This window comes from Phaenicophaeus curvirostris, chromosome 3 (assembly GCF_032191515.1).
Source record: "Phaenicophaeus curvirostris isolate KB17595 chromosome 3, BPBGC_Pcur_1.0, whole genome shotgun sequence".
In the NCBI taxonomy this organism is placed as follows: domain Eukaryota; kingdom Metazoa; phylum Chordata; class Aves; order Cuculiformes; family Cuculidae; genus Phaenicophaeus; species Phaenicophaeus curvirostris.
The window spans coordinates 35179559-35467916 of NC_091394.1; the positions used below are offsets into that span (position 1 = coordinate 35179559).

At 41.6% G+C, this 288358-nt stretch overlaps 4 protein-coding genes across 8 annotated transcripts; 2 read left to right on the forward strand and 2 right to left on the reverse strand.

The window, feature by feature from the left end:
- Positions 1-6473: 6473 nt before the first annotated feature.
- Positions 6474-58223, reverse strand: ELOVL2 (ELOVL fatty acid elongase 2). The gene is made up of 8 exons (XM_069853692.1): positions 58124-58223; positions 30150-30213; positions 24934-25121; positions 12789-12866; positions 11515-11686; positions 9501-9625; positions 7209-7343; positions 6474-6654 (listed from the first exon to the last, which is right to left on the reverse strand). The coding sequence occupies exons 1-8, from the start codon at positions 58124-58126 to the stop codon at positions 6526-6528; spliced, it is 894 nt and encodes a 297-aa protein (XP_069709793.1). The 5' UTR covers positions 58127-58223; the 3' UTR covers positions 6474-6525.
- Positions 58224-69577: 11354 nt separating this feature from the next.
- SMIM13 (small integral membrane protein 13) lies at positions 69578-83872 on the forward strand. Its single transcript, XM_069853702.1, has 2 exons — positions 69578-69961; positions 80255-83872. Exons 1-2 carry the CDS (start codon positions 69886-69888, stop codon positions 80446-80448), a joined length of 270 nt encoding a protein of 89 aa, XP_069709803.1. The 5' UTR covers positions 69578-69885; the 3' UTR covers positions 80449-83872.
- Positions 83873-96201: 12329 nt separating this feature from the next.
- On the reverse strand, positions 96202-202322 carry NEDD9 (neural precursor cell expressed, developmentally down-regulated 9). 5 transcript variants are annotated; one of them, XM_069853653.1, is made up of 9 exons: positions 202173-202322; positions 200201-200504; positions 173296-173473; positions 122580-123020; positions 108020-108121; positions 106762-106863; positions 105096-106313; positions 104701-104790; positions 96202-98864 (listed from the first exon to the last, which is right to left on the reverse strand). In XM_069853653.1, the coding sequence occupies exons 3-9, from the start codon at positions 173296-173298 to the stop codon at positions 98355-98357; spliced, it is 2466 nt and encodes an 821-aa protein (XP_069709754.1). In that variant the 5' UTR covers positions 173299-173473; positions 200201-200504; positions 202173-202322; the 3' UTR covers positions 96202-98354. The 5 variants fall into 5 exon arrangements, with proteins under 5 accessions (XP_069709754.1, XP_069709753.1, XP_069709755.1 ...); XM_069853652.1 differs by lacking the exons at positions 173296-173473; positions 200201-200504; positions 202173-202322 and adding an exon at positions 139312-139370; XM_069853654.1 differs by lacking the exons at positions 173296-173473; positions 200201-200504; positions 202173-202322 and adding an exon at positions 136255-136307.
- Positions 202323-256481: 54159 nt separating this feature from the next.
- TMEM170B (transmembrane protein 170B) lies at positions 256482-280188 on the forward strand. The gene is made up of 3 exons (XM_069853701.1): positions 256482-256929; positions 268868-269038; positions 273726-280188. The coding sequence occupies exons 1-3, from the start codon at positions 256833-256835 to the stop codon at positions 273854-273856; spliced, it is 399 nt and encodes a 132-aa protein (XP_069709802.1). The 5' UTR covers positions 256482-256832; the 3' UTR covers positions 273857-280188.
- Positions 280189-288358: the final 8170 nt, after the last annotated feature.

Genomic DNA, 288358 nt, shown 5'->3' on the forward strand with positions numbered 1-288358 from the left:
CTTACAAAACTGACCTGGGATGACTGTGGGCATTGGAATGGAGGGAATCATTCCCTGCATGCAATGTACTTTCGTGACAAAAGCCCACTTCAGCCAAGGTTTGTCTCACAACTTAATGTCTGTTGGCGGGCTGAAACTATTCCTTCTTGAGAAGATCATGTAGGGTACTGCAGCAATGAGAAGCTACTGTTGCCATCATAGTCACTTTCTGGAGAATGTTTATTCCTTTAGCTTAAGTAGTCCTGCATGGAATTGCCATGAGTCAGGGCTTTACTCTTGTCCGTGTCAAGGGGTGGTTGGATCTTTCTTTCTGGGCTTCTTTAAAGGAGAAGAATTCTTCAGCCCTGCCCTTCCCAGAGCTCCAGTTCTGCAAGACTGCCCCGCTATTCACAACGCGAAGGGCTGAAGCTGCGATTTGGCATCTGCTACCTTGCACTTATTTCTCCAAGGGCTAGCCCTGGTGACTTGACTACACTGCATCCTCCTGCTCGTCTTAATCTTTCTAGCTGCCATTTGAATCTAGTCTCTCAAAGCACTCGGCTGAAGTGTCTGTGTGTCTTGGGAGATGGAGCTGTAATCTCCATGAACAGCTCTACTCATGTCTCGTAAAGCTGTTTAGTTTTGTAGACCTTCAAGAGTTGCCTGTGTGCTCTGTGCACTGCTGGTGTTGGTGGTATGCTGTGGATGCGCCAGCAGTGTCATTAACAAAAACACTGAGATACCAGCCTGACCGATTCGAGCCTTGTTGTGCCAGGTCCAAAATGGAAAACCATCTGGAGCTTTTACTACCTGACTAGTAACGCCAAGGTACTGGGCCCAGGAGTATGGGTAAGGACTTGAACTACCTTTTGGAAGGTAGGTAGTGGACCTTAGCAGGCTTTCTTTGGCTGCTCAAGTATGATCTATTAAGTATTATTTATCCAGCTATTTATTTTATTTCCTTACTTTCTGCGTAAATAGGTAAAGCTCAATTTTCAACTTGTTTTAAGCAAGAAAAACAAGGATAATGTAGGTGCTGAAGTGCAAAACTAATGCATTAGTACCAAGAAAAAGAAATGGGAAATACAAAGTGTGGGTTAGAGACAAGTGCCTCATGTATTTTGAGCTGTTAACCAGTTTAATATTAAACCCTGTTATAACCCCTGCTATCTTTACGTCATATCTCTTTCAGGGGATGATACTGTGCCAAGTACTTGTTTACCTGCACATTCTGCATCAAAGCAATGGTCTGTCCAAGGTCTCGAGAGCTACTGTTACCTTGTGGCAAGGCTACAAGAAGGCTGCACAAGGCCAGAGGTGTTCTCTGTGGCTATAAAGAGGTAGTGTGACCAGAGGGACTGTGTGTTTGTGCTTGCCCTGGCCTGGGGTCAGCTTGCCCTGCTCTCGGTAAGGTGTGCTGATGTGGGCTGGAGTGCACTGTGATAGGTCCCACTTCTATAAGGGGACCCACTTCTGTATCTAAAAGAATGGTGCGCTGATGTGTTTCCAGAACAGCTGAGAGCTGTTGTATACTAGAAGCAAGCATGGTAACAGAGCCTTTGGTAGGCTATTACAGGATTCTTTTTGTTTATTGTGAACAAGAGTTGAGAAAGTATTACTTGTAGTCGGAGTGCAGGAGAAGACCTGTAAAGCTGAGTCTTGGTGTGTATCAGCAGCCTGATTTCCCTCTTAATTCCCGTGTTCCTGCGAGGGCCTTAATAAGCCTTATTCCTTCCTCTTTGTTCCTTGGGTGACTACTAATATCCAAAACCAGGGAATCAATAGTTTTCTCTTTTCTGCTTTACTTCCTTGCCCTCCCACATAACCCATCTGGTGAGCCCAAAAAAGCAGGGTTGAGTTTTTGCACAGCTACTCGCTGTTTATATTTTCAGTATGAAAGAAATTATATTTTTGAGATTGATTTTTCCCTTGTCTACCATCAGCTCTTAACTGAAAACAATCTGAGAAACAACGGACAAACTGATAGGTAAATGCAAGCTTTGAACAAACAAGTAATTTGCAACATTTGCTTTATTCAAAAAGCAAGTTTTACAGGTATGAATGGAGAGCTAGGAGTTCCTAGCTATGGTACTTTGATAAGAGAAAGTGCTAATTGGCTTGGTAGTTCAGTCCAGTCTAAAATTAAGTCCAAAGAGATGCCAAATGTATGGCATTTTAGTAGGTATAATGTCGAAGTCTTGAAACTGCAAATCAGTTACAGGTAGGAGTGTACATAATAAACGTGACTCCCCTGAACTCCAGCATCTTATTGGAGAACGGCCCTTGTTCTTGACAATCATAACTAGTTAGGTGTTAGACTGGAGCTGTCCTTCTTGTGCCTTGGCTTCCAATATTGCAGTCTTTATAAAGCTGCTAGCTATCAGATTGACTTACGTGAAATGTAATAATCATACATTGGAGACAACTACAGTGGAAGAGATATTTTGTGATGAGTGTCTTATTTCACAGTAAATAAATTTGAACAATTTTTTAGACTTGTCCTTCTATATATTTGGCTGCTTCTGCCTTTATTTGCAAAGGTAGGAAGTGCTGCTGGGCTTGCGTTTCATGCTGGATAATTGTGGCTGAAGGGAGCTTAAAGCACCAATAGGACTTGTTGTCTTGTGGGTGAATATAGCTGTTCCCTTCTGCTTATTTTAATTTTCCTCTAGAAATTCAGATGAAAGGTGGTCTCAGCCAAATTCACGGAAACTCTTTTGCCAAGGGAGAAGATCCTTATGTACCTTGTACAGGTATCTAAGTGTCTTTAAATTATTTTTAGGAAAAATACTGATTTGACTGAAAGGCTTGGTTTGGACTAGAGTGGATTTAAACAACAGAAATTTAGGAAAAAAATCATAAAAATACTGTTTTGGAGATCATGAATGACACTAGACATGCTGCAGGGACCTCAGTGCAGTATCTGATGCCTTAACCAGTCTGTGATCTCTGCTTGGCCTATGCTGACACCTAATCCAGGGACTTATTTATTGAGAGTCTTGACACTTGCCATGGGTATGAGTGCCTTTTCTAGGGTCAGGTGCTTTGCAGGACAAAGGTGTTGCTGGCAGAGTAAAGTTCTTGTTTAGTCATTTCAGAAGAAAGGCAATACTCAAAAAGCATGTTAGAAAGGAGATTGGTAATGCCCTCGTACCTGGAGTATTGCAAGAATATGAGCTTGGTAAAACATGCTGATGTTTGTTTTTTTTTTTTTCCTGTGCAACAAATGTTTCTTAGTGAAGGCAGGTATTGTTTGGTTGTGATTTTGCCTATTAGGCTGGATAAGGTACTTCCTCCTCTCCCATCTCCCTGGAGTGGTCCAGGCATTTGATGGACTGGAAGCTATTGGCAAACTGAATAATTCAATCCAGAAACACTTCTTCAGTAGGATTCTGTTCGTGGAAAGGAAGGCTGCTGTATGATGCTTTTCTTTTTCTTGCTGACCAAGCGATTAGTTCACTTATAGTGTATGGACAAACCTGATTTCTGTGCTCTTTTTGAGTGAGACAAACTAAAACCTTACCTCCTATCTTTCAGATGATGTGTGTCAATTAAAACCTCCTCATAACTGCCAAGTCTGCACAGGATTCACTGTAAATTCACAGGCTTCTTTCTAGGCTATGCTGACTGCTGGTTTATTTATTTATTTTTGTCAGGTAGAATTCCTAAACGAGCTATTTTAAAGTTTTTATGTCGCAGAAACAGGAGGCACAAGAAGCTGATTGCCAGTAAGGAAGTCTGGACTGACTGACAAGATTCCACATATGACAGGTAAGCTAGGTCACTTGTCCCAGCTATGTATGTCTGAGTGGAAAGCTGATGTTCTGTAAATTTTATCTCCACCGTGTTTCAGCTGTGATGCTCCAGTTATGCTTCAGTGTGCCCTGCCCAGCAATTTGATGCCTTAAATAAAGGAGAGTGGAGACAGCCTGATAGTAAAATTTGTTTATTTACAGTGTTAGGTATTACAGGAAAAACAGTTTAAAAAGTCAATGCTTCTCTATCTTCAAAGTTGCAATGTTTTGAAGATGTTAAGACAGATCTGAAAAATTTAAAACATGCTTGATTCCAGCCTTCCTGGCCAGTCTGGATCTGCAAGATGAAACCATCCGGGTTTTTTCTGTTCCTCCCCCACCCCTAGCCCTTTGAGTTTCAAGTAAGGCATTTATTTATTTATTTTTATTTTGAATGAGGTTTCAACAAACAAATATCTGTGGGTTTGGTTGCCATGGTCAACTTTAACACTTAGCATGCTGACGTTTTCCACCTTGATAGTCAAATGCATGCTTTGCCATTAAAAGGTTACAGACTCCATTCAGCCAAAAATCCATGCTGGGCTACATGACTGTTTTGTTGCATGCTTTAGATGAACGGTTCAGCTAGTTGCCTTGTACACTATCTCCTTAGAAGTGTTATTTGAAGTATATTGAAGTGTATTCACCTCCAAGTGAATATTGTATGTTTTTTTGGTTACCCGATTCATGATGGTACAGTATAGCAGTCAGGCTTCTCAAATATATTGCTTGTGCTGCAGCATTGCAGGGATTTCTGTTTTCTCCTGGATCAAAAAGGTTTTCTCCACATTGTAATGAAATAGGAACTGGTTGGAGGCAGACGAGATCTAATGGGAAATCGAGCGCAAATTTAAACTGACCTCTGACCTGAGCCACTTTTCTTAGTGCCACTTTCTCCTCTTGCTTTTTCTGTACAAAAATGGTCCATTCTTCACCTATCCTGTAGCACTTCCTCAGCCTCTTTCCTTCTTATCCAGGAGCCCTTATGGCTCCTCTCATGGCAGTTTCTCAGGCTGCTCCCAGCTTGGCTGGCTGCCCTGCAGCCACACCGCTTCCAGGGACAAACCTCCGAGCTGCCTTTGCATCACCAGTCTCAAAGACCTGCTGAACACAGATCATCTAGAGAGGATAACTGACCCAGGAGGTAGAGAAGAATTGGAGGAGGAGAGTTTGGGGTGGCCTGTTCTCCACGTGGACCCTCTGTGGCTCCTCAGTCCATCTGTGCTCGCTGTGCATGTTGTTTGTCCCCTTCCTGTCCTGGGACCCTGCAGGGTGGCAGGAGGGAGATGACACTGTTCCTTTACAGAACTGCTTTGGCCTGGGGGTTTACTGGGCTGGGAGGAGACCAAAAGGTGTTTTTGTTGTGAGAGTTTATGCACACCAGGTTGGAAGAGAACAGAACTACTTTAATGTGAAAAAGAAAGAGGAGAAAGGTCATGTTCACTTTTAGTAGAGATTTTGAACTAGGATAAATAAGAAAAGGATGAGGGTAGATCCCCAAAGCTAACCCTGAATATTCTTCATTCCTAACTATTTTAAGTGGGAGGAAAATGCAGCTAACTGAAGCAGAGAAGATGGTGACTGGCTATTGTGAGAGACATGCTGTTACTGCTGCAGACAGCAAATACCTGCTTGCTTTCCTGACAGAAGATCATGCCTCGGTCCCATCTGTTTCTCCAGTTGTAGAGCAGGCTGAATAAGGCCTACCTAGCACAGAAATTCCTGTATAATATGTTTTGCTCATTGCTAAATTTTAAGATCTTCTGCATCTTCTAGTCTATTAATATGTAGCATGTCAGTTTGCTTCAAAAAAGCACTGGTTGTATAGGATCAACCTTGTGCACATTTACATTTAAAGGATTTATCTTCATTAAGTTGCTGGGCTCCCATTTCTTTCAAAATCCATTTACTCTGAACTTCTATTAATTTAGCACATTCAAAGTGACTTGTTTTGCCTTGACTAGAGCTCTGAATCCCATATAATTTTGTAGTATTGTGTATTCTAAATATACCAGGCAATTCCAGGTGCTACCAGTCTAGCCTCCTGAAATAGCAAATTTCTGACAGATTCATGGCATTTGAGTCCAGCTCTACATCCGTAAAGCAAGTGAGCATGATGCATGTCTGTCTGCAAACAGTGGAATGGTGCATCTGGTCTCTGCCCTCTGTTATCTCTTTCCCCAGGGCTCCCACAGGACCAAGGAGATGGTTGCACCTTGCTAGTGTCCGCAGGAGGGAGTGTGCTTTAGGGAGCAGCTGGGAAGAAGTAGAGACATGTGGTGATGGACTTCTACCTCCCTCCCCCAGCCCTCATGTGTCTTCTGATCTTGGCCACAATTTAGCTGAATGCATTGAGCGCACTGCAAAGCCTTGTCTCAAGACCTCTTGCGTGCACAGAAAATGCTCAGAATGTTAGTCTGAACAGAGTCCTAACCTTTTAAAGGCATTAATGGATTTATCCATCAAGTGATTTATAAGGCGTTTTTGTCAGCAGTACAGATCACAAAGGTTTTCTGTTTCATATGAGGAAGATCTTGGCTGCCTTTGTTCTGGTGGTGATCTTTGACAGGACAAGTAATTCTACTCATTTTGTTAAAATCTAAATAGCAGTACATTAATAAATGTCTGGTACAAAGAAATGATAAATGTAATCAAATAGGTTGTAAGCTAAAGCTTGTCATTTTGTCATTCAGTCCTTTTTTTTCTTCTTTTTCTTTTTTTTTTTTAAAAAAAATTGTAGGAAATACTATACTTATTGTGCTTTCTTATTGTTCAGGAATCCATTGGCAGCAGCAAAGCAGTCCTTACGGAAACCGTTCTTTATTTCTGTTGAGACATGGGGTTCCTTAACAGTTGTTCTCAAAGGTGCTTTCCGGTATGTCTATAAAAGCAAAATCCAAAGTAAATGCATGGATTTATTTAGTGTCCCCAAAATACCACTTATGGTTTACTGCAAAATGGAGCTGTCTGGTGTTCATTGATGCAGATGTATATATTTGCTTCAGACTCCATTAAAGGAACCATATTATTTTCACTGCTGTGGCTGATATTACCTTACTAGTATAACTGTACTTGTTCCTGATATCAAAAGAGATTTTAAGCCCTTTTCACTAAACGCTCAATGCGTGTAGACGCATTTCTTTTTTTTTCCAAGGAGGGAGGAAGACTCAAAGTTGTCAATATAGCAAATTCAGATCTTTTAAGTGCTGAATGCGATACCTGAATTGCTATACAAGTGAAGAAGAGCTGAGATGCAATGGGGAGGTCACTTTTATTAGGTAACTATCTCTTGTATCCATAATTCTTAACTGACACATATATTTTAATACAAACATATTTTAAATACTGATGCTTATTCTACGTGAGTTAATTAAGATTGCTATCCAAAAGGTTCTTCCCTCTGCCTTGCCAGAAAGCTCTTGGAAGGCTGCTTACCTTAATGTAGAAGTTTATAAAGAGAATGACCAGCGTGGCCATGTAGGAGGACTGAAACATGAGACAGCCAAATGGGAATCCACATGGCTTCACAGCTGCACTGAGTGTGTGCACAATAGTGAGCAGAAACTGGATCTGTGGAGGAAAGACCATGTGTGAATATCTACTGAGAAAGGGTCAGTGGTTGCTAAATCAGATGTAACAATGTCACTTAGTCCTGCTCTCTGAAAACTTGAGTGTTCTTGAAAAGTATCACTTTCAGAACCCGTGAATGTATTGGGGATTAAGTGAAAATGACACTCATCAAACTATATATAACCTAAGGGGGTCAGAGATCTCTAAGAAGACAAGTTTGTAGGACTAGTTGGCAAAATAAAATATTTTTGTTTTAACAGGGATTGTTCTATCTTCTAGACTGTGTCAAGCTAGGTACAATGTTTTCTCTGCTACTGGTCAGAAACTTGAGAAAACTGAAGACTCCAGGCAATAGCTTTAGAAGTCTGAACTGCATACAGAAATCCCAGGTCCAAGGAGAAGTTAAGTATGCTAACGTTTGCGTTAACAGACTTAAGATGGGGACAAATAAAGCAAAAGTGACCTGAAGAAAGAATTGTAGAAGGCTGACTGTATTTAGGACTATGAACTGGTCCATCTGATTCTGCCCTGTCAGCTGAGTGTGCCCTCATTCCAGCTTGTGGGGGAGCATTTCAAACAGGGCAGTGAGTTTCAGCTGCAGGGATGGTCTCAGCTCAAAGAATGTATTTACTAACCATATTTACTAAATGCATTTCTTACAGGCATTTTTTTTAAGCTCATTGCAAACACCTGAACTCCCAAATAATATGAACAGGCCCTAAGATAAAAAAATGTTAAAGGAACTATTTCACATCAAGCCTTATCTTGTTGACCAAAATCTTTGAGGTCAGACAGCTTTTGTCATGCCTAAGATAAGAGTTTGTTTATATAATTTTGCATTTTGTAGTTTTACTATGGTGTGGTGGGTTAAATTTGGTTGGCTGCCAGGTGCCCACCCAGCTGGTTTCTTAATTCCTCTCCTCAGTAGACTAAGGGAGAAAATAAGATGAATAAACTCATGGGTTGAGACAAGGGTGGGGAGGGTAATTGGCAAAACTTACCAATTACTATCATGGGCAAAACAGAATAAACTTCAGGAACATTAATTCAGTTTATTGCCAATTAATAACAGAGAAGGATAGTGAGGGAAAAAAAAAAAAGAAACTAAATCAGCCTTCCTCTAAGCTCCTGTTTCTCCATAGGCTCAACTTAATTTTTGACTCTTCCACCTCCTTCCCCCAAAGTGGTACAGGGGGATGAGGAATGGGGATTGCAGTCAGTCCATGCTGCTTTGTCCCTGTCACTCCTTTCTCCTCACGCTCCTCTGCAGCTCCAGCAGGAAGCCCTTCCCATGGGGGAACAGTCCTGTGTGAACTGCTCCCATGTGGGTCATTCCCATGGGCTGCAGCTTCTAAGGAACTGTGCCAGTGAGGGCCTTTTCCATGGGGCACAGTCTTTCAGGAATGGGCTGCTCCAGTACGGGCTCCCCAAGTCCACAGGTCCTGCCAAAAAGTCTGTTCCTATGTGGGCTCTTCTCCACAGTCTGCAGATCCTGCCAGGAGCCTGATTTTGTGTGGGTTCCTCCATGCACGGTAGCTTCCTTCAGTGTGTGTCCACTTGCTGCAGTGGAGGGGGCCTCCATGGGCTACAGGGGGACAACCTCTTTGACCACTGTCTTCTCCAGTGGCTGCCAGGGTATCTCTGCCTCTCTTTCCCTCCCTTTGCTATGACCTTGTCAGAGGTCTGAGGTTGTTTCTTTTACACTTTGTTGCTCCTCTTTCACAGCTGCTGTGCAGCATTTTTTCACCCTTTAGTAAATATGATATCACAGAGGCGCTCCTTGATTTGCTGATGGGCCCAGATTTGACCGTGCTGGGTCCATCCTGGAGATGGCTTTGTCAGCTTTTAGAACTTTTTAATCAGTCCATCTGCCATGATTAAGCAATGTCCATTTGCTATGCAAGAGATAAAAGATAGTGAGGATTACTGTAGTCTAGAGTTTCTACTGTATTGTAGAAAATGTTTCTAGGCATCACTTCCTTTACTAAGTTATACCAAACTGTACTAGTGACTTATTCTGCATGACAGCTTTGTTATATTTGAGCCCTAACTGGCTCAATTGTGTGAATAAGCATATTTAACTGTAATTAATTTTGTCCTCTCTGGCATTTTCAAGGATTTCTGGTCATTAAAAAATAGATTAAATTAGATACGTACTAATTGCGCCTGAGTGAGGTATTTCTTCCACCACAGATACTTGCGCATAGAAGGGATGACTGACAGTCCATAATAAGAATACATGAGTACATGGATAAAGCTGTTCAAAGTGGGTCCAAAGAAACCTGTGAAAATTGAGCGAAGGGGATGTTATATACACCAACTGCTAAAAATGGAGGGAAGATATTTTTAGTTTTGTCTCTTGCATATGGTAAGTTTGTGCTCATCCTTTATTAAAGACACTCCTGATGTGAAGAGATGCTGTCCTAGGGGAAATTGACAAATGGGATGACACTTCCTATAGGGTTTTTCTCATGCTGAATGTTGTATTTTCATGCCGTATGTTTCATTTTCTCCCCTTTACTTTTCTATCCTGTAGTTTACAGGCTGTTGCGTGAGTTACTTGCATGAGTTTCTCCATTACTGCTGCTAAGCTTTAGATGCTGCTGTAGGTGACTGTGCGGCTGGTACCACAGCTTTGGGCCCTGGGAGTCACCCACTCTGCTGCTCCCTAATGCAGTAATAAGGGCTTTTCTCTGAATTAAAATAATCTCATGTGTCTGTGTTTGAGCACGGTTCTCAATCTTTTTCCGTGGCTCTTCTGCTGGATGTGTGTTTCCAGAATTTCACCCCAGACAATACTTTGCCAGTCTAATTAGCTAAATTTAGTAAATAGTAATTCTAGAGCAAATGAATTCCTGTCTGTACCTTACAGAAGATGTAGCAGCACTGCTACATCTCCACTGCATGTTTGTGTGTTTGATGGCAGAGCTTGATAACTACAAGATGATCTCACCAATTGTTTTGATTTTTCCACTGATTAATTACTTAATAAGTAGTGATTAATTACTTAGCTACAGTTTTTTCCACTTTGTTCATTAAAATAGTGCAGAGACAGTGCAAAATCGTGGGGATTATGTTCAGACACAATAGAAAGTGCAACTCTCTGCTAATTTGTTTATACCTCTGTAGAAATAGCTTATAATTGCTATGAAATCCTCAATCTCTGCTTCTACCTGTTATAGTGATTTACTTTGATTTTGTTCTGTCCTTTTTGCTTCTGTGCTGTCCTTTCCACAACTTATCATAAGTGCCAACAAATGTGAATTCTGCTTTTTGTTCTAAAAAACGCCTACAACAAGTTGCTTTACAAAATGTTAGTGGACTGAGATGACTCCCTTTTAATAGCTCACAGTAAGAAAAATGATTGTTTTCTCAATTCTGAAAACAATTCCATAGGAAGCTTCTGGTTGTATGAAGCCCAGTTAAAGTATGCATGTTGTGAGACACCTGAAGTTCTCTGCTGTTTAGACTTAGCATACAAATGCCAAGTGACCAGCCTGTGGCACTGTATATCTTCACCCCCACAGGAGAGATGATAATAATTACAATATCCTCCTAGGAGCCAAGTCATTTAGCAATTACTGCTGTGAAATACATTGAACCCAAAATATAATAAAGCAAAAAATGATGCTATTTATGCTATTTCAATATGAAATGTAAAACTATATCAATCTGTTCTGACAGTCAAGTAGTTCTATGACTTGAATGGGACGTATTCGTACTTAAAACAAAACAAACTCAAACTGGTACTTTAATTAGCAATTACGTAAGCAAAGTATCCTGCTTAGCAGGATGTAATATTGATGCATACAGGAGTCACCTGTAAAAACTCTGCCTAGTTAATTTATTTGCTTTTGGAATAGGCCCTGTATGTAGTCATTCTTGTGTACTACTCAGTAGCATTATCCTGCCTCAAAGTGGTTTAAAAAGAAGTATATATGAAAGATTGTGGCATCTAAGTGAGAAATCTAGGGCCTAAGACTTGGATATTTTTGGCCTGAATTTTATCCATGCTTTTAATTTTACTATGGTCTGCAGGTGTTCAGCAGTGAAAGGGTTCTGAACCTTAGCTATCGTATAGCAGCAGTGTCACACTTGCTTTGCATGGTGATGTGACTCCCCTCCAGTGGCAGGTGACATACCCCAGGTGATGAAGCGAACAGAGACTTACTTTGCCCACAAGGTATCCAGTTCAGAACACACCACCAAATGTTAAACATAGTGGCATGGTGATACACATGAAGGAAGGTGATCTGGCTGCTTTTCTTTCTGAGTACAAAGAAGATAGTGTCCATGAATTCAATTACTTTGGAAAAATAATACCACCACAGCACCTTGGCTACCTGTACAAGCAAGAACAAAGGAGCAGGAGATCAATATCTGTCCATAAAATGGCTTGAATATTGCTGTACTTCATCAGCTAGCCATGCAGCTTCCCAAGAGGCATTAATGTCCTATTGAAGGGGGAGCAAAAGGTCTGACTTCATATTTTTCCCATTTTGAATGGAGCAGTTTAGAAAAAATGCATCATTTTTAATGTGATTGTATAAATACATAATTATCTAAAAATATTTTAAGAAATGTAAACTTTGAAGAAGGCTCTTCTAATTGTTCTATTTTTTTCCTTCAAAGATAGTTTGGGGGGGGGGCTGTGTTTTTTTTTTAAGAGTGCTACTATTTATATGTTCTTGGCACTGAATAGATTTTGTTGGCAGATTCTTTTAAATAATCCAAATTTCATGCTCAACACAATGGGATACACCCTCCTCTAGAGCTTAGACATTTTATGAGAACTCAGGATACGCCCTAGGAGAGTTAAAGACTGTTAGTTTAAGCTGAAAGGGGGAAAATACTTTGTTAATAGGAAAAGGCATTTAACTGACTTTTTCCTTGTGAAAACACAGACAGTTTTTGAGGGTCGTGGAATATGATGTAAGTTAACCAATCTGGCAAGCAAGGCTGATGTGGGGAATGACAGTGTGGGGTATAGCTGTAATGCAGAAATAAGGGTTAAAACTAGAGACAAGCCAACCTGGCACAATATCTCCACAGTTTTCCAAAGTTTAGAGTAAAGCTTAAATCAGTTTCCAGCTAAAGCCCAAGAACTGTTAGGATTTGGATAATTGATTTTTCTCCCAACTTCTTAAATGAGACAGATTCTCTGCTTTAATAGTTCAGCAATATTGCTTTGATCACAGATCTTGAAATATGACTTTTCAAAATACTCCCTGTCATGCTTTCTATGGCCAGGATCCATCTGTATTGAAACAGAAGGATAGAACTCCTTGTTTGCTAACCAGCTGTTACACAACTTAGATTAACCCTCCTGTTAAATATGTCATCAGTAACATCCTTATAACTGCTGTAAACACCAAAGCACTGCAGTGAGGGCATGGAAGGAAGGACTACTGTGGATACGGGGGCTCAGTTGCTGCTGTCACTCACCCGGACATCTGCCTCCCCTGCACTGTGGAGGTTCTGGCACTGCAAGTTGTAGCCTCCTTCACATGTGGCAAGGATGAGCTGGAACAGAAAATACAGTGATTATGTTCATGAACAGACAACGGCTTGCTTTTACTCCTACATTTGTTCTGTGTTTATTGAAAAAAGCAATATGGAAGTATGGTAGGCTCCTACTCCTTCCATGAACTGATGCCCCTAAGCCAGACAACTTGCTAATACCTTCTATTTTGAAATGCAAAAGGCATCAGGTTGTGTTGGAGACATACACCGAAATGGTATACCTTTTAAATTTCTCTAGCTTTAGAGACTTCAAGGCATCTATTACAATCTCTCATTACTTAGTGCAGTGATCCTCACTCCGAAGCTCACACCTGAATATTGTATCTCTGTTCTGAAGAAGTACAAACAGAGCTTAAAATAGCTCCATGTGCAAAACTGTCCTTGAGAAAAATTTCCTGATGCCAAGCAAGCAAGCAGAGGGCAAATCCAAAGTAGGGCAATGGGAGAAATATTCCCTAATGCCATGCACGTGTCTCTTTAACCTACACTGTGAAATGCTTGAGGCAGTAGAAGAGAGTAGGCATAGGGTTGAATGGAGACATGAACTGACCACAGCAATTTCTTAGATTTAGTGCATTTAGTGTCTGGGAAGCAGACAAAGCAATGAAATGTCAGGCTACCACATTGTGATGGAGACATATGGAGGCTTTCAGTGTGGAACATTTTTATAGCAATGATCTCCTAAAGCATTCAGCAGCCCTTTTGGAACAGGAAGCATAATCTGTTCTGTAGAAATGCTGTGTAAAGTCCATTGATTTAATAAAAAGTCTTGCTTATTCTTTAATGTGTTTAAAATGATTTTGGAGGCCACACTGGGCAATTAATATTCTGAAGTCTGTCTCCTTCTTTACAGATATTGCAGTGAGTGATGGTGGAAGAAATACATCAGTGTTACATTGGAAGCAGAATTGCAAGGTCCTGTGAGAAGTGGGCTGCTTTCAACTCTGGCACTGCATTTACGGCATAGGTGTTTGTCAGTGTCTGTACAGACTTTTCCCTCTACTTCAGACTGAATAGTAGTCTCCTGTTTTGAATGTGTAACAGCCTAAACAAAAGCAAAGCAGAGATATTCTCAGTGATCAAACTTAATTAATTCCAAGACTAAATATACTTAAAAAATTGTTATTGATAAATTATCTGGAGAATTAGTAAATAGCTCAGAATGCTCATTATAAATTTACATTAAAAAGCAATCAAACCTGGAGAGCCAAGGTCTTCTATTATTTTTTTCTGAATTACAATTCATTATTGTCCCTGTAATTCCAGTACAGTTGATATAGCTTTTCTGGGTGCCTTCTTTGCGTGCTCTCCTGCCTTGCAGTTTCTCTCCAAATGAGAGGTGACTGAGTGATCCGCAAACTGAGACTTTTGGAATAGGCAAGTACAGCTTAATTGATGGGCTGTTGTTAAAGATTTGCTCTCAACTCTGTCTTGTTACTTGAGAAATGCTGAAGAAAATGGAATTGTCATCTTGTTCTTGGCTGGGAGCAGTATGGCTAAGCAGTGCTGGAATATAAAGAGCTCAACTGGAGGCAGCATCCTGGATACCAGCAGGCATCTGTGGTGACATCTGGCAGCTTTGGTAAGGCTTCAAAAAATGATCATGAGCAGCTCTGCCAGAAAACTGTCCTGTTAGTTCTACTAATATGGGCAGGAAATAAATGATCTTGCCTCTTGCTATTTTATTTTTCCTAGTTAACTATAATGAAGTCCTCGTTGGCTTTCTAGGTGGGAAATGGTGATAGGGGGACCAGTTCTAGCCATTGTGATTGCAGGGAGTTGTAATTATGATCCTCAAAACCCTAAAAACAAAAGAAGGAGAAGATGCAGATGCTTTTCTATTCTTCTGCAAGGCAATGCCGTAGACTAGGGAAGACCTTCTCTCCTGATTTTATCAAGGAACTATGAATTGTCATTGCAAATGCACTCTGTTGCTTTGTTGAGGTAAGAGGTAACATTTGTGTTTTGTTGTATTCATACTGTACACGATGTTTTGTAACAGCACTATAATATGATATGCGTATAACACTTTTCATCTAAAGCTCTTAAACAATTTTACCGAGACGTCTGTAATTTTTAACATTTTTCCAAGATTAAGACAATTTCAACTGATTAATTCTATTGCATTTTATATCTGTAAATTTGTACCTTTCATATGCTTGAACAAGTCAAATTTGTTCATTTCTATTTTACTGTATCTTGGGAGTCTGATTTTTCTAGATTTCAGTTACAAAATGGCTTTACTCTTTTAACCTTTTTTTCTCTTCCTTTAGCAATTAACTCATTTTTTTTGCTTTGCTGAAGTTAGTTAACCGCATGAAACTTTCTGCAACAGCAGGTGAAATGTTAGTTCATGGAAATTTGCTAGAAAAATTTCCCATTTGAAATCTTTATTAGGCTGTTTTTAAAATGTTCTGATTTGTATATGATTACAATAGACTGGTTTTCAAAAATCTTTTTTGTGTGTTGTTTTCTTCTGTGTTAAAAGCTAGGATGTTTTCCTGCTGGTGTTGAACTGGCCTGCTTAGCTGTATCTCAAGATTTTTTCAAGTTCTCGTGTTAGAAAATGTGATGAGAAAACCCTTAAAGTCTCAGAAATAAAATAAATAAATATTCCTTCTCAATATCACAAACTTTTAACTTGCCATTTGAGAAATACGCAGCTCATTACAATTGGCTAGCATGCAAATGGAGAGCACGCTTTAGGGTAAGAATACCACTCTGTCTGCAGGATTTTCTTTAATTTCTTTTGTTCTTTCTTCCCTGATTTTATATAAAGCCAGATTTTGCACATTATACTGTGTGCCTATTCCTTGATCATTTTACTTGGCGGAAGAGTTCCCTCTGATTTGTGTCTGTGTTTCAAGAGCCAGTAGCTTAGAGTGAAAATCTGATTTGACTGTCTTAACCTTGCTCTTTCATCTCAGCTTTTCTGTTGCTCAATGTTTCTATTTTCTGTTGTAGGTGCCTTAAATACCACTGGGTCTCATTTAGGGAATGCAAGAGAATCCACTTTGAGTTTTGACTGCTGTACTTTGAAAGCTAATTCTCAAGATTTCTGGCCAACTTCCTAATAAAATAATGGTGGAGAAATTTGGGAGACAGAGAGCACTTTTTTGGGATCCTGGTGATCCAAGGCTATGACTGTCATGTTGGCTATTAATGATGTGGAAGATATCCAGCTTACATAATGCTACCAAATGAGCCAGCTGTATAATTGGAATAGAAGCTGCTACCTTGACACAAGACCCTCATGACTGAAGAGCTGATGGTTAATCACACAGAGGTGTTGCAAGTACAGGATATTTTAGAGGTGAGAAATCTTCTCTCTTTCAAAATATAAGCTGTCTCTCTAGAAAAAAATTCTTTAAATGTTTTGCATTCTTGACAGCTTATCCTGAAAATAATATGCATTATTTGTCGCTATTTGGAAAAGCAGATCACATGAAGAGGAAAGTGCTGCCTTTTGAAAAATTTATGCTAAGTATCAACATTCTATTAATTAGTAGAGTTTTCATATTTTACTGCTGCCCCAATTTTGTTCTTAATAGATTCCAGTTTTTGTACCAATAAATGACCTTTACTCATCTACTCAAGTATAAACAGCATGAGGATTCACAGCAGTTCCTTTGCCACAGCAGTTGAACTCATGCATTTTTTTTTTTTTAATTCAGATGGGGAAACTGGTGGCAAAGCATCTCACCTTGCTGAGTAGTGGACTAAGCACCAAGAGCCCCCAGCCAGGAGCCTGCGTCTTGCTCACTTCAAGCTTTCAGCCTCAAAAATCTCACAGCTGTAGCCTGTTCATGCATCTTCTACAGGTAGGCTACAAAGGAAAGTAACATGATTTTCTGAAGAGATATTGCTATTCTACTCACTGCAGCTTCTCTGTGCTCTTTGAGTTGCAGAAAATGCTCTGTGTGTGTTGGGCTTTGTCAGAGGGAAAATGCCTGGAAGAAACGAGGCGTTACCCCTTGTCTGAGGGAGGGAGAAAGAAAGAAGGTGAGGCACCAGCAAGTAGTCACAAGCAGGACGTTCCTTAGGGTTCAATTCTAGGGCCAGTTCTGTTCAACATATTTATCAATGGTCTAGATGCAGGAGTTGAAAGCACGTTTAACAAGTTTTATGATACCAGACTTGGGAGGTGCTGTTGACTCTTTTGAGGCACAGGAGGCCTTGCAGAGTAATCTAGGTAGGTTGTAGTATTGGACTATGATTGATAGGATGAAATTTAACAATAGGATCAATTTAACTGGATTCCGCATCTAGGATGGAGTTAGGCTGGGCACAAGCATAAACCAGAGAAGGAGTGGTTCTAGAAAGGGACCCTGGGAAGCTGGTTGACAGCAGGGTCAATGTGGGCCAGTAGTGCCCTGGAAGCCAAGAGGGCAAGCCACTTCCTAGGTGCAGAAAATGCAGCACAACTGCCTGGTCAAAAGAGGTGATTATCCTGGTGTATTTAGCATTGGTACGTGAGTACTGAGTGGAGTTCACAATTTAAATAGAAAATGAAGGTCTTAAAATGTGTCCAGAGGAGGGTTATAAAGTTGATCATAGGCCTGGAAGTATTGTCCTGTGAGGAGTGGCTAAGGACTTTGGGCTTGTCTAGTTTGGAGAAAAGAAGGCTGAGGGGTGACTTCATTGCTCTCTACAGCTTCTTGAGGAGGGGAACTGGAAAGGGAAGTGCTGATCTCTTTTTCTTTGGTATCTAGTGATAGGATGGATAGGAATGGTGCAAACCTGTGCCACAAGAGGTTTAGACTGAACATTGGGAAGCATTTATTTACCAAGAGGGCGGTCAAACACTGGAACAGCCTTCCCAGAGAGGTGACTGATGCCCCAAACCTGTCAGCATTTACAAGGCATTTGGACGGTGCCATTAATATCGTGCTTGAACTTTTGGTCAGCTCTGGGGTGGTCAGGCACTTGGAATAAGCAATCGCTGTAGGTCTCTTCCCACTGAAATAATCTATCCAGTATATTGTCTATCTATCTGGAAACAGTTCAGAAAGGGAAGCCTAATAATAGAAATAGCGTTTAAATAATTGAAATCCTTTGCTGAAGTTTGGAGTGGGAAGACGAGAACTAGCATCCTTCTTGTGGAAAAGAGCAAGAAGCCTTTTGATATCATTATGTGTACGATGCTTTCTGGGTATTCTCTGGGACTCCAACCTTCAGACCAATTAAAACAACTTCATCTGACTCTCCAACTGTTCTCAAGCAATGGAAGTCTTGCTAGACTAAGTAAGAAGACTAATCTGTCTGTATATTGGAAAGAAGTGTTTAACGTGCAGTGCTGCGAATCACCTCTTTCCCTTGGCTGTATGAGAAGATTATTTTTTTATGTCCTTGTGAATGGCAGCTCCTCCCTGTATCTATAGACTTGGACGAAACAGTCCTAAAACCAGTTATTTCCTGGTTACATCCCAAGGAAAAGGAGGCTAAGCAAACACTCAGGACAATGTCTCAAGAAGAAAGGAATTACTTTGTTTTCATTGCATTTTTTTTTTTTATTTTAAGTGAATCTTAGAATTAAATGCCTAAGAAGATTATTAGTGTCTGAAACCAGAAGCCAGATATTTGTCATCTCAACTAACTTTCCTTTTTCAGTTTTTAAACGGTGAAAGCAGTTCATTGACTGTAACATGGCTCAGTTCCACAAGCATACAATGCATGAATTGTCTTTCTATTCCCAAGAGGCTGGGGTGAAGGCATGCTGCAATGCTACTGAGGCCATAGCACTTTTACATAATAAGTAGATGAATGGAGGAAGGAACTGTTAATCATCCTTCATTTATTGTTACATCAATCTTAATACCTAGCAAGCTTTCAGGCAGGTTTTCTTGCTAGGATATTCAATTGTAAAATCATCTGTGAATAGTATTTCTTGAAGAATACCTATCTATATAGGTTGTTTATTTTCAGATAAGCCTCCAAGAACTGTAGTATAATCCCAGATTTTACATGGATAGCTGAGATGCAGAATAGCCTGTGTTTCTAGTTTGCTACTTTTGTCTTGAAAATTCAAATAAGCTGTAGTCTGGCAAGACTATCAGCCCTGTACGGAAGCAGCATGGGCTAGATTGTGCGGCCCAGGACTGGGAGATTCCAGGAGCCTAGTCCCAGCCCTGCCATTTTCCCAAATGTAACAACTTAATAGCAGTGTTGTGCCAAACAAGAGGCGGGTGCTGAAAAGGAAATACTCTACAGGATTTTTCACAATTAAATTATTTTGTTGTCCATTTTCATGATGCAGTTGAGATTTTTCATGGGGACAGAAGCGTAAATAGCATTCTTTTGGACTACTCCTTGCTGAAGCTCTCCATCTCTCCATGGGTCTAGTTAGTGTTCCAATAATTGCATGTGTGGTGTCCCCATGCAAAGGGTTGGCTAATTCTGTATACACAAACTGGGGTTTGCTATCCTGCCCTACAGTATGTACAGCTGGACTCCATGTTGTATCTCTGATACTACTGACACATCCTAATTAGGATAGTGATTATTCCAGAGCAGAGGAAGTCCAATGCTTTCTTCTTATTTTGAGGTCAGAAAGTTTGTATCACAGTGACAAAAAAAAGAGCCCCTTCCCAAATGAAGTTTTGATAAAGGTCTGATTTTTTTTTTCATCAACAAAACCTCTTTCAAATGTAAAGCCATGTTGTTGAGAAACTCAAAGCCACTTACATTTAAGACCTCTTAAGTAAATGGGAGACAGCTACAAGGATTAGTGAACTAATGACTTCAAAATAACTTGAACTTAGCTATGAATGATAATTCCTTTGTATGTTGCTGTTGTCTGGGATAGTGAAATAGGCTAAAAGAAATCCCTTTCAGGCTTCCTTTCCATGAATCTTTGATTATATCTCTTATTCCAAATAGCTCCTGTATGTTATTTTTTGGTAACCAATAATGGTATCAGAAGTTTTGCACGTGTGAAAAAACCTGCATAAGAATTTTTACTCTTAATTTCCAATAGAGATCTACTAAATTCTATTTGAATGTGAATGTGAGACCCAGAGCACTGTCTTTTTGATCAACAGGCTAAATGCTCTACCTAAAAGCAGAGCTCAGAAAGGTCATGAGGAAAGACATGGTGAACACAGAGGATGAAAACTGAGACGTGAGGACAGTGTGTCCAGCTACAATAACTACAGGGCAAGGACAGAAAAGTCAGCTCTTCAGCTCTACAAACAGATTATTTAATTAAGACAGAAGAACACCTGCAAATTTAACTCTACTCAGGCAATGTTCTCACTTGCTCAAAAAAGCTGGTTGCTTTTGTCCTTACATTTCATTACTCTAGATTGCATTCTCAGTGACCTTTTCCTGTCTGGTTTTTTTTTCTCGCTTCTCCCTTCTTCCAAAGGATAGAAAAGAGCACCTGAACTCTTCTGATTTCTCACTTCCATCTTTTGTTCTTAGTCTTCAAAGGTTAAGACAGTCTTTCTGTCACAATTACTTCAAAGGAAGCCTTTACCTCAAGCACCAATCCTTATGGATCTAGAATAATTCCTTACTTCTCTGCTAAATTTATATTTGCTAACTTCTGAACAATTAATGAAGGGGTAAACAATCACTTATAATAACAATAAAAGAAATAAATATGTTGAAGCTGCATTTCAATAGTAAAATTCCAGGACAGTTCAAATCAGCTAGAATCTGTGTCTTTTTTTACCTTTCCTCATCACCTTCACTGTTAAAACTTTACTTAGACCTTCTGCTGCTCATGCTCTATATTTATAACGCTTGCACAGTTAGGAAGGAAATCTTTTTTATATAAGCCATTACAATGATGGAATAAAACAGAGTTTAAGTGCTCCTTCTATTTTTGGTTTGTTCCTTCCATTTTGCCCACTCTTATCCCAAATCCAGGTAGTACATTGGGCTTTCTAGTAGTTTGTGAGATGTAAACCTGGCTGCAATGCATAGAACTAAAAATAGTGGCTGGGGACCCTGATCTATCATTGCTATCATTGTCATCACTGCCATCATTATGCTTCTAAACTTTCCCTGCTGTCAGAGGACACAGACAAGGCAATTCTGGTACTCCTGGGAATCCTCATATCATCTTGGCACCTATGGATCTGTAAATCATGGCAATAATTCAAAATTTGACTCACTGTGTGGCAAATCTTCAGCTTCTAGAAACAGGTAAAGTGAAGGTAACTTAATCCTTTCTTTTTAATCCTGTAAGGTAAATGACTTTTCTTCTGGCTTCACTAAAAGGTTAATGCACTGGGCTTGCAATATTTGTGCAGTTTGCTCTTTTCCTTTTTGCTCTGAATTAAGAGGTTCTCATATGCAAGTCCTCCTTCCCCACCTGGATGTGATTGCTTGCTTACAAATCCTATGGATTTGTAATAAGTCTGTGAAGTTACCTGGGGATACAGGCAGCTTGAGACATCACGCCACCCGTATGCTCATGACACATATCTCTGGATCTCCTTTTTAATCTGACCCAGATGGTGCCAGTGTCCTGGTTTTCTCAGTGCCTGGTAAACAAAAGGACTTGAGTGAGAGCTTGATGAACAGATGAGATTTAATTAAAATAGGGCAGAGGTGATACTTTCTGCTGGGGAAAGCAGCCTAATACCATGGTAGGGATTATGTCTTTTCCTATTAATGAGAGAATATCCTCACTTCAGTAATTTCACAATTCAAAGGTCAGCATTTGTTTCCAGTTTTATGGAAATGGTCTCATTTGTTTCCTATTTTAACTTATCGTTGGAGTGAACTTCAAAACCTTATCTGTGCCTCTAGTGCCCCAGATTGCATCCCTAGAGGGTGGTTTGTGAGTCCATTTGCACATGAAACAATTTAAAAACATGCAAAGACCTGACCGCTTTTCACAGTAAGCTGATTTTCTACTCATAGTTGGTACTTTTAGGTTCTTAGGCAGAGATTTGTGTGGAGGAAAGGCATATTTTTCTTTAGGGAAATCACTGTCAGTTTTGATTTTTTAATAAAATTAAAAGGTGGTGGTTGGGTGTTTTTTATGCAGATTTTTGATAATGCTGCTAGAAATCATTGGATCAGTAAACTTTATCTGGGGCTGTGAACATTTAATGGTACAGAAGGGTATGCAACCAATAACAAACCTCTGATGCAGGTTTCTTTCTTTTGTAGCAGCCAGGGTGGAGGAAATTACCTTCTGGCCCCTTGGCATTGCACCTACAGCCTGCCTAATTAAGCACAGGTCTTGCATCTAAGTACTTAAAAAAAGTCCTGCTCCGAAACTGAGTGCCCCTCTTCTCTATTATATTATGCCTTTGACGACTTTGAGAAAATCCATTTGCCTAACTCAGGAGTCTAAATCAAGGTCTAATAGACTGCCTTGCTGGGAGGCCTTCAAAGGCATCTAACTCTTGACACAAAAATATTGAGGCATGAGGATGAAGGCAGCTGGGTAGAGCTGTTTTTCTTTAACTTGCCCAACTTGTTCTTTGGGGTAGTAGGGGCATCTGACCTTATGATCATGGCATATATTCAAGTTGGAGCTGTTCCTCCAAATACTTTGGAGATTGTTCCACCTTAAACTCATGGAACTAAAATTGGCTCCAAGATCCTTCATGCCCATGGTGTAGTGCATGAAGTTCTGGCTCAAAAGAGGAATCTGCCCTTGGGGATTTAAAAACATCCCTCTTTTTATGACTTCTTGCTCTAACCTTTGTCTTTATGTTGTACAAATGGACTGTAGTCAAGATACAGCTAAACTAGGTCAGGAGAGGAAGGTAAGGAGGTGAAGAATTACAGCACAGTTATAACCGTCAGCTGGTTTACCATGTTTCTTATTAAAGATATCACATGGAATACTCTGCAGTTGGAGATTTGTCTCTTAGTTTGAATGTATATGAAGTATCCACTCCATTCTGGAGCTATTAAAAGAAAAAGTGTGTGGCACCTCATAAACAAAACCAATAGATATAAGAACAACAATGCCAATAACTGGTGTGGCTGGTTTTGTTTGTGTTTTAGTGGTTTATCTCTATTATAGAGCCATTTATTTTGTGCTGTATCTCTGTTACAGATACAAAGGTGTTGAGGTACAGTTGGAAGATGGAGGAATGAGATAACTGTTACAGATTCCATTCTGCTTCTTCACAGGGAAACCTGTGACAGGAAACAGACAAGTAGACTATGAAAAAATACTGGGTCACTATTATGGAAGAGTGGTTTGTACAGTGTAAAACCAGCCTGGCTGCCAGTCCAGAACTGGGAATAAAATCTGCAGTAAACCAGATGGCAGTGCAGATCAGTTGTGATGCCCTCTGGGTTCCTGAAAAATACAAAACACGGAGCTATGAGCCACTGCCAGCCATGCCCAGCTGCAATCTGGGAGGCATAAATCAGCAGCCTTCAGCTACAGAATGAAGGTCTAAAGGGACTAACCTGAAGGCTAACACAACTAGGCAGTTGTCTGCAGCAAAGTTAGCTTCGGGAAGGATGGGGCAGCAAGGTGGCCAGATGGGACCTGACTCAACACAATTCCTGCAAGGATGCGGAGGTGGCAAACACCAGGTTTGCTTCATTCATGTAAGTGAGACCTGATAAAATTCTCTTTGTTATTTCATTTACTTGTGGCAGGCCAAATCAGTCTGCAAGGGGAAGGGAACAGCGTTTCTATTCTGTTAACTGTTTTTGCTGAGTCCTGCTACTGAAGACAGTTATCTGTGTACCTTGAAGCAAAATGGGGATTTAAACATCAAAGTGTTCATTTAAATTCTGGAGGACAATCAGTACAGAGTCATCAAACCTTCCAGCAATTGTGCTGATTTCTTCTTTGCCCTGAGCCTGATCCTGCGCTCCCAGACACCCTCAAAAATCTCTGAAGCCAACTGGAGCTTTGACCAGGATGAAACTCCACGTAGTACAATTGGTCCTTTGCATACAGGCACAAACCCAAACTGCTGTTCAGCATTTTGGCCAGGCAAGTCACCTGGCAGTTAATCAAGTTAACTTGAAATCTTTGGGGTCCTGTTTGGCTTTTGCAAAGCTTCTTGCCTAGCTGACAGAGCAGTTTGTCCTCGTTTTTCTCATGGAAACTGCTCTTGTGGCAGGGGGACCAGTGAGCTAGAAACACTATGAGGCTGTGCAGGCAAGGCACAATTTCAGCTCACATCCTTGCAGGTCACATCATGAAATCAAATGCATATTTCAGGCTTCTCATGCCCAAGGTCACTTCTTAAGCCAAGTCAGAAAATGGTTTCTGGTTTTTGTCTCTTAATGTTTGTATTTTAAGGCTACACGTTAACAATCTAATATTAGAATTACCACAATTGTCACAAGGATGAAAATGGGAAGTGCCCAAATAATATCAAAATAGTGAGTTTTGGCTTCTGCTTTCTGCTGGAGAGGGGAAAACGTGTGCTGAGGAGCACTGTTTGAGTCCTCTGATGTGACGAAATAGATGCATTCAAACCTCCCTTCTGATTCTGAATGGATCCTGATTTCTGTGAGCATGTTCCTTCCTGATAAGTACTTGGGAAATTATCTGTGTGGCCTTATTCAGCCTCCAGATCCCACAGCACTTGCTTTTGGCTGAAGTGGCAGGTTTTTCACATTTATCTCTTATTGCCTGACTGTATTTGGAAAGCTTCATAGTCAGAAGGGCAAAAATATAACATTGAATTGCCAATACCATGAATAAATCAGTACTTACTCTCATCTAGAAATCTGCTCACATTTAAGCATGGGGTTTTGTACACAGAAAAATCACTCCACAGACAGTCATGAATAAAACCCAATCAATGGGCATATTCATGGGTAGGCATGTTTGAATTGAGTGACTGCTAGAGATAAAAATTCATGCTTGTAAACACTGTCCTGGTAGCAGCCAACTGTCCCCAGGTGTGGACTGGGTGGAAGGATAGTTAAAACATGCTGAGATCTAAGCTGAGAAGGTGATGTACAACTTGTTGCCCAGTTTCTAAGGGACTTTTTTTGATCTTAAATTTATTTTGCAGTTGATGTTAAATTTCCTAGCAAAACTCTCTCTTGCTAAGATACTTCTGCTAAAACCTGTATATTGCTCACCTTTCTCAGCCACACTTCACAGAAAAACACTTACCTCTATAAGCATGTACAAGGAGAGCAGCATAATTCCAAGGTTATATACAATGAGGTGAACCCTGAGAGAGAAAGGAGGCCTGTCCTTCATGAATTTGTTGCCCAGCCAGATAGAGAGTAGGTATGCTCCAGTAAGGAAAAATGTGGGAAGGTAAGAGTCCAAAAGGAACCATCCTCTGACCCTGGCATCTGAAAAGAAATACATACTGAAGGCAATTAAGAAGGCTATTATAAAGAATTCCTAAAATGAAGCAGACCACATTGTGAAAAATGTCTGCTAAAGGGGTGAGAGGGAATCTGCTTTGCTTGCAAGAGCTATTAATTGCTTTTATCTCCCCCAAATTGCATACTAATTAGGAAAATGTGTGCTAAAAAATGCATGGAATTTTCTAATAATTTAAGATCATTTAAATCTTCTCATTTCAACAGGAAAGAGAAACTGAAAAGAAGAAAACCTTCCTATATGCTTTTTAAAATTTAATCTAATATTTTAAAGTTAATATTTAATTAAATCATATCTTAATCTGCTCAATGGGCTGTTTGCAGACAGTATTAAATACAAAGCATACATGTAAAGTTGCCAGTTCATATATCATTTTAATTCTGCATTTGCCATATAGGTAGGAAGGTATATAACATTTGTTAGAAAGCGTTTATATAACGGGAGGATTTGTCAAAAACATTAAGTATGAAAAACAAATGGCAGATGTTTACTTTGATGTTTATCAAAGGTGTTTGGCAAGGCAAGGGCTTGCTTTCTCACAGTTTCTGTCCTATTTGCCTGGCCCTGAAATGAAATATTAAGGTCAAATCCTGCTTGCCTTATTCACACAAGTAATCCCATTGACAGTAATCAGATAGTTCAGTGTATTTGAGCAAAGCCTAATTCTATATGCCAATCTGGAGGCACTGCTTCATTGTCCTATGAGAAACTGGATGTGATGAGTAAAATGAGTATGTTTTTATTTTAAAAAGCAAAATTTAGAATTAATTTTCCACAACAACAATCATCAGACGCTTATCTATGAAAAGAACAAGCAACAGCATGGCTAGTTTTTCCAAAAAGTTACTCAAAATCTGTCAAAATTTATGGAATTAGTGAAGAAATAAGTGAGTGAGAAGCAACTGTGCAGTTCACAGTAATTCTTTCTGCTCTTAGAAACCATTTTAAATCACTTATTTTATTTCTAACAAAGACCAAGAATATGTTAACTGTAAAAGAAGAAAAGGTACTCACAGTGCATGAAAAACCATTTTACTATTTTTCTCCCATGTGAATTTGAAAAGTACTGGGCAATGGATGATGCACAAACCAAATGTGCCTGAGCATTTAATAAACTATTGCCAATTGCAATTCTTTCCAAGCATTCTTTCCTCAGAAATATGTGCATAGAGGTATACCTAAAGTGACATTTTAAGTGAGGTGGCGTAATTTGCTTATGAACATTAGCTTTCTTTATCATTACAGCCTCCTTCCACTTCCCACCTTGCTTCCATCACAGTGGCTGTTGGATTTGGGGTCTGCATGTCATGATAGCTCTTTGGCAGGAAAGATTTTCAACCAGAACTAAGTTACCATGCAAATCCAGTGTTCTCCTTGTTTTGACTCTCCCTTCTGGACTCCTCGAAAACTCTAGGAGAGGAGAGGTGTAGGATCTAAGCAGTCAAGACACTACAACCGTCGGTGACAAAGCCCTGTCCCTCCTTTAGGGTGTCCTTGTCCTGCTGTGCATTTTCTGTCTTCAGATCCCAATGTCTGTTTAAGATCACCTTAATGTGAGAGTTAAACACTTCCAACTGCCCTCTCAAAGTCTGCAAGATATGTGTGAAGCTCTGGAATGGATACTTTTGATGGGATTCTACTCCCATGTGGGTGCCAAACAGGTTCTCTTCCCATTTGGGCTCTAAACAGGACACAGGAGCCGTAAGACAGGTAAAGGTTCTGTGTGTAAGTGTTGTTCTAGTGTATGTTTCAGGATCATAAGGTTATAATTTATTTAATTGGTACCCTAAATTAAGATGTAGAAAGCAGTCCTGCCAGCAAGGGCACTATCTAAGGAAGGGTCTCCCCATCTGTAACACTGATTACATAAAGGTTATGTGCACAAAGGCCAACTGGGATCCATAGATAACGAAACAGCATGTTTGCTCAAAGAGGAAAAGTAATTGAAAGAGATGAGAATGCAAACTAAACTAAACAGCAGGAAGTGCTGTCCCTGTATGCCCTCAGAAAGTTTTTGCTCGGCTGCGAGTGGTCACAAGAGTGTGGGCTGATCCGTACTAAAGCAGAACTCCTGTGTTTGTTCAGGTCAGCATGTAGAGTATTTTTAAGACTGATACTATTTCTGTTTCAAGAAATTATTAAAACATGTAACCTAACTGATTATTTTCCGCTTTGACCTTGGTACTTTGAAGGGTAAGACAGTTACTTGCAGAAAGTGGTTTATAAATGGTAGCCAAAGAACGTGATTAATTTGTTTCCGTTTACACTTGTCCCTGAATGACAAGACGACAGAGGTTTTTATGTGGCAGGAAGGGCGAAGAAAGGGAGTATATTTTAAAAAAGAAAAGTTATTGGGTGAAGGGGAAATCAAAAGTATTCTTGGTGACTGACAGTTTAGTCTTCATGTCCAAGTAGTATAAAGGTATGCTGTCAATAGGAGAAAGGATTATTTCTACAATGTTGAACCCACAGAGCATCTGAATTTGAGACCAAGGTAGTGAATAAGGCCATAGTGTGGAAGTGCTGGATTACAGCAGGGGAATGAGCAGGCACCCACAAGCTCTGATCGTTCTGTGAATAAGCTCATTCACGGTCACTGGCCATGCTGTGCCAGACCCTTGGGGTGAAATCTTGGCTCTTTTGAAATGAGTGGCAGGCCTCCCAGGCTCTTTAAATGTATCAGGCTTTTATCAGCGAGGTTTAGAAACATTTTGGTTCAGGTTTCTGTTGGTTTGGCCAATTGGTGTCTGAGTACATTGACATTTTTAGGTGCAGAGGGTAGATAATGCCTTGCTTCTATTCATACTCGGTTGAGGAGAGGAGGAGTGCTTCTTACTTTATTATAACTTTATTAAAATATATGTATTCTCGGCCACCTCTCTTTAACAGACAGAACAAGCAACCAATTAACTAGATCTAGCTCCCGCTATTCAATATTCCTTAATTTTGCATTACATCAAACAATACTCTGCATCTGCATGCATCCCTGGAAAATGCTCTCTTACAGAACAATATAGCTATTTCACTGTTTCTTATTTTGCTTTGAGCCTAAATAATATCTCATCCAGAATTATATCAATCAATACTAAATTTTAAGATGACTTCTTATTAAGAGATACAACTGATGGACGTGTACATGGCTTCTGTTCCTTGATTCAAAGGACTTGGTCTGCTAGCTCAAAAGCAAACATAGAGGTAAATTGGTGTACAGAGTCCAGCTATCACCTGTGATCAAAGGCACAAAATATGTCTATATATGAATCAAATTAAGATATTTACTAGTACACCCCTTATTTTAGTAGTGCAGTACTGCAGCTTGTGTTAACATGGTACTACAAATATGAGCAGAGGTTGCTGCCAGGAGCTGATGCTTGGCTTTCTGTATCTTCTCATGCCCTCAGCTGCATCTGATAATGAGGACTAATACCAATATAGTGATACCAGTATTTCAGGAGTTACTACCTGAAATATAAAATGTAAATATGGGATTTGTTTATTTTTTTTTAATTGTATCACTGTTATTTATCATTTTGAGCCATCTTGCTGCTGAATGAAGTGTGCACTGTGGATGAAAACGGAGAGAAAGAAGGGGAATTGTTTGTTGGTTTTAAACATTTGGGGAAGCTCTCAAGAGTACATTAGTTTTTTATTTGTGGGGTTGTTCTATCCAATTTAAAACTGTTTGCGGTGAATTATTGTGAATTATTTATGTGTAGAAACACATTGGAGGGAGTATATTGTGATGAAATGTATGATACTACATCATTATACCACCAGTTAAATTAAAGATCATAGTGACAAGGCACAGACAAACAAATGCTGTCTTCAGCATTGGTGTCTGGAGAGGGATAGCGATGCAGTTGACAAGCAATATAAATAATACTTTTTTAATATTTAAAGTGCATTCTAAAAGCCCCAAGGGATCTGTATAGGATTAACTACAGTTTTTTTCCTTCAAGCAACTTGTTATGGACCAACGAGGAAGGACAAATGAAGGAGAACACCATGTCCATTTGGAAAAAAAAAAAAAAATAGCCATAGTTCTATGCTTGAAATCCCATTTCTTTGTTAATATTAAAATGCACTATTGTAGAAGCCATTAATAAAACTTATTCTGTTGTAATCTTTCCTGCTGCAGTTCCCAAACTGTTCAGTGTTTCTTCACCACAAACCTTTCTTTCAAGCTTCACATCTACTGCAGAGATGATGGAAAAGTTTTCATAGCCACCCAGCCAACTAAGAAGACTTAGATTTTCTTGGTTTTAAGAATGCTACAGCTTTCTTTTCTTTGTTCTCCTTAATTAATCAAGAAATGTTTCTGGGACATGAAGGATATCATTGTGACAAAATGAGAATACATAAGCATCTGTCCTTCCGCACAGGTAGCAGTTCTGAATTTAAACATGGGGAAAAATTTGCAAGACTTGCTGAAGTTGAATGTGTAAGCTCAGTCCTATGGGTAGCAAGGTGGCCTTACAGGGATCTTCTCTGAAGCCTGTCTGCAGGGTGCTAGAAATTCTTGCTTGCTTTTGCTCTGATCATCCTTCTGAATTAGGCTGGACCAAATAATAACTGGATTATGAATGCCAATCAGTCCCAAAACAGGAATACCACTTTCAGAAAAATCAATGCTTTCAATTTTTTAGTTTACATTAGGATGTAAAACTGAAATCCCTTGCTATTCTCAGAAAAAAGGACTCTCAAATCTAGTGTTTTAAGTTTAAAAAAAATTTAATATTGTCTTTCACCTTCAGTATAATATGCGATTGATTTAATTTGCATAATAAATAATATTATGTCAAACAGTCAAAAAAAATCTTTTCACTTTCTATAAATGCAGTGTATTGATAGATTTCATACAATAATGGTGTGATTCTGCTTATGAGAGATATTCAGATAGAAGATTTTTATTGCTTCTATTTTTTAGAATATTATTGAGTGCTAATATGGGGTAGGTATTATTTCTTAAAAGGGCTATAGGTGGAGCAGCTTACCTCGAGGTCCAAACATATAGTCTATAAATGCATTTACTTCCTGGTCAAAAGCTTTCAGGTGCTCCTAAGAAATACAAAAAGAATATGTGAAAAAAATATTATTTCATGGTTCGCATAGAGAATGCAATTTAAAAAAGCCCAACAAACTGGCAAAGAACATGTCATGCTAAAGTATTTCCAAATTACACAACATCATGTCTACTGAAAACCCAAGGCTCTTTAAAAATGAATTTAGGGCAGATTGTGGTCTAGATAACAATAGAAGCCCTGTTACTGGAAACTACCCAAACCAGAACCCTCTGGGAGAGGAAATCAAGGTTTCACAAATGAAAAAGAACAAGTATCACAGCAAATGCATCTGTGATGGATGTCATTTTCACTCTAATGAAGATGGGGGGTTGTTTGTTTTTGTTATGTTTCCTCAACTGAAATAATGTAGGGGTTTTTGTGGAGAGGAGTTGGCAATTCCTTTGGTAAGCCTCACAAAGCTGCCTGGTTGCCACTAGCCTGGTGACAGTGCACCAGCTGAATATCTTGATGCTTTACTCTTAAAAAAGGAAACCTCTGGGACAAACCAACTGAGATTTCTCTAAATCAGACACTGAATTCCTAAAAAAGGTCTGCAGAAGAACCCAGACCTCCAGTAATGAAGTTTAGGCCATTTAGGGAGGGAGGAAGAGGAGGGTGCTGGTTTTGGCGAGGATACAGTTAATTTTCTTCATAGTGGGTAATAGGGGACTGTTTTTTGGATTTATGCTGGAAGCTGTGCTGATAACAGAGGGATGTTTCACTTACTGCTGAGCAGTGGTTATACAGAGTCAAGGATTTTTTTTACCGCCCATACCACCCCACCAATGAGTGAGTGGGTTGGGGGTGCACAAGGATTTGGGAGGGGACACAGCTGGAACAGCTGACCTCAACAGATCAATGGGATATTCCACACCATATGATGTCATGCTCAGCATAAAAAACTGGGAGAAGAAGAAGGAAGAGATGACGTTCGGAGTTATGGTGTTCGTCTTCCCAAGTAACTATTATGCGTGATAGAGCCCTGCTTTCCAGGAGGTGGCTGAATACCTGCTTGCCAATGGGAAGTAGTAAAGGGATTCCTTGTTTTGCTTTGCTTGCATGTGTGGTTTTTGCTATATGTCTTAAATTGTCCTTATCTCAATCCACAAGTTTCATCTCACTTTTACACTTCTGATTCTCTTCCCCCATCCCACTGTGGAGGGAATAAGGGGGTGACTGTGTGGTGCTTGGTTGCTGGCTGGGGCTAAGCCATGGCAAGAAACAAAGCTGCTGAACTCACAGGCTTAGCAAGTTTGTGTCTGTTTGTGACTGGGAGCTAAGACACAGTCAACATAGTCCTTCCCTCAGTTGGATGTGGTAGCTGCTCCAAACTACTTCTTCCCAGACTCCAGTTTGGGGCAGTGGCTTCCTGCATGCTGATGCCTGGACAACTCCTTGCTACAAGCCTGAGACTAAGCTAGAAGGTTAGCAGATCCTCTGCTCCTTCCAACAATGTCCTGCTGTGCTTGCTGAATTAATTTCAGCAATGAGCAAATGTGGGGATTTCCAGAGCAAGCTCAACTATGTCGATGGAGCGGCCTTGGGAGAAGGACACTGTTATGCTTGTTGGAACAAATCTGTGGGATGAGGAAGCAAGAATTCAGTACACACAACGAAGAGCATAGAGCATTGTGACATTGCTTAGGTAAGTGTTACAAACCTGTAACTGCTAGAAAGTTATCACTTATTGTGAAACTTGCCTTGCCTGTTGACAGCAGTGGAAAAGCACTGAAATGTTATGTTAATTTAACAGTAAATAGGTACATGATCTGTTAGTTGATTGGTTTATAGGTATACACTAACAATTGTGATTGGACACAAGTTTTATAGTTACTATATGATTTGTACACAAAAGGAGTCAGACTGAGAATAAAGTTGTCTCACTCTGCATCCCAGAATGAGTCTGTGCAATTACAAGATGCAACAAATGCAGCCAAACTGAGGAGAAAGACAAAAAGTGATGCTGAGCATCTCCACAGGGCAAGAGTTGCCAAGGGCTACGTCAGCCTTTGAATGCCAGATCTCCACAGTAGCCTGGGCTGCAGTTGCCATTAGCAGATCTGCCCTGTGAAGAAGTACATTTGTACCCTGTCAGGTCCAGCCATGTGGGATGGATTGTGCTATGGGCAGGAATAAGTTCCTGGCACTCCCAAGCCCCTTGTGTTTCTTCCCCTCTTAAATTTTGATTTTTATGATGTTCAAAGTCAGCAGATTGTATGTGAATATGTGGGAGCAAGAGGTTTTGCAGCATCCCAGGCTGTAAAGGTCCATCTCTGCAAGATGTTGTGGTGTTCATCTTATCTTAAAGGAAAATCCAACAAACCCCTTGAAACCAAAAGTACATAAATATATTTTTAGCAAAAAAAAGAAAAAAAAAAGAGAAGGACTTGCTCTGAAAAAGAGAATGAAACTGACAATTGATGACACAAAGAGATTTCTCATACTTCACAGCACTGAGGAAACTAAACTTGCTTTTAGGAAAGGATGCTGACTACTGCCCCTAGAGAAAAGCATTTTCTCTATTTCAGACAACTTCTTGACAAGCCTAAGGATGGATTCTGTCACGGGAGGTGGCTACATTACCAGGTGTGGGACATGTGCAAAAGATCTTGGAATGGGTCCAGAGGAAGGCTACAAGATGATCAGAGGAATGGAGCACCTCCCGTACAAGGACAGGCAGGGAGAGTTGTTCAGCCTGGAGAAGAGAAGACTCTGAGGAGAACTTATAGCGACATTCCAGTACCTGAAGGGGGACTTTTTACAAAGGCATGGAGAGATAGCAGTAGGGGGAATGGCTATAAACTGGAGATTAGAAGATTTAGACTACATATAAAGAGGAGATTCTTCATGAAGAAGGTGGTGATGAATTCGCACAGGTTTCCCAGGGAAGCTGTGGCTGTGTCTGGGGCCTTGGGCAGCCTGGGCTGGTGGGAGGTGTCCCTGCCCATGGCAGAGGGGTTGGAACTGGATGATATTTAAGGTCCCTTCCAACTCAAACCATTCTATGATTCTATGTTTCTATGATCTGCTTCCATTTTTACATCATTGAGATATGCAGGTTTTCTGCTCTTTTTTTTGCGACAAAGGTACTCCCATTTGGAGAATGCCACACTCCTGTTTGTGATGTGCCCACCTGCTGCACAGATTTGAAACAGAGTTGCTGCCGTGTCTGATGGTTTTGTAGTTAGACTTAACAGACTGCTTTGGAAAAAACACTTTAATAGATTCAAGTGGCTTATGGAAATGAGCATGAAAAGCTACTTGTATTATGTAAACAAATCTTACATGTCAAGGTAAAATAGCAAACCACATTTCTTTCATTTTAAAATACTGCAGGCAAATCTACTCCTGACCACATTGAGCGGAAACTAGTGAATGAATTCTTCTAACAAGTAGATGAAGGATATAGAACTGTAGAACGATTATTAAGGAGAAAAAGTAGAATGAAGACTTCAAAAAATAATAGAACCATAGAATCAACTTGTGCCAGTTGACCTCTTATACCTGGCAAGGATAAACAGACAGCATGCTAAGTACATGAGCCAGTCTAAAGTTAAATCTACCTCATTATGAATGTGCTTAAATGACATAGTGGGGAATTGTACGAGATCCCAACCCTGCTCCAGTATATCTTACTTAGCACGACGTAATTCAGTGCCAGGTTTACTTTCATTGGTAATTTGAGAGTAGAAATATTTCTAAGAGGTGCAGCAGAAGAACCAAATGCACCTCAAGAATGTCTCAGCAATTTGCTTCCTTCCCCTTCAGCTTTTTTACAGCTTATCTTAGTTCACAGGAACAAAAAAAGAGACATACAAGATACAGATTTACAAGGCTGCTAAAGACAATACTTTATATATATACATACACACCTAATTCTAGTACTAATTGCTCAGGGGGGAAAAATATCTTACTTTTAAAAAGGTAGGTCATTTTGTGTGACTAGTCTCGTCACCTTCCTGTTAACAGTGCTGCCAGATACCACACCATATTTTTGGGGTTTAGAGCATGTCTTTAATAGTGCCTTTGGGCAGATTAGGTGCAAATGTATTGCTCAGCATGATCTATTGTATTTCAAAGAAAAACAAGTAAGCACAACCTGAACAAAACCACGTACTCGGGCAACTTCTCTCTGACAAACTGCTGTAATAGCTTTTATCAATGAAAGTATTTGAGTTATAAGGCTAAAGATTAACCTGTATTTCATGTTTTCCCTTCTGTTGTACAGGACATTGCTCTGGGCAGTTTGGCAGGATTTTGGACAGATCTGTAGAAGATCTATTTACCTACACCTATGCATAAGACATTAGGTTAACTGAGCAAACCAAATCACCCAAACAGAAAGATGGGGAGGCAGCACAAAGCCAATGATTATGAAGTAACACAGAGCTCTCTACTGAGTTTCAATATTTTTGCAACAGAAATGGAAATAAGTGAATTAAGTAGTGTGGTGCACGTATGTGAATTACTGTTTTCATGTGGATTGCACTCAAAACATAATTTCAAGATCAGCAGGTAAGGAAAACAAAATCCCTTCTCATTCCAGGCTTATATATCTTTCTAAGAGCTGGTCTTCACTGAGAGACTAATGTCTACTGGTTTCCTAATAGTTACAGTGAAAGCAGTATAAGTGATGCAAAAATTTTGTACAAGCTGTCTAAACAGTGCAGGTATCAAAATACCTTTGATTTGTCCAGAATAGCTCTGATTTGTCAAAATAGCAATAATTTGCCTTTAGGCATTATCTACTGCCCTCTGAAAACACTGCCTCAAGTGATTTAAGTTTCCCTTTATATAGCTATGAAAAATGGCCTACCTGTATCAAATATAAACATGAAAAACTCTTGTCCCTGTCAGCTTTCATTCCTAGGGGCAGTCTTCAAAAATCCCTAATACATTAATGAATTAATCATAGAATCATAGAATAACCAGGTTGGAAGAGACCCACTGGATCATCGAGTCCAACCATTCCCAGCAAACACTAAACCATGCCCCTTAGCACCTCGTCCACCTGTGCCTTAAACACCTCCAGGGAAGGTGACTCAACCACCTCCCGGGGCAGCCTGTTCCAGTGCCCAATGACCCTTTCTGTGAAGAATTTTTTCCTAATGTCCAGCCTGAACCTCCCCTGGCAAGAGCTTGAGGCCATTCCCTCTTGTCCTGTCCCCTGTCACTTGGGAGAAGAGGCCAGCACCCTCCTCTCTACAACCTCCTTTCAGGTAGTTATAGAGAGTAATGAGGTCTCCCCTCAGCCTCCTCTTCTCCAGGCTAAACAACCCCAGCTCTCTCAGCCGTTCCTCATAAGGCCTGTTCTCCATCCCCCTCACCAGCTTTGTTGCTCTTCTCTGGACTCGCTCCAGAGCCTCAACATCCTTCTTGTGGTGAGGGGCCCAGAACTGAACACAGGATTCGAGGAGCGGTCTCACCAGTGCCGAGTACGGAGGGAGAATAACCTCCTTGGACCTGCTGGTCACACCGTTTCTGATACAAGCCAAGATGCCATTGGCCTTCTTGGCCACCTGGGCACACTGCTGGCTCATATTCAGTCGGCTGTCAACCAACACCCCCAGGTCCCTCTCCTCCAGGCAGCTTTCTAGACAGACTTCTCCCAGTCTGTAGCACTGCATAGGGTTGTTGTGCCCCAAGTGCAGGACCCGGCATTTGGCCTTGTTAAACCTCATGCCATTGGACTCTGCCCAGCGGTCCAGCCTGTTCAGATCCCTTTGCAGAGCCTCTCTACCCTCCAGCAGATCAACACTTCCACCCAGCTTAGTGTCGTCTGCAAACTTGCTAAGGGTGCGCTCACTGCCTTCATCCAGGTCATTGATAAAGATATTGAATAGGGATGGACCCAGCACTGAGCCCTGGGGAACCCCACTTGTCACTGGCCTCCAGCTGGATTTCACACCATTTCCCACCACTCTCTGGGCCCGGCCATCCAACCAGTTTTCCACCCAGGAGAGTGTGCGCCTGTCCAGCCCAGAGGCTGACAGTTTCCAAAGCAGAATGCTGTGAGAAACCGTGTCAAAGGCTTTACTGAAGTCCAGGAAGATACATCCACAGCCTTTCCCTTGTCCAGCAGCCGAGTCACTTTGTCATAGAAGGAGATCAGGTTAGTTTGGCAAGAAACTAACTAATACTGCCGTCTAGAAACAAGGAGTTTATTGCCTAAGCTACTTGTTTGATTTTTTGGGACCAATGGGCCTAGGAGCCCACTGAAAGTCCTAGATCCTAGGGGCTGCAGTCACAAACCCTTCAGAAGGAGAATTTTCCCACAGGCATGTGGGTTTCCATAACCGGAGTGAGTCTAAGGATGAATATTCTAAAATTAAAGGCTTCATGAAATTCAGAAAGAGCAGTACCAGGCTCTTCTGAGCTGGAATGAAGAACTCATAGTCAAAATGTCCTTCACATGCATAAAGTAGTGTTGCAGACAACAACTATTAAAAGACAAACAAAAGCAATTATTAAATATACACATACACACTGGTGTATGTTTGTGAGTATTTTTGTTTGATTATGTGGATTTTAAGTGGCTTTCTGAAATAAACTTCCTACAGATGAGTAAACTGCATTCAATCTTATTTATACTATCTGGAAACCTTTTGTATTAGTGATTTTTTTCATGCAAAAGCCTTGAATGTCATTCAGTATCTCAAAAATCCAAGATATTTTATTGCTCCTTCTTACACAGGTGTGCAGGACTTATAATACTCTGTATACAAAAAGCACTCATTTCAGGCTTCAAAAAAAAAACAGAAACAGGTGACAGCCTCTGCTCTCCAATACAGCTCCTAGAAGTAAATGTGATTTTTGAAATAAACACGATATAAAACACATATATTAACTGTATAGTGATTTTTATTGTTCAGAGGGCAACTTTTCCTTAATTCCCAAGATTTCTCTCCATAAATAGCCAGTGACTAAGTAGTACTGGAATTAATATGACTTTATCAGCATGTTTAAAGAAACTCTATTTTGCACATATTTGAATATACAAATATTAAAGAAGCATTGGAAAGCTGTAGTGTTGGCTCCAGAATGGCTGAAATGGGGACAAAATGAAACAAAGGGATGTCAAAATGAAATCTCAGGACTGTGGCATAACTGCTCATAAAAACAATTTTTTAGCTTTTTATTGCTCGCAGCATTTAAATTTAATCTGGAAAAAAGACACAAAATGAGGGACAGTTTTTGATCAACAGTTTGTTGACCAAAAATCTGAAAAATAGACTGTTTCAGACTATCTTAGATTTTTGTCATTATCTTCCATGATTTGTGTATTATATTGGTAGGGGAAATATGTGTATAATAATCCCATAAGAAATGCTTTATTTAGGAATTAATACACACAGACAGCAGACAGATGCAGCTAAAGGCAGAAAGGTGAAACAGAGGTTGCTATGTATTGTGTGACTATAACAAGGGTGATATTCGATGGAACTAGGAGACAGGGCATGCAAAGTTGATAATAAACTGCTGCTTTATGTAATTAATCATAAATATAAGGAACTCACTGCTAGATAATCTTCCTAAAAGTAGGAACAAGGTGGAGTGACCTAATGAGAGAGACAACTAGCTGGGGATGAGACTGCTGCTACTTCACATGGGTGCTCAGAGAGGGAGGGAAGGAAAAAATAGGTAGAAGGAACATTATCTTACATCTTTTTTTTAGCATTTCAGATTAATAATTTCAAGAGACAGAATCCGGACTCGTTACTTAACATGGTAATTTCTGTGTCCCATGTTCTGGGACATTCTTTCAATTCTACTGGCTGACCAAGATTAGGGGCTAGCTACAGCCCAAAGCCTTAATCAGCACAGCTACGTTGCCAGAGCTCCTAGCAGAAGCGTAACCCTCTGACTGTGGCAAACTGGGCTGGCTAAAGGGCTCTTTTGCCATTTTAAAATGGACCCACATGAGATGCTTTTGCTAGTGTAGCAATCTCACTGTTTGATTCCTTCCCAAAGAGCAGCATTGCAAAGTCAGCAGAATTTTGTAACTGAATCTGTCCTACAAAGGCACGTTATTTGGAGTGATGGAAGTGACTGAAGCTAAGCAGTATTGCAGCAGAGGAAGTTCTGATAGTAGTCTGGGTCCAGTAAGGTGCCCATATAATATATGAACAGTACTTGGTAATGTTCCTATTTTGTGGAAATAAGCTAATAAGAAGAAATACTGTAACATCCACCTAAAGATATAGTCATTATTCTAGAGTTCCAAGAAAAGAGAGAGCTGTATCTTTATTTTGGAAGTGCAAGATAGGCAATGCATTTTACTTTAATGCAAAAATCTCTGAAAAACATCTCTGGTAAAAAATGCAAATGAAGGTTGTTCCAGCTTTAGCAAAGAAAATGAAAAACGATTGGTCTTCCTATGTTGTTTATCTCTTCCTATTGCCTTTCTTCTAAAGGCTTTCACAATAAACTGTAAGCACTCCAGGAAAAAAAGGTGTTATTGTGGTCAGTAAATTATTTCAAAAATCGCAAGAGCAGCTTTAAGGGTAACAAAGAATAACACTGCATATACCTGAGAAACACATCATATTTCTAGAAGACTTCAGTAGGAGCCATGTTTTGTTTGAAAACAATTTATTTGAGTTTAGATATTTTTCAACCAGATTATGTTTCATTCTTCTTATCTTCTCATACTATACAATCTATGCTCCTTTCCACTGCCAAAGCTTGCATGCATACATGCAAATGTCTGGGTATTTCCCAGGTCATATTATCAAATTCAGCACTTTGTGTGACAAAAAGGGCAATATCTTCACAACTGAGGGTTATTTTTGCATGTATTTGGGAATTACCAACTGCAGGTTCGCAGCTTGGTAAGGCTGGTAGCTTGCAGGCCTGTCTGTTATCTGACAGAGTCAGGTAGTTGGGGAGTCGATTCATCAAATAGGCTGGTTTTGTCTAGAGGGGATTGAGAGCAGCTGTTTGAACAGTGATTACAGCCAAAAGAGCTGAACAACTTCTCCTGTGCTGATTTAGTTACTGCAGAGAAAGCTGGGTTGATGATTATGCCAGAGAGTGAGAAAAGACAAGGGGAACATGGCTGTAAAGAAAAGGGAGGCTCACAGATTTTTGTGTCAGTAGCTTTAGCTTTGCAGTTTATACAACCTACATGAAAGTGCTGTGTTTTTAATTGTTTCATCGATAAGAAGATCAGCTAGCAATTTCTGATATGAAAAATGAATGGAAGGATGTAAAGTTTGGTAAGCATGGAAAGACACAGCTAAATGTAGCCAAATGTTTTATTTTCACTAGTTACTGTGTTTGGGCTGCCTAGGTGGCTTGACTTTGAACAATAGAAAAGATTTTTTTCCTGAAACATATAATTTCTCATCTGTCTGATGTTCTTGTAATTCTGAAGTGAGGGCATTTGTGTCTGAGGTTTCTCTTATTTTATTGCTATTTGGAGAAATTCATCATGTGGGTTAGCAATGTGCACAGGAAAGTGGTAGGCTGCCAGCAATAACTACGCCAGGCCTGAAACAGAACTTTTGACTTGCCTGAGCTACCAGGAGCATGCTTAGAACAAGATACTTAAACAGAAAAACTGAATTTCTTCATCTTTAGTGCTGCATTCTCTCTTCTTGAACATATCTTTCAAGGAAGAGCTAAGTCTTCAAAGGGATCTGGGGTGCAGTGTTGTGGTGCATGATACTGAGGTGTCTCGATGAGCTCCTTGGTCCCAAGTGAGATGTCCAAGCTCTGTACACAAGGCACACGATCTGGGTACCTGGTCCTGGCACTGTGCAGACAGAAGGGTTTGGAGAAGGTATGGGAGCTCCCTTTCTGGAGGGTGGTACCTAAGCAGCTGTCTGCCTCACCCTGCTTCCAACTTAAAGCCAGCAACCATCTCTGGAACTGGGTACACAAGTCTCACCCCCGCAAACACAGCCAAGAAAACAAAGTGGTACCCCTGTACATTCAGCAGCCAGTGTGACAGGTGTTTCTGTGACACTGGTGTTTGCAACTGCCCTTTGTCTAATCTATCAGTGGGCTTTCAGGTTCTATCCTCCATCTGCCTTCAGCCTTAGACTAGAAGTTAATTCTAGAACAGAATTTTCTTCATTTCTTCTACTGCAGCTGTTATCTCCCTAAGAAATACTTCAGTAGATGTCTGAGCAGGAACTAGAATCCAGACATTGGAATGAATTACTGCAGTTCTGATTTTTCTCCTTTCTTTAATGCTAGTGATGTCTGACTATGCTCAGAAGCAGCCCAAGTGATTAGGGAAGTCATAAAAAGATGTGCTCTGTTGTGAGGAATGGTGAGGCTCATCCATTACTTTCTCCAATCAGCTGCTCCCCAAGTGCTCTGGAATAGTACTTCACAGTTCATTTTCTTCATTATTTCACATCATTTCAAGCTCATACTCAATATTAAAACAGTTGATTGCCACAGTTCAGCAGATATCTTTCCTCTTGATAATATCCCCCTGCTCTTTGGGGAGTTAGAAACTGGTCTTTTGGCTAATGTGCACCTAAACCAAATTTCTCTGTGGTCTCCATGTACCTCTGGTGAATAATGCCACATTTATGCAGTTCCATTTGTGATGACAGTACATTATGTGGGTGTCTTTTACCCGCAACCTAGACTGGAATACTAAAGTAATAGGAACTGTGGACTCAGAAAACATCCCCCCCTTATTGCCCAAGGTGGAGAAACAGCAGAGAGTCTCAAACCAACAGTTCACATAGGCAGAGCTAGATGCTTCCACAGAAAAGAGTAAGGGCAGGAAGGACTTACCACAGAGCTGCCCTGAGTTAATTCCAGTTTCTGCTAAAGCAGCTAGTAGCAGAAAACCAACCTCATTCTTTAGCATCTGTTCCTGTGTTATCTCCAGTATTTTATATGGAAGTGTGTTTTCCTTCTGGTGAAAGGGATGCAGATGACTTTGTGGCTTGAAGGCCACTTCAAACTGCCACATCCTCCCCTGTGAAGTGTGAGTTTCTGTGGCCTAGATAAAAGCCAGAGGACACGGCTCTCTTAATAACCCTTTACTCATGTGTCTTATGGCTCTCGGGGTGTTATTCATTGAAAGCATTTAAGAGGAACGATGGCCTTTCATGCCACTTGTGTGGCACTTATATCCCCTCACATCAAGGAAGCAGAACCTTTTGTTGAGCTTGCTCACTGCCTCACAAAACACTATGCCCTGTGCAAGGGGCTCTCTTTCTTCATGTGGGCTGAAACGGATGCCTGATGCAATTTGCTGTTGATAACGATGTGCCTTCATCACTAAGTTTAATACAATCAGCACCACGTGTTAGGAGCGGACAAGGGTGCTGGCAGCAGAAGAGAGCTTAGTGATAGGAAAAACTGCATGTTTCCTTGTCTCCTTTTGGAGTTTTCAGCAACTCTTAAATCAGTTGTAGTGGAAAAATACACATGCTGAACAGTGCAGTGTTCCCTCTGGTGGGGGACTTTGAAATACAGCAAGAACCACAGGCTCCAGGTTCATGTGCTGAATGCTAACAGAAAGCTAGCTGGACATAATACAACCAGGTTGAGCACACATCTCTCAGAGGTTCAACACCTTTGATTTCTGCACAACAGAGACCTCTTGCTACTGATGGTTCCTGATGAATCTGCCCTTTCTGGGATTCTCCTCTAACAGAGCAAGAAGGAAAATACCTCTTAGGCTTGTCTTCCCTGCCTGCAGCAGCTGGTCCTGGAGCAGACAAGGGCACACATCTGCTTCAGGAGGTTTCTGTGCTCCAGGCAAGGCTTCAGCTGGTCACCTCAGGCTGGGACCAACCCAAGAGACCAACTATGCTCCATCTCCAACTCATCCTTATCGAAACCTGCAATATCCACCCTTAGTGCTGACTTTTTTCCTTCATTTTTACAGGTGTGAATCTATAGGTAACCCTTGCTGCTGCAATACTCCTCTAAAACAAAAGCTTATGTAATTATAGTTTTCTTTAACATAAAGTAGTTTTGGGAAATGAAGTAGATTATAAACCAATGCAATGAATGGGAAAAAAAATAACCTTTTAAAAAATTGTCATCTAAAATTAAGATCAAACTGTAAAAGCTTTGTGTGTGTTTTCATTCTCTCTTCCTAACCAAGAAAAAAATGCTCTGCTTTTTTTTTTTTTTCTTCCCCTCCAAAAGACTGGGTTTAAACTTTTGATACTATAAGGCCTCAGAAATGATCATAGTTCTTATGTCTCTCTGGAAACGCTAGGTTCTAGCTGTAGTGAAGTAAAATTCTGTAAAGTAAAAGTTCTGCCTGGTACTGCTAAATTTATAAGAACACATGAAGAAAATCCAAACCCCAGTATGTATTGCTTTAAGGTGGTAATATTTGCAGAGTGAGTTGTGCTGCATTTTACTTGATGTAAAACTCCTGAAACCAGGCTGCCTGGCCTTGGGGGTTGCTGTAAGATGTGGGCACTTAGTAAGCACCTAAGTTCTGCATGATGGGCCTTTATAGCCAGAGGAATCTGGAGAAACACTCTTGTCTCAGGCTTTATCAGTTGATGGCTAATGTGCCACCATAGGAAATGGAAGTTTGAGCTGTTTTCAGCTAAGAAGCCAATGTACCCCAGGCATTTCACTGCTGGAGAAATGGCAGTAATATTTAGGGTCCTTCTGCTTTGGGACTTCTAGTTTTGTTTAACAAGAGGTCTCTTTTCACTTGTTTTTTTAACCCTGCTCAGTGCTATGCACCCTTATCTCACACATGAGAATAAGTAACTAAGTGGAGTATTATCTTCTTTATAGCTTCTGCCAGGACTCAAATAAGTTTGAAACACCATCAACACCAATAGTGAATAAGCCCTAAGAAGCAGAACAATTGTCATGAAAACATGGTAAGTATGTAAGCAATTTCAGACATCAGCCTTTGTTTCTGGACTCTCCAACCTGCTAGGAGCCATAGAAAATACTCATTTCTCACATAAAAGCACGTAAGTCTTATTTTACTGTCAGGTCATACGTCATTGTGAGATAAATTGCTTTTGCAAAATTAATCATCGGTTTGGTTTTTTAAGTATGAGGAAAAGGAATTTGAAAGGTTTATGCACTACAGTTGCGTGGGTTAGAATGAAAGTGATTTAAGAACCTATTAATATTTACTTGGTTTCCCAAAATCCATTCATAATTTAAGTACTTGAAAGCATTCAGCCTATCACACATTTTTCCTTGTTTTATCTTGTAAAAGGCTAAGTGTCGCATTGTCTTCAGGATGAAAAATTCCCTTTCTGGAATCACTTGCAGAATTTCCCTTCTACAATCTCCAAACTTTTTGTGCTGTTCTTTACAATCATATTAAGTAATCTCTAAAATAATATATGGCAATCACAGTGCTCAAAATAGAACTCATCTTAAAAAAAGAGCAGAAATAAAGGGTCGCTGCTGTGGCCCAATTTGCAATATGTGTCAGTGGCATACGCTCCCGAGAACATTATCTTTATAATCCATCCCACTGCTTGTTACCAGAATTTCAAAATGAAACTAAATGTCACTAAAGCAGATCAGTGCAATCCTTTTAAAAGTAATCCTGCTCAATTCTACCTGCTACACAGGGGGACATCAGCTTAACTTGTAATTAAAGAAGATTTCTCTAGAGAGACCTCAGATGTGGCCTGTCAGTTCCCAAGAAAATGGTAGCAATTTTTGACCTCATTTTTCCTTTCCTCTAACAATCAGATTTAAAATGAGTGTACAATTTGAGACAGAGCATAATTCCTGTCAGTGATGATGTGACAAGTCTGTATGACTGTGAGGGAATAAATAAAAAGGAAATTATTTCAAAGTGAAAGGGTAGATAAAAATTCTGCCTCCTTCTAATAGTCTGAGTGAATAAATCACTCTCTCAGGCAAAGCAACAATCCTTGGGAAGTGGTCCTGGCATAGAACCTCAATGAGTTTTTTTTAGAGAGGTTAATTCTGTTACGGTTGCTTCTTTAATGGTCTGTTCAACTCCTCTTGACTTTACAAAGTGCTGGAAAGACAGATCAGTATCAGAATTAATTTTACATCAGCAATTTGAAAGCCTGCGCAGTTTAATGTACCTGCTTCCTAACAATTAGACATGGTAAAGGATGCCTAACCAAACCATTTAATGAAGAAGCAGTGTATCACTTCACATTATAGAAGAGTGAAACAGCCAGCTGCACTTTAAGAAGCATGGGAAAATAATTCTACCAGAGCAAGGGAGGGTAATTATTCTTTTAAGGCTTTGGATTTACCAGATGATTTGGATTTGGAATAGAATGTTTCTCAAAGATGTGCCTGGGTATATGGTGTCTTCCCAACACGTGCTATGTATGCAACAACAGTTTCTGTAGGAAAAAGCTTGCATCCTAAATTTAGACCTACAGAATGAATGAATAAGATTGGTACAGGGTGCAAATGAAATGGTGGGGGAGAATTCATAGACTCATAGAATCACTAGGTTGGAAAAGACCCACTGGATCATTGAGTCCAACCATTCCTATCAAAAATTACAGCAACAAGTTTAGAAGGCAGCTCAGTTTTCTCAGTATGCCATATCTTGATAATTGTGTTTTCCTTGTTATTTGCAAACAGATTTTGCTGCTGCCGAGAAGCTGATTTCATAAGTTGGTATAAGGCATGTAGGGCTTTATTTTGTACTCAGCGTACATGCAGGGCCATTTTTCTGAAGAAAGCCATAGAGACAAGCAGACAACGTCTCCTTTTAGTACTGTGAAAATCTCTTGATTTTCTACTGTAACAAACTTCAGGATTTAAGATGAATAGATCCTAAGCCTCTGCACAGGATCTTATGGCTTGTTGGACAATGAACCTTGAAAAAAAAAAACCACAACCCCAAAATCAAGAGCTCTGTTTTTCCCACAATCCTGGCAGTGCTGTAAGACAAAGTGCACTCTATGCTGGAGAAGTAGGTTTCTTGGTTGCAGTCCCAGACGTCTGCAACATAACACTGTGTCCTCATGGCTGGAATTAATGTGCAAGAGACTGCCTACTCCTCCCGCTACAAGCAGGGAGGATCAAAAAGGATTTTCTAAAATGTGTTCCCTGACCAGGGCTCCCCTCAACTAAACAGCTTTGCCCGACTTTCTTAAACAGCTCATACTAGTGCTGTGGGGCACTTGCCTACTTGGGGGGACAAGGCAGGTGTATTTGAAAACCCATGTAGGTAGCATTTCTAGTTCCTCTGGGCTGATATAAAAGCAGGAACTAGTCAGAAATCTAGCTTGTAAAATATTAACTGTTAGCTAATTAATTCCTTAATTAAGACTTTTTCCTACAATGCTAATTCTGTGTATAGATACACTTTTGCTAAGGAAAACAGTGGTAGAAAATTGAATACAACCGGTAAAGCACGTGGGGAAAAAAAAAAAAAAAAAAGATTGAGAGCTGTTGGCAAAACCAACAGCTATATACTCTGTGACTAATACCTGTTTTCAATCCAAACCAATAACTGATTCACCTAGTCAGGATGTAGGAGGGTAAACCAGGGTTCTAATATATGTAATGTTAAAGGTACTGTATATAAGAAAACTAATGAAATGCAACACACTTTATTTGCGTTACTTGTGTAGTATATTTATAGTCAATGTATTATGAATTTCTGAAGCTCAGTGCTATTAATTTTGTGTTCTTAAAGTATCTTAAAATTGCCATAGCTACTGAATGTGTACAGAAGAATTTTTTAAGTATAGAAACTTCTAGAAGCAAACAGACAATTATAGCCTAGGTTACCTTAGTTTTTCAGACAAAAAATAATGGACCTGAAAATACTTTCATCCTCATGAGAAAAACCATCTCCAGTTAATGCAGTTATTAAACTGCCCTAAGATCCTTATAAACATAAATAAAAGCCAAATCAGAGCTAGAGAGCTGTTGGATTTTAGGCACCATATGGGTTGCTATGCTGGCTGGAGAGCTGGGCTCCTGTACACCAGCTCCTTGGGCTGGGAACATCACCACAGATCTCATGGCAGTGCTGGTTGTACAACTGCTATTTTTCTGTTGAAGTGACTTTAGTTAATCTAAACTATCCAAACAGGAGCTCTTTGGCAACTAGGCTCAATCTGAGTAAAATAAGATATGTAAAGCTCACGTGAGGAGCTGTGCAGGACAGTGACCTGTAGCAAAAGGATGGTGCTGTGTGGCTGGGTGCAGTAATTTCATTTAATGGCAAAGCTGGAACAGGATCAAACAGATGTTCACATCCCTGTTGGCTTTTGTAGTAACTTCTTCAGTGTCGATCCTCCAAGTTGAAGTGCCTCTGCCCTGCATTTTTACTAAGCTAAAACAGTAAGTTCTTGTTTTCATAAATTTACATGCTGTAGAAGTCAAAGTCATGCTTTCACTGCCACAGTAAAAGTGGAATTATATTTTAAAGGAATACCCATAAACTAAGATGATTACTGAATTCTGTAAAGTCAGAATTCTCAGAAAGTAACAAAAGATCAAACCCCAAAAAATATATCTGTAGTAAGGCCTGTTGGTCTGCTTTGTTTCCCAAACCCTTTAACGGATGTCTTATTTATGGCTCATGTAAATCATAGAATGGTTTGGGTTGGAAGGGACCTTAAAGATCATCCCGTTCCACCCCCACTGCTATGGGCAGGGACATCTCCCACTAGACCAGGCTGCCCAGGGCCCCATCCAACCTGGCCTTGAACACCTCCAGGGATGGGGCATCCACAGCTTCCCTGGGCAACCTGTGCCAGTGCCTCACCACTCATATTGTGAAGAATTTCCTCCTAATGTCTGATCTAAATCTTCCCCCTTCCAATTTAAAGCCACCCCCCCTCATCCTATCACTCCACACCATTGTAAAAAGTTCCTCCCCATCTTTCTTGCAGAACCCCTTCAGGTACTGGAAGGTTGCTATAAGGTCTCCCCGGATCCTTCTTTTCTCCAGGCTGAACAACCACAACTATCTCAGCCTGTTAAATCTACTGAAATCAATTCTGCCCACCTGTATTTCCTTTGTGGACAACTGTATATTTAGTCAAACTGGGCTAACCGCCTTCCCAAAGGCACAATGTGTCAAACCCTACTCTCATATATACCCTGTGTAACCTGTTCAAGTTACTGAATCATACACGGTACAACTCAGGACACATTCCCATTCCCTTGCCACGTGGGAATGGACCTGGAAGAAGCAGGAGATTTACAAGGGGGCAGTGTTCACTGCATAATTAGGACCCAACACGTACAGGTAGATGCTGTGCTGGCTGCTGAAGAGACTGGCAAAACTCCACACAGGCACAACGGTCCACTTGTCTAGACTTATCAGACCCACTAGCAGAAGTGGAGTTCTTGCACCTTAATTCCTCTTTAAAACTTGGAATGAAGAATCTGGCAAATAGCTTAGTGCTGCAGGTTAATGTGTGCATGCATTTTCTTTCTGTTTCTCTCCATTCAGAGACTGGTAAGATAGGTCATGTTGCATTCTGCTTTAGCTACATCCTTAAGAGTAACAACACTCAGTTTACAGATTTGTTTTGTTTTTACAGTCTGGGTGAAGGAAGTCCACTTATGTTTATTAACTCATTAGAGAAATGGATTGTCGCTGTTTTGCAGTTGATTGCTACACCGTTTCTTGCCTAGTTGCTGCTCAAATGCACAGACCCTTTCCTTGAACTATTTATAAGGACATAAGTAGAAAAAGGGGAAGGAAAATAATGGAAGAGGAGGAGGTGTTTGTAGCATGCTCCTGTGGATTACAGAGTCCAACTCCAAGCCTCTAAGGTTTCAGCCTTAATCTTCCAATGCATGCAAAGCCTTTCAATTTTACTTTGAGGTTATTACCCATGCATGAAACACTAACTGCTGTGTGAAGGATGCAGGTACAAAACTCGGGACAGGAAGTTTTTTCAACTAGTTGAGACTCTAATTGACTCTGGGAAAGCAACCTGAGGTTTTAGGTCAAAATATCCACTTCCAAAGTCTAAAATCTGTACATTAAATGTAAAATCACACAGATTTCAAGTTTATGAATTTTAATAAAGTTTTATCTATTTATTTTATTTTTTTTTCTAGCTATCTAAATTTAATAAAAATTTATTGATTTGATGCTAGATTTCACTGCTGATTTATAGAAGAAAATTAAGCCAGAAAAATTCTAAAGGATGAGCGTGTCACAATATCTAATATTACAGAAAGAAAGCACAGCTAGTAGACATTCACTGCTGAAGTGCGTATGCTTGTCTTGCAATACATTTTGTGTTTTCTTGACTATGTCCAATGTTAGCAGACTGGCTTTCTTGGTAGAGGCTTTTCACACAGCTCACTTCATTGTTCAGGGAGATCATCCAATAGGATCAGCCTAAGCTGACCTATAAAATCAAGTGTCATCAAGGTTGGGAATTTCCATGTGACATCACATCTACACAAGAACACTGCATCTCAGTAACTACCACACCCACACAGACTGATTTAATTATCAGCTGATTCTTAGAGCAAACAGCCATTAGAAAGAGAGAGATCATGTGGAAAAAACATCGTTTCCCTCAATGGCTAAATATCAATGAGGTTAAGTGCTACCCTGTGGTAGACAAGAGGAAATTGATAAGAGAAGAGCAACGTTGCTGGCAAGGTCAGCTTGAACTGTCCAAGATCTGATATACATCACAGGCACTGATGAGATACCCCTTTCCAGAAAATGAATATCCTCATGAGCTCAAGTTTCCAACAAGTGAAGCTGATGCTCCAAGTGTCTTTAGTTTTCCTACTGTTTCAAAGAAGAAGCAGCATCACTTCTTACCTTGCATAAAACGTATGTTGTTGGGAATAAGTGTTTGAAGAGACAGCAATATTTTTCAAGTAAATGTAATAAATACAGTTGTTTTACAGGACAAGTTAGAAATAGCATTGATAGTGCCTGCAGCTGATTAAGTATAACTGCAGATATCCTTAAAGACAAATAAAAAAAAGCTTCTACCCTCAAAAAAAATTTAAAAAAAAAATGAAGGGGAGAAAAACTAACTGGTAGATGCAGAATAATTATTTGCCAGGAAAACATGTTGTCTGACAGAAGTGACAAAGGTAATGATGACAAATCAACTTATTAAATATTATAGAGGATTAAAACATTACAGAAAAAAGCTGCAACAAGAGACTTTCCCCTGGAAAACAAACTAACTATAGCAAGAAAAATGCATCTCTGTTTAAGTCCATATGATCTTAAAATATGGTATGGGAGCAAATATGCGATAGCCATGACAGTTAAGTAAGCAAGTAAAATTCAAGAAATGCAAGTATTCCTAGTTTTTAACAAAATCTATCTATTATAAATTATTTCTTCTAGCAAGATGCTAGGAAAGACACCATAAGGTGTCCTTTGGTACTTTTGCCAACTAGGTCTAAGCACTGTGTTAATTTGGGGGCTCTAACTGAATGCTTCCTTCGTTCTGACTACGCACATTTCTCCTTTGTAATTTAGACTTGGTTACCTGCAGTATTAACTTGGAGCTCTGATCTACTGAATGTTGATCAAAGCGCATTCCAAACTGGCTTATTCAGTCAAGCGCAAGATCATTTCAGGTCAAATGAAGTAACATAGGTATTTAATGCTCTCACTTTGCTTTGTGCAACACAGATGCCCATGTTACAGTGAATGTTCTGCATTTAGCTCAATATTGTTAATTTACATGACATTATTTCAACAATATAGTATCTTCTTCGTTTAAATAGTCACCTTATAGCATCCAATGAGAACTGCTGAGAATGCCATCAGTGTCTTATCAGTGCCCTTCAACTTTGCAGGAGGAGCACTGAGGTGTGGGAGGACACCTTTGTAAGAGGAAGAAGAGCATATGAACCCCTTTTGCTGAATTTTGTTGAAGCCTAGGGGATTGGCACAGGTTTCTGTTTTCAGCTGTTCAGGATGTTTCTTATCCTCCTGAGTGCTCTGGAGCTGTTGAGCATTTTTGAGCACTTGCAGCACACATACTGAGTTTCAGTAAGACCCAAGGTTTAATGAGCCAGGATTTTTAAATACTTAATACTTAGACATCCTTAAACTCACAAAAATACACCTGGAGGCAAAATGGGGTAGAGCTGTATTGTTTCTCCCTTCTACACCTATACTTGTGACATTGTTCTCTGATTTGGCTTTCAACTTTGCTCTTTTCCATCAAAACACTTTCTGGTCTGAATTCTGCCGTCTCCCAAAGGTGTCTGGCAAACAGAAGGAAATTACTTCCTGCTTGATGAAAAATAAATTGTTTATTTAAAAAACCTATGTATTAAACCTACTCCTGAAGGGACATTTCAGTGATATTCAGTGATACATACATAATGAAATAACATTATGATAGTAGTTAGTGAATGAAAAAGGAGAAAAAAAGTGGTGCTTTTTCCTCTAGTGTAGGCTATTGGTGGATATTTTTGAGTTTTTCTTTCAGTTATTGTAAGCAAAATAGCTCTCATCTAGTCTTCTACCTTTCAAGGTTTTTAGCAGATAGTATTAAAAACCAGGCTTCTGAAGTCTCCAGCAGTAAGGAAGAAATAACTTCATTAAAACCATAAAGGATTTCAATTTTGCTTTTCACTGAAATGGAAACCTACTAGTATTTTGCAGAGGAACAAAGCTAAATGCTACCTTTTCTATTTTCTTGCACAAATAGCCTATTTTTGAGCCAAAATTCAAATGTATTTCAGCACCAAGAAATCACAAGCTGTATCTCAGCTTTCAAAAAGACAGCATGAACAGCCTGTGATACTTTTGACACACATGAGAAAAAAAAAATTAAAATCCTAGAAAGGATATGTAACTAACCTTCTGCCAGAAAAAAAAGCTCTGGAAATTGAAGAGCATGCCATAAAACTAGAAATGTGATATACTTTGACTTATCTGGTGTTGGGAATGGACTGATCCATTGCTACCTTCTCATGGCTATTAATCATCAAGCTTCCAGATAAGGCCAGTATTGGAAGAGGCAAAACTTCCAAGGGTGGTTTGGAAGGTGCATTCAGAGCCTTCCAATACCCTTCTCAAAGGGAAGACCTGATTTTTGGGAGGAGATTTGGATTTCTTAACTAACTGCCATAAAATGAAGTATCTGGTATTTCGAGAGTGATGATAACTGCTGAAATCAAAATCACCTGTATTCTGGCAGGCTGGAAGACATCTATCATTTCTGCTTTCAGCAGCAGTGGAAGGTGGGAAAAAGAAAGGAATTTATAAACACTATGCTACTCTGAACTGGTTTTGATATGCTTCTTTTCTGATATCTTTGATTTTTATTTTTCCTCCATTAACTTGAAATGATGAGGCTTTTGTCTTGCTTCACACGTAGGTTTCTGTCAATATTAAAAGATACATCTCAGAAAGAAGTCTACTCAAGACTCTTACCTAAAATGGGCTGATTTTAAGTTTTTAAGCCACAGTTCAGTCTCTGATGTAGCAGCAAAATGACTGTAATGCTACTCCAGGAAAGTGCAGAATCCTAACAGCTGGGAGGAGAGAAGCAGCAGTTCCTATAAGCATTACGCAGAACATTTTTTTTCATACTAGGAGAGCTCCCAAATTTGGAAAGTACGGTACTTTTCAGTAGCCAGTCAACAATGCAAAGTGATTAAACTACTTGGTACCTAAGAAGATTTGAATGATGAATTGACAACCATGTGAATATGAAAATAGTCTTTGTGCTTTCTCCCTTGGAACTGCATGGGCTATTGACAAACACTGAAAAAATTAAACAGCATACATAATAATAAAACATTGTTCTACTAAAAATACCAACTTCTAGCAGACGCAGAACTCACATGACCTCAGACTTGACCTCTTAAACTGCAGTAGAACTAACTTGGCTGGCTGCAGCCAGCAATTGGAGAGGAAGTGAGTGTGGATCGTAGTACTTAGAACTGCTTTACCAAAAGATGTGCCAATTCCCTGACATGGAAATCACCCTTAACATCTTTGCCAACCATTCATTCCCTGCCAGTTTGAAGGCACATTGGTTTTTAGAACAGTTTTATCCTGGTCACAGCAAAATACAAGAAACAAAGTATGTTTTTACTTCAAGCTGGCTATGAAAATGCATGTGTAGTATAGGGAAATGAAGAAACAGGATCTGATGCTTGTTTTCCAAAGTGTCACTTGAGAACATAAAACAACATTTGAAGAGGAAAATATCTTCTCGTCCTGTCAACTGGCAAAACCCTGGATTTCAAATGCTAATTCATGTTCTGGACTTCAGTAATGATTAAACAAGACTAAGTGAGGAGAGGAAAGGAAATGACAATTGGCTTTCAAATTTAATAAGGAAGACAAAAAGAGAGTATCAAAGATCCCTTATGTCTCCTCCTCCAAAGCAGTTCTAAATTTACCACTTTTAAAACCTTAAATCAGCCTTATGAACTCCAAGGACACTTTTTCTTAAAACTGTGTGGAATAATAGAGCACAGTCCGCTGGCACAGGATAAGAGGGTGCAAAAACTAATTAGCTCCCATCCTCTGTTAACCTCAACAGTAGGTATCCTAGAGTCTAATCCACAAATAAATGGAATTTGAAAGTCTGAAACTCTTACATCCATTATACTGTGGAAACACTCAGACTGCCACTTCTCCCACAACAAAACAAAATGCTAATGACTGGGCTGCATGGTAAGGCCATAATGACACAAAATGTCTGTGGACTGCATTGATTATTGTCACATAGGGGAAATAAAAACAACTGTAGACTTTTATTCATATGTGTAAGTTACTTCCCCTGATAGGCTGCTGTACCACATTGTCTTTTCTAGCTGCAAAGAGTCATGAATAGTGACTACTGACTAGCATGCTGTAAGGGGGCCTTTAGGAATTAAAGAAAGAATGGTTTTGTCGAGCTTCCTTATAATCAGTTTTAGTATATTTATCTAAAACTTAGTCACCCTAATTCCAACTTTAATTTCTTGCTGTGTTTTCTAGTTTATTATTTTTCCATATCTGTCCTCCTTTGGGGAAAAAAACAAAATGTCTCCCAACAGTGATGAAAAAAATCTTAGTTTTTTATTCTCTAATTACACATCTTCATATAGAAATTTATGCCATGTGGGGCTTGCATTCCTGCTGTGAGGGACATTTTTACTATTTTATGATGGTTAGTTTTGAGTGAGGAAAAGGAAATGCAATGCAGTTTAAAAGTCATTAGTTGCAAGAACTTCATATTGTTAAAAAATCATGTGTTGTTAGATTGAGAGTAATCAGAGTAATTTCAGTATTAATGCCAATATGTTAATTATCATATCCTTGAAGATGCAGGATGTAAATTCTCTTATCTTCCTAGACCGGAGCACAACTTGGCCTTGAAAACAAAAGTGTTTTTTGCTATTACTTAGGTAGATAAGAAGCCTTGCAGCAGACCAAAGTATTAATTTTATTTCATACTGAACCCTACTTGTCAGCTATGAAGCAGTCCTGTGGGTAAAGATGCAATCACTCAGATACCATGGTTCCTGTATTTAGCAAATCATAAGGCAAGCCATGGGGGGTGTAGGCAGATAATGGATTTAATCTCTGCACTTGCCAGGCACTTACAAATTGGCTGATAAATTTGATATTCTTGAAGTCTGAAGCATGGCATTTATAACGCAGCAGAGCTGCAGGCCCCAGTCTCACAAAGTTTCTTCTCTGTTTCAGCTGGGCAATCCTTCTTGTGCCCTTCCAGCATTGCCTCACAAGGCAGACTGCTCCCAACAGCCTTCTGGCTCTGAGTACCCAATGGCATGCCTAGTTTTATCCTCCTAATTTCCCTCCCTTCTCTTTTACCTTCTTTAATGGGCTTGTGACATACTAATTTAGCACTGAATACAGACTTCAGATTCAGTTTGTATGAGATTTGTTTCTAAATGCCTGTCAATGCCTCAGCTTCTAAATCAGCTTTACAGGCAGTGATTAACAAAAACTCTTATATAGCACGGCATGCAAATTTTGGGTAAAATTCCTAACTAATGTGACTGTGCTGACTTACACTTGAAGCTGGCTTAAATCAGGGAATAAATCAGCCCTTTGTTTTTACATTAATCTGGAGATTACTAATACCTAAAGAAAGTACTGTTGCAAGTTATGAGGTTTTTTTTTTCCTCCCCCAACTTTTAACTGAGTCAGAAGTTCAATTTTAAAGCGCTTGCATCTAATTAACTTTTTTCTTTAAAAACCAAAAGAATGTAAAATCAAGGTGAACAACAGGAGTCTTCTGCTTTTCACAGATCAAAGTGCTTGCAATGAAGATACAATGATCAGGCTTAAAGAGTCAAAGGATTTTCTAGAGATGAAAGGAATCAACACCAGGGCCAACATGCCAGTTTTATAAGCAAGTATCTGTAAGTAACTAAGCAAATGAAGCACTGGACTCATACTTCAGGTCCTGGAGATTTTTTTCCTAACCAGTCCCTTGTCAATGCATCATGTGCAAACAGCTTCAGCACATCTTGAGTTTTTATGCAAGTACTTATGTTTGTTTGTCTGTTCTATATGCAGTTTCTGAATGTGTTTTCTCACCGTTTATTAATTCTGTATCAGACAGCACAAGCCTGTTTGCTGCTGTGGTTCTGGATGGGAGGACTGCTGATGTCTGCTGCCTTTTCACTCTGATGGAACCGGAGAGATCTTGTTGGTAGTGGGTGCTGTAGCACGGGCTCCTGTGTCAGTCATAGATTTGTGCTGGGGTGATTTCTGTCTACAGAAAATCTTCCAGTTCATGTTTTAATGTCCAGGAACTCCAAAGGAAGTGCCTGGAACATTGTCTTTGCAATATTCTTCTTCAGGAGGTGCTCAAGGCAATTAACAAATACTAATGTATAGCGATGCTGCCTTTTCTTTTGGTTACTGCCAACAAAGAGAGATTTGTTTCTGTCTAGGGACCTTTCTGTATGTCCTGCAATCAACATATGCCCACATAATGCAAATGGTGGCCATGATGGTTATAAATGCTTAGAAGAGTTATGTGTCTTTCTTCACTGATTTTAGTTTACAATGGCTATTAAAAACTCTTAGGGAGTTTAAAAATTATTCTAGCTCCTGTCTATATCACCCCTCTGCAACTGGAATGTTGTAGAGGTACAGATACTTGAACCTATTAAATACAGCTTTTGCACTGTCCTTATTTTTATGCTTACCTTAGTGTTACCTAGCCTCCTTGTAAGCATTAGTTGCCATGCACTGTGCAAGGTTATACACTCTCTTACTCCATAAAAGTGGGATTTGACCCCATGGAAAATACACTGACAAATCAAAATTTATAATCGGTTTAAAGTCCAAGGGTGCAGCCAAATCCTGAGCCAATGTAATTTGACCTAGATTCACTGAAGTAAGTAGAGCTGCAATGAACTACATAAATAGAAAAACCCATCCGGCAGTGGTTGCTCCTATACGGTGGGGACAACAAAGAAATGCTTAAAACCTGGTGAAGGCCATGGTTTGCTGCTTCAGCAAAATGAAGTTTAAAAAAAAAATGTTTCCTTGTGCTACTTTGTTTAAATAACATTGGATTAACACTAAGGATACTGAGAAAACTCAGTTAAGTTCAAGGCACACTAGCAACATATATCTGTTTATTTCCATGCCATTCGAGAGGGGGGTGCTAAATTACTGTTCCCACTACCTGGGCCAAAAATCTATGTTTGTCATTCATTTTCTCTTGATACCTCTAGTACCATTGTCCGGTGTCTGTGGGTACCCCTGTCCCTAAGCCCCAGGTCCACCTTGACACTGATGTGCTGTAACTTTCAACCCTGCATTAACATAATTGCAGGAGTTTCATTTAGCACTTATAGAACCAAAGTAATCTTCAGCCTTTATATCACTTCAAGGATTTTACAAAACCGGCCATTATCTCCTATGTGTGTGAGTAGCAAGGCTTGTGAAATCTCAGCAACTTTTCACCACTAAAGTTGCTGGAGAGATAGAAGAGCAAAATTTGCTGAGAGAAAACCATGTGTAGATCTGGATGTTGATTTCTGGTTATTGCTACTAGCTGTTTCAAGAATAATTTCAGATTAATTAAACAACTCCAAGAACCAGAAATAACTGGTTAAGGATAGGTCTTGGCTATCATTTCCATTAGTACAAATACAAAGTTGCCAATGCCTACGTTACCAATGAATTTTTCCTTGATTTGTACCAGATTTTGTCTCAGTCCTGGAAGGAGTCAAAATGTCTTAACTGGTTCCAGCAATTTTAACTTTATTTCCAGTTAGGTCAGCACTTCTGAGCACCTGGGTGTTTGCTGTAACAGTTGTTGATAAATAATGCACATTACTTTCTGTAACACCAGGTGTCTTTGTAACTGCCTTCACTATATCAAAAGGAAGACATTAACAATGGCTTGCATTAACTTAGGCTTTGTTCAGTTATGGTAATTTACAATACATTGTATTTATGTCCAAACCTACCTGAATAGGTATTCAATAATGTAGTGCAAAGTCTTTGGGGGGTCCTAGACAACATGAACTGCACCATTTCTGGTCTTTTTCAACAGAGTCTTTTCCTATTTGTCATCCTAAGTCTGAATTGATTGCAAGCACATTAAACAGGAGAAATAGATTCAAACTGACAGCAGATGCATGCATAACTTTTAGGAAGAAGGCTCAAATTAATTAATGGAAAGATTATTTGAATATTATTCATATCTGAATTGGGGATAGGGGAATCCGAATTGATTTTTATGCAAGGAAGGGATAATTTACTCTATATTGTGCAAAGATGTTTGAAAAAAACCAAAACGTTTTTAAATCACTTGAAAGAAAAACTCAGTTGTGTTGTTAATCATGTCCCAAGCTTTTAATACAAGAAGCTTGGACAAGTTATCCAGCCTGACTGTACCTCAAGTTTGAAGGCTGCAGAATACCTGTATGATACTATCCTACTTTGCAAGTGCAGCATTGCCCTTAATGATGTATTACTGTTTATAAACAGGATGAGCACCTTTGGGGAAGTTACTATGACTGCAAAGACACAGCGCACGCTGGGGAAATGGTCCTGCCCACTAAAGAGATGACTGCATTGTGCCACTTTACAGAATCATAGAATCACCAGGTTGGAAGAGACTCACCAGATCATCGAGTCCAACCATTCCTATCAAACACTAAACCATGTACCTCAGCACCTCGTCCACGCATCCCTTAAACCCCTCCAGGGAAGGTGACTCAACCACCTCCCTGGGTAGCCTGTTCCAGCGCCCAATGACCCTTTCTGTGAAAATTTTTTTCCTAATGTCCAGCCTAAACCTCCCCTGGCAGAGCTTGAGGCCATTGCTTCTCGTCCTGTCCCCTGTCACTTGGGAGAAGAGGCCAGCACCCTCCTCTCCACAACCTCCTTTTAGGTAGTTATAGAGAGCAATAAGGTCTCCCCTCAGCCTCCTGTTCTCCAGGCTAAACAACCCCAGCTCTCAGCTGCTCCTCGTAAGGCTTGTTCTCCAGCCCTCTCACCAGCTTTGTCACTCTTCTCTGGACTCTTTAAGTGTCCTAAATGCAAAACTGGAATCTAAAACTCTGTTGTTCATTCATTACATGGGAAAAAAAAAAAAAAAAGAAAGCGTTCCACTACAGATCGTATGATTATCACAGGAGCTTCTGTTAACACACCGCCAGGAATAATCTGTTTACGTAACATGCTTAAACGCACCTCGAAATAGAGAAAAAAGCACCTGCTTGGAGCAGGGAACCGCGTGCACGGGGGCGGCACATCGCTCGCCCCCCCAGCTCATCGCCCCACTCCTCCGTCTGCGCGCCCAGGGTGGGGTAGGGGGGACAGCTGAGGGCATGCCTTCCCACCCACCCCCCTCCAAAAAAAAAAACCCCATGCTCCGAATCCGACCCGTGGGAGCAGGGAGAGGGAGGGAGGGGAGAGGGCCCCGCAGTCCCCACAGGGAGGCAAGAAGGGTTCTCGTTTACGGGTAGCGCCGGGCGAGGGATGCGCTGGGGGCAGGGGAGGGGGTGCCGGGGGGCGCACTCACCATGGCGGGGGCTGCGGCGGGCGCTGTCCAGGGTACCGGCCGCCTCGGCTCTGCCCGCGCCGCTGCCGCGACCGCGCTATTAAAGCGCCGCCTCCTCCCCGCCCCCCGGAGGGAGGGAGGGAGCGAGCATCCCGGCTCCCGCATCCCGGCTCCCGCATCCCGGCTGCACCGCCGGGGAGAGACGTGCTGCGCTCCCCGGGGTCCTCGCCGCCCGCCTGGAGCCTGCCGGGGCTTCAAGGGAGCCCGCGGGAAAAATGGGGAGGGGGTCTTCATCAGGGCTAGGGGTAAACGGGTTTGGGCTGAAAGAGGAGAGGTTTGGATTTGAATATCAGGGAGAATTTTTTCACTATGAGAGTGCTGAGGCGCTGGCACAGGTTGCCCAGGGAAGCTGTGGCTGCCCCATCCCTCGAGGTGTTCGAGGCCAGGTTGGATGGAGCCCTGAGCAGCCTGATGCTGTGGGAGGTGTCCCTGCCCATGACAAGGGGGTTGGAACTGGATGATCTTGAAGGTTCCTTCCAACCCAAACCATTCTATGATTCTATGGTGGTAAGAAACCACAGGGAGCTGGGAACCCAACAGCTGAGCAGGGGAAGAGGCTACAGGTGTGCTGGGCATCACCGTGGATAGTGGCTGTCAGCCTTTGGCAAAACCATTTTTGGGAAGATTTATTTAAGAGGGGTCTCCATTGACAAGCCAGTTTGGGAGCAGAGCAGTGCACTGGCTGGCTACTGTGGCCTTGATGTGACTCTGTTGCATTCAATAGCGGGTTCTGTCTACAGCCCAGCACTTGTATTTGCAGGTGAAGTTCAGTGACCTGAAGCCCTGAATCCTCTTGCACCATGCCAAAGTGAGATCAATGTTGCCCTACCACCTAGCTGCAGCATGTCCCTGGAGATCTATCTATTAGAGAGGAACTGAAAAGCAAATGTTTATTTAAGTTGGCTAGGAAAGAATCAAAAATCACCCACAGCAGGAGCTACTGACCCTGTCACAACTCTGACACTGATATGAAGCAGAAAAAGGTCAGGGAAGAAGAGAGGCTTTGTGTTTGGTGGAACAAGCACAAAATTTCATGCTTTCAAAACTGGTTTTTGTTCTAAATGTTAACAAAGCCTTGTCTCTCCTATGAAACATTTATTTAAGTTATCAAAGCTTTTTGACAATGTCCTGCTTCTTTCCCCCTCTTTTTAACAAAGCTGTCTTTGGTGTGGGAAATCAAAGCATTGTTTCTCAAAATATTAAAATTCTTCATTTTTTTTTTGGTTTTATTTTCTAAATGGAAAATTGTCAAAAATGACAGGTGTGTACCTGTGCCCCCATTGCTGCCCTCAGTTCTGGCTGTTCAGACTTTTGTTGACTAGAGCTCAGAGAATGTTCTTTCCTGGTTTCAGGGGGACAGGCACTGGAAATAAGGTGAGGAGACATATGTGTGGTGCAGGACAGGTAATCTGTTCACAGACTAAAGTGTACCTGATGTATAGACAGGCTATATTGGTCCAAAATGCAGCGACAGTATTCTAAACCCCTGCTAGGCTCTTTGTCCATATACTAATTCACCTCTTGCTTTCTCTTGGACCTAGGTGCAGAGATAGCCTGTGAGAATGGCTGTCTTCCCAGGGCTGCCTGCCTGCCCAGAACTGATACTGCCAGAAAAGTCATGTCAAAATGTGTCCTCATGTAACTTGTAGCCCACTGTCATGGACACAGACTTGTTTGCTTGAGATTCCAAATTCCAAAATGTTAGTCTACACTGAACTGCCATAATTCCTGAGGCTGACCTGCCAACCCGTCCTTCAGTTCATCTTTTTGACAGATTATTAATTTATTTCTTCCTGTGTTACTACAGACCATCTTGAAATACTGAAAAGAAATACCTTTTGGTATCTGTCCCCAGAGAAGTTGCTCCCTACGCAGAAAATTGTCCTCTTTGTTCAAGATATTACTCTTCAGGTGCTGTAGAGTAAGGAGCAGTTCAGGAACTGACTGACAGAGGAACATGGTAGTGATTCAGTGCATTGGAATGCTTCAGCCTCACAATTTTTATTCCAATTTTGGTATAGTCCAAGTAGGCTGGAGTTAGTGTGTCAAGCCAAATCTAGCCCAAACAACATGGTAATAGAAAACATTTTTTACATTATTCTTGCTTTTTGTTGTCTAAAACAGAAAGGAAACACATGTTCAAGTTTGGTAAAGATGTAGCATTTCTAATTTTGATAACTGGCACTGATGGGTTAGATATTCCAAGGACCAGTTAATTGGGAATGAACACTATTCCCTTTATGAGATCTGAGGATACACCAGCCCAGCTGAAGTGCATTTACACCAATGCATGCAGCATGGGCAATAAGCAGGAGGAATTGGAAGTTATTGTAGGGCAAGGAGAATACAATGCAGTTGCCATCACGGAAAAGTGGTGGGATGACTCGTGTAACTGGAGTGCTGCTATGGTGGGGTACAAACTCTTCAGGTGGGACAGGAAGGGTAGGAGAAGTGGTTAGTTAGAATTTTCAGTTGTAGGTGAGGTGTGGAGGGGGATTAGCAGAACAGTCACATTAAACTTCCAGAGAGCAGACTTTGGACTCTTCAGAAGGCTGGATGGCAAAGTCCCATGGGAGACAGTCCTTAAGGGCAAGGGAGCCCATGAGGGCTGGGAGCTCTTCAAAAAGGAAATCCTAGCAGCTCAGGAGAAAGCCATCCCCATGTTCCGGAAAAAAAGCCAGCAGGGGAAAAAAACAGCTTGGTTGAGCAGGGAGATTTTGAGAGATATCAAAAAGAAGAGAAATGTCTATGAGCTTTGGAAGAAGGGACAGGCATCTTGAGTGGACTACAGGGAAGAAATGAGATCGTGCAGAGCAAAAATCAGGAGGGCTAAAGCCCGGCTAGAGCTCAGATTGGCCAAGTCAGTGAAAGACAACAAAAAGTCTTTCTACTAATACATTAACAACGAAAGGAGGACCAGGGAGACTATTCAGCCGCTATTGGATGCAAATGGAACAACTATGACAAAGGATGAGGATAAGGCTGAGGCACTTAATGACTTCTTTGCCTCAGTCTTTAATAGTAAGGAAAGTTGTTCCCTGTGTGTACATACCCAGGAGTTACAGGAATAGAACGAGGCTCCCATGATCCAAGAGGAGGTGGTTAGAGACTTGCTTGCCCAGCTAGACACCCACAAGTCTATGGGGCTGGATGGGATCCATCCAAGAGTATTGAGGGAGCTGATGGACGTGTTTGCCAAACCCCTTTCCATCATCTTCTAGCAGTCCTGGCTGACTGGGGAAGTTCCACTGGACTGGAGGCTGGCTGATGTGCCCATCTACAGGAGGGGTCGCAGGGAGGATCCAGGGAACTACAGGCCTGTCAGTCTGACCTCAGTGCTGGGAAAAGTCATGGAACAGGTGATCTTGAGTGTTATCATGAAGCACATGCAAAAGAACTGTGTGGTCAGGCCCAGTCAACACGGGTTCACAAAAGGCAGGACTTGCCAAACTAACCTGATTGTCTTGTATGACAAAGTGACTCACCTACTGGACGAGGCAAAGGCTGTGGATGTGGTCTTCCTGGACTTCAGTAAAGCCTTTGACACAGTTTCTCACAGCATTCTGCTTCAGAAACTGTCAGCCTCTGGCCTGGACAGGCGCACACTCTCCTGGGTGGAAAACTGGTTGGATGGCCGGGCCCAGAGAGTGGTGGGAAATGGTGTTAACTCCAGCTGGAGGCCAGTGACAAGTGGTGTCCCCAGGGCTCAGTGCTGGGTCCAGCCCTGTTCGATGTCTTTATCACTGACCTGGATGAAGGCATTGAGTGCACCCTTAGCAAGTTTGCAGATGACTCTAAGCTGGGTGGAAGTGTCGATCTGCTGGAGGGTAGGGAGGCTCTGCAAAGGGATCTGAACAGGCTGGACCGCTGGGCTGAGTCCAATGGCATGAGGTTTAAGAAGGCCAAATGCCGGGTCCTGCACTTGGAGCACAACAACCCTATGTAGTGCTACAGACTAGGAGAAGTCTGGCTGGAGAGCTGCCTGGAGGAGAAGGTCCTGGGGGTGTTGGTTGACAACTGACTGAACATGAGCCAGCAGTGTGCCCAGGTGGCCAAGAAGGCCAATGGCATCTTTGCTTGTATCAGAAACGCCGTGACCAGCAGGACCAGGGAGGTACCACTGTACTCGGCACTGGTGAGACTGCATCTCAAATACTGTGTTCAGTTCTGGGCCCCTCACCACAAGAAGGATGTTGAGGCTCTGGAGCGTGTCCAGAGAAGAGCAATGAAGTTGGTGAGGGGACTGGAGAACAAGTCTTACGGAGAGTAGCTGACGGAACCGGGGTTGTTTAGCCTGGAGAAGAGGAGGCTGAGGGGAGACCTTATTGCTCTCTACAACTACCTGAAAGGAGGTTGTGGAGAGGAGGGAGCTGGCCTCTTCTCCCTAGTGACAGGGGACAGGACAAGGGGGAATGGCCTCAAGCTCTGCCAGGGGAGGTTCAAGCTGGACATCAAAAAAAAAAATTTCACAGAAAGGGTCACTGGGCACTAGAATAAGCTGCCCAGGGACGTGGTTGCGTCACCATCCCTGGAGGTGTTTAAAAGATGGGTGGATGAGGTGCTGAGTGGCATGGTTTAGTGTTTGATAGGAATGGTTGGACTTGATGATTCTGTGGGTCTTTTCCAACGTAGTGATTATATGATTCTGTGATTCTGTGAGGGCGATGCCATGCATTTAGTTGGATTCCAGGCATTGAGCACAGCAGACATCTGCCTTGCACACTACCTTTGAGTCGGTGCTCAACAGCATATTCTGCTGAGAGGAAAGGCAGAAAAATAAGGCAACATGTGGACAAACGGAATTGCTGAAATTCCCTGTAAATAAGGTCAGCTAATGGAGGTAATTAAAACTGTACTTCATTCTAGGGAGATACTGTTACACAGCTGCTGTCCACAATGAAATACCATAGGGAGTCAGCTCAAGTCGTCCTGTTGTAGAGGTTCTTGTAGGTTGGACCACATCACAAGCTCTCTAACTTACAGAATTACAGACTGGTTGGGGTTGGAAGGGCCCTCTGGACATCATCTGATCCCACTCATCTGCTCAAGTAGGTCCATGTACAACTAGTTGTCCAGACAGGTTTTGAATATCTGCATCTTAGCAAAAGCACCTTTCTGTTGCAATGACTTCGGAGCTGCCAGGATGCACTGGGTTTCCAGTTCAGCATGAAACAGGGTGGACAAGATCAGACAACTACTGGCAACTCTCAGCTCCTGCTAAGTTTCAGTCAATAGGATAAAGTTTGAGAAATAAAAGCAAAATCAGCCATCTTTCCCATTGCCAATCAGTGCTGTTCATCATGATCTCCTTGGAATTTAAGCTCAGGACTTGCCTGTTTCAGAAAATTGTCTGCTCACCAGTATCTGTCCAAATCACTGGCAATGACTCTTTTTTCCCCTGAGCAACTAGCTCAGGTGCAAAGGCTTATCTTTCTTCTATGATCTCTTATTTTTCTAATTTTATTCGCGCACATATCTTCTTCTAATTTTAACCTAATTTAGGCTATGTACCTAAAGATCTTGATTCTGCTAGTGATCGGGAGAATTACAGAGTTAATGTGACAGTTTTTGTTAACTCTCAGTGAGTGCTTAAGAACCGTCAGCAATAAAGCTGCATTGTATTAAATCTGAATAATCAGGCTAAACTAAAAACATTTTTGTGATTTATCAAAACAGATTTGACAGTTTGTCCTCTTGTTTTTCTCTTGAATGGTTGGTTCTTTCTATAATGCCATTTTGTCTACACTTTTTGGTTTTGAAACTATATCTGGTGTCATATGTCTATACAGCTAAAGCTAAAATTGCCAGCTGTGAGCACATAAAATAAAAACTAAACCACAAAAAACTTAGGCTGGAGGAAGGACTGAGTTCAGCAATGGTTGTAGCTTTGCAGTTTTTGTGATAAATATTATGTTTTAGCACCCTCTTTTGGAACAAAGTAATACTGCCAGTATTTATTAAAAGCTTTGCTAAAGCTGGAATGCAACCACATGTCCTGCATCTTGGCTGCAGTCACAGATACAGTGCAGTTTGATATTTTCTAAATTTACATAAATAGAATAAATAGAATTTACATAAACAGAATTCCCCTCTTACACTTATCATCATTATATAAACAGTCTGTATTGTCCATTCAAGTCAGCCAGGAGCTGAGAAAAAATCAATGGCTCTGAACCAAACGCTGAAGCCAAGTTGTTACAAAAGACTGTATTTAGATGCGCTGTTCCTCATTGTCTGCACATCTCCTGTGAGGAGTCTGGTGGCATTAACTTGCTGTGAATTGTGAATGGACCTGAATGGTCTCTCTCACACATGCTAGTGTTTACTGTCAGGGTAGCCTATGGAGGTCCCAGTCTGGGATCATGGCCTTGCTGTGTTGATACCTACACCAAAGAGCTCACAGTGTGATGCACGACAATGTAATGCAGAGGGAGAGGGGTGGAAGGAAGCTGTTGTCTGTACTCCGGCTCTGGGAAATAGAAATATATTAATGCCAAAAGAAACATAGTGGGGGAAAGACCACCAAATATATTCTGAATAGAAGAAAGGGCTACACTTTGCGCCTTTTGCATGAATTATCACTGCCTGGCTAGCTTCTCTGGTACAAGTGAGAGGCAGTCAAGTTCCTATACATTGTTTTGGCTACAATAGTTATCGTTGCCAGTTACCTTCAAAGATAGTGTGTGTCAAGAGAAAGATTAGAAAATTAAGACACAGTAGAATAAAACCTGCCTGGATTACTTCTACTTCCTCTTCTTGTGCATATTCATTTTAACGAGCCTTATTTACAAGAAGAGCCCTCGGCAAGACTCTTGCTTCATCAGTGCATGGTGCAGATTATAATACTCGTAAACAAACAGGAGGTCATGCATGATGCAAGGGTATGAAAAAGGTGAAAAGATGACCTTGTTAAAGTGGCTGAAATTCCTTTTCCAGACTGGAATATACAGTTTTTATAACATTATTTCCATGTGGTTACAGGGAGATAATTTAAATATTTTTTCTACATCTCATCGGTGATTTTATTCTTCCTTCTGCAGTCTGCCTCAGGGTAACAGAATGTAGATTTGTTGAAGAGCTGAGCACTTACCGCTGCACCTGACATCAGCGAAAGCTGTGCTGCAAGTAAATAAAGGAGGCCAAAAGGGCCACATGAAAAATCAATTGATACTTGTATATTTCAGCCTTGGTTCTACCCTGATGAAGGAGGGATAATATCCCTCACTTTGTCTTGCTACACAAACACTAGTTAACTGACTGCTGTAAAGTAACTGGTTAGTCTAGATACATCGGCTCTCACATCCTGAAAATAAGGCTTATGTCCTCATCACTTTTCTTGTCACTAGTCTTTAGCTCTCCTATTCACAGCATTGCGTGGCCTTGCTGCTCAGTGGAAGCATGTCAAATGTTGCTGCATTGATCTGACCTGTGGTCTGGTGTAGTGTTTAGCAGAGGCCCTCACCAGTCTTGTGCTGCAGTCCCTTTGTTACTCAATGACCTGACCATCCTCTTCCCTCCACCCCCAAAACATATCTCAATGCATATGTGGTCATACACACTGAAAGTAAAAATGTGAAAAGTCTGATCAGTGTTGAGCACCATAGGGAAAAGTATTGAATGTAGAATATTGATAGTATTCACAGAGCAAGTGTTGCAAGATAATGGATAAAAGACCATAACGACACCATTGGTGAGTTTTTCTATCCTGTTCACGGAACGGATGAGCTATATTCAATTCTGTAACTCTGTATTGTGCATACAGATACAAGAAACTGGATAGAACAAGCTTAGATTTGTATAGACAACCTTATTTCTGAACTTCAGGGATTAGAAAACCTAATCTGTCCAACACTAATCTTTATTTCTTTTGTGGGATTTCATGGGCTTTTGAAAAATAACAATACCTCCATTGTAGCTCACTGATCCCGAATGTATCATCATTGGTATTGGTACAGATTTCTGACACATTAGCACATGAAACAAAACCTAGTGGGATGGATGTGTATGTGCTAATATAATTTAACTTTGGTAAGAAGAAAAGTCTTAGATAAAATATTATGTTTGAGTTGTTTGGGTGTTTTTTCACTCTGATGGATATCTATATGTAAGTTAGATTTGACACAATATGTTCCAAGTAGCCCAAATAAAAGGCTTTATTTCATGTATTAGGAAAAGTAGGATATCAAAGATAGTTATTTTGTTCTGTATTGTTTGTGTTGACCAAATGATTGGAGAAGGAAGTGTTTCTCCTTTTCTCTCATGGCTTGGTTAGAGTGTAACACCCTCAGTTACCTCTTGCCTATGCATGTGGGGTTTGAATTTCTACCTCCTATTTAAGTGCTTAACTGTTATGCTAGAAAGTCTTTTTTACTTGCTTGTTGTCTGTCCTGAGGACAGTTTCAGTTCATCTGTACTAGCCCTCAGCAGCCTCAGGCTGCCAAGACCAGAGGGAATGCCTGGAGCAAGAACAACTTACCCTGGGTTGAGGAGGAGCAGGTTAGGGAGCACTTAATGAAACTGGAATACTTAAGTCTATGGGGCCTGACAGGTTGTGTCACAAGTGCTGAGGGAGCTGGCTGACATCATTGCAATTATTTTTGAAACACCGTGGTGACTGGGAGAAGTTTCTGAAGACTGAATGAGAGCAAGCATCACTTCCATCTTCAAGAAAGGCAAAAAGAAAGATCTGGAGAACTACAAGCCAGTCAGGCTCAATCCTGGTGATGGAGAAAACCCTCCTGGAAAAAGTCTCTGAAGAGATGAAGGACAAGAAGGTGATTTTGAGTAGTCAACATATATTTATGAATGGGAAATCATGCCTAGCTCACCTGATGGTCTTCTACAACAAAGTGACTAGCTTAGTGAATGAGCTAGACAAAAGGACATTAAGATTTTCCAAACTTTCCAAACATACATTGATTAAAATGCCTTCTGCCTGTGCAGTGTAATACAAGAAAACTAATTGCTACCTTTTTTTCATCTTTATTTCCACTACATTGCCTTGGATGCATCACGTACACTTGATTATGTATGCTTATCACTCCAAAACGACTCCACTCCAAGATAATTTTTTCTTCAGTTATGGATGCTGGATGCTTCTGCAGTGCTTGGGGATGTGACTTGAATTAATTAACTACTATTAGTGAAACAGTTTGGAACCATAGGATGATGTATATGAAATATTTTATTAGCCCTAAAATGTGACAGCTGTTTTACAGAAAAGAGAAAGTGGTAGTCCCATACCCAGAGAAATTACTCAAACTATAGATAATAAGTAAAAAAAAACCCAGAGAAACAGAATAGTAGCTAGGATGGAGATTAAATATATTTCAAAAGTTAATATGGTGGTAAATTTTACTGGTTTGTTTGTTTTCAATACAGAAGAGACCTTGCTTAAGTATGCGTAACAACTTCTTAAGCTGGCATTAGAATGACATTTAAACATAGGGAGACATGTCAGAGTACAAGGTTATTGGGAAATCACAGAAAAGGTGTTTCAAGTGAAATGATACCTGCAAACAACATGATGAGCAGGTTAGGCAGGGTATTAAACAGGGCTGAGAATGTTGGGAGAGAGGGCTAGGAATGGAAAGAAAGAACTCTGGTTTGATTTGGTGAAATGATAGCAAATCTAAGGCTGTGAATGGGGGACTGAATGTGCAGGTAATTTTGGTTTACTGGTTATCTTGAAAGGAGGAGGCATGTAGTGTCCTCAATGAGCAGGAAAAATAAGAATTTCAAAAATCTCTCCTTTTATGTGGAGCTAAATAATCTATAAAAGACACAAGAAGGAGAACTGGATTAGCTTTCCCTGACAGCTCACTCCAATGGTGGCATCTTCATGGGAAATGTAGTAGTGGATTTAAGCTGACATTTTCAGTAGTTTTAGAAACATTAACCAGCATCTCCTACACAACAAAGGTAAGTTATAACCTTATTCCAGAGCTAAAAGCAAAGTCCACACCGGAATCAAGATTATCTCACACTTATCTAACGATTCCTGGAAGTCATTATTTCCTCAGATTTCTCTTAAGTGGGAAAGGTGAGCTTTGATGTATCATTACAATGTCAACAAAGGGCAAGAGCCGAGGTCATGTGGAATTTGAACCACACTGAGGTGGCACAGAAGTAAAAGTGCTGCCTTGGCTAAGGCCTGGTAGCCCTGCTGTCCCCTTACCGATCTAACAGGAGGGAGAGCAAGGGGGGCAATGACAAGACGGAGGAAGAGGAACTGGAGATCAGGTTGCCCCATCCTTACTAAACCTAAATCACAGCATGATGAGAAGCAATCTGAGACCTGAGATCAGTGACGAGTGGTGTCCCTCATGGGTCTGTTCTGGAACTGGTGTTGTTTAATATCTTCACCAGTGACACAGACGATGGGATTGAGTGCACCCTCAGGAAGTTTGAGGATGACACCAAGCTGAGTGGTGAGCTTGACACAACTGAAGAAAAGGATGCCATCCAGAGGGACCTTGGCAAGATGGAGAAGTGGGCTTGTGAAAACCTCGTAAAGTTCAACGTAGTGAAGTGCAAGATCCTGTACCCATATCATGGCAATCCTCAGTGTTGATACAAGCTGGGGGATGAAGAGATTGAGAGCAGCCCTGCAGAGAAGACCCTGGGGGTCCTGGTGGACGAGAAGCTGGACATAAGTTGGCAATGTGTGCTCGCAGCCCCGAAAGCCAGTCATATGCTGGGTGACACCAAGCATTGCCAGCAGGTCAACGGAGGTGATTCTCCCTCTTCTGCTCTGCTCTGGTGAGACCTCACCTGCAACACCGTGGCCAGCTGTGGAGCCCTTTGCACAGGAAACACATGGATCCGTTGAAGTGGGTCCAGAGGAGGGCCAGAAAAAATGGTCAAAGGCCTGGAGCGCCTCCCCCATAAAGACCGGCTGAGAGAGTTGGGGTTGGTCAGCCTGGAGAAGAGAAGACTCTGAGGAGACCTTAATGCAGCCTTTCAATACTTAAAGCGGGCTTATAAGAAAGATGAAACACGTTTTAGCAGGGCCTGTAGCAATAGAACAATGGGTAATGGTTTTAAAGTGAAACAAGAGAAGTTTAGACTGGACGTTAGGAGGAAATTTTTTACACTGAGGGGTCATGAAGCACTGGAAAAGGCTGCCCAGAGAAGTCACGGATGTCACATCTCTGGGGCCGTGAGCAGCCTGATCTGGTGGGAGGTGTCCCTTCCCATTGCAAGGAGGGTTGGAACTGGATCATCTTTAAGGTCCCTTCCAACCTAAACGATTCCATGATTCTATACTGGGAGCTGTAGTCCGTGTCGAACTACAACTCCCAGCGTGCCCCGCGCTCCGCCTCGCGTCACGGCGCGCCCCGTCGCACCTCACGCCGGGCGGCGAAGCGGCGGGAGGAGGCGGCGTCGCGGGGCTGCGGTGTCGCCGTCGCCTCAGCCCGGTGGGGGGGGATCCCAGCCTCCCCCCGCCCTCCCTGCCGGGCCGCGGAGCCGCCCCGCCTCCCCTCCCCTCCGCGGGGGGGTGGCGGCGGGGGCAGCGATGCGAGGCTGGGCCTCCCTTTCCCCGTAGGCGCCGGCGGGGCCTTCGCCCGCCTCTCGGCCCTGAGGGCGCTTCGCTGCGGGGCCACCGGTCGCCCCCCCGCCCGCGGGGCCTCGCGGTCGCGCGTGGGACCCGACCGGGGCGAGCGGCGGGGAAGGCGTCTGGGAGCCCCCGCTGCCGCCGGCCGTGATCGGGGGGAGGCGCCATGTGGCAAAGCATCGGGCTGACCTTGCTGGTGATCGTGGCCACCTTGGCCTGCGTGCTGCTCTTCATGCTGTGCGGTGAGTCCCCCCCGCTCATCGAGGGCGTGAGGGAGGGGCTGGGCTGGCTTCGCTGTGCAGTGCTGGTGTGTGTCCCCCACTCCCCGCCTTCCACCCCCCGCGCCCTCCCCTCCCCCATTAGCCCCTTGCCCCTACCCCCTCCCTTCCATCCCCTTGCCCCTACCTCCTCCCCATCCCCCCTCCACTCCACCTCCCTTTCCATTGTTTTCTCAGTCTCTGGTGGTTCCTCTGCTCAGATTGGCTGAAGAAATGAAAGGGCGCAACCCCCCAGGGTGTTGGGGAGCATGTGTGGTTCACGGTGTCCTTCTCTTTTGTTTCCACGTAATTTTGAGCCTTGAAATCCTTGCAGAGCTTAAATCGGTGACTAATCAGTAACTGGCAGATTTATTAGGGATCTGCTGAGCAGTCACTCTGTGCAACTTGTTTATGGGTCTGAAATGTACCATGTCTGAAGTGGTGAGGGGGGTTGCTCCCCCTTCCCCCCTATGGCACAGGGGTTGGAACTTGACAATCTTCTAGGTTCCTTCCAGCCCAAACCATTCTGTGATTCTATGAAAAGCCAGGGAATGGAAGAAGTAACTTTGTACTAGTACCCCACGGCTGTTGACATCTGTTTGCTGGAATAGGTTGAGAAGAGCTCTTAGGAGGTTTCTTTCTTACGTGGATCTAAGATTTGCATTCCTGGACTGCAGTATAAACAACAGGTGAGGGAGGTGATACTGCCCCTCTACGCTGCTTTCCCGAGACCTCACCTGGAGTACTGCATCCAGCTCTGGAGTCTTCAGCACAGGAAGGACATGGATCTTCATAGAGCGAGTCCAGAGGAGGCCACGAAGGGGCTGGAGCACCTCCCTTACGAGGACAGGCTGAGAGAGTTGGGCTCTTTCAGCCTGGAGAAAAGAAGGCTCCGGAGAGATCATATAGCAGCCTTCCAGTACTTAAAGAGGGCCTACAGGAAAGCTGGGAAGGGGCTCTTCATCAAAGTGTGTAGTGATAGGACAAGGGGTAATGGTTTTAAACTGTAAGAGGGGAGATTTAGATTAGATATTAGGGAGAAACTGTGAGGGTGGTGAGGCACTGGAACAGGTTGCCCTGGGAAGCTGTGAATGCCCCATCCCTGGAGGTGTTCAAGGCCAGGTTGGATGAGGATTTGAGCAACCTGGTCTAGTGGGAGGTGTCCCTGCCCATGGCAGGGGGGTTGGAACTGAATGATCTTTACGATCCCTTCCAATCCAAACCATTGTTTGATTCTGTGACTTTTTTTTTTTTTTTAATGCAGAGAGAAGGGTTATTTCAATGGGAGGAATGACTTGCAGATCTGTTGGAGTTCTTGGAAGGAATCAGCAGTGCAGTGTGTGTGGGCGTTGGGATCAATATGCTGAACTTGGATCTCTAAATGCCTCAAAAAAACACCTCCACCAAAAAACTATTTCAAAGTCTGTGGTGAAAGGCTTATGTGATAAAAACAAATGTCAGATGGATATATAAGTTAATTTTGGAAACCAAGGGAGCAAAGTGAACAGTCAACTATCATTTAATACTTAAAATTTAAAATTGTGGTCAAAATGGCAGTGTGTTGTGAAAAGGTACTGCAAAATCAAGAGTAATAAAATGGGAGGTGAATTCCAGTATTAACATGCATGGAGTAATGCATGTAAGAAGTGTGAAATGTATCCATGTGTAATTTATGTGGGGAAATATAATGGCTTCAAACTGAACTCTTAGTATCCCAAAGGAAGTATTAGCTGCAGTAATTGCAAGCATTTCTCGGAAATACCTGTTTAATGGTTTGTAGCAAGCAAATAGGGAAATAAAATGTTAGATGTTTAAAATAAAATGAAAAATAGCATATTGCTACAGAAATGTCCCATGTGCTTATGTCTCAAACTGTGTATTTTTAAATAAGGTAATACACATTAATAAGAAAAAACCCAAAACTTCTAGGTTTTGGTTTTTTTTAAAAAAACAGGATGGTGAGAGCAACATAATAATGTCAACGTGAGGAAATTCTAAATAGGTTACATCTGTCTAGCCTGGAATATTTCTGAAGGAACAATGACAGTTATAAAACTGACTCGAATGAAAAAGGTGAACTTGGATTGGTTATGAAATTTCGTCATGACAGAGGAATTGGAGTATGTGAAGTTAAATGATAAGCAACAGGCTTAAATGAGAGTTTTCTTTTACACAACTGGGAAATAAATTGCAAGCTCATTAACAAATAGTATTTTGGATGCTGAAACTTCTAGTATTTGAAGTTCATGGAAAAAGAGTTAACATCTTTAAGCCATAGTACTAACACTCAGATAAGGGAATTTCTGAAATACCCTTGCAGTCCCAGTTATCTGTATGTGAGGGTGCACCTTGTGTGCTTTCCCTTGTCTTATGCTCTTTTCCTATGCATCCCGTACTGTCCATTGGTGACTAAATGGTGACCTAAGTGGATGTTTTGAGTGGTATTGTTTTTTTTTAATTTAGGCTTCTGTATGCTCTATTAGGTGTTGCCTGGCCATTTTTTATCTCCTGGGTGTTGAAATGTGGTGCTTGCTAGGGTTTTTATGTTTTCAGAGTATGCATATGAGGTCTTTGCTTACTCTCTTGCTGAAGGATTAAAATGATTTTGGAACATGCTGTTCAAAATTGGAAAGGAGGACCATTTTCTCCAGACTTTCCTACTTCTGTCTGTATGTGACAAAAGGAATTGAAATGTTAAGAATCTCTTTAGCTTTGCCTGCAAACTTAGACATCTGTCTGGTGCATTCTTACTTAAAGAGAGCAAAAGGAATTAATAGGTGACTTTGTTTTTAAGTGGCTTATAAATAATTAGCAGTTTGGAGTTTTGTGTAGTGCATTCAGCTTGAATTCAATGAATACTTTGCTTTAAATCTTTCATTGTATTTTTACTTGCAACAGTATGAGAGCTTGGAAGATGATGGTTAAAAGTCACCTAGGTGTCAGAACTGCTGAATACAAGAAGCTGGCACGTTCATTGCTTTTTTGGGGCATTTGAACTATTACCTTGTTAGAAATGGCTTGATGGGATTTGATAATGATTTATGGCACTTATAATGGTGGGGGTTTTTCCATCACAATTTACTAATTAAATTTGGTACACTTCTAGTTCTTGTGCCATGTTTATTAATGGGAAATATTCAAGGAAAACAGCGTCAGGACCACTACAGAGAAAAAAATGAGTACGAGCTACTTCCAATTTAAATTTTTATCTGTGCCAGTAATAGGCAGTTTCTTATCCGCCCTCATACCTACAGGACTCTATTCTTTACAGCCCACTAGACTGCCAGGCAGACTGAGTGTTATGTATGACAAGCTATGAGTAAATGCCAGCCAGTGAGACATACAAATTAATGGACAAACCTGATGCAAGAAGGGCTGTATGATCTTAAGTTTAATCTGATAAGAATAATTTACAACCATCAGAGATGTATTGAAACAGCCTTATGAAAAGGTCTTAACAGGGTCAAGAACCTGAAGAGCTATAACTTGGATTTTGAGTGGCTTATGAAAGGACTTGTGGTGTGAATGCTTCCAGAGAACAGTGGACTTAAATATCCAGGAAGCATCCTAGAGTTATGTGGATTTCTGCTACATATCACAAATATTATGTGATGAGTGCTATCGACATTTCAGTAATGGGGGGGGAAATTAATGTTATCATCTTTATAAAGTGAGAAGGCAAAATTCAAAGCACAAACTATCAAGTTATTTGGACCAGCTTTTCAGCCATGAAAAAAGCAAATGTTTATGCCTGAATTAGGCAGTACTTTGAAAAATGACTTGATTTCTTTTTTTTTTTAATGTTTTTGGATGCTTACAGCCGTGCTTTCAGTGTTAATCAGAATTTGTTAGGATGCACAAAAGGCTTGCAGCTAAAACATCTCTATTTGTAAACTGATCACATCTGACATAGAAACCATTGAGGGACTGTAAACAGCATTTTTTCCGTTGCTCTTTTAAAAGTGGGACAAAAGTAACTTGCTTCTACTTTCTTATTCCCGCCTTTTCTGATTTCCTTTCTGTGCTTTTTCTCTGGTGGTCTCATTGCTCCTTTTGTGTATTTCATGCTCCTCTGTGGATGGGAGGAGTTCATGCATAGTCAAGGATACAGGATAAGATAAAATACCAAGGTGAACTCTAGTATTGCTTACCCCAGCATATTTGTTTTGTTTTCATAATGTAGAAATGCATGGAGCCATGTGAAACTGTACAACCACCTTCAGTAGAACAGATAGAAGCATTCCTCTTAATTGGCAAGAGAGGATAATGGGATATGGTTTGAAAGACACGACCTTAAAACAGAAATCATCTAACTCAAAGTACAGTACTCCGTGGTTTGCTTCCAAGCCCACACTCGGTTGCAGATGGGAAAACGCTTGAGCCCTAAGTTCTGCCTAAATAACTCTTCTTTAATACTATGCTTTAACAGTTTTGTAACTGTCTTAAACGAGTGAATCTTGTAAAATACTTGAAAATATGAAGAAAGTAATGCTTGATTAGGTCAGCAATAAAGAGAAAATGCCCTTTAATTTAAAATTGAGTTTTGAAACTGTCATAAGTGGGGGAACAGAGGACAGCAAGTTTCCTTGTGATCAGTTGGCAAGCAGCATGTGGTAGAGTGTTGCATTAAACAGGACCAGGTTTAAGAAGCTGTGGAGAACCAAGCACCGCATCTCCAGATGTCATCTTTTATTCCAATATCAGAGTAGTGTATGCTTCCTTCCATCTGACCTTCTTCATAGCAAAGCTGTCCATATGGCAGTCTATTATCTGCCTCTTAGAAGTGGCGCAGGATTAAAGTGACTTGTCCATGGTCACAGAAGTAATCTGACACAGAGTTCAGAGTAGAACCCCGTTCTCCCAAGTCTCGTGTTAGCATCTGGAGCTCTGTGATTCTTTTTTTCCAGCTATAGCGGCTTAAGATTTTGTGTGATGGACACTTCAGCATTTGAATACAGGCAACATTCACCTTGGTGATGCCCTAGGTCTAAAGTAGTTTTTATATGCTGGAGTAGTAACATCCTATTTTCAAATCTGTAGGGTCACAGAGGTAAAATGATCTTGCAGGACTGCACAAGAAGTCCATACTAGGGTCAGAAATAGAAACCAGATCTTCTGACTCTGGTTTTGGGTTTTTTTTTGCCAGTACTGCATCACTTTCCTTACTTTCTTGTTTTCATTTATGTTTCACATAAGAAAAATCAAGTTGCTTTACCACAGCACTCCATATTAGTCCTCATGGGTTTTTTTGTTTGTTTCATTTGCTCTTCATTATTCAACTCGAAGAGGAAAATGTGCTCCAGTAAAGACGACTCTCCCTCTTTTAGCTTATGCGTACAAGCCAGTATAAGGTGTATGAAACACATGGACCTGAGACTCCTACTCCTCACCTTTTGAGGGGGAGTAACTTTGTAGTCAGATCATTTAGTTTCTGTGCAAAGAGAAAGAAGTAAAGAGATGGTGTGAGAATTATCAAAAAACCTAGCTTTAATGAAATGTAGTCAAATCATAAAATCCATTTAACATCCTGATATTAAATACATCTTTTTATGAGTCAGTAAAAGTAGCTTTGACTCATGGTCCTATCTTCACAAACACATTGTATCATGATTTATAAGAGGGTTGACATACTGATGGCATAATGCCAAGTGTGGCTTGAATGTCTTTGGATGGCACCTGGCTGTGGCATTTTAAGTGAGTTGGTGGCTTCCAGATCTTAGTGAGTACTAAACTCTGCAGTTTAGATGCAAAATACTGACTGTTTGTGGTATACAGAATTTCCCAACTCCCTCTGGATTCAGGTGTCTACTACACCAAGAGCTGTAGCACCATGCTTTGCATTGCAGTGATGTGCTGTTGGACCTGGCTTGCTTTGAGAGGCAACTTCTTTCACCAGTTAATGTGAAAATATATACTATAGCCTGTATGCCATTGCTATTTGTTTGCTGAAGATTTTGGGTATGCTGTTTTGACTTCCACAGTTTCAGTCAAGCCAAGGGTGATTTGAAAAGGTAAATCCAGGGACTAAAGAAAATTAAAGTAAGCACTGGAAAGCTGATTCAAATCACCTGTTTTGTGTGTAGTGAAGTTAAACCAGTAGCCTTTCTTTGAGAGTGGCTTGCCTGAACGAAGTGGAAGCATTTTAGATCCAAACAAATGGTATCAGTTAACTCTCCAGGAAGAGCTCTGCAGCAAAGTCAATGCAAAGGTAAACTGAGCTATATAAAGACAAGAATGCGTGGAAATCCCTGTTGAGCTTTCTTGTGCATTTTGAGTTAACTATTTTCTTTTTTAAAATGCACTATTGTGTAACTTACAGTTTTTCAGTATGGCATGATGTCTGGTGTTACCATATCAATATGCTCTTAAGAGGCTGAGAAATTAATGGAAAATGCATTATCTTCTGATTCAGAAGTAACTCAAGACTGTGAATGTGCCTCCAGGCTTTGTCTATGTGTGTGGTGTTGTTTAATGGTGTATTTGCCGTAGATTGGTATATGACACCAAACCAAGTGGTGCAGTTGAAACACTTGAGGGACGGGATGCCATCCAGAGGACTTTCAGCAGGCTTGAGAGTTGGACTAGTGAGAATCTCATAAGCTTCAACAACACCAAGTGCAAGGTCTTACATCTGGGCCAAGGCAATCCCAAGCACGAAACAGGCTGGAGATGAAGGGGTTGAGAGCAGCCCTGCCAAGAAGGACTTGGGAGTGCTGGTTAATGATTAGCTGGATGTGAGCAGGCAAGGTGCACTTAAAGCCCAGAAAGTCAATCATATCCTGGGCTGCATCAAAAGAAGTGTGACCAGCAGGTCGAGGGAGGTGATTCTCCCTCCTCTATTCTGCTCTCGTGAGACCTCACCAGTAGTACTGCATCCAGCTCTGGAGAACTCAGCACAGGAAAGGCATGGACCTGTTGCACTTGGTCCATAGGACAGCCACAAAGATATTCAGAGGGATGGAGCACCTCTTTTATGAAGAAAGGCTGAGAGAGTTGGGGTTTTTCAGCCTGGAGAAGAGAAGGCTCTGGGGAGACCTTATTGTGGCCTTTCAGTACTTACAGTGGGCTTATGAAATGTGAACAGACTTTTGGACAGGACAGGACAAGGGGTAATGATTTTAAACTAAAATTCAAACTACATACAAGGAAGAAATGAAGGTGGTGAGGCACTGGAACAGGTTGCCCAGAGAGGTATTAGAAGACCCAGCCCTGGGAATATTCAAGGTCAGGTTGGATGGGGCTCTGGGCAACCCAATCTAGTGGAATGTGCCCCTGCCCATGGGAAGAGTGTTGCACTAGATGAACTTTAAAGGTCCCTTCCAACCCAAACCACTCTATGATTTAGTTGATATTGTTGCTGGGAGGGTGTTTCTTACACAGAATAACTTGTTTCTGTTTGGTATTAGTCTGGTTATTTGTAAGGAAATTCTTCAAGTGTTTAGTAACCATGAGGCGACAGGGAGTCTCAGCTGAAGAGGCTGTCTTAACTTGATTCAGACAAATGTGTTGGTTCTGGGGATTTTTTTTTTAACTTCCTATCCAAGCTAGCACTGTAACTGGAGCAAGTGAAAGAAAGAAATCTTTCTGCTTTGATTACCTATTACTTAGACGTGTCTAGTACAGGCTGGAAGATCTTGTGAGGTTTTGAAACTCTTATTATAGTTTTCATCCCTCATTGCCCTCCCACTATTATTGCTGGCTAAGCCTGTTGTAATTTTCTTTTCAATGCACCGCATTGTGGTTCATTTCACCTGTCTGTTGTTATTGCTCTGGTTGTTTGTCTACTATAACCAGTGTTGTTGACTGATTTACACTGCCTTGTTTGTCTTCTTGAGCTAAAGTCTGTTTATGATAGTTGGTATTTTGGATACTCAGACCATTGTGCTCTAACTCAATCCAAATATGGGGGGAGAGGGGCAGGAATGCTGCTTTTCTTGAGGGTGTCTGAGAATGAACTGTGAATATTCTCTAATATTTCTTCCTCTTCTCCCCTCCCATGTTCCCCTTTATCTAGCCTAAATTAAAATAACTGCCTTAATGGGGTATTTATTTATATGAAATGTATTCAAGTTATGCTTCTGTCAGGTGCCCTATAACTTTTTTGGGAAGGCCCTGGATATTTTTGGCTCTTCCTCGCCCTGCCATGTGGTGTTCTCTGTAAGTAAATGGTCTGTTACACAATAATTCACTTTGCAGGTGTTTTAGATAGGATCTTAAACAAACAAATACAAATAAAAACAAAACAAAAACCTAACCAAAGAAATTTTGGCTGAGGGTTCCCCCTGTATTTTGAAGTGGATTTAGTAGAATGTACTACATTCTTTTCGTGTACTTCTAAGTCTAGGGTCTCAAATTTTGGCTCAGTCAACAAATTGAGGAGTTGAAGATATTTTTAAATGGTTTGTAATGGTCTGCTTAGGTCTTACTTTCTTAGTGTCCTATATTCACTTGGAATATTTTATGTGTTTTCTTTCCTATCTGGACTAGACATAAGCATGGCTTTTGGAGATTTCATTACTTTGAGTGATGCATAGACCCATGAGGAGAGTGGGTTGATTTATGATCTTCAGAATGCATAAAGCATTGAAGATCGGAGACCTGAAATATCCCTCAATGGAAACAACTTTCAAAAAGTTGCTGCTTCAAATTTTATTTCTAGATCTGAAAGACGAAAGATGCTAAAACCAAACATCTGCCATTGAGGGTTTTTTTTAGGTGCAAGGAGATTTAATGCATTTGTCAAACATCAGACTCAATTTAACCACAAGTCATTTAAAGGTTTAAGTGTTACTGGAAAAGGAAATGCTTGATGTAGACTTTAGGAATTTAGACTCTAAAAGGTTGTCATGTAAAAGCATTCCTCCTACTGTCCTCAGCAGCACAGAAGTTATGGAAATTAAAAGTCTGCAGGATGTGAAAAGTACTCCAGGAGGGAAGGGTGGAGTTTTGTTTTTGTCCAAATCAATGGCCTGATCATATTGGCATGACTTGTTACAGAAGAGGAAGAAAAATAGTGGTGCTGTGGTTACAGAAATGCCACTTGTTAGTCTTTCCTCCCCTTCCCTAATATGCCCCTGTGGTCTGTCCATAGAAATCTTTCTGCTGACAGCTGTGAATTGTCAGGATGGATTTCCCTAGCCCTGTAAAATAGGGCTCTTTGTGTTTGCGTAGGTTAGCAGAGTAGGCTTGAATACCTACCAAGACCTTCTGAACAGGGAAGGGGAGTATTGTTTTATAGCTGTACTGAAGGCAGATGTTGTTTTTCTGTTGCAAATGATGCTTATATAGCATTTGAAATAGCTGTTTAAATTTTATGCTACTACGTGTGTTTCACAGACAGGTTGCATTCATGTTCTGTAGATGATCAAACTTGACTGGTTAGCTAGAGGGAAAGGTACATCATTAGTTTGCAGATGGGTAAAACTCCAGTCTCCCTCAACCTAACTGCTTAGATAAGGGAGATCTTTTGAACAGAAGCATCTGGTTTAGGTATATTTATATCTGCTTTTTAAAGTTCCTTGGCTACCTGTTAGAGAAACACATGAGAGAGGGAGGAGTTGGATATTCAGTATTTTTTCAAGTGAGATTTTAGAAATGTGGCCATCTCAATTCTTTATTTTCATAATTTTGAGACCTAGAGCATTTTAGCAGAACACGAATTTACCAGAGAATATTAATTTTACTGTAATGGGATTTGGCCAAAGTGAGGGAACACCTTGAATTTGGGGGATGTCGTCTCTCAGTGAGCTTGGGCAGGTCAGAGTAGGAGTTATTTTAAAACATAGTATTAGTTTCAGGATCTCCACAAATGAGCTTCATAGCGATTATGTAATGCAGCTTTTAAAATGTGTTTCTCAGAATGATGTGTTTCCTGAGTGAGAGTAGTACTGCCTTTTCACAGTGCCTGTGTAATGAACCCTGAGTCCTCTTTTTTTTTTTTTTTTTTTTAAGGTATAACTACAAAAATTCCTTTTCTCCTGATCTTTAAGATGTTTATCTGTGCAATAGTGATTACTCTTCCACTGCATGCTGTGGCAGTACAACTCGGAATGTGTAGGTCCTTGCCTGGAGCTTAAATGATTGCTTCCAGTTGAGGACAAACTTTATCAAGTAGAATTTGTATTTATAGGACTGTAGAAAGGAGGCGGCGTGCTGGCAGTTAGAGAATGGGAGCTGATCAAAATGTTTTTCTCACTTTTCTGGTATACTTTTGTCTGGGAGCTGACTACTGATTTATATGAAGTAACTAAGCAGTACCTTTTTTTTCTTTCCCTGCAGGCTGGTACGTGGTCTGGCAATTGTTTTTGTCTAAATTCAAATTCCTGAGAGAATTGATAGGTGATACAGGGTCCCAACAGGGGGACAATGAGCCTTCAGAGACTGAAGCTGAACAGGAGACTCCACCTTCGCCTCAGAGAGGTAGACAAAAATCTGCTCGACAGCGAAGGGCACCTACAGAAGAGGCAACTTAAAAGTAATCCACTGAACCTTCTGACTATGAATGGTTAAGCACCTCTGCACTGTGTTGTTCAGTGGTTTGATCTTACTGAAAAACTGACTTAAGAGGTAATATTAATACTCGTGGACCTTTGCTTCTGAACTACCAATATATGCTACTTTTATAGAGGTTCAGGGAGGACTTCAGCAGCAAGTCATAGAATACTGGAAGAAAGGAAGGACGGAGTGAAATCTTCATCAGAAAAATGCTGAGCTGCTGTAGCTCTGATGTCTGCATAGATTAATAACAGGTCCTGGACCATAGGCTTAGCCTTTGTGTTAGTCTGAACATAGTAAACATTTCAGACTTGAAATGATTTCTAAATTATTATTATTTCTTTGCAGCACTGTAACTACATGTAGTGAAATTGAGTTCTATTTCCTTAGCTATATATGAATATATTTTTTTTTTCAACCTTGAGAATGCATGTGAACTTGAAGAACAATCAAAAGACTATCCTGCTTTAGAAAGTATTCTAAAATGAGATTTTAGTTATGTTCATATGTATATAAAAAGTATAAATGAAATATGAAAAATCAATATTAGATACAGATGATTTGGAGGTTTTAATTATCCTCTTCTTTAAAAAAAAAAAAAAAGGCAGAAAAAGCAATTGGGTGGTAAGACCTGTTTTCTTGCTTTTTGCATAAGAAGGGTTACAGGTTAAACAATCCTGCTAGGTTTCTGTAGGTTTTTCCTGAACCTTTTACTCTTAAGTCCAACTTGTGTTGGAGTGGGGAAGGTGCCTAGGTTATGTACTCGCTGTTTAGTATTCTGAAGAGTCACCCTTGGTTTTTGGGTACTAAGCACTTCCAGTTCACGCTGTAAACATTTATATCAGGTATCTGGTACCTGACGTAACTTCTTTCCTGGAACCAGAGAAGGCATTCTGACCAATTTGGTAGATGTCACTGTAACGCTTTAATAGTGTTAGAGTGATGAGTTTGGTACCTCATGTTTGCTGGAGGACTTACTGATTTTTACTGGTAATAAGCAGTTGCTCCTGTTTTCTTTGAGAATGAATTATATGGTTATTTTGATGTTGCACTTAAAAATGAAGAGCTCCACTTCTGTTTATCTAGCAACTCTGAAGACTGATGCACGAGATCTTTGGAAAGAGGAGGAATGTGCACGTACCATCTCTGTGTGTATGAGAGGGAACTACCAATGTGTCTCATGATGAACAGCTTCAGTTTTCTCTCAGAGCTTGGATATATGTTGGTGTTTGGATCATTGTTGCCTGTATAAAAATTTAAGGAACACTACAAAATTGGTCTTCTACTTTCGGCTGTCAAGAAGTTTTAACCTATGACTTCCAAACTTGTGGTTTATATGACTAAAACCAGCAACACTGAGCTTTTTTTTCAAGTAGGCCTACATCTGGGAAAACAGCACTCTTTCAGTGCCTTTATGTTTTGTCATCTGTGAATACTGTTCAAAAGCTAATGAAAGCATTCACTTCATAAAGTGATATGGGTGTTTCAGTATTAAAATACACAAGATCAGCCCTGACCTTCCTTTGGAGTCTAAAAGTCTTTGTTTTGTTTACTAGCATGTATGTATAAGCATGCTTTGTCTTCAGGGTTACATTTTCAAGCATGATTAGGCAGTGCTATGCACATATCTTTTAAACACATGTTGAAATATGGAGAGTCTCCTTCTACTGTGTCTGCTGGCAAGGAAGCGCCTAATGATGTTTGGGTGTTTTTTTAAATTAGTAAAATTACCATTTAGTCAAGCTGAGCAAAAGCAATCAGGTTCTCTTCCCTGCTGCTTTCGGTTGTCTGCCTTGCACAGCTTAATATCGCAATATTCTTCTCTCTGTACATTTTTTTCGCATAATGAGACTTTCAGTTTAGCAGTGCTAGCAAAGTACTGGTACATTTTTCTTAAACATCTTTAGCATCTTCAGCTTTGCTAATATAGACTTACAAATAAAGATTTTCTTGTTTTTTTGTACTGACATAGGATATTGACACTCCACTGCACTTTGTTTTTACCTAGACTTCAGTGCACATAAGATGGCAACAGGCTGCTGCTCGTAGTATTGCTAGCTGAGATAAGTAACAGTGAACTCTCTGCTTCTAGCAGCTGTGAAGAAATGTGGAGTTACAGCAATATACGTAGCTAGTCAGGGTAGATCTAAAGGTGCAAGAGTCAAGACTCTGGAGCAAGTTAATGAAGGAGAAATTCATGTGAGTTTGAATGCTGACACTGATCAAATATGCAATAAGATGAACAAGGAACCTCTGGGTAACTCATCTGTTCTAGCCAAACAACTTCCTTCTCCCTTTCTTGCTGTCTGTAGGTGTACATTTCACTCCCCAAAGTTATTTTCAGTCTTCTTTTTTAAACGTGTTGCTATTTTTTTAATGTTGCTGTGATATAGCTGCCAGTAATGTTGTCTGCCTAGTGCATGACTAATGATCTTATCAATAGAAGGCCAAAGTTTTATGTTATACATTTCAGAAGGATTTTTGTAATGCTGATGTCTTCTGTCAATGTATAGTTTTTCCTGAAAGAGTCTGTAGTAAAATCTTTGTACAGGGCACTTCATGCAAACCTGTAAAACTGAAGCTGTATGTATGAAAGTATCCTTGTGATAAGACCTGGGTTACGATTGCTGGCAGTCCAATATACTCATGTCTTTGACTAGCTCTAACAATGTGCTTCTGAGATGTGGGTGGGTAAGCACTTAACTTTGAATTGACCCATTCAAGTCTGAAACAGTATGAAGGCAACTGGTTACACACTTGGTCTTGTTTTGTTTAGTAGAATCTATTTTTAAAACTGTTTATTGCCTTATTGTTGCAGCCATTCTCTCGAATGTATTTTGGGTTCGTGTTTTAAATACATCACCTTTGTTGCAGAGGCTGTGTAACTTTGACTAAGCAGTAATTACTCGTATGTGACAGTTAATTGAAAACAGTTACTGCAATGGAGGCTTGAACAAACACAGTGTAGACTGGTGGAAAAAACAGAAGTTGCTTTTTGCTAAATTTGAGTGTAAACAATTTTGTTCATGCTGAATTGCATAATTCAGATCTGTTAGGAAGCCACTAGTGCTTTATCATGGTGATTCAATGTTTGCCCGTGAGACTAATTCTGCGCAGTTCAGCCACTAAGCACTGCTGCTGTAGCTATTTGCAGTAAATGTCATACACTGTGCTGCAATTTGTGAGCAACATGCTGCTTAATATCAGGTTTTACACTGAACTAGATCTGTATATGTAATTTTGTCTTGTTTGGAAATGACCAGCATTAATAACGTGTTCAGTGTGGTCATTTGCTCTGTCAGTGTTACAATACTGTACCCAAAGCTTCTGTGGTGTCTGTTTTCATTGTTAACTGTTCTTTTAACTGACTGCACACATGAAAAATAAAGTAACTAGACTTGATATTCATATCTGACCTGAGTGGTTTTCTGAATTTTTTTGGAATGGGATATTGCCTGTTAAATAGGACTTCTTGTTTGAGTGTGCAACATAACAAAAGAAGACTTCTCAAAAATCATGTTCTAGCTGGGGTAATACCAGTGTCAGATGCTTGTTCAACACATGCTTGCTTTTCTACTTCAGTACTGATCTCAAGGAAACCTTTGTGGTCTGTTTCAGCAGGATGAATAAAGGTGCTGTGGTGTAACTTTGCTCTGCCCAAAGTCTCACCAAGGCTGTTTTAGCTGATACTGCTCCGTTCCCACAGGCACTTATGTGCTGTCCTCAGGGTTCTCCTGTGGCCTTGATCCTATACAATTAAAATACACAACCTTTGTGAAACAGTGTTTCATCTTGCTTAGGTAATACTTGAAGGTTTTTTTTTTAAGTGGGATTAGACTTGAAGTTGGTGGTGTAAAATACGCTGGGGTTTATAGTAAACCTTCAAGACATGTATATTAGCTATATTCTTCATGTAGATCAGAGACTTATGTTTTGAGTGTCTCTTTTATCCCTGTGGCTGTTTGTAATCAATAAAACACTATCTGTGAAAGCTGCATAGAATGGAGGCTTTTTCACACTGCTTTGTTGGCTGAAAAAAGGAAAAGGAGGTCTTGCATCTGGTCTAAGGCTTGCAGTGACGTGTAGCAATGTTGAACTACTTCAAGCAAAAGGAATGAGAAGATAGACCTGGGGGGCGACAGCAGCTTCCTGGAATGAACAGAACTAACCAGCCCTACTGTCTGAGGGCTTTTAGGGTGTAGTCACCTTTTAGAGGAGTTGCAGCTATGGAAATCTAGGGCAGAAGTCACTTGAAGGCAACAGACCTTTCGTCAGCAGAACTCCAACCAAGATGAACATCCTGAGTTTTTTACAAATGGGGATGCTGAGATGAAACATAACTTGGGCTTTGTTTTCCTGCATTTGTATGGGGAAGCTGAAAAGCCCCATGAAATGGATAACACAAATGCTCCTTTAACTTTGGTAGAGAAGAGACTGATGGCTAAGGGAGAATGGGATGAGGTCATAGTGTGATCACTTTGACAATGATGGCAAAGTATTCCACGCCCCTGCTGCTTGTGTTTGCCATAGGGACTCATCCTGAATGTTGGCACTGTAGTAGAGGATAGCTTGCTGGACATGGTCTCAATTTCATCTCTGATAGAGGATTTGAATGTCTTTAGGGCAGTTGAACGCCTTTTAATAAGTGCATTTCTTCATAAATAGCACTAGCTCTGGCTTGAAGCAAATTCTGGTAATGCACTATGCTAGGCTGACCCACTGGAGCTATATTTTTAGAATCATAGAATCATAGAATAACCAGGTTGGAAGAGACCCACCGGATCATCGAGTCCAACCATTCCTATCAAACACTAAACCATGCCCCTTAGCACCTCGTCCACCCGTGCTTTAAACACCTCCAGGGAAGGTGACTCAACCACCTCCCTGGGCAGCCTGTTCCAGTGCCCAATGACCCTTTCTGTGAAGAATTTTTTCCTAATGTCCAGCCTAAACCTCCCCTGGCAGAGCTTGAGGCCATTCCCTCTTGTCCTGTCCCCTGTCACTTGGGAGAAGAGGCCAGCACCCTCCTCTCTACAACCTCCTTTCAGGTAGTTGTAGAGAGCAATGAGGTCTCCCCTCAGCCTCCTCTTCTCCAGGCTAAACAACCCCAGCTCTCTCAGCTGTTCCTCATAAGGCCTCTTCTCCAGCCCCTTCACCAGCTTTGTTGCTCTTCTCTGGACTCACTCCAGAGCCTCAACATCCTTTTTGTGGTGAGGGGCCCAGAATTGAACACAGGATTCGAGGAGCGGTCTCACCAGTGCTGAGTATTTTTATTAAAATCAGTCTTGAACTTCCTAGCACAGTGTCCCACTCATTTAAGGACCTAATTAAGAACCTTCTGTCTTTCTGAGAACTTGCTGATTTTGAGCTATTGCAGCTCCTGTGTCAAAAATCATCCCTTCAATGCCAACTGTTCAGGTGTTATCCTTTTCTGTATTAAAACAGGCAACATCCTTGCCATAGTACAACACGTGAAAGTAAGTCCCTTGCACACCAGTTGTTTCCCATATGAGTGGTTTTGGCTTTTAAGAATGTGAAGAGTTATTACCTTTGAGTCCTCTAAGACCCTACCTTGAGAATGTCATGGGAGGAATAGGAGACACTGCCAGGGGATCTGATCGGTTGTGAGAGGGCCGAGCTTGGTGCAGGGCTCAGCTCAGGGTGGCACAAACAGGCAGCTCTAAGAGACAGCACGGTTAGCCCATGTGTAGCAGGTATGCAGTATCAATTGCATTTTCTAATGCTGATAACCCCCCCGCTGAAGCCTGCTTGCTTTTGTGGCTGCTGTGACCTCTGATCCTGGCAGAACTGGACCTTTGTCTCCAGGAACAGAACTGGTTTGGTCGACCTCTGGCTCCAGTGAGGTGGGGGGCACATTCACAAAGGAGTGGCAGAGGTGCTTCCATGTGGGAAAATGCTCATCCTTCTTCCAAGTCAGCCAAGGGGACATGCTAAGGCAGAAGGCAGGGAGCTGGGATTTTCACTTTGTGGCTCTGATTTGCAGGTCTTCTAATGACCCTGTGTTAGCCTCTATTTTCCAAAATCAAAAGGTTTATCCAACAATTGCAAGGTATATGTATTACCATAGATGCTTATTGCACTCTTGGTTTTTACAGTTTCCAAAGGATTTAGATGCTGAGGGCAGACTTGATTTTGCTTTTCCTTGTTCTGATTTCCAGTATGTCCTCATGTTTATCCTGAATCCTGGAGTGATGGCATGGATAGGGGAAAGTGTTTATCCCTGGACTGGCTGCTTAAGCAGGTCAAATGCTTAGAGTGCAGATCCAGTCTGAAATCCTGGAGGATTTTAGTATTACAGACAGGGAGCGCTGGGACTGGCTTTTCACAGAATCACAGGATCGTCGAGTCCAACCATTCCTATCAAGCACTAAACCATGCCCCTCAGCGCCTCATCCACCCATCTTTTAAATACCTCCAGGGATGGGGACTCAACCACCTCCCTGGGCAGCCTGTTCCAGTGCCAAATGAACCTTTCCATGAAAAATTTTTTCCTGATGTCCAGCCTGAACCTCCCCTGGCACAGCTTGAGGCCATTCCCTCTTGTCCTGTTTCCTAAGCAGAATGGGATGAGAAACTGTGTCAAAGGCTTTACTGAAGTCCAGGAAGACCACATCCACAGCCTTTGCCTCGTCCAGTAGCCGAGTCACTTTATCATACAAGGTGATCAGGTTTGTCTGGCAAGACCTGCCTTTTGTGAACCCGTGTTGACTGGGCCTGATCACCCAGTTCTCTTGCATGTGCTTCATGATAGCCTGTTCAAGATCACCTGTTCCCGGCACTGAGGTCAGACTGACAGGCCTGTAGTTCCCTGGATCCTCCCTGCGACCCCTCCTGTAGATGGGCACAACATCAGCCAGCCTCCAGTCCAGTGGAACTTCCCCAGTCAGCCAGGACTGCTAGAAGATGATGGAAAGGGGTTTGGCAAACACGTCCGTCAGCTCTCTCAATACTCTCGGATGGATCCCATCCAGCCCCATAGACTTGTGGGTGTCTAGCTGGGCAAGCAAGTCTCTAACCACCTCCTCTTGGATCATGGGAGCCTCGTTCTATTCCTGTAACTCCTGGGTATGTACACACAGGGAACAACTTTCCTTACTATTAAAGACTGAGGCAAAGAAGTCATTAAGTACCTCAGCCTTATCCTCATCCTTTGTCATAGTTGTTCCATTTGCATCCAATAGCGGCTGAGTATTCTCCCTGGTCCTCCTTTCGTTGTTAATGTATTTGTAGAAAGACTTTTTGTTGTCTTTCACTGACTTGGCCAATCTGAGCTCTAGCCGGGCTTTAGCCCTCCTGATTTTTGCTCTGCACGATCTCATTTCTTCCCTGTAGTCCACTCAAGACACCTGTCCCTTCTTCCAAAGCTCATAGACATTTCTCTTCTTTTTGATATCTCTCAAAATCTCCCTGCTCAACCAAGCTGTTTTTTTCCCCTGCTGGCTTTTTTTCCGGAACATGGGGATGGCTTTCTCCTGAGCTGCTAGGATTTCCTTTTTGAAGAGCTCCCAGCCCTCATGGGCTCCCTTGCCCTTAAGGACTGTCTCCCATGAGACTTTGCCAACCAGCCTTCTGAAGAGCTCAGAGTCTGCTCTCTGGAAATTTAATGCTACTGTCCTGCTAACCACCCTCTTCACTTCACCCCGAACAGAAAACCCTATCATCTCATGATCACTTTGTCCTAGGTGTCCACCTACTGCCACATCCCCCACAAGGCCTTCTCTGTTCACAAACAGCAGGTCCAGGAGGGCACCTTCCCTTGTCGGCTCACTCACCAGTTGTGTGAGGAAGTTGTCTTCCACGCACTCCAGGGGCCTCCTAGACAGCTTCCTTTCTGCCGTTTTGTACTTCCAGCAGACATCTGGAAGATTGAAGTCTCCCGCAAGGACAAGAGGTAGCGATCTTGAGACTTCTCCCAGTAAACCACTAGATGGCACGGGCCTTCAAGCTTTGCCAGTCGAGGTCGCGCTGTCTGTCGCTGTTTCTAGTAATTCTCTTGGTGTTTGCAGGTGTTGAGCCTGCTTATTCCTTGGCCATATGCTTCGCTCCAAAAAAGCTACAGGACACATGGTAGTCTGTCCAGGGTGGCTTGCATGTTGCTCAGCAGCACAGGAGGAACACTGTATTTTGCTTTGCAAAGGAAAGTGACCTCAAAAATTATCTACCCCAAGAAAGGAGATCTCAAAAGTGCCAGGAGGGATCTGGTTTTTTAATCTCTCACCTTATTTAAGAAAAATCCAAACAAAATGGAAGACACCACCGCAGCATTTCTTCATATCAGGGTTACAAACATACTGTAATCTTGTAAACAGCACCTTAAAGAAATGCTTTGGATTTGTGGTTTGTGTTTTATTTTTCCCCCAGTATAATTGCAAGGGCAGCTGCCTGCTGTCCAAATCTCTTATAAACCAATTCACAACTGTGTGTCCTCAAGCTTCTGATGGTTTTGTAGAGGTGTGAGGTGAAATGCCACTTCATCAGAGACGGTCTAAATACTGCTGGCTCCAAGCAGGTAAAAACAAAGGCTTATGATCAGCTTACTTTAAAGTGTTCATCTCATTATTAATACTAGGCTTGAGGACAGGCATCCTACATCACATTTGCTTTGCATTAAAGACAGAAATCCTTGAGAAAGGCAATAAGATATATACACAGTTGGAGCCTTATTGAATTATCCTGCTGATGAATCAGTCTAAGGGAGATGGAGGGAGCACTTTGCACAAGCCTTTGGAGGAACCTGTTTTCCCTTTATTGAGCCCCTCATTTATAACCTAGGAGTAACTGAGTCTCTATTAGCAGATCTAACATTTACGCTTAGAGAGCTGCTGGCATTTCTTTAAAAAAGTAACTCTTGTCGGTATGGCTTGCCTGTATGCTTGCCAGGAAAATAAGGCTTATCCCAGCTTTGCAGGTGTGCACTTGAAGAGTCTTTCTCCTGTTTGGGTCTGGAGGGCTGCTGCTCTAGTGTTAACGATACTTAGCGCTTGGCAAGACCATCTAACTCATGACTGAGTATAGATGTGTCTGGATTAAAAACTGGACCATCTGTAACCACCCAGCTAGGCTGACATTGGCTTTTTACACTCCAGTCCTGCCTGGTGGCAAGCAGCTCCATGGGAGCAGGAGTACTGCTGGGGGCATGGAACCACTACTGAAACTGTTGGCTCCTTGCCCGTGTGCTGGACCACTACAGCTGTGGCCACCTGCCCACCCCACAGGGCCTCAGGCAGGAGGAAGAAACCTTGACCCCATGGCCAGCAGGAGGACTGGCTGCAGCCACCCTACTGTGTATGTGTCATTTAGGTCCTAAATCAGTCAGGGTTTCTGTTTTTTATTATTGTCCAGACTCCACTCCAAGGCTGACTAACCAGGATCCACCCATCACATCAGTGAACAACAGTCCCACAAGATTTTCTCCCCTTTCCACTACCTTTCCTCTCAATTCACGTTAGATGAGATGTGCTTATCATCCATACTTAAACCAGGAGTGGAGAACGCTTCAGAATTAATTGTGAGAGACAGCAGGGTGACCCTGTCCTAGGGAAAAAAGAAGAAAGTGGAAAGCGTGCTGAGAGGAGAGTGTGAGTCTGGTGAAGTTCAGTGTGTGCTTCATGTTCTGGGTAGAGGACACAACTGACTGGGGGTGCTGTGTCAAGATACAGATATTGAACAGGAACAGTTTTTCCTAGGAACCCAAGTACTTCAGTGGTGGATGCAGTGACAGCTTTCCTGAGGTGTCCCACATGGAGATAAATGCATTTCATACAGTAGGTGAGGAAAGCCTGCACCCTGCTGCCACAGGATGTCTTGAAGATACATTTGTGAACCTGCAGATACAGGCTAATGGCAACTTCCATAATTAAGGGACAAGCCCTGAGCAATTGTACGGTGAGTGCAGAGGCTCTGCCTTATGGGATTTTTCAACTCCTGGAGCTGGGGGGAAGAACGTTCCAGAAGTTCTGGGATTGAGGTCTGTAAATAGGGGCATGCACAAGCCTCGTGGAGACTCTACACCAAACACTCCCCATCTGGCAGGTCCAACAGGACTCTCTCCCTCTTTCTTTTCTCTTGAAGTTGTTAAGTAAATCAAGGATTACTTTGACGTCCAATAGGTATGTAGTTGTAAGACAGCTGATGCATACAGCATATCTGTTCCATTTAAATCTGTTGCCGCTCAGTCTATTGGTTCCATTGAAATTTCCTGTTACGGTTGGTAGTTTGTAAATGTTAATCACCTTAATCCTCACCCAGGGAATCTGCAGATCTGAGTCACCTCTTCCCCTTTCCTGCCACTAATTTCTTTCACCTGCCGTGTTTCCTAATATCCCTGGTCCTAGTGAGCACTAGGGATAGTCAGGTTTGTGAGCTTACCCTGAACATACCCATCTGCCCCTGTCAGAATAAGTGGCTAGGTGCACCATGGCCCAGTCCAACAACTAACTAGTGAAAAGTTCACTAGTTCCTATTTGTGCAAAAGCTTGCATTTAGAAAACCTTTTTTATTCTTTTTAAAAGAAGTGTTCTTTATGAAGGACAAGGGCTAGAGACAAATCAGGCCTGGAGGACTTGCTGCTGTGTGCGTGGAATAAGCTTTAAAAATAGATGCATCATAGCTGGTAATGGGGACACAGCTGTGGCTTTTCTGTGTTTAAGGCTTATGCCTTCATCTTTGTGTCTGTGCAAAAGAAGTATTGCGGAGGAAAGGAGAGCCTGCTGAAGTGCTCTCCTGGGTGTTTGTCATAGAATTTCTTCCTGGGAAGCCATGGATGCATACAGGTGCAAAACACTATTATTTCACTTTTCTACTTGACTGTTTTTCTGAGAGATGGGAGACTGAGCAAATTTCACAAGGAATGGAGATTTTATTCTATGTTGCCTTGCCTGGAAGCACAGGCTGGCATTTTCTGCTAAAGTTGTTCCTTGTGAAGTGAATTGGATGGGTTGCTCCAAAGATTTTGGGTTGCAGTGGAAGAGATGCCACAGCCTTCTGTCCCACTGCCTTGTCATGGGACTCTAAGCAGAAAAAGTTATCTGTAGCAGAGCCCTTCTGATAAGCAGCTGATGAGGTGTAATAACTCCATATGAAATATGTCAGTTGTGTGATTACCTTCTATGTTAGCGCAGCCTGAGGCAGATTCATCTGCTGGAAAACTAGTGAACTCTAGGAGCCTGGATTGCATGGTGAAGATCTGGTATCTCACGCTGGTCTCCATGTGTGTGCTTTTGTTTCCTCTGACAGCAGTATAGGTGGTTTGTGGTACAGGAGCTGCTTGTGTGTATCTTGACACTTCCCAGTGTGATTAACTGCTAATGAGCACAATGCCCAAACACCTGGCTGTTTATTTCTGTGCTGCCAGCTGCCCCTGCAGCTCATTGCACAGGCAGTTTCTTGCTGATACTTGGCTTTGCTTGGTGTCGTTAGATAAGTAACTGAGAATAAGCTTTCTGATATTTGTTCTTCAATATTGTGAAGAGAAATACAAAAATGTGTAAACACTGCGGAGGTGAAACCCATCCAATCAGATGTACATACGTGCTGTGCAGGGTGCATATTGTTTGTAATTGTGTCATTCTCATATAGAGGGCTGGGCTGGAGTCGGGGGAACCCAGGCAAAAATGGTAAAACAAAGTAAATGAAAAAGATCTTCAACAAAATGTTTCTAACTGGTAAAAGAATGAAAACTCACTTTGTCAGAAAATGATTTTGAAGCCCTCACTTCAAATTGAAATGCTGTTGAATCACATGAAGCTCCTTTAGCCTTCCTTGATGATTCAGCCCTCCCTGCGTCAGAGGACACCCGTGCCAGATGTATGACTGCTTAGCCCCACATCTTGCACGTCTGCCCTGGAAATAATTGTCTGTGTACTAACACTTTTCCAGCAAGACAGGGATATATGCAGTATTGCATATTGAATGGGAGCTAACCGTCACCTAAACACGGTCCCTGTGAACACGATTTTCCTGTCCAAAAGCCAATATTCCTTTTCTCTACCCTCATGTGAGGAAAAGCAACCCAACCCGGGAGTGACTGTAGTCTCGGAGCTGTGAGCTCCTAAGCAAGCCCTCTGTAACTACCTGGACTCAGTGTTACCATTAGCCAAGAGCTGGGAGTGTGGAGGCACAGAGGTGTGAGCTGTGTGTGCAACTTTTCCCCCACCTACCATGGGAATTCAGGGTCAGGACTGATCCCAAAGCCTGGTCCAGGGTGCCTGAGCACAGGGGAGGTGGCAGGACTGGGGAGGTTCTGCTCAGATGTGGGTTATAACATTTTGAGGCTCAGGCTCCAGGACTGCTCTGAGTCACTGAACCCTTGAGATCGATGTTTTGATGGTACCAATATGTTTCAGCCTTGATGGGTCAGGGGAAGCCCGTGAATTTCTATGATGTTTTGGTGTTCAGTTTGTGACCTGAACTATGTATGCAGCGTCAGTCAATTCAGGAGGCAGATGTAAGATCTGCAGGCAGGAATGATCATGCTCAAAGCTTAGAAGCTCGTGACATGGTCATGGTAGGTACTTGTTTTAGTTGCTCTTTCAGACCCAAGAAGACTTAATCAGTGCAGCCTGGAGAGGGTTTATCTCATCCTAAAGTAGGTTTAATTACATGGATTGGTCTTTACTGCGTCTATTTGTCTATGCAGTTTAAAGGGGACACTGATAATATCTCGCATGCAAATGTCTTCAGAGAGGTGAGATGAATTACATCTGTGACGTTTTGCACTGGAAGGAAAGGTAGGCTAATCCAAATTGGGACATTTCTGAGCATCACCATCCCTATGGAGGAGAAAGGAAGGTCTTTCTCACACGTGTTATCTCTGTGCCTTCAGCAAAACCAAAAAGCACAACTGAAAGCTGTGTCTTGAGGCAGTGAGGCCTGAAAATAACTTCCAGTTAAGCACTGCAGAATGCACATGCTCATTCTCATTTATCAAAAAAATAATTTCTGTTTGAAATGCAGTATAAAGAAAAGCCAAATAAGTTAACTTCTCTTCTGGAATGCAAGTTAATTACAGGTGCCTGTTTCCATCTCATATCACCTCCTGAGATGAAAGGCTTTTGAGTGGGCTGCTCTACCATCCTTCATTACAACAAAGCACAGAGTGAAAAAAACAGTAAAAGTAATATTTTCTTTTGCATGTTCATGGCCACTCACCCTTGTGGGTTTTTGCCTTTGAGCTCAACTGGGAATAAAGGCAGGCTTGAATCACTGCACAGGAAAATACTCTGGGGCCTTCTACCTGCCTCAAAAGCTTTAAAATATACCTTGATACCTTTCTGCAAGGCAATCTAAAGCCAGAACAGGCTTTTTTCTTTCATCCTTCCCCATTGCTCTCCTCTTTCAGATTTTTCTGCTTGTCCTTCACTATAACCTTCATTTAACCAAGCTTAAGTCTGCCTTAGTGTAAATAGCAGAAGCTTCTGGGACATTGTTGTTGTGCCTTCCTGCCTGGCAATGGTTTGGGTAGCCCTGGCTCCAGTGTTGAGCAAGACAAAGCCAGCTGTGTAGGAAGCAACATATGGCCTCTTGGACTTGGTTTCCTGCAACTTTGCATCAAAGATAGAACTCTGATAATTTTTCGTCTAATTAAGAAAAATTGCAGGGAAGGAGAAAAGAAATGGAACAACATCCCCACCCAGTAGCAAGAGTTTTACAGCCCTCCCTTGGCTGACAGAACCTGATAACCCATGGGGGTGAGTGTGTGTGGAACCAGGGAATTATGATTTTTTTTTTTTTGGCTTATGGTGTCTGTAACCTGGGAGCTTGCTGCATGCAGAGGTAAATGCTGCTGCTTGTGCTGCAAAGCAGAAGCAGTGTGTTGCCTATGAGATTAGCTTCATATCTCGCCTACAGACCAAATATTTGTGCTCACCCATTCTGTTTTTGCTGCAGTCAGCCTGATGTGTCCAGTTGCTGCTTGTACAGAAAAAAGTTGTAATGTATCTTTGTGTTCAGCAACGAAATAGAAACCCCTGTCAGGGAGGCAATGCATGTGTGGAGTCCGTTGTAGCCACAGCAGTGTTCCTTCACCGCAGATTTCCCAGGTGCTGGGACTCAGGGGACTCGTGGAGATGGAGAGGTCAATAGCAACAAGGTAGATCACTATAAGGGACACTGACTTGATAGTTTTGCCTGCGAGGCTGCAGGGGCAGAAGATAAACCTGAAGAGATGTAGAGAGAAGAAAACAAACCATGTATGCATTCTGGGTTGAGCCTAGCCCACTGCTGTCTGCTGAAAAGGCAGAATTGGAGCAGGAACTCCTGTGAGGAAGTTACTACTGCAAATTAAACCCCAGAAAAGGTGGGAAAGTCATGTTCTGCTCAGCATTGCCCCTCCCTTGGAGCATTTCAGCTTCTGCTCAGAGATCCACAGCAACTGTGAGCCAAGACCACATCACTGTAAAGTCAGGGGTTTATCAAGAGGCGGGAGGAGCTTTTGTCTCCTTGCTTCTTGCCAAAGTGTTGGCCTTGCAAGGCTGAAGAGAAGCCTCTGCAGCAGCCAGCAGCTGGCATGCCCAGCCATGCCCTGATATTTGGCCCTTTGCTCAGGGTGCCCATCCCTAAGCGGACCTAGACACTGACTTGGAAGGTAGTGGGGTGAACAGCACCATGCTCTGAACCCAGCAGCTCCTCAGAGACACAAAGCAATTGCCTGGGGGCTCTACTGAAACATGCATATAATGAATTATCTGATGGAACTGGCAATTCGTCTAAAACCTGCCCATTTAAAGGGTGGCTTTTGTCTCTCCACTTTCTTGTTTGCTCATCATGCTAGAAGAGGATGAACAAAATGGAGCACTCTTAGGAGCAACATTGCATCATCAGCTGTCCCCTTGCGAGGACACAACAAGCCAGAGCAGGTACTTTGCTCTTCAGGGTTCCATTGCATATACATTCCCCCGAAGGAAAGTTTTACATCGGCCGACAGCTGACAACTGGCAGCAGCACAAAGTCAGTCCCAGGCTTTTTCTCTCATGCTTGCACACCCAGGGTGTTTGATAAGAGGGAGGGCAGTGCCTTGGCAATAGTGAAATGGGGAAGTGACTTTCAAGGAAAGACTCTCTGATGCTTAAAACCATGTGGTTGTTTCGGATGAAATCCAATCCTAGATAATGCTCAATACGGCATGTAGTAGAAGAGGGATTTGGGTGGGGCAAGGATGGCTGCACTGAAAACGTTCTCTTTGATCTCCTGTATGGATCACGACTTCAGCAGCAAATGCTGGAGAGGGGGAACAGGCAAGAATGGGGGAACAGGCAAGAATGGGTGGACAGTCACATCTGTGTCCTGCCACCCCACCTTATTGTGGGATAGTATTGAGAAGAACTGCCCCGTTCACCCCAAAGACCAGTGCCTGCACTATGATGAGGTGGTTCGAGATGCAGTTCACGCTGCAGGAATAGACACCAGGAACAGGACAGAAGTGCAGCCTGGTGCACTGGAGACCCTAGTGTTTGTATTATACTTTAGACTTGATGCCTTGTGTAGTTGAGTTGGTTCACCTGCTTCTTCTGGACAGGTAGAGAAACTGTCTGTCCCTTCCTCTATACCCTCAAGTTCTCACTTTGTGCTATAAGCACTGATTAGTGAAAAGATGGAAAGTGAACTCCCTGTTTCAGAATGGCTTTGATAGTATAAGCAGGCAGCAATATTTCCTTTTAAGATGCTTAGAGGACTCTGAAAACAAGAAAAAAAAATAAGACCAAGTGTTGCCCTTTTTATATAAAAAGCTAGTAATTTAATAATTTTAAAATGACTCTCTACAAGGTAACAAACTGTAATACAGGTTTGCAGTAAAGAGTCTCCTTTTGAAAGCACAAACTATCAACATAACCACTAAGCTTCAAAACACTTTTTTACTTTCTAAGAGTATACAGTGAAAAAATTGACAAGGAAATCCAAAAGAATCCCAAACAACACTAGTACAAAACAGATTCACATGGATTGCTTTTTGGCCCTGGCTATTGGTTACAACAGGATAAGAACCCTTCTGAATGTTACACCAGAACCAAGGCCCAGAGACGATTCTGGGACAACTAAAGTTGTGCTGTTATGCTGGCTCCTGCTGCCCTGCCAGGAAAGTTCTGTAGACTCTGGAAGCAACATTATGGTAGCTTCACTCTGAGACAATATATTAAGGCTGCAAGGTTTTATATACTGCTGAAATGGGTTTGATAACGAAGACAATGAATCCCATTTCAATAAGGCACACGTTCGGATACAAACTGGGAAAGGAAAAAGTTAGGCATAAGGGCCTGTTTTCTAGGTGCTACTCATCTGATGACTCTGCATTTACCAGTGATCTGCTCGCTGATGCAAATGCTCAGAACACATCAATGCGGAACTACCTTGTATTATGCAAGGACAGTAGTGTTTCTCCTTTAAAAATGCCAGAATCACCTGGAATTCACCTGAGCTATTGCACACTCTAAAGCATGGTTTTTATTCTAAAGCACCACAGGCAAACAGGCTTCTGTGACTTATTTTTCACAAAAGGCAATGAAGACAAATAAGCTTCTATGTGTTTTGGCGCAGCCAGCATACATGAAATTTCTAAAGGAGTCTACTACTCTACTAACACTTTTTTAAGGGTCTAAATTAAAATTACTGTGTGGGATTGCATGTTCTATTGATGGAATGGCCCCATTTAAACAGGAAGTAATTTTTGGCCACAGTGTAGTGCAGAAGGACTAGCACCTATGCAACAGAATTTGGAAAAAAAAGCCCAGTAGTTGAATGGAAGTCAGAATTGCAGCAGATGCAATTAATTTCCAAGAAATGTCCTAGAAAAACAAGTGCTATTTCTTCATTAGATTGTGTATATGCTATAGAGATGTTTAATTATCTCTTCAAATTAAGGTGTTTTCTTTCCATCTGAGTTACAATTTGTAGGTTAAATTACATATGAGTTACAACTTGTATGTTATTTGTATGTCCTCTGGAGAGGACTGATGTTTAGAGACGTTGCTCATGTGCAGCATCAAAGTTAAGCCCAGTGGATCCTGGGATGCTCTCAAGATAACTGTGAGTCCATGAACAATAAGGCTTTTGAGCCTGACTTAAATTTAATTGTCAGTGCAAGGACATACAAAGTAAACATGTATGAGTTTACAATGTTGGGATCCATCCAGGTTTTGAAATCCAACGTTGCACAGTTATTAGAAATAGCAAAATTTGAATGCCACAAGATATTAAATATATATGATTCCACCTTCCTCCTTAAGAAAGTTCTGTTTATATATGGCCTGAAACTGCTTTTCTCCCAAACACTGGATGCCTTGCTTGATACCTTGCTTGTTGTAGTTGTGCATATATGCTACTCAGAACGATCAAATGCCTCACATAACAAAGTAACATCAAGAGGAGAGTTACATTTTATGGAATTAAACTATAGAAAGTAATTTCTAAGAAGGGAATGGAGTTCTATGAGAACCATTACACTTGCTTCATGGATTGCTACAAGTAGGTTTCACAACAAAGTCCATGTGCCAAAAATCAAGATGGAATGAAACAAGTAGAGTGCAGCATCCAGTTAACAAATCTACTGAGGAAACAGGCAGTATATACAAAAGATACGCACTGCTTACCCGACACGTAATTTTTAAGGTGCTTAATTGACGTTTTAGGGAATGTAGCGAAATATACATATATGCAGTGTCTGCATATCTAAATGTGTATTAGAAACGTAATACAGAACCAGATATATTCCCAGATCCCTGATTTCATTAGATTCTCTAACGCATAATAATGTATTTAAAATATATCATAAAAAAATCTAAAAAAAAATAAATGATAACATTTACATAAAAATAGCTCCAGTTTGCTTGCTCTTCTGTTTTGCTGCTCACAGACTGGATTCCACTGGGTTTCACAAGGACGCCATTTGGACCAGCGAGAGTTTGAACAATTGTGTATGACGAGACAGCTCTGTTACTTGGTCTACCATCTTCTGCAGGGCTGCTGTGTTGGGGTAATGCAAGGCAGCCGTCTTGGTAGCCAGAACAACACTCTTCAGCAGTTCACACAATTGGTTGCTGGAGTTCATCACTTTGTTGCGTATGTCCTGAGTTGTCACTTGCCTTGTGAGCATGTCCCCAATGAACACAAGTTTGTGAGCACTCAAAATGACAAATTTGCTGTGAGCCACAAAGATTCGGGGGGGCTGAGAAGCATTGACACAACTGAAAAAGGCATCAATGGCATTTAGGAGGGAGTTGAAGTGAGTCTCAAATTGATCAGAATAGAATAAAAGCAGCTGACTGTCATGGGAGGTGATGGTGCTGTTTGCAGTCTGGAGAGTTTGGGGTGGCTTCCATTTTGAGATGTCATTCTCAACTGGCTTCGTAATCTCTTGCTCCAGACGTTGAAACTGATTGATCTGAAAGACAAATAAAAAGTCTCTGTTCAAATAATCTTTTTGTAAGACGTTCACCTTCTGCCTCAGGACAACACTGGGTATCCTAGATTGACCTTACGCTAAATAAAAAGTTGTGTGTATGTTTTCTAAGATCTTTCATTTTGTAGAGTGAAAGGGAATCATGTACTTTGGTTACCATAAATGCAAAAAAAGAAAAAACCAAAACAACCCAAAACCAGAACACCTTGTGAATTTATAGGCTGTTGCTCATTTGAAATATTCCAAAATCACAAATGAGAGAGAGATCCAAGTTGCAATGACTCCTACACAATCTTTAAAAAGCTGTCATCTATGTGAGATTTTGAGATGATAAACCTTTAACTCTCACCTCCAAGTTGTGTTTACAATTTTCTGCCACACTGTACAGCAACAACATATTGAAGAATCAATATGAGGGCAAACTGACAGCCCTCAATCTTATATGACTTGGGTTTTTTTAGCATTTAAAGTGATGTTAAGCATAGTATTTAAGTTAATGCTTCTTCGGCAGCATCTAGCAGCAGGACGGTGAGTTCTGTGGTGGGGCGGACGTTTTGAGGCGGTGGGAGCTTCCCGGAGCCGGGAAAATCCCAGAAAAATAAAAAACCCAGGCGGGGGTCCTGACAGCCCCACACGCCGGTCCCGCGCGGTGCCTGACGGGAGGGGGCGGTCCCGGCAGCTACCGCGGGAGATTTAAACTGCGCCCCTGGGAGCACCGCGACCTGGAGCACGGCGAAGAGGAGCGTGGCAAAGAGGTGCGGGGCAGTTTGAGCGGCAGTTCGAGCGGGCAGGGCGAGAAGGCAGGGCGCAGAGAGGACCTAGAGAGAGGACACCGAAGACCATGGTGGCCACCCGTCAGAAGGTTAAAGCTGCTCCGTGTGCTGCAGCAGGCAGGGTGGATGCTGCCACCCAGACGGAGCCACAGTGGGTGCATGCAGCTACCCAGACCCTGGGCTGCAGGCAGTGCCCCCCTCCCACACTGGCTCGTGCCTCTGGTCCTGGCTCCACTTGTGAAAGCTGTGCTCGAGTGGGGGAACTCCTTCACATGGTGAAGGAGCTAAGAGAGGAGGTGAAGAGACTGAGGACCATCAGGGAGTGTGAGAGGGAGATTGACCAGTGGAGCAGGGCCCTCTCACAAACTCAGCAGCCTGCTGGGGCTGGAGTGTCCGAACATCATCCACCTGCAAACTGCAGGGTTGGGGGAACAAGAGATGGGGAATGGCAGCAAGTTCCTGCCAGAGGAAGGAAACCTACTCCCCTCACTCATACAGCAAAGCCCCAGATCCCCCTGGCGAACAAGTACCAGGTGCTGCAGGTGGAATCCAGCCCTGAGGATGAGGATGGTGGCTCCCACAGCCTAGAATCCTTCCCTAGGCTGCACCATTCTCAGAGAAAGATAAAAACATCCTCCATCAAGAAGAAGAGGAGGGTGATTGTTGTAGGGGACTCCCTCCTAAAAGGAACGGAGGGACCCATTTGCAGACCGGACCCGCTCCACAGAGAGGTCTGCTGCTTACCGGGTGCATCAGGGAAGGAGGTGGCTAGAAAACTTCCTTCCCTGGTTCACGAAACAGACTACTATCCTTTGATAGTGGTCCAAACTGGTAATGATGACCTAACAAACAAAAAAGCCAAAGCCATCAAGAATGGCTTCAGGGCAATTGGGAAAGTGATGGAGGGCTCTGGGGCACAAGTAGTATTCTGCTCCATCCCAATGCTAAATAGAGAGGAGGGGGAAGCCAGGATGAAGAATTCGATTAATACCTGGCTCCGAGCCTGGTGCGAGGAGAGGGGCTTTGGCTTTTTTGATCATGGGGGGGCTCACGCACCCCCAGGCTTTCTCGCTAAGGGCGGGACACATGGGTCTCCTGGGGGGGCTAAAGCCCTTGCCAGAAACCTAGCCAAGCTCATAAATCGAGCTTTAAACTAGATGTGAAGGGGGAGGGGGTTGAGCCCAGGCTAGACAGGAACGAGCCTGGATGTGGGGAATTGGTGATTGGGAGAGGGTGCGCGGGCGAGGACCACCAGTACCTCACCGCACAAAAAGTGGGGGAGAACACACCTCGGGGTGTTAAGGGAGATGCAGGCACTCTGGTGTCAACTACTCCAGTTACCAGGCAGTTGGGAACGTACCCTGTTCCCTCTAGGAGGGCTGAAGGCTCGGCAGCTCAGCTGAAGTGCATTTACACCAATGCACGCAGCATGGGAAATAAGAAGGAAGAGCTGGAAGCTGTCGTAGGGCAAGGGGCCTATGATGTCGTTGCCATCACGGAAACGTGGTGGGACGACTCATATAACTGGAGTACGGCTATGGTGGGGTATAAGCTTTTCAGACGGGACAGGAAGGGTAGGAGAGGAGGTGGGGTAGCCCTCTTTGTAAGGGAGGACTTGGACATCACTGAGATGGATTGTGGAGATGAGGAGGTTGAGTGCCTGTGGGTCAAAATCAGAGGAGCCCACCAGAAGGTAGATTTTGTGATGGGAGTCTGTTACAGACCACCCAACCAAGGAGAAGCAGCTGATGAGCTCTTCTATAAACAGCTGGGGTTAATCTCTAGATCGATGCCTCTCGTTCTGGTGGGTGACTTCAATCTGCCTGATATCTGCTGGGTGTACAACACAGCAGAAAGGAAGCAGTCTAGGAGGTTCCTGGAGTGCGTGGGAGATAACTTCCTTGCACAGTTGGTGAATGAACCAACCAGGGAAGGTGCCCTCCTGGACCTCCTGTTTGTGAACAGAGAAGGCCTTGTAGGGGATGTGGCGGTAGGTGGACGCCTAGGACTAAGCGACCATGAGATGATAAAATTTTCTGTTCTAGGTGAAGTGAAGAGGGTGGTTAGCAAGACCGTAACATTAAATTTCCAGAGGGCAGACTTTGATCTCTTCAGCAGGCTGGTTGGTGAAGTCTCATGGGAGACAGTACTCAAGGGCAAGGGAGCCCAGGAGGGCTGGGAGCTCTTCAAAGGGGTGGTCCTAGCAGCTCAGGAGAAAGCCATCCCTGTGGTCCGGAAAAAAAGCCGGCAGGGGAGAAAGCCAGCTTGGTTGAATAGAGAGATCTTGAGGGTTATCAAGAAGAAAAGAAATGTTTATGGCCTCTGGAAGAAGGGACAGGCCTCTTGGGTGGACTACAGGAGGGAAGTGAGATTGTGTAGGGAAAAAATCAGAAGGGCTAAGGCTCAGCTAGAAATTGGATTGGCCAAGTCAGTGAAAGATAACAAAAAATCTTTCTACAAATATATAAATAACAAAAGGAGGACTAGGGAGACCATACAGTCCCTATTGGACACAGAAGGGACAACAGTAACAGGGGATGAGGAAAAGGCTGAGGTACTTAATGCCTTCTTTGCCTCAGTCTTTAGTCGTAAGGAGGGTCGTTCCGTCTGTGTACAAACCCAGGAGCTAGAGGAGCATAATGAGGCTCCCGTGATCCAAGAGGAGGTGGTCAGAGCCTTGCTAGCCCGACTGGACAGTCACAAGTCTATGGGGCCGGACGGGATTCACCCTAGGGTACTGAAGGAGCTGGCGGATGTGCTGGCCAAACCCCTTTCCATCATCTTCCAACAGTCCTGGAAGACTGGGGAAGTCCCACTGGACTGGAGGCTGGCTGATGTTGTGCCCATCTACAAAAAGGGCCGCAGGGAGGACCCAGGAAACTACAGGCCTGTCAGTCTGACCTCAGTGCCAGGGAAAGTCATGGAACAGGTGATCTTGAGTGCTATCATGAAGCACATGCAAGAGAACCGGGTGATCAGGCCCAGTCAACATGGATTCACAAAAGGCAGGTCTTGCCAGACTAACCTGATCGCCTTCTATGACAAAGTGACCCGGCTACTGGATGAGGGAAAGGCTGTGGATGTGGTCTTCCTGGACTTCAGCAAAGCCTTTGACACAGTTTCTCACAGCGTTCTGCTTGAGAAACTGTCAGCCTCTGGGCTGGACAGGCACACACTCTCCTGGGTGGAAAACTGGTTGGATGGCCGGGCCCAGAGAGTGGTGGTAAATGGTGTGAAATCCAGCTGGAGGCCAGTGACAAGTGGGGTTCCCCAGGGCTCAGTGCTGGGTCCAGCCCTGTTCAATGTCTTCATCAATGATCTGGATGAAGGCATCGAGTGCACCCTGAGCAAGTTTGCGGACGACACTAAGCTGGGTGGAAGTGTCGATCTGCTGGAGGGTCGGGAGGCTCTGCAAAGGGATCTGAACAGGCTGGACCGCTGGGCAGAGTCCAACGGCATGAGGTTTAACAAGGCCAAATGCCGGGTCCTGCACTTGGGGCACAACAACCCTATGCAGTGCTACAGACTGGGAGAAGTCTGTCTAGAAAGCTGCCTGGAGGAGAGGGACCTGGGTGTGTTGGTTGACAGCCGACTGAATATGAGCCAGCAGTGTGCCCAGGTGGCCAAGAAGGCCAATGGCATCTTGGCTTGTATCAGAAACGGCGTGACCAGCAGGTCCAGGGAGGTTATCCTCCCTCTGTACTCGGCACTGGTGAGACCGCTCCTCGAATACTGTGTTCAGTTCTGGGCCCCTCACCACAAGAAGGATGTTGAGGCTCTGGAGAGAGTCCAGAGAAGAGCAACAAAGCTGGTGAAAGGGCTGGAGAACAGGCCTTATGAGGAGCGGCTGAGAGAGCTGGGGTTGTTTAGCCTGGAGAAGAGGAGGCTGAGGGGTGACCTCATTGCTCTCTACAACTACTTGAAAGGACGTTGTAGAGAGGAGGGTGCTGGCCTCTTCTCCCAAGTGACAGGGGACAGGACAAGAGGGAATGGCTTCAAGCTCCGCCAGGGGAGGTTTAGGCTAGACGTTAGGAAAAAATTCTTTACAGAAAGGGTCATTGGGCACTGGAACAGGCTGCCCAGGGAGGTGGTTGAGTCACCTTCCCTGGAGGTGTTTAAGGCACGGGTGGACGAGGTGCTGAGGGATATGGTTTAGTGTTTGGTAGGAACGGTTGGACTCGGTGATCCGGTGGGTCTCTTCCAACCTGGTTATTCTGTGATTCTGTGATTCTGTGATTCTGTATTGATGTTCACCGAACAGATGTACAGGTGGCACATTATTTGTGTATTCAGTGTGGTCCAGAGATTGAAGTACTGGATTGCAGATCAGGAAGAGCCAAGTCCTCAACCTGGCTTTGTGACTGACCCACTGTGAGACACAGTGAGTCTGTTTCTCCTCTGTGGCAAACTTGTGGAGACAAAGACTGCTTTTTACTATGCATATGCACTGGGCCCACCACAATGGAGCATTGTATAAAAAAAAATAACTAGTCTCTTAAATTGAGATGGCTGAAAATTATTTTTGATGGAAAGGCTTATTCCTGCCACAAGAGATGCTTTTCTGAACCCTGAGAGCTGTGGCTATGCTTCCATGCAATTCCTAAGTGGCAATATGGAAATGAACATGACAGAGATGCTGATCTTCAGCATAGCTACTCTGCAGTAAATACTTAAGATATCTTTGGCTTAAGCAATTGCTGACACAGATGCACAGGCCCAGGACGGTAGTAAAATCTTGATGCTCACCATTTCCTGTTTGGAGCATGATAGTGCCAGTCCATGTCCTTTGCACTGATAAATCTGTTAATGGTGGAGCCTGACAAATCCCACTTAGAAAGAAACTAACCTAGAGCCACAATTTAGCCAAGACCTAATACTTGCTGTCTTCACCATCTAGCACCTGGGACTTTACAACTGTGTGTCCTGATACTCACGCACACCTCACAGCCATGATGTGAGAGCCCCTCCTGCTTTATTTGATCCGTACTCCTTAGCTGCAAGGAACACTGCATTTCAATGTGATTATGGCACCTGAGTGAACATACCTGATGGTGCTCTAGCTCCATTTTGCTCTGTTTCATGATATTTTCTTTTTCCAGGAGTTCCTTCTGTTGCCTTTCAAACTCTTCTTTCCCCTGTGTTAAATCAAAATAACTCCTGAGCAAAATGACAACACATAGGTCAAATAACAGTCTATATTATATTGGCTTTTCACTGCTAGTGCAACACTAAGGGTACGAAGAAGAAAAGGATAGTGTGGCAAAGCAAAATGCTGTTGGTATTACATATGCCACAGTCCTATTTGAAAGCAAGTAATTACCCTGGTGAAATTACTCCTGAATGTGTATTGGTGCTACAATCTGATTGCTACCTTCCTGCAAAGAGAAGCATCAACAATCCTATTTGGCCTTGTAAAGACAAAAGGGTTGGCTTTACCTACCTGCAGGTGAACATAATCATAGTCATCCATCCAGCTCTTTTCTGAGCTCTCAATGGTCGTACTGTGAGGGTGGTGAACTTTACTCAGGAGCGGAGGAAAGGAACTGCAGTTCTGTGCTTTTTCTCCACGAAGCTGCATGTGAGGATTGTCATATACATAGTCAGCAGTGTTTGTGATATTCTCTGGTATGTTTTTGAAACGTGAGCTGCTCAACGCCTGTTTGAAGAGCACCTCTGCATTGACGCTGATGGTAGTGGCCAGTTGCTTGGCATCGTCCGGAACTGTCCTTGCCACCATAACAAACCGATCCAGGTCATCACACTTGTTCTGCAGTCTGTTGACAGCTAGAACATTCAAAGACCAGTTGTAGCTGTTCAAGTCATGACTGGTTTGGGTAAGGATCTGGTGAGAGTCCTCCAGCCTTTGCACCTCCCTCCTCATTTTGTTAAGGAGGCTGAACTCGGACAGGCAGGAAGCATTGGCTACTGATCCTTTTGCAAACTGGAGGTATTCCAACAGTGACTGCTCTACTTTATCTACAGCAATGTGAATTTCATTGATGTGTTTCTCCATATATGCACAAGACCGCCAGTCTGCTGTAACGAAGGCCATGAGGTTATTTACAGCTGTCTCCACCATTTGCTGGAGGCGATGAAGCCTCTCTACAGCAGTGTCTGGATCAAGGATTAGTCTTTTGTCCTGTGCAGGTGATGCTGACAAAGAAGAGTCTTTTGATGTTGTTGAAGACGTGGACATGTTACTCCTCGTGCTTCCTGTGCTGGAGAAAGACAACCTATTCATCCCATCAGTCACATCCTGTAAGCCTTTAGTGTCTTGGAGGATCGGTGGTGGCACATCATAAACACCTTCTCCTCCTTCTGGGGTGAGACTTTCACTGAGTCCTGTCTGTTGTCCTGGGAATCCAATTCCTCTTGGGGTATCATAAACATCTTTTTGAGGTGCAATTTGCTGTCCAAGAAAATGGTTTTGATGGTTCATAGGGATGTCATAAACATTTTGTTTCTGTTGCACTCCATCTGGCAATAAAAGGCTCTCAGGAGAAAATCTAAGTTCCTTCCCAGTTGCTTTGGTGATGGGCGGAGGAATATCATATGCTCCTTCTGGTCTTACACTGTGGCCCACTGGAGATGAAAAATCCTGCAAATTTTCCCTCAGGCTTGTATCCTCTCGACATGCAGATGGAGGTGTAGCATAGACCTAAATCACAGAAAGCAAACCATAAAACCTTTGGCTATAATGGCAAAATATTGTACATCTTCCATATAGCCTATAACATGCTGGGATGAAAGATCTGCCATTGACTTTGATGGAGTCAGCCACATATCTTGAGTTTGACTGAGCATCAGTTTTAATATCTCACTTTTTAATGTTGATCTTGATGCAAATTCTCATAAGCAGCAAAATCCAAAAAAGGTAGCATGCTTCCACAAAGATAACGTAGGTCTAATTATCAATTCATATACCATAACATTAATAATTTTGATGTAGTGCTTCACTTCCTCAGTTTTAATAGTTTAAAAACCTAAGGAACTCTTCAAAGTACTGGATCTCCTTTTCCTTCAGGATTATACCTGAACTCTTGTTTAAACATGTCTTTGGTCAGAGGTGACAATACAGAATCTTGTGGGAGAAGTGTAATACTTACCCCTTTGGTGGGTGGTATGTCATAGACTCCTAAAGCTTTGGCTTCTCCCATGGGAACTGGAAGTGCAGGCCCCTTAATCGATGTGGGGGGAATATCATATATCTAAAGAAAGAATAAACTGTTTACAGAAACAAATGACTTCAGGAAAGGTCTAATCTCAGATGAATTTTCTTCCTTTATGTGTTTCCTCTCAAAAAGCCTAAAGATGGTCAGAGCTCTGTAGCTTTGTTTCATATGGGAAAGTTGCTTGGATTTGCCTGATATTTTGGACAGTTAGGACACTTTGCTAGCTCCCCTTTGGGCAACTGTGTAGAAGGGAGGCTGGAGAGATGAAGTTACGTCTGATTTCCATTCCGAGAGTTACATCAAGGCCAGTCTGTTACAGACATCTGTTTTACATTCATGTGACCAGAACAGGTCACATCCTTACGAATAGAGATTAGAGGGACTAAGGAATAAGGTTGTACTGGTACACACTACACTCTCTGGAACTAAGGCTGCCCCTGTCAGCATTGCCTATCTGCTTTATCAGGTGCTGCCTGAACTTTCTTACTGGCAGAGCACAGCTGCCAGATGTTTCAAGTGTCCCACTTGGCGGCACGTCATACATTACAGTGGGTTCTGCATATGGTCTAATGCCACTGTCTCAATGTTTCTTAACCTAGACTTCCCAAAAGTTCCAGCCATTTGGTGTCAGTCTGTGTAAGGTACTATTTGGCTTCAGCGTTGTTGCCTAAAGGAGCTGCCCTGTCAAAGAGCCATAGAGCGATGCAGGGTTGTTGAGTTACATGTCGTGCAAGCGCCCACTCCAGATGTCTGTGATCCTAAAGTGCTCCCCAGATTCATTTCAAGTTCAGTGACATGATGCAGCAGATACGTGATGAAAACAATTCTCTGCATAGTAGCTGTTCATCTAAGCGATAATTTTACCCTTACTGAGTGAATTACTGTCAATTATGCAACAACAAAGTGAGGGGAAAAAAATGTTCCCAGGCAGCAAGTTTATTCTCTTTAGATATACTCTTTGATCAAAACAGAGAAAACAAATGGGACTTCTGCATTTGGTGTGCTGCCAAATCTAAGTCAACATCAAATACAACTTTGAAATACTTCTGCACTCTGCGAATAAGTCACTGAATCTAATTAAAACATATTTTCTCTCTGAAATGAGAGAACTTGCTTTACTCATAAACTTCTATTAGGAATTCCTCACTTTTTGTGCCCTGTCAGTGCTGTTGGCAGTTTTATTAGTACCTACCCCTTGGAGAGGACGAACTGGGGGGATATCGTAGGTGTCCTTCTGGTATTTGGAAGGGAATTCATAAACATAACCTTGTCCTGACCTGACTGGAGTTATTACCTGTGGGATAAAAAAAAAAAAGGAGAAACATAAGCCTTTCAGGATCTTGGCATGTTCTCTCTGGAACTGCACAGGGTCTAAACAATCTAGTGCTATTAATCTTCATACTTTATGTAATGTTAGTAACAATGCAATGTTAGTAATATGATTCTGTATACATTTTGGATAGTTGAGCATTGTAAAATGACTATTAGGAGCTACAAATGCACCATCTTTCCCTTCCAGACCAGTTCTGACAGGGCTGCTCGCTAGTGCTACAGTATCTTCTAATTGTCAAAGCACCGATTCTCCAGCACATCTTAAGAGAGCTTGGTCCCTTCTTCCTATAGACTGCCCATTACCGCAGACCACACACATAATGGTTACACCACCCACTCCCTGAGACTAGAGCAGTGTAAATCCTGCTCCTGCCACTGGGGTGCTGAGCACCCCCACTTACTGACAGAGACTTAAACTACTGTATTCAGGCTCTGGGAGTCTTCCTCCTTTGCCCATGAAGGAATTTCTCACCTACTCTGGCAGGACATTGTGTGTTACTGTGCTCCACAGCACAACATTCTAGATGACCCAAGTGCAAGCTGTGGCTTTGGAAATTCTCTGCATAGGAAGTCTATGCTTAAACCTTCCAAAGTAGCACATTCAGTTATGCTGTCTCTGTATGGTTGGTCTGTATTAGTGGCTAAGAGATAGGAAATGTTAAGCCATTCTTGAAATATATAATGCAAGAACAGCCTCTGAAAAAAAACCCTCAGAATTTACATTTTTGGACATTTTCTAAACCATTAACTACCATAATGACTTCAAATAAAAACTGGTAAAAAAGAAATGCATTACATCTTGGAGAGCATCTGCATGGCAGAATCTCAGTAAAGTGTGGTATAAAAGAAATGTCAGCTAACCCTCAGAAAGAACTGGGTTTAGAGTGGAAATGCTGACATCCTAACCTCTGCTGCTGCTATTTAGCTCTGACAAAAAAATCTAAATACTGCAACTCAAAGGCATAAAATGACAAATTACATAGGTCCATACAAGATGTGGTTTTGTGCTCAGCTGTGGAGAGTTTATACCAGAGCTACCTAACTGTAACTTTAGAAATGTATGCAAGACATACAACAGAATTTCTGTCCAAATGCTCAGTAAAGATCCCGTAACAGTTTTTGCTGTAAGGAATTCTATGATCCTGGCCAAATTTCACAGCTAGTTTTGTTTGACTGAGGTCTGCAGGGGAAGTCCCTGATGCTAACCTGCTACCTCTTCTCTGCTGTGTTAACAACACAGGCTTTTCTTCTTTTTACTTGCTGCCTAAATATTGCTGTGTAATCTCTGGCCCTGTACCATGAAACAATTGCTGGATTTTTCCCCCTGAGGTGACTGCCAGACCAGTTCACTGTATGGGTCTGATTCAACACAAGTAGCCCGAGGCGGTGCACCTGGCAGCGCCAGCCACTGCACTGGCTCTGTGTGCGCCTTAGGGGAGGGAGGAACATCCATGCCTGGCAGGCAGGGCAAGACAGGTTGTTTTTGCAGCTGCTCTGCTTTGAAATAGCATCAGAAGACAGAGAAGTGATATGGTCTCCAGGGCGTTGGGTCAGTTCACTGCCCATGAGCGAACTGAGTGTGAGTTTAACAGGGCGTAAGAGTTTTTTTAAAAAAGAATCTAAATATGTATTGAATTTATGAGAGACCATTCCTATCCTGCAGACTCACCTACTGCATTATAAAAGATATCTACAGACAAAACTTTAAAGAAAGTTCTTGATTATGTTACTGGATCACTGGCGACATTATCCCTCCCAGGTCACTCTTGTGTAATACCGGGATTATGTTGTTTGCCTGAGAAACTCCTAAATTTGTTTCCTCATGATTTTTCTGCCAGTGAGGGCTAGTGATCAGACTAGAATAGTTTGCTGTATACTTTTGTGCATCCTTTTTTTTTCAGTTGGGGGCTGTCAGTCAAATGCTTTCAGCCCAAGTTAGGAACAGAAGGATTTGGTTTTAAGCAATTTTTATTCAGAGGTTCCTTCCAGGGGCTGTAAAATCACAACCACAGCGTTGCTTCAATAATGAGTTGCTGCGTGTTTAAAAATGATCCTTTGGGAGAACAAACACTGCACAGTAAAAACAAAGGGCTGTTTCCTGGGTAGCCCATCTCCATGAACCCTTTTGCTATTGTAAACACTGTGGCATCCTAGGCTGCTTGCTAATGTGCTGGGAAACTGCTCCACCATCCCAGAGGAAACAAAACCAAATAGACTGTTCATGGCAGTAACCAGAGGCCCCATGCCAGCCCTGGAAGTGGGGAAGACTGGTGCACCGCTGCACTCTGGCTCTGCTTTATCTGCTGATTGGAAGGTAAAGCCTCTTAAGTCTTGGAATAAGGCTGTGTCAGGCTCTGAAAAGATGGGTATTTGGTACCTCAGTCTGAAATTGTTATAAACCTTTGCTTAGTTGTGGTCTACTTCAGAAGCTGAACTGTATCCTAAATCCAGGTCAGAAGAAAAGTTTAACCAGATCTCCTCCATGCCTCAGACGTGTGATGCTCCTTACAGTCCTGCCCATGGAAGTGATATGCAGCACCTCTGTAGAAGCTTTATGGCATCTCAGTTCTCCAAGGTTTGCATACCAGTTCAGAGAAGCACAGCTCAGCAATAACTGTCCTACCCATCTCATGCCTAAACTCATTCAGGATGCATTGACATCACTACTCCCTCCTTGCTTGGAAAAAAGAACTTCCATGAACAAATTCAAAGAAAAGTCGCATGCCTCTAACATAAAAAAGGGAGCTGATCCAAGCAGCAGGGGTAATAAGGCATGTATGAATAAAAACATTTGCTCTTGTTATAGGTAAACATGATAATTTAGTTTTGAAAAACTGAAGTGCTAGTGGCAAAGCGGATAATATCCTTACACCATGGAGCCTGGAACATATGTGGAAGAGAAGCTGTACTCATGCCTGCTATTTAGAGACAGATCCTCCCTTACTCTGCACACAGAAGTACCACACAGCTGCAGTTATTCCTCATCCTTCAAGATCCTTCCCATTTTTCAGAAAAGGCTGACATCCAGATGCTATATGAAAGGCTTACACTATTGCAAGGCTGCTGGTTTTATCTACCGTGCTATGATACAACCCTGAATAACTACCCTAAAGCTAGACTGGCCAGATGAAGGAAGCCAATTTCACTCAGCACTACAGGACTTTTAAATAATGTATTTTGGCACTTTCACTCTTTCCTAGAATCGACTAACTCGATGTTGTGGTCAAGCAGAGTCTCTCCCTCATTTGGGTGAAACAAACCCCTCCCCTGGGTGCTTTCAGCTGTTGTCAAAGGAAGCAAGAGGGTAAAACACCAGGTTCCTGATTCTAGGTATTTGTGGGTACAGCCTTCGTACCATGGACAGAAGACCTGAGCTATCTGCAGGCCTGTGTTTAGCAATGCACTATAATTAATGTGGCATTTATTTTCCAAACAAAAATGCACTAGAAGCTTTTAACTCTGCTACTTTTTTGGCTTCTGAAACAGCTATGCAAAAGACAGAAAACACAACTTTTAAGAAACCTAGCAACAACTAAGGTTTGCTGATAACATGAAAGACAACTCCCAGTGACTCAGGTGTATTTTCCCGTATGGAGGATTATTACCCAGTAGCAGCATGTTCTGAGTGGTTTCATAAAATCCCCCTCAAATGCTGACCTGGTCTGCACTGAGTCAAAAACATTTCCTGTTGTACCCCCGCTCCTTGTCCCTTCCAGCACTTCCCATTAGGTTAAAAGTGCCTCTGAACTGCTTGCTCCCAGTCAATTCAGAACAGAAGCAGCTCATCACCAAAGCATAAACTGAGTGAACACTTTGTAATGGTAATTAAGTAATACCCATGCTACTTGTCAAAGTGAAAATGTGGGGCATTTGTTTTGACTCTCAAGTCCTCAAGTCATGACTTCACACAGGAAGCCAGGGCATGTGGTCACACTTCTTCTTCTGTATGAGAAAGAGGGAGGTAGCTGGGTAGGTGAAGTAATAAACCTACCAAACCCACTGTTTTCAGCCGTAACTTTTGATTTTAGGCATTCACCCATAAATACATTAACTGAACTTGCTGCTTCTGAGTGGGATGCTTAGCTTTTTCAACACACTGTTGAACCATTTTTTATGGCTTTGAATGTCTGACGGCAGTTTAGCTTTGAACATGGACTTCAGAAGGAAGGAGGCGGCTGCAAAAGAAAAGGTCTCCCACTTGTAGAACAGGGACAGCTGCCCTGTTTGGTACTTAGGAATTTATTTCCTACAAATGCCAGTTAACTTCAGACTACATGAAAATTCTTTTTCCTTTTACCTCTTCTCTTTTGAGGATGTTTGTGGTCGTCCAACTTTAAATAATTCTGCATTTCAAACCAGCAATTTTCTTTGTTTGCGCGTTAAAGGAAACAGATGGTGTTTCCACAAACTATCTAGCCCAGCATTCTCAAAATATTGTTAACCACTTCATCCATGCAGAGCAACTAACAGGGACCAGGTTTGGCTCTGGTGAAACATGTAATGAGCCTACTTTAAATTTTCAGTACTGCAAAACAAAGACAATTGAGCAGAAAGTTTGTTCTGTTCTTGCTGAAGACCATATTCTTCCAAAAGCTGTTACATATGTCTTTTCCATGCCAACTGCATGTTCCTAACCAACAAAAAGAGCTGAATGTGCATGTCCTTTGCAAAATATCCAGTTTTGTGGTTTATTAAATCCATCTTCCTTAAGTATAAGGGGAAAAAAATCCCAAACACTCTATTTCTTCTATGATTAAAATGGACATTAGGCTGCAACAGAGAACATTGCTAATGAAGGCAGCAACAAGACAGTTCTTGTGCTTACAGCAGATGCACGAAGCTGTAGTTTACATTTTTTAACAAGGACAAAGGGCAAATAAACTTACTGAGTCCAACAGAATTACTCTTAATTTATAGCAGCACCCTGAAGGGCAGAATTTGGCCTGTTCCCATGAACAGCAATGCTAGATTCACAGAATGATGGGAAACAAGCTTCACTGAGTTGTGCAGCTGACAGGACTGAAGCAGAGATATGTTGCACCTCTGCAACACCTTGCACCAAGCCACAGGTAGACAGGGGAGATGAAAAGGGCAGCCTGCTATTTCCATTACGGCCTCTTAATGCTACAAACCTATGGACTGCTTTTAAAATAGATCAATACTTTTTACTTTTTAGTGGTAGAAAACAAGAGGCACATGAGGTAACTTTTATATATTTATTTTAAATCTGGATGAGGAATTGCATTAAAACACGTTTCCTCCCACAATGCTCTCCTCTTCACCTCATCGGTAACTCTCAGCTGTTGCTAATCTCAGCTGTTAGTTCTGTCTCTGTTAAAATCAGCTGTAGCTTACCCTGGGGAGAGTCCTGCCCTGGAGAAGATTAAGTGGTGCTGTGAAGCTTGGGTATAGCAAATATCACTCAAAAAGTAAGTAAAAGAAGATGTTTGTTTTCTATTGTAAAGTATTTATGTAAACTTAATATAAAACTCTAATTGTTGAAATCCTCCTGTTCCTAACCCTCTTAGGTATGGTTATAGCAACTACCTGGGCTCCTTAGGCTTGTAAGGATAACAAAATTGCCAAAGAGAATATGGAGAAACTGTAAGAGGGAGTACTGGGGAACAAACCCTAATTCCTGCTCTCCTGAATTCCTAGTCCTAGGGTCAGGCAGCAACCTATGTCTTGGCTGTTCTTTCTGTTTTGCTGCATGTACTTAAGAAGGCTAGGTGTGCCTCCTTGAATATTTTTTTCTTGAGAAAGGTCCTATGGCTAAGTTGAACTGCAAGAAGGTTACGTTAAAGAAAAGAGTCTCTACGGTAATCTGAGTATTTGAAAGAACTAACTATCTAGCTAAAACTCTGTCATTTTCACAGAAAGCACACTGTTTCTTTTCCTGTCTTCTGCAAGCTGTGTCAAGATTTCCAGTGACTGATACTGAATTTCCTGAAAGTAATACCTATTGTAGCACTCAGAATTGTCTGCTGTAAAAAAGAACAAAAATGGTTTTATGAGGTAGTGGCCTTGACTTACTTATTTGCTATATATGATGACATACATCCCAACTTTTAGTAAGTAAAGGTTGGGGTTTCATTCTTGCACGTGCTAAGGATACTTACTGTTGGAAGTGTTTGGTTTTGTAAGTTGCTATAGGTCTTAAGGTTATCGAATCATAACACTTTATTTTAACCTAAATAATATATAAACATTGGGCCACTATAAAATGCTATAGCAGAGTCTCTTCTGCCAAGATTGAACTATTTGAGAGCTTTTGAGCGAGGCTCACAAGCTGAAAGAGAGGGAAGAAGCCGATAGAGGTATTTCTCCTAATGCACCAGGCTTGTAGCTGCAAGCTGAAGCTTGTTTCTAGTACTATGAGCTCAAACATTTTTGCAAAGCAAGAGGAAATTAGCAGAAATGACTGTGCTTTCTTTCCTGGTCTGAGTTATTTGCTCTGTGTGCTGCCTTTGTCTTTGATCGGGTGTTCCCCAGTGAATTTTTGAGAAGCTTCAAGATGTGTGAAGATAGGGTTAGGAGATGAATACTACCCTGATACAGAACTGATTTATAGTTCTTGATGTTGTTTCCATCTTCAAAATACCTGCTTATTTTCTCCTATGTTTTATGTTCATTTGTTGACTAAGACCTATACCTACTGAAGATCTGCTTTTCTGTTCTAACTGTGTGTGCTGTCAGGGCTGAGGCATGTCCAGATATCGCTGATTCAGGCTGTTAAATGAAAAATGCTTCACTTTGTAGGCTTAGGGACTTAAATGGAAGCTTTCAAGCGTGACTGTGAAGTGCCTCAACAGTCGATGCCAGTCTTAAAAAATGCTCCCATGGTATGGTAATGCGAATAACAAAAAAAAAAAAATAATGAAAATGGATGTTACACTTTTCTCCTTTAGAATTTGTATTATTTCCAACAGATTTATGCAGATTTTGCATTGTGAGTTTTGAAGATGTAAAGCAGAAGTTGTGACACCAATTTAAAAAAAAAACAAACATGAAATCACAAACTGGCCTTGATTCAGACCCTCAGCTGCTGGTGATATGGGTATAGCCAGCTACTTTGCAACTAGCCTAGTCCTGACTTTTTGGCTTCTGGTGTGACCCTTTCCACTAACCAGTGCACAACAGCAGGTTTATTACACTATATTTTAGGTTTGCATTTTTCTGAAATATAAAGTGTGGATTTATTGTCTTTCTAAACAACTTCCCTTTATAATCTATGGAGTTACAAATTATCTAAATGTCAGTTAGCATAAAATGACAGGGCTGTATTAAGTGTAGGGGAATGGTGCTGACCTGTATCTGCTGTAGCTTTGGATTACAGCGTTGAATTTTTGCTTGCTGCTGCTGTTGGTGATCCCAAACTAAATGCAGATACAGAGGTCTATCTCTCCACAGACCTCACTGGATGAGCACTACAAGGCACGAAGAGGCTAAACACTTTTGTCATTGACAAGACTTTATTGCTTATTGTCTTTTAATGATGATTTCGTGACCTGATCCTGCACTCACACACATCAGCTTTAGGGCTTTCTGCCAGTTGTGCTATGAGCAATGTTTCTGCTTGCTTTAGTGAAATGGGCTTGGTGCTAGTTGGCCTTGAATTGCAAGGCTGACTGGGAAGGGGTATTTCCTAGCTTCCTGTGGACTCATTCTTGCTTACAAAACGTGATTTGAGAGTCAAACCAATGCTTCTGAGGATGTTTTGTTTTCTAAGAGGAACAGAACAAGATAGACTATAATGCCCATTATTATTAAGTTATCAACATTTTTGAGAGGCGTTAAAGGGGTTACTCATCTAAAACTCTTGCTAAGAGTTTTACTAGTGCCAATTACTCATCTTCAGGCAGACTGTGATGTCACTATTTTTTGCATGTACTGGCCAACAGGGCCAATGAGCTGACCTGTTTTATTGGTGATAGAACAGGCATGCACTCTGAAATAAATATCTCTGCATGGTTCTTGCAGTGAAACAAAATCCCCAAATTATTGTGTGATAAGTTCTAGTGGAGAACTTTGTCTATCTGATAAAGCATTCTCTTGGAAAACTGTCATTAAATTTGAGCTGGATTCTGAATAAAGAGAAGTATGCAGTGAAACTCAGCACCTCAGCATTTTGGTATTTTGCCCATGTTAATACTTAAAGCAGCAACTTGCTTTGGCCACCCCAATCTATCTAGTCTTCCCATTTTTAAAAAGATTATTATATGAAGAACTACTTGGCAAACATGCACTTGTTTCTTCTATGCTGGTAACACTGTCTGTCTCATCTCAGTGAGATGAGGAAATGATTAAAAAGGATGACAAGATGAAGTGTTGGCACAGGTAGGGCAGAGAGCAGTCCTGCAGTTGTGAATTGCATGAAATCCTAAAGCCTAACAAACAATAAATCAGTTTGGTTCAGTCCAAACACCTCAGTTAAATTCTTTTGATGAGCTTCATCTTATTTCTGTTATTTCTTCACTCCCATGTTGAATTTCTAGATGGAAAGGGTTTTTTTGGGGGGGCGAAACTTAATTTGAGAATTGTTGAAGTAGGGTACTTCTATGACTACTTGTTTCCTTTCAAATATTTCCTCTCTTCCCTTAAGACATTTCTCAGAACAGACCATTCCCTGTCACCAGTTTCAGTTTTGGTGAATGGGCATTTCCCAGTGGCCGGGGGGGGGGGAAAGGTTAAGATGAAGCATTTGAAATGAGTTTTGATTCCACAAGAGCGCTCTCAGACATACACTTGGGCAGAAATAATGGCAATGTCCCTAAATCAGTTAGGCTGGAGACTGTGTTGCTCTGAGAGAAGGAGGTGAAGAAAACCTTCCACCAGGAAAAACCTCTACAAATTAAACTGAGGTTATCTGTCTCACAAGCTATGTTCTATCTCTATTTCTGTATCTGTTTCTCAAAGCAGCTATAGAGCAAAGGGCTCCTGTGAAGTGGTGTTCAGATTGCCATAGACTGCTTTGGGAAATTTATGGAAGGCATAGACATCTTTTAAAATAGTTGTAAACTCTACCTTTAATTGTCTATTGCATGTACGAAATAATTTCACCAGAGGGGACTGTGTATCTAAAAAAGTTATGATAAGACTCAATGGGAATATGTTAGCATCTTCTAAGGATTAGGGACAGATTATCTGATGGAAGATTTGAGTCTCCTAAGAATGCAACTCTGTTATTTTCACTTTTATTCCACTTTATTCCATTCTAAAGATCTGGTTTGGGAGAGAGCTTAATCTAGATTCATTTAAAAAACAAAACCCACAAACCCTGATGCAATACTGTTACTGCTATTTAAAAAAAGAAAAATGGAAATGTTTCATGCCGGACATATGGAATTATAATATTCTGATGCTAACTAGTCTTCCTGCAAAACAAAACATCTACAAAAATCACCAAATGCCTCTCAAGCCTTTGGATTTCAATAAAATGACAGTCTTCTGACTGTCATTGACAGGTCTTCATCTATCAATTTCCTATCTCCACAAAACACACTTACTTATGATGAGATTTACTTTTTTGTATTATCAGTTTTCCACTCACATTTCTGTAAAATACGGCTGTGCTTGGGTTTTAGTAAGCACAGTGAAATTTAATTACCTAAACTTAGCATTTGGTTTGTGTGTTTTCAGATGTAACCAAAGGTCTAGCTAAGTTTATAACCACCAAGAATGAGCCCATAAGCTTGTATTATTATTTTTTTGGCTTAGCTAAGGTTTGTTCCTGCATTTGTGCCCACGCAGGCACACTTGTGCCCCCCAGGGACCTCAGTTGTTGGATGAGGTTGCAGGACTGGTCTTTTTTTCTGACACTACAGGGGAAAAATGCGTGTCTCTGGTCTACAAATAGAACTGATTAAAGAGAGCCCTGTGCTTAGGGAGAAATGGGGAGTAATGTTGAGCTCATATGTTTGCTCAGCCTAATAAAATGCAGTCTTTTTCTTAAAATACTTCTCTCTAAATCACATCAGTGACTAACTACTGCTTAGTCTGACTTGTGGATGAGAGTTTCTTCACTCAGGGGTTTTCATGGAGACCACTGAGGATAGATTAACTGCACAGGCTTTTTTATCAGTAAAATGGCTCCTATTAACATCACATGGAAATTTACAAGTGAAACTCCTGAGTCTAAGGAAAAGGCTGCGTGCCATTTTTACCACTGAGTTTGCATTTAATTTGAGAGAATTTCATCCTTTAGAGCACGCTTTGTGAAACGGAGCAATGAGTGTTGAGGTATGTGTTACCATTCCTGCCGCTCTCAGCAAATTTGCCCTGTGTTCAGCACTTTTAACACTGAAGCAGTATTTTGTTATGAGGGATACAAATTTCCAAAGTAAAATTTGTGATGTGAATGGAGAAGTTAAGAGGGACTATAAGCTGACTGTTTGGGCCATTTAAGTAAACTGTATCGCAGAAAACTGCAGTATTTCAGACCTTAGGGTAAATGGGGACATTATTTTATCTTGGAATTTAAATGCATTTTGCCAACGAAGTACAAAACACTAGATATGCTCCTGTTCTCTTTGATGACAAAATATACCTGCCACTTAACTTGTTACTATGCTTAATCTATGTCTTTTCTTACTTCCCAAATGTGAAAATAGGCAAGAAAAGATAATGTAAAGGCAAGCTTGTTTCTGGAACGAATGTTATAAGCAGATGTTTGTTTCCACCCAGCTAAAACAGTACAAAAATGTTTAATTGGAAGGAAAAACGTCATACCATGGCTAACTGGCTTCTGCTACTGAAGTCTGTGCCAGAACTGTTAGGGTGGTGCTACTTGTGGGGTGTGTTTTCATGGGTTCAACCAACATGTCTCTAACACAAATGAAGATCAGGGAACAAGGTCTGTTTCCTCAGCCGTGGTTTACCCAAACCTTCTGCTGAAGGCAGTGAACTCTTGAAAAAGATGGAGATGGCAGGATGGTGGGGTGTGAAACCCTTGATCTGACAAGGGCATGTTTATCCTTGGAAATAGGCCAGGGATGTTTGTGTGTGAATACAAGTTCCTTCCCTCTTCTACTTCAGGCAGCTTTAAAAGGTGGCTAAATCTGAGTGTTTCCTGAACTGTAAAATTCTAATTCAAATAGATCAACAACAAAAAAAAAAAACCACGATATGTTCCAAGTTGGTGTTAATGTCTGTTTATCTGAGTTAGGCCGTGACTTGTGGAAGCTGTAGTTCAGGGCTGGTAACCCCTGCAGTGCAGCTTCTTCTCTGGTCAAGTAGCTCTGGTGCATCAGCCTCCTATTCTGTTTTGAGCTGATTGCCCTTGATCAAAAGTTCTCCTGAAAGCTACTGGTTCCTACATGTAGGTTTCAGAATTTGTCAAAACTGTTTTCCAAGAAGGAAATGTTTACCTGAAATTTTTTTGCCAGTGCTATTTTCCAGATGGTAGAGACAGCACAACAGATCAATTAGGTGAACCACTGAACCAGAAAATGCATATTTAAATTACAGTGGTGTCTTTTATACCCACATATATATTAGCTTTCCCTAGTGTAAAGCTAATGTGTGAACTCATGAATAATCACGCATCCAAAAGAGACTTTGTGCTTTGACAAAACCTCTCCCAAACGGCATTCTTAAAGCAGTCTGTACAGAATAAGTTTCCTTGTAATTACCCCATATATCTTGCAGATGAGATTGAGGTGCAAAAACACCCCTCAAGACTATGCAGAACTCTGTGGCAATGATAAAAACCACTGATTTGCCTGAAGGTTCCTCCTCTTTGCCAGTTACAGCAAAAGACAGCAAGTTTGAAGGCAGAGCATAGAAAGAAGAATAAATTCTAAGTTACAGCTTTCATATCTTTATATACCTTAGACACTTCATGTCTAGGGGTGTAACCATTTTGTGACTAAACGTGCAGCACAGCTACAAAAGCTTGGGGCTAATGAAGTCTAATTTTAAACTATCCTTCATTATCTCTGTCATTTGCAGGTTGAGTTTTAGATAGTGGTGTTTTTACTTGATAGAAGGAGCCGATACAGCTCTGTTGTCAACAACTAGCTTGGTCAGAATCCATTCATCATTATAATTACCTGCCTCAGGACTCCTTTTACTTGCTTTGCCTTTCTGGCTAAGGAGATGTGTTACCTCAGCACAGCTTTATAACATGCCTGCTGTTGATTTACTGTTGCTTGAGGCTAGACAATTCCTGCTTGATAGCAGTTCCTAAGCTTTGCCTGTGAAACCTGTATGGCAGCCAAACCGTGTATTTGCACAAAGAAAACGGGCGAATGTGCACAGAAATGGATAGGACAAACAGATGCTGCTCCTGCTTAGAATGGTCTATAGGATGTGGTTTTCTCTAGCTACTGCTATGGGAAGAGAGCAGGCTGATATATATATATATATATATATATAGTATGACCACAGAGCAAAACCCTTTCCATGTCCTTAAAACTGCTAAAAAGTGTAGCTTGCTAACCAGCTGTTTCTGCTGATGTAAGAAGGCAGAGGGGCTCACTTAAGCCATCGGACCAAGTCACAAGCCTAAGAAAATCACATCTTCAAGATGTCCAGCTTTCCTTAATACTAAGGATGGTTTTTACTGATCTCTAAAGGAGGATTTGGATGACAGACTACTTTCTCAGAGACAGGAGACAAGTGCTAAAATGCTTCACCTTAGTTAGCCTTTCTTTAACAAAGGCATTACACTTAACTATGGTAATGGTCATTTAGGCAGGTTAGGTCAGATACTAAAATCAAAGTACATGACGCTTTCTGAGCTAACATTGTGGGCTTCCCAACAGACTTCAGTGCAGCACTGCACATGGTGCACCTCCTGTGGCCCGAGCTGCTTAGCTGAGGCATCTCTGTGCTGCAACGCTTCATCCAGACGTACACCAAAATGTGGTCTCTTCTGTGCTGTCACGACAATAGGCTATTTAGAAAACATTCATTAACTACCTTGGAGGGTATCTAAACACTATTGTAGATAGATAAACTGTACCGCCCCATAAAATGATTCCATTATATCTAGTCTATAGGGAAAAGAGAGAAGGAGAGAAAATGTGAGGTTTTTCAAGAAAACCCACACAATTGATCTTATCTTTATATGTGCATTAAGTGCAGTTTTTTCATTTTGTCTTCCTGCACACCTTACACAGCATAATTGTGGAAAAGTTGAGCAAACCAACCTCTTTATATTTGACTTGGAATGATTTCACAGACTTTTCTTCTTTTCAGAAGGAAAAACAGCTATTTATTCTTATCAAGGAAGATGAAATAAGGAAATAAAAGCACCAGAAGACATCTTCCAAAGGCCTGATAGGGAGAAGACTGATCTGGGGGGTGAGGCAGGGAAAAAACTCAAAACAGACTGTCTCGCCAATCTAAATTAGGAGATGAAAGTTTAAACTAGTCAGGAACTCTCTAACAGAGACATTATCTGCTCACATAACTTGGGTATAAATGCTACGTTTTAAGCTTTGAAGGCAAGGAGAATGCTAACAGCTGGAGCTGTTGAGCTGGGAATGGAAGGAATGTAGAAACTTCTTTTTGGCTTGATAGTAAGGGGTCTGGAAGGCCAGGAGAATCTCCTTCCTCTCTCAGGTACCTTCCCTAATTCTTTTCAGGCACTAAGGCACTGTGTGCCACCAGGGTACCTGGCAGGTACCCTGTGAAGGCAAAATGAGGGAGTGACAGGAGTTGGGGAAATGCCTGAGAGGGACAGCAGAAACCAGGAGAGACCCACATGGTGTAATGCCTCTCACTGGAGCTTTGGGAGCTCTCAGCTGTTGCAACAATGGCTGCACCATGGAGCTGCTGCAGCTCTCACTCTGAATCAATAAATTTAGCTGTAGATAAACATCAAGTGCGCTCTTATAATAAACTTTAGGTTTGGTATTAGAACATCCCTCATTATCATCATCTTCTTGCTCCCTCACGCTTCAAACTATGGCTTTTGTCCCACTAATCAATGCTTTTTCTTTGTAGTCTAGATCCACTGGGACTTCTGCAGCAACACAGTATATAATTTTTAATTAAACAAAAATGACTTTGGCAGATGATGTAACAGTTCATTAATTTGTGGGAGAACTAATCTTACTGCAGCAGCTATCTTTTTAAGCATACAATGCCAAAGTGCCATAGGCCAGATGTGCTTCAGCCTCCCTGAGGAGCCTATAAGGATACAAGATCACATACTTCCCCTCACCTGCTGCAGCTGTGGTAGCACAGCTCCAAAATGCTCTACTGTGTATCTCAGTTGTGAATCAAGCAACTTGTTAAGAACTGGGCCTTTCTCTTCTCCCACAGCAGTAAAGTTATCGCTGTAACTTTTACATAGTTAAGATATAGGAAGGATAAATTAAGTCCATGAACTCTCACTAGACATTAACTACTTCACTGGTGGTCAGCACAAGTGAGCTGCTTTGAAGCTATGACATGAAAGCAAATGCACGCACCTTGTTAACCAAAGCTGGACCATCAGTACATCTCTGCATGGAGGGTGGCACCTGGTAAACATCTTGTCCCACAAGACCGTGACCAGTGGGTATTTGGTAAATTCCCTGATTCAGTTGGGAAGGTGGCACTTGGTAGACAGGGTCCCGTGCTGAGGCATGTGAGCTTGGCACTTGATAGATCTTTTGGTGGTTGAAGGATTGATGCATCAATCCTGAACTGGATGTTTCCTGGGCAGAAGGACTGTCCTGTACCACCGGACCTATCAGAAGTTTCACACGGTTGCCTGGAACAATGCCTTGTCGGCCGTGCAGGGAGCATAGCCACCATCCTTCAAGGCCTTCGGTGTTCTGTTCTATCACTGTCAAAATGTCTCCTTTGCGGAAGGCCAGCTCTTCTGCACATTCAGGTACATTGTCGTACAGGGCTCTTGCCATAAGATTCTGTGGAGAAAGAAGAGCAAGAAAAAGAAATGAACAAACAAGCTAGAATTTTTCTTAAACTTCAAGTGCTTTCTAGGTGGAGAGGAATAAGAACTGAATTTGAATAAGAACTGTGCAGGAAATCAAAATAACACATAAAATAATGCAGCACAGGATTCTTCTGCCCCACTTTGAAAAAAATGAGAGGCTTATACATTAGCACAACTGCTAGTGAGAAGTCTTCCAGTAATACTAGGTCCAACAGAAGCTCTTTATATGGTCACCTGGACAGAAGTCCAGGGAGTTCTCCTTTTGGCATTGAAATGTGTTGATTTCCCAATTCGTGTGCCCTGTGTACTGCTACAGCCAGCTAGCTGATATTTACAATAAAACTCAAACAAGGGACGTAATCCAGAGCAGTTGTTTCCAAACACTTTTACATTTGGAAGGTCCCAAAAGCCTTTCCAGTAGAGGTGCAGATCCCATTAGTGTAAAGACAGCAGGCAGACTTTTCTTAGCTGTCACCCGTAGGCTCTGTAAACTCAGGGATCTACAGACCACCTGGTGAGAAAAAACAGCCTAAAATGAAATTGACAAAATGTCGTAGTTTTTTTTAACTATGATGCTCACATTGGTATGTAGCTCTGTGCATTCTCATTCTGTCTGTATACTTTCTTGGTGGCACAGTACAGCACAGCACTAGCTTTACAAGTATAAAGCTTCTTCCATCCTCTGCCTCAAAACCACCACTTGACAAAAAAGAAACGACCTCAAAGGATAAAATTCCTTAGAATACCACTCTCTGTAGAAATATCTTGAAGAACATTATTTTAAAACATAATGTGGCCACTGACCCAAGCTGGAGTCAAGTTTTTTGTCAGCAGGAAAGCTGTACCAATATATGTGGGCCTGTCCTTAATGTCAAAGAGCATAAGAATCTAGGTACCGAACATTACCATAACGTAACTTGGGAGGACTCTGAGGGTAACCAAGGAATGTCTTTGACCGATGACAAACACAATTTAAGCATTCTTATATGCATTTTGCTTGACAAGATCAAGCAGAGTAGTAACATTAGTAATAGGGAACTTTATTAATAGGTCTATTCCCAAGCACCTGCCTAGTGTTTTAGGCAGGTTTCGCAGGCTAGCCTGACCTCTGTTTTGTTGTGGCTATCCTACCAGCAGTGCCTTTGCTAAGAAGTTTTATGCCAACTCAGAGCCTATATAGTTGTGGTCTGTGAAGTACAGATGTGTTACTAACAAGTGCTTTGTCCTCTTTCAGACTAAGCCAGTTCCCTTCCCTCTTTCTTCTCAGGCCTGTATGGCACATTCAATTCTTAATAATCGGCCAAGCTTAGGTATTCAATAGAAAGTAGACAGGCTGTCTGTACTGATATTCTTGGACCCCTCACAAAGGCCATGAACACTTAATTTCTTGGCACTGGTACTGTTTCCAAATGTGTTGGTGACAACTGCTCCATGCCTGCCTGCTTTTTGGTGAGGGCAGTCAGCAGAGATGGTTATAAAGTAATTACAAGCACTTAAAAAAACTTAAGAGCCCTGGGTCTCGAGCATTCTTGCTGAAGTATTTGGATGCGGTACAGAAACTAAAATGGTGCTAATCCATCATAAGGTAGGATATGCAGCTGCCTTGAAGATTTATCTTCCCTCTCTTAAAGGGAGAGTGCTAAGCACAGGTTAGCAGTTTTATCTGTCATATTTATCCTCTTTCTTGCACACATCAAAACTTTTTTTATCCCTGACTTATCTCTCTTTTGCACTGACACACAGTGATGTCTTCCCATCATCTCTCTGCTTCATGAATACAGCAGACTTCAACTTGATCCTGAGCAGCTTAAGTGTAGCATATAGCTAGGAGGTTGTATGAAGGTCTGACTGCTGGATGGAGAAAGAGGAAGCTCAGATGCTGAATAAAAGGTAGGTGAATATGCTCTTCCCAAGATGCGGTGTCGAAATAAGGTATATGAGATCAGTTTTCTCCTCTATGAATGAAGGATCAGCTTTCAAATGTATAAGAAATGCTGGCTTTGCCTTTCATCAGCATCATTAGTTAGGTCAGTATAAATTTAGCTTTGGCTTGGAAAAGCAGCACTACTGTTTTGAACTCCCACGTAAACAGCAGCACTGGGGCCCACTGTTCTCTCTGATGTATGCCTACTCAGCTCATCGGTCAACAACGCTAAGAAATGTGCCTAGAGATAAAGCAGGGAACAATTTAGTCTATGCCCTGGCAGAACTGTGAAACTATTTACCATGGTAAAAAACAGTGGTCTCTTCTTGCACACTACATCTTACTGTGTTGAGCTGGTTGTTCCCCTGAGCCCAAGGAGCTCAGAAAATAAAAGCTCCTGTCTAGTCCTGCATATTCAAGTTAATCTCTTATCTTTTCCACATTTCTTTCTAATGCATTTTTCAAAGGCAAAATCTACTCACAACTAGCTCAGCCTGTGCAACTGACTATTTCAAGGAGGCTTTTCCAGAGGTAGTTGTTTAAAGGAGGAGGAAGATTATGGGGGAGAGAGCAAAAAAAACCAGGCAGGCTAAATCAATGATAAATGCTTATTCTTCTATACTTTCATATTTGAAGGTATTTGAAAAGCCTGTTTAGCTTCTACAGCAAAGGAATTCTCAGAACAAAGCTGGAATGGTGGTAGAGGAGTTAAAAGTTCTCATGTGTTTTTTTTTTTGTTGGGTTTTTTTCCCCAGTTGCTCATTATCTCTGTCCCAGTGACCTTCTCACCACCTGGCATGCAGCATGTTAATATTTTTCTGGATGTGCTTCAAGAACTTCTTGGCTGCAAACAGCTTCAGATTCTTGTTGTCATTGCTGACTTGGGCACTGGCATGTGAATTATATTAATTGGTTGCTACTTGTTTCACAGCAATTTCTCCAAGGCCTTCACAATAGACCACAGCCACATCCCTAGCACCAGTCACTGATAGAGCAGTGAACCAGGCAAAATATTCCTCCAAATAAGCACTGGTACCAGAAACACTGAGCCTAATGATTGTTGCAAGCAACCGGCACTGTTCCTTCTCAGCAAACTGTCTTGAGTATTTACCTGACTTCATTCTTCCTTTCTTAGTATTCTTGTATACAGGATTTCTTAGTATGAGTTTCAGGAACAGTGTTGCTATTGCTTTTCTTAGTTAGCTGAGTCGGTCTTGAGAAAATGGAACTGCCATCACAAAAGGTCAGCAGGAAAGCTTCTGAAAACCACAGAGGAACTTTTAACCTGCTGTGATGATCAAAATTGTAGTCCTTTCTTTTCTACACACAGAAAAGTCCTGAATGAAGACACACTTCAACACTTGTGGGCTTTATTTGGATTGATTTGACAAATTCTAATAACTTTTGGGTACTGTGGGCATCACAGCTCACATCTTGTAATGCTCTGTCTCATTGGTCTCACCAGCTAGGTTATCTAGAAGTAATTGGACTTGCAGTTGGAGGCATGGATCTGTTACTCATGTGTCTGATGTGGGCACCAAAGAAGCACTAATATCTGACACAAGAACGCAAAGACACAGCAGTGACTTTTTGTATGACCTAACTGCTAAAATCCCCCCGTATTTCCAAAACAAACTGGCAACAGAGAAAGAGCTGATTAGAAACTGTCTTGGAACTTGTTTCAGCAAGTGGCAAGTTGCACAGAAGTCCCCTTGTATTTCCAATACAAAGATGGAGGGGGGAAAGGAGGGCGACAGATTTAGAACTACAAATTCAAGTTCTGTAACGGCAGGGGAGAAGAGATCTGATCCTAGGCAGGGGAAAAAAATTGGTTTGCAGTAGAAATCGGCTGTTCTTCTTAAAATGAACATACTGGCAGCTACTACCGTCTTTTAATAAAATTAAGGATGGAAGTATCTGCCCTCCTTTGGTCCAATTAAATTAGCTGCATGATAGATGCAGTGGTGCTCTCCTCAAAATCTTAAAAGTACCTGTGGTCTATACATAGCTCCATTCTTCCGAGCCTGATGTGTTACAGCAGCCATACTTCAATTAATGAGTGCTTCTCTGCAACTGTTGAATGGAAAGATTCAGTTCAGTATTTGTATCCTCAAGCCTTCCTAGTAATACTTAGATGTTTGGAAGTCCAAGCCAGGGTCAGGCCCCCACTGTGTTAATACTCTGTACAAGCAAAACAAAACAAACATTTGTTCTCAAGAAGCTTAAATTCCTTTTAACCTTGGACTCTTGAGTGCAGTAGAAATCATATTCTATAAAATCACTGAAAAAGAAGTTTTTCAGTTTTCTGTTAAATAAAGTACATCCCCAGTCATCAGCATGTCAAAGCAAAACGGAGTTTGTCCTTAATTACTGGTGCCTGGGGATTTCAGCTGGAACATACTATGGGAAAAGGCTCATCAGACTTTGCTGATGCTTTGTGTCAGAAGCTCTGTCTAAAACTGAAATGGATACTCTCTAGATTAAATGCAGATTATGGTACCCATGGTCTGAACACTCTACATTGGTTGAGACACAGGTAAAGCTTTCAAGCTCTTTCTAGGTAATGTGAACTTGGGATTTGAAACATCTATCTGAATTTTCCTTTAATGCCAGCTTCAAGTCCATTAGATAAACCCCAGAAAGGCATAATTCATATTCTTTGCCCACCTTAGATATTTCTCTTTTGTGTCTAGGATGTGTGTCCTAGTAAAACCTGACTAAGAGCAAAGGATTCTGCCCTGAAAGCTGTCAGCTGTTCTACCTGGAGAACCTGAAGCAGAAAACCTCACTCTGTAATCTAGTTTTGTTCTTGGGTGCTGAAAGGATTCCAGGCTAGATTCAGATCCTAAAATAAAGTCTATTATAGACCAGTCAAAGGCTTCTCCTCTCTCATTAACTGACTGCAATCAATGGTTAACATGCCAGCAGCTGAATAAAGATGGATGAAGATACTTTGAAAAATACGATCTGTTTTAGTTTGCCTTCACTGCAGCTAAGGGAATCGATCAAATACTGTAATTTCATCTGGAGGATGAAAAGGCTGTTTGTTGATGAGGCTGACTGGTGGAAGAGGCAAGAGTTAAAGAGAGCAGTGGAAACATCTACTCCTTCTGGTTAGAGTAAACACATCAGTGACATGGGTAACAAGAGTGTGTGAGGTGCCCACAGCCATGGAAGCAAACACAGGAATAATAAATGACACGCTATGAGATTAAATACAATGGACTCTTTAAGGACTGAGTGTCACAGTGCCAAGCTGCTAGTGTAGGGCTGCTGACTTGACTCTGCAGCCAGCTCTGCAATGAATGAACCCTCTAGGAAAAGGTTCAACCAACCATAAGGTCAAAGAATTTCAGTTGCTTCTGTCAGATGTGCAACATGAGGATGTTCCAGAGCATGCAGGCTCGTGAATGCTGATTCCTGCTCTGTGCTTGGCTGACAGGGCTGTAGTTTTGTTAAGCTTTGTCTTGTTTTTAAATATTGCTTCCTATGAGTAGGGCTTATGTGAAAACAGAACCAGGGAAACTGCCTCTGCCCTTAAACTGAAAAAGGGTGGGACTCCTTTTTTTCTATTGTTGGGCAAACTGTTTCTTAAAACGCAAAATGAGTTCTTCTATGCTTAGCTAGCTTAGGAGAAGGAAGGAAGAGAGGAACAAAGGAAGGAAAGGTAGGGGAAGACACCCCAAAGGACCATCTATGCACAAACCAGTAGCTTCACTTTGATTTGGTTTCTTTTAATTATACATCATGTAATATTTTTAAGAGAATCCTTTCTCTCCTTTTGGTTTCGCACTGTTACTGCCCCTGAAATAATTTGTGCTGTGTGTGCAAGGAAAGAAACTACTGAGGCATAGTAACAAGTCTATCTATAATACTCAACTTCCCACAAAGCCAACAGAATTCACTGAGCAAGACATTCATCCTTGAAGAAATGTCTGTTGCTGGTCTTCTCAAACCTGGAATCACAGAATCATCAGGTTGGAAAAGACCTCCTGGATCATTGAGCCCAACCATTCTTATCTGCCACTAAACTATATCCCTGAAGAAGACACTGCAAACAGCAAAGGCCTTATCTAGTACACACAATGCTGCACTGCTGTGTTCTTAGACATATCCCTGTCTGGGATATGGGACACGGGGAATGGACTGCAGAACAGCACCTTGCTGCTTGACTCTAACTGTTCCCACGCATATGTAGACCTGTAACAGCTGATCAACAGCAACAAGCTGTGTGCAGGTATTTAGTTCTTATCTTGAGAGCTATATAGCGGAGGGAGGAAGTGCTACCACAATGATTATGAAAGAGCTCGCTGCTCACTGTTGCAGTCACCACAACTTCAGCAAGAGGACTCTGAAAGGCCCTTACCACATAGTTCAGCTTGTGCATCTCCCTGTTGACTCTGGGAAGTAGGAGCTGGAGGTTGTGATGTGGAAAACCTTAGATCTGCAGTGGAGAAAGGCAGGTGTTCTAGTTCAGCGTTCCACTGAGCTGTCCCAGCACCTCTGGCCTGAGAAGCCTGAGTTTCAGAGTTTGTTCTGGATAGGTTTTTTTTTGTAGCGTGACCTGTTATGCATACAGTAAGGATGAAAAGTGGGAGAGTTCCCTCCTTACTAGTTCTTACTTCGATAAGCCATCGTAGACATTATGGCTATCATGCTCTAGATATATTCACTGTCAGTTTTTGCAGGCACAATGCTCTACACCCTGCAGGAGTGGCAGGCAGGCAGTGAGCAGATCAACACTTCACACTTCTGCTCAAGATTCTGATGTGGTACATCAGTTCACCCAAGACTGGAGTTCAAATATAACAAACATCTGAGAGACCAAGTGCTCCCTGGCTGAGAACTTCTTTTCTTTCAGCATAGCTGTTCCATTTTAAGCAAATAGGAGGCATTTCTGCATCTAGTTTTTTTTGTAGGCAGTTGGTAAAGCACTTTGCGAAACCAAGTACAGTGGTGAACCTGCAACTTGACAAGGAATCCAAATATGAGAATCCAAAAGAAGGAACTGAGAGAATAGAAAAGGTGTGGGGAAGTGGGAAAAAAAAAATATACAAAAATGAAGGCTAGAACAAGAGATCCTAACTGAAGCTTTGGCCTGTGTGACTAAAATAATTCATTGTTCTGCACTGTGTGCATCAGCTTATTGCTGTGCCCAACACTTTGAACTGGACAAGCGAGTTGAAGTAAAGTTTTCTGGCTCTGTATCTATTAAGAATAACATGATAACTGCATTGACTAGAAGGACAATAAGTCAAGCTTTCTTTGTTTGGATGATGTTCTTTTGCCTCTTGAGGTTTGTGTTTTTTTGGGGTTTTTTTTGGCATGGCTGGGTTTATTCTATTTTAGCTACAGAGAATGTGAGGTGTGGGGGTGTGCTGCTTTGCTTTTCTGGGGGTTACAAAGGCAATAACAGAAACATAATTTGAGGTCAGATGTTAAATAAGGAGTTGATTTACCCCTTCTATTCGATGATGCAATGAAAGATGAATGTATTCTATCACAAACACCATTTGAATTGCACAAAACCTCTGAGGCTCTTAGTGAAGCACGTAGGGAGAGCTTAACAGAAGTGGCAACTCCCTTTTACTACATAGCAACCTCCTGTGTGGAGCCTGTGCTGTGAGACGCAACAGGTCATAGCTATGCTAGAAAAGGGCATATCTGAGGTAATGTTCTTTCACTCAGCCCTTGGGAACACCCCTGAGTTTAATGCACACTGCTTCAGTGTTGTCAAGACCACCCACCCTGTTTTGGAACTATTGGAGAAGACCTATACAGTTTGTGACAGTAACACAGTGAAGCAGAACAGCAGTCTAGGGGTGATGTATTCTGATGTTATTTCCCAGCCCTATAAGTTCCTGAGATTTTACAGGAGTGCTGAAATACGATTTTCTTTGATTCTTCTGGGAATGTAACCACATTCCCTAAGTTACCTTCAAGATCTATTAATACTTTGGGAAATTCCACCACACCTAACTCACAAAGCTTTCTGTATGTTTTACCCTTGTAACCAGTTTCCTTTCCCCCCACCCAAGGAAGGGTGTGATCTAGTTCCATGACTTTAAAAGGCTTTTTCAAATCTGTCTGAGGGCTGTGTGCCTTCTGTGACATCAACCCGAGGGGGGGAATAAAGCATGCAAACAATAGCCTTAGAGTAAATATGATCTCACTGTGATTAAACTGCAGTACATCAAAATCAAAAAGCAGATGGAAAACCTAACCTCTTTCCCTCAGGCAAGTAATTAAAAACTTAATGAAAGCAGATCGGATGTTGAATGCTTGAGCATTGAAAGAGCAGAGCAGAAGGTGGTGTAGGGGGGGAAGATGTAAAGAAAGAATCCAGAAACATGTATTTTGAGTTCTCAGTTTTCCATTTTCTGGCATTTGCAAGCAGTCTTCTTGAAGACAAAGTTTCCTTAAAAAAAAAAAACAACCACAACAAAAAACCCCACCAACCCTTCTTCCAGAGTTAACCCTTCTCTTTGTGGCTCCAGAGAAATGATCACAACTCTACTATCAAGAAACCATAGCTGTGTAGACACAGGACTTCAGTATTGTCACCAACTTGTCTCTGTCTCATGCCTCCAGCTTTGGAAAGTTTTGAGCTTTTTTTAAAATCTAGAATTTAGCTGAACTGGGACATGTTTTTCTTTCCCCAAGTGCCTACAAAAATTCTCCACAGAAGGGAAAACCACCCTTTCTTTGTTACTTTAGTGTCACCATCTGCAATACTACGAAGTAGCCACAATTTGGGTTGCCCTGAGAGTCCGGCTTACTGAAGGAGAACAAACTTGGAAACTCTTATTTCCAGGCTCGTGCCAGCCTTCAGCAAGCTGCCTGTGAACGAGACGCACTTCCAGGGAGATCGAGTCTGGCAGATGAGGCTTGCCAGACCTCGTCAGGGTCTTCTCCCTAGCACAGGGCAGTGGCCAAAAGTCAAGAAGTCTGCCAGATTTTGGCAAGCTGATGTTTTCTACGGAAGTGTAGCCTGGAAGAAGGAGGAGAGTGTGGGGGTACATTTTAACCAGTTATAGTTACTATGCTTAGCCTCAGATTGAAATGCGGCTTTAACTGTATTCTTGATTGCATGAGAGATTAGTTTGTGCTGTTTCTTGACTGCAAACAAGATAACGCAGTATAAGCAGGGAGAGGGGAAAAAAAAAAAAAGGTATCTGCTTGTAAACTAGACCCTTCCATAACAGTAAAACTTTGTTTATTACCCTAAGCATTTTAACTGGATCTAAAGTCCAGGACACAAGGGCATTCATGACCCTACCTACGCAAGCTGTATAGTAAACAGAGTTGCACACTTACAGTTGTCTTGTACTTAATGCTTTAGATAAAAAAAAAATCCTTTGAAAGAGAATCATTGATTTTGTTTGTTTTCTTTTATGGTTTGTATTTTCCTCCCTGCCCTCAACTAAGCAGGACATTAATTGGAGGAATTGAGATTTACTCCTAGGATCCTTCCACATTTTCTAAGATTTGTTGTTACCAAATGATTCACAGTATGGCTTCTGCTAAAAATTTCAGTCTTGCTGTGAATGAAACCTGCTTAAGACAGGGCTTCTCATGTGCTGATTGCATTCCTGTAGAGTAAATCCATTTTTATTACTACTCTTCCTTTTCTGGACAGGCTAATCCACTCTGACTGTGAATAAAGTGTTTTTAAAACAAACATAAAAATAGAAAGGTAAGAATGAGAATCTCATCCCTATAGAGGAAAAAAAAATATACTATTTTTGTCATGCTATGCATTTGTGTTTCTGGGACTGCAAACTATAGCTTTAGCAGTCCTGTTTCTTGTCAAATGCAAGCTATGTCCAAATTGGCTGTGGAAAAATGAACTCCTTACAATTAAGATAGTTTCCACTACTGTAATGTCTATACCAAAAGGCAAAAGAAAAAGGTCACTTGCCAAGAGCAGCCTGTGACAGACAGGCAGCAATATCCAAGGGCTGTATTATTAGCTGCTATAAAGTGACCCACCTTCACTGATACTGAGAGTTGCAGTCATTTACAGGCAGCAAAGAGTACCTCTAATTGCAGCTTTCCTATGCCGCAGTCCTACTTAATGTACATTGCTGAACACATGCCATATATGCTCTTTTGCAGAGGATTGCCTGATCAATCCTACTGACAACCTAGCATAAAGCATCTTTCTGCAGATAATGTTGGAACATGCAGATGCCCATTGCTTTCATGTACGCTCAGGGAGCACATATTACATAAGGAAGAATCTTGAAAAGTGACTTGCACATTTATTATTTTAAACATTACTGAATATTGGCTCCTACAGAGGTGAGTGGCCTTCAGTGTCTCAAGAAGTTCAGCTATTTGTCTCCATCCACTGCAGCCAGAAATGGGAACTGAAGATAAGGGTTCTCCACCATTGCTGCAGCTCTGGCAGACACCTAAGCATGCTCCTCTGAAGTGTTTAAGTTGCTTTAAACATTAACTTAAACTCGGGATCTCGGAGGCAGGAGGGTTCTTAACTGCTGTTGGTATGAATGGGATTTAAGTACTTACATGTCTGTGATAAGCTAGTCCAAAGGAAATAAGCAAAACAGAAGTGACTTTACCTAGGCCTCTAAGTGACCTAAGCCCATCTATTGTATGTAAGTCATTCCCAGCCCCTAACATCTTTGGTAACAGCAATATGACAAGGAGGAACCCCGATTCTACAGTCATGGTTTTCTACTCTTTGTATGCACAGAGGCACAAGGCTGTTTGCTATTTCCAGATATTGATGGAACATCCTCTCCTGCACTTCTGTGCAAGAGCAGGACCTTATGCTCTGCTGAGGACTACCATGAGTGCAGGTTCTTTGTGAGAAGACAAACAGATTCCTTGTCTCCTACCATTTCTAAAGGTGGCCAAAGTATCCCATAGTTACATCCGTTCCAGCAGTGGTGCATGGACGCATGTGTGACTTGGGAGAATTGCCTCATTTGAACTTTTACTCGGGTCACTAGACACACCTGCCCTTGCTGCAATGACTTTGGTATTTGTAATGGAGCACGCGCAGTCCAATAATATAAGCTGCTCCTGAGGCACCACACGTACATAGGAGTTCAATGTTCAGTGATAAGGTATCAATGCAAGTAGAATCTTTTCTAACCTTGCTTGTTGCTGTGCATTCATAAGATTCCAAAGGTGAGTTTGTATATGGTCTTATGAATTGTGGTCCAACACTTAATGAGTTCACAATAACACTTCATGAGATTTCTACAAAAGCTAGCCTGTATCCTGCAAAATAGTGGTTACAGCTTAGAAGGGTGCAGAATTGTCCCCAAATGTACTCTGCAGAATATGTTTCTATGAATTCTCACTATTAAGTAGTTCCCCTGCTCTCTGATCTGGTAGGACCCCATCTGATTAGGTTTTTGATACTACGGCACTTTTTAGAATGACTAACGTTGAGTTAAGGTACCTCAAGGTGAACTAGTTGTTTAATGTGACTGCAACCTCTAGGAGGATCTTAAAAACACAAGCAAAACCTCCAGACTAGTATCCAATGCCTCTTGTACCATGTAGGGTCAAACTGCATTGGAACTATCAAAACTGTAAGACTGTTCATGTGGCAGTTCTGTTTCCCCATCATATTCTAGGAACTACTGGTCAGAAACACATCAACAGTTTCTTGATGAAATACTAAATAGCTACATTACATAGGTGTGTTAGTATAGAAACATAGTATTTTAGAACCATGCAAAAAAATGTGTGCTGTTAGCTGTAATGCTTTGTGATGACTCTTCTTTCTCTGAAACAAGTCGTGTTTGCATCCCTAAGCCTCAGCACTTTGCTATCCTACCAAGTCTTCATGAGGACAAAGATGTTCTGTCATGGGAGTTTCTTAAATAACCTGAGGCATGGAGGCAGTTACCTCTATTAAATGTACAAATACAAACTTGACCCGAAATTTGAGGCTTAGAAGCAGTACATAAGTTGGCAGATGCGTATGGTATGTGTGTTGTGGGGAAGAACAGCAATCTGAAAATGACACTGGCCCTCCAGGCTTTGAGAAGGAGCCAGTCCTACTGCTACATCTCGCTAGTGCTGCTGCTGATTTAGGCCTGACCCTGCTGGACTTTTGTCACTTCCCTCTGTACACACAAAGAGGAGAAAAATCACAAAAACTGCATTGCAAATTCACAACAGTAACAGAGATGGCACAAGCTTGGACAGTTTTTCCCTCTGTTGGTTTGTTCCTCTAGTATTACCTTTTACAGGTTTCTACAATGCCTATTTTTTTCTAGGTTTGACTGTTACCTTGTGACTGCTGAGATACCAAAGAAAAAAAGGAAAACAAAGAGGAGTGTGAGGAAAAAAGCAAACAGAAAGGATTTGGTTAGTAAAGTACACACAGTTCTTATTCCTTTACATGGCCTGATACTCAGTCTTTCATTGCCAGGGTTACAAGCAGCTTTTCACAGGCATTTCTGGTTGGGAATATAGTATTTCTTCCTAGTGACACTATTTTGTTTGTCTTGGCATGCAGGCACTGTAATCAAGTCTATATGTTACAGGATTGTGCCTTAGCACAAATGGTAGGCATTTCAAGCTTTATTTACTTAGGTTTCTTCCTTGCCCAACAAATTATCTAAAAATAGATAATCAAGACCTCATACTTTACATCTACGTCATTCCTTTTTGGCTTCAATGAGGTAAGGAATATAGCTGTTCTTCTCCTCTCCTCTTTCACTGTTTGGATCTTTCAGTAAACAGATAAGTCCCCATTTCTCCTTCTTTCTCCTTTTTGTCTTGCTTGTGAACAGACAACAAGCTACAAAAGCCTTGTTATGATAACGTCTTCTCCCTTTTGCTTCTGTCACACTTTTGTTGCCTGAGATAAGGACACTGGAATTGCTGGCCAGATATACCTTTCCCACTTTCCCACTCATGTTCTTCTGATCACAGTGACCCACTGCTATTTCCCCTACTGCTTCATTCTTGGAATCACAGTCTGGGTTTCATTTCAGAAAGGGTTGATCCTACCTTCTGGATTACAGAATACTGGAATGGCATCCTGTGGGAACTTGATGAGATAGTTTTGTAGCACACACAGATTTAGTGTAAAAGAATGCTGTTGTCATCACATGAAGAATTGTGGTATTGCCATAATACAACTGCAGCCCACAAGTATTTGTTTCTGAAAGTAGCTTTCAGACAAGCAGGACTAAAACATTCACAACTGACATTCAAATATTTGTTATGTTTAACATTTCCTGTGGTTCACTTAAAATAACTTCTGTGTCTTCCAATATTTAATAACTACCTGAATGGTAGAGTAGGACCTAACATGGGGTCAAATTTGTCTTTGCTTTAAACAGTCACATCTTCACTGAATTGCACACAGTGTGCAGAAGATAGATATAGGTGTAGATGCTTATATAAGTTAAAATTCTGAACTTGCTGAAATCCACAGGGATTTCAGAGGATGGTGTCTTGAGAACTATGTTGGAAGAATGTTTAAGGAGTGTGATGGACAATAGAAGAAACTTAGGTTAAAGAGGAGAGGGAATGAGTTTTCACAGTCTTTATGAGCAAAAATAGGGCAGACTGAGAAGCAGAAAGGATTTCTAGACCAGAAATGACCTTGGGTTTAGTCACACTGAAAGCGAAGACAGGGCTGAAGGAGAGACGAGCTCAGGGTCTCATACATGAGTCAGTTCCTGTTCTGTCCAACAGTTAATGCTCTAATTAAACTACAACGAGCATCTCAATCACTTCATTAAAAGAGGCCTTATTTTACAGACTAATACAATGAAAATAAAGAATGACAGGGCCCAGTATAACATCAGGAACAGTTAAATCAACTCAACTATGCACCTGGAAGCTAAACCACCTCTGAAGTGATGGTATGTCCCCAGGCAGGCCAAGAGCACGCTCTGTTTCTTTATTTTCTATATACTATAAAAACTACAGGATTTTTGCATTCCTACAGAAAAAGAAAAGAAACAAAAATACAAAAAGGAATAAAATAACAGAGATAAATGGGCAGATATTTTCTTTATACTCTGGGGAGAAGAAAGATCTAAGGCTGTTTGTCCTAGTTCAACATCAGTAACCACTTCACATTTCTCAGGGAAAGTAAACTCCCTAGTCTGACAGGAGGGATTCTGAGTCGTAAGCCCTCAGTTGTCATCTTTTTTTTTTTTTTTTTTAATGGCTTGCTTTTTCTTTGTCTAGCTTTCTCTGTCTAGAATGATGCAATTACAAATGTAAACCAAAATGTTCATTCTAACCAGATAGGGCAAAGGTAATGTTAGAGAACAGGGAAGACTTCCTCCTTCTAAGTCATCTTATTGGTCTCTGTTCTTGAGAAGTATGATCTCCTTGCAGCAGGGGACAGATGGATGGTGACACTAGAAGTCAGTTAAGCTGTATAACTGCACAGGGCCCTTAGTTTGCCACTGGGATACGAGTGTCGCTTAGTCATGGGCAGTTTGAAAGCAGTTCCAAGAGCTCTGGACTAACAGTAACACTGCTCTTCTAACCCCAAGTACCTAATATTTTGTGGTAAGAATCATAGCTTTTCTAAGCAGGTATAGAGTCTTCCTGAACTGATTTGAAGGGGAGTAGAAAGGGATAGGAGATGAAGCGTATCTCAGATTTTAAATTAGTCCATTGTCTGAGACAGAATTTAGAAAAAAAAAAAAGCCATCAGATCCAGATCAAAAATTTCAAAGTCATGGAGTCTTTGTCTATCTATATCTTACACTATTTCTTTTTCCTGAGTATTTTTAGCTACTAAGAGATGGAGAAACTGGCAGCAGCTTTGAAAACTTAGTTCTGACCTTTCCCAGAGTTCGAGTATGAGAGATCCTGAAAGCTTGGGTTGAGTTCTTTAGTATATGGAAAAGCATTTACCTAGATGTCACTTGCACATCTCATTCTGCCCAGGTTTATAAGCCCCATACTATTTTATAGGATCACAGCTTTTCTACAGTATGCTGCCTAAGTGCAGTAAGAAGAAGGACTTCATTTCCAAAGCAAGTTAGCCTCCAAATATATAATGTGTGACGTTTCCAAATCACCCTTTTATTGATGCTGAAGTTATTTTTGGCAGAGGGAGGAAAGTTTTTCCTTCCCTCCCCTTTTTTTTCCAATCACACAAGATTACGGTATGTCTGTACAGTAATCTAATGCTCTGTGGGCAACTCAGTACCTTGCCCAGATGTCTTTAAACAGAGTAAGACTAAGATGAAAGCCTCCACGTTTGTGTCTTTTGAAATGACCTCTGATAAAAGGTTAAGGTAAATCACTTATTTGATTTAACAGGGGAAAGCGAGACAGGCCATCCCTTTTTTAAGTACAGAGGTGGGTTTGAATTATTTTATATATATATATATATTTTTTTTTTTGGCTTGTGACCAGACATACCCACACTGTGATAAGACATTCACAAAGGGCTGGAAAAGGGAGAAGCAGCACTACCTGCCCCAAACTGATGCCCGGTACCGTGTACAAACGTGGCTTTCCCGGGACGCCGGGTCCACACCGTTATCCATCGGCGGGAGAGGCGCCAAGCCAGCAGGAAAGGGGGGTGGAAAAACCCTGCGAGCACCCCAGGCTACCCGGGGGGCTCTCTCCCGGCTCACCACCCCCGCTCCCCTCTTTCTCCCCCCGGAGCTGCAGCCGAGGGGAGCCCCGAGCCGCCCGGCTCCCATCAGGGCTGCGGCTCCGCAGCGAGGGCGGCCTGGGAAGCCGCCGGTAAGGCTCTAAGTGCCAGCAGCAGCCCGAGCCCAAGCGTCAGCCTCAGCTTTAGGCTCTCCCCGAGCTCCAGCCCGAGTCCAAGCGCCCACACTGGTCCCAGAAACAGCCCGAGCCCGAGTGCCAGCATCCGTGCCAGCGTGAGCCCAAGCTCCAGCTTGTTCCCAGATTGGGACCGGTGTCCCAGTGCAGCCCGAGCCCAAACACCAGCATCATTCCAAGCGCCAGCATTCCTGCCAACATGAGCCTAATCAGCAGCTTGTTCCCAGACTGGGACCGGTGTCCCAGAACCAGTCCCAGCCCGAGCCCAAACGCCAGCACCAGTCCCATCCGAAGCACCAGCTTGTTCCCAGACTGGGACCAGTGTCCCAGCCCAAGCACCGACATCAGCGCCAGCCTCTCCCCGAGCTCCAGCCCGAGCCCATGCGCCCGCACCGGTCCCAGAAATAGCCCGAGCCCGAGCGCCAGCATCCGTGCCGGCATGAGCCCAAGCACCACCAACAGCAATCAGTCCCAGCCCAAGCACAAGCTTGTCCCCAGACTAGGACCAGTGTCCCAGCCCAAGCACCAGCATCAGTCCCAAGCCCCGGCCCCGGCAGGGTGCCCGCCGCCGGCTCACCTTGTACTTCATGGCTGCGGGGCTCGGAGGGGCCGCTACGCCGCCAGGCACCGCATCGCCATCGCCGCGGCCTCTGGGCGCCGCCCCCTGCTTTGCATAGCGCCCGCCCATTGGAGCGCCGGGGGCCTCGCCCCGCCCCCCGCCCGGGGTTTCCCGCCCGCCGCCTCCCGCGCTCCAGTCCCTCCAGTCGGTGAGGGCGAGCCGGGAGTTCGCACCGTGTGTCTGAGAACAGTGTCCGAGTGCTTCCTAAATACTGTCAGACTGCTTCCCTGGGAGCTCTTCCGCTGCTCCACCACCCTCTGGGTGAAGAACCGTGTCCTAATATCCACCCTAAGCCCCCACTGGCACGTTTTCTTGAATCAAAATGCTGAGTGTTCATTTTGCCTGGGAAAAGTCTGGTATTTAAGCATTGGTTAGATACCAGAGGCCAAGATGGCTTTAATGATCTAGGGATGGCCATTATAAAGAGTGACCGTGCCAAATAAGGATTATTTGGAAGAGAGGAGTAAAATTACAACTACCTGAAAGGAGGTTGTAGAGAGGAGGGTGCTGGCCTCTTCTCCCAAGTGACAGGGGACAGGACAAGAGGGAATGGCCTCAAGCTCTGCCAGGGGAGATTTAGGCTGGACATTAGGAAAAAAAAATTCACAGAAAGGGTCATTGGGCACTGGAACAGGCTGCCCAGGGGGGTGGTTGAGTCACCTTCCCTGGAGGTGTTTAAGGCACGGGTGAATGAGGTGCTGAGGGACACGATTTAGCGTTTGCTGGGAATGGTTGGACTCGATGATCCGGTGGGTCTCTTCCAACCTGGTGATTCTATGATTAACTCTAGTATCTTGGGGACAGGAAGGAGCAGGGAAAATTAATGAATGGTGATCCTCCATGCTTTTTAAGTTGGGACCCTTAGAATTATAGAATAACCAGGTTGGAAAAGACCCACCGGATCATCGAGTCCAACCATTCCTATCATTCATCAGGCTTGATTAATACGGTGCGCAAAATAGGTATTTTTGTGTATGGGGTGTACTCCGGCTTGTTTAGATGAGCAGGAAATACATTTCTCCTTTTTGCCCAACTTGGATCTCATCCAACGTTTCTAGGTCACAAATGGACTCAAGACTATTTCTAGTGGCCTAAGTAAAAACAGTGAAGAATAATCTTGTAATACCGGATTACAAACATAACTTCATTCCACACTACAGTGATATCCTTAAGTTTTCATGTGACCGATCCTCTAGAGAGGGATCCTATTGCTAAAAGCTCTTCATGGCTTCTAAAGAATGCCATGCTGTTATCTGTAATCTCTTCCATCCTTTAGTTCCAGGATATAATATGTGGTTGCACTTTACAAATCTGCTAAATGCACACTAAACTATTTTTTTCCTATACCATCTTCTTGGCTGCATGTGCCCTAATAGTTCCTTGGTATGAGTCCCTGTCAGTACAAAAGATGTCCTAGCTATAAGTGAGAAAAGTGAGCTTCTGCTTTCTGCAGTGCAGAGTATGCCACTGTGACTGGGCTCCCTATGCGTCACTGGCTATATTCCTTCATAATGTTTTTTCTTTGAGTTTTCTTACCCTTTTTGTTGGTGGTGTTGATTCCTTTGATTTTCCAAGAAGACACTTTAAGTCTTTATATGTATTGAGTTTGGGGCAGTGTTGTTTTAAGTGTAACATCAAAATAAATTTGGGTAGTTTTAAGAGACTAAAGCTCATTGGTATGCTGCGTCCTTAGACGCTTTAAGAAAATAATTCTTCCAGTGATTATGCATAACCAGCTTACTATTAGGAAAGTGCAAACCTCTTTGGAGTGTTTCATAACTGTGGAGTTTGACCTTTGATTTTATTTTTGTGCATATTTGTGTGTTCTTGCCTTTCAGGCTGTAAGGATAAAAATTTCTCCTGGGACGAGAAAATTTCTCATGAGTACAGTGGTTGCAAGGGATAAGGTGTTAGCATGGTATTGGACTAGCATCCAAATCCCATTCCCCAAATAAACTCTATAATTTCTTAATGTGGCACCATTGTCATGAAGATAAATACATTAAAGATTGTAAAACCACATTAATAAGAACCAGATAAGTATCAGAGACAAAAAAATAAGAAAAGTAGAATCATATTTCTGACTTCACCTATGTTTAAAGACAGAGAGCATCTGTTTTCCAGTCATCCCACCAATAGTGATACTTTTTGTCTTTCTCCTTTTTTAGAAGGTGTTTCTCGTTTTTTAGAATGCTTTACAATCATTTTATGAAACCTAAGCACATTTGAAAAGCTGTGCCTTCTGCTTTTGTTTTAGCTTCAAGTGCTTTTAATGTATATAAAATGTCTCTGACTGATCTTAATATGAGGTAACAGATGTGTTAATGTAAAATTCTAGTTGGGTTGTTCCCTCGCATATATTGTTTTGCCTTTATTGCTCTCCATAGCTCATATTAAATACTTCTAATTAGACACCAACGGAATGATACTTTGGGCACAAAACCACAAAGTCTGTGGGTTTTCATTGCTATACTTTACAATTCTGAAGCAGCAGATACAAGATTGTATATTTTATGGGAAGAAAAAGAGATTGCCATCATACCCCACATCCTCAGTGAAGTCCCATTGCTCATTTTATTCATGCACCATCCCTCCCCCTTTTCCATCTACTCCACTTACAATCTTAGGTTTTCTTTGCACTTTGAGGGGGGAATTAATTTCCCCAAGTGTGAAATAGTCTGACTTAGTGCAACACTTCTAGCAGAGCTGGCAGCATGGTGAAGCTCCAATCTGTCACAAGTATCAGGAATTAGATCTACCTTGAAAGAGAGATTTGTACATATGATCCCCTAACCTTGAAACATTACTGTAAGAAGTCAGGATTGTGGCAAGCACACATCTGTGGTTAGTGCAAGAACTTTGCTTTTCTTGATGACCTTGTCGACTGCCGTGCCTTTACTGTGTAATATTGTATTTCAAGCAGAGTCGAGGAAAGTTTTGGGTTGGTTGCCTTGGATAATCAGCTCAATTATGCAATAGAACATGCTGATGTGAAAGCCAAGACTGACGTCTGTGTTGCAGAGGCACCTTGAGCTATATTGCCAGGATTTATAACTACAGGGCCCTATTGAAGTTCTCAGGAGGGTAATTCATGTAATGTGTCTTTTTGCTTCACAGCACAGCAATGGATTGATTCACTGCCTCATATTTTATGCTGCTGCAATTCTAGCAGAGTAGCAAATGGGTTCTGTGACTTTGCCTTGTGCCTACATCAATGGCTTTTGTTTGTTTCTTTGCTCTTCCTGAGGGCAATTAATATTACTCTCTGCTCATTTGGGAAATCTGCTATTTGTCTTCTGCTGTCATACACCATCCTCGTGAGTTTACTGCATGCTTTATTTCTCACCACACCACTGGTTTGTGTCCTCCCGGTGCCCTCCTGATTGCCAGTTGGGGTTCTGGGGTATGTGGGGGACAGCAGCAGGTAGTGGTAGGACAGCCAAAGGCACTCCTTGTCAGCCAGGCTCCTTGGCTTGCCTGCCATAACTCTCAGTGCACAGCATGAAACAGACCTGTCAGCTGGGGTGGGAAGGGAATCCTGGTTGAAGCAAATCAGCCAGCTATTGCTCTATGACAATTGATAGCAGAAGAACACAAGACAGATATCCTGCTCTGAATGGTTACTTAAACAAAAATCCCTTGTTCCTATTTCCCCGTGACGGAACCTGAGAAAGGAGAGACACAGCAGTGTCTCCCTCACAGTTGAGAGAGTCCTTTCAGGAAGGGTCTATGAGCTCTGTGTTTGGGAAACACTGAGCTATCTTTTTGTTGTTTTTTTCTTTTTTTTCTGCACAAAGCACTGTGGATAATATTGTGCAGCATCTGCATCACTTCTTGCTGTGATACTTGATGGGGGGGATTGGGATTCAAGTTAATTTAGTTATAGTGCCACTGAGCTTTATAAGTAAAGGAGAATCCTCATAATTAGCCTTGGTCCTGCTGACTCTATAGCGCTACCCAGACTGGTTCAGTGGATATGCAGTGGGTGGAATTTCTTCAGTATAGAAAGGTTTTATACACACTCATTGTGGTGGAATTTGCTTGTTTGGACAAACCTATTAAAAATATGAAATGCTGCTGTTTCCCGAAAAGAATGTTAACAAAAATCCACCACTGATGTGAGTGGGCTTCTGTGTCTATCTGCGAAGAAAGGCCCCCTTCTCCCACCTCACTGGGAGATAATGAGGAAAAGATTTCATTCTCACTCAAAGAAGGGAATATTTTACATTTCAGCAGATCAAAGCAAAGTTTGCTCTGTTTTTCTTTGACCAGCAATGGAAATCTTTTCAAGGAAGTACTCTCTTCCACTTAAGTAACAGAAGTCCATCCTGATAGACAGAGGAGTGGGTAGCAATCACTATAGTGGTCTGGTTTATATACAAAGGTAAAAATGTGAGAATAAAGAATAAAAAATGTTAACAGAAGTATCTCTTTAAATTTGACTGTCCTTTGCTATTCTACCTAAGGTGCCTTTTAACCATAGAGCTAGTTCACTTGCCTTGCTCTAGTATTCTACATTTCCTTTAATATATATGAACTAATCTTACAGGCATCCCACCTCCTTTCATGACAAAGCACAAAAGCTGTTCACATTCTCAAGAAGGACGTTTTATGCAGTGTTTCTTCAGGAGTCACTCATTTAACTTTCTAAGTCAACCATCAAGGCCCTGTTTAATGACCCTCCTTCAGATAAAGGGAAGAAATGCAGCTCCCTCTGTCCACTCTGTTCTGCTTCAAATGCCAGTCAGAAAGAAATGTACTGGTGTCCCCCCACCCAAAAGGTTTTGAAAGTGAATCTAGCCTTTGTTAGCTTGAAAAATCATGGAAAGCCGTTGGTGTTTTAGATAGTCTGGCACTGGCTACCACTAGGCCACCAGCCTGTGAAGAACAACTGAAAATTCTGTTCAGTTTGGTTTTTTTTTCAAAGGAGCAAAAAAAAAAAAATACTGCTACAATTTTAGCTTGTTATGAGAAGCAAGTGATTACCTTCTCAGGGGAAAATGAACATGGGAAAGGAAAACAATAGAATCTCTATTAAAACAGCATGAGAGGGACCCATCTCACCCTGGGGAAAGGAGAGAATTTAGAATTGAAATGAAGCAAATTTATCTCTGGTCCAACAATGAGTAGCTACCACAGATGAGGAAGAAAAAGAATAGCCCTTCCAGGTCCGTGCAGCACAGCTGCCCTCACCCTCCAGCTGGTGTAGAACGTGGGGGGGTCAGGAAGACTTCATGTTCTCAGCAGGAAATTGTGGAAGATGGCAGCAATCGTAGCTGAACTGCCATGCAAATTCAAGGCAAGTAAGAGCTCTGCAAACCTGGGTATTTGCACTGGTGCAGATAACATTGTTGCATTGGATAGCAGAGATGGCAGTAGCTAGTGATTCATGGTGGGTGCAGGGCTGTGGCAGATTGGGTCCCCAGTGCTTGCCTGCCCTGAACCAGTGGTATTGGGTGGGCAAGAGGAATGTAGAGTATGCGGGGAAAACTGGAGAGGGAAGAGAATGGCAGGATGGAGCATGCACTGGACTATTCCTTCTAGAGATACTGTCAAAGGCTTATTCATTTCCCAAACAAACCAACCACTCTAACAGTTCTGCTTGCAGAACACACTCCTTTATTTTCTCCTCCAGTGCTGAATATTTTTAATACATGGGTTAAAAAATTCAGGCTTGCTTCCAGACGTGTGGCGTGCATGCCATTCAACCTACTGATGCCAAAAGAGGGGTTTTTTGTTTTTTTTTTAAGAAAAATAGAGAAATTATACAACTACAGAGACTGCAAAAGCCTCTGTTCTCTCTGGTTCACAGTTGTGCAGATGAAATATAGTAAATGTAATACAGGGAGGTTGCTCAAGAGGAAATGTATGTTTAGGCAGCACAGCTCGTTTAAGATTAAAGGAATCCAGAATTGGTACTGGAATTGCCTCAGACAAGAAACTTGGGCACAAAGCTTAGGCATGTTAAGCTTTTCATGCAGACCTAAGAACTCATAGTGTTGGCATGCAAAAGCTCAGATCCTTACTTGAGCTTTCTACTTGAACTTTTCCCAGTTTGGGCAAAACTTTGGAGCTGAGCTTTTATCCACATGGATCACGTTACGTTGTTCCACTGGGTATTAAAATTGTTAAAACAGGAGTGAATTGAGTAAGGTTTTTCTTTTCTCTTTGTTTTGGGTTGGGATTTTTTTTGTGGAGACCAATCAGCCACCACAACATCATCTCAGTTTGGAATCACTCATGCTTTTTTTAATATATTCATCAGGCACACTAGGTTTGTGAGAAAGAAGTCCTGACTCAAACAACGTGTGACCCACCTACAGAGTAGTCCTTCATGAAAGCAGGAGTGTTAGTGTGCATAATTAAGTAGGAAACAGTGGTCTGGAGTAAAAAAACCAAACTTTGCTGTGATATTCTGTTTGATATCTAGGAAGGTAAGGTTTTGTAGCGTAGCATTAGTAAGTTTTTTCTCATTAGGTGCCAATCTCTTTTGCCTTCAGACCTGCACACATGCAGCAATTCCCATCCCCAGAAGCTTTGTCTTGAATGCAGTAGTGCATGGCTCTGCTTCTAGTGACCTGTTCCTTCCTGCTCTTCTTGCCTGCCTCTCTTTCCCCTCCTCCCGCCTTCCCAGTCTTGCAGGGTGGAGAGCCCCACTTGCAAATACATGTGCCAGCATTTTTCTGAATTTGTTTGAAAGGAGGTTGTACAGAAACACGAAACTGGCATATAAAGAGGAGGGTGCACTGAAGTCCTTACCTGTCTATTACATAGATGTAAAATACTGTATCACATTCCTTGAAACTCCATGAATCCCCTGTGCAAAGCATTTCTGCATCTTGGCCTCATGTAAGGGAGCCAGGATCAAAGAAACTCTTGTCTAAATACTCTCCCTTTCCCGCTGATTTGCCAAATCCACAGTACTTCAACTTGGCAAAAACTCAAAACTGACCCCAAAAAATACAATCTCTCCTGACTGTAAATTTTCCATCAGTTTCACAAATCACCCAAGGAATTGCCCTGTGACTGCACTAGATAACTGTGTGCATTTTGCTTGCAAAGCCTGCTGGTTTTTTTCTCCCTGGTTTTAGGAACTCTTTGTTGAATACCTCCCATGTTTCTTTTACCAAAAGTAATCTGCCATTGTTCTGTTTTATACCTTCATGTTTTCCCTCTCCCCATCTCTTACCACTACCTCTTACATAGCACCAAAAGCATATCTCCCTGGTAGGCCCAGCAGCTTGGTTGCTGTCCTCTACCCAGCAACCAGTTCTTTCCAGTGGGAGGTGGGAAGCAAAAATGAAAATTTAATAAAACGCAAGTTAGGGATTTAAAATAAAGTCAGTACAAAGAGGAAACTTGTGGTTTGCCTTTACCACCGAGCTTTCCATGAAATCTTAGCCTGGAGGTGTTTTCAGGCGTGCGGAATTTCAGGGAAATGTGGTTCTTTTGGAGGAGTTTTGAGGGAGGACATACAATTAGAAAGCAATCATCTTCTTTCTCTTCTACCTCAGCCAGATCTGTGTAGGTCAGTTGATATCCAAAGCAACAGAGAGCAGCACATGAAATGTCTCACACCGTCTTACTTATTTTTCTCTTCTTTGGGTTTGGTGTTTAAACTCTCATCTCATACTCAGTGTAAATTTACATCTCCACAAAACTGCCAAAAATGGTTATCTTTGCTGCCATCTAAATCTGTTTATGGTCCACTCTCCCTAAATCATTCTTTAAAGGAAAATGACTGGTTTCCTACCCCTCCTACTCTTCTGTTATTTTTAACAGGCAATTCAGTCTAATGACATTTAAAGAAGAGATCACTGCATTACTGCATGTTGCATGACTCTCAGGGAACAATGCTAGAAGAGAAAGAACGTGGGAACTCTATTCTCTCTCTTTCTATTTCTATCATTTGTGAACTCTGAATGCTTCCAGCAATGCGGTAGCCAAAGATGGGGTGAAAAGAACAGAGCATGTTCCCATTGGCAAAGCTTCCCTTGACTTCACTGGGACCAGGATTTGGCCTACGCTGCGTAGCATCCTAAGCTCTGGCTTTGACTTAATTGGCTCCTCATAGTAGACTTTCTCTGCTGTAGGAGGCAGTGCTTCAGATAACTCGACTCTTAACAAATATCCACCACAGTTATTCTTCTTGCTTCAGACTGGATACTTACACTTGCACAGCTGATAGAAGCACCAGTCTTGGAGTCACGTGAAAGGAAGGCATCACACAACACCTACCTTTTCTTCTCTGTCTGCCTCACATCGCAATTGACTCATAGTGTTTGCTTCTGAAGTCTGATGAGGGCTTGAGTCATAAACTCCTCACCTCCTTAGAGTTTAGCCCTGCCTTGGATCTGTAAAGATCTGTCTCCACCTGTGCTCACGGCTTTTGAGGTGGGGCTTAGCTTATTTGTTGTTCCATAAGGAGCTGGAGAATGTACATGTGGAAGCTATTGCTAAAAATCCCTGGGAGTGTCAGGATACTGAAGAGGCTCTCCCTTAACTTCAAAGTTTTGAGATAGAGTGTGTTGGCTCTGGCTCTCTAGACAGTAAATAGGCACTGTAAAAGGACCTTAGTCATGCTTTCAAAAGCAAGGCATTATAGCACACTGTAGTGAGCACAGCTGCTGTGTGTTGAGTTCACAGTAGCTATTCCAGAAGCTGTACTTCCAATGAACAATCATGGTGTGGATGAGAGCCTGAAGGCTGTACATACGCAATTCTCTCTCCCCAGAACATAAGCAATGATCTGACATGACTATCTAGTGGTGTAAACACTGTCTTAGAAACGTGAAAGTCAAAGATGTGCTGGAAGAGCAAGTTTCAGGTATGGAGGTGTTTAAGGGATGGGTGGACAGGGTGCTGAGGGGCGTGGTTTGGTATTTGATAGGAATGGTTGGACTTGATGATCCGATGGGTCTTTTCCAACCTGGTGATTCTATGATTCTATGTATATGCGCATAGAAAGAGTCAAAAGGTTTGGGCTAAAGCTGGTGGAATAGACTCCTTAGACTGGCCTTGTAATTTCATTTGCCTGATTTCTCAGAGATGGGCCTTCTGGTGCAGAGGTCAAAAGTGGGAAAGCATAAGAAATACAAGGTCCCAGATGCTGACTACTGACCTATCGTCTTGGTAAAAGAAAGGACTGCTGAACCAAGTTGAATTTGTAGGAGCTGTAACCCTGGTGGGGAGGAATGGAGATATTTCTTTGAATTTGTGGGAAAAAGGAAAGAAGGAAAAGAGTAAGATTGCTGGGAAAATAGACTAATAATAATCAAAATAATGAGAGAGAAGTAGTCAGGGACATTAGGGATACAAAGCACCCCATACCTTACATGGATCACTACAGATTATAGCCTCTCCTGTCTTTGGAGAAGTCTGTTCCCCTCCTTACTTCAGTATTTAAAACATTCTGCACTTGATAAATAACAAAATATTTGGTTCTTAAAGACTGAGCCACATTCTGGTGGCAGCCAAGATAAGTTTATGAAGACAGACAAACCGGTGTTAGATTAAAAAATATATATATCACGCTAGAAAGTTATGTAATGTTCTATTTTAAAATCATCTGGTCCTAATTTACTGAATTTACTGCCTCAGAGCTAATGCCAAACTGCTATATTTGATTTATAGAAATATTTTAGCACATTTTTCCATCAGGCTATTGTAGAATATATTTACTGCCTTTTTATTATTGTTAAAAATGCAGACTTATTTAAAGGAAAGGAACATTTTTGAAGAGCTTATTGATAGTTTCTCACAGGATGCCAGGAGACATGCAGATAGTAAACAATGCTGTCTTAGGAACATTCCACTCGGTTTTGAACTCTTTCACCATATTTTTTTTTTTTTTTGTAATTGAACAAAGCGATCCATCTGGTAAATGGATGTTTGAAAATGTCTGGTTTGTGCCAAACCACTTTTCTTAAGCACAGACTACATTTTTTTCAGGCAAATATTTAAACAGCAGCCGTACTGTGATGCATTGCTGACCATTAAAAAACACACACAAAACCCAGACAGCAGGCAGGAGGGAGTCAGGGTGGAAGAAAACTTAACAAATAGTCCATTCAAAAATCTATCTAAAAATATCATGCTAAACAATACTCCTTCTTCCCTTTTATCTCCCTGACAAGGATTTCCAAGTGGGAAGTGACTACTACGAAGCAGAACCTGTGCCCTGTGTCCAGCGGAGTGATTGAACATGTGCTAAGCTTCACACGTGGGCTCAAGTCCTTCCTTATTCATTTATACGAGTGCGCTTCAACAAACTGGGTCTTTGATGAGACTTTGCTTGTGCAACAAAACTGTGTTCCAGAAGAGTTATGTTTTTCTAGATTTTGAGAAGTCATCATGGCTTTTTTTATCCTGCATCCATCTCCCACTGAACTTATGCATCACCTGCAATGAGTTCTCAAATTTATTGGTATTGAGTGGAGCTCTGGTTCAGGCCTGTCCGTAAGTTTTATTCATATGCTTGATTTTCTGAACCCAGAAGTGCCGAAATACTATGAGCAAAGGGAATTTTTCTTGTATTTCCAACTTAAGCAGAAGTGGGGTGGTATTGGACATCCCCTCTTCATCTGTGGTAAACTTAGACTAGTTCAGATCTAATCTAGCATCTAGTCATCCCAATACATCTTCTCCAAAAGTGCTCATGCAATTAAGTGAAACTTGTATTCCCTGCTTTCATTTTGATTCCTCTCTTTCCTCATTCATCTCTACAACTGCTCTCTGTTGAGTCTTAGATACAAATTCAGGGTCTCCTGAAGTCACACAACCAACCAAGCAACTTCAGGGAGTTAAATTTCAGCCCTATTTTGAGTCCAGAAACCTCCAATGTAAAACCCAAATCTCTAAATAATTTTGAAGCTTAAGGGATTGATCTTTCTACCTTGATGCAGCAAAACATTAGACTCTTTATGCCAGCTTCAAAAAAGCATCAATGCTTTTAAAATATCTGGTCACAGTAGTAGTAATTCCAGGGGAGTTGTGTTTGCACAGCTGAAGAGGCTGTTACTTCATTAAAAGAATGAGAGACTGTAATCCCAGTCCTGGCAAAACTGGCTCAAGAGTGGCAGTGGATCCTTGGTATTGACTGTTTAGTCTCAAGACAGAGAATACTTAGTCAGCTATCGCAGTCTGACAGTGCCAGGGCAAAACTGGTGTCTCTTTTGTATCCATGAATGCCTTGCTGCAGTGCCTGTTTGTAACATCCCACGATTTTAGGTTATTTCAGTTTTGTGAAACAGATTACTAGGCTGTTGTAGTTTTTGTAGTTGTTGTTATGCTTTTTGGAGAATGTCTGTCAAAAAAGGGGATCTGTGTTTGTCACCCACCATGAAAGGCTCTTGGCTGAGAAAATTTCCCTGCAGATCAGTGAGTACAAATCCAGCAAATCTTCTCAAATTCTTCTGTGAGATAAATGCATGAGAGCCACTCATAAATAAATGGACTGATATGAAAGGGAAAGAGGGTAAAAAGGTCGCAGCTGGGAAAAGAAATGATTCAGTATTAGTTTTTGCAGGCTGGTATTTTTGTTTGCAGGTCAAATTCAGTGTAAATGTTCTTCTGTGTTCTGCTCTGGAGAGGAGATAACAGTGCAAGACAAGCAAAGTGCTAAAGTCTAAATTTAATTTGACACACCATGAAAATGAGACAATTGTGTGCTAGCTGGTTGAGGTCCAGAGATGTCACCTCCCATTACTATAATTTGTTGAGTAGTTGCCAACATTCGTCTGTTTTCATTGCCTCATCAATGCTATAGAAGAATATTTCTGGATCTCCTCAGCAGTGTGAGGAAGAGTGGAGCTTTGTCTTTCAGGAGCTAATCCCCCTAAACCACTTCCTCTTCCCATTGGAGTGACGTTTTCTTAATGCCTTTTTGTGTGTTTTGTTTTGTTTTAATGATCTGGGCTCTCGGGGCTGTTTCCAGGTCTCCCAGAAAGGTCAGGTCTGCTTTTCTTTTCCCTTGCCATTCATATGGTGAGTAGCAAGTGCTCCTTCTGCCCCTTTCCCGCAGGCTTTGAGGCTGCTTTGCTGACCTCTGTTCTGTTCTTTGAGGCTGACAGTGGTTATTTCATTGTTTCACTCTTTAGAGAAATAAGAGAGTTCCTTAAAAACATGTGAATTTGTATCCCTTCTTGTTATTTATCATTACTTCACCCAAATACACAGTGAAGTAAAAAAGTGCATTTGTATCTTTCAGCCTTTTCTTTGCACAGTGGTACAATGTAAGACACCTGATGCAAAGAGGAATTTTTCTGCCTGCAACCCTGGACAGCTGTCAGCTCTGCTTTGATGTTTGTTGTGTTGTTTTCTTTTGCGGGATTTGTTTTGCATTTCAGTTTCTATAGACATTGTTCAAGACTTTGGATTTATCGTACGTAAGCAGGTGTCCCCAGATAATCTAAAATAATTCAGGCATGCCATTTTTATAGATATATATAATATAACCACTTAATTAAACTAGTCATACATCCTGAAAACTGCATCTGTCTTTGATTTGTGGAAGAGCTTGGTGGTGTTGAGAACCTGCAAGCTGTACTGAAGCTGTTCAGTTCTATGAGTGATAACTGTCTCTTGGGACCAGTCCAGTTGATATAGCTTAAGATGAAGCAGGTGCCAGTTGTATTTATACGTGGAGGGTAATAATTCTGACTAACTACATATAAATGACTTCATACATTTTAATTCTAATTGTTCACCATGAATTATATAGTTAGAAAAATCTGCCAGGTTATGAGAAGTTTTAACTTAAAAGTGAGTCCAGTCTTCGAAGCAGTAGCTACCTCTTCTCTAATCAAGGACCTGTCTTTTTAGAACAGTATTAAGTTCCAAAGGTTAGAGCCAGGTAGCTAATATGAGGTGGATGAATTTTGCTTCATTCTATTTCCATTAGTTATTTACAAACAAATTGTACTATTTATCAGGTTGGCTGATTTATTTTCAAAATATTTTGGGGCTTTTTTTGCTCACATCATGGCTCCATATGCTGAAAAATCAGTTCTTGAATTTTTTTCCTGCTGTTCCTGGCTAAATGATCCATTCAGCTTCAAGGTTTTAAAAATGAATTGATTGCAGAAAGTGTTGAATTTGGACCCAGTGTGGTTAGAAAACAATTGCTGAGATGCTAATATGAACCTGTTTCTGGACCACAACCACAAATGATGTGAGAAAAGGAATACTGGAGAAGTTGTTTACTCATTTAGCTGTGTTCTTTAGCAGAGGAAAGTAAGGGAAGTAGTACATATAGTCTGTCAGTGGTTTTTTTGACCACACTGTGATTGAATTTCGGTTAAAAGATCATCTTCCAGTGTTTAAATATATATATTGGCCTACAACTATATATCACAGAGATGTAATACACCTATGATCATGAAGTGATCATCATTTAAGAAAATTACTACATCCACTGCTACATGGTATATGTGATAGGTCAGCTATCTCTGAATTGCTGTCTGTTCTTTGAGACAGAATAATAGTTTCTTCAGTACCTTGCAGGAATGAAAACCTGGGTTTTGGTAGTATACCCATGATCACAAAAGAATTTCAAAACAGCTGAGGTAAAGACAGCCATGAGCTAAATCACAGGGATAATTGGCTACTCATCTGTGGCAACATTGCTTGATAGGGGAGTATGGACATTGCCCATTGGGGCTGCTGTATCTTCACTCAATCTCCCTCATTACATCTTTCTCCTCAAAAATCAAAGTAGTTTGGAGGTTTGGTTAACTTAGGCTTGTGAATTTTTGAGGCCTAAACTTGCAAAAGTAAACGGGAGCCCATTAGGTATGGTACTGGATTGCCTGAGCATGGAGTCTATAGATAGGTCTATCCTAGGGTGTCCCAGCTGACATATAGCTGCAACTCCAGGAAGTCAGCAGCCTCCAATAGATCCTATTGCATTATACCCACCCTTGCACGGATAGTTGAGAGTTGGGTGCCTGAGCCTTTTGAATCCAACCCCTGAACGTTTTGTGGGGTCCTGGCCAAGATATCTGAACATCTTGGCTCAGCAAAGCTGAGCTGGAGTTTGAGACCTGCATCTTTCCTGTTCACAAATACATTTCCTCTGGCAGAAACCAGAAATGCAAAGAAGAAAAACCATAAAATAATAATCATCACATCTTCAAAATATGTTTGTGCTGTTTCCAGGTAAAATTTTGGTCCAGGAATTCAGAGAGCAGGAGAGATTTGGTAGTGAGAGTAATAGTAGTAGAAAAATCTGGGCCAGTTTCTGGTCCCTAAGATTCAGCCAAGTGAAAATTCATCCATTGTGAAATTGTCACAGCCTTCTTGCTTAGGCGGCCATGACCTCTGCCACTTTTATCCTGTAAATACAAAGTGGCCTCTTCCCTTGTCCAACAATGAACAGAAAATTATTCATTGAAGTCAAGCATCTCAGTGCTCAAAGTAGCCAATAAGTTTTTCCCAGGACTTCTGAAAAGCCTATTCGTTTGATGGAGTGCACATAGAAGACAAAGATACAGTAGAGGGAAACTACTCTTTTCAATTACTTTCTGTTGTTACTAATTTGTGCCATACTTGAGAAACAAAAGACCCCTAAATCCACTACTGATTCAGTAACCACTGCATCAATATCCTACTCTTTGCACCTGCAATCTAGCTACTTTGCTAGCTGCAGCTACAAAATGTGTCTTTTTGGTTTTTTTAGAGTGAAATCACACCTCACACTGGGAGTTTCTAGGTCATATTATCACATTCAGAAAGGATGTGGTTTTTCTGTGCTGTAGTTTGCAATGCAGAGCTGCACCAAAACGGACTCTGATAAAGCTTGCTGCATAGTGCCAGCTGTGACAAATGCTTCACCATTATTCTTCACAAAAGGGTGAAATCCACTGTTATAGTCTTCTGAACTGCACCTACCCCGCTAGGAAAGCTAAATTCAGGTTTAAGTTGCATGCTGGGCACAGTAGGTCAATAGGACAATAACTGGAAGGACAGAGGGACAAATGGATACATGAAGCACAATGATCCTTGCCCAAGTGCTTTGTAAAACTAGCCCTTACTGACTCTTTGCTTTGGCTTCTGCTCATATTGAAGGTGCCACCATGATATATATCTGCTCTTTCATTCTCCATGGCAGGTACCTAATTTTGGATTCTGGCTTGCCACACATCTGCTAAGTTCTTGTCTGTGCTTAGGAGATCTAGTCTGAGCCCTCTGACTTTGGAGTCTGCAAAGGGCCTCACTGTGCTCACAGGAGCTAGTTTGTGCAACCAGTTCTCATGCAGTTATGAGAGGCTTAGCAGACTCCCAAGGAGTATGGAAGAAGAAATGTAGGTGGGGACATCTGTACCTTACACCAAAAGCATGGGATAAGCATATGCAGTGGTTCCTCTGAAGCTTTTGCCGAAAGGGCTGTACATTTCTAACAACATGGGGCTCACGGGGCAGGACTAGCTATGCCACTGAAGAAGCTTTGGTCATTCACTGAACCCAATCTGGCTAAAACCTGTGACACAGAAAAGGAGTTTATCTTTTTTTTTTTTTTTTTTGTTGGCAGGCAGGCATGGTTCATCACCGGTGCATTTTTATCTTCAGGGAAAGAGACACTTTTCTTTGCTGGGACCTCAGCAGTCTATGGGAACACTCACAACACTTGCTGCTCCTGGACAGAGCGTCAGTGCCTGTTAATGCTCCTTGGTAAATCTGCAGCTGCACCACATCTGGCTGAATCAAAGTTTCTTTACTGCTAGCACTGAAATCATGCCTCCCTCTTTCTCCTCCTTTAAAAAACAAACCAAAATTAGCTTTATAATCCAAAATCCCTTAAAATCATAGTTTTATACTTCTACCAAAAAGAAGTTCTAAGGAAATACTTAGCCAACCAATTGCTAAACTGATCTTTAAGGACAAGCTCTTGAAATTTTTGCATAGTTCCTAGTCTTCAACTCCATAATGAAAAGAAGTTACCATTCTCCAAAACCACTATCTGACTACAAATCATTATTTCGTTTCAAGGAAAAGTTGATATGAAAATAACTAGACCAATTATATGCATTACATTTTCACAATCTTCCAGACCATCACATTTATGATGAAGTGGCTTCTCATTTTCTCAAAAGAAGATGTTATTGCTAAATTTCAGCTCATACTGAAAAGAATAAAGTTGAGTCAAGACAGACGTGGTAGTGTGGAGACTGCAAAAGCAAAGGGCTAGCTCAGGGCATGTTTGCACTAACCCAACCCAGAGTTACTAGATACATTCTCCAGGTCCTTTTTCAATCCAAACATATCCTCAAGTCTGCTGAAGTGTCCATAACATTCAACAATGGAAAGTTTCTAAAATCTTAGTTGAATTTTCACAATGCATCTTCCAAGACTACCCATGACATTATGCAATATTTATGTCTGATGTAATATTTACAGCCACATTCTTAAACTGTGCAGCTTCTTCCTGGAACAGCGAAAGAGCTTCATGGGGCCTCTCACTCATGGGTGGATGTTGTGGTTAATATGCCAGGCCCTTGGTTTAACAGCAAGGCAGTTTGATGTGCTAGCACGCAGGCGACTTTTTCCTCTTGAATATAATTCTCTAAGTTCAAAGAATACCAAACACAGATGAAAATATCCCTGACCTTTCTGTTGAGCCAGCAGTGTTGTTCCATTTTCACACTCAAGTAAGTGGTTTTAACAGTTTGAAAAAAGATCTGGAATGATCAAGATGGTCACCATTTTCCTGCTGCAGGTTTTCTTTAGAGCTAAGGATTTATTTGCTGAAAGTCATTGTCCCATACCTTCTCATGCTTCTTCAAAAAGCATTTTAGAGTTGCAATTCACCTAGCAAAAAATCAGTATTAAGGAACATGGGAATTTCCCCTTGTCTCTGCAGGTGTTTCTATAAGAGCAAGCCTTCGTTTCTCACAGAATATGGACCACTCATATCCAAATGGTACATAATTTTGGGTGTATATATATATTGTTTTGTTTCTCTATACAATTTTATAAATGGCTGCTAATTTAGGACACAAAACTGTTTAATCTTGTATATCTTAAGATATTTTTCTATGAGCTACATTAAGCATACAGATTGTATCTATTTCCTACTTCATTATTGAAAGAAGTCTTTATGACAGTGGGAAAAATATTACTTCTTTTCCCTTTTCTCCATGCTATATCTATGAACATTGTATTTCCTACTAATGTTGTCCACTTATATTGAAAATGCAGATAGAATAGGAAGTAGTATTCACATTGTTCCTTATGACAGCCTTGCTTGTGACTGCAGTTTATCAGATTTTTAGTATATGAAATCTAATGAACATAGTATCCTGAGGACAGTGACACAATGGCAAGTAAGTTGTTTTCAAAATTATCTGTATGCTGTAGGTAACAATAACGAGTCAGATTGAAAAAAAAAAAAAAAAAGCCAAGCTCTTGTACATGAAATTGTTAAAGTTTTGGTGGCTGAGATTTTGAAACAAAGACAAATGGCCTTTTTTTTGTGTAATTATTTAGTTTCTGGCAAGAGAAACAACATGCTTTTATTTTGGGGTATTTCTAAGTAATTTCTGTCATTTTTCTCTGATGCATAAAAAGAAAGTGAAACTGCAGGCTTTATAAATCTGAGGAAACACTCCATTTCCAGTTGTGAAAGATGTGTGAAAGTCTGTTTTGTTCCCCTTTCCTTCTAAGATTTTTAAAATATTTTCCCACATTTTTAAATGAAAGTGAATAAACCTTGCTAGTGTCTCTAATGTTTAGGGGTTTTTAAAAATATTTTCTACACCCTGCAGGAATGTAAGCTCTTCCAGGGAGTGCATAGACTGCGAGCGTAATTCATTCCTTTAGAGCAACCTTTTTATGAGTGTCCATCACTGTAAACACCATCCACTAGAAGACTAAAATTTCATATATTTTACTCATCATATCTCTGGTTACAGTTGAAGCAGTTTATTTGTTCAGGTTAGAAAAACAAGATTAAAGCTGTGTCCCAATGCCGAGCAAAACAGTTCTCGCTTTCGCAGACAGAGGACTTTTGCCTGTTGTGAATAAGACCTCATCTAAAATTCAGGCTGCCATAAAGTAGGTAGCTAGAAGCATTTGTGGGACATCATAATATCTGGAACTCATCCACAGAAATGCAATAAAGTATTTTTAAGTACGTATGAATCTTCCAAATCTTTGGAAATCTGAGCAGTTTGCTTTGAGAATGCTCATAAATTAAATATCTCCCAGACCTGCAAACCACATCTGTTGCCAAAGTTCAATCCCAAATACTAAAAGTGCAGAAAGAAACTGGGTCATAAATTGTGCAGGGGTGCTCCTATGTGCAGATAGATCATCTGCTTTTGCAAAGTCCCCAACAAATCCCCAATATTTCAATATTCAAAATAAACTTGCAGCTGCACAACTGCTACAAAGGGGATTTCTGCATTACAAAGAGGTTATTTTCCTCCTGGTATTGCTTTATGTACATCAAGAAGTTCACAGGCAATTTGGAATTTCGTGTTGCTGGTCTAGACTGTGGATGAGCTACCAGTCTTGGCTTCCTGGAAATCAAGAGTCATGAATTTATTAAGTTCAGATAAGTGGGCATACATGCACGTGGTGAAGTTTTCTAAGAAATACATTCATGCTCACTCACAGAGTCATCACTTAAGCTCTCATTTCCTTAGGAAACCTGGCACACCCCCCCCCCCCCCCCACATGCACACACAAAGAAACATCTTGTAGGTCAATCTGAGAGTCATTTTGACAAGTTTACCAAACTGTACTGGTGCATGAAGTTCTGTTTTTCTTGTTGCACATCTACATAGGCTGCATTGGTAGATGACTTTTGGAACTAAACACAAGGGAATGTGTGTGGCTGCTGTAATGCTTTCAACATATGTGTAATTGCAAATCTCTGCTTCTCCACACGTTAACCAGAATTGTGGGTTTGGTAGTGCTTTTGAATAACTTCTATTTGTGCAACTGAAAATCTCCCCTCTTCCTGCACAATCAGGTTCTGACAATTAAAATCAGAACCCAACATTTAACAGCATTTAACAATCATCCGTTATAAAAAATATCCTCATGTTGTTTTCTATTCCCTTTCTAGATAACTAGGATGGATTTTTAGGTACATTTGGCTGACAGTTAACACATATTCACACAGCTTGTGTCTGCATTCAAGTATTTTGAATCTCAGCTTCATTGCTTTTATGTGATTTCTTCTGTTAAAGGAAATGAGGGTCAGACTTTTACCAGTTTCTCGAGAGTAAGCTTGTTCTTCTGTTGCTGCTGGGGTACATGACTATTTATACTGTGCTGAGGTAGGACTGAGTTATACTCTTCAGTAATATTTAGTGCCTTGGATCCTTCCAGCAAGTGAGATCTGCAATTCAACAACTATTCAGTAGGATAACATCATGAAATCATATATTTTTTTTTACCAGCCAGCGGATAAAATGACAACTCACCCTGTGCTCTGGAATGTAACTGTGGTGGCCTCTTCTACAAGTTTTATCAGCTTAAGTAAAATAAATACCCCACTCATTTGCCTTAGGTTACAAAATAACAACTAGGAATTTACTGTTGTTTTAGGGAACCATAATTATTATAAATTACTAAGTATGCAAACGTATTTTGTATACTCAATGGATTTAGACCTATTTTCGTTCTGGCCTAATTAGAAAGCTACATGGTAATCTCCAGCCTCAGGCTCTTCCTACACATCCTTGAGTGACTGCTTAACTTACCCCTTCAAAATAAACAAAGTTTCTAAAGGAGGCCCCATACACAGTGAACCAGCATTAAGAGATGACTTCTTTTAGCAATTCCTCTTTATTTTGCTTCACAGCCTTTCCTACTAAATATTACCTTCAATGGGAAGATTTAAATTTGAAATTCAGTTTCAGTATTTTTAGACCAATTTAATATTTCTTTCATATGTAATGGGAGAGGAAGAAAACACATTTGAGGCAAAGAATAGTTGGTTGACTATAGGACAAAAGAAGATAAATTCTGAGATTATAAAGTACCTTTACAGAAATCTAAATGATGTTATGGGCTGTCCTTTCTTGTATGCTTTCCAGAATGTGTTAGGTAAACATGTGTTGGGGTTAGCCTAGGGATATTAGACCCTGCCTCTGGGCAAAAAGTGGTATTAGATGATCTCATGAGGTTTCTTTTGGTCCTAGTTTTCTAAGATTAAATTCAAATGAGAAAAGAGGATGGGCTGTGCAAGTCACTGAACTTTACCCACTGTGGCTAGAAATCAGAGTGCTCACCATGCACCCCAAAAGGTAAGAGCAGACGCTCTGTTTGAGAACTGTGCCAGTATAGGAGGAGGTAGACATGGAGGCGAGAGGATGCTGGCAGTGTATCCCAGGTTGGAGGCTGTGAGGAACGCCAGTTATGGTGGGTTTGCCTCCTCTTCTCTATGGAAGGTGAAGAACTGGCTGAAAGCAGAGGGGTTCTAAGGTTTGGGTCTCTGACTTCCTGCCGTGATTGGTAACCATCTCTGATGTCATTGAGTGTTTTCTGGTAGGCAGCTTGATGCCCACCTTCCACATCCTGGGTAAGTGTCCAGTTTGCTGGGTTACTGATCTACCCTGTCCCTTTCTGCATTATATTATCTCTGTCACAGTTTAGTTGAGGGAGTAGGATGAAATAAGTCTGTCTAATGAGACAGTGGGAGGACCACTCCAAGACAACATGTATCACAGTGGCTTAGGTGGCTTCCTAGGGGTTCAGGAAACCTGTATCAGTGCCTGCTTCATCAGGCAAAGAAATATTTGACCTCTTGCTTCTGGTATCTCAGAAAAAAAGCTTTAGACAATGGGACTCTTGATGAAATAGAGGCATAGTCCTTTTAGTCTCCTCTTGGGTATGGGTTTTGGTTAGTAGTCATGAAGAAGGCTGCTTTAGGAACAGTATTTAACACACACTAAGTACAAACCAGTTTGGAGCCAAACGAAAGAGAAAATGAATCACAGAATCACTAGGTTGGAAAAGACCCACTGGACTATTGAGTCCAACCATTCCTATCAATCACTAAACAATACCCCTAAGCACCTCATCCACCTGTCCTTTAAACACCTCCAGGGAAGGTGACTCAACCACTTCCCTGGGCAGCCTGTTCCAGTGCCCAATGACCCTTTCCGTGAAAAAGATTTTCCTGATGTCAAACCTGAACCTCCCCTGTCGGAGCCTGAGGCCATTGCTTCCCGTCCTGTACCCTGTCACTTGGGAGATGAGGCCAGCTCCCTGCTCTCTACAACCTCCTTTCAGGTAATTGTAGAGAGCAATGAGGTCTCCCCTCAGCCTCCTCGTCTTCAGGCTAAACAACCCCAGCTCTCTCAGCCGCTCCTCGTAAGACTTGTTCTCCAGCCCCTTCACAATGAATGAGATTGATTGTCTTCAGACTGAGATCTGGATTCTCAGAGTGGAAACCATAGACTTTGTGCAGAACATGACAATTAGGCACTTAAACCACCCACACAAATCTCATCCCATCAAACTGTGGTGTTTGTTTATGATTATGTTTTAGAGGGAAATGCAAACAAATCTCTTAATCAAAACCCAGCAGCACATTGCATAAACAGCATTTCTGTCAGGAAGAAGGGATCTCCCCAGGGAAATGGTGGATTCCCTAACACTGGACACTTCTAAGATTCAGCTGGACAGGGCGCTGGGCCATCTTGTCTAGACTGTACTTTGACCAGGAAAGGTTGGATCATATGATCCTTGACGTCCCTTCCAGCTTGGTATTCTATGATTCTAGGACCCAGGATGGTCACACCACCTGATGTGCAGCCAGGAGGTATTTTAAAACAGCAGTGATGATGCTTCTATGAGAATTTGGACTCTAGCAAGCTTCAGCAAAGTGCAGGAGGACATACACATGCTCATGTTCACCATTGTGTGCATGACAGCTCATATATTTTAGTCTCAAGATGGATATAATTTTTGATCATGGGAGAAGCCATAGCTGCTTGTATCCATTTACAAGGTTAGGCAGCCTGACTCTGGCAAACAATCAGACTCTGTTTCTTTGTATGGTGTTAATATTTCCACTCCAGGATATACAGAGGCTTTAGGACCTCAGGAAGAGCTCTTTGTGCAAATCACCAAGCAAATCAATGGTATGTGCATTCCAAGGACTCATAACTCAGGCAGAAAGAAAAAAAAATCATCAAATTGCTCAAAGAAACTTGTTTAGGGTGGCAATTTCCTTGCTATATTTCAGCTCTCTGTCTCCAGCTATTCAGACTGTCTAAAATAAATTACTGTCTTTTTTCTTCTTTTTTTCCCTCTGAACAATGGTGGAAGTGTGATAATTTTGTTTGTGCTAATTCTTTTTTTTTTTTTTTAAATTATCCTTTTCAGTAAAACCAAACAAAACCTCTGAAGGTTCTGTTGACAACGCTACCCTAAGACCTAAATGTGAAAAACTTTCAATGGTCTTTAAGTAGTATTTTAACCAGGAGAAGTCAAATAGCTTAGCTGTTTTACCCACCACTGGAATGTAATGCAAGCTATGCATACAAACCAGGCCTTATGTATTAAAAAACATCAATAAGAAGCAAGATCCATTCCCATGTTTAGAAGCTATGGGTTTTATCCTGTGTTGGGAGGATACTCTGTCCCGACTACTGTTAGGTGGCCTCATCCCAGACAGTGGTGAATCCATATAAAATCACAACCAGTTGTGGGGGTTTATTTTTGCCAAAGCTGAATATATTTTCCTTTGAGTACTGTTGGTGAGGAGCATGTTTTATTGCACATGGTGTTAATGCCAGTTCAAAATTTTAACTCCTTTTTCATATTAAAATGAAAATCTTGTCCAGGAGAGATCAAGACTGGCTTTTTAACTACAAGCTGAAGCTCTTTTTTCTCAAATGAAATAAAGATGCTGCTTGGGAGCAGGGGACTAAAAGGATGTTTCTGCGCTAAAAGGCAGGCAGAGTAAGCTTGGCTTGTCACCAAGTTGCACTGCATTTGACAAATGAAATTTCATTAGAAGTGCAGGGGCGGCTGTGAAACTGCCAGTAAATAACTGTCTCTCCAGAGTCGTACACTTTTTCCAGAGTCTATTTTCTCTTTGGATTCCATTCTGCCAGGCACAATATTTTAAAAGTGAAAACCAGAGCTAAGCATCAGAGTTAGAAGTCAGTAGATAATAAAGGTCAAATATATTTTTTCCAGGAGCTACTGTATTTTATACAATTATTGTATCTTTTCTTCCTCCCCTGTGCTTTCTTTCGTAAGTGTTACCACTAATGGGTCCAAGTCAAGGCCATGAATCTAGACAAACTCAGGAATGGTTCCAGAGCTAAATTATGTAGCTGACCATTTTCTCTGTAATGACCCAAGGCAAAACACAAGTCCCATCCCCATGACCCAGTGCCCTGATAAAGCTTGGAACTGTTTCAGACTTGGATCTGAACTTCATGGCTGATGATAGTGTCTAGTCATCAAACTTCAGTAATTCAAAATATAAATTAAATGCATATCATCATTCATCCCACCAAACCGCATCTGTGGATGAAGCTACATTTGCTGTCGCAGGGCATTATGGGAAGTATCTCTCCTGCTGGCTGTTACTGAGCAAAGAAAAAAGGTTCTTTGTCTTGTTTCTTGCTGCTTCTGTAGGGAAGGTTTTCTACTCTCTCTGGCTCGAGGATGTAAGACACTTCCATTTACAAACAGGAGGCTCTGTCATGACAGTGTGTGTTTTCTGCAAGGATTAGCTGTTGAATTTACTCTTCAGTATCACCCCTCACTGCTCCCCGGATGGAATGTGGGCTGGGGTAGCCCTGACAATGCAGCTTCTTTTGCTTTGAAGCCAAGGAAGGAGATCCACAGATAGTTCAAAGTGTAGAAGCACAGCTTTCCTGCATGGCCACAATCATCTGTGGTTGACTGAGACTGGCTTAAGGGAGCACCCGAGCTCTTTTCAAATAAGACTTCCCCCTCAGTGACAGTCTGTATCTATTCTTACAAATGGCACTCTGAAGGACACCTGCTTCTGAAAACACATATATCTTAATTTGTTTTTCTTTGTTGTTAGGCTGGATTTTGGTCATGCATAGAAACGTTTTGTAAGTGAGCTCTTTCCTTCCCTGGCATGCAAGGAAAGACTTATCTTTTCTTGGTAGCAGGCAATACCAGGTGTACGGAACACCTTTTTCTGAAGTGCACAGCAATGACTCCAAACAGGAGACAGAAAAAGGATGTGCCATCAGACTCATTCTCTAGTTTTCTTTCCAAAAACTAGAGACCATGTGTTTGGGACAAAATTCATGCCTGCTGCCGTCAGAAGAGCAGAGCTGGAATTTCATCTCCCTAATTTGCTTGATAGTTAAATTTGCTGGGAAACTAGTTCTGCATATCACTTTCTTCACCTGGTAAAATTAGCAGGACCTCTCCCATCAAGCCATGCTCCACCCATCACTGATTTAAATTACTCTGATAGGTCATGGAAAGAGGATTTAGGTTGTAGAGGGAACTAGGTCTTTGCTCTACCTAGTTTCCTAAACCCATAAATGCTTGCAGAACTAATATAAAGAGCATAGATGTAAAGGGTAGATGAAGTTGGAGGACTCAATTTCTTACAATTTCTGTTTTCTAGAAACATAAATAAAACTTCCAAAAATCACTGATAACCCAATTGAAAGCCGCTGCTTTCAGTACAAAGTAATCCTAGATGACCTACCAAAAATCCCTATTAATTAGCCTCTTTCCCAGAGTGTGCCATGCCAGCAGATGATTAATACATTAATCTTACTGTATTTGCTGCTGATTCTTTATTCTCTCTCTACTGATGCAATTTTATTTTGAGACCCCATGAAGCTTTAGGTCTCTATCATCTATGGTAAAATATATTCTCCCCCTTAGGAGATTTGTAGTCATATTTTGGGAAGGGTGGTAGTGGGGATGCTCTAAATAAAATCTTGCAGATGATATTGCACAAAACACGATATGCATCTGCACACAACATATGCAATGCTGCCAGCAGTCCTGCTGCTTAAGAACAAAAAGTGTCTCATGAAATCTGAATTTGCAATTCGATTGTAATGCTATTGAACAAGCTAACAAATGCCATACCATTGTACAAGCTCACACAGGAGGCAGTGCTAAGACATTTTTTGATGGTACAAATTATGTGTGTTGTGACATCAGATCTACTTTTTAGTCTTGAGAAACAAGCATTTATGTATGGTGCTTATTATTGAGAAATTATGCAAAGTGGTTCACATGGGAAAAAATTCTCATTATGGCACATTATATTCACCATGGATAGGAAATAGCCACTTGAAAGAAAAATCTGGAAGATTTAGTTAGGCCAACTAGATTTGCTAGAAAACATGTCTTGTGTATCACCTGATGCAAATTTGATCTGAATTAATGTCATCCATCAGATGATAACATAAAATTAGGGAAAGCCAGCAGAACATTGAGCTTTGTATATAAAATACTACAATCTATGTCAGACATTAACTACGTCAGTTGCTGTATATGATACTATAGAAAATATTTTGCAGCTGGGCTCTGTTACTCCGTGATAACACTTTCCCTGAAGCTTTCTGTTTGAGAAAAAAGAGGTGAAGAAATAGGTAAGTGCATTTTTTTGCCATCTCTGGACTTTATGAAGGTATGACTTCATGGATGGTCGTGGGGTGTGAGAATGGCAAAGCTCCAGGTAGTGACTGGTCACATGGACCATGGGGATTCTGGAGGGAGGATCTATGAATGCGCTTCAGTTGAATTTATCTGTCCCAGTGGTAGCCTTGATACCAGCATGTATTTTATGGCTTTATGGTAGATGTGGGTTAGAAGCCGCTGGGAGGGCTATAAATTTTCAGACTTGAGGCATGAGCTGACCTGTAACCAATGGAGGTTAGGGAAAAGCTTCCCCTTTGGGGAAGCTGCTAAGTTACTTGTGTGTTAGCAAGGCAGCTGGTTTTACTTCAAAACCAGCACATAGATTAGATGAGCTATCAGTTGTTTCAAATACGGTAGTTCCTGTATACTCCGGCTGTCAGGCTGGGTAGCGATGCTCTGTGGGTTGGTGAAAGCATGCTGTAAAGGAGATCTGCCAGTAACCTCTTTTACTAGCTGTTGCATGCTTTTGAGCCTCAGCTGGCAATGAAGAGCCACGAGGCTGGTAGCAGAATGGGAATCTGGGGCATTTGTCACTTGAGGAGCAAAGGGGAAATACAGAAAACTAGGAACTCTGATGGCAAAGAAATCTGTGAGACTTTCAGCAGTGACATTTTGCACTGTTTCCCTCTACATCGTAGGAGCCAGTAAAGATTTCTGAATATATTTGCTTGATAGAATTCCCACTGCTTGTTTTAATTAGCTCAGTCTCATTTTTAATAGGTACCAGCTGAAAATTTTGAGTGGGTTCTTGCATGCATTTCAGTATTAATGCAGAAAGATAGGCCTGACAGAGTTCAAGCTTGCATCTCTGTTATTGCAGGCAATAGTTCTCCAAGCGTCATCTGGCACAGCGTAGGGGGAGCAGCGTGACCCAGCTGAATTAAACTTTGTGGGTTCAGGCTGTCTGTTACATTTCACTTGGAAGACTTAAAACATATAAAGGCCATTTAGGTTCCATTTTGTTCATCTCTGTCCAAGGCTGCTGAGGTCTTCTGCTGAAAGCAAGCAAATATTGCCTGTGGTGGATAGCATTTCTGTTAAGAGATAGTTACAACTTGTCTGCAGTCTTTGGCTGATAGTAGACAAACCAAACCCTCTCATGTTCCCTCACACAGAGCCTTGCTGACATGCCTGGAGTTGCAAAAGCCAACGATGAGCTGTGATAATAGCTTGTAAACACAGAGTGTGGCCACACCTTGCAGTGTCAACAGCCTAAGGGAACAGATCTACCAACAGGTATCTGCCCTGAAATGCCAGGAAAAAAAAATCACTGGCAGTAAAACACAATGGCTCTTCTCATCTGCAGTCAATTTCTGTTTAAGTATTGATATTAAAGAGGAAATAACCACAGTCACCTCCTAGTAAGTCCTTGAATAAATAAAGGCTGTAGCTCAAATGTTTCATTAACTGGGGGGGGAAGTAGCCACCAGTTTCTTTTCTGGGTGTCAGCAGCTCCTGCTAGGGTTTGCATAGCTGTGTGCAGGCAGGAATGGGCTACATTGCTGCCACCATCCTTTACTGGTGTCATGAAGGAATGTGTGATGCTGCTTGTTGTGTGGCCTGAACAAGTATATTGTGTTCATAATGGCAAACAAATCTGCAACACAGTGAAAAAAACTAAGTCTTTCTGCTAGTTGCAAATGACTTTGGGTTCAACCATCAAAAACATCAGCTGGGGGCAGGGAGAACTTCTGGATGTGTGGGGGAAAATTATTGAACTGAGGCTGCCTCTAAGCTCTCAGAGAGCCTGAGACAAGCCTTCTCAGGTGTCTCCTGTCTCTCCTTGAGCAGGCTTGGGGAACAGCTGCTGATGGCGTTGCAGTCCCTTTAAGAAGGCCAGCTGCATATAGTCAAGGTGTTATTTCAGGGTCAGTAGGAGAGAGAGGCTCAAGATTTAATGTTGAGATAGAGGCCAAATGCAAAAGTTGTCAAAAGTTGAAAGTGATGATATGTCTTTGATTTGAAGCACCAAAAGCCATACACAGATAACACCTCTCAACTTTTCTAGGTTTAAGGTTATTCACCCTTCAAGTTAGGGTTTTGTGTCATCTATAAATTATAAACCTCAGCTCTCTTAAAATGGAAGTTCTGTGCTATGTTTGCATGCAGTGCTTGGCTGTTCTCTTATGACAAAATGCCATGCCAAATAAATGATCATGAGCACAAGGAAATGTCATGAATGAGAGAAGGGAGAAGAAGAATAAAATTAGATAAGGCTACTTCAAAATATTCTGGGAAGTGGCAGACACTATGGGCAAGCAAATATATAATTTGTAGGCAAACTAGTGAATCTGTTCCTTAAAGGCATTGTAATGCTGCTGATAAGAAATGCATATATTCATGGGACTTAAGTAGATGCTAGATCCTCTTGCTTCAGGATTAAAGCAAATAAAGCTTGAAGGTATTTTCAGAGAGCCTCTTCATTAATAGTCTGCTCTTTGTTGGTTTAAAAAAACCCCAACAAACCAAAACAAAACGGAAGAATTCCTAGAGGAAAATATTTTTGTTCCTTTAGGGCAACCTAAAGCCTTTCATTTATTTTTGTTTTGAAAGGCAAATGTTTACCCTGAGTCTGAGCCTATCCTGCAGGTGTTGTGGCTGGCCCTGTTCACCTGCATGAACCTGCTCACACATGCAGGTGGCTTTCAGGGTGGCCTTCCTCACTGCACTTTTAGCTTCTTTCTTGGCTGAGCTTGTTATTGATTCGTCTTTCTTGTGAAAATCTGAGTATTTCTGGCTTGGATTAGGCTAAAGAAACTCTGAAAGGAAGAGGTTTTATTTTGTTCTGGCTTTCCCTTCATGCTGTTCAGCACTAATGGCGTCTGCCAGATCAAAATCAGGAAAAGCAAAAAGGATTTCTCCCTGACTTCCCTCCAGTGTTTGACTGCTTCTGGCCCTGATAAAGTTGGTTCTGAGCATTGTTAGCTCTGCTGTATTCCAGCTCTTTTGTATGTGTCTGTGTTTAGTTTGCTAATCTGCATTTCCCCTTCTCCAACAGAATAGTAATCAGAATCACAGAATGGTGGGGGTTGGAAGGGAACTCTGGAGATCATCTAGGCCAACCCCTCTGCTAAAGCAGATTCACCTAGAGCAGGTTACACAGGACTGTGTCCAGGTGGGTTTTGAGTATCTCCAGAGAAGGAGTCTCCACAGCCTCTCTGGATGGTCTATTCCAGTGCTTCGTCACCTTCACAGTAAAGAAGTTTTTCCTTATATTCTGTGATGATGCAGTAGGGTTTTATGTTTGTGTTCTGGCCATCCGAAACATGTTATATATTGCTACAAAAAGTGTTTACTTCAGCTGCTTCTTATGTGAATCCCAGTGATCCACATACACGCTGTGGTAGCCCTACACAGTGAAACATAATGACTAGAGGCTGTCTTTAGTTGGGCAAGGTAATATGAAACACTTGTACGAGCAGTCACCAAAGCTAGGACAGCCCAGCCCTGGAATACTTGGTTACTCAACAGTTAATGAATGTGGCATATGGGTCCCTGGGCCCCTCCTGCACTCATTCTTGTATCTCAGTGATAACTGTCTCTGTTTGGTCAAGGATGCATTAATCCAAACTTCAGCTAAGTGTCTCCTTCAGCTGTATCTCTGATTCTCTTTACTCTCCAGTAGGCTAGAGCTTGAGATGTTTCCTCACTCATGCTTTGTCATGCTTGAAAAAGAGAGAGAACTAAGTTCACTTTGAACCTGTGACTGGCTCAGTGTAGGAGTTATTGAGTTGGATGCAGGTGTAAAAGAGAACAGGCTTCTTTGACGCTCTGTTTTGTCTGCCAGCATTTACTGAGGGCTACTGTATTGCATGAGGATTGTCACGGGATGAGCTTCCTGCTTATAAGTTGTCCCCAAGGCCTTACTCCTGCACTGAAGAACAGAGAATGCAGGAGCTGCTCCCAAGGCCAGGCTTCCTTGAAGGATTTGTTTAGATAAACAGTGGCCAATGTGTGTTGATGAACTGCTTGCACAGCAGATAGGGAAAAAATGTAAAGCATGCAAAATGTTCTATCTGCATTAGAAGTTTGTATGTTTTCTGCCTCCACTTCTAATGCAGTCAGAAGCTTTTTTTTCCTTTAAAAAAAATAAAAATCCAAGCACGTGTTATTTTTCTTCAAGATCCATTATAAGGTACTCTGTTTTTCTTGCAGTTTCACTGGACACTAAACCCAAATTTCTCCATGGTGATTTTTAATGACATGGGCACAACACTTCTGTAAATGGGTATATTTCAAGCAATTGCTTTTTCGTGCCTTCATGTTCCTGTATTTCAGTGGAGAGGAAAATAACAATGCATGTCAGCTAGAGGTAGAGTTTAGATGGAAAACTAAGGCTTCATGAATGAAAGTATTATTTGTCGAGTGACATGTAATCCCAAAATCCAGGCTGAGAGAACTGCTGTTCAGCTGAGGATACTTTTAGAACTTGTAAGGCAACTTGATTTCCTTGTAAAGTAAGGAATGGGGTATAAATACATTTTACTGCACCTTTAAAATACAAAACAAAACAGATGGTTGAAAGATATTGTGCTTTCTTGTCAGCTCTCACCTTCTTTATGTGGACTTCTTCCAGCCCTCCCAGTCTTTCTCTATGGGTTTTAACACAGCTGTTATTCCTAGTTTCCCTTCCCCTTGCCAGTCTTTGGTCAGACAATACTACTGACGCCTGATTCACAATTTGCTAATAATTCCTAACCTGTGATCGTCTGTTGTTTGGAAACCATAATAATTAGGCAGGGTGTATATGTTCAGCTGGAAGCCAACAGTCTTGTGTAAGAGGTCAGAGGATGATTCGCTGGACAAGTGTCACAAACCAGTTTGATTTCTTGTAGTGCAAAGCACCAGGGCATGTGCAGTGAAGATCCCCAATGACACATTGGGATGAGGACATTCTCAGGAAGGGTGTGCTGTGATGCAGCTGCCTGCACAAACCAGGTGGGTCAGCTTTGTTGGCTGAACTGCAGAAGCAGATAAGCCGCTAGAGTTCAGTGAAAAAAAATAGCTTTCTCTAAACAAGTAATAGTTGCTGAGTTGCTTGTGAAGCCTGGGAGGTGGCAGAGTTCTGTAGAAACCAACACGTATTCTGATCCTTATGCTCCAGGAAATGTATCATGAGATGGCAGTGCTAGACTCATAACAATAAAATATTAATGCTGTGTGCTTTAAGGTGCTGAATGGCAAGAAGGAGCTACTTGATACAAATATAACTTGCTTTGGGCTGTCTGAGCCTGCAGGCTTTTCCAGCTCCTTACTAATCACTGTGCCTGGCTTGTGTCATCTTCCTTCAAATAAGCAACGCAGAGCTATGCAGCTACCCTGAATCCAGGCACGGGCACGGCTTTGCCTAATGTATTGGCTTGTGTGCAGAGGGCAAAATGTTGCCCTTGTCCCATTACTGCACAAACACTAAGATGTGCAGGCAGAGATTAGTCATCTGCTGTTTGGAAGGTGCTAGTGGTAGGTACAAATGATGCTTCTCAAGGCAGGAAGGCTAAATTTATCCTGCCTAGCTGAGATGCCACAGGCTAGGTACCTTCCAGGCTTATTCAGTTTAGTACTAGTTTCTATTGACTATGGAGAGAACAACCTTGGCTAGTTGCCTTTTTTAGGCAAGGTGGACGCTAATGCTGCAGATCCTTGGGTGTAGGGCTTGCTGGAGAAATAAAACACTGTAGTATGAGCAGGACAGCCAAGGATTTTATGTAAATCCTTAATATGGAGTTGAGGATATAGTGGGAGGGGATGTCTGCATGGGCAGAGACTGAGACAAATGCGATTGCTTTCTTTCCACTGACTAATAGAGGATAGAGGGATCCTGTTCCCCTGTCTGGTGGGCTATGACACTTGTATTTCATCTCTTACGGGCAATGCTGCAAGGTGGACGCTTCCCTTCTCTCTTCTAGCTGGGCACTTTGGCCCAGGTGCAGGGTAGTGGTTTTGGTCAGTTCCTGGGAGTAAGAAAGAAGCTGTATCTTAATCCTGCTGTCTCTTCCCAGGCATACTCTGGATGCAAGCAAGCCCAGGTTTTTTTATTTGACCTCAATTATACTGTTCTAGGGAGAAACGAGAAGGGTCTGCAACTGAGAGCCCTGACTGGAGAAAGCAAAGTCTGCCACAAATATCAAACTACCTGCCTTAATAACAGGAAAGAAGGGAAAGTTTCTGCTTCGTGGAAGGAAGAAAGTGAGCACAGCTAAACCCTTGCTAAACACTGAGTTGCTCGCCACCTTTCAGCTTCTGCTTGCTCCCTGGGATTTGGCAATGATCCCTTCTGCTTGCACAATTTCTTCAGTGTGACTGGGCTTTACAAAAGCGTCCTTAATCCAATAGAATGGTTTTATGCAATTGCATCCAACACAGTCCTATTTCACTTGATTTAAATGAGAAAGTTAAATCTCAGTCTAGACGGAGTGCTCTCTAGCTCCGTTGAATCTTGCACCCAGCAAGATGTATCATCTATAAGTATGTTTCTCATTTTCCAGACGAGCCCAAGGGATCTGTGCCCCCCTTCATAAAATTCCTGTCTGTCCTAAATTGCCTTTTAGTCCTGATTTATACCTCAATAAAACACATCATGAGAAGGAGAAAATGTTTAATTGTAAAACTGACATGACATAGGCAGGGCACATTTTGGGGGGTTATTTATGCACCTATCTTCTTTAAAAGGGCTATAAAGGCCCACGACTTTCATTTACAGTGGGAAGAGTAAAAGGTGAGGGAAATAAATGTGGTGAAGGAGGAATATACTTTAAATTAGTATGGCTTCTGCCAAAGGACCTCTATTAAAAGAATCACTGAAAAATACAAAGGGATGCAGATTGGATTTGTGATCTCAAGGGAATCAAAGCAAAACTTTCAGATTCCTCCTGACACTTATCAAACCAAGCCAGAAAACAACCTTACATTGGGGCTGTTTGATGCTGAAAGCTGGAAAATATTTTTCTCATAACAGTAACAACTGAAGAAATCTTATTTTAGGTTGCTTATGAAATTATTGATTCTGAGTTCTGTTTGATTTCTTTCACCCAAACTTCTTCCAAAATTACACTGTGGTTTTCTTTTAAAATCATTTTCTCAAGGGTGAATATGAATCTAGAGACCAAGAGACACGTATGCAAGCCTGTCTTCAGGTTTCTGTTGCCAAGTTTCTACTGGCAACCTCGTCCTACTGATGACAGGCACTTTGGCAGCACTTTAAACGACTGTTCAAGCAGCACATGCAAGATAAGAAGACTCCAGGATAATTAGAAGTGGGTTCATTACTGGGAGGCCATCATGATTTTCTTAATTACATCATAAATAGGCTCCCTTATCTTTCTTTCTCTTGCGTTAGGATGTAGCTTGTAAGACTGTTCTTTGGGTATGAAAGCTAAGGAGCAAAGTTAAGCTTGTTGTTCAGGTCCAATTTGGCATAATTACTGATAAAATGTTTATTATGGCATGGAGCTAGTGTTGACATGTGTTTTGTTCCACATGACATGACTCTTGCCCCAGGGGCCATCTAGATTTCAGATACTGGAGAGTAGGTGTGTGGTTATGCATGGGCATGCCTATATATTTGCATATTAGTCAGGGTGATTAGAGAGAAGAAATACTTCATAATTATGCAGATCAGCAGAATTCTTACCTCCTTGTCTTTCACTGTCTCAGCCCTGAGCCTACTTGCTTTACAGTTATTTTACCACTTACAAACAGCAAAGTGGTATTGTCCTGGTATTGTCTGCATGGGAACTAACCCACTATGGTGCTGTAGACCGACAAATGGGGAGTGTGAAGTTAGGAACTTGTGAAGATTTCAGAAGTTAGGGGTTGGGGTACGAGGCCTCCTAAAATATTTTAGATAGTGCATAGGAAATGCTGAATTCTTCTTGTTGACATCTAGAAATTTCCCTTAAATACGAGAAGTGATCCGTGCAATCTTCATCCACCTCATCATTAGAGGAGAACTTCTGAAGTCACTCATGTCTTTGTACTTGGGTGCTGTAGCTTAGTGGACTGTACCAGTCCCAAGACGTGGTTCACTAGGGACAAGCCTCCCCCTTCTTCACAGGAGAAAATCCTCCTGGCAATATGTTCAATAAAGATTCATTTACTACTACGACTTGCAGTGTTATCCCTACCCGGGATATCAGCACTTGCCAACTTTGGCACTAAGACAGGTTGTGACTAAGCCTAACAAGGAATGCATTGCCTGACCTCTGAACAAGGTGGGTGTTGGGTCAGCCTCTGAGAAAGGGAGTATTTTCTTGCTGAACAGAAAAGAAAGGCAGTTACAGTTCTATTAAAACAGCTTTTGACTTTTTAGAAAGTGAAACTTACCATTATCCAGTGTTTTCGGGTTCCACCTACAGTATGTTAATCGAAGGAACATAGGAGCTTTGTGCATCAGTGATATTTATCTCCATAGGAAATCCAGCATTGTGGTTACTTCTTTTCACTTGCAGGATTTCCTTGTTCCAAATATTTCTTCATAGACCTAAGTACTTTTTTCCATGCTCTGAAAGTAAAGGTCAATGAAACAGATGAACAAAGAAGGAAAATATCTTTCCATTTACTTACTGCCCTGCCAATTCAAACAGGGTTTCCCTGCATGTCTCTCCTGATGATGCACAAGACTAACCCTCAGGGAAAAACTCTGATTCTCTCTAAGATATCATTAAATAACTTTGCCACTGTAAGTGATATGTGTTTTTAATCAGCAGCATGACCTTTTTAATATCCCTGTTAAAGGACAAAGGAATTTCAGTGAGTAGCATAAACTAATACATGCTGCATGTGCTTACTTTACTGCTCCCAATGCATATATTAGGAAGACTGGCATCTAGAGTTGTTCAATAGCTCTGGAATGCTCATTCCTGTGTTTCTTCATCTGCAGGTCTGCAGCCTAATGTTGCAGCTTTGTGCTGGAGACCCAGAAGCTCAAGCAGACCTCACCTGGGGTAAAATCAGCTACTTTGGACTTCACTGAACAAGCTTTGAGAGAGAAGTAGCCAGTAAACTGAAGCACAACCAGTCTACAACTGTGGATTGAAAATATAATATCTTATGAGTCTGAATAACTTAGCCTTTTACAAAGTATTTTTGTATCTCCTCACATTGGGACAGTGCCTAGTGCCAGACCACCATATGGATTATGCAAACATAAAAAAAAAAAAAAGTTGATTTCTATACTAGAGATCATTAATCTAGCTTTAAAATGGGCAGTCATGCTTTCAGAGGTCATTTTGGTTTGTTTTTTAAACATGCTTGTTGTCTTGAGTAACCCAAATATAACATTAATGAGGCCCTGCCCTTTTTTTGATAGGGAGTACAAAGACTGCTGTCTGCATGGAATTTGTCTCCCGAACATTCACATATATAAGTGACTGTCCACTAATAACCAGTTCCTCTGTGTGAATTTTCTGAGACGCTTCGTGTCTCAAGGACAGACATGAACTGCACGAAAAACAAAACAAAACAAAACCAACCCTACCCATGGGTTGTCAGGAAATAGCTGAGCAAGCTTGTGAGGGAATTGCGCGTTAAAGGACTACACGAAGGTTTAATGCCACACATGGAGGGTGTGAAGTTTTAGATGGGCTCAGGGTATGGCTTCAGTAAGCCATGATATAATCCTCCTAGCACGCAACGTGCAGAATGAGCTAGAGGTTGAATAGAGTTACTTGGCTTTGGAATCTTTTCTGTTTGCCAGGATAATCAGTCTGAAGGAAACCTTGGAAACAGAATACACTTACTTTTTTTGAAGAGCTCGGTGAATATCACTGTTTGTACTTCCAAATACAGAAAACTGATTGTCACAAATGACTGTTTCTCTTGACTTGTCAGGGGAATCTCTAAGATACGACAGTGGCTCCTGAACTTCAAAATACTTTCACTATTCTACTTGCAGCGTGCAGAGAACCCAGGAGGCATGACTTCTGCTCATCCCTCCAGAATTTTTCTATGCAGCATTAACATTTTGTCCAATAATTACAGAGTACGCATCTACACAAAATGAGGCAAAAATGACTGCCACGTTAAAATATGATTGCATCATGGCACTAAGACATTCTCCTCCCTGCCCCCTCAAGTAATAGATTTGTAACAAAGGCATCAAGTAAGCCATAGGGTCCTTCAGCTGACAGTGAGACTGCTGGTAAAGGTAGCACAGCAGTCTCCTTTCTCTGCTCCCAATAAATGAGGAAAACTTATGTCCTGGCAAGGATTTTCCCTGACTGTCTGGGTCTTAAGCACAAAAGCAGCACTTCCATGGAAGAAAAAGAAATTATATCTTTATGTGCAAATAGCATCCAGCTGCTGTTTGTGTTTTTTGCTGTTTTCCCTGCCCTCCAAAGATATGTTCAACATGTTGAACCCATTTTCTCACTCCTCATTCAACTTGCAGAAGATTTAAAAAACAGAATCAAAGCCTTCCTCATATGTCAAGTACGGCAAGAGTCCTGAGGGATGAAGGGCCCAGTGTCTTACATCAATATGTGTCTAGAACTGTGATCAGATATTGAGCCAAAGAGTTGGGCCAGGTGGGAGACAACTTCAGGGGGACTCTTCATGAAAGTCGTATGCATTGTCTTGCTATAGGGCTGCTGGCGTTGGTCTTACTTAGTTCATCTGTCTGCACTCTGTTTTGTAGAAGAGTTAGCAATTGTTTTGATTCTCCTCTTCCCCTTCTCCAGCCCCCCGTGGCATGAGGCATGCAGTGCTTGTGGTCCTTCCTTTCAGAATGGTGGGGGGGAGGCAGTAATGTTATTTCCCTCTCTGTCTTCCCACCAGGCCAACCTTTCTTCTGCAAGCTGCAACCTTGACAAAAGACAGTCTGCGTCTGAGTTATCTCCCATCAGGGGATTGACAGGGTCAGATGGCTCATGGCAGCTCAGGATTTCTTATTCTGGTTGAACATGCATCTCTCTTGTGACCTGAGAGTTTGTCTAGGTGTGAGGCATCTTACAGGCATAGCTGTAGGGCACAGTTATGCCATTGCAGTAATGCTAGTGTCAATTCCTTTGCATGCGGATCACACGTGTAGTGTTCAGGCTATTTGAGCTATTTCTGAAGCAATAACTCTGAAGCACAGCAGGACATGCAAAGTATTTGATCCAAGCAATGCCCCTGCTTTCCCAGCCTGCTTTACTGATGGGCTGGTGTGTACGCCACCCAGGAAGGACCACATAGCTGAGGTGAATTGCTAGCTGAGGAATCCATACAGCAGAGTAAAGCAGGATGGTCATTTGCTAAGGGCGTGAAGTAAAAGTCTGAAGTCTGTTGGCATGTTATTTCATCTGTTGGTATGGGTTTTTTTTCCACTGCTCAAGAGTGAGGCATGAAACCTGCCTGTGAAGTGCCTACAGCATTAATCCCTCTTGCTTACTGAAGTGATTGAAGAGAGTTGCATTACTTGTTTCCATGTTAGGCAGTGGTAACCTTATGCTAAATCCCATGAACCAAAGGCTTGAGCTTTCAGCCAGCAGTTCACTTTATAGCACAGGCAACAAACTAGCACTTCAGAAGTAAACCAGAGATTCACAAATGACTGCATTGGGATTATTACCCTTACATTTAAATTGATACATTCATTCCTGTAGTGCACTCAGAGGCATACAGAAAATATTTGTTTTGCAAACAGTACCAAGAGAAAAATTACCCTTCTGTGATCCATGTGTTTACCTGGGTAAATCGTAGTACTACCAACTGATGGAAAGACAAATCCATTTAAACAGCTTTTATAAATAAAAGCTCTACAGAAATTCTTGTCAGCTGTGTTTAAGGAAGAAAGGAAAACATAAAATCTTAAGCCCCCCTCCTCTAAAGAAGGATGACATTGTACTAAGAGGGCTAACTGCTGCTCTTTATACTGCGTAATTTTACTTTGTACCCTTTCATGACACTGAGGAAAGAAAGTAAGGTACAACCCACACACCCTCCAGATCTACCATAAGGCTTTTTTTCCCCCTGTGGCTCCATAATGAACAAATGCTCTATGCCTTTGTTTCACAAATAGATTATTTGTTGTGTGATGCTGAATTCCCCTTTTATTTGCTATATTATTTTCACTAGGGTATTTCAAAAGATCCTCTTTCAGGTATCTGCTCTTCTAGTACTCAAAAATGCCTTTTCATGCTGAATGAAATGCTACAGGAAGTTTAATTACTTTATAATTAGGAGAACAGCCTAAGGGACAGGCTACACAAGCAGTCCTTGCAAGCTGAGTGGATAACAGTGAAAGAGCAAGCACTGGTATGTGGACCTGAAGTGACTGGTACAAGATCCAGGCAGAAGATCAGCGGTGGCACTTGGAAAAAGAGTCCATATTTTCTGCATCATAGGTGGGTCTCATCTTTCACAACTCCAGATGGCAGGATTTTCAAGACCCCAGAAAACAGTCACTGTTGTAAATGGAGACAACCATCTAACCTACTCTGCTTGTGGGGAAACTAGTCGGAAAAGTTCTGGACAGATGCAGAAGTGGAGAGGAAAGTGTTAGTGGGTGGGGGTGAAGAGAGCTGAGAAAAGTTGGCAAAGAGCAGGGGTAGATGGATGAGGCATAAACTTTGTTTAATGGTTGTTTGGTTTCACTGTTCTGAAAGTGTGTGTGGGAGCTGAGAGATTGCAAAAGTGCATTTAAATTAAACTACAGTAACATGCTTAAGTTCCTGGGGCAGCCATAGCATAACCTGCAGCGAGAATCACCTGGTGCTTCTCTCTTGGAAGATCCTGCTTGAAGACATTCATGTGTCTACCAGGCCTTGACAAAGTGGGATGGTGGTTTTGGTCAAACCACGGGCACAGATCCTGTGATTGGCCTCAGTTCCTGAAGGAGAGTTGCTCCTGCTATGGCTGTGTGGGATGTGCCACATCCGATGGCAGCTACTTGACTTCAACTTTAACTACCACACTTAAACCATAAATACCTCTCAATCTGTTAGGCAGGCTGGAGGGTGAAGGGTTAAGAGCATTACTCCAGAGGTCATTCTCCATCAGGGCTTGCAGCAGAGGTCTGAGCTGCATTTCCTTTGTCTGCAACAGGCTGCAAACCTGCTGGAAGGTGTCTATCTCAGTACCTCCTAGAAGGAGGACAACTGTTAAAGGAATGATGGGTCATTGTGCTAGCTGCAGTAAAGGGATGTAAGTGTTGCTCACAAAAGCCTGTTTCACAGGTTTAAGTCTGTTGTTCCAGTGTATTTCTTGTGAAATACTAAGAAAATGGTGTTAGAAGCATCCTATTAATGCTGTTTGGTATTTTTTTTTATGATACTTTTAAAAATGAATCAGTGCCAAAGTCAAGGTCATCTGTATGACCTATACATGAAGTAAAGTTGCTTAAATTGTAAAACTTTTCTCCTTATTACTCAGAGTAGTCACTCTCTTTCTGTTTCCTTTCCATGCTGCATGGCCTCAGGCATTACCTAATATATACGTATGTCCTAATATATAGTATGTCCTCCTCCGCCCTGAACTACACAGTTATTTTTATGTCTGGCTGTCATGTAGTGCTGCCCTTGTAGATGTCCACACAGTCTTTATCTGCCTAGTGATGAAAGGTGATATTCTGGAAGGAGCAGAAAAGCACAGAAAGTTAATTCAGCATCATCCAGGGCAGGATGTACTGTAGCTGCCATCAACCAGCTCATTGGAGTTGCTTCTCAGTGGATGGGAACAGATATTGCTAAAACATTTTTTCAGCTGAAGTCTAGTTTCATAATTAATTTTTTTGGGGGGACGGGGTGGAGTGGGAAGAAGATGCAATCCAAACTGTTGCTTTTCATTTCTACTTAATATGCATTTTATAGTAAACTTTAGATGCTTGTGTTCTTAAGTAGGTTTGTTTTGGAAAGCAGTAAAATCAAATGTTTGAATATCTGATAATACTTCCAGACAATTATTTTCTGACTTTGACCCAACTTTGCTCACAGGTTCATTTAACTAAAAACTAGATCTGTTTTCAGGTCAAAATGAACTGTGCAATTGAGAGGAAAAAAAAATTCAACCCCTTCTTGCTTGTTTGTAGCATTTTTCATGTACTAGTTGATTATTTTAAGTATAGTACTCTTCTTTCAGTTGCTATTGTACATGCTTACCATTCCAGCAAAGCCAGCCAAAAATGTTTTGCTGTAATTAATTGGAAGTAGATGTATATGAAATATCTGTTTCAAAGCCTGGGGTTAAATAAGGTAATAGACATTTTGTAGGAATTGTGCAACTATTATGGATGCAATCTGAGCCTATGGAAACTTTTTTTGTGCAAGAGACCATGATTTTTCTTCCAACAAACTGTGTTCACTACTTCAGCAGCATATTATGACTTTACAACACATAAAGCAGGGTCCTTCTAGACGGGGTACTTATTTGGGCAGAGCTCCTGACTAACACTTAAAGTATTGGCAATGAATTAAGTAGTGGATTTTTGGAAAAATAATATGTGATAAAATGCACATGGGTGAAGACTAAAGCTCAGATATGTAGGTATAAGGGCTATTTGCACAGTCTTGATTCAGAATACTTGATTTTACAGTGACAGTATTCTTTTAATCTGTAATCATTTTTGATGGTAGGAGGGCTGGTCTGAGATGTGGCGGGGGGTGTGATGTGTGTGTGCGTGCGTATACATACATTTAAAACATATATATTGGTCAAAAACCCATGCGCAGTTGTTCTTCTGACCAGTATTCTGTCTATGTGGAGAGAACTGAGGGAGAGGGGACCTGGACGTCCTCAGAATTACAAGCAGGAGGCTGATGCAGAACCCCACAGTACGAGCTGCGTGTGGCACACACGATGGCAGACAAGCTACTTGGGTCAATGGTACCCCCCTTGCAGTGGAGCTTTGCCTACTTAGACAAGGAAAAACAGCAGTTTAGTTTTGTTGTCTCCCTGTGTTATTTAGCATCATTAATGCACAAAAAAACCCAACCCTACAGCAGGCAGCATGTACGCTGCTGATGCAAGGCACTTATTTCTGGTGACAGGTTGCACCAGGATGGTAACTGCCTTTCCTGAGGTGAGCAAGAGGAAGGAAATTAAACAAAAGGGTTTTTTTCTAGCCTTTTGCTTCTGTAGGAGGGGAAATTTGTGTTTCCGTGTCCAGCATGGACGTTACAGCCTCACTGTGTGTGATGTGTGGCACAGCAAATGCCACCGATGCTCTGTAAACAGCATGCTCTGGAGCTTCCAGGTTGAGCTCTGTCAGCCCCCTCAGCAAATCATGCTGGGACTGTTGTTAAGTAATGCTAGTTCATTGCTCAGGAAAACCAAGCTAATCTAAGTCTGGGGAGTGTTTGGCAGCTTTTTTCCCTTCAGTCACAAAGCAGTAGGGAAATGTTGGGAAATTCAGCATGGGCAGTTACAGCAGGTGGGTGCAATCTCTGAAATACACTTCTGCACTCTGCAGTTTCATTAACTTTCAGGTATAAGCTGCTGCTTTGGGACTCTCAATATGTTTGCAAACAGGGAGCAATATTAAAGAGATTAATAGGGATCAAATATTGTACCAGTAAGCGCTCAGTGTGTACCAGGCCATGCTACTTTCTCTATTCAGGCGTATCCCACTTTGGGAGGTACAGCCTGGTAGCAGAAAAACTGGAGGCATGCCTCATTGCCAGGGTTCAGGCATTTACTCTTCCTGAATGAGTTGCCTAGGGAAGATTATTACACCTATACATGTGCTTGCTCCTGGGCAAATCTACAAACTCGTGTTATCCTCCACAATGCTGTAACCATGATGTTTGCCACCCACCAAGTCTTGGACTGTGCTTGGGGGTAGGAGGAGGTAAGTCATACAACACAGGAGGTAATAAAGAGCATAATAAACAGAAGACCAAGGTGACATGAGTTAATGTAAAGTCAGACTAAGTAGTGTAGTTAAAAGCTAAAGGAAAAAAACAACTTTGGATGTCCTGTTGGAAGTACATGTATCAGCAGCAGTCCCTGTACTTTAATTTAAGTGAAGAATTAGTCAGAGGCAACAGAGCAGAGCCTCAGGGAGGTGAAACAATGCCTGTAGTTGCCTCCAAGAGCCTCATGCTTCCCCTGAGCTTTTCCAGGGTCTGCCTATGAGCAGACAGGCATCGCGCTGTACCTTCTGCAGTCTTTGGCTTGCAAGCTTAGTTTATCATGGACTGGCTTGGTGCCAAGCAGTAAAGGTTGATGTGGAAATGGAGAGGAGCTGCAGGTACTAGCTGGGTTCTGTCTGGGCACCTGTTAGGAGGATGGTGTTCTGCCCCGTGCAAGCCCACGCATTTGTAAGAGGGGTGGGAACAGTCTGACTGACACCCATGGCATGCAGGCAGTATCTCTGAGGAAGTCATCATCTCACAGACCTTATCTGTTCCTTGTGCAAACATAACCTAGAAGCACAACTGTGATCTTCTGTATGCTAGCACACCCTTGCTCTATGCTGCTATGAAGCCAGGGGAAAAGGTTACAGGTCAGTAGCTCTGTTTGGCTTCAAAGCTGATGCTAGAAAGAAGTAATTTTTCCTGTCCATTCCCCTCCTTCAGTTAACCATTATGAATAAGCCATTCTGAGTTAAGACAAGACAAACATAAAACACTTCAAATTACTGTACCCAGCGTTTGACACATAGCTTGCAATGCTTCTCAAGGTTAGCTGCAGCAGCAGCAGCAGCTAATGATGTTGCCACCTCTGCTGGTATCCCTGATCCCTCTGCCAGAAGATACTGCCGCTGTGGTAGGGATGACAAGAGAAAGCTGCATGCTCTCCTCTCCCCAAAGCAATTTGCAGCCTCACGTGCTAGCACCAGCTAAGGTCACAATGCCCATGTGAGGGGGGGATGCTGGACTCTAGCATGTGTGGCTCAGAGCTATGATCCAAATATTTCTGTTGTAGCAGTCGAAGCTGAAGTTTACCCAGCCCTTAGAAATTCAAGTAGCAGATTTCAGTCCATAGGGATTGCAAATTGCTTCCTACCTTATCTGATTTACCTCACCAGTTTTATATTATGGGAGTTAAAATGATTGCTATGCAGACCTCTTACCCAACTTTGAGGCATCTGCTTAGTCACCCCCACTCAGAAGTTGTGTGTTAGAGGATAGCACTTAGATCCAGCCCCTCATCCTGCCTTAAAAGATTTATGTTCTTGAACTCTTGTGGACCTCCTGGTCCATTTACTTCCCACATTATGACTTCACCTCTTCCCAGTTCCTGTTTTTATTTGTCTTCTCCCCTTCCCTTGGGATTTCTTGGCTGCCTAAGTCCATACTCTAAACAAACCATATAAGAAAAATGAGCAAAACCACAGCAAAGCACCCAAGTTTAAAATTTATCATGGCTTGAGATGAGTAATTAGCAATTGCATTGCCTCAAGACATATTTTTACAATCGCCATTAAGAGCTCATTACAGCTTCTATTTCTTTTTCATCAATGGTGCATCGGCTCATTGAATTAGTGGTTGTAAATGTCACTTGGACTTGACAGGAGAAGTGCAAATAATGTAGTTACATATTTAGGTTTTAGGATGCTGGAGTGGGTAGTCATCTGCTCTAATAAGAAGTTTCTAGGCGAAGGAGCATGAAATTACAACTATAAAGGGATGCAGAAACTACCATAGTTGGCAGGAAAATGATTAGTCTCATCACTTGTCTAACTGACAGTTTTTAAGCTTGGTGCGTATGTTCCCTCCACAACATGGGGTGAACTGGGAACCTCAGCATGGCCTTTCTGGCTTTGCACTGTGTCGCTTGTTCTGTGACTTTGGCCTGTTTGCTGGGGCAGTATTGGATCAAGAGGCTAGATTTAGAGGCAGTGAATGCTGAAGTGCTGGAAGCAGAGCAGATGAGTACTCCCTCCTCCTTTTCTTGCAGGGCTTTACAACTAGGTGGTTTAAGTATGTTCACAAGAGTTGTGGCATGGGTGATCAAGTGAGACAGAGGAACGGAATTAAACATTGGTTTCCTTGCATTGCAGCTGAGATAGAGTGCACGAGAAGAACCACAACCTCCTCCAGTTTTGTTTTACGCAAACCTGTGAGTAATAGCTCTAGTTGTCTACTAAATTCGGCTTCTTGGACAAAGTAGGCAAATGAAATCTTAGTCTGTGTATACCCTCTAAATCTGAACTTGAGCAAGCTAGCTGGTTGTTCAACTCAAACTTGATGATTACCACCTTTAATTTGCACCAAAAATGCCTGCCATTGTGACAGGATATGTTATACGTGGTTGAGAAGGACCTTGGCCAGCCCTTGTTCATCTTCCACACACCATATATTACAGTGGAATGACGGCCTTTGACTGACTGCTCCTATACCTGCAGGCTGGCAGAAATATCCTGATTCCCTCAGCTGCTATGAATGATTTTCCATGTGAGGTTGAGACTTGTTGGACTGTTTAAAGAACTTTAACACTACTGGAAAGAACTTGCATCCAAAGTGACAGTAGTTTATTAGTGATATGTTTCATGAGGTGAATGACTGCTAATGAAGTGAATCATGGTTTGGGCTGTCAGAACAGTAATTACAGACAAAAGGACTAGTTTGGATTCTCATGTGTTCCAAAAAAGAATCTCAAGCATACCTTTTTATTGAAACCAAATGTGTTTATGTGAAAGGTGGGAATTACCTACGAAAGATGCATATTTAAATGTACATAGTTCAGTGTCAGCTTTCAGCTACTCATTTGAAGCCCTATAAATAGTACCTAATCCATTTTTCTGTTATGGGATATGCATGTGATAGTTGGAAACTGTATTAGATATGCTTTCCTTTAGCAGCCATCCAGTTCCACTTCAGGAATATCACTTCATTCCATTTCATGCTTATTTTCCCCTGGCTTACTTGCAGCACTATCAAATAATCAGAATTTGAAAACTTGCCAAAGGGTAAATGTTTTCAGCATTGGGATAAATATGAAAACACTGCTTGTGACATGTTAAGCCATTAATTTTTGTTCTGTGTTTTTGGTTTTGTGGGTTTTTTGCCTTCTCCCAATCGCAATGAGTTACACCTCTGGATAAACATTTCACTAGCATACAGGTTAGCCTGTCATCCAATCTCAAATGTATATGTTGAGTTTGCTGACAAAATGAAAAGCATACCACTTGGCAGCAAATGCTTCTCAAAGCTTCAGCAAGCCTCTCACATAAATTTTTGTATATATATGTGGTTTGGTGTGTGGGGTTTTGGTGGTTTTTTGGGTTTTTTTTTCTTTTGCAGAGTTCTGGAAACCATTTTCCTTAAGCTCCAATCATAATGAAAAACACTTGTTTGTAGCGAGGTCTGCTCTGTTGCACAGGAGGCTCACCTAGTATTCACTAGCTTGGGGGTCAAATGAGCTCACAGCAAAGATAGTGAGGTGAGAACCTCCAGCAGGCAAGCAGAGCTGTTCACCCCATAGGGAAACGTGGCAAGTTAGGCAGCTAAACAGCCTGGGCAAATAACCCTGGTGTTCACAGTTTTCTCACAGAGGAAAACAGCTCTCAAGACTTCCACGGTTCAGCAGCTCTGCTGCACTGTACCACCTCTAGGAGCTGGTATGAGGAACTAACACTGACCTTGACTTGGGCCCGCTCCAGGGGAATTCAGCTCCTGAGAGCCCTGGTCACGGTGCAGTGTGGGGCTGGGACTGCTTTCGCCCACAGCCTCAGAGTCTACAATAATCAAAACAGAGTCTTCTCCTCGCCAGCCTACTTCGCATTTACATCAGTGCATGACATCCCTTGTGCAGAGATCTACCTCTGGAAACTGTGTATTCAATTGCAGCTGAGACTGATCTCAAAGGAAAAATGTCAGTAGCAAATGAAAAGAAAAGGTGGTAATGAGTTTGTTTGCCTCAGCTGCCCTGGTTGCACCTGTATAAATGTGTGATTGCCCTTATACTCAACAAGTGGTTCTAGAACCTTTCTTAACAATTTTTCCCTGAATTGATGCCTTGGTTCCATAGAAACCATCTGCCTTAATAAGAGTGAATCCCATGGCTTGTGCCAGATCCATCAAATCTGGCAGCAGATTCAAACTTTGGGAGAGGACATGGATTTGCCATTCATCAGATGGCATATTTTCTGAATGTGCAAAATGACTAACATCTGACAAGATTGAGTTCTATAACTTTCTGGCGGCCCTGGTAGAACTCTGAGATATCCAGGGAGGGGCAATCAGAAAGCACTTTTAGTATTTCTGCTTCAGTTTGCCAGCAGTCACAAATTCACAGTTGCATATAAAATTTTTTTGTTTCTGTTGGATGGATGATGGAGGAGGAGGCTGTACAATCAAAAGAGTATTACAACAGGTCACTTTTTTTTTTCTTGGTGGCACTGGAACATGATTTTCTAACTGTGGAAGCTGTGGAGGTCAGAGGACTTCCTGCTTTTGCAATAGGGATAAGTTTCAGTATATAAAACAGTTTCACTGGGACACAAACACAAGGCGTTTGACAGCTTTGTTAGAGATAAAGCTGTTTGGGAATGGTTTGCTCTGGATCATTTTTTTGTAACAAAAAAATAGCCCTACTTTGTCTTAAAATGAACTCTTTTAATTAGAATAAATAATTTTAAGGGACTATGCTGTAAAATATCAGATTTTTTTTTACATAAGGAGCCCGATTTTGATATTTTTTTAATAGAAAAACAAGCTCAGAACTAAAAACTCTAGCTCAAAATTACCTTCATTTTAACACTTGACCTAATTATAAGAACCCTGAAACAAGAAAATCAACCTATTTTTAAGTGTTCCAGGATTTAAAAAACACAATGGTAGAAAGAATGCATAAGTTTTTTTCAGAATTTAATTTCTTGTAAATCGGATTTTTCTTTAGAATAAGTCCCTAAGCCTGAAATATTTTCCCTCACGTAGGCGGATTGTTTCTAGTCCAGTTTATTATGGATTCAGTAGTAAAGCTGTATATTCCACAATAGATAACCTTACAAATATTGTTTGAGCAGGAAAGGAAATCTGACTCAGTGGACCTTTTAGAAGAATTACTCAAACAAGAGGCCTTTCCTACTTGCAATTATAAGTACCTGCTTTCTCTCTGATGCTTTCCAGACAGCGCTCATAAAGAAAAGGTGTGGTATCTCTGAACCGAGGGATTGACCTACTCCTCTGCTCTTCCCACGTCCTGCAGGACTCTATTTCAAGAACTCTCCTCTTTGCTTTGGTGCTTTATTTCTCTCTCTTTCCCTCCTTCAGAGTTTTATTCTTACCATTTTTATCCCTGCTGCTTTTGTGTCTCGAGGGAAATGATGAGAACAGCCACAGCTTAGGACTTGCTATGAACACAGCCTGAGCAAGTCCGTCCCTTGCTGCAAAATGGGCTTCTTTTATTATTCAGAAGGATGGCAGCAGAGCTGCTGAGGAAATCCCAGAGGAGAAGTCTTCTGAGAAGACAGCATGGACTGGGTTGAAAGAGGCTTTATGTAGTAATGTTCTCTTCAGCTTCTCCTGACACTTCAGATGACTGGCCCTCACCCTTTCCTGAATTAAAAAAGGCTGACCAGAGAGGTCCCTTTCGGCAGGTCAGCATGCCTGCTGCTTCTTGGTAAACATGCTTTATGTCAAGCAACTTAGCTCAGTGCAAGCTTTTCCTGCCCCTGAGCTGCTCTCCTGTTGCCATGGCTGTTGCTGCTCTTCCTGCTGGTAGTGAGTGAGTGTGTTCACCAAAGGGAAAAAGCCAGGGCAGGTTGTGGGAGAGGAAACGTGTCCCTGACGAAGATGAAGAAGGTGGAGGCCAAGAGTTTGCACAAGGCCACCTCCCAAAAGCCCCTTAATCATCTTCTGTCATATCCCTGGTGCCTTCTGTTTTATTCCAGGAAGTCCCTAACTCTTACAGAGTTTAATAAGTATTGCCATCAGTAAGAAAGCTTAATCCAGGTTTTACTGGGAGCTCTGGATTAATTAATCTTTGCTGGCTTGACTCCAGAGCCAGCCAAGGCACAGTGGATCACCTCTTGAAGGCTGGCCATCCCCACAGCAGCCCCACAAACTAAACCCAATGAGCAAATTGGCATGGAATGGCTCCATGCTGCAAAGACTGTTCTGTGTTGGTTTAAACTCGAAAGCTGGAAAATTCAGAGCCAGCACTAAATATTTGTTCCACTTTCGAAGCTGAGTATCAGGAGCCATTTCTTAAATAGTGGATGTCTGTTCTCTGAGCCCAGATGTGCTTATAGTAGGGGTGTTGCCAGCCTTTTCCCTTCCTCGTTCTTCCCACAAAAATGTGCATGCAGCCATCCATCTTTACCCTTTAAAGTTGGTGTGAGGGGTAGCAGCTGTTCTTTCTTCAATACAGGTGGCAATAACACTGTACAAATTGTTTTCAACCTTAATCAGTAATGCTTGCTACACAAGTGATCCTATTTCTTGCCAGAGGTGATAAATTGGGCACAATTTTGGAGCTGATGAAATGTAGGCAAAATATATTAGTTAAAGACACTTCAGGGTATCAGTTACTTTCCTGTGGTATGTAAGCAATAACTTAGTTCTTAAAACCTTCCACCTGGATTTTGAAGGCCACCTGAGCTCCTGTTGCAGGCATTTCGCAGAGTCAGTGTGGGGTAGCTGTGCTAACCAGTATGTGAATTGATACATAGCTTCGCATTACTATTTATGTAACTAGAAACAGCAGCAGACTCCAGCCTGGTTATTTGGGATACTATTCTTTATTAATCAATCTTACTGGGCCCAGGCTGGGACATTCTTGTCGCTCACTGTCATTTTACACAGGCAGCCAATCTCAAATTATCATATCTTTATCCCGTCCTTAAGTAACACAAGCTGGGCAGACCCAGGGTAATGACAATGCGCAGAGATGGACCAAACACAAATGGACATCTATTGAAGGTCAGTCATCCTTCCTTTCACCTTCAATGGTTGCTTTGGCCTAGTGTGTGCAACAGAGAGGTCATGCTGAATTAACCAGAGGAATCAAGAGCTGAGATAGAGAAGGGAGCTTTTTCTTCCCATACTGTTTCTACCACCTTTCCTTGCCCTGCATAAACCTGTTGCTCCTCTTAGGGAAAGAAGATACGGAAGGAGGGCAGTAGGGTTCTCCTGTTGTTACTGGTGATGTGCTCTGCAGCACTGGTAAGGCGGTTTGTCAGATCAGACTTTGTCTTAGGCACTGTGCAAAGCTTAACAAATGACATGGTTTGAGGTGATGGAGTTGCATCACTTCAAGTAAACTCAATAAGAGATTGATGCAAAAAGAGAGAGTATCCACTTGCACCTCTTACAACAGGTTCCTTCCCCTGACCAAAAGAAGGGCAAAGGTGAAAATTTTGAGAGTTTTAACCAAGTTTTCTACTTTTTTGGTTTTAAAGCAACCTTGTTTGTACTTCTGTGTAGAAATTTTATTTCTAACCCAGCAGGACATGTATAGAGGAAGCCAGAATGGCCAAGACAAAATCACAATTTTCACCACTGGGGTCTGAGGAATAGTGTTCTCATTTACTGCACCTATACCTCCATCATATTTCAGCACCAAGAACTGGAAAATAATGAAGTCAGTTGTCAAGACATTGAAGCCAAAACCAGCCAGCTGAGCCAAATAAGGAAAAGATGGGAGAAACTACTCGAATACTTGAAGAGCAGGTGGCAATCTGGTAAGTTCTGGGGCAAATCACCGGAAGGCTGATACAGAGCTGAAGTTAGGAAGGGGTCAGAAGAGGGTACTATAATTCATGGTAATCCATGTAGTTTTGAGAACTGTCTTGTCAAATAATTGCAGTATAATTTTTGTAAGATGACACCTGTTTGTTTGGCAGAGGTAATGGTTTTGATACCCACTTAAACATGTATCTATTGAACATTCTATAAGGCATATGTTTTTGTCCCATACAAAGTTCTGAGTAAAAAGCAAAACTATGAGTATATAAGACTAACTAAAGACATTAAATGAATTGAAATCTGATTAATAGTCACACTTTCAAAAGTAATTATAGATGAGGAAGCATTCAGAATGACTGCTTCTGACAGCTATACCAAAGAGCTCATTCTTGGGCTCAGAGCTATTCAGTCACTTGGGTTTTGACTTGAAAGCACACGTAATATTTCATTAGGCAAAGATAAAGATGATGATGCAACCATTGATGGAGTAATAAAGGACAATGCCAAGGGTAAAATTGTTCTTCAGGGTCTTCTGGATTGTCTGGTAAACTAATCTCAACCAAAAAAAAACCCCTGTATTTAAATATTTGGTCAAATTCAAGTCACTTACAGACTGAAAATATACTTTTAGAGCCGTGCTATTTGACTGGGAGATTGTGTTTTGGAAACGAGTGACTCAGTCAGTCTTGTTGTTATAGTGGATAATCAACTAAATACGCACTCCCTGGGTGATACAATGTACCTGAAAGCAAATTTTACTGTCTTGGATTAGAACAGATTGCTGAGTAAAGGTCAAGGGGGTGGTATTTCCATGTGTACAGCATTAACAAGCCCATTACTGAAACACTGAATCCGCTCCTGGTGTTTATGCTTTTAAAAGTATTTTGACAGATGGGCAGAGAACTGTGAACGGCCGACCAGCGTGAGCATAGGTTGAACTGTGCTGTCTAAAGAGAGGCAAGAGAAGCTAAATCAATTTATTTTGATGAAGATGAGATTTTTATATTCTTCCACTGCTGCCTGAAAGCAAAAAGAGAATTAATAATCGAAAACTGTCTCTGGATATAGCAAGATCTAATGGTTAGGTGCTGAAAGTGGACAGATTGAGATTAGAAAACAGGTTTTGCTTTCAGTTTTAGAAACTAACCATTTAACTAACAATGTGAGTCTCGCTTGTTATATGAACTCTTTAAGTAAGCAACGAATCTTCCTCAAAAATATAGGATGCTGGCAAGCAAGAGGTCGTGTGAGACACAAGTAGTGGGATAAAAATACTATGGCTGATATAGTCGGGTCAGGCTAAGTGAATTTACTGTTTTTGATGGCTCTAGACAGAGAAATTATTTCTGCCATATAATTTTAGCAATTTGCAGTAAAACCACTGAATGCCTGGAAATGATCAAATGTCCAGTTGTTGTGGGCAGCGGTTTAGAGAAATATGTTTTAGTCTGAGCATCTCAGGTGGAAATGGCAGAGTAGGCAGCAGTATCATCTTTCAGTTTGCCAGCCAAGTGTGAAGCTCCTTGGGGACATTGGCACAAACCACCAGCAAGCCACATGATGTTTAGCTTAGTTCACCTGTTAGTTAAGCAGCATTTCTGCTGTGTGTTAAAGCAGACAGTGTACACCCCTGTGCCCTTAACTTAGCACTGCTTGCTCTTGGTCCCTGGAGGAAAGGTGTCCTGCATTCAGGAGCTGCAACACGTATGAAGACCTGGCAGATGAGTCACTGGGGTAGTTCTGCAGTAGCAACGCAGAAGCCTTAAAGGAGAGTCTGGCCCTGCAGATGCTTTATGCTGTCCTGGTAATGAAATTTGCTGGAGAGAGGGTAAGAATCTCAAATCTGTTCAAAACAAGATGAAATCTAATAATCCCTATCACCTCATGGCTGCCAATGATTTTATGGTCCCATAGCCAGGATGTTACTATTGGTTTTGTTGTACTTCTGTACATGGCAAATAATGAGTAAGGGTGAAGCTTTTTTCTCTGGAGTTTTTGGGCTGAAGTCAGCCTTTCAGGAGAATAGTGAAAGGACATAGTTCAAAGGAAAATTCTAATATGGATCTTTTGTAGATCCATGAAGCACTGAATATTTAGATCCACTTACAATTGGTTTTCATATTTGGCATATCATCTGACTGTAAATCATGTAAAACCCAATAGGCAAGCTGGAAAAAAAAAGGACAAACCTAAAAAACCCCCAAACAAGCAAAAACCCCTAGTAAATTCAGAACAAGGCATAGAGATGAAAAAATGACTTAGGTAGGCATATTATAGGTTGTAAGGTACACACATTGTGGTTATCAAAGAATGATGGCAAGAGAAACGTGTGATTCTTTTTCTGCTGCTCTGTGAGGAAGAGATGTTCTGTGTCTAGATACATTAAATACTGAGAGGTCACAGATGTACAGTACATATCCTTATCCAGACCTTCCTAAATATGTATGGTCCACTGTGGGGTCTAGTTTAGGGTTAGCATGAACCTGTTAGTGACTGAAACTACTAGCTTATAGACCTGTGAAGTAAGAACTGTCCTGTTTTCTCCATACACAGTTGCAGCGGGAACACAAATGTTACACATTTGGAGGCATGCGGATGAATGAGGAGACATTTTGTGTTAGGTAGCATGTGCAGCCAGAAAAGTTACTTTTGCTTAACTTAGAGGGTTGAAAGTAGTCCTACTTCAGCAGGCACTCTCATCTTCATGGTGCGGTTTATATGAAGTAATTGCACTTTGGAGAGTGTGGTGGGGGTAAAATAGGAGTGAGAAGCAGGGGGTCGTTAATCCCTCAGACAGGGAGACTGCGGAAGAATGAGAGCGGCATAGAGAGTCATTGCTCAACGTAGAGATAACCGGCAGGATAAATTATCTGCCCCCTCTACCACAGAGGACAGCATTGGCAGTTTATGAAGCTTGTCTAGCATGTGTGAGCTGCAGTGGTGCAATAAACTGTGTGTGGATGTGACTATCCGTTCTCTATGTGAGTGCTTTGTACCTGAACAACCCTGCTTAAGGTGCCATGGGTCAGGAATATGTGCCTGCAGCACAAATACACTTGAAAAGCCTCTTAATTCCTTCTGTAATGCCTTCCTCTTATGTCTGGCACAAACACTGCAGAGCAAGGCTTTTTGCACAGGCAGTGAGTAAGAAATCTCACGTTTGTTTGACGTAGTTTGGCTTCTTGGGAGGCTGGAAGAACCTTGATTTTACATCCATTTCCCAAATGGAATAAAATTTACCAGCAGACAGGTGTCTGCTGTTAGCATGATTGTTTCCACACTAGGGGCCTTTGCTATGATCAAAAATTTTGATGATGTGATTTTTTTTTTTAATGAATTCATTTTCACAGCTATGCTACAGCCAAAGTATAGAGTAGGCTTAACGACTGGGGTCCTGTATATCTTCCTTTCATAGCAATGGCATTGCCCATGTGTTTGTTCTGCTTCATGGGCCAGATTTAGAAAAGCTTGTTTTGATAAACTATTTGCTTGCTTGGTTTGGCATTCCCAAACACCATGTTAGCTTTCCACAAAGCTGTCTTGTTTGGGTCAGCTGGGGTATTCAGCTCAACAGCAATCACACAGCAAGTGCGTGACTCAAGGAGCAGATAATTTGGCTTGGCTTCTTTTGTTGGGGTTTTTTCCTGAGTAATTATTGAAGAATTGCAAATCTACTTTCCAAACATGGGAAGAAAGAGACTGCAATGGATCTGAATTTTCTGCCAGGTGTTTGGGAGCTGAGAACCACATTAGGCAGTTGCTAGTAATGGTAATTCTAATGCTTCCCTTGGTGGGGAGGGGGACAGACACGACACATTTCTAGATGTGTGTCTTGTCAGCATGTGCTTTTCTGTGTCTGCGTCTGCAGCACAAGCCATGGTTTCTTGTGTGGCTGCTGTCAGCTACTTAGAAAGCAAGTGTACATGAGTCTGCTCTCACACCAGCAAAAAGATGGTGGAAAACATGCAGGGAGAAAGCTAGAAAGGAGACCCGAATACTGAGGGACTAATCTGTATTGAAATTACACAAAACCAAGCATCCTCCTGCATGAAGGACCTTTATGGCTCATGCCATCCCTCCTGATCATCTCTTTCTCTCATGAGCTTCATTACGTAGGTACAGAGGGGGTGAGTGCCTGGAGCTGGCTTAGTAAACATAGGAAGAATAAAGCGATCAGCCACTATAAAACTAAGTAAAAATAGATGGAAACATCTTATTTTACTTATTTACTTATTTTACTTATTTACAGTGGGAGCTGGAAACTAAACAACACTGAAAAGAGGGAAGGCTGATAGGAATAGTCCACATTTTCTAGTAGGCTGACTAAGAGAAAACAAGTAAGATTTGGGCATACAGCATTTCTTCAGACTGGTGTATGCGAAAGCGCATCTGTTGTTTTCTTAACTTAAGTTTGTCTAACACAAGCTATTGCTTCTTCATGAAACCTGTCATTTGCTTCCTTATACTGTAGTCCTGCCTATCAGCAGAAGTCAAGAGGGGTAGGATCTATCTCATTTAACTTTACAGGTGTGCACTATACGCAGTGGTGTCTGGAGTAGTCAAGACTTCTGTTGTAGTCAAGGGAGAGTAAATAGGTTTTGATACTAATCAGTTGACTCATCAGTGACTGACCTATTTTAGCTTTCTGCCTACGGACTTAGGTCTTTTCATGAAGAGTAATTCAATTGCCAATAATGAGTTCAGGTTTGGATATCCACATCTGAAATCAGCTGATATGTACCCTCAAATTTTCCAGTTGCTTCACTTGGCCCCAGACTAGGTTTTGGCAGATCAGCATTTAGTCATGATTACTCATGTAGTTATAATGACAATAACCTTTGAGTTCTTGCCTCAGAACATCTTAGCTAAATGGACGTGATGCTATTGGAGAGAAGGCCCACAGGTTATTATAGTTTAACTGCACTGTGTGCTTTCAAGAGCTACCCAGTGATGACTGAAAATGTTTCTATACATTTAATGACAAACAGCAGCTTATAGTACGAGAATCCTGGAATAATCTGGGTAGGAAAGGGATCTCCTGAGCTCACCTAGACCAACCTCCTGCTCAAAGTAGGGCCAGCTATGGATCAGCCCAGGTCCCTCAGGGATTTCTCTAGCTGATCTTGAAAACCTCCGAGAGTGGAGACTTCACCATGTCTCTGGGCAACCTGCTCTGCTGCTTGACTGTTCTCGTGGAGAAATTTACTTTCCCCACATAAAGTCAGAAACTCCTCTATTTCAATGTACAACCTTTATGTCTTGTCCTCCCACCATGGACCTCTAAACAGCCTGGCTTAGTCTTCATGATAGCTTTCTTATCTTGGTGGCCGTGTCTGAACTGGCCCTGGGCTGTTAGTGTCTTCCTTGTATTGCGATGGGTGTGTAAAACTGGACAAAGTGTCTAGATACTCTCTAACGAGCACAGAGTGAAGGGGAATCACCACTTCCCCACATCGCTAGGCTATGCTCCTGCCAGTGCAGTCCAGTGCTCTGCTACCTTTCATTGCTGCTGGAGTGTGCTGCTGGCATGTGTTTAACCAACTCTCTGCCAGGGCTCCGACATCCCTTGCATCAGTCAGTTGCCCCCAACCTGTGCTATTCTATTAGCAGGATTTTGGAAGAAGTTTTGTGGTGACTGAGAGCTGCGCAAAGAAGTAGCAGTCACGTTTATTATTAATTGTCATTAAGAATAGCTTAAAAAAATATAAAAAACTCCATTGATATTTATTTGGAATACTTCCGTAAATCAAAATGCTTACTGGGATTCATTATTTAGTAAGAATCTGTTGTGGGAATTCTCAATGGCTCAAATAAAAGGAACAGTTAATTGTATTTCTGGGAGGTGCTGATGCTGTCTGGAATGAAACCTCTTAAATGCAGAAGTGCTTAGGCTGGTTGTGTACAAGCTTTTTATTTTATTTTCAGCACTTGCTAGTGTACAATCTGCGCCCACTGCTGCACTCAACCTTTTGGCTCCCTTGTGAAGGAGAAATGAATTATTGTCACTCTTTAAAAGGGAGAAGCCACTGTGCAGAAACCCAGACACCTCTGACCTAATTTTAATTGTCTGAAAGTTAGACATGTAGTCTCAGGCTAGCAATCCTCAGTGCTTCTAGAAAAGGAGAGACAAATCCTCCAGAGGTTCTTGGATTTCATCTCTTCCCTGCTTCTTTTGGAGTGAAAAATGGCCTGTCTGTCTTTACCATTGCTGACTGATCCTGAACAATCAGTCTAAATTATTATTCTTTACCTGAGACTCAGAGCTAAAATCCTAGTTAAAGCTAAGCCCATGCATTACCATTTAAGTACCTTTCCTTCAGGCTAGTCATGGAGAACTAGGAGTGCTTCTAGGTTTTTCCTGCAAATTAAACAATGCCTCCAGATCATCCCTCCTGTTACCTGAGGGATGTCATGGAGATATAGGGGTTGGGGCTGAGAAGGGTGGCAAAGAGGCTGTTAGCCCCTTCCTCCCTTGCTTCTGTCTCTGGCAAGATGTTTGCATTCTGTTGGCATGTGTTTATGCCCCTTGCGGGGGCAAACCAGGGGGTTATACTTAATGTTTCCACTCCTGTTTCCTTGCATCTTTGACTGATCATGGCAGTGGGGACAGAAACTGCCTTCTGCTCCTGTTGAAAAGGGACCTAACATATTGTGCTGGGGAAAATGTTGTCATTTAGCTGTCAGAGTGCTTGGAGGTATCCCAAATTTGTTCAGTAAGAACGGCACTAAAATGCCCCTAATTTTCTTCCACACTTCAGGATCTTTATTATCAATTTCAGTGATGCAGACATTACAGATGAAATGCTTGTTTTCTTCAGCACCATCACAGACACCTGGATGACTCTCAACTGCTAGTGAGTTTTGCTGGAGGATGGAGAGGTTTCTTTTTTGTTTTGTACAGTTTTTGAGATAAGTTGAATTCTCATGTTGGGGGAAAAAATCACCCGTGTGTGTGCAGTGAAAAGCAAACTTGGCAGCACCTTAGGATGCAAACCAGCAGTTTTATTTCCAGTCTGTGAGGTTCCTGGTTGGGTTACACTGTTCACGGGTTTGACCCAGGAGACCACTTCAAACAAAGAAACTTTAATACTGAAAAGAAACTTGTGCTTTATCCTAAGTATGGAAGAGCTCTCTTGCACAACCACCTTGCAGCAATGAGAAGTGCTAAGGGTCCTTGTCCCAGTCCTTCCTCAAAGGCCCTTTGGTGCTTTTGTTTGAAGAGTCATGTGGTAACCTAAATGACAGCAAGTCTCAATTAAGATTTAGTTTGTAGGCTAAAAACTATCCAATGATTTAAACTCAGGGATTAAGGAAAACAAAACCTTACTGATGGCTGGATAAAAGTCACATTCCTCTCAATTGTGATCATCCTACATCAAGGAAATGTTTGAAATGTTGGCAGTCTCCTACAATATGCCTGTGAAAGTTGTTATATTGCTTTCAGTAACTTAAGGAAAAGGAACCAAGAGCTATAGCACAAATGTGTTATATAAATCTTCATTGGGATCACTGTTGTTTTTACAAAAATAGTTTCACTGATGTCAGGCCCCAGTGGGTGACCTTTAGAAGAGACCACATCAAATAGAGAGACAGAGCTGCAGATCTCCACCCACACTTTTTCTGGCTTTTCTCCTTTCTTATCCTCACCAGAATGCCTCTAGACAGCTATGTCATCTGTAGCCATAAAATAAATTGAAGAATGTCTGTCTCGCTAAAGGCAAAAAAGGAGCCTTTTTCTCATCTCTGTTGGAGTGAGCCATGTCTCTAGCTGGGCTGCAAGTGAGTAGTCTACCTGCATGGGGGCTTAAATGACCGTAAAATCTCTTCTTCCTCCTCTCTCACCTTGGATCAAGGCATCTTGGGTTGAGAAGGCTGTTTCTGTGGTGCCTGGACAGGGAGTGACAAGAGTCCTAGCTCTGTGCCACCTTCAGTCCACTGTATGATTAGTGTGGGAACGGCATAATTTGCTCCTTATGTCTATCGACATCGAAATGTTAATGCTAGAGGAAGGAGAAAGTTTGATTTTCAAAGAGGCTTTCTGAACCACAGATCCTCCTAGGAAATATATGTGGGGATATTTCTTCATCAGTGATAGTTCTCACCCCAAATACTTATGCTTAAGAGGAGAATTCAGCACAGCATTGAGGGTATGCAGCTCACAAGATCACTGTCCAGTCTTTTAACCAGGCTGCAGGCATCAAAACTAATCCACTACTGTGGTAGAAAATCTGCTTAGGCATTTTCTGTCCTTTTTCTTTGACAATAGTCTGTTTGGCTGCAGCTTAGAAAGTCTTTCTTGTACTGTCTTGAATAAGAAAGCTCAGTGTCTTCTTTTCACAAAGCTATACAAGAACAATATAAAGCAAATAAAGTCCTGCTGAGGTGTCCTGTGTGAGATGTTTAGAGACACTGTATTGGCAAACAAGAGATCATCTGCTTAGATAGAAATGGCCATGATGAACAAACCATTACTCAGAGGGAGGTGAAATATTAATGAAAGTGGATTTTTTTCATTTTGGCCTAGTGGCAAAGGCAGGGAATAGGGATGTAGGTGTTTCATGGCCACCTATTCCCCTATGGCCTAATTCCTGCACCAGCCTGTTGTGTGTCTCAACACATCATGTGAAACTTGTGAATCATAGAATCATAGAATAACCAGGCTGGAAGAGACCCACTGGATCATCGAGTCCAACCATTCCTATCAAACACTAAACCATGCCCCTTAGCACCTCGTCCACCTGTCCCTTAAACACTTCCAGGGAAGGTGACTCAACCACCTCCCTGGGCAGCCTGTTCCAGTGCCCAATGACCCTTTCTGTGAAAATTTTTTTCCTTATGTCCAGCCTAAATCTCCCCTGGTGGAGCTTGAGGCCGTTCCCTCTTGTCCTGTCCCCTGTCACTTGGGAGAAGATGCCAGCACCCTCCTCTCTACTACCTACTTTCAGGTAGTTGTAGAGAGCAATGAGGTCTCCCCTCAGCCTCCTCTTCTCCAGGCTAAACAACCCCAGCTCTCTCAGCCGTTCCTCATAAGGCCTGTTCTCCAGCCCCTTCACCAGCTTTGTTGCTCTTCTCTGGACTCGCTGTGTGAAGAAATCACACACTGGTGTCCAGCTACACACGTCAGCCTCCCTCAACATAGGAATAACGGTAACAGAGGTCATTTCTTGCAGATCAGATGATTTTGTAAGAGAAGATTCCTTTTCCCTTCTGTGAACAAATATCGTCTCCTCAGATGTTTCAGTCTCCTTGTCACCCTTTAGAAGAGTCCTTCAGCTCTAGTAGTAGACAATTAATGGGAGGAAGCCAATGGGTTTAGAAGCTACCTTAGAGAAAGGGAAAATGTTGCAGGGCTTAGACTCTGGTTTAAGCATCCCTGAAGGTCACAATGCATGGATATTACAGTCATTTCCATAGCAACAAGTAAGATTCAGAAACTAAGATCAGACTTATCTATGAAAGATTAGTAGAAGATGAAGCAAGGGACATTTGTTTGGATGCCCTTTCGAGTCAGTATAGTTCAGGCAGAGGACAGGAGGGTCTTGATCAGTAATTGGAAAGAGGGAAGAACAGTAATATGCATCTGGGCATGACCCTGCTTTCTCCTTACCTTGGGGAATCATAGAATGGTTTGGGTTGGAAGAGACCTTAAAGATCATCCAATTCCAACACCCCTACCATGAGCAGGGACTTCCACTAGACCAAGTTGCTCAAAACCTAATCCAACCTGCCCTTGAACACCTCCAGGGATGGGGCATCCACAACTTCTCTGTTCAACCTGTTCCAGTGCCTCACCAACCTCATAGTAAAAAATCTTCCTAATACCTAATCTACTTTTTCAGCTTAAAATCATTACCTCTCATCCTGTCACTGCACCTCCTGATAAAGAGACCCTCTACAACTTTCCTGTAGGCCCTCTTTAAGTACTGGAAGGTTGCTTTGAGGTCTCCTTGGAGCCTTTTCTTCTCCAGGCCAAACAAGCCCAAATCTCTCAGCCTGTCCTTGTACGGGAGGTGCTCCAGCCCTCTGACCATCTTTGTGTGTCTTTTCTGGACTTGCTCCAACAGATCCATGTCCTTCCTGTGCTGAGGACTCCAGAACTGAACACAGTCCTCCAGGTGTGGGTCTCACAAGAGCAGAGTAGAGGGGCAGAATCATCTCCCTTGACCTGCTATTCACACTTGATGCAATTCAGGGTATGGTTGTCTTTCTGAGCTGTAAGCATGCATTGCTGGCTCATGTTGAGCTTCTCATCTGCCAGCATCCCCAAGTCCTTCTCTTCAGGGCTACTCTCAATCCATTCTCCTCTCAGCCTGTATTTGTGCTTGGGATTGCAATGACCCAGGTGCAAGACCCTGCACTTGGCCTTGTTGAACCTCATAAGGTTCGCACAGCCCCACTTCTCAAGCCTGTTGAGGTCCCTCAGGGTGGCATCCTTTCCCTCCAGTGTGTCAACCGCACCAAACAGCTTGGTGTCATCAGCAAACTTGCTGAGGGTGCACTCAACCTAACTATCCATTTCTCTGACAAAGATATTAAACAACACTGATCCCAATACCAGCCCCTGAGGAATGTCATTTGTTGCTGGTCTCCACTTGGACTTTGAGCTGTTGACCACAACTCTTTGAGTGTGACCATCCTGCTAATTCTTATGCAGTATCTTGAGAGTCTCTCCAACGAGAATACAGGGTGGATCAGTTATGTTGCACTTACAGCTTTTTTTTTTCTGGCCTGACACATAGAAGCAACCACTGAGTTTTCATTCAGATGGATTGCAAAGATTAGTTGAAGATGATTCATTTTGCTCTATAATACAGTGACCTGCCTAAATCTTCTGGGAATCTGTTTGTTTAGATGTCTTTTTTTTTCTTTTTTGCTTCTAACAGAGGAGATCTGTTGATTTTCGTTAGATGGAATGTTAGAGGTTCTGAGTAGAGCTGGCTACGTGCATCAAACCAAGTAATGACATGTATTATATCACTTGTTATACCACTCACAGAGAGAGAACAGTCTGCTTTTCAGACTGTTCCCCAGACACTTTTGGAAATGTTTTAAGTATTTGGTATGCATGATATACTCTTTTATACTCTTTTATTCATACAAATTGTTTTTCCACAGAGTAGAAAGAAAAATAGATTCTGGGTTTGATTCTTGAAAGTGCAACTTTAACATTTCTTTAAAATGACAGTATTTGCTTAAAATATGCTGCTTCTGACATGACCTGCCACTAAGCTTGTATGGCAGAGCACTCAGACAATGTTTTGCTCTGAAAGAGCAACTTTAGATGAGGAAAAGCTAATGAAAACTATTTTGTTTTTTTTAAAAAACCAACCTGTAACTGACCGTCAAAGATATTAGGTGGTTACAGTATCATTTTAACTATCATTATTAATTAGTCCAACTTGATTACTGGGAGAAAACTCTCCAGGAGCAGAGAAAGCACACAAGTACAGACTTAGGAGGGTAAGCTAAACAGATAGTTCAGTGCTTTAGGGCTTTGTGCAGCAATGTTGCATTTGTATGTAATAGCCCCTTCAAGTTTGTGCTTTATGGGAAACCATAAAGATCAAAATGTTTTGTGAAGTAATAAGGAGAAAAATCACTTTGGGGGAAAGTGTAGGCAGAGCAACAGACAGATGAATTCATGGGGACTGTTACGAGGGTGATGGAGAATGCCATACCTTCCCCAAACTACTTCACCTTTCCTCATCCCCCTTCCTCCTTGAAATAACAGATTCCTCCTTCCCTTGTTGCACTTCCTCTGTCACAGGCCTGAAGTTGGAATGCTCCTGCTGCAAGATGTTGTGTTTCATCAACCTTCAGTGCCTTGTCCCAGCATGTTAATTTATCTCTGCTATCATGTGCAGGCTAGCCCTGTAAGCCACAGGGTCCCTGGTTCTGAAGGAGAGTCAAAATCCTTTCCAAGAGGCAGTGTGGCTTGTCCAATGAAACACAAGTCACTATTATCAGCCTTGTTTTGTTTTCCTGAGAAGCAGACAAAAAATGTCTTGTTCCAGACAGCCTCAGCACAACACTCCCATGCCCATCCTTGGCCAAGCTTTGCCTACTGTTTATATGAGGCTTTTACCAGCATAGATAACTTTTTTAACTGATCCTGCGAAGCAACATTGCTTCAGAGGAAGCCTCAGCACTGAGCTGGATTTTCTCTCTGTTATTCCCTGGCTTAGAGAGGACTGACATATCTGCAGCTGGTAGATATAGACTTCAGCTGAAGATTGCTTTTAGTGAGGTTTGGCCACTACACAGGTGTCTCCAGTTTTCCTTGTCCTCCTGTCTGCATATGGATAGATCTCAAAAAAGAGAAGTATAAGGGAACTGTTTAGTGCAGTAGCCCTCTTTAAAAATTCAGCGTGCTAATTTACTTTTTATCCAAGTGTATTTTTTAGCCCAGGAAATCAATCCTTTTGTTAAGCCTAAAGAGAACAGAACAACTCATTTCCTGCTTACAATACACAGCATGACCCAAATCATATCCTACTGTCATATCCTATCACACCCTGTACGGTGTGTCTCAGAGAGGCTGGACTGCCTGGTTCAGGTCTCCATGTCATATCTCCTGAGTATTTGTGTTTGGTCTCAGTATAATCACAGTTGTGAACAGCTGCAGAAAGTGAAAGAGAGGGGTATGGACTGCTGACACAGATTTGTAGTCATTATTCAAATAATGTTCACAGATGGGGGTTCTGCCCCCCCTCCCTTAAATGTTACCACTATTGGAAAAAACATTGCCCAACACCACAAACTAGCAAAGCAGAAATCAGTGTTATGCTCCTCAGTCACTATGGGTTGCCTAAATAAAGCAAAAATATTTTGATTGAAATTCAACCACTTGAAAACCTATAGGCTAGAAACCCTAGGAATTAGTAGGAATGATCTAGGCACACCTAAGGTGAAATCTGTACTTGCAAAGAATGATCTTTTTTCTCATTAAAACTGTATTTTAAAATTATCTTTGAGCTTTCTTACACCCTAAACCTCTGTTTAGAGAACAACCTAATATCCTCGTGCATCCATGACTGATTGAAGCAGATTTTACTGTATACTCAACATTGAAAAGGAAATTAGAAACTTCCTGTCTGATAAGATAATTGATGTTATAATTAAGGGCTGATGATCTATCTGGTAATGCATAGCTTAGAGTAAAGATGGGCTTTCTCCAGAAGAGTTTATAATGTGTTTCCTCTTGGCAAACAGCAGGTACAGGGGTTTTAGCCGCTTCTCAAACAGGAGTTGCAACTCTAAAAATAAACTCACGGCTGCCAGCCAGCTTCCTGATTTGCCTTTGGGAATGCAGCAGGACTTCTCTAATTTCTCATGAAACACACCTTCATTAAAGATCTTGCCAGGTTCCAAGTAGCTGGGGGAGGTAAATTGCAATGGTCAGTTGTCATACAAAAAATATTATTTCAACAACAACAAAAAAATAGCCCATGAGATTAAAATGGCAACTAAGTTAGACTTTAATGAGCACAGAGTTCAGATTAATTGGTTGAGTTCCAACCAAGAAGATCACTGTGTGAAAAAGGACCAGATTGTTTATAGACTTACAGTTTCAGGCTTAGTTATTAGGCAGCAGCATCTCTCCAAAGCAGCAGCAATTGCAACGGAAGGGTTTCACTGGGCAGCACTTACCTTCCGAGGGGTACCACTGCTAATGCCCTCTGCCAACTCTTCTCATTGGGTTTCTCACATCTTCTGTCAGATTAATGTAGCCTGAGGAAACGATGTCTGCCCATTGGCTTCTTAGGGAAGATTTGATTGTAGGAGCGCATTTTTACTCTGTCTCCCCTCTTTCCTGTAAAAGAGAGAAACCACTGATGTTTTTCTTCCGGTTTTAGTCATTTCCTCTCTATTTGGCAAACTTTGTTTTTTGACAGGATCTCTCAGATATTCAGGCTGAGTGCTCCTTGAATAAGAGAGCCCACAGGGAGAGTTCAGTGGTCATCTGTGGCTGTCTTGCAAGCATCAAATTTAGAGGAGCTATGCCAAGTAATAATTTCATTTTATTATGATGATCTACTTGGCAGTCCTAATTCCTGAGGATATTTCTAACCTTTTTTCAGTGCTAAAAAAGAGCTTTGTAGCTCTGGAAAGTCAGATCATGAGCTTTGAGCTTTCTACACCACAGCCCAGTGGTGCCCTAAGTAGTGAGATGGCTGCTGGCTCCCATAGCTCAGTGGCTCCGTGGACTGTGGTCATGGGCAGTAAGAGGTACCTCCATGCTTCAGAACCCTCGCTTTTGTTATCACAAATGATTAAGAAGCCAAGAGCCTGATTGGCTTTAAAAAAATGAATGAAAGGAATCTGGGGTTGTGGCAGACGGAGGTTTCTTCCTCATGCAGGTAGGGATTGGGAGTGATAGAGGCTTGGCATGCACCCCTTCATTGTCGTTGAGCTGGGAAAAGGCCTGGCCATTCATCTAAACTCACAAAGTGGGAAAATACAATTAGATGAACAACCTGTTTCTTCAATGGCAAAACTCCCATTGGTAATAAAGCAAAGAACATCTAATGGAAGAGGGAGCATGAGGGAAGCTCCTGTGTCCTCTGAAACATCACTGCAGGTGCTGTGGTTGTGCTGACCCAAGTGCTAGTAATTTCTAGTGAAAGAACAGATGTAGTATGATGTGGATAGCAGACTTTTTGGCGGGGTCTGAAGGGAACGCACTGTCAAAGCAGAGGCTGTTCAACCATGCTGCCCTTCTGCCAGCCTCACCAAATGGGCAGAGGAAATCTAATTAACTCAGGAGAAAGGCACTAATGTCTGTCATGCAAACAATACTGTGTAACTGAGTTCTCTGTATTAAAATGTCAGACAGTACTGAGGAATCTCTAAACTCCCTTCATTGTTTGGTGGAGCGTGGATGAAGCGGGAGAGAAGGTGGTATGGATATGAAGAGGTGAAGCGGTGTGAGTCAAAAGGAAATTTGAGAAATTTGTTAGTTAAGACAAGATCCAAAGAGCAGTGGGTGAGAAAATTGAGCCAGACCTCTGAGGTCAAAAGCAGTGGGAAGCACCGGGGTCTGACAAGCCACCAGCAAGAAAGCTGGAATTAGCAAGAAAAGGAGAGGCGAGAAAGAGGGAAAGGCTAATACATTGCACTTCAACTTAGTTCAAGTGCACACCACTTCAGAGCGGGGTGCTTGCTGAAGCCCTTCATGGAGGAAGGTTGTACAAAAGGTATATTTAGTAATTTCTGTGTGCCTCACAACCATGAAGGACCCTCTCAATCCGTCTCCAAGTCTATTCTGCTCCGAAAACTGTTTATATTTTTTATCTTTACCTAAACTGTCCATTAGCTTGTCCTAGCTTTTTCTACCTTTTTTTCAATACTGTCAAATATTTCTGATCTCCAGAATAATCAGCTGCTCACCTACATGAACACAGTTGCAAAACTGCTTGTGGAACATTTTACCAAGGGCCAGTGTCACATCTGAGACAGGAGGTTCCAGACTAAGCTCTGTGCTCACTAATGGCCAGCAGCCGACCATGCTGGTCTCCTTCCTGAAGTGGCATTTCTCTTGTACTTCATAGATCATCGATGCTATCTACTAATTTATTTTAAGGAGTCAAGATCAGAATTTCAGGTTCAGGTGAACAAAAATGGATTGTATGCCTTGCCCCTGGCCCAGAGGTTATCACCTGCAGATGCAGGAGCCTGGATAACTTATCCACTTCTGTGCTTCCAGATGCAATCATATATGCCAAAGTGACTTGTATTAGCTGAGCTTTCTGGAATATGATCCCTTCTGCACGGGGCCACTGCACCTGAAGTGGGGGCAGGCACCACGCTCCAGCAACAAGGATTCCTTTAGCATCTGCAGCTTCACCTCCTCGGACAGCAAACCAGAGCCTGCAGGCACTTCAGTGCCTCTGTGAACCATATTTGGAAAGCCTGTTCCCTGCAGAAATGAACCTTTGTTGTTAACAAAGACAGGAGTTGCAACCATGCACTTGTGCTGTGCATGTGTTACCTCCAAAAGAATAGGGCAGGTAGAAGGTATTAAAGGTTCTCAGGCATTTGGAAATCCTAGTAAATCTGAATAGTTAGGCTACATCAGTCTTGGACAAGCTGGAGTTGTTACTCTGATGAGGCATGAGTATTATTTTTATGACCTATGCAGCCCTCAGAGCAAATAAACACACTGAAAATAGATGCCTCTTACTGGTAAAAACTGGTCATCTTTTTGAATGCATGTATAAGCCTCTTCATATTAATTTCTGCTGCACTGGGAAGACTGCAGTTTTCAGTGCCAGTTACCAGGAGAAATAAAACATTGGTCTGGTCCTCAGAATTCTCAAACACCAAAAGAAAAACAGACTCCTCCTTTCAGACAGCATTTGGTGCAGCCACCTTACAGGCATCAGCTGCCCTGGAGTTTTGGCTTTCAGGACCTTCCTCTCCTATTATAAATGCCAGTGGGGTCACTATTGAACATTTTGCTGTCTGTTAATTCTTTTACTGTCTTACAGCCTACAGTACTGCTTGCAAAACTTGTTTCTAGAGGTATTCCATGTTTAGAAGAAATTTTTCCTATTCAGCACTGGTCTAATGTGTCCATTTATTCTCCCAACTGGTAACTTGTTACCCTGCTATAGTCATCTGTAATATTTTTACCTAAGTCCAGTGCCCATCTCTTCCTATGATTCTAAAAATACTTCTCTCAGCAAATCACCTTCTAACAGCCCCTTGAACCTGTATGTTTATAGCTCTCTCTGAGGTACTTAGTGCCTCGCAATATTGAGAGTTGTCAAGTTTTGTCTCTCTTCAGCCCCCAGAGCTGTCTATGTATCCGTGCCCTGGTTCCTCAGGAAAAGGCCATTTTACGTAAATTGCTTTTACATACAGCAGTTGTTGCATGAAACGTGACATGAAACAAAAGTTGCACAAAATGACACAGCAGGCTTGAGTACTTCTGCATCTTGCTCCTTTTCTGTTTTCACTGTGCCTGGCATTTGGGCAGTGGGGCAGGCAGTTCTGTTTAGCCCCATGCCCCTCTGAGCCATGGTGTGCAAACTCTGAGCTGCCCCTTGAGCACTTCTTAGCAAATTAAACTTAACAGAGCAAGCCTTGCCTTTGTGTGGTTTTATTTCCTCCAGAAGCTGCTTTGGCATAAAATTCACCTGTGATGAAGCTTGCAAGCAAGACAAATACCAGGAGAGAGGTGGATGTGCCACCCCAGAGTGAGCCGGGGGAGTCACAAAGATGGTCTTGCAAGTTAAGGCAGTGGGCTGAAAGCTATGAGAATTCAGTCTTATTTCCCAGCTCTGCCACAGTGTGACCTCTGATAAGATACTCTGGCACCCTGTTAAGGCCTTCTTTCCCCTCTTCTCCTTCACGATATCAACAGCAGAGCCTCTTTGTGTCACAATTGATTTTTGGCTTTTATTTATTTCAATGCCATTAAAAACTTTTGCCTTTCCCATTGGTCTGTACATTCAACAGATATATTTAAAGTGATCCCCAGTGCAAACCTTGAATGACAACAACAATGAAGAAGAAGGATCTAAAGGGATTTGATCCTAAGAAATATGCATTACACCTCATGGGTGTCAGCGTTTGTATCAGTGAGATCTTGGGGACATCGTCCTTTGATTTTCCTGAAAAACTTTTTTTCAGACAGATCTGTGTTTTAGGGGTTTGGATGTGACTACACAAAGCACTCCAAAAAGCCCTTTCCTTTTTCATGGTAACAAAAATCTATAATACATTAAAAGAAACCCAAATGTAGAGTTGTTGAAACCAGGTACAAGCTGTCTGCCTTGGGTGTCTTTCTCATTTCCATGCACTGAGTTAATTTCTCTGCTGAGGGAATGAAGCTGTCTTGAAGTATCTGTAGACTCCAAAAAGTAAAACCATCCTTTGAGTTTCAACTGGACTTGTGTCAAAATCATATGCAATGATAAGTCTCACTGAGCTTCCAAGGGAAGCATTAATAATTGCTCCAAATTGTGCTCAGGGCATTAGAGATTTGCTGGAAGATTCATGGCCCAGAAGGATTCTTTTACAGTAAATCTGGTTCCACATCTGGTTTGACATTGCAGTCTGAAAACGGGTACAATTTCAAGAGGTTTTTTGTCTTGCCAGGAAGGCTGCAGCACAAAACACTTGATATGTTTTTCACCCAGTGGAAACAGAATAGGCCAGACTTCTCTTGGTTTGGATGCTGACTACAGTGGTGCTCTGAGAGAAAAGATAACAGTGAGTTCTGGGTGTTTTTTACAAAACTGAAAATACATGTCCAAGGGGCACATTCTGGGCATGATGTAAATGTTTGCTGTGAATGGCACACTTTTGGGTTAAGGGTAAGCACATTTATGATGAATTTTGGTGCCAGGATGAAAGAAACATGGGAGCAGTTTATATGAATCAGTGCAAATGGTGAAAAGCAGCCTCAGCTCAACAGGGCTGCTGCTGTACTCAGCACCTGAGATGGGGCTGGGACAGGTGAGGACAAAAGGTAGAGCACAAGACAAGCCATTACAAATGGCTTGAAAGATCCATTTCAGTTATGCTCAGGGTCCCGATTTACCCCTTTGGTTTTGGGATGCATGCAGTCAAAAGAAATAGTAGAAATAAATTACTGTAAAATTGGGGACTGGGTTCAGCTTCATAATTTATAGTCAGCCACACTTTAAATTCCTTTTTTACTGCTTTCTAAGTGAAAACTTCTGGGGCATAACTTTCTCTCAGGGCAGATGGAGTATGGCACTAAAATTTCTCTGGGACACTTTGTTTATCTCTGCTAAGGTTAGATTGCTCAACATGCACTTAAGTAGAGAACATAAAACCCAAGGACTATCTTTAGCTACTGCAAAATGTTTTCCCTAAAATAATGAAGTACAGAACTGGCAATGCTGGAGTGAGAATTTTTTTATGTTGTTTAAGTGTTCCTTAGTGTAGTAGGAAGAGGGCAGAGCTGTAGAGAATGTCTGTGAGTAAAGCACTTGTCCTTTCTCTTGGTACAAGGAAAAGTAGCCAAGGCTGGCCCTGAGGCAGTAACAAACTTGACTCCTGACAAACTGACAGTAACAAACAATTGACTGAGTGCAGAGGCTGATGTGCATAGGTTGTTCTGACAAGACAGGGGTGAGTAGGGTGGGTGGGAGGCCTGCTTTGGGGGAAGCATCAGATGGCAGAGTGCATAAAAGTGAAAATGGGGAGAATGTAGATGTGACACATTAAGATCTGTGGGTTGTCAAGTGAGAGGTGCTTGCAGGTAAAGATTTGGTCTGGGTAGAAAATCCTACACCCCTCCAGAGCTGTATTTCTGGGCCAAGGCTGGCATAGGGGATAATGGGAGCTTTAGAGGTGGGGCAGCCTGAACATGACTTGTGCAATTTCCGTGCTTGGTGTTCATACACAGGGAAAGGAAAGATGTGAGTACACTAGTTGTGTACTAGTTGATCACAAGATCACCGTGAGTCACTAACATGACCTGCCCTTAAAGAAAGGGAAATGTAATCTTAGCATGAATTGCCAGGAGGGGCGTAGAAATATTATATCAATGCTATTTGGTAAACCACCAACGAGATGTCATCTAGAAGTCTAGTCATGTGCTTCAAAAAAAATCAATTCATATTGGAACAGATGCAGAGAGAGGTCATTATGATCATGAAGCAAATGATTAGGGGATGGTTGGTTTGTTGGTTTGTTTGGGTTTTTTTTGTTAGGGCAAAGTATTAAAAAGCCTGCAGGTTTGTTTAGGTTAGCAAAACAAAAGCTTAAAGGGGATGCAATTGTTGTCTATAAAAACTCCCACAAATACACACCAGAAAAAGAGGAGAGATGTTTAAGCTAAAGGAGAACTCTGAGCAGGAACAAATGAACCTCAAGTACTCATGCAAACCCTGAAAAGAGACCTCTACCACTGGGAGAAGCAATGAGGGAGTATTAGTGTGATAAAAACAAACCTCATTTGAAGGTGCAGACAAAAAGGTATTGTATGAACTGGGACAAAGAAGTCCGTTCCAGTCTTATGTCCCTATTTGCAGCAGGGTTTAGAATATCTGGTGGTGAGAATTGAAACTTTTTGGTGGGAGGGCACTTTAGGGTATTAGAGATTGTCCCTCACATTTCTAGTGCTTTGTGCTTGCACAGTTTTGGGCTCCTCTGCAAAGAGCTGAGTGACATTGTTCTGATTGGCTTTGCTTTGGGTTTATTTGGACAAGGGTAAAAGTCTGCATCAAGACTGAGCTATTGATTCATATGGATACCAGCTGTGAAGAAATGGAGAACTTTTGTGAAGGGCTGAAGTATGTTGCAGCAGTTCTAAGGGTTTTGTGTCTTGTTAGTCTTTGCTGTTTATTACTCCTTTGTTTAAAATTAACGGGAGTTGTATATTTCTTGTAAATGAACATATAGGATAATTTCCAAAGTCTCTATCCGTTTATTTCTCTCCTAAGTGGAAACTAATGAGATCTGCAGAAATTTTTCGTTGTAAATAAACTCCTTGACAAATATTTGAATGTTTCTGTTTAATAAGTTGGTTGTAAATATTTTTGTCATAGTTCAATTGTTACCAGAAATAACTCAGTCCTGGAATCCACTCCTGATAATATGTTACATCTTCCTGGAATAACTACATTCCAGAGGTCACATTCTGCAAATAGCTTTCCTAACTTAAATTACTAGCCAAATAGTCTGAAGCATTCTATATGACTGCTATTGCGAAACCCAGCCATCTGCATGTAATCACTTTCAAGGAAAAAAAGTTACGTGCAATGCTTTCAGACCCAGGCTTTTCTTTTGAGACCACATACCTGCAAGTATCTTCATTATTCATATTTTATGTTCATGTGAAGGATGTTCATACTTCTCATTCCCAAAAAACACAGTGGGGTACTGCCAATAATGAGCACTCTTCAGTATCAAGTTATGCTTTGGCAATAGCGTCAATATTATCACTATGGTTCCATAAAGAAATGAGGAATAGGCTTTTGGTCTTTGTTTAGAACAGAGCACTGCAGTTTTCATATATGTTCTGGTTTCTATAATTTAAGAATTTCCAGGCTAGGTTGAAGTTAAAAATCAACTGAGAGCCCGGAAATGGCACAGCTAAGAAAAGCAGCAGTTATACCTTAAAACAAACTGAAGTTATTACTATCCTTGGGGCAGGACTTACTTGACAGAGAGAAGGTAGAGAGGGGGTAGAAAAGAGATGGATAGGGAGCATAGATGGAGTGATGTTCTTCAGGAGACACCATCTGCATTTAAAAGAACTGTTTCACCTTAGCTCTCCAGCATGAAAAATATTAAATTTGCTAATAGAAAAGTTTACAGGACTAATAGAACACTTTAAGGACTACAGATTTTAGCAAACCTCCTTTCTCAGTTATGCCAGCTAATTATCTCTATTTCTAGAGAAAACGATCATCTCTATTTTCTTCCAGGTAAAAAAAATGCCAATTCTCCAATCATATATTTTCCCTTTTCTTCAAAGTGTAATTTATCATGAAGGCACAGGCAGAAAAAAGGCTGGTTCTGAACAGCCTACATAACTTCTTTTCCCTCTGCTAACAGTAAAACAGTGGTGTGACTCTGATCATTTGATGAGAACATAGGAAGGTGGAGGGTTTCCCTAGAATAGACACTACATTTTTAAACATTTTGCATGGAAAATATTGCATTTGGCAGCATATCAAAACCTGCAGTATTTTGGCTGAACTTTTTGAGTTTGGGATCATTTGAGTTTTTTGGTTTTTTTTTTTTCCCAAATGGTAACATTTTACTCTGTTAGATGTATGTGATGGATAATTTCATTTAACCAAACCTCTGATTTTTCCATAGGAAACCATTTGCAGTGGAAAAAGGTTTTGTTTCAGCTCAAAGAGCAGGTGACCAGCTGCACAGCAAGAGAGCCAGTTACTTAATGAGGCCTTAGACCCAGCAGCAGGGCTTATAGGGGAACACATTTTCCTTGTACAATTTTATAACCTCGGCTGTGTTTCTAACAGCAAGCAAGTAGCTACCAGTACTCCAACAGCTCTCTGGTGACAATCATGTTCCTAAGGCTCCACTTGGCTGTGGCACAAGTTTACGTAACAATTTATTCCTTAATAGCTACAGGGATCAACCACATGGAACAGCATCCTTGGAGTTGGTACTGTACTGCCTCTGAGCTTGTGAGGCCCCCTAATTTCTCCTGTTACATTCTGAGATTGCTCTCTTTGAACAGTCCAGGCCTGCTCTGCTGAGCTTAGTGGAATTGGTTACGGGGCAGCCGCTGCCAAACAGCTTTGTGGGGCTGCTCAGGAAATAGTCTCTGAACTGGCAAGTCTTGGCTTTTCTAGCAGAAGAGTGGCACCGGACTGTGAACCCCAGGGAAGGCAGGATGTATGGAGACATAAGGAGAGATTTCTTCATTGTAACCTGAGGTTTATATCATGCAGTAGTATTGCAGGGCAATACGCATCTCCGTATGGTGAATGTCCTCAGGATCTCATTTGCAGCAGTACCAGGCATCTGTCTCCACCTTATGGGCAGCAGCTGGCTGAAACACCAAGCTGTGGCTTCCATAAGGAAGTTTTTTTCTGCTTGGTAGGCCAGCAAGCATCTGATAAGCACGCACCACGCCTTACCCCCCCCATCACCACTGTGTAGAGGTACAGCGTGCAGTGACGGACGTCACTGCTAAACCTGCTGAGTCTCTGGACCACCTAATATCATGGTTTGTTGTTGCGAGACTATGTGAAGTGGTCACTCATCAGTAGGTGCCTGATCCCCACCGGGAGGGACAGGGACAGACAGTGACATTTGGATGTGATGGGTGGGCCAGCCCCTGCTAAGACAGCCAGAACCCGCAGTACTTGGTTCACCATTTCATGCTCTTGTGGTGGCTTTGTACGGATGGCAATGTCTGCTCTGGCAGAATCTTGCCAATATAAGAGTAACCATCAACAGTTTTGAACCAATTTGAGCCAGCAGAATGATCAGCTTTTGCATCACATGGTCATTCAGTTTCACGTATGGGACTAGCAGTATCTGAACACGCTGTTCCTCCTAAGCTGTGCCCTGCCTGAACAAAGCAGCTCAACACTTACACTTGCAGAAAGGGTAGTAGGAGGGAGAGAAACAGGACTAGTTTGCCTGCCAGGACTGAGGTCCACGTGTGACTCCCACACAGTTGTCCTAGGAGAGAGTTAACCTTGGAGCTCAAACTTGTCTCTCCCTACAGGCCTCTCCTTTGCTTTCAGAGGGGCTGGTAACCCCTGGGTGAGAGTGTGTCTGTAAAGGATGAGGAAGGGCAAAAGGAACTTTTTTTTAACAAACCTTTCCCAAAAAGCCTCCCCCTGAGATTATTATTCTGCTGTACAATAACATATGTTGCAAGAGAGAGGGAGTTTGATATTCTCCAGATTAGGGAAGAGGACTTTGTGTGTTTTGAACTGACTCAGAGAGGCCCCTCACAAAGACTTCAGAACAAAACTAAAAATAGCTTACACCATTAGTACCAAGGAAACACCTTTTTTTGCCAAGAAATTGCAATCCTATTTTTTATGCCCACTGATTTTAGAAAGCAAACTTATAAGTCCTTTTTTGTTGGGCCTGTTTCTGAGTAAAGAGTATTAGGAAGATCAAGGTTGCTTTGTTTGAAGAGCTATCAAATAGCAACAGTGTCAGATAATGTGGATTATCATCTTATAGCTCTCTGCAGTTTTATACATTTTAATTACTGGTACAGAAAGAGTTCTATGGGACATCTGAGGCTTAGAAACAGACACTAATTAAACAAGTGAAATGTGCTGAGATCTCTCTTTCCCTAACCTGTGTCAATAACAAAATTCTGTAACGGGTCAACACAAACTTCCTCCTCCCATTCTCATCTGAGCTGTGGGTACTGAACAGTGTAATGTTTTCAGAATAATCTGATTTATGTAACAGCAGATAAACTCAAAACACAGAAAGAAATTGGGCCAGGAAATCCACAGTGGCCTTTCCAGTAGCTTTCCAGAATCCTTGACGAACTTCATCTGAATTCCCCTGCTGAAGCTTTACAAAAAGAAAGCCCATTTTTTCCTATGGATCAATGTTATTATGAAAAAATCTTATTAAATCATAGGGAGAAAAAGTGATCTGTTCAGGGCAGCATAGAAACATATCCAAGCTTAGCTTGGTCCCATTTCATCTTCCTCCCAGTAGGTAGGTGCTGGCAGGAGCATTAATGCAAGCTGAGCACACCTTAGGAACTTGAAAGATTGATGATTACTTGCCTGAAGTCATCAGGAAGCCTAACAGTTGTCCCAGGAGGAGCGGAAAAGGGACACTACATTATTTTCACAGAAAGGGTCATTGGGCACTGGAACAGGCTGCCCAGGGAGGTGGTTGAGTCACCTTCCCTGGAGGTGTTTAAGGGATGGGTGGACGAGGTGCTAAGGGGCATGGTTTAGTGTTTGACAGGTGTGGTTGGACTCGATGATCTGGTGGGTCTCTTCCAACCTGGTTATTCTATGATTCTATGATTCTATGATCAAGAATATACCTGGATAACAGGAATGTGGGTGAAGGGTTAGCAATTTCTTCCAACCACCTTGTTCTTCTGTCAAAATTATTTTAGCTCCTCTCTGGATTGCCAGGGTTATTTTTATTGGCCATTTTCAGTTCAATTACTAGCTGCATCCTGACTGTAGAAACCCAGGCACTAAATACATTTGTTGAACCCTCAGCATCCCTTGTCTTATTCATTCCCTTGCTCCCCACCCAAGGAGATGAGTCCTTGGGGTCAGTTGCATGCTGTTGCAAAGGGTATTTACAAATACTTGACGTGACACAGAATAATGCAGTATTTCCAGGAAGAGAGCTCTCTGAAGCAGGCAATTTCAGTGTGCATGTAGGTGTCTGTATTAGTGTGCGCACTAGCTATACTGGTCTCTAAGGCAGGGAGATAAGAATGGGATTATCCTGTATCTGCCACAGGCTTCTTAGACATTTCTCTGAAGCATCTGGTGCTGGCTAGCATCAGAGACAGGATATTGACCCTTGTGTCTAAGCAAGTCTGACAATTCCCATATTTCCAAGCACTGGACAGAAAGAGACTGTTTTCTAGTAGAGGATGGCTCATATTTCTGACAATGCTGACAGTCAAATACCGCTTTCACATTCTCTCTTACTTCTAATACACAACCTCAGGCTGAAGGTCAAAGGGTAAATCCGGGATGTTCCCATGCAAGGAAAATCAATTTAGACTCACAAAAGACAGAGCACTTGGTGCAGAAGGTCACTGCATGGTCTCAGTTGCTCTTTGGGTTTACTGATTTGAACAGGGAAGAAGGAGGGAGATGAACAAGGTTGAATTGATGGAGCAGGATTGCTTGCAGTCTGGCAGAACAGGAGCATGAGAAGAGGCATAGGCAGAAGGGCCATCTGCGGCAGAAACTGTCCCATCCCACTGTGCCAAGACCCTTGTTATCCCACATTCTCATCTGCAGTAGTACTTTGGCCTTGGTTTATCCCATTGTGAAGCAGAACGTCCACCAACTTTGGATGTGACTGGAGACTTTTTACTTTATTTTATGGAGAAGTTTGATATCAGATAATTTCCTTTGAATCAAGCAAGGGACTTGGACAAGCAGAAAATGACCCGATTCCTTGCACCAGGATGAATAGAGATGCTTTTGAGCTTAAAACACTGCTGTGCTGGTGTAGCAGGAAAATCTGCTTGGCATGTAACAGACGATATGACCCCATAGGAAATTACAACTGAGAAACACTCTGTGGGGGTGTTTGGGGGCATACTTTACCTTATAAAGATGCTTGTTTCCCCAAAAAAGACATCAGCAACTGCCAACAGTTTTCAGAGGGACCAGGGCAAAAGATATCGAATGAAAGGCAACAGGGAAAGCAGCTCTCAGGGCAATAAGGCAGAGCATGTTTCCCATCAGCACACAGTGTGGAGGAGGTATTGGTCCTCTCCATCTCTGCCCACCACTTGCCTTTCTACTTTCAGGCTGGTGAGCGCATCAAATGGAGGTATGTTCCATACATCTCACCAGGAAGTGCTTACAGCTTGTATCAGGAATGTTGGCAAACTGAGGCTACTCATTATTGCATCATGTTTAAGCAAAATTTTACAAAGGGAGAGAGACTGTTGCTTCTCTGAGAAGACAAAATCGTCATTTGGTAAAATAGCACCCAATGAGTGAATTCCCCCTCCTGTATCATTACGTTTTTGAGCACTGCTCAGTAATAACACTGTGCATGGCTTCAAATTTAAGCACCAAAATCCCTGCAGACAAAGACTGTTTTGCAGCTTTCATGCGTACAACAGAGCACGACAGCTCCCCAAGGGCCAAATCAGTACTGCTGTTTTCATCTGGAGACAGATTCCTGCTGCAGAGTCTAATGCCCCGTTGAATTCAGTTGGGTTACATCAGAAGTAGAATATGAATCAGGATCTTCGTTTGCCATTTGGTGTTTAGTTCATATTTGGTGTTGCTATAAATAGGTCATTTGGCTGCAATTCTTATTTCCATTTTTTTTTTAATTTTTTTTAACCGTAGCTACTCTTTTTTAAGACCAAGAGTGTGTGATGAGTCTCAAAATGTCAGACTTGGAACTGGAAAGGGCAGATAACTGAGTCATGGCTCACTTCTGTCCCAGGCTGCTTGCTGCCTTCCCACTGTGGGCTGAACAGGGCCAAATGATCAGTCTTGGTGCAGTCACTGAGGGTTGTTTTGAGTTCCTAGGAATTTAACCCTATGACTTTGACCTTTGACAAAAACACTTAATTATTTCCAGCTCTCCAGCCAGGTCATAAACTACTGCTTTAAAGTTTCCTGCTCTCCATAAAACAGAGCTCTTGGCTCCTGTCATTCCAGAGTTTACATTCTTTGAATGGATGGAGGGGCTTCTTGAATCAGCGGGATATGAGGGCTGGGTTAAAGGGTTCAGCATTTGGTTTTGTTTTTAACAGTAGATGAATCTGTGTTCTAAAATGTCATCCTGTGTCCAGATTTTGTATCTCACAAAGTTTCCCTTTTGCTTTTGTTTCCCGAGATTCTGGAATTTGATAATTGTTCCATTATAAACCAGAATGTCTCTGCAAAATCAGAATAAATACTATTCTGCCCTTTTCTTATCTGCAGAATCACATTTGAATAATAATCAGTATTTTATTCCCTCAAATACCTAATAGTGACTTCCTTGTGCTCCTGAACCTTTACCTCTTGGTAACAGCTTATGAGCATATCTCTTCCAGTGGCTGACATATCAAGCTGTATATGGCACAATTTCCATAGAAGGCAAGATAAATTTTTCTTTTTACTTTTTTTCTTAATGCTCTCCATGCGTTCCAGTTTGTCAGGGGAACATTTCTCCATCAATCAAAAAATAATAAGCACAAAACTTTAGTTATGCCAGACTAGCCAATAAATTGGCAGGCAAGACCCCAGCTGCAGTGCATCATGCCGTAATGAAGAAGTCATGCTTTCTCTGATTTAGGTAAACACAGGCCTAAACAACTACCATGCACCAGGGAGTAAAGAAACACTGCCTGGCCGCCTTGCAAGGCTCCTGTTTTTTAGCAGCACAAAGACAGACTGGTGGGATGCATGTTGGCCTCTGTGCACACCTCACTCCTGATAAGGAGCTATTGAAACCATTGAAGCCTCACTTAAATGACAGTAAGGTTTAATGGAGAGTGTAATTCTGCCTTCCCACTTAACAGCTTTACCAGTAAGTTGTTGCTTTTTCCTTACATGGGGATGTGGTTAGTGGGGACATTCTTTTAAAATGAAAAGGCGGCTCTCAGTACCAAAACCCACTTGCCCACATTTCTAGTCTTGTGCACTACAAGGCAGCAAAACAGAGCTGGAAAACAAACTTTTACTGAAACACCTATTTTTAGATTGCTTTCCCAGCTTTTGCAGCCCCAGGCTCTGCCTGCGGGATCTGAGGCAGAGCCTGGTGCCCTGTGAAGGCACAATAGCTAGACCTGAACTTAAACAGGTGGTGGCTCAGGTCCAAATCTGTGTTTGCACCTGTCCAGGTGTGCAGCATGGAGTCATACTGGGGTGAGGAGTGGCTTGTAATACCTGCACCTCCCATGCCAGTTTGGCCAAGCCTGAGCTGCAACAAGAAAGCCCTTGGTCCCCCCAGGTCTTCACTTCTGGGTTTAGGGTCACCGAGACCATTAGGGGCTGCAGGACTATCATGCAGTAGAAGCTTGTGAGATATTGGTGAAAGCAGAAATGAACAGCACCCTTTCCTTGCCTCATTATGGGGAGGGGGAAATAGAAATATGTGTGTTAAAGATCACCCGTGGTAGCAGGTATGGCTTTTCTTGGTCTGCACAGCATGAATGAGTTTAGACAGCAATGTTATTTAACTTGTCTCCGAGAACAGAAAGCAGCTGTAAGCATCTTTCCTGCTTGGAGGTAGTGCCCCATTCCTTACAGAAAGCTGGATTCCTGAGCGTGACCTGGGAAATTCTGGCCCTTTCCCTGCCTCTGGGGGCTGTCAGCTTCTACCTTAGTTATACATGGGAACACAGCCATTGCCCGGCAAAGGGAAGAAAACCCTAATAATAATAAGCAGGAAGCTTTACAGGCCATAAGCCATCAGCAAAAGGGCTACATTTCAAGATAAATAAAGATAAATCAAATTTAAGTCTAAACACAAATGGCATGTTTGTAAAACAGCACTGAATCTCACTTGCTGAAAACAAACAAGCAATTAGCAGTGATGCTTAAGTCTGTGTCTAGAAGAGTTCGGCATTTTTATGCTTTTGATGCTTCGCACTCTCCTGCTTGTACACAATGTCCTTCTAGTGGAAGGTGTCTCTGCCCATGGAAGGGGTGTTGGAACCAGGTGATCTTCAAGGTCCTTCCAACCCAAGCCATCCTATGATTCTATGAAAATGTCTTCTGCTACCTTATCATCTCAACAGCCTTTTGCAGCAAATGAATTGCATTTTCATCCTTTTTTTCTTCAGTTCGAACCTGCAAATGATTGACTTTTAAAATTGCAATTCCATGCTGACTGAATCAAATTTTCACCCAGAGGCTTCTTTATCCCATTCGAGCAATGCCAAACTGCTGAACTGCCAGTGTGGTATAAAAGAGGCCTGGACATTAAAAAATCATCCTTTCATGTCTCTAGAATATTTTCCATACTCTACAGAAGTACCAAGTACTTCTGTTTTTTTAAAAGGAAAAAAAAAAGGCAAACTTACCCATTTAATATTCCCACTGCTTCTATATACCATATGGTATTTTAAATACCATCTTTCAGGGCCTTTCTTTTTTAAAAGTAAACAAGTTTTATGGTATAAATATTTTCCCTGTGAGGGTAGGAAACCAATGTGTTGGACACTATTTTTTAACAGTTATGGTATATTAGATCATGGTATTTCGTGGTTAGGTATGACATCAGGCCACCACAAAGCCATACCAGGAGGCTCACATGGGGGAAAACATGTCAACTTAACAGCTTTGAACAATCAGGGGAGTTTTAAAAACCCAAAACCTGGGTTCATGAAATAATCTGTTGTTATTCTCACAGAGCTAACCTGAGGTAACTTGTAAACATGGATACTTAAAAGGAGTTTAGAGGAAGAGATGAAGTGAAAAGCATCATTATGCTGCAACTTTGGCAAAGAGTTAGCAAGGCAAGCAGGCCAACTACCACCCTCACTTGCCCTATGGTAAATCCCTGATAGTTTACCTGTGATCTGAAGCTCTTGCCACTGGCTTTCCTAAATGAGAAAGGCAGTCCAAACTGCTAACAGGTCCAACCCATGATCTAGTGCACCTGGCCTGCCACTTCAGTAATATTTTTTATTCATCCATTCCACTTATCTTTTTTTGTTTTTCTTAATGAAACACTGGCAGTTCTTAGACCTTTTGGCCATCATCTTGAAGAAACACACAAGAAAAGTAACTTTTCTCAGAAAACTGATTTACAAGAGCAAGTGCTAGAATGCTGATAGGCAGCTGGAGCAGAGTGATGCCTCGGGCTGGCTGTGCATGATTTAAGTGGGGGAGGAAGTTAGGGATCCAGCCCTGGGTGCGTATAACCTGCCCTGTGGGATTTCCTACTTTTGGGCTCTGTTGTGGAAATGCCCTGACTTGTCATGGTTGCAGAGGGATAAGTTCCTGCCTTGTGCTGCCCTCATCCTCCCGTGGAAATAACCACTCTCACACCCAAGCAGCTAGGGAGCCTAGTTTTGTTCTCCTGCCACCTCTGTAGCCACAGTCAGCAACTGCCAAGGAGCAAGGGCATCTCCTACACAGTGTAGCTCAGGAGGAAAGCAGATCTCTGCAAGGTCTGCCGCTGCAACTGGCAAGCAACCATCTACAGACATTTGCATCAACTGCTGAGAAGTCATTGCCTCCATGGAGCTCCTACCCCACAGCTGTAGAGGAGTTTTTTTCAGAGAAAATGTCTCCAACTTTATCCTGGAATTTGCTATTTCTATTTCTGAACTATAAGAAGGCTTGTCTACCTGGAAGGTTTCGTCCTTTTTCTAAATATGCTGATTGAGCTAGAGAAAAACACATAGAATCATAGAATAACCAGGTTGGAAGAGACCCACCGGATCATCGAGTCCAACCATTCCTATCAAACACTAAACCATGCCACTCAGCACCTTGTCCACCCGTGCCTTAAACACCTCCAGGGAAGGTGACTCAACCACCTCCCTGGGCAGCCTGTTCCAGTGCCCAATGACCCTTTCTGTGAAATTTTTTTTCCTAATGTCCAGCCTAAACCTCCCCTGGCGGAGCTTGAGGCCATTCCCTCTTGTCCTGTCCCCTGTCACCTGGAAGAAGAGGCCAGCACCCTCCTCTCTACAACCTCCTTTCAGGTAGTTATAGAGAGTAATGAGGTCTCCCCTCAGCCTCCTCTTCTCCAGGCTAAACAACCCCAGCTCTCTCAGCTGTTCCTCATAAGGCCTGTTCTCCAGCCCCTTCACCAGCTTTGTTGCTCTTCTCTGGACTCACTCCAGAGCCTCAACATCCTTCTTGTGGTGAGGGGCCCAGAACTGAACACAGGATTCGAGGAGCGGTCTCACCAGTGCCGAGTACAGAGGGAGAATAACCTCCCTGGACCTGCTGGTCACACCGTTTCTGATACAAGCCAAGATGCCATTGGCCTTCTTGGCCACCTGGGCACACTGCTGGCTCATGTTCAGTCAGTTGTCAATCAACACCCCCAAGTCCCTCTCCTCCAGGCAGCTTTCCAGCCAGACTTCTCCTAGTCTGTAGCACTGCATAGGGTTGTTGTGCCCCAAGTGCAGGACCCGGCATTTGGCCTTGTTAAACCTCATGCCATTGGACTCTGCCCAGTGGTCCAGCCTGTTCAGATCCCTTTGCAGAGCCTCCCGACCCTCCAGCAGATCGACACTTCCACCCAGCTTAGTGTCATCTGCAAACTTGCTAAGGGTGCACTCAATGCCTTCATGCAGGTCATTGATGAAGACATTGAACAGGGCTGGACCCAGCACTGAGCCCTGGGGAACCCCACTTGTCACTGGCCTCCAGCTGGATTTCACACCATTTACCACCACTCTCTGGGCCCGGCCATCCAACCAGTTTTCCACCCAGGAGAGTGTGCGCCTGTCCAGGCCAGAGGCTGACAGTTTCTCAAGCAGAATGCTGTGAGAAACTGTGTCAAAGGCTTTGCTGAAGTCCAGGAAGACCATATCCACAGCCTTTCCCTCATCCAGCAGCTGAGTCACTTTGTCATAGAAGGCAATCAGGTTAGTTTGGCAAGTCCTGCCTTTTGTGAACCCATGTTGACTGGGCCTGATCACCCAGTTCTTTTGCATGTGCTTCGTGATAGCACTCAGGATCACCTGTTCCATGACTTTCCCTGACACTAAGGTCAGACTGACAGGCCTGTAGTTTCCTGGATCCTCCCTGTGACCCTTCTTGTAGATGGGCACAACATCAGCCAGCCGCCAGTCCAGTGGGACTTCCCCAGTCTTCCAGGACTGTTGGAAGATGATGGAAAGCGGTTTGGCCAGCACATCTGCCAGCTCCTTCAATACCCTTGGGTGAATCCCATCCGGCCCCATAGACTTGTGGGTGTCTAGTTGGGCAAGCAAGGCTCTGACCACCTCCTCTTGGATCACGGAAGCTTCATTTTGCTCCTCTAGCTCCTGGGTTTGTACACAGAGGGAACAACTTTCTTTACAATTAAAGACTGAGGCAAAGAAGGCATTAAGTACCTCAGCCTTTTCCTCATCCCCTGTCACTGTTTTTCCCTCTGCGTCCAATAGGGACTGTATGGTCTCCCTAGTCCTCCTTTTATTATTTATATATTTATAGAAGGAATTTTATTATCTTTCACAGACTTTGCCAATCTGATTTCTAGTTGAACCTTAGCCCTTCTGATTTTTTCTCTTCACAATCTCACTTCCCTCCTGTAGTCCACCCAAGAGGCCTGACCCATCTTCCAGAGCCCATAAACATTTCTCTTCTTCTTGATATCACTCAAGGTCTCTCTGTTCAACCAAGCTGGTTTTTTCCCCTGCCGGCTTTTTTTTCCGGAACATGGGGATGGCTTTCTCCTGAGCTGCTAGGATTTCCTTTTTGAAGAGCTCCCAGCCCTCATGGGCTCCCTTGCCCTTAAGTACTGTCTCCCATGAGACTTTGCCAACCAGCCTTCTGAAGAGTTCAGAGTCTGCACTCCGGAAATTAAGTGCTACTGCCCTGCTAACCACCCTCTTCACTTCACCTAGAACAGAAAACCCTATCATCTCATGATCACTTTGTCCTAGGCGTCCACCTACTGTCACATCCCCCACAAGGCCTTCTCTGTTCACAAACAGCAGGTCCAGGAGGGCACCTTCCCTTGTTGGTTCATTCACCAGCTGTGCAAGGAAGTTGTCTTCCACGCACTCCAGGAACCTCCTAGACTGCTTCCTTTCTGCTCTACTGTACTTCCAGCAGATATCAGGAAGATTGAAGCCTCCCACAAGAACAAGAGGCATTGATCTAGAGATTAACCCCACCTGTTTAGAGAAGAGCTCATCAGCTGCTTCTCCTTGGCTGGGTGGTCTGTAACAGACTCCCATCACAAAATCTACCTTCTGGTGGGCTCTTCTGATTTTAACCCACAGGCACTCAATCTCCTCATCACCACAGTCCATCTCAACAGTGTCCAAGTCCTCCCTTACAAAGAGGGTTACCCTGCCTCCTCTCCTGCCCTTCCTATCCCGCCTCAAACAAGAGTTTGTACTCCACCATAGCTGTACTCCAGTTATATGAGTCATCCCACTCATCCCTCCTTGCCCTACAACAGCTTCCAGCTCTTCCTTCTTATTACCCATGCTGTGTGCATTGATGTAAATCAGCAGAGCTGCTGAGCCTTCAGCCCTCTCAGAGGGAACAGAGTTTGTTCCCAATTGCCTGGTAACTGGAGTAGCTAGCACCAGAGTGCCTGTATCTTCCTTAGCAACCCCAGGTGTGTTCTCTCCCACTTTCTGTGTGGTGGTGTACTGGTGGTCCTCACCAGCACACCCTCTCCGGATCACCAGTGCCCCACGTCCAGGCTCGCTCCTGTCTAGCCTGGTCTCAACCTCTGCCCCCTTCACATCTAGTTTAAAGCTCTGTCTATGAGCTTAGCTAGGTTTTTAGCAAGGGCTTTAGCCCACCTAGGAGACTCAGGTGTCCCATCCTTAGCAAGAAAGCCTGGGGGTGCGTGAGCCACTGCATGATCAAAGAAGCCGAAGCCCCTTTCCTCACACCAGGCTCGGAGCCAGGCATTAATCGAATTCTTCTTCCTAACTTCCAGCTCCTCTCTGTTTAGCCTTGGGATGGAGCAGAATACTATTTGAGCCCCAGAGCCCTCCATCATTTTCCCAGTGGCCCTGAAGTCTTTCTTAATGGCTTTGGTCTTTCTGTTTGCTAGATCATCATCACCAGTTTGGACTACTGTCAGAGGATAGTAGTCTGTCTCGTGGACCAGGGGAGGAATTTTTCTAGCTACCTCCTTCACTGATGTCCCTGGTTAGCAGCAGACCTCTCTGTGGAGCAGGTCTGGTCTGCAAATGGGTCCCTCCGTTCCTTTTAGGAGGGAGTCCCCTACTTCTTCTACCTGTAAGCTATATCTTGGCCAGGACTTAATCACTTTCCCAGCAGATAGCAAAGTGTTATTCCCTCTGCTGGCCTTGTACGTTGAAGGAAAAACGCAACACATGAGGTATCTTGTATCTCCAATAAGTCTTGGAGAACCTGAGAGTTACAAGCAGGCTCATATTGATGTTCATACATGTGTCCATACATAGAAGCAGCTATCTCGAAAGACAAAGGCAGTCTTTATATTGGCATTTCTTAAGTCCTCAGCTTTGTCAGCTAATTAATGTCCTAACAGCATAGATTTGTGTTTGAGCATGTAATAAAATGCTCTCAAATGCTGACACAATTGGTACAATAGATGCAGATTTTCTCCCCATAACAGAAGTGATAAGAGATATTTTATACACTGATGCTATGAACCACTGCTACTCCTTCTCCATGTTTTGCTGTCACCTGCCACAGTGGAGAAGCATTGTTAGAGGAGCTGATTCACCTCCAGCAGCAGGGGATTTGGTTGCTACCAGGTTTCTCTACTTTCCTTTTTTTTGAGGAGGGACTTGTCTTCTACACCACTGTATCTTAGGCACTGGAAAATGCGTTGTTGGCCCTGTTCATACTTGCAGGAGTTTCCTGAGGGGTAATCCATTGATATTCACTTCATCCTTGTATATATTGATTTGATGTTTATAATCGTCCAAGTCAGCAATATTTTTTTAACTGAAAGAATGTCCTATGAATATATTTTTTTGTCCTTATAGTTTTTATATAGCTATTATGGTGTTCTATTCCTAATGGGGCTTTTCTTCACAACCTGAAGCTGAGATGTATAAACAAAAAAATATTTAGAAACAATTTCATGTGATTCATCAGGCCATTCAAACTTAACCTGTACTTTGAGTACTGGCTATTTACAGCAATGTAATCTCAAAGGATATACAACTCCAGGATTTCTGGTACAAATTTTTCTAGGGAAATCATTCTGAATAAAGAACTCATTCAGATTTTGTGGGTTTTTTCAGCTATTTTCAGACAATCTACAAACTCAGTGAAAGAATATGTTTGTGGACTGCATTGCTTGAAGTTGTAGTAATTATCAAGTCAAATCTAAGCAAAGTGGACTTGATTTTTACTTCCTCCTTCTGTCATTGTCCTTGCTAAAAGTACCAATAGCAAATTTCACACACAGTGTTTCTCATCAGCCCTTACACAGGGAGGTGAAGAGAAGTTCTTTCTGATAACACTTTAAGTTATTCTGTTTTTTAGATTCCAACATGTTCCTAACAGTGCAGAAAGGGAAATCAGTTCTTCTGACTGCACATGGGACAAATCCCCAAGAGCCAATTCATTTGCTTTGCTCACAGTGAGCCACTGCTCTCCACTTTTGATTTCATACACAGTTTGATAGCAGCTTAAATATCATCTTTTTAAACTTCTTTAATGTGCGTAGGGTTTTTGTGGTTTTTTTCAAATTGGCTGATGTTGTTTTGGATGGGGGGTTAGAGGACTTTTGCGGTCAGAATCTCTGATGCGGGTCTAAAACCCTGCATTGTTCTTGCAACCTTGGTGGAGATGAACTGAACTTGACCTGCTCTGCTGCTCCCCTGAGTGAACGTACACAGAGGGGAACTAGGGCTTTAAGAGGGGTGGGGGATCACAGAGGGATCCCGTTTTCTGTGCAAAATGACAGAGACATACAGCAGACCATGCTCCCAGGCTTGCCTCTGGATTTTTAAGGCACTAAGTGAGGCTTGGGGCTTTGGAAACACCACAAAGCCATGTTCTGCCACACCCTTGTTCTGCATTGACCTCCTCCATGACAGCCTTTAGCTTGTGGAGAAATGGGAGAAGCTCCATCAGAGATGCACATATCATTAGACTCTCCAACAAGGAAAGGATACTCAGTGTTTGCTCAGCGTTGCGTTGGGTTGGGCATGCTTGTACTTTAGAGCCCTTAAAGACAGGCGGATGCTACTTAGTTGTCCTAGATTATTGTAAAACATGGTTCTCAATGGTTGACAGGTACTTATCAGATAGTAACAAGGAACTTCTTAACTTTGTAGGGAAACATGTGTTGAGCCTTTTGTAAACAACCAAATAATGATTATGCCCCTGATTTTCAAAGAAGACCCTCTGGTAGGCACTGAAAAGAGAGAGAGAGTTTCCATAGGCTGGCAGCACCACACAGCTACCCTTGCAGCTGTGGGGAATTAGCACACGGAGCACCAAAGCAAAGCAGCTGGCAGGGAGACAGCTTTGTATGTTATCTGCAGGTGTTGTTGAGAATAGCACGGCCCTAGGATGACCAAAAGGAAGAATTTTTCCCAATCACAGCAGAACCTTTGGAAATCAGTGGAGAGAAAATGTTCCTTGTCAATCTAGCAGCAAAATCCTCTCCCTCCTGTGTTCTAATACAAAGATGAAGGACAAATATCCTGGGCTGGAAGTTACATAAAAGGAGCACTTGGAAGTTCTGCAGTTCCTAGTTTAAGGCCCTTAGCAAGGGATTGCTTCAAGCTGTGAAAAGAAAAGGAGTTTAAACATTCCCTAGTTAAGCTTTTTCTTTGTTCAGAGTCTTCTGATGTCTCCAACTGCTGTATTCATGTGCTTTCCTAGCTGAAAAGGAGCCAGACACAGGGAAAGTGAGTCTGTAGGCACAATGATTCCTTCTCTTACAGCGTTTGGAGAGCAGAGTGAAAGCATTAGAGAAAACCAGTGGTGGCTTTTCCCTGGGCAGTTTTACACCCTTTTGGTATGCTCTTACCCCAAAAGCATAAGGATTGCCATACTGGTGATTTTCCACTCCTAGGGAAAGTTTAAAGTTTCTGCTTCTGACCGGTGTATTTCATTGCATCTGTCAATAAAAGCAGTGAATGAAGATGAAGTCCTTAAATTCTGCATTGGCTAAGGTGTCAGTCTTGCATCTACTTATACTGGTGTGCTACAATATATTATAAACCTCTGGTCCCAAGCAGAGACTTAAACAAATACTGCTGTGGCATGCGAGTCATGAAAATGGGCATGGGGGGAAAAAAGCCATCAGAGTTGTTTGTTTCTAGGAAGGTGCTTGTCTTACAGAGGAGGAAGTGTTTTCTTATTTCTGCTGCTGACAACTTTTCCTGGCAGAACAGATGGCCTTTCTAAGAGGAGAAAAGAGACTGTCACCGTATAAAACCTGTCTCTCATTTATATGCTGAACAAATATGCTAAGCCCTTGAAGCTGGATTACGTGTGAGAGAGAAGGTTTTTACTTGTTATTTTGCAGGCAGTTCTTGAATAGTCCTGGGTGCACAAAACATACAGAGCCCACAAGATCCTTCTTGTCCTCTACTGCTTGCGAGGGAGATGGACTCAACATTGTAGAAGAGCATGTTTTCAACACTGTAAGCGAGCTGTGGTGCTGTTCACAGCAGCATGGTTTAGAAAAGCAGAAGCTAATCTGGTGTCAGGACAGTGGGCTTTTTCTTTTGTATTATATTATCAATGCTTGATGAGCAGTTTGTCTAATGTGGGAAGAATTTAGACTGGAAGAAGTGGAAACAATAAACTACAACAGGCAACTTCGAGTATCAGCTGAGGTAACATCTGTTGCTGTACCAGTGACACTTCTGGGAAAAACTTACTTAAAAGGAATATAGAGAAATGGAGTATCTTGGTCGTATAGTGCCATCCACCATCACCACCATGAGCTTCTGTAATGGGTACTCAGTGAAACAAAGTCATCACTGGTAAAAGTTTTACAAGCAGATCTCATGGAGTTACTGTAATTATTCTATGTTCCTGCTCTCAGTAGCCAAGGAGGACAAATGCAGTAGACCTGTCCTTCATCTCTTCACCTCTCAAACATTTTGCCTGACTGCACTTCTCTCCATTTTCCTTGGTGACAGTCATCTTGGAGGAGTCTGCCCCAGAGAAGAGGTCTGGGTGAGAGGAGTTACCATTACAGTGCACTGTGTGGGATATTCGCTGCAGCCAAGGATGTGATAATTTGCCCTGTCCCTGCTCCTGCCTTCATCCTCATATCTCTGCTGTACATTGTTGTGCTTTGATCACCCCATAAGATCGCAAACCAGCTTTTTACTGGGGAATGGTAACAGATGGACTCTTCCAGTGTCTCCTCTGGCCTCTGCAAGGCCTCTGTTTCCTGTGACAGTTCAGCTGTGGCATTCAGTAGTAGGATCGTGTGAACTTGTTTATGGTCTGTTTTCATAATTCTGATAATAGGGAAGATGGAGTCTTTTAAGCATCGACTGTTGGCTACCTGCCTGATGGACGTAAGGACTAATGACAGCAGATGTGATTGGTTTGAGTTTACACAAACAGATCCAAATATATACTTGATAAAGGAAAAAGCTTAAAAATTTCAATAATTAAACTAATTATGTCCAAAAAATATTAAATTCCAAACATAAATCGGAAGTTGAAATAACCTCCTTCCCTCCCCACCCCAACACAAGAGAGTGTCTGCATTTTTAGACTGGAAGGTTACTGGCAGGTGACAAAGGAAATCTTTGTTCTGCTCTTGGCTGCATTTCTGGCTCATAGGCTGACCTTCTGCAGGCCAGTATCTATCACCCTGCTTAAAAAGGGAGTGTAATGATATCAACCTATTTGGCAAAGTGCTTTGAGATCTGTCTGTGAAAAAAGTGCTGGGGGTGCGTTAGCCTTTGCAAACTTTGGATGTTTCACATTGATAAGCTGCTTCACCTTAGAAAATATTACTTGCTAAATTTGGACAGGTTTTATTGTTCGTGATTCATTCGCAGGGAATTCCTGACTTCTTTAAGCTCTTCCCTTATTTGTAGGTATTTGCTGACTAGTTTACTAAATGGGCTGCTCTGGGGCTGTTTGCTACACTTGACATTACTTACCGCTCCATGCAACTGAGTCACGCACCACCAGGTCTTATGCTAGTGCATGGCAATTAAGATAAGGTAGACTCAGTCTTGAGCAAAACCTGCAGCTTGACATGGTGGGGTGGGTGGGGTGGCAGCTCCGCTTCCCTGCACCTGGACTTTGTCAGCGTGTGACTCATGGCTGGCGGAGCAGGCAGCTGTGGGACTTCTGGCAGGGCAGAGGTTTGACAACAGCCAAGGACAAAGAGGAGTTGTTATCTAGTGTCCATGCAGAAGCACTCTCAGTGCAAACAGGGTATTTGGCACGTAAAATCATGAGCTAAGTATTACATACAAAAGGTAACTGCCGTAGAAGTATACTGAGCTCATTTTGTTCATGGTTACTTCCTTGATAAAATAATCTGCAAACTGAGACAGCACTTCCCATTAGCATCTTTCTTTTCTCCTATAGCCCCTATTTTAAGAATATTCCTACTCCGTATTCTGAAAACAAAGGGGTCGTATTCTTTTGAAACCTCCTGCAAGGAACAAAGCCACAGTTAAAACCTGCTCATGCTTTCTTATAAATTTATTTAAAACCTTGTACATGGACACACTGTGATGTTCAGTGGTACTCAGACTGACGTCTTCCATGAAAACACACAGCTGTCCCTTGATGGGAGATGATTAATGATTCAATAAGATGTCTTTTTATTGTTGTTGTTTTCTCACTAGAGAAACCTGCTTGTGCTGTGTGCTAGCAATTTCATTACAAATCATTTAATGTAATGACTTGGTATTTTTTTGTTTTTGCAGAATGTGTAGCTCAAAGTATAATTCAGTCTAGTTATTTCATGGCTTCAGAAATTTTTGCCTAAGGTTCCCAGTTACTGCAGCTGTATATAAAGACCTGAAAATCTGAATCTTGTAAAGCTAAAGAACATGCCAGAAAATAGCCCCCAAATAGTCATGCACAGCTTGTTTCTCTGAAGAGGAGAAGGTGAGAAGGAGAGAAAAAAAGCTGGCATGGGATATTCACAGCTAACACTTCAGTCAGTGGGACTGTTGGCATTGTATGGCTCTTGGGGCTCTTTGGAAAGTTTTCTCTGTTTAGCCTCTGAGTCTGAATTTTTCTGGACATGTTTAGTCTTTCTGGGTTCCTTTAAAGGTCAGCTGAGAGAAAACATGAACTAGCTCTTCCAGGGAGACCTGTTGCCTCTCTCTGTTTGGCAATGTGGGGGAAGTGTCTAAAGCATGGTGGTATGACAGAAATTGCCTCGTTTTGCTTTTTACCTTCCCCTGTAGTAAATTCTGTTCCCTGAATGAGCCAGACTTAGTACCAATATTATTCCTGACAGTCCTTGATACACAACTTAAAAAAACCTTGAACCCTCCACACAAATCCCTCACAGCCCACAGCTTTTTCTGGAGCTGATGAAAAACAGAGCTGGTGTAATGGGCTAGTTTTATACAGTGATGTCTAAAATAGTTGATTTTTGTAATAGTGAATGACTGCACTATACTTGTAAGTAAATTATTTCAATTTTATTGTCTCCATTTATGTAAATAGACAAATATCGGAGCTGAACTCAGATGGAGTGAGTCTTTTTTTTTTTCAGGTTACTTTAAAGTTCTTAAGCTCCACTGCTACATCTGTCCTCTTCCCCCAAGTCTCCTCCATCAGCAAACACCACGGCATTTTGTCTCAAAATAAAAGCAGGTGAGTAATTGCATGCTGACACTCCTGAGTCTGAGTGGTGAGTGTTGCAGCAGAGGTGGCATCTCCATTCACAGTCTCTGGTGGCAGACACCATGGTCCTGTCAGCCCTGCTTCTGTGTGCTTTCCTAGCAACTGTAATAAGCCACTGAATCTCCACGGAGAAGTTCCTGAGATGGTGGCAAAGAGGGTGAAAACTCAAAAGCCCAATGCAGAGTCTTCCCTGCTGGGTTTACATTACTGCCAGCAGAGTCCCTGCTCCTGTCATGCACTTGGCACCCTCTTGCTGCTCACTAGCAATGCAGATGGGCACAGTACAGCCTTTGTCTCTGAGCCTTCCATTAGAGTAAAGTGCAATTTTTGGCAATTCAAGCAATTGCTAATCTGCAAAACTGAAAAATAAAAGCTCACTAAATGGAGCATGGGATGCTGCTGAACGCAGAACTGTTTTATAAAAGAAAATATTTAATGAAAGCAGTACAGGTTCTCTCCATCTTTGCTTTCTAAACACCAAATCAAAGAAATGAAAATGTTTTGGGTTTTATTAAGGCCCTACTTCAGCAGCATCTGCCTTACCCAGATGTGGGACACAGGTGTGACTAAGGTGTAAGACACAGGGCTCTTTCCCAAAAGGATTGAGGTATCTTAAGTGTGCTGAACTTGCTTCAGACAATGCTGGAGAGACTGCCTCCACGCCCTAGCTGCTGTGGGTCAGGGAAGGGGGAATCAGTCTGGGTGAAATGGAAACAACCTCAGAGGGTTTAGACAGTCTTGTCCGTAAGGCTGAAGGAACAAATATATGAATTAGTGTCTGCCACAAAGCAGACCCATCTGCATCATCAGGGAACACGTGGAGTCTGCAGACCAAAGGTTTATGTGATTTATATGATCTGGCATGTGTCCTATGGTACATGGCAAAACATGATTTAAAAGAAGCAGTCTAAAGTTGCTGCTTTTTGATCTTGACCACATCTTCGCTCCTGTAAAGATGACTTTTGCTTTTCTGGTTGGATCTGCTAAAAAAATAAAGTCCATCAGACAGGTAGTTGTAACCTGAAGAGTCAGGAAAAGCACAGGGTAAATTGTACAATTTCTACTCAGTGCAAATTCACTATGAATTTACTAAGACTTTTTGTCCTTTTGAATGCTCAAATGCACCCTCAAAATCTGCCTTTCATGGGCACCTTGCAACTGTGATCTGTTTTTTTGATGGAGCTGACCATAAAGCTGCACAATGTGACTGTCCTCATTTCTCTCTCCCTTTGAGATTCAGCTGTTTTTATAAAGAGCCAACCTTTCTGTTTTTCCAAATCTAGCCCTTCTGCCTTGAAGAAGTGCCCTCTCCTCGCAGCTATGCCACCTTCCTCAGAGTGTTTATGTCCTCTCCCCAGGAAAAGATTACGAATTATGGTATGAATGCATTTTCTAAAAACACAACCTCTTATTAGACAGTGTTTTTAAGTAAAACATAATGTGAGCTTGTTAACTCCATCTGCAACTCTTCTCATGGAGTATGTGTTTTTTAAACAAACATTAATATCCTCTACTAAATTAAAAAAGTGTTGTTTTCAACAGGAATACCCTGAGTACAATCATGATATACCTTTGTGCCCTTTTTCAAAATAACAATAACTGCCATCTGCTACTTTCTTAGTAAACATTGTGATATTATGTCATGAATCCAATTACGCAGACTACTGGGGTGTGGACACCGGTTGCTGCTTTTTAAAAATAAGTGTTGAAATACAGCTTTGCTTTAGGTGCAGCAAATCCATTAGTGAATGTTCGTCAAAGAGGACAGGCTCATTTCAGCCAGCTGTGCATGTTCCCTTATGTCAGTGGGAAACTGCCTGAGCACTACTAGCTTGTTTCTTATTTCAATTCAATTCAATATCTTATCGACTCCTGTAATTACAGCAGCACTAGTTGTGAAGACTACCCCAGACCATTATTCTGTATTCCGCAGCCTGTTTTTGGCCAAGCCTATTAAGAAATTATGTCTTTCACCAGATCTGCTTTTTGGCCAAATGTTCTCTGTGGCAAGGGACACATGCCTTGTTTTTTTGAAACAGATTCATTTATTTAGAAAAATGCCAGCCTGAAGGGCTGAGATGCTGCTAGTACAGGGGAGAAAGAAGAGACAAAAGACAATTTTGTTTACATTAGGAGAAAATTGTGTGACATCCTTGAAATCTGAGGTTGGAAGCCGCTGGGGAAGATCTGAAGAAAAGTGGGATTCAGAATTGGTGAAAAAATGTTTAAATTCACTGGATGAAGGTGTTGGACAGAGATAGAGAGAGCAGGTGAAAAGAAAGGCAGGAAAATGGCAAAAAGACTCATTGTGCATTTAAGGAATAGGGTTTGGGTCCCTCCTCCTCCAGCTCGTAAGAAATTACAATTTAATCATTAAAGAAATGGTAGAAGCCTGAAAGCTAAAAACTCCAAGGTTAAACAATGTTTGCTTTAAGTTGAGCCTTTTTAGATATATACAATTAGAAGCATTCTTAATTGTACATTAGGTGTGATCGTGCGGTGGGCAACATCTGCTAACTGAATGAGGAAAACAACTTTTAGGAAGGGAAACAAATTACAAGTTGGAAGGCAATCTATAGTGCAAATCTTAGAGGACAATCACAGTTATGATTCCTAATTTATTGCTTTTCGGGCACTGACTTACCTTCTCTGGAAAATCTACAGAAATCTACTGTGTTATACCAGGTATTATTCAGAAACAAATTTAATCCTTTTTCAAATTATTTCTGCCATCAATTTCAGCCTGACACTTCAAAAATCTTCAAATATCCGTGTGCTTGGCTTATTTGGTATTCACAGGACATATGGGTCAGACTCCTGTCATCCTGCTTCAGTATTAGTTGTATATTGATGTTAGGTTGATACACCTGAAATGACTCCTGGGAAGTTTTATTAATACCTTCTTCCCCCTCCCTACCCAAATGGACCTTCTCTCTCTTACTGGTATCTTGAGAAGCTGATATGGGTGGAAAGAAACCCATCTGTGATAGCAGGGACCAAACTATTTTGATGCACACAACAAAACTCCTATTGACTTTAACAGAAGAAGGATCAATCCACAACTTGTCTCTCTTCTTTTTGCAGTTCAGGTTTTTTTTGTTGCTGTTAGGTTACTTTTTGGCCAAAATGCTATAACATGCTGTGGATGTGTGTCTATTGCATTCAGTGAGACACAAATAGGGAGCTTCAGAAGGTTCCCGTGTCCTGTTTATTATTCAGGAAGTGTCTGTGTTTGATGTAGTGGACACATTGTACCTGATTCATTACACCTGTTTGGTTCTCAGCTGAAATCCACTGGTGCAAAACTGCAGCCCATTGTACTAAGCAGTCTGATCTCTTGGCAGGTTCATTGTGAATGATATGTATCCTTCTGGCTGGGTAAGACCTTGATGAACTTGTATCAAAAGATTCTCTGAATTCTTTTTAGGATCTTGATGTGAATTATATGGAGCAGGTGTGACTGCCAGAGGAAGGGAGGTTGGTGTTACACTTCACAGCTGCTTCGGTTTTTTGGGTTTGTTTTTTTTTTTGATGCCACACAGCATCAAGGCTGCTTTTCATGTGCTCTGCCAAAATGAACCCTCCTGGAAACAGAAGGCCTTCTGAGGCTGTATAGTAAGCCTGGAGGGACAGAGCAGGCTTTTGAGGGTGGAAATAAAAAAACATTGGAAAAATTCCTGCTTTAAATCAAGGTAATTTTTAATGGCTTGTAACTCAAGACTAGGCTGAAGAAAAAATATCATGATTTACCAAAATCCTCTTCCCTGCCTTCAAAGTACATAGGATGCTTTGCAAATCAAATCAGTTGCATTGGTCCCCTCCAGCAGAAAAAGAAGTCATTGTAGAGGGAGCCAGTTACAACTCTAGAACTTTAGTGCAGCTTTCTGTGGGGGTGGAGGAGTGCTGCAAATGGTTTCATGTCAGATTGTGCCATATTATAAACAGAGAGAGAGAGTCCTTTAGGGTGGCAATCAGTTCTCTTAACTAGGAAACAAGGTCATGCTGTGTGCCCTCTTTTACCCCAAGGAAATAGCAATGCTTAGATTTGACCCTTTTTGAGCTCTAGGTGCTGGGTTAGAGGTACCCAACACCTGCATTCTTTCCTCCTGGAGATATAATATTTGATGATGTTCTAAGGCTACAGGTAGAATGCTTTAAAAGGGGCAGCCCATGGCTTTACTTCCAGCAAAATTCGTGAGCCACAGATTTTGTAGTTGTAGGGAATGAAGTGTGTAAGGGTTGACAGGACTTTAACAAAGCAATTTCGTATGCCTCCTGGTGGTTAGGGAATGCTTATATTGTACACATCCAATAATAACAACGGGTAAGTTATGTTTTTACTGTGTTTCCTGAGGCACTGATTTCTTAATTGCTGTTGTTCTGGTAGTGCCCCTGTGTATCCAACATTAGATGCTATAGAAGACATATAAGCCTACAGCTGAAATTCCAGTGCACTTGATGGACACCGTATCTCTGTCCCGGTATGGGATAAACCTGAATCATTAACAGCTTTGTGAGTCTGTGCTTTATGAGCTGCTCTGGTTAAGTATTTGTGTTGATATGGGTATTTCAAATTGAGTTGGGTCTTTCCGTTGATCTTCCCTCGAGGAAAGAAAGTTCTGGAAAAATACTGCCATGGAAGGTTTCTTCACTGTAGTCCCACTAAATTAAAATGGAGGCCCTTCACCATGACAACATTGTGCCTTCAGCAAGAAGTTTCACTAGTTAAATCTAACCAGTTTGAGCATGCTTTTGTGTGCAGGTCTTTGCCATCTGCCTTGAAGGGAGACAGAAATGGGGAACACCTACAGTGGTTGTGACAGAATGTTTTATTTTCAGCAACTGGAATTGGGTGGGAAGGGAGACAAACAGGAAAATAATAACTTATTATATTCCTACTACTGCTAAGTGTGGCAAAAGGAGTCTGAAAGACTGCCATACAAAGCAGGAGCCCTGAAAAGCCAGATAATTTCTTCACTATGTTGGCACATGTCTGAAAATTTTTGTAAACTTTCTTATATATTTCTAATTATTTAAAAAAAAAATAAATGGGGAAGATGGATTCCAGTGTTACCCAATATTAGCATGCTTTATGTAGTTCTAAGGCAGTAAAATTACAAAATTCACAGGCAGTTTGATTTTATTTTCTTAGAAGATTTTAAACAGTACAATAGGTAACAACAGTTGCTACCTAAAAAGGGGGAGAACATTTTCTGACAGTTCTGAAATCAACGGCTATGTTTGCAGAAGTGACCTTGGTTAAAGGCTTTGCATTTCAAAGCTGTAATCTACTGAAGTCGCATTCCTAGTAGAATTGTGTTCTGTTGCTGTAAAATGTGATGCCTACATGTGCAGGTTTACATGCAACAGTTACTGTTTGAACTGAGCCCTCTGGCTGGATTAAAACATCACACAACTAGCAAATCATTTAAAAAAAAAAAAGATTTTTCTCCATTTTCTCAAAGCCAGTATGAAACCTCTGAAACCTTATTGCATAAATAATGCTATATAAGAGTTCAGGTAATGCATTGACATCTGCAAACCAGAGTTAATTAATCTTTACAATACACTTTTCAGAAATAATCTCCTTTACTGCTTCTTGATGAGTGCATCAGTTCCCAGTGGAAAGAACAGAACTAGCTCACAATCAAGTACTACACTGGCAATAGAATAGGACAAGAAGCAGAACTGTGTTAACCAGAATTGCAATTTCACTTCTCTGTAGTCTTGATTTGGCAGCTTGCTTTGACCAGAGCCCTTTGTGCCATGTATCATCCTTTTACTTACTCTTTGCAGTATGGAATTATATGGAGAGAACACTTATTTCTCTGATTAAAACCCTCATGGCAGGGCTAATTTGAAAGAACACAATGGTCAGAATGGAGTCCAGTCAACAGAGTAGCAAAAAAGGAGTAATAGCATAGCCAAATTATAGCCATGAGCTAGGTATTACTTGGCATCAGTACTAGTATTGGGATGGTAAGAATGATGACTCTAATTCTCCTGGTTTTTTATGAAGGGGTTAAGGATAGGGCAGCAGAAAGTACTTCAGGCTGCTATAAGAAAGACATGAGAGCTCACATTTTTCTAGGCTAGCATTTGCCAGCCAAATGATCTAAACAGGATTCATGAGACCACAGGTGAGTGCAAAGGACACTTTGAAAGGTAATGTGAGAGGAGAAGTTAGATGTAAAAAAGCTAAGACAAAAGGCTTTTCTACAATTTTCCTTCCCCTGAGAAGAGTCTGTGCCACTTCTACCAGCAGATGGGCTTTGTTATATTTAATATAACATTAAATATAATATTATATATTATATTTAGTTTCTACTAGCTTCATCTCTTCCACCAGTCTCCTTCTTTGTGAATGCTTTTGGCTGCATATCATTTCTACTTTGATGTCAGGAGAAAGAACAGGGACTGAGAACAGAGAAGATTTTTATTAGCCAGTCAGCTGTATTCTGAAGTTCTTTAATCTCATGGTAGCTTGATTAAATCCCTGCTTTTTTTTCCCTTTAAGCATTGAGTGATGGTGTCTATGATGGAAATTACAGATGTAGGTTGGTTTAACACCCCCTCCCTCCCACCTCTGCCTGTGGTTTATGGTTACTTTGCTTAGGTTATTTTACCTCTTTTAATATAACAGGTGGTAGGTGCTGATGACCTCGGTGAAGGAAGTGTGATGTACCTTTAAAGGTGATTTATGTCTTCTAGCTATTCTTTAGGTTAGAGAAGGGTGTTCCTTCTTCCATCAACCTAAAATAAATAGTTGGAAGCTGCAGCTATAAATATCTGTCCATCAGAAGCAAAGCCTGGAAAAACTAAAACCAGCAATTTGATACCTTTTTAATTTATCCTTAAATAAGCTTATTTTTCAGCTGGATATTTTACATGTACTTAGATTCCTCCTCTGGAACATAGGTTTTACTCACCCTAAATCGCGTTTTGAAAGTAGCTTCAGTGCAGTTAAGGCATTAATAGCAAAGCACTGCTGGGAACAAATATGCGTAGCAGAAGCAAGGTCTTCTACATCTGATGTGTGTCAACATGCATCTTGTTGATATTTTAACAGTGACTAAGTCAGAATGTTGGGAGGGGAACAAGTACAAGCCAGTAAACTGTTACAGAGCCTTCATCTTCTGAGCATATAATGGAGTGGCCTTTAAAACCTCTTTTGAATTTACCAGGATTAAAGCAGTGAACAAATACTACCTAATAGATTGCCAGGAGTATGATGATCTGTGACAAATGTAGTATAGGAGAAACATTCTGATATGCCTAATAACCTCCTCACTATCCAGCAATTATGGTGGTACAGCACAGAGCATAACAGAAATACTGGTTAATAGAACTGTTAATGAGGTAATTCTAAAGCCTTTTTCCTACTTTTCTGCTAGGCAGTGTGAGAAGTTCTTAACCATCAGTGGCATGGAGAGGGCTTTACAGGAACTTGGGAGAGGGAAGAGGGAGCATAAAGAAATGAGGCTAGGCATCTGAGCATGGACCCTTCTCTTTAACCTAAACAAAGATTTTTTTTTTAACTCCTTTTCTTTCCAAGAAACATCAAAGTTTTAGGATGTAATTTTCTGAAGCATTTTCTCTTTTGTCAAATCTCATCTAAGGATGCTACTGACCTCTTGCTCCTATGACTGTGCTTCTGTATGACAACCTCTCTCTCTGTAAGTGCAACCATCCGTGATGCTGCATGCTGAATGCTCGTGCCAAAGGATGTGGAAAGCCACTGAACACCCCAGTGTGCAGCAGCACATGCTGTATTGAAGAACTTGACAGGCTTTTCTGGATGCAGCCACACAAAACGAGCAGCTGATAATGCAAAGATAGGCCTGCAAGCACCTCTTGGAACCTGGAGTAGAAGCCCTTAGGAGGGCATGCACCTCTTGATTTCTGCTTGCAGCTGGGTTATGAACATTGTAAAGATAATTTTACTTCCCATACACATTCCAGGAGACTATTCTGGTCTTTCTAACCACATTTTCTGAAATTAAAATAGCACATTGGAGTATGCAATGTCTCCTCTTCCTGCCTTCCCCGTAAGTTCCTCATGAATTGTGCTTGTCCCTTCTCTACCCCTTTTTCAAGAGGTAAAAGCTGTAGATACAAATGGATGTTCATACATGTAAATATTCAGCAAAATTTAATTGTCCTGAAGGAAGAAGAAATGCCTGACTGACATTAATTCCTAGCTTCTGTGCACAGACTAGTCTCTTACAACTTCAATGCTCTTGTCATAGTTCTATATTAAACAACACCTATTTGCTAATAAATATTCTAATTGCTCCCAAGTATGAATTGTGGAGGAGGGAAGGATTGAAGATCATACCTTACAGAACTGTCAAAGAACATGCAAAGTGTTTGACGGCCTCCTGAATAATGTACAGTATACTTACATTTTCATTAGAGTAACTGTCTACTCCTGAGCAAGGCAGAAAGCAGCTTGTGTCCTATGGAAAGGTACGTGACAGAAGCCTGTGCTCTTAGAAAGCAACAGTAAGCTGTGCCAGCAATATCCGCTAGATCAAATTTTTCTAGGATCTCATGTTACTTGTCTGTGAAATCAAATTGAACCACTGGCTCCCAAGGAACTTATAATGTGTGTAACATTCCCAGCTAAAATACTTCTTTGTAAACCAAACAGCACCAAATGCATGTTATATCCTCTTCATCACTACTGCTAAGCATCTGAGCATGCAATTGTTAATTCCAGCTGCCTTTATTGGTGGGCTCTTAGGAAATGAAACATTCATTCTCTGATGTCATTTGCTATGCCAGCCACAAAGTCAATGCAAAATTAATCACATTTCTATCAATGTTTGGTTAATCTGTGCAAAGAGACTCTCTTGAGCTCAATGCCCTTGTTGTCCTTACTCTCCAAATCAAAAAGCAAAATAAATCTCTTTCAGCCAGTCTTCACTGGCATATAGAGGATAATTTCCTTCTGACTAGTAGTACAGGATGTATAAGGAAGAGCATGTGTGTTTCTGAACCTGCTGAACACCTCCAATTCAAGATGTATGTACAGTATGCCTTGAAATTTGACCTTTGCTTCCAGTTCATTTGTGGTATGTGGCTGAATCAGCAGCAGAGTCAAAATGAGTTGTAGCTGCTTGAAATGGAAGCTAGAGTAAAGGGAGCAAATGGTTGTGCCCAGTGGTACAGTATAAAAAACAGAAAGGAATTTGGAGTAAATTCAAGAGATTGGCAATAAAACATAAAAGTTGCAGGATACAGGCACTAACTTGAACACAGACTTGCTAGGCTTGTAATTGTTAATTCTGCAAAGATCTAATTATTCAGATTTGATACATTTGACAGCTTCTCAAAGGTAACTTTGTGACTTGCCACAGAGTTCTGCATGATCCTAAGCTTACTAGAACCAAAGCTAATTTGCGTAACACCCAATAGGCTTTGCAACAGGAAGACATGAAATCAGTATGATAAATGGAGCAATTTCAGAAATGTACTTGTTGCTGTTTCTGTTTTCATGAAGGATGACATTTCAGCCTCATGTGGAGAACCTGACTAAAGCCTAGGCAATACTTAATGGACCATCTAAGTTCTAGTCCTTTGACTTATTTGGAAGACTAGCAGAATAGTGTGTTTTTGGACTACTCACTTTGGTGTGGAATTTCATCCTTCGGGTTTATGTTATCGTGTTTAGTTGCAAAAACCTGGTGAAAACTGAGCCTGAATATGACTACATTCTCCAAATATGCCTCTCTGAAGCTGAACACTGCATTTCTTATCAGACTACATTTAAAGCTGCTGATGGTTTTATGTAAAATTTATTTCCATCTACCTGAAAGAAAAGACAGAATCTGGCTGTGTTCTGCAGAAAGCAAGCACAGCTACTGTAACTTATTTGCCCAGATAGTCATATAACAGCTTATGATATTATGTTAGTTATTCTTGTGGTTGAACTTTTCCAGTTAATATCCTAGAACAAAAAGTTTATGTCAAAATACATGTTTAAGCAATGAGGATCAGCATCTCCAATTTAATGCTTTGGCATTGGAAGCTCTGTTGGGCAATTTTGTATTTCACAAATAGCTTCACTGTTAATACTGGATCCTGTAATAAAGTAATTGAGGTGTCAGAAACCAGCCTTCCACCACACAGATTCTATATTTCTTTTGGATTCCCATTGCAGAGAGAAAATCAGAAAGTCTAAAGCACAACTAGAACTTAAATCAGCCAATTCTGTGAAAGATAATAAAAAACAATTCTACAAATATATTAATGATAAACAAGGGCCAAGGAGAATCTCCATCCTGTGTTCCCTTACATCCAGTAATAGTGACAAAGGATGAGGATGAGGCCGAGGTACTTAAGATGCTTTATTTGCCTCAGTCTTTAATAGGGAGGGAGAGCAGAACAAACCTACAGTGATCCAAGAGGAAATGGCTAAGAGACCTGCTCGGTCAATTAGACATTCATAATTCTATGGGGCTGGATGGGATCCACCCAGTAGTATTAAGGGAGCTGGTGGAGGTGCTCATCAAACCCCTTTCCATCATCTATCAACAGTCCTGGCTTACTGGGGAAGTTCCACTTGGCTGGAGGTTGGCAAGTGTTATGCCCATTTACAAGAACTGTTGGAGGGAGGATCCAGGGAATTACAGGCCCATCAGTCTTACTTTGGTGCCAGGAAAGGTCATGAAGCAGGTCATCTTGAGTGCTATCACACAGCACACGCAGGACAACCAGGTGATCAGGCCCCGTCAGCACGGGTTTATGAAAGGCAGGTCCTGCCAAACTAACCTATCTCCTTCCATGACAAGGTGAACCACTTAACGGATGAGAGAAAGGCTGTGGATATAGTGCCGTACTTTAGTAAAGCCTTTGAGACTGTTTCTCACAGCATTCTGCTGGAGAAACTGGCTACCACTGGCCTGGACAGGCATACATTCTCAAAAAGTGGTGGTAAATGGAGTTAAATCCAGTTGGAGGCCAGTCTCAAGGGGTGTTTGCCAGGGGTCTGTGTTGGATGCAGTTCTGTTCAATGTCTTTATTAGTGAGGGGATTGAGTGTACCTTTAGTAAGTTTGTGGATGACACTAAACTGGGAGGAAGCTTTGATCTCCTTGAGGGTAGTTAGGCTCTTAACAGGGATCTGAACAGCCTGGATTGATGGGCTGAGGCCAACGGCATGAGGTTCAATAAGGCCAAGTGCCAAGTCCTGCACTTGGACACAACAATCCTGTGCAGCACTACAGGCTTGGGGAAGAGTGACTGGAAAGCTGCCAGGTGAGAAGGACCTAGAGGTGTTGGTCCACAACTGGCTGAACATGAGCCAGCAGTGTGCCCAATTGGCCAAGAAGGCCAATGGCATCTTGGCTTGTATCAGAAACAGCATGGCCAGCAGGACCAGGGAAGTGATTGTCCCCTTGTACCCAGCATTGCTGAGGCCACAACTCAAACATTGTCTTCAGTTTTGGGCCCCTCACTACAAGCAAGACATTGAGGTGCTGGAGCACATCCAGAGAAGGGCCACAAAGCTGGTGAAGGGGCTGGAGAGCAAGCCTTATGAGGAACAGCTGAAGGAACTGGAGTTGTTTAGCCTAGAGAAAAGGAAGCTGTGGGGAGACTTTATCACTGTCTACAACTACCTGAAAGGAGGTTGTAGTGAGGTGGGTGTTGGTCTCTTCTCCCAAGTGACAGGCAATAGGATGAGAGGCAATAACCTCAAATTGTGCCAGGGGAGGTTCAGATTAGACATCAGGAAAAATTTCTTTACTGAAATGGTTATCAGGCACTGGAACAGGCTGCCCAGGGAGGTGGTTGAGTCACCATCCCTGGATGTATTTAAAAGATGGGTAGATGAAGCACTTAGGGTTATGGTTTAGTAGTGGACAGGTATGGTTGGACTTGAAGATCTCAAAGACCTTTTCCAACCAAGCAATTCTATGATTCTACTGTATGGCTCAGCCTGTGGAGATCAGAGTGAGCAGAGGTAACAGCATCATCACAAACCACTGGGTCAAACACCAGTATAACTTCCTGCTTACCAAAAAGGAGCATAGGGATTCACCCCAGTGCAGCATAGAACTGGAAGGGATTGCCTGCTCTGCTAAATCCAATTCCTGCAGTCACCCGACCAAATCAAGTTCATCTCATGTACCAGAGTCTACAAAACATGTCCCAGCACCTTGTAGCAATTTAAGATCTATAGTGAAAGATAGAACATAACATACACCAGCTAAGGACCTGGCCCGTTCCCTCTGCCTGTCTCTCTTTTCTAGGTCCTTTAAGGCCTATCATGTTGCTCCTGGTGAGTAAGGATATGATTAGCTTTTGCCACATTGTGGCAGCAGTGCCTGAAGTAGCAATAGTCTGTGCCGCATGCTGAAAACAATGTGAAGGGGACTAGGCTTATATATCTCTAAATTACATTCTCATGCAAAACAGTAGTCTGTATCATCAATAGAGTACTGAATGCAAATAGGGTAATATTAGTCCAAAAGTGATGAGGTGCTTTAATTACACTCCTTAGTGTTCCTGCTGAATTTTCTACATCAGGTTTTTGTATGGCAGTTTTATATCAACCAAGTTAAGGTTGTTATTCTAAGTACAAGGTACAAAAACTAGCCATGACTTGGATTATAAAACATTGACTTTAAAAGTCCTCTGCTCCTTGTAAGGAGCGTGGTTTTGTAATTTAAAGAAATCTGATCTCCTAAAAGTGCCCTGCTGGGTCTGCGGCTGACGTCATGTTTGTCTGAGCTTTAACAGATTCAGCGGGCTTAGTATGATTAAACGAACTTTCAGCTCCCTGTATTTTTGGAACAGAGCTGTGGAAAAGACACTTGGAGTTTAAGATGACAGCTCCCTGGAGATCTTGACTTCACCAGCTTCATTAGAAAGTAAATTACAAAACTAAAGATATAGCTGAAAAGAATCCAGAGTTTATTTGTGATTCCTTGGTTTCCTGTGAAAAAGTAGCTATTTTTTTAGCTGTGGTCACTTAGGATCAGTGTGAAAGGTATGTGCCCAGAGCAAGTTGCCAGGAGCAAGTAAACTAAGATTGCATTCATAGCCTTTAATTTAACCTGCTGTAACTGGCTGGGCATGAATTTTTACCCAGCTACAAATTTTACTCAGAAACAAATCTTTGGTAAGACAGGGTAACACTGTGCTTGCTGTGTATTGATTAAATAAAGAGCAGACTTTCAGCTCTCTAACCGCACTGTTGACATTTTATCACAGCTCCCATCGAGAAGACTATCTTGGAAGGTCCAGAGAGAAACAAGTGCATGAAATTACCTCATATACAAATAGAACAATTGTATGTATCAATGAGATAATCCTTCTCTACAAAGGTCAGCAGGTAGGTGCCAGCTACACTTTATTTGTATACATAATGATACCTATAATGTAGACAGGCATCTTTCTGCACAGAGACCTTGAGTCTTACTTTAAAGCAATTATCTTTTTTTGCATTCTTTTAGCAATATAATTTTTCAGTTATGTTAGGGGATTTCTGTATCTCTGCTTTTCACATCAACTGTTTATCGTGATCTTCTTGAACTCCTTATCTTAATCATCATGGCTCTCATCACTATTACCACATTTTGTCAAGAAACCCTTCTGGTAAGCTACTCTGTTACCTTACAAAAGACATTGGATGCAACACACGACTGTGAGGCATCCGGTCTTGCCTATATTATTCATCAACAAGATCTCAGCTCAGTCTGGAAACTCCAGTTATGCTCTAATTTTGCAGTGATCTCTTAATTTAGCAGTGATTTCCTCTTCTTAGAAATCCCTTCAAAACTGTAAAATAAAATGTAATATAATCAGCAAACTGCTGGCATAAAACCCTAATTTGGAAGTCAAAACAAGAGTAATACATCCAAAAAGGCACAATGATCAAAGCACAGTCCACTATAAACCTTTAGGAATAAAGTACATTTCCAACTAAAAGATGCTTTAACTTTGCTCAAACCCAGGAACAGTTACTCTAGACTTCAAGAGCCTCTGCATGCTTTTAGATGCAGATTGAAGGAGGGAGGTTGCCTCTAAATGTGTAGAAGCAGAAGAGCTGAAGGTGAAAGAGAGGTTCACAAGGTATTCTGCAAGGCTATGGAGAATTGCAGGGAGAACTCCATCCAAGAGGAAGGCAAGCAGCAACGTTGAGGCACATCTTCAGTGCACACCTAAGCTGGGGCAAGCCTTGTAGTTATGAAGTTTGCAGTACCGTGCCATGCGGACTGGAAAGGAGCATGGGTGAAGGTGGAGTAGCTGTAAGTCTCGGGAAACAGTCCAGAAGAGCTCTGGGAGAAGTGGCTGCTGGTGGACAGCGTTGAATCATTGCACCCTGGCAGCATAGCTCTCTTCAGCCAGCCCTGTCCAGTTTCTGCGAAGCACTGGTTTCCTTTGGTAGCTCTGGCTGCAGGAAGGTTGCAGCCACTCACTCAAACTTCCTCCCCAGACAGACAGTCTGTCTGGAAGGCTCCATGCCAGGTTTCATGCTGGCACGGGGGTTCAGCCCCTAGTTAGGAGGCTTTTGTTACTAACGCACTTGTAATGCTGATGATATTTGTACTTACAGTACTATTGTGCTTTTTATGGAAGTTGTATTTGTTTACTTCTCCATGAACAAGTAGAAACAGAAAGGTTTGAGTTTTTTTAATATTATGCAGTGAGAAGTGGAAACCAATGCTTAAAACCTTCTCCCTAACGTCCTGACCTGCTGTGCTGCTTTACCCACAGAGGCTGACAGAAACAGAGAACTTGGGCCAGTGTGCATTTCTCCTCATTTTGCTAACAGACCAAGTTCCTCTTTCTGGTGTGAGGTGGTACGTGTATAAACACTGTAAGACCAAACTGTTAGCTAATCCTCTGGTTCTGGAATCCATCTGACAAATGGGTAGGGTAATGAAACATTTTCCTTTTGTAATCTGTTTAAGTAAACTAAATTAAATCTCTTCTTGGCCAGTTTTAAAGATCAAGTCATAAAAGCCTGGAACGGTTCTGTTGTATACATTTTCCTTGGAAAGTATCTGCTTGAGATTTTTCTCTTTGTTAATTGGGTCTGAAATATCCATTAGAGAATAGTTTATTCCCAGCTTCAGTCTATAGTTTTCAAATGTGCAGTATTAGTAGTAATTAATTCCTGCCCTCTCAACTCTCAAAGATTATCTGAGGACAGAACAGATAATGCCTACCTGATACCTACCTGTCAGATTCTTTCCTCCTGTCAGAGTATGGACAGGAAAATTATCTGTAGAAACCAACTTATTGAATTAGCTGTGGTCCTTTCCATTTCGTAAGACTCTTCTTAATTTTGTGGGTTGTTTTCCTGTGTAACAGATTTTTGAAAAGCAGGTTAATTTCTCCACATGTGTTACAAGTAAAACCTGCTTAAATTCTGATGTCTTTGGAATGTTTGTTTACTTTATGTATTAACTTTGTCTTATCATTTCCATGATGACTGCTACCTGCATGCACTTATTCTACCACATTGTTTTTGTTCCTGCCAAGCAAGCAAAATATGAGGACTTGAATTATTTTTAAGGCAGGGCCATAGCAACTGGCACAGTTAAAAACATTGTGTAAGCTGGGAGTGTTGCCATTGCATTCTTTGCCACATTGGGTCAGATCCTGCCTTTCTTAGCAGTGGTATGTTTGTTGCTACCTTATTTTTACTTCCACTATTGCCACACAAAGCAAGGACTTAGGACATACTTTTGTAAACAGATTCATACATAGTTTAAAAGAATGCTGCAACATTAACTATTTGTTCCCTCCCACTCCTACAGGTACACTAGTTTTCAAACCATTCAGTTTACTGCTCTGGTCTCAGCGTACGCTTTGCCAGCGCTGGCTCAGGAGACGACCTGAGGGAGGAGGGTGAAATGGTCATTTTCAGCATCAGTGTAGCCTTCGGCATACTGAAACTGATTGTGAAGCTGCAGCTCTAATCAGGGCTTTGGACACAAATCATGGCCATGAATGAGTACAGTTGCTTGCAAAATTTCCGTGTAATCAGGTGCAATTACTTTCATGCAGTTCAGCTTGTGCTAATCCTTGAATTAGGAGTGCAGGAGAATGAAATGCAGAAGGCAGAGCTCCTTCTCCCATGCAGCACCCGGTGCAAATGTGGCCACACTGCTTCCAAATCTAGGCTGGCAAGAAAGTGTTGCGCTGTATAGCCTTCTCAAATCCAGTCTCTATCAGCTAGGTGCTTTGTACAACCAAATGCCAAAATTTCCACCTCTTGAAAGGAGGAGGAGGAGATTTCTTACAGCAGATCACAGAGGGAGGTTGAGTCCAGACGCAGTGACCATCATCCTCTGAGTGGGAAAGCACACTTCCTATCCTCACCTAACTCTTTTTCCCTGTTGTTAAGACCATTGAGTACAATGCCAGTCCACTTGTAAGGGACCAGAAGAGTGCGTCTGGACAGGGTGTTAAATACTGGTCTAATCAAGTACTTAACTTCCCCCTCCTCCCCAGCTTTGTTGTCTTTAATTGTCTAGAGTTTACAAATCTAGTAAATCAAATATTTCTCCTACTGGTGGTATTGAATTTCATGCAAAGTGCTGTGGGCAGGTAGCCAGAACAACAACAAAGCCACTTTGAAAGTATTTATCTCCAGCAATACTTTATACTTCTCATTGCTGTCTATCTGAATCTTTCAGTGTATTTTAAACTGTCAGGGAATTAAACCTTGCAAGTAAGATTATCTGTCTTTTCCGACTGGAGAAACCAAAAACCAAAGGGATTACAAGTAGAATTTGGAGACTCCTTTGTGTTTTGAGTACTACCCAAGCCCTGGGACCCACTGACGACAAGAAGGCTATTCACAAAGCATGATAACTGTCTAATGTGAATCTGGCTGTGTGACTTACCTGTCAACACGAGCTTAGTCTAGAAAGGGTTGCCATGCCTCCTGGTTCTTGGTTGTGCACTTCAGTTACACTACTGTCTTTTTTTCTCTCTTTAGACTCTTTATTGAAGAGTTAGTCAGTATTGAAGACAGTACAAATAAGAAGAAAACATTTGGTGTGTGATTGAATCATACACACAGAATTTCCCAAAGTGCCCAATCCAGAAGTATGCAAGACTGCATATTTACTGCTTTAGCTACCTACAGTTCCATATGACTTTGGTTTTCTTTTCCTCAGAACTGTGGGAACACCTTGCTATGAACATGAGCTGATTTTGTTTTCTTTTGTGTCTACCCTGAGTCATTTTGTTCAGCAATGCAAAGGTGAATAATTTTGGAAAACATAGTTGCATGGTATATTTATATGATCAACTTGAACTATGATCTAGGAGACAAAAATCTACAGGGGATGACAGACTTGTTAAAACAGCTTGAAACTTCCAGGAATTCAAATCAGAACCTCACAATGGCCTGAACTCAAATATTACTTGTGTGGTGCCAAAATTTTTAAATTAACCAGTAAATTAAAATCAAGACAAGAGTCAGAATTTTAATTTCATGGGACTATGGGAAGCCTGAAGGAACCAGGGAAGATAGAAAAAAAATTTACAGCAATACAGCTGCACTCTTTTAAAAAGGGGAAGGAGATATCCTGGGAGATACTATCTGAATTAGGCTGTATCAATAAAATGGACAATTAAGTTATGCAAATGACCACTGCAAACATGTTGGGGTAATTAAGAGCTAGGTAAGACTAGATAAAACTTGCCTATACTATGGAGGAACTAAAATACATACCAGTGGCCCCTACTGACAGAATGGAACTTTATCTTCCCTAAGGCAACTGAATCTCTAGATACACCTGTAACAGTTCTACTAAACATAATTATAGTTGTCAGGTGAAAAGAAGACCAGATAAGATCAGATAATTCCGCCATTCAAGACTAAACATGAGATCCACTGGAATCAATTAGGTGTTTCCAGGTTACTTCAATGGTCAGTTTGGGTAGAACTTGCTTGGGAACTGACTGGAGTTTAGAGGAAATGTCCTGCTTTGTGATGCTGATGTGTGACCTCCTGCATTGATTGAGGAGCAAACAAGAGGAGAGATGGAGCTCAGCGTACAGGTGCTACAGATCAGAAGTAGATACCTGCAGGTAATGTTTTAACTGTGCAGGTCAAAGTTACAAGTGTTTCAATAAAATCTAGATATTTTGAAGCTGTATTTTCTTGAATTCTGAATTGAAGAAGAAATGTAAAGATATACTGCAAATCATATACACCAGTACTTATTGTGATATACAAGCTATGCATAAAAGCCTGTAGGCTGTCTGGACAGTAACATGCTTATGTGAGAGCTTAAATAAAAATGAGTGTAATACAAGAATAGATTTTTCTACCAAATTCCCAGTGATTTCAAAAGAAAGACCAAAACTAGGATATTTCAAACCTTATAACTTGATAATGTCCTTGCTAGATAATGACCTAAGCATATGAGAAATGTGTTGTGGTCTCTCATGCATCAAGTTGTTGGTATGGATCTTGAGAGTCTGGTACATTATTTAAAAAATAATGGAGAGGACAACTGTCGTAAAAGAAGTAAGTCCTGCAGCAAGCAAGATTTTTGCAATTTAGCCAAACAACCTTTTTGAATGGGGCACTGAAGAGAACAAAGGAACAAGGGTTGTTCCCCACTTTTATGTTATTCTTAACTCTCGAGAGAACAGTGAAACTTGTCTCATCCATGTTTTGAAAGATGGTTGTTTCTGCTAACTTGTTCCAAATGTTTTCTAATTAAGCTTTTCACTGGTAACTGTCTGCTTTCAACCAGCTTTAAAGGGTAAATATGAATGACAATATAGATTTCATGTAAAACCCGATAATAGTCTTAATCATAAGAAAAGCATCCATTACAGGTGTTCACACAGAGTAAAAAAAGCCTTTAATAACTAGTAGCATAGTTTGTATTAACCATAGTCCTGACTTAAAACTCCTGCATGTGGATAAATGCACACTCAATATGCATGTCCAAGGATGGTAGGAGAAGACCTTAGCTTTCTGAGCAGTGATATTGTTTAAAACAAATATGTGGCTTCATCTTTTAAGCAATGTACATATAAATGCCAAAAGAACAACTTCAGATTCCAATTGAGGCAAGATTTTGTTTATGACAGCACTTTGCAAGTAATTTAAGAGTAGCTAGTGGGAGTTTTATACATTTTCATGATAGTCCAATCTTTAACGCTTTTTAAGGCATGCAACGTAATGGCTAAAAGTGTCTTTTACAGAGGGATGTTCTGACATGACTAGGCAGACTTTTTCCTTCAAAACTTTAATTTAAAATAAATGATGTTCAAACTGTAGTTTCTAAGTATCCACAGGCATTGTGGTGAAATAAGATTGCAAATAAAGGCCTGGGAGCACGCTGGATTTGTTGCCCATGGCTGCAGCAGCTCTGTTTCCAGGGTGCATCCTGCTCTGCGGAGGAGATGCTCAGATTCCCAGCGCTCCATCTGCCGGTGCTCAGCAGGAGGCTCCTGTGCTCCTCTGCTTCCCCTTCCAACACCACCCTCCGCAGCCTTGGGAGGCGGCTGTGGGTGACTTTTGCTGGCTTAGATCAACCTGTAAGGCTGCTTTCATGCTGGGGAGAGCTGCAATATTTCGCCTGTGATATCACCTTATTTGCTTCTTCTCCTGTATCGCTGTCAAGGCGTCTTCATCCATCATCGAGGCTAGGGACTGAGATCACATTTCAGCCTTTTAAGAGCTGAGATTATGGGGCCAAGGATCTCTGAATGACCCAGTTCTCAAACCACAACAGGCTGCGGCTGCCAGTTCTTCTGACTGAGTAGTAGCTGCTGTGTGAAGAATGGTGGTCTAGAAGAGGAGCAAGGATGCAGGCATCTATTGCTAACGTCTGAGGTATTCATTTACTATCTGCAGTCCGTAATGTCTTGTCAGCAACATGAATCATAGCCTAAAAACCCCCTTTGAAGTGTGGGGCAGGAGGGAACGTCTGGATATATGAACAGTGCTGGGGTTATCTGTTCAGTAAAATCAGATCCTGAACACACCTTTAACTGCAGTGCTAGTCAATCTGCATCGCTAACAATAGTTAGAAAAACTCAGGTGAAAGATTTTTCTTCAAAAAGACCAAAATGTAATGTGGATTTTCAGGTTTTACTATGACAAAAAGCTGATTTTGTGATGCAAAAATTAAAACATCTGTTTTAAAACATGACAATAAAGGATGCTCAATGTTGTTCATTTCCCTAAAAAATGCTATTTTAGAAATCGTTTCATTTTCATATAATCATAGAATAACCAGGTTGGAAGAGACCCACCGGATCATCGAGTCCAACCATTCCTATCAAACACTAAACCATGCCCCTTAGCACCTCGTCCACCTGTGCCTTAAACACCTCCAGGGAAGGTGACTCAACCACCTCCCTGGGCAGCCTGTTCCAGTGCCCAATGACCCTTTCTGTGAAATTTTTTTTCCTATTGTCCAGCCTAAATCTCCCCTGGCGGAGCTTGAGGCCGTTCCCTCTTGTCCTGTCCCCTGTCACTTGGGAGAAGAGGCCAGCACCCTCCTCTCTACTACCTACTTTCAGGTAATTATAGAGAGCAATGAGGTCTCCCCTCAGCCTCCTCTTCTCCAGGCTAAACAACCCCAGCTCTCTCAGCCGCTCCTCACAAGACTTGTTCTCCAGCCCCTTCACCAGCTTCATTGCTCTTCTCTGGACTCACTCCAGAGCCTCAACATCCTTCTTGTGGTGAGGGACCCACAACTGAACACAGGATTCGAGGTGCAGTCTCACCAGTGCCAAGTACTGAGGGAGAATAACCTCCCTGGACCTGCTGGTCACGCTGTTTCTGATACAAGCTAAGATGCCATTGGCCTTATTGGCCACCTGGGCACACTGCTGGCTCATGTTCAGTCGGCTGTCAACCAACACCCCCAGGTCCCTCTCCTCCAGGCAGCTTTCTAGACAGACTTCTAGTCTGTAGCACTGCCCAGGGTTGTTGTGCCCCAAGTGCAGGACCCAGCATTTGGCCTTGTTAAACCTCATGCCATTGGACTCAGCCCAGTGGTCCAGCCTGTTCAGATCCCTTTGCATAGCCTCCCTACCCTCCAGCAGATCCACACTTCCACCCAGCTTAGTGTCATCGGCAAACTTGCTAAGGGTGCACTCAATGCCTTCATCCAGGTCATTGATAAAGACATTTTGTGAACCCATGTTGACTGGGCCTGATCACCCAGTTCTCTTGCATGTGCTTCATGATAACACTCAAGACCACCTGTTCCATGACTTTCCCTGGCACTGAGGTCAGACTGACAGGCCTGTAGTTCCCTGGATCCTCCCTCCGACCCTTCTTGTAGATGGGCACAACATCAGCCAGCCTCCAGTCCAGTGGGACTTCCCCTGTCTTCCAGGACTGTTGGAAGATGATGGAAAGCGGTTTGGCCAGCACATCTGCCAGCTCCTTCAATACCCTTGGGTGAATCCCGTCCGGCCCCATAGACTTGTGGGTGTCTAGTTGAGCAAGCAAGGCTCTGACCACCTCCTCTTGGATCATGGGAGCCTCATTTTGCTCCTCTGGCTCCTGGGTTTGTACACAGAGGGAACAACTTTCTTTACAATTAAAGACTGAGGCAAAGAAGGCATTAAGTGCCTCAGCCTTTTCCTCATCCCCTGTCACTGTTGTTCCCTCTGCGTCCAATAGGGACTGTATGGTCTCCCTAGTCCTCCTTTTATTATTTATATATTTATAGAAAGATTTTTTGTTATCTTTCACAGACTTTGCCAATCTGATTTCTAGTTGAGCCTTAGCCCTTCTGATTTTTTCTCTACACAATCTCACCACCCTCTTGTAGTCCACCCAAGAGGCCTGTCCCCTCTTCCAGACCCCATAAACATTTCTCTTCTTCTTGATATCACTCAAGAACTCTCTGTTCAACCAAGCTGGTTTTTTCCCCTGCCAGCTTTTTTTCTGGAACATGGGGATGGCTTTCTCCTGAGCTGCTAGGATTTCCTGTTTGAAGAGCTCTCAGCCCTCATAGGCTCCCTTGCCCTTAAGTACTGTCTCCCATGAGACTTTGCCAACCAGCCTTCTGAAGAGTTCAAAGTCTGCCCTCTGCAATTTTAATGCTACTGCCCTGCTAACCACCCTCTTCACTTCACCTAGAACAGAAAACCCTATCATCTCATGGTCACTTTGTCCTAGGCGTCCACCTACTGCCACATCCCCCACAAGGCCTTCTCTGTTCACAAACAGCAGGTCCAGGAGGGCACCTTCCCTTGTTGGTTCATTCACCAGCTGTGCAAGGAAGTTGTCTTCCACGCACTCCAGGAACCTCCTAGACAGCTTCCTTTCTGCTGTATTGTACTTCCAGCAGATATCAGGAAGATTGAAGTCTCCCACAAGAACAAGAGGCATTGATCTAGAGATTAACCCCACCTGTTTAGAGAAGAGCTCATCAGCTGCTTCTCCTTGGCTGGGTGGTCTGTAACAGACTCCCATCACAAAATCTACCTTCTGGTGGGCTCTTCTGATTTTAACCCACAGGCACTCAATCTCCTCATCACCACAGTCCATCTCAACAGTGTCCAAGTCCTCCCTTACAAAGAGGGCTACCCTGCCTCCTCTCCTACCCGTCCTATCCTGCCTGAAGAGTTTGTACCCCACCATAGCTGCACTCCAGTTATATGAGTCATCCCACCACGTTTCCATGATGGCAACAACATCATAGGCTCCTTGCCCTACAACAGCTTCCAGCTCTTCCTTCTTATTCCCCATGCTGTGTGCATTTGTGTAAATGCACTTCAGCTGAGCTGCTGAGCCTTCAGCCCTCTCAGAGGGAACAGAGTTTGTTCCCAATTGCCTGGTAACTGGAGTAGCTAGCACCAGGGTGCCTGTATCTCCCTTAGCACCCTCAGGTGTGTTCTCCTCCACTTTCTGTGTGGTGATGTACTGGTGGTCCTCACCAGCACACCCTCTCCGGATCACCAGTGCCCCACATCCAGGCTCGCTCCTGTCTAGCCTGGTCTCAACCCCCTCCCCGTTCACATCTAGTTTAAAGCTCTGTTTACGAGCTTAGCTAGGTTTTTAGCAAGGGCTTTAGTCCCCCTAGGACATACACGTGTCCCATCCTTAGTAACAAGGCCTGGGGGTGCGTGAGCCCCCCCATGATCAAAGAAGCCGAAGCTCCTTTCCTCACACCAGGCCCGGAGCCAGGCATTAATCGAATTCTTCTTCCTGATTTCCAGCTCCTCTCTGTTTAGCCTTGGGATGGAGCAGAATACTATTTGAGCCCCAGAGCCCTCCATCATTTTCCCAATGGCCCTGAAGTCTTTCTTGATGGCTTTGGTCTTTCTGTTTACTAGATCATCGTTACCAGTTTGGACTACTATCAGAGGATAGTAGTCTGTCTCGTGGACCAGGGAAGGAATTTTTCTAGCTACCTCCTTCACTGATGTCCCCAGTAAGCAGCAGACCTCTCTGTGGAGCAGGTCTGGTCTGCAAATGGGTCCCTCTGTTCCTTTTAGGAGGGAGTCCCCTACAACAATCACCCTCTTCTTCTTAATGGAGGATGTTTTTCTTTTTCTGAGGATGGTGCAGCCTAGGGAAAGATTCTAGGCTGTGGGAGCCATTTTGAAAACCTTTACCTTTTGAAGTGGAAAATTATTTGGCCAAGGGTGTTTCAATGACATTTATCATTGTTTCTTCAGCTTCTGAAAGCAATACCAGAAGTTACTAACAGCTTATGTAGACATATTCTAATCTTTTGCGAGGCATAAAAACTAAGCTGACCCTACTTTTCCACCTGTAAAACTCATTTCCTTTGACCAAAGTTGGGGTTTATAGCCAGCTCCTTGCAGTCCTTCACATTTGTGCAGCTTGGGAAGTGTCCAAATCTCCCAGCTACCGTGAGGTGAATGGGGAGCAGGAAATATGTTGGAAGGAAAGCAAGATTGTCTGGAATATAGATCAGTCCCTGTTTAAGTTCTTAGAAGTTCCTCGCAGACTTCTTCATCAGTGTGTTCGTACTTGTAATGGCAGCCTGGTGTTTTTAAGGCCTTAATTGTCACTCAGTGCTCAGGGCTGGTTGTCAAACAGCTCCTGTTTGCCTTGACCCCTGTGCATGGTGGCTGTTCAGTGCCACCAGAGAGTGGTTGCTTCCCTTGCCTTCTGGGGACCACAGCTGTTGTGGCAGTGGTAATTCCTGCCACCACCTGCCATCACCTGCCCTCTGCCCTGCAATAGAGCATAGGAGTGGAAATATTGGTGCCAGTCATAACCCCCCTGCCTGGCAGCCTTCATCTATAAATTTCAAATTCCATTGGACATTCACCTCTCCAACCCCTTACATCAAAGCATGCTGACCTAAAATGATGTTTATCAAGTACTATAGCAAGCACTACTGAAGAAAGGCCAATGAGGAAATGGGGGCAGGAAACATGCTTAAGGCCACCCATTTAGAAGGTGGGGGGGAGAATGAGAATCACAGAATGGTTTGGGTTCAAAGAGAACTTAAAGACCACATAGTTCCAACCCTCCATGGGCAGGATACCTTTCACTAGGTCAGGTTGCTCAAATCCCCATTCAGTCTGGTCTTTTAACACCTCCAGGGATGGGGCATCTACAGCTTCTCTGGGCAACCTGTGCCAGTGCCTCACCACCCTCACAATTGAAAACTTCTTCCTAATGCCTCATCAAAATCTCCCCTCTTTCAGCTGAAAACAATTACCCCTCAGCCTGCCACTGCACTGATAAAGAGGCCCTCAACAGCTTTCTTGTAGGCTCCTTTTAAGTACTGGAAGGCTGTTATAAGGTCTTCCTATGGTCTTCTTTTCTCTAGGTTGAACACCAAATCTCTCAGCCTGTCCTCATATGGGATGTGTTCTCGCCCTTTGATCATCTTCATAGCTGGTTTGTAAATCACTAAGCATCGTGCTTCCTGTGCTTTGAAAGAGGTAAGATTCAGCTTAAAAGACTGCATTTTTTTTATTATATAAAGCAAAGAGATGGTTGTGGTTACAGCATGATTACAGATTTAGGAAAAATATGATTACAGAATTAAGATTCAGTCAATTTTTCTCATGTTTTCTAACTTTTGAGAGCTTTAATATCCAGCAACATCAACTGCAAAGCTCTTCGGTTCAAAGGAGCGGGCAGGAACCTTATGCAGCATTGCCTGGATGTCGCCTCCGGGTGACAGCTGCCCTGCCGCACACCCCGCTCTCACCTGAGTTCCACCCTTCCCAAGAAAAAAAAAACACATTCCGTACATAACTTTGCTGCCCTGCCCGTTCCCTCAGCGCTGTCTCAGCTCGTCTTGTCCTCACTCCCCCATCAGCGACGAGAGGAAGGCTGGGGGTGGTAGGGGAGTCTGGGATGCTACTGATATAAAAAATACCAGCAAATAAACTCTTTAAGACTCATTCTGGAGTTTTATGAAGCGAGCATCCTTTATCAGGGCTGGGCAACAGTGAGCAAGTGATCTCCATCAATTGTGAGACAAGAGCTGGGTACAGAATGTATTTCCCAGTTACATGCATATGTATAAATTTTGCCAGAAATCTTATGCACATTTTATTACATTCCAAGGACTAGTTTTACTGTTATTATGAACTTCACAACAGTCAAAACTCTTGCTAATTTGGAGCTGGCTCCAGCTTTGCCTGACCTTGCATTTGAGGTGGGGAAAAGCTGCAGAGGTGATCACGGAAGACACGTCTGTTCAGTACAGACCATGCTTCACACAAGATCATAGAATCGTAGACTCATAGAATAGTTTGGGTTGAAAGGGACCTAAAAGATCACCTAGTCCCAATCCTCCTGCCATGGGCAGGGACATGTCCTACTAGACCAGGATGCCCAAGGCCCCATCCAACCTGGCCTTGAACACCTCCAGGGATGGGGCAGCCACAGCTTCTCTGAGCAACCTGTGCCAGTGCCTCACCACTCTCAATAGTGAAGAAATCCTTCCTAATGTCTAGTCTAAATCTGCCCCTCTCCAGTTTATACCCATTGCCCCTAGTCCTATCATAACAAGCCTTTGTGAACAGTCCCTCCCCAGCTTTCTTGTAGCCCCTGCAGGTACTGGAAGGTCATTATAAGGTCTCCTTGAAGCATTCTCTTCTTGAGGCTGAAAAAGCCCAACTCTCTCAGCCTGTCCTCATATAAGAGGTGCTCCAACCCTCTGATCATCCTTGTATCCCTCCTCTGGACCTATTCCAACAGCTCCATATACTCCTTATGTTGAGGATTCCAGAACTGGACACAATGCTCCAGATGAGATCTCACAAGAGAAGAATAGAGGGGCAGAATTGCCTCCCGTAACCGGCTGGCCACATTTCTTTTGATGCAGCCCAGGATATGGTTGGCCTTCTGGGCTGTGAGTGCACATTACTGGCTCATGTTAAGTTTGTCATCAAGGAGCAGCCCCAAGTCCTTCTCTGCAGGGCAGCTCTCAATCACATCATCCCCCATCGTGTACTGAAATCAGGGATTGCCCCGACCGAGGTGTAGGACCTTGTACTTGGTCTTGTTGAACCTCATGAGGTTCTCAGAGGCTACTTTTCTAGCTTGTCCGGGTTATCACCTCCAAGGCATGAAAAGTGTCAGGAGAAACAGTTTGAAAGCAAACACGCTATCGGTGGGACATTCTGTCTAACTTTCAAAAAATACAATTGACTTTGATGAAACTTCGCTGTAGCTTAAACCTAAAACAGCCCACTTTTTGTACTAGTAACCACGTCCTGCACCATTGCCGGGTGCTTGGTGCAGCAGCTCCTGCCCCAAGCTCCCGGAGCAGTCCCCACGCCTGGGGGAGGCCCCGAGCCGCTAACGGTGGGACGGAGGGGGCGGGGCCATGGGCACGTGGGGGGCGGTGAGAGCCAATCGGAGAGCGGCGCGCCACTCCTGCGCCTGTAGCCCCGCCCCTTCCCGCGCGCAGCCGCGGGAGGGAGGGAGGGCGTGGCGCCCTGCTCACGACTCGCCCTCACGTCAGACCACGCCCACACCCCGAGCCACGCCCCTCGGTGACAGGCCACGCCCCTTTCGTGACCACGCCCACGCGCCAGACCACCCCACGGTAAAACGCGCCCCCTGTCAGGCCGAGCCCCCACTGAGGCCACGCCCCCCGCCCCTAAGACCGCGCCCACGTCTCAGACCACGCCCCTACGTCAGGCCACCTTGCGTCAAGCCACGCCCCACCCGTAAGGCCACGCCCCCTCCCCACGTGGCCACGCCCCGTCGCAGACCACGCCTCATCTCGGACCACGCCCCCACGTAGGACCGCTCTCCCTTTCACCCCTAGCCCCTCAGGTGAGGCCACGCCCCCACGCGAGGCCACGCCCCCTCGCACGTGAGGCCACGCCCCCCGCCCCCGCTGATGCCGGTGACCGGGGCGGCGATGCCGGCGGCGAGGCGGCGGCTTATGGGGAAAAAGAAGAAGGAGGAGGCGGCGGCGGCCGCGGCGATAGGGTCGGTGCCCTCCGCCGGGTCGCGCCTCGGGGCCGCTCTGCCCTGCCCCTGAGCCGCCGGGAAGCGCCAGTCCCGAGCGCCCGGCTCCCCCCACCCCCGTCCGCCATCTCCTCCATCCTCGATGTCTCCCCCGCGGCGCGGAGGCTCTTTCGCCGCCTCCCCGCCCTCTCGCTCCTCGCCGCCGGTCCGGCGAGAGGCGCCCGGCATCCCCGCCGTCAGCCCGTCGCTGCCTCCCGCGTCCCCCGGCTGAGCGGCGGCGGCGGAGAAGCCGCCGGACCGACGATCCTCCGCGATGAAGGTGGAAGCGGGAGACAACTCCATGATCAACCTGTCGGTGCAGCAAGTGCTGAGCCTGTGGGCTCACGGCACCGTCCTCCGCAGCCTCACCGGTAACCGGGCGGGGTCGCGGCGGGGCGGGGGGAGCCGCTCGGTGCCCTCCGAGCCAGCCCCAGGGTGCACGGTGCGGGCCGTGGGGGTGGGAGCGGCGTGTCCGCGCCTCTGGGGCTCCCGAGGCTCACGCTCCGCTTCACGGGAGACGAGAGGGGGATCCGCGCGTTTAACGTGTTGGGAGGAACGGGGTGGGCGCTGGGGTCCCGTGGGGATGCGCGAGTGAAAGGAGCCGAGGGCGGGGATGCGGCCGCTCGCTTTTTGTGCGTGTGTGTAGGCAACAAAAGCCTGACGGTCTATGGCTTGTGTACGTGAGCGAGTTGATGGTACCTGCGTGTGAGTAACGGGTTGTAGGAGGTGTGCCTGAGTGTATAAATATCTGTGGAAGGCTGGAGTATGTGCCTAGGGGAGGGGCGTTTTGACAGGGCTGTAAGAAAGCTGAGAAACGAACGTGAGAGGCAGGGATTTCCCTCCCCACCCTAAATGTACCCCTGGACAATGAGAGCTGTGGGAGTTAGCGGGGTGGTTGGTGTCTCCTGAACCAACAGACATGATCTTAAGCACCCGCGATTCTTAAAGACTGAACTGTTCTGGAAAAGTTCTGTGAACCAAAGCAGACTTGGGTCTTCATCCTCTTCATCCTTTAGCTAGTTTTGGCAAGAACCGGCTTTTCTTCTGCTTTGTCTCATGCAGAAAAATATGTATATAGTGTACTGAGGGACATGTAGCAGAGAGGTGCATCTTCTGTACAAATGTGAAGAAAAGTGTAAGCTTCCAGCTCTGAATAAGCAAGGATTTTGCATCAATAGCAGAAATGTTACCGAGAGAATTATTTCTACTTGCCAAAGGGGTATATTAAGTGGTGATAGATTAGTGGAGTGTATTGAGTAAAAGGGATATGTTTTAAATATTTATGGAAGTATTCCAATATTTATGAAAGAGTATTACGCCATCTTCCCCCCCCATAGTAGTGATTATTAGATATTTTTTTTAAAAAAAAATCTATTCAAAGTGGAAGAAATATGATGAAAATTGAGGTGTAGATGAAGTTTAACCTGCAGCAAACAGAAAATGATCATCCTAGGCTCTGTTTTAATTTCCAAGATAATTTTTAGTGTAATAAAAATGTTACGCTCTTTTGTGTGGTTTTTTTTTTTTTTTTAATCTGTGAATTTTTAAAACGTGTGCCTGCTGAATAAATTTTCCGGGTATTACCATAGCGATGGACTAATACAACTTATTTTCTGAATAGTTATTTCAGCATACTTGTAAAAATGTATCTTGTAGTCTTAAAGGAAAAAGCTAATGGTGGATTTAACTTCTAGTACCAGACATCCGCTATGAATTTTTTCTTATTTAGGGCATTATGCAACATAGGCATTTTTATGAAATTCAGTGCTGAGTGTTAAGTAAGCAAAACAGCTTGTTTCTTGGTGCTTTTGCAATATGATGAGGAGTTGCACAAGGTATTTTTAATGGGAAGTAATTTTGTTTTTTAGTTTAATAAAGAAAAATAATTATTTATCAGTCATAGTATTGTTGGAGAATATGTTGGTGTTGGTTGTAGTTGCACTATAGTTTCTAAACTGGTGCTTAAATGCAGGTTGTTCTTAGAGCCATAAGCTGTTGTGCTGAATGTTCTTATGGCTGTCAACAGTTAATAACTTCACTGGATTTAAAATCTTCTGTATAAGATGCATTGTTACTGATTATGTCTTAGGAGATTGTTTTTAATATAACAACTGATATTAACCAGCAGCTCTTAATAAACTTACATAAACCTTTCCCAAAACACTTACTAAATGTAGAAGTGAACTTTGTACAAAAATAGAAGTTCTAGTTTCTTTCATGATAAAAAAATAGATGTGTGAATGATTTTATCTTGTTTGACTACTTAATTCAATCCTTTCTGCATTTCTATCAACTGTGAAGAGAAACTTCCTCAGAGCAGTAGCAAAAGAAATTCATAAATATAAAGTATTCTGTAATTATTCTTTAAGACTGCTTTGTGTTTATGGACTTGAAATTGTGGTCTGGACTTGGCTTTTAAGTTGCTCAAATGAAAACTTACTTTCTTTAGATAAACAATGTTGATTATGTTTGACGACAACAAGCTGTGTGGTGCAATCCACGCGCTGGAGAGAAAGAATGCCGTCCAGAGGGAGTTGAACAGGATTAAGAAATGGTGCCTTGCAAACCTCTTGAAGTTCAGCAAGGCCAAGTGCAAGGTCCTGCACGTGTGTCAGGGCAGTCCCGAGCATGTTTATAGGCTGGGTGGAAAACAGGTTGAGAGTAGACATAAAGAGAAGGACTTAGGGTTGTTGGTGGGTGAGAAGCTCAGCGTGGAGCTGGCAGTGTGCACCTGCAGCCTGAAAGCTAACCATGCACTGGATTGTGTAAAAAGTGTGACCAGCAGGTCAAGGGGAGGTGATTCTCACCCTCTACTCTGCTCTTGTGAGACCTCACCTGGAGTACCACGTTCAGTTCTGGAGTCCTTAGCACAGGAGGGACATGGATCTGTTAGAGGGAGTCCAGAGGAGGCCACCAAGATGATCAAAAGGCTGGAGCACCTCCTGTATGAGGACAGGCTGAGAGAGTTTGGGTTGTTCAATCTGGAGAGAAGAGGGCTTCAGGGAAACCTTTTGTCAGCCTTCCAGTACTTAAACAGGGCCTATAGGAAGGCTGGGGAGGGGTCCCTTACCAGAGAGTGTAATAATAGGACGAGGTGTAATGGCTTTAAGCTGAAAGAGGAGAGGTTTAGATGAGGTATTAGGAGGAAATTTTCTGCTGTGTAGGTGATGAGGCATTGTACAGGTTGCCCAGGGAAATTGTGGATGTCCCATCCCTGGAGGTGTTCAAGGCCAGGTTGGATGAGGCTTTGAGCAACCTGGTCTAGTGGAAGGTGTTCCTTCCCGTGGCAGGGAGGTTGGAACTGGATGATATTTAAGGTCCCTTCTAACCCAAACCATGATTGTATGATGAAAGCTGTGAAGTTTTATCAACAAGTTCATATCTTTCTTAAAAATACATTAACTTTCAACAGGCATGCGATGTGAACTGCAGCCTCAGCCAGGAAGTGCTCCAAACATTAATGGTTTAATATTGGCATTTTTTTCACTTTAGTGAGAAGATGAACCATTATTTTTACACTCTATGTCTAGTTCTGGTTCAACATAAAAAAAAAGAAATCATGTCTTTCATATACGGCCCAAAATACCCAGGAGACCACAGAGAGTTTCATTCGTGCCACAGAAACACCCTGCAATAGCTAAAGCTGCAAGCAATGTTCTTTGTAGATGAATGTTGGTCCATCAACATGATACTCCAATACTTTGATTCATGTCTTCCGACCTTCACTTGGGAGGAGGAGGAGTATTACTGTTAATAGTGGAGGTAAGGTTTTGGTAAGTCCAAGAGAGTAGGCTTTTACCTTGCCCGGTTTTACCTCTTCCAGCAAACTCCAAGAATGGCTCCTTTATATGGGCCTTTATATGTTTGTGTTTTAGAACTAGTGGTAGATCAGAGTTTACTAGAGCAAGTTAGGTAATATCTGTATCTGAACTGGAAAAAAAAATAATCCTGGTTTGAATGCCTGTTGAAGTATTTATATTTAAAGGCTACTTCCACAATAAAGATCTTGGTAATATTCCTGTTCTTTCAGTAACCAATGTGAATGTTTTGTTTATGTCTAGTTGTTACACATTCCAAAGATTCAAGCTTCTGGTCCAAGTCATTGCATGTTCCAAGAATGTACAGTTATGGTCTGAATGGCTTTTATATTAGCCTCTGTGGACCTGGAGGGAGGATGTAGTCTTCTCTGTGTCACTGCATGCAGAGTTATACTGTATGACTTCTAAAGTTAGAGTCACCTTCCTTACAGTCTTTGAAATAACAAAAGTCTATAATTTTAAAGTGCTGGACAGCAATAACCCCTGAATTTGTTGAAAGTGAAGATTTATAAGGGGTGACCTGTGTCACATAGGAGATGCTCCTTGCCTGTTAGATTTTTTTTTTTTCCTTAGCTTCATCCTGTAATCCTTTGTCCCTGATTCTCTGGATTACGCCTTTGTCCCCTATCCTGTAACTTGAGAGGGCTAGTCTATAATTAATGATTTAAATGCTCTTCAGCAAGTACCTCTCTTCCACTTACTGCAGCAAGAAAGTGGCATCTCCAAACAACGATTTGATGGCATAGTCCTGATAACTTTGAGAATATCAGTTAATAAAATAATTAAGGAAGAGAACAAGCGATGAAGAAAAATACTGTAGCCTGTAAATAGCTAAGTTACATTTGCAGATGTATTATACTGGCATTTCTTATTGTGAGTGCTTCAAATTTATAAGTCTAAAGGAACATTGCATTGTACGATTTCTTAATTCAAACTTTAACACATGCTACTATGTTGACTTAAATTTGTATCTTTGTATTCACAGCACAGATACTTATTGCTCCCCTTAAGTCTAGCTAATAGCGGTAGGCTGTGTGCATAGGTTAGAATCTCGGGAGATGCTTTTAGAGTAATCAGTCTTGATTTATGAAATATTACAGGCAGTCATTATTCATCTGGCAAAGCAAACTAAGGATTACTAGAAAATAAAACCGCCAAAGGTGAAGTGCTTCTTGTTTAGTGAAGATGAGTGACAGTAGGACAGCATGTTTATATGTGTAGATAAATACTAACATTTATGAATTTTATATACTCTGACTTTGCACTTTTTTATTTGTCCAAGATAAAGCTGTTGATGTAATACAACTTCAAGTTTTGATAAGTGGGAAGTGGCATGAATGTTATTCTAAACTGTAACATGCTTTAAAAACTCATTTTCTAATCTCAAGTGTAATCTTTATGGTTGTGTATGCCTACACCAATATGACATGTATAATGTCTGCTTATATATAGTACCTAAGAGTAGAGTATGTATGATAGGTATCTATAATATGTATAAAAATCTGAACTAACAAAGAAATACTCTAAAACCGGAGTGATAGGGCATGAATTACAAGTTACTTGAGTCTTGCAGTTTTTCTGGTAGGAAAAAATTTCCACCCAAGTAAAACCAGTGGAAAGGAACGTAAGCTGAAGACAAGATTTAAGGTAGTGGTTAACTGCTAAGAATTTTAAATAAACCTGAAGGACGGATCTTAGTACTGTCTCTGTTAGAAAAGCTGTGGCTTCTCTGCAATAGATTAGATGTCAGTATGCTTGTAAGCTAGTTATACTGGATCTTCCCTGGTTCTGGTGTGTTCCTTTGAAAACTGCTGATTTTTGATACAAAGAAATTTTGTTTTGGCTACTTAAGAGTAATTTGGATACACTGAAAGTAAACTCTGACTCTTTCTTAGGGTCAAGCAAAGGAAGCTGGCAGGTTTTTCTAAAGTTTTATTCTATTCATGGCTCTTTAGGGTAGCCCTATGAGAACACGACTAAGTGAACTGAGGCTAGGTTGGTGTTTTGAGCTCTCTGTCAGATAAAGTGAAATCATTATTATTATACCAGCAAAGGAATCCGTATGTGTGGGTCATCATCAAAAGAGCAAGCTAATTAGTACAGATTTGCAAAGACTGACATTTTTTTAACAGTGTACTTTTTTATCAAGGTAGCAACCATGATCGTGTAGGTAAATTTATATTCCTTACACTATGAATCAGTATATAGGACATAAATGGGTTTTGCACCAAACACTTCAGTCTCCCTTCTTCCTTGTAGACACATATTGCAAATCTTTCAACTATGTTACTTTTGAACAAGCGAAGTCTTGACCATTTATGTCTGGATGTCCACATTCTCTTTCTCTCCTTTCTAGTGGCATCGCTCAGTGTTATCCTCAACCTGTTCTTTGCTTCCTTCATTGTTACTCTAGCATGCTTTTTTTCTGAGCTTCATCTTTCATTATGATTCTGGACTTAGGTGATACTGAATTTTAGAAAATCTCGAACTCTTCCACTCAAATTCCTGTGGATTAAGTTGTCTGCCCTCAACCTGTCGGAGTAAGAATGACGAAGCTGCTGTCTGCTTTTGTGGACCTTGAAGCCTCCTTCAGTTTGCTTAAATGGTTATCTGTCCTCCTTACCTTGTCCATCTATGTTAAACAGCTTACCAGCCATCTTCGTCTCTGGCCTAAATAATGAGTGGAAGTAAATAAGTGAGCACGTTGAACTGTCAACCATAAACGTGATAAAGGAGGATAAGAAGCTATGATTCTTCCTGCCTTTCCTTTGGAGGGTGTTCAAAAGAGATTCATACTGTTTCAGCTTCTAGGACTGATATTTTAATGAAGTGAGGTAATGATTTGACAAAGTAGATGATGTGTACTTAGAAATGTAAAAAAATTTTTTTCTTTGTATTCAGAGGAATTGCTAGTAAATATGCAGTCACTAAATGTCTATACAGTAGCTGAAGAACAGAAAACACGTGAAATAATCACTTGATACAATTCTCTGAATTGCAGATCTTTAAGGGATTTTTAACGACGACTTTAACATGACAAAGATGACTGTGATGCAAAGATTATAAATTATGTATGTTGTGTAAGTTTTATGGCAAATATCTTGCTGTATATCATTGAGTCCCTCACCAGAAAAGCCAGCTTTGGAATCATAGAATCACAGAATGTTTTGAGTTGGAAGGGATCTAAAAGATCATCCAGTTCCAACCTCGCTGCCACAGGAAGGAACACCTTCCACTAGACCAGGTTGTGCAAAGCCTCATCCTGCCCAAGGCCCCCTCCAATCTGGCCTTGAACACCTCCAGGGATGGGGCAGCCACAGCTTCTCTGAGCAACCTGTGCCGGTGCCTCACCACCCTCATCATGAAGAAATTCTTCCTAATGTCTAGTCTAAATCTGCCCCTCTCCAGTTTATACCCGCTGCCCTTCATCCCACCACTACAAGCCTTTGTGAACAGTCCCTCTCCAGCTTTCTTGTAGCCCCTGCAGGTACTGGAAAGTTGTTATAAGGTCTCCTTAGAATCTTCTCTTCTCCAGGCTGAACAAGCCGAACTCTCTTAGCCTGCCCTCACGTGGGAGGTGCTCCAGCCCTCTGATCATCTTTGTGGACCTCCTCTGGACCAATTCCAACAGCTCCATATACTCCTTATGTTGAGGATTCCAGAACTGGACACAATGTTCCAGATGAGTTGTCACAAGAGAAGAATAGAGGGGCAGAATTGCCTCCCTTAACCTGCTGGCCTCATTTCTTTTGATGCAACCCAGGATATGGTTGGCCTTCTGGGCTGTGAGTGCACATTACTGGCTCATGTTAAGTTTGTCATCAAGGAGCAGCCCCAAGTCCTTCTCTGCAGGGCAGCTCTCAATCACATCATCCCCCATCGTGTACTGAAATCAGGGATTGCCCCGACCCAGGCGTAGGACCTTGCACTTGGTCTTGTTGAACCTCATGAGGTTCTCAGAAACCTACTTCTCCAGCTTGTCCCGGTCCCTCAGGATGACATCCCATCCTTCCGGTGTGGCAACTGCACCACTGAGCTTGGTGTCATCTGCAAACTTGCTGGGGGTGCACTTGATCTCACTGTCTGTATCATTGATGAAGATATTAAACAGCACTAATCCCAGTATGGACCCCTGAGGGACACCACTTGTTACGGATCTCCATCTGGACATCGAGCTGTTGACCACTACTCTCTGAATATTTCTTATCCACCAAACAGCCAACCTGTCAAATCCATCTCTTCAATTTAGAGAGAAGGATGTTGTGGGGAACTGCGTCAAAGGCTTTACAGAAATCCAGATAGATCACATCTGTTGGTTTTCCTGCGTCCACTTCTGTGGTTACCCCATTAGAGAAAGCCACTAGGCTGGTCATACAGGCCCTTGGTGAAGCCATAGAAAAGTATGATCTAAACTGATTATTAAAAGTTTTGTGTGATCAAATTCTCTATTTCTTTAATATCAGACTCAAATGCTACTGTCATATGACAATTAGGTAAGCTAACAGAGGACCTGTGTGAGGGGTGGGGGAGGACAAAATTATTCCTCTAGTCTCTCTGCTCGTAAATGGAAGTTTTTTTAGCTGCTTTCATTTAACAAATTTAGATATGTAAGTCAGTGGAGAGTGGATAATGTAGAGCAATTGTATTTGTTGGAGTTACCCAAATAAATAGTAACCCCAAATAGAAGATGATCTGTAAGTAATTTGTCTAGTTACAGTACAAAGACAATTAACCAGTCCTCAATTGCTTGCTGTGTCCCTCACCCTGCTGCCTGCCTTCTGCAAATTGGAACGTCACAGGCCTGTGCCCCTAACCCTTTTGTTCACACCTATCACTTCCCCCTTCAGTCTCCTTCCCAAATAAACAATTTTTTTTGTCCTTCCTACCGCTTATCTTCAGCTGGACATGAAGGTGTTTCCTCCCTCCACCTCCCTCCCATTCAGCTGTTCTGAGATGAGCACCTGTAAGTTTTAGCATCTGCAGTCTGTTTGGCAAAATTATAAGCTATTATGAATAATTTACAATGAGAAGGTACTGCATTATTACAAGTAACGCTTCCTGAATTTCTGGTGTCAATGACTTTATAATGCTATAGACTTGGAAACCTAAACCTCTGTGAAGTGATTTTTATATGCTGCAGCTGCATTTGTGTGGACCAGTGAATATTTCTGGATGTTCTCTAAGGTCCTTTTGAATACATTCAATATGTATGTTGCTTTTAAGGAGAAGGAGAAGAAGAAGAAAGTGTATTGCAAAGAATTCAAGTTTATATTGCTTTATCTAACAGGATATTTGGGGCTGGTTCTATTCTTATGTCTCCTGCCCTAAATATAAAGCAAAAGGTGATGCTAATTTTCCTTGAGCCTTATTTGGAAAGTAAATAAAACCTAAGATAGTTGCTCACTATGCAGATATTTTGTTGTGTAAGGGTTTGTAAGTATTTTTGGTTTCTTAGTTACAGGGGAGTAGTTAGTCTTTCCTCTTCTTCTGAAAATACAGTCATCCTAATAAGCCTTTCTATGACTAGAAATCAGTTCCCTTTTCTACCTGATGAGCGTCAACAATGGCCACAAACACTACTTTCCTAAAAGACAATGCAGTGCCTAGTAAACCCTGTGTAACTTACAGGGAATGACAGTGTCTAAGTCAGATTCCAATAGACTTCCATGGCCCAGTTTCAAGCTTTTCAGCTGCAGTGGTGTTTTAAAAGAGAATGAAAGTGCAGCTTTCAGTGTCCTAGGACTGTCCCTGAGATACAGTTGCAGAAATGCAATATGAAGAGCTTTTCTTCTCCTCCCCAGAGCATATCTATGCATTGGCTGTTCAGAATAACTGGCTGCTGAATGAGCTGCCATAACTGCAGGTCCCTTCTTGCCTGAAATAACTCAGTCTTCAGTTCTTGGGTTTCATGTTAAATGGGGACAAGTTTATCTCATTCTGATGCAGTTTTATGAAATCAGTTGATATCTGCCTCAATTCAGTATCTGCAGCAGCACACATTCCAGAAGTTTGGGTTTAGACTGTAGGAGGGATGATGGGATAATACTAATCAATACACCATTGGTGTATTTTTATAATTTTGATAGAGTAGTGTTTTGAGCTCTTAGGGATCTGTATTTGTGACTTTTTTCAATGAAAGGGTCTTCCCTGATAGCTCTTCCAATGCATGCTAAAAGAATGGAAGTGTTCCTTCCTGACAGGGTTTTCCTGGTTAATTTGTTATGTGGTTTTTGTTTGCAGGAAAGTAAGCTTTTTTTTTTTTCCCCCTATCTCTGAAGGCTTATTTTCTTATGGTCAAACTGTAGGTGTAGCTGGGCTGCTGGGTTCTAGGAGGTCTGACACAAAACCCCCTGAGACTGTGCCTGTAACCTTTTATTTAACAAATTAAGAAAATCAACTTAATCTTCAAAATACTTCCCCTCTGAGTTGACACACAGTTGCTTTTGATACTGCCAGTGTTCAGAGGAATTCCACAGATTGTTTTCTAAAAGGCTGATGAGGATCTCCCTTGGATTTTCTTTCACATCTTTTACCAACAAAAAATGGGTTCCTTTGAGCATTGACTTGATCCTTGGGAAGAGGAAGCTGGGTCTGGTGATTCAGGTTGGGGCTCAAGCTAAAAACAGCTTCACAGACAAAGTGTTGTGGGCTGGTACACACTGGCATTTTCCACCTGAGGGTAAGAAAACATCTGCATTTGAACATGTGTGTATTCATACAGAGTGAAGCAATTGTGTTGAGCTTTGTACAACGTGTTCTATAGCCATCTCTTTGTCTCTCCCTCCGTGCTCTTGGTTCCTGAGGTATAGGATTAGTCTCGGGTTTGTTTGTTTGTTTGGGTTTTTTTGTGTTGATAATACATTGATGGATTGTTTGGCTAATCCTTGCTTATTTGCTTCTACTAGAAAAGAAGAATGGGAACACACAAGCTGTGCTAGGAACAGACAAGGCTTGTTAGGACCGCGAGAGGTTCCTCTCAAACTTTCCACAGCAGATGAGATCAGTCATCAGTTAGTCTTTCTTAATGTTAGAGTGGGTTTGTCATGTATTTGTAGAGTAACTGCTTGGCACTCTTGCCCCTATCCTGTCACAGCAGCTTCTGAGAATAGTAAGATATTCAATGGAACAGTGCTGTGGCCATTATCCTTTTGCAATGATTTCTGAGCTCCAGCTTGGGGCCTGGGATGAAAGGATGGAGGATCTGAGGAAAGCTGCTTGGAGCCACCATAAATGTGTGTGCATATATTCAAGCTCTCAAAGAAAAGTTACATCTTTCTGAAGTATTAATTGAATGTAGATTTACCACCCACCTTGCCGCTCTCTTAAGAGAGGCTTTTGGTTACCAAAATTTGGAGGAGTTGTAAATCTTAAGATATTGTTTTGCCTTTTATGCTTTAATGAAAAGGGAAGGGCTGAGTCTAGTCTCAAAGTAATGCTAAATAAATAAGCTTAAGCTCTGTATTTGTGCTATCTATATACATACGGTATTGACTTTGAACTCGAAGGACTGTGCTTATTGGTAACAACCATCTGTCTCAGCATCTTTTTGCAGGGTGTTTTGTTTGAGCTGTGATGTATTTTTTTATTTAAAAATACTTTCCCCCTTTTTGTTGCATTTTCCCACCCTTTTGAGTTATAGTAAATGCTTTTAGAAAACTACCACCAAGTGACAAAGGTTCTTGAATTCTTATGTGGCTTCATTGATGGTTCCTGCTCTTTTGCCTTGAAGGTAAAGATCATGTCTCCCATTCTTCATGTTTGTGCTCCGCATGTTCTCATATCTTGTCCTTGCTTAGTAATTTAAATAATAACATCTTCCTGTCTCTGAAGTTCTGTGTGAAGCAATTATTAATAGAAGTGAAGAGTTAGATGTGTTAAAATTTCTTGTTAAAATTGTGATGGTTTTATTTGTGTCTTTGAAGCTAATTCAATGAAACGCTCTATACAGCTCTTGGGTAGACAAACTGAAGTCTTTAATCTCAGTTTTCCAATTTCATGTTAACTGGTGCTTTTTTCTTGTTGAAAATAAAATGACAAGACAAAACAAACCCTGAAACCACACACACAACCAAACCAAAACAAAAATACCTCCAAACAATTCTTAGCTTTTCTCAGTTCAGTCTTTGATTCAGAGAATATTTCATTCTGTGGGAGTAGTTACAATACCTGGTAAGAAGTTGCAGTTAATGTGATTTAAAGAAACTATTAAAAGAATGATGGACGACTTTTTATAATACATCTGAATTAAGTATAGTGCCAGAATCCTTTTTATTATTTTTTTGATCATAATAGGGTTGTTCCTTTCTGATAGGCTGCTAAAAGGGGGCAAGTGTCTTGAGCATATGCTAATGTTGTCACATTGATTCCTTTTAAGATGGAAATCGGTAATGCTTTTCTTTTACTGTTGATTATATGCAATGTTTTGAAGTTTCATACTTACAAAGTTCTTGTCTCAGGAATATTAACCCTTTATCTGACTCCTTTCTTTCAGAGATGTGGTACTGGGTTTTCCTCTGGGCTCTCTTCTCCTCTCTCTTTGTCCATGGTGCTGTGGGAGTATTAATGTTTGTGATGCTGCAGAGGCATAGGCAGGGGAGGCTGATTTCTGTCATTGTGGTCAGCATTGGATTTCTGGGTTCTATAACTGGAGCAATGATAACCAGTAAGTCTGTCTTTTGTTTTGTTTGTTTGTTTTTCTTATTTCATATCTAAATTCTAAAAAGAAAAAAACTTTCTCTTAGTGATTTGTTGATTGTTTATTAAGGATTTTGTCTTAGTTGTATAGCTACCCTAATGACAATTACAGCCAAGTTTCTCTTCTGTAAAGATAAAACTACTGTGAATTGTTAGAGCAGTGCAGAAGTCATCCTACCCTTCCATTGTGGAAGGCGTGTATACCAAGCTTTTCAAAAAGTGTATGCTCAGCAGGTAATACCTTTTTGGGATCAAGAAAAGCATTCCTATCCTACTATGTGTGTGCTTTTGTCAAAGGTTTCTGATCAGGATCAACTCTTAGTACCCTTAAAGCCGTATGTTTCTGTTGGAAATGAGGTCCTGATCCCTTGGTTATAAGGCTGGCTTCCTGCTCATTTCTATGGGCCTGCTGAAGTTTTTTTACATTGCACCTGGTTAAGATGTTGCTCTTAAAAGGAATACAGGTGTCATGTAGGTGGTGATTTGCAGCCAAGAACACTTGTTTGGGGAAGTTACACTTGGCCCATGGATTTCAAAGAACTTCTTTTCCATTCTTGGCTTGGCTGTAGTGTTACTTTTTAGTTTATTTGGGTAGGGAGGAAAGGGGGATAAAGGCCACTATACTCTCCCCTGCTGGGAAAAAAAAATAAAAAAAATTAAGCTCTGCTGTTGTTTTAGGTAAAATGCTCTTTGGCAAAGATATCTGTTACAGAGTTTCTTCTTATGTTTGTCTAATGCCTATCACTCAAGATATGTTTTAGATGTTTTTTATTTCTTAACGTTGTATACACAGATGAGATGCTATACTATTTGTCTGTTAAACCAGAATGCTGGCAAGTTCACAGAGCTATAGTTGAAACCTTTACTCATTAACACATTGCAGAAAGCAGGTGAATTTTATGTCTTAAAGTGCAGAAGTGTTACATCTGAGCAAATATGGCACAAGTGATGTTGCCAAGATCATTTTGAGGAAATGCTCCTTAGCTGTTTTCATCTAGAGTTATCAGTAGCAGATACTGTTTTTCCTAAGAAATTCAGTTATCTGTGTCAATACGTATGCCATAAGATCAGTAGGACGCTTTATTCAGTCTTTGGCTTTATCATATACAACTACATTTATGTAGCTTATAGATAGGCTACAGTAGCTTTCCCAAGCAAACAGCACCATGGTAATTTTTCTTGATTGGGGAAGGGGGGGCAAGAAATAGTGAATATTATTTTCACAAGGAAGAAGCTTGTGCTTCATCATCTGAAGCAATACTGATCAGGAGTTCCTAACAATAAAAATCAATGGATTGAATGGGGCTTATATCAACTTGAGTTGTATTTTCTGTTCCAAGATCTTCAGTGTTTTTAACAAGATGGTCTGATTTGAAAGGCCTTTAAGGATAAGAAACTGTAAATCTAGTGGCTATGATATACCCCTAAACAGTGGGCAAGTCTTGTTGCCTTTCATTCCCACTTTTTCTGTGTACTGCTCAGAATATCAGAATAGTGGTATCACTTCAGCTTTGAACACGTTCAGGGATGATTTGTGACAGATTATTTCTCATTGCTGCTGAAGGTCCTCCTTGACTATGGGTTTTCAAAGTTTTATAAAATTTGCGTTTTTATTTAAAGTTTCGTTAAGACTTTCCTCAAAAGTTTGTTTTAATTGCTATATATTTTTCAACCTGGAATTTCTATCATTTAAGACAGTGTAGTTCAGTATATCTCTACTTGGTTTTTGCTAAGGTGAGGTGGAACCAGCTCAGTGCTGTTCTATTACACATTAGGCTGGTTTTTGTCTCTGATTAAAATGGCAGTGGCCCTGTTACAAGATCACTGATGCATGAACACTTCTGAAGAACAGAAAATAGGAAACGTGATGCTGGAACACCACATTCAGGTTCAGTGTTTCTCAAATCAAAGTGCTTTGTTTCTCTTACCTATGCATAGAAAGAGGAGCAACACAGTTGTATCTTTGGCATCCAGTTTTGCAGGTCAAAACATCCAACAATTAAACAGTACTGTTTGTGTAGTTGACCTGAGAATTTCTCCAAGCTTACAATGCAGAGTTGTTATGCTGTTCCCAAAGGTATCACACAGAGCACTGTAACATGATTAGCTAAATACTTTTACTTTCAGGTATTTTTGTTTCTGGACAGCACTGGTTTGTGTCATACTGAAAGAAATTCTGTGGAGAGCTTCTGAAGGTGATAAAATAATAAAAAGAAGATTTTTAATAGGCATTGTGCTGCAAACTGGGATGCAAGTTGAAGTATTTAGTTGTTTGGATATATGTGATCCAGTACTTGAAATAGCAAACTGACTTCAATTTCTGTTTTTATTTCCAGTCCTCTGCATTGTTTGTGTAGGTGAATTAATGCAGTGTAGATACTAAATAATGCAAGTTTAATTTTGCTCAGGTATGTCCTTCAAACTTTCTGGCCTTCTGGAATGTTTTTACAAGCATATAGAATAGAAGGAAACCACTCAGTTCTTAGGCTTTGAAAAAATCACAGAATGTAATTGTTATTTTAAAAGGTATAAAAATGTACTAAATAGCAGTGGATACTTTCAAAAGAAAACCCCAAGCCCAAGAATGGATAAATGTCAGGCAGTTTGAGGCAAGGATTTTAGTTGTATTACATCCAGAAGGGTCTGTTCTTCCTCCTCTCACCAAGTGCAGTCCTTTTTGGTAACATATTCTCATTTCCCCAACTGGCAGCCAGTAGTAGTGTCTTTTGGCTCTATACCAGTTCCGCTGGGTTATGCATTACGGGTTGTACTATACACTGGTATATCATGAGTATAAATACAAACTACCAAATTTATGATTTTTATTATCGATATTTTCCAGAATATCTCTGTTTTCTAAAGAACCTCAACATTTCTGTTGTTGATTAACTAGTAGCATCAAATTCTAGTATCCCACTTTGGCCGATTTGAATTCGCTTTCAGAATTCAAACACCAAAATCATTTTAGTGTCAGCACTAGGCTCAGTCTGAAGGATCTCTTTCAGCTTGTGACAGCAGATAATCAAGGAGCAAATGGAAAAGCTTATGTAAGGTAGCTGAGTGAATTACCATAAGGCTAGCCTTCTGCTGAGATTTTTCTGATAAAATATACTTTACAGAATATGCTTTTTTAAAGAAAAAAACATCAACAGTACTCCCCCAACCCCATACTTATTCACCTAACCATCTGTTTAATAGCATTTATAAATGCCGTTATGGCCAAAATTATTTATGAACTCTACCTTTCCTAAAATTTTTGTAAAAATGTGGTATTATTTTCTTAAGGTATCATATTATATTCAGATACAGTTTGTACTTTCAGAAAAATATTCTGGCACTTCATGTATTTCTGTCACTACCGGGTTTTTGATCACTTCAGCTGATTTTTCTTGCTAATGACTGTGCAAAACCAAGAAAACTCCCTATTTCTTCAACTCTTGCCTGTTATTTAAACATTTTGATGGCTTCCTACTTTCTTTGAGCCTTGAAAAAGCCTCTGTGGTCTCTGAAAGCATTTAGTAACCATTAGATAGTGTCTAAGACCATGTATACTGAAGGTCTAATATATGTTCCTTTAGGCAAAGCAAGGGCTTTATAGAAAATACTTGTTCAGAAAGTGTTCAATAAAAGCTTCCTTCTATAGGTGAGCTTCTGAGGGTTGGATTGAGTAACATTTTTACCTAAGGACACAGCTGTATACAAGGCTGTATTTCTTTTTTGAATGAACATTTTGGCATCCTTGAAAGGCTTAGAAGTTGTTTGAGCAGAAAATATTATTCATTAGCATTTTATTTTTTTTTGACTGATCTTTCTCAGGTGCTTGCTCCAAGACATCCCAGCTATCCGTTTGCTCTGTCACTTCTGTACTTCAAAGGCGTTTGATAGACAGTTACAGAATAGACAGATAATAGAAGGGAGTTAGTAGCACCTGGCTTTGTTTACAGTGCAGTATCTTTTCTCCTTTATCCTGGTTGTTTGTTATACTTTAAATAGATATTTACACACAACTGTTCAGGTAAAAGTGTGTCTTAATTTTTAATGTGTTCTAGCTCAAAACCTAATCATGTTGGTTAGAAATATTTTCTCATACTCATTCCTGGATAACAATGCAATACTTTGATCTTTTTCATGTTTTGTTTGATTTGCTAAGCAATTGTTAACAATTCAGCAGTTTAAGTCAAAACTAAACTGACACGATATGACCAGTTAATTCAACTGAAATATTAAATGAAGCTGATAGGTGTGTGTTTACAGCTGTTTTGTAGATGCTAGCAATTTTAATGTTGTCTTCTCATCTATACAAGCACTATCACACCACTCTGGATCCATTTTAAAGGATTTTTTGCTACTTTTTAAAATTAACAGAAGTCAAATATTTTGAAGATATCTACAAGGATATGTCAAGATTCAGTTTTCTTAGATGAAACTGGTGTGGGAAAAGTTAAGCTAATTCAGTTGGGAAAATCATTCCTGAAGAACTTTCATAACTAGAAAACTACTAGCAAGACTAGTGATACTATAATGCCATGTAGTAGTACAGTGTTTAATAGTGTTCTATAAATGGCTGATGCATAGACACAGTAAACAATTTGTCATATGTTTCAACCTTGGTTTTATTTCTGTAATTTGATAATTGTTTTTCTTGTGATTCTCAGGTGCTGCAGTAGCTGGAATTTACAGAGTAGCAGGAAAGAATATGGCTCCCTTAGAAGCTCTTGTCTTTGGTGTTGGACAGACAGTACTGACATTAATTATCTCATTTTCAAGAATTCTTGCAACGCTTTGAGACTTATGTAAAAGGGGGAAAAAAACAACTAGTTTAAAGAAATCTTTTATCTGAAGAGAAGCTTCCTGAGAGTGGATTTATCAGCTTATGAACTTGAATTCTAGCACAAGGAAGCTATGTGGGATCTGCACTACAAATCTAGAGTTTCAGTCAGATGAACAGACTGTCCTCTAGTGTCTGAACTGTTGTACTTCTGCACTGCACCTTATGTGCCTCAGTCACAGGCAAGGTGCAATTCATGCGTGCGAAGCTGTGATAAAGCACCTTGAATAGCTGCCAGTCAGGTTAATGCTTGGCGATGGGATCATTATTCTGAACAGTGTTTTAATGAAGTAAAGAGATGCTCCTGAAAATTGCTGTATGTGCCAAACTTGGAGTTTAATTCTTAACTGTTGGTTGGGTAACCTTTGTAATTGTAATTACGGAAGAATGCTGTGAAAACGCACTCTACTTGAATTCAGGTAAAATAGCAAGATAATTCAGTTTTGTATTAGCAGAATCTCTTTGAACACAGAATATTCTTATTCAGCATTCAAAACAACTGTTAAGTCTGTTTCAAAGTGTAAATGAATTTTGATGGGGTTTAAGAACCACAGCTTTAGCAACCCTGATGTAATTAACACTATGTGTAGAATGGCTCATGGCATTTTTCTGAAGCTCAGCACATCATTTCTTCACGGTTTTAGCTCATCAGAAATCAGTAGTTTAAGGAGACTGTGTGAGGGTTACTGAGTACAATCTGTTGTGTATGCACAAATCTTAAATTGATGCTTTCCTTGAAATTCTTTTGTCTTAAATGTACAGATGGTCACCAGCCCTTCTGAAAACCTCAGAAAGGCTGCTCATTGCAAATCAGCTCCCTGTATTTATTTAAGCACTGATAGGATTCTTAACCTTACCTGTCTTCTTTAAAGAACACACAAATAACTTTAAGAGAATACACCTATGGGGAAAATTGAAAGGGGTGAAAATATGATGTACTGTTTTTCTACTACACAAACATGTTGTGTTTAATAAAATAGCTACTGTACTCCAAAAGTTTGGAAGTGGGGCAGTGCTGATGTATTTACTACCTTGTTTCTGAACACTTTGTATCTTTGGAAAGATGAAAATAGCTGGATTTTTCAAATATTTAGCTTTCAGTAGAGTTTGTGATTTTTCCAGTTTAAAAGGGACAGTGGTGGTGTGCATGTGAAGTGTCTGAAATGTGAATGTTTTGGAGTGAATAAAAATTTTAATTCTAAAATTACTAATTATTTATGAAATGCAAAATTTACTGGACCTGAAGTTCTGTGTGAGGAATAAGGAATCTTTTACATGTCTCCTCAGCTGAATGCTTTTCAGCAGTCAGCTTTTAATGCTGTCAAGAAGAGTAAATTGCTCAAAGATTTTGTTATTAAGATTTCGAAGACTTTCAGGACTGCGGAGACCACTGACACCTACTGCACAGCTGAAAAAAAAAATGTTAAAATATAACTTAAAATCCAGTCATATTGTTTAGTGCTTCAAAATATTGTTGATTAACCTGTCTGCTATTATTTTTACTCCACAAGCTGTTTTTTCTAAGTGCTAAGGATGCTAATATTTGTTTTTTTGTAAAAAGAGTATTCAAGTTTGAGAAATGTACAAAGTTACAGTCTTTGCAGGGAACAAGGTGAAATGTAGGTTTATAAAACTTTAGTGTTATTTTTGGTTTTGATTGCTTTAAAATGTGGCTGAATATATATATTATTATTATTATTTTGAATGTCTTCAAAAATGTTATATTTCATGGCTTGGGACTTTTTTCTTGTGGCTTTTACTTTCTGGCAGTACTTTTTGGCTTTCTGTCATTGCGCTTTAGTAGACAGTGAAATGATTACATCTGTAAAAGGCAAATTAAACTTCTCCCCGTTGTCTTAAATCATGAGAAAACTGGTATCAGGTATTTACATCAAATTGAATAATAATATAATCGAAGATATTTCTCCTAGTGTGCCTTGTTACATATATTTTTAGGGGAGAGGATTAAAAAAAACCCAAACAAACCCAAACCATATCTTCATTCTTTTTCTGGTTTTGCTATTCTAATTAATTTGATTATTTGATATAATGTCTTATTTACAGACGTTAAAATGTTTCTTTTTGACAACCTGGAAATGCTTGTCTGGATCAAAACCAACCATTTTGTGAAGCACTATATTTAGTAGTTTAGATTGTATCATGACTTCACCTCACACTGAAATTTCTTCCTAGTTTCAAAATTTCCTTGAGCATCTTGATTCTTATTTATTTATGAGGCTATTATGCTGCCACTGATCAACGGCTTGCTGTCTTTCACCAAATTGAACTGTAACAGACCACTGCGAACTTATGAAAGACATATACAAAACTTTCATTGATGAACTTCATTCTTCTTTTTATTGCTGTGCCAATGAAATCCATACAATCCATTGTAACTTTCTTCCTTTGACAAAGAGGCATCTGCAGACGTTGTTACCTTCTTCTAAATAGTTTTGTTGCATAGATGATTGTAATATCTTTTAAAAAATTGTAAGGTGCTTAGTTGTGTGTGCTTTGTAAAGCATTATTGCCTGGCAACAATGAATAAGCAGATAATATAATGCCTAAGTAGCTTAACAGAGGCAAAGATGTGCATTTGATAGAAATATTTTATGGTTTTAGCTATTTCTTGTAAGGGATATACGAGGACAAAAAGGTTGTCTCTGAAATATTCTTTGATCATAGCATAAACTTGCTGCACAATAACTCCAGGAGTGAAAAGAAGTGTAAGTGTCCTTATGTTTGTGGAACTCTGAAGTTTCGTTCCACATGCTTAGAAACAGCATTGTTAAACATAAGGTGCTCCAGTCAGTGAGTGCAGTGTATGCATATATGTGCATGTGTATGTATGATGGTTTTAGGATGTGTACTATACCTTACACATACTACCAGTTTAAATAACTTTTCCAAGAAAAAAAAAATTACTTCTGATAACCTTTTTTTTCCTTTAGTCAAGAACAAATAATACATCAATACAAACTAATCTTGGAGGGAGGAGGGAATACTGAATATACTATTTAAAGTGAAGAAGCTTCTGCTGCTTTGTTAGAGGCTGCTGCAGTTAAGGATTTAAACATTCCACACACTTCCAATTCATCATAATGATCAAAAAATTTGGGTTTGACTCAAACTCCAGATATGTTGCAGAAAAAAAACCCCTCCCAAATAATTATTGTCTTTCATTTTGTGGAGAATTCTAAGATTATGAAGCTAATCTGTGCACCATGACTAGTGCTATGATTTGAAGTTCGCTCTTGACAGTTTTATTTTAAAGAAACCAATAATTTAACCAGCTTTGATCATTCAACATTGACCAGAGAGAGTAGTCTTTGTTTTGTGTAAAATAGCTTTCTGATTTTGAAGTAAACTCTTATTAATACTCTAATAGAAATAATATTCCCTCTTCAACATATTGCATATTGATATTTATTTTGTTCACAATTTGTTTTTGAGTTCGGGGATGGGAACTTATATAATGCGGAAGCTGTAATGGAGCCTAAGCTCTATTAAGTGTAAGAACTGATTTAATTGTTATTTTCTGCTTTAATTTATCAATTTTATGCACTAAGTGTATTCTAATAATGCCTTTCCTGCATTAAACCTGAATATTATATCTTGAGTATATTAGGCTGAATGATTTTGTAGACAGCCATTCAACATCACACATGGAAAGGTATTCTGTATTCTGTTAAAGCAATGAAATCATCTGCTGGGCTGCATTAGTTTGTGTACTTAACTGTACATCCTTCAGAGAAAATGAAATTGTCATAGAAGGTAGAGTTTAAGCTGAGTACATGCCATTTGATATCTTGTATGTGAGAAAGATTGTGTCTTGACAGCATGCTGTTTCCCACACTTGTGCCTAGACTTGTACTTGAAATCAGTTTGTCTGTTAAGTTTAAATGTAATCATAAAGATACCTCAAAGTGTGCAAAGATGACTTACTGCTTAGGATATTCTCCCAGTACAACAGGTGTAAAACCAATTATAATCTGAAGTAATGATCTAAAGTAGCATTTCCTTTCAGGGACGCACATCTTTTAACTTCAAATCATTTGGCTTGTAGTTACTGTATGCTTTAAGAATTACAGCAAGGATAGTAGTTAGATTTGTCAGTTGTTCAAGGGAATGGATCGCAAGTCCTTTTATGGATCAGAAAGAAAAACCAACCAACCCCAATCTGTTTTCAGTACTTGATTGATATAAAAGGCATTCCCTTTGATTTGCAATCCAACATTTTAGGTTTAATTAAGGTATTTAATATCACCATTTAAAAATCTGTTTCTGGATTATCCATCATATAAGGTACAATGATGAGGCCATCAGAGCCAAAAAATTAAAACACTTTAAAATTACTTGACCGGAGGTCTTAATTTGTTTGAAATGTACTTAACTTTTATACAGATGATGATATTTTTAAGGTCTTTAATATTTTTAGGGTTTAGAGGACAATCAAAACCCACTAAAGGTAGACATCGATTTTACAGTTAGAAACATGTTACAGTATTTGACGTCTATATCAATAACTGTAACAGTTGTACTATAAGGTTTACAAATATAATATAGTCAGTGTTATAACCATTTGGCTTTGGCTGAGCGAATAAGGAGAGGAAAAATGGAATTGGAAAATCTTTAAAAATAAAAAAGGCAGAAAGTATATACATTTGTCCACTGACAAAATTCTGCACCTCCAGTGCTATTTGTCATCAAACATGACTTAAACAATAGGTCATACACAATGCAGCATAATAACTCTCTATAAAGTGTTTTATGGATGGAACACATTCTGCAAATCTGTATTGGAAATAACTGTTCGTATTTTCACTTGCTGTAGTTAGCCACGCTAAAGGATCATGGCATTGTTACAAAGCTCAAGGGTAGTAAGCACAGTGATGGAGAAGAGTGATTTAACATATCGTTGATTTGCGTTTTGTCCAGCACTATATTATACTGTGAAAAAGTTATTAACTTTGAGGTGTGGATGTACTGCATGGTCATGTAACAGTTTAACTCCAACTAAAAAAAAATTGATAGTACTTTAATGGCTGACATATAAGCTGTAAATACTGTATACTGTTATCCTTCATTTTTTAAATAACTTTTTTATTTCCCTATTTGTGTACAGTTCTCTGTGTACATATACAAAACCCCACCCAACATTTTGAGAACCTTTTGTAGTTAACATTTGAATTTAAATTGCAGTAATGATCTAAATACATGCATTCAGCTGTTTATTTAGTTCTAAGTTTTCATTGTATACTTTCAGGGTCTTTGAAAAGCAGCAATAACAGTTGGACAGTTATTTAAAGTAAATATTTTTTCTGCACAATTTCCACTTCCATGCTTTAGAATGGAGACACGGTGGAACACTTGTCCAATTGTAATGTTTCAAGAGCCTTTAAGTAGGTTTTATCTCTTTTTTTTTTGTGACAGAAAATGTTTTGTAGAAACTTATAAACAGAATTTACAAGTTAAACATAGTTTCTCATGCTGATTTATTTGTTTTAATGTCTCTGTTAAAATATTTTCAGAAACCTTTCATAGTTTATTGCATGTGCTTATAAATAAGTAATCATAAAACTATGTGTCAACCTCTATATGAAATACTCTGATAACAAAAATTTTACATTTTGTGAACCTGATTAAAATGTACAAATGTACACATTAAACAAAGCTAATTAACACAATTATTATTTTTAATTTTATTATTATATACTTCCTTCTGACTGTAGTGATGTGTTCCTGCAGGCATCTTGATTTTGCCTTATAGATAGAAAAGAACTTCAGTGGGACCTCTGTTGGGACAGGACTGGAGTGTATTGTAGGTGAGACTCATTCCCCCAGTTTTTTTCCACACATGATTTTAATACCTAAGACCTCTGTTTCTGATAGTTAAATTCTAACGTGTGGGGAAAAAAATGCCTGAGCAGCTGAAACATACATAAATAGTTACAACAGAAACAGTCACCTGCTTTTCTGGTTATAATAAGAATTTGTTAATGCAACTGGATATGCATAATTTGGAAAACAAATTGGTTGCAGAAATGAAAACCAGATTGATTTAGTTCATTATCACGTCAAGCCAGCTCACAATGGAATGCTGTTTGGGAAAAAAAGTATGCTTAGTCAACACGATGTGAACATTTTTATTGAGGTTTTTTGTTCATTGTTGTTGACCTGCTGAAGATGATAGGTACTACTTATTCCTGCTTTTGTCACAGGTTCTTTGCTTTTAAGGAATTCTAATTCACCTTGAGTGTATTAGTCAAAATGGTGTCTCCAAGGGGTAATGGCTAAGTATAATGTAAGCTTTGTATTGTTTATTTTAAATAAAATGAATATTTTTATTTGCTTTATATTTTATTAAATCAATCTGAGAATATCCACTGGTAAATCTGTATCTCTTCTATGCAGACTGAAAGGTACTGCTTTTAGAGATGGCATCACAATAGCTGACTTCTCGTGATGAGCATAAGGGGACTTCTGAAAACAGGTTGCCACGTCTTGAGGGGGTGGGGATTTGTTTGGGTAATTTTAATTTGTAAGTTAAAGTTTTCCAGATTAACTTTTATTGCAAGTGGTGGGGGCACATGTAGAGAAATTGATCTGAAGGAAAAGATTCAAAATTCTTGAATCTTCTGATTATAAACTCTGGGGGTTGCACAGAAGTGCAAGCTTTCAGGGTAACAGAAGCAAGTGTAGCTACTTTAATTTTGTACCCTGTGTGGGCTAACTGCCTGTGTGGAACAACTGGTTACGTTTGGAGTCTGCCTCTGACCACTGCAGGGATACCTCACCGCCACAGTGCTTCCTGGCTGCCTGCCCTGTACCTCTGCAGGGGCATCTGTAGAAAAACTGAGCTGTGTGCGCATCAGGAACCTGAGGGGACAGCAAGACCTGAAAGCACTAGAGCTGCTCCAAGGTAAGTAATCTCTTCTCCCAGACTGAAGCTCTCTGGGAAGAATGGTTTCCAAATGCTGTTTCTAATGTGCCAGAATGGCTCATTCAGAACTACTTTGGGCAATTGTTTTTCTTCTTGAAAAATGAGATTTCTTTATTTTTAGGAGATGTTTTCTCCTGGAGAAAAGATTTTCTTGCTTTCTGGGAATTTTCGGTTTGGGGAATGATGTTAAGACATTGCATCTTGCGTTGCTTCATAGAAAGATTTTTAAATCATTCTCTCTCTTTCTGACACAGAAGCTATAGTTTCGTCTTTTCAATACCAAAACTGATAACCAGTGAAGTAGATGCTACCAGAGTATAACACATTGTGTTTAAAATGTTACAAAATATATGATGCTACATATATACATGTATATATAAAATTCCATGTTATACATCTATACTTATATGTATGTCCATGTTTAGTTGAACTTATAATACTCGCTGTAACTAACTAGTGGAAATAATAGGGGGAGTTACCCTATTATACAGAGTTTTTTATTTAAAAATATACCTGTTATTTCTCTCTTTTCTTAGGTATTTCCAATAAACTTTGGCACAGACATATAGTGTAGGTGGAGCTTGTTCAACTCTAAAATAGGAGACTTAAATTATTCTGAGAGCACAAAGACCTAGTTTTTATTTCAAATATGTTCCTTTTGTCCAAATGAATTATGGTGCATATCAACCCAACTCTGTTGACAGATTATAGAACAACACTGATTACTGACATTCCAGAGATGATAGATATTGGCAGCATCAAGATATTTTTTTTCAAAGTTGTTGAAAACAGAAGGAAAATATTGTTGTAAAATAGCAGCTTAAAATTTTATCAGTAGAAAGGGAGCCAGAGTAATCAGTTGTCTGAGCATATAGCTTCCTATTTAACATGTAGTCTGTTTCAATACAGCCATTCCAAAAGCAGATGAAGCTCTCTTTACACAGCACCTAACTATCAGCCAAGCAATGCCTTTGTGCAGTGGTTCTATTTGACTTTAGAGATGTCTAAATTGTCCCTAGTATGATTTAAAACAAACAAACAAGACAGAAAAACAAACAAACAAAAAATCCCCAAAACTTACCTTAAAAAATGTTTCTAATGCCTGCACTATTTGTTCTTTATTTAGTGCTGCAGCAGTTGCAGTTAATGCATGCCTTACTAGACATTGCTTGTGCATTTAGTACGATTCCTGGTACCCTCCCTCACTGTAGGAGTTTTGTTCCACTAACTATATGAGCCATTGCTTCAGCCACTATCTGGGTGAGGTGTGCAGCTCCATTCCTTGACTGAGTAGCCTAGAGCTTTAGTCTCTGACTGCTCTGCTGCTATGCTAGCATTCGTGCATAGGAGCTACCCCAAACAGACTATGACTAAGTGGAAGACAATAGAAAATAGTCATCAAAAGACAGCATGAGTAGTACAAGGTAACAGTCAGCATTGTTCAGTGTGCTAAAATCACAGGGTTGAAATAATTATTTTCTTAAAGACATAATTAATCCTCTTATCACAAAGCTAAGAAATTTCTGTGATTAGGGATAAAAGCATAAGGATGTCTGTGAAGTTAATACTGAATAGTGACATTATGGGCCCACTGGATGTGGGTGAAAATACCCTGGTAGTGTATAAGATGGCTTGAGTGGCGCAAGCTATGGAATACCTTGAAAGAAAAGCATGGGACTTAGATGGGATTAAGAAGCAGAACAAGGGTTGGGGTGGCAAAGACTAGGATGCACTGTGTTGTGGCAAGGATCTTGGTAGGGTGTAAAAGGGATAAAGCAGGCAAAGTTGTGTTTCTCATGAGTGGGGAAAGAAGACACTGCAAAACCAAGAAGGTAGATGGCATTGGCTTCACCCAAAAGGTTAAGTTTTCAACAAACTCGATCAGTCTGTTAGACCGATTTATTATTCTGAACATAAGAATGTAGATATCCACATAAAAAAAAATCATGCTTCATGTTTACCAGTTTGAATGATGGCAGGGCTGAAGGCAGAGGAAGAAAGTAGTGAGATACCGAAGAAAAGAATAAGGTGTTCTGCTGGAAGAATTAAGGATAGATTCTAAGGAATCTTCATACTTCACCAAGCACTCCCTCAGTGCCAGGTGCTGCATGAAGGTACACAACCAGGGCTGCTCTCATATAGGAGGAATGTTTCTTCTTTTATGCAGTTCTTACTCTGTGTTTATTCAGGATTCCACCAGTTCAGAAACTTTCTACCTCTGTTTAGTACTGCCAAAATAATCCATTCAAAAAGTGTTCCGGTTAAAATAATATTTAACTTATTTTTATCAAAATAGCTGGTTTAGGGAATATTAGAACAGTTGCTTTGCCAAATTAATCTTCCACAAATTCGAGAAAATAATTTTCTTCATTGTTTTAAAACTAACAAAAATTCCATGTGCTAAGTATTATGTACCTCATTGCACCAGATCATATGCTCTGAATTTTTTCCTGATCCCGAAGGAATACTTGATCCTTGCGTTATTGGTTTTTTTTTTTAAAAATTTGCTTGCACAGCAACTTGTCTAGTGCTTAAGTAAACCAACTGCAAAGCAGAGGCTCTGTCACTAGGTGGTGATCTTGGCCCGTGCATACTTTTTTTTCTTCCTCCCTTCTCTCCCCCTTTCCTCCTACGTTGCACATCTAGCTAATGATCTAAGCAATAATCCTGGTTTAATGCTGCTTCTGAATATTGTAAGAAGTCTTAGCATTTAAAGGCTTAGGGCAAACTGAAACAATTCATCTTTTTTGTCTCAACTTTATCTTTGCTTATGATGTCCGGTATTCAAGGCATTATTCAGTATTATTCATGTAGTACGCCTTAACATTGTGCTATGTAACATGAATACTTCTAAAAGTCAAAATAAAAAGTCCAGGAGCAGACAAGAAAATCCCGGTCTGTTACACGTAAATGTAAAATTATTCTTTACCTGACTAGCAGAAGGAATGGATTCTTTTCCTTTTTTTTTTTTAAAAAAAAAAAAAAAAAAAGAAAGAAAGAAATAGAGTGAAAATGTGTTCGTTTGGGAATCCAGGGCAAAAACTGGTGACAGGTAGTAAGGAAACAGGGAGTGATATGGAGCAATAAACTGGGACAGAAGGGAATCTCCTTGAGATTTCACTTCTATGTGGCTTGCTACAGTGGGTTCATTCTTTGATACATCTTCTTTCCTTCCATGTACTGCAGCTCTAACTCAGTACCTTTGCTGACAGAGTACCTTTGCTCAGTTCCTTTGCTGACAGAGAGAATCCTGGTTAACTAGGGCCTTGGCAGGCATGTCTAAGGAAGATCAGCCTTATAAGCAACTGAATCAGTCAAGATAACATTAAAATCTGTCAACTGAGAGTGGAACTTAGCAGTTACCACTAGAAGTGCAGAGCTATTTTGCAGGGCCTTATCTCCCATGGGAAAGATTCCAAATCATACTACAGTGAACTTCAACTCCACCAGCTGTTACAGTGGAGAAGAAAAGTGCCTGAAATTCTTGGTATAAGCATTTAAAAAAAACCCCAAAACCCAAAAACAACAAAAAAAACCAAAACGAAAACTCAGACTTTAACTAATCTGCCTAAAAATAATCACAATGATTGCAGATGCCCTGGGCTGAGCCACTCCTTTTCATATTTAAGATTTGTGATTTCAAGCCTGAATCCACCTCCCAAAAGGCCTCTTAAAGCAGGTATTTGAACCATTCAATTAGCGTGACTTGGACTTGATGGTCATCATTTTTCTACTTGATATTTTCCAGACTGAGTAATTCATTTGGCAACTTGTTTTCAGACAAACATGGTGATTTGAGGATGCAGTGCTGTAGAATATATTTTCTTTGTATATGTATTAATTTTTTTTGCCACAATTGCAATAGAAAGCATGTTTATCACCTTCTGTATCTTACAATTTGTCTTGATAGAGAAGTATGCTATAGTATAGTATTAACAAACAGCACACGAGTTTGTTTATGCTATTTTTACATTATAATAGAGTAGTATCATGGAGGGGGGGAAGTAAAGACTTCAGCCTTTGGTGGTCCTTTGCATTTAAAGTGAACTCCTTTTTGGATTAGTAAGAGTGATTCCTTTGTGTTTAACTTTGTCAGCCTCTGAGTACAGGTTCCAAATAGGTTAATAACATAAAGACTTCATATTTCTGAATTTTAAAAGTGGTGATGGTGGGTATTTTCAACCAGTCTCTAGAGTGCTTCTGTTTACTGGACTTACCCAACTAATTATTTCCACAAGATGAAAACTGTTAAATTTAAGCTGTAAACATCTTTGAGATATCCTGTGGAAACTTCCAGTTGAAAAAAAAAAAAGATTAATCCCTGTTGTAAACTTTCAATAATGCCAGTAACAGCAATATTCTGCCCTTTACCATAGGTTTGAGGGATGAGTTTTGTAGCGTGTTTGCAGTGCAGTAGTTGAATATTCTTGCCTTTGAGGAGCCTCTGAGCACATACAGTGCAGTGCATGGAACATATGTTTGAAATGAACTGTAAGGGAGAGATTTATTACTTGAATAATTAAACAGAAAGAGTAAAGTGAGCACTTACTAAATGCCAGAAATTATATGATGGGCCATTGTTCTTGCTAGAAAAATACTAGCGTAGGGGTGGTGGAAGATTCATTGAATGAGTTAAAACAGTTCCATTTTGAACATGAAACTTGTAGAGCTGTGAATTTTGAAGAAATAATGCCTACATTTAAAAACAAAACAAACAAAATCTAAATAGTCTGACCTGTTGCAAAACAAGTCTGTACCTAAAGGTCAAACTGAGTTCTGGAAGTGCAGGAGAAATGAGTACCGATATCCATCTTCTGAGACAAAACAGTCCAGCATATGCCCTCCAAAAACCCAGTACCCATCAGCACCACTGTCAGTATGAAAATATACCGCTATGGCTGATCGAGACTGTTGTCCCTGACCTTGAATGTCCCCATGAAAGAAGGGGAAGATCTCCTTTAGTTGAGGTCTGTGTTACGTAAACAATGAGGTCTATTCAATCTTAAAAATGTGCATTTGAGGCTTCAAAGAGTATATTTGCTGTTTGATAAAGTGGCTATTACAAATCTTAAACCAAATGTCTGTAAGGTACAACTTAGTATTAGGCTTCTTCATTCTTTTCTTCTGTTGGTCTTCCTCTGAGTGTTTGATGCTGGACTCCTTTGGCTCATAACGGCAGATCCTACTGATTTCCCCCCATACCTAAAGCAGGGACTTAGGACCAAACATCTAATAACCCTGTGCCAAAACATGCAGAAGCAGATGGTGCTGCTTTTGTGTGAAAGTACTAAGGATTGTAACACTATCTGCCTAATTACTTCCTCTGAATAATAGATGGGTCATGACCAGGTTATATCAATTAATCTTTCCAGCTTCTTTTCTATAATTGTCAGGAAATTTCCCTTTTCAGCCTAAGTTTCACAAACATGTAATTTAATAGTGGCATGGTTTAATTCCTTTGCTTGTATGCTTATATTAAAATAAAGGCTGAGAGCTCAAGAACATAAGAGCATGCACAATTTGGGGGTATGGGGTGGAGGGTCATAAAGTTTATTGCTAGTCCATAGTGAAAGAGAGCCTCCAAAAGGTGAACTTGGTGTTAATTTTTAATCTCTACAGTGCTTGCATGGTCTCTGCTTTTGTATATGCAGCAGAGGGGAGTGATAGTATATCCTAAAATACAGGCCTAAGCTTTTTGTATGAGCAGCTTTAAGGCTGGCTTGCTACTCAATACTTTCAGTTCGCTAATAGGTGGTACTCTATTGCCTTCTCATTCACAGGTTCTTGATGTGGTTTGTACAGCAGCGCTCTTCTGAAATGCTGTTACCTACCTGTGGTGATTCTTGCTCTCTTCTGGTTCCCTGGCCTCCTGTAACTCACTCTTTACAGTGAGTATAAGATTAAGTAAAAATATGGAGTATGGATTGAGAGTAGCTGTGAGGAGAAGGACTTAGGGGTGTTGGTGGATGAGAAGCTCAACATGAGCTGGTAATGTGTGCTTGCAGGCCAGAAGGCCAACTGTGTCCTGGGATGCATCAAAAGAAGTACAACCAGGAGGTCAAGGGTGGTAATTCTCCCCCCTCTAGTCTGCTCTTGTGAGCTCTCACCTGGAGGACTGCATTCAGTTCTGGAGTCCTTCTATGATTCTATCAGACATATTTTTTTTCATTACCGTAGTCGACTGAGGTATTTTGAGAGAAAGCAATAATCCTCTATGTACACTCTGTCTAATACATGTGCTTACTAACATAATGCAAGATGGAGCAAAGGAGAAATTCCTGTTGTATACCGCTCCTGCAACACACACAATGGTATTCAATTGTTTTTAACAGGTTTTTAAAGGGTTTCTAAATTTCAGCAGTCATATCCATGCTATGTGTTTCCTGAAAGCTATGCTGAGTATATGCTCCCTTGTCTTTCAATTAGCTTTTAATTACTGATGGGTGTCTCAGACTTCCCAGATGACACTGTTTTTAATGGTTTTAATGGTTTGATTTATTGTGAAATTACAGCTGCTTTTGCATGTCCCTGCATTATTCCTCCTCCTCCCTCAGTTCCAATAGGGCTTATCTCAAAAGATACAGAATTATTTGTCTTGAATTGCCTGGGGCAGCTGATATTACAAATACGATACTATGCGTAAGCACTTACAAATATCCCTCTTCTCTGGGATTTGCTTATGACTGCATCTTATAGACTGGATTCCATGAATGGGTTAAGGAAGAGAACTTTTATTTCATGCAGCTTGACACAGAAATTAAGCAGCCTAAAAGTAACTTTTAAAAATAAAATTTATGGAAAATATATATTAAAATAAAGCCCACAAGTGTATTAGGGGTAAACAAGATTATTATTTGCTCCCTACCCATGAGAACTTTTTCCCGTGTGCTCTAAGGACATGCAGTAGCTGTCTGAGTGAATGCATTTATGACTCCTTTTAGCTACATAAAAGAAATGTGATAACTGATTCATACCAGACAAAATGACATCAGTACAGGAAATGTGGTTCTTGGGGGGGTTTAGCAGCAAAGGGAATCGTACAAGCATACAATATTAAGATCTCCTGTCCTTGTTGTTCCTTGCTACTCTAGGAAAGGCAGTCTGCTAGGGAGCTTAGGACACATGAGGTTTTTGCAAGACTGTCTATAGGATATTGTTCACTTGCTTTTCTGCCATGAGGACTTTGTGTTGCAGCTAGGGTGGAGAAGGGGAAAAGGTGTATTGATGTAGTCTCATCTTTTATTCTGAGACATGGGATTATTTTAAAAAACAGCAGTTCTAGGATAATAGCATAAGTTAACAACATTCCTTAGGTAGATGAGCAGCTTTAGTTAGGAAATATACAGTGTTTTAAATTTACTTTTGGTGAGATGTATCTCCTAATATGTCGGGTACATTTTTCCTAAGCCAAAAGACACTTGAAAAGAAAAGAAAATCCCAGATACTCATGCCACTTCAAAACTTTTCAATGATTCAGCATGTATTTTGAAATATATTGATGATTTCATCCTTTGCAG

What these genes read in the sequence shown, in the direction of transcription:
- SMIM13 (XM_069853702.1), top strand. Translation starts at nt 69,886, where the DNA reads ATGTGGCAAAGCATCGGGCTGACCTTGCTGGTGATCGTGGCCACCTTG. An exon ending in GCTGCTCTTCATGCTGTGCG is followed by an intron (nt 69,962 to 80,254) that starts GTGAGTCCCCCC and finishes CTTTCCCTGCAG; the next exon opens with GCTGGTACGTGGTCTGGCAA.
- TMEM170B (XM_069853701.1), top strand. Translation starts at nt 256,833, where the DNA reads ATGAAGGTGGAAGCGGGAGACAACTCCATGATCAACCTGTCGGTGCAG. An exon ending in CGTCCTCCGCAGCCTCACCG is followed by an intron (nt 256,930 to 268,867) that starts GTAACCGGGCGG and finishes CCTTTCTTTCAG; the next exon opens with AGATGTGGTACTGGGTTTTC. An exon ending in AACTGGAGCAATGATAACCA is followed by an intron (nt 269,039 to 273,725) that starts GTAAGTCTGTCT and finishes TGTGATTCTCAG; the next exon opens with GTGCTGCAGTAGCTGGAATT.
- NEDD9 (XM_069853648.1), bottom strand. Translation starts at nt 127,018, where the DNA reads ATGGCTGCTGTAACACATCAGGCTCGGAAGAATGGAGCTATGTATAGA. An exon ending in CAGTTCGTCCTCTCCAAGGG is followed by an intron (nt 106,864 to 108,019) that starts GTAGGTACTAAT and finishes TTCTTTCTTTAG; the next exon opens with ATATATGATATTCCCCCCAC. An exon ending in ATGATTATGTTCACCTGCAG is followed by an intron (nt 104,791 to 105,095) that starts GTAGGTAAAGCC and finishes GATTTAACACAG; the next exon opens with GGGAAAGAAGAGTTTGAAAG.
- ELOVL2 (XM_069853692.1), bottom strand. An exon ending in CCTTGTACATGCTTATAGAG is followed by an intron (nt 12,867 to 24,933) that starts GTAAGTGTTTTT and finishes TTTCTGTTCCAG; the next exon opens with CTCATCCTTGCCACATGTGA. An exon ending in TTATAAACTTCTACATTAAG is followed by an intron (nt 6,655 to 7,208) that starts GTAAGCAGCCTT and finishes TTGCTTTTATAG; the next exon opens with ACATACCGGAAAGCACCTTT.